Raw genomic sequence first — 243,793 nt, 5'->3', positions numbered from 1 at the left:
CAGGGTAGATGTATTAGGCACAGGTGCCTGGGAGTTCACAGCCCCTGTTGTTCTACTTCCTATTGCCTGGGGCAGATAATGTCGATTCGAGTGCGTTCCAGCATTAGCACAAGTAGTCCTATGTGAAGAAGCAATATTGTTTTGAACACCAGCCGTAACTGGCAGCTGATCGGTGCAGACCAGCACCACAGAGGACGTTGAGCTTTTTGGCTCACTTGGTATGCAGGAGGTAGGGGCCACAGGCTCCTGAATCCTACACAACAAAAACTCAACAGGTAGCTGGGGATCTCAGTCAAACATCAGAGCAAATGGTGACTCACCAGTAGACTGATGCACTGTGGTGTTACATGTTATACGCATATGCATAAAGTAAAGAGTCCACGCTAGCCAGGACAGTCTTTTTGATCCTTTCAAAACACTTCATCACAATTGCCACTGTTATTTTAATTTAGGATTTTCCACCTTTGATTTTGATGTTATTTTAGTTTTCAGGGTGGAACATGAAGCATCCTGGCTGTACCATTACTGCTCATAAAAACACAGATCACAAACTCTGCCTCTCAGCAAAAGGTTTTAGATTGAGCTTAACAGTTTAAATGAGCCTGACACATCGGAAGTGGTCCAACAGCCAGTACAGAGGAAATTTAGCAAGGTTGTCACCCACACTGTTTTTCTGATGTGGTCTGGCATATGATTTGCTTCTTACATTTAGTATGGGTGTTAAGACACAAAATGTGCATCGCAAACCAGTTTCTTTTTTAATATATAGATGCCAAATATGTTCTCACATTGTATTTTATGCTGAGATAATGTTTGTGAGGGTTGAACCAAACTGTGATTGAGCTGTTTGTACAGTTTATTGTACGGTTAAACTCACTGGAGTTTGGACTTCATGTGCACACAAAGCACTTGTAACCAACTTATTGGCTGCAAAGTACAACAACTGACACAATTACACTTTGGGAATTAAGGCAAACAGAATAGCCAAAAGGAAAACCTACATTTCTGCTCTTCCCATATTTGCATCTTCATCATCCCACTTCTCATATACCGCCGTAATGATGTTGCTGTTGCACTCCTGCGCTCAAAACGCCGACAGTTCCGTCAGGACATGAAGTCAGCGTTTTATTGGGTGTCAGACTCCCCGCCTACCGGAGACAGCACTGAAAACATCGCTTTTCCTCCAGCTCTTATCAGAAAGGTGAGCTCAGATCACCTTTTGCGCTTTGTTGGGGAGGTTTTCCTGCACGCGGAGGCGGAAGACACTTGCACCTGCAAGATGAAACTAACTAAAACTTTCGCGGAGTTTCAGCTGGGCTGGCCTCACATGCATTACGTCTTTGTTGTGCTCTGTCTTTTTGCCGTGGTGTATAAATTAACAATTCTATTTGCGAAAAGAAGGGAAGCACTGCGGAACTTCCAAGCTTTTTGGGGGCCGCCGCCACACTGGCTGTTTGGACATGTTCTGGAGGTAACTGTATCAACACACTCGCAGCAGCTGTAACATGTGTAACCGTCCAGTAAAGCTGACCACACCATGTTGGAGAACACCATTCTGCAAACAGAGACACACAGTTGACAGCGTGTAAAGTCTGCCTGCTGTGATGTGTTTCAGTTGTACTTTTTCTCTTTCAGTTTAAACAAGATGGGACCGATATGGACAAGGTAGTGAAATGGGGTCAGGAGTACTCATATGTTTTCCCAATCTGGTTTGGCCCCTTTCTCAGTATCATCAATATTCAGCATCCAGATTATGCAAAAACTATCCTGACATCATCAGGTGTGAGAAATGTTTTACGTAGTTGTTGTGTTGATGCACATTTATAACTGTGTAGTAAAGTTAAAAGTCCCTAACACCATTTTTATTTGTTATGTTTCCTAACAGAACCAAAAGATGATTTTGTCTACCGGTTTATTGAGGGTTGGATTGGTAAGACTCATTTGTCTCCCTTCAACAGCATTTCAAGTGCAGAGTTGTTTGTTTAGCTGCTTTCCTCACCCGTGCACATGTTCTTCAGGAAATGGGTTGTTGGTGTCAGAAGGTCAGAAGTGGTTCCGCCACAGGAGGCTCTTAACACCAGGTTTCCATTATGATGTTTTGAAACCATACGTAAAATTGATGTCAGAGTCTGCTGAGACTATGTTGGTACGTTGAAGACAATTTAGTTGCATAATTGATAAATAAAATCAAAGTCAGCACGTGTCAGTAAATAGAAGTAAAGCAGGAGCAGTGTCTGTATCCTGCAGAGAGATCACATCTGTTCTCTCATTGTTGGCAGGATAAGTGGGAAAGTTATGCAAGCACAAATGAGCCTTTTGAATTGTTTAAACACATGAGCCTCATGACACTGGACAGCATTATGAAGTGTGCCTTCAGCTGCTACAGCAACTGTCAGACAGAGGGGTGAGCCTAGATGAATCTTTTTAAAGAGTCATTTACAGTGTCAGTTTTATGTTGAGTCTTTGGTTGTTGTAAATCTGCATTTAATGTTTGCCTCCTTTGTCATTTCAGTGGAACAAATGCATACATCAAAGCAGTTTATGACCTCAGTTTTCTAATTGATCTTCGGCTCAGAATGTTTCCGTACCACAGTGACCTCATTTTCCACCTTAGCCCACATGGTTTCAGATACAGAAAAGCACGTCAGGTGACCCTCAGTCATACAGGTAAGCTTTGCTTTGATTCATCTGAACCGTTGCCAAAAATCAGTGAGCCTCACATTATAGTGTCAGATCTACAAATGCTTACATTTTATATTCTTTTCTAAAGAGGAAGTTATAAGAAAGAGGCGAGAAGCACTAAAGGAAGAGAAGGAGCTTGGACAAATACAGGCAAAGAGATATTTGGACTTTCTGGACATCCTTCTCTTTGCAAGAGTATGTTATGTGTCATCAGTTTCAGCCTCTTACTTCAACACATTTCCCATTGTAGGATTTGCTTAATGTATAGGCAAGTCACAAACTGGGGTTTTCCTGCATAAAGGTCATACAGAAAATAAGGCAAGTGCCAACTTGAGATCGTGTCAGATATCTGAAGTACTGGCCTAAAGCTGAAATAGCATATGCATGCAGCAAATAAGCAAAGATGCATGCTGTTGCCAAGCTGCATGTTAATGTCCTCTGACACAAAGACGATGATCAGCCTTTTCATTCTTGTGAGCAGCAACCTGAATACAAAATCTCTTTTGTGTAGAGAATGATCAACACTGGTTAGTGTTTTGCCCAGTTTCTTTCCCAAAAACTTCTCTAAACGGCAGCTTGTAGGGGCTGTCTCAGCTAGCATGTTTATTCTCTTAGTAGACTTGGCTTCCTTTATGAGTATATCATAGCAAATTGTTGTCCTTGGCAGGAAAAATTAAAATCAATAATTAACTGCATGGCAGGTGTTTGCTTAAAAAACAAACAATTAGTGCTTTATATGGTTTAAGAAGAACAGCGGACCTTGATACTTGGCTGCTGAATAAATTCCCAATTTTATAAAGGTATCTGTATAAGGATGAATGTTATCCAGCTAAAGCTGAGTTGAAGTCGGGTGATGAAGTAATATAATGAGCCTGAGCAGCAAAAGTAACAAAGCACTTTTATTGAGAAGCCCAGTTAGAGTATAGTGCAGTCCATTCTGTCTTTCATCAACTGTAAATATCCTTTATTTCAACGCCAGGATGAGAACCAGCAGGGTCTGTCAGATGAAGATATGCGGGCAGAAGTGGACACCTTCATGTTTGAGGGCCATGACACCACAGCCAGTGGCCTGTCTTTCATCCTCTACTGTCTGGCCTGCAACCCAGAACATCAGAAGATTTGCAGGAAGGAGATTATGGAGGCCTTGCATGACAAGGAAACCATGGAGTGGTAGGCTTGTGAAAGGACAACATTGCAATAGGGAAACAAGTTGGTGCCATTCTGTGGTACCAAAACTTTATTAGGAGACATATAAACAAGATTTCTTATTAGTTGACTTCACTAACACTGCATGTTGGTCTCATTTTAAGGGAGGATCTCAGTAAAATCCCATACACTACAATGTGCATAAAAGAAGCTCTCCGCCTTTACCCCCCTGTACCAGGAATTGCCAGAAAAACCACCAAAACTGTAACCTTTTGTGATGGGAGAACAGTGCCTGCAGGTCAGTGATTTTACTCTGTTGTTATTATCAAAGAGTAAACATTAAATGTCTTCACTTAATAATGCTTTTGGAAACATTTCATGCTACATGGTAAACACAAACTCTTAACCGACGTTGTTTTTCTTTAGATACAAAAATTAAATTTTTTTACATTTCCATAAAGGACCTATATCGACTTAATACTTATTACTTTATTATTCTACAAGGATACGTTGGTATTATTTGATTGTATTGTCACATAGAGTTTCTTTTCTATAAACTAGTATAAATCTCTTAAACGTGTGGCGTAATTGCTTTGTCAGTTCTTCATTCTTCCAAATGGAAGTATTTAAATGTTGGCACCAGATTATTATCATATATATGGGCAGAAAGTACACCGCTGCCTACACATTACACTCACTGGAACTGCTCAGCCATGGGAATCCATGAGCCATGAAGCTCCAGGCACACAGTTTTTGTGCTGATGTTGATGCCAGAGGAGGTTTAGAGCTCTGCAGTTACTGAGTCAGCAGAGCGTTGGAGATTTTTATGCACTCTGCAACCTCACTGTACAGAATGGTGCACATCAGTTTAATGTTGGTTTTTGCTACAATAGTTATCCTTGGTCAGAAGGAGAGGCTGACATCCAGGGAGTAGATTGTAAGAGGTGGAGTTTATTTAGGTACAAGGAGATATGGCATGGTATAGGAGGATGTGGAGGGGTGATATGGTGTTGTTTCTGCGATCAAGAACAGGAAATACAGTAGAACATGAATAAAGATTAAACGGTAATAAAGCTGGCCACAAATTCCTCCACAACAAATTTGCTAAGGCAGTGCATCAACCTGATACTGCTTCTTAAGAGCAATCACATTTATTAAAGTACTACCCAATATGGGCCACAGAGATGACATTTTTTAGCCCCAGCGCTTCTCATGCCTCCGGCCTATCTTGATCGTGTAGGAACCAAAGCAATCAACTCCAGTTGACCAGAAAGCAGGTTTGTGGATCTGGAGTCTTCCTGTGGGCAAATCGGCCATTTTGGTGAGAATTTCTGGCAGTCTACACATTGTCTTTGATGTCTCCAGATTACTTGTCAACCTCTGATGATCCAATAAGTGCGCCCTATCTCTGCAAAGACATGCTCTGGACTAGGGTGCAACAAAATCACATCAAAGTACTGGACAAGGAGCTTAGTTAGTGGGTGTTCGGGAGGTAGCACAGTAGGGTGTATGGTGTCTGAGTCCAGACCTTCAGCACATCTCAGGTGACATCCAACCCTTATTAGGCCAGTAAGCGGATCATATTGAAGGCAGGGCGAACAAAGTTGACTATTTGGGGACAGAGGTTTTCCCTTCATCAGGGCCATCACATCTTCAGGGAAACATATTGAGCTGACTTTAAGATGGCTATCTCTGCTTCCACACGATCAGTGGCAGTCATTGGAGGAGAAGCTGCCCCGTGATGAGCATGGTAAGTGGCTTTCACAAGCTCCTCCCAAGATGTGAAGTTCCTGGGGCTGGAGTAAGAGACTTTGCCACTGTGACAAGGCCACATAACAACCCCTCATCTGAAGTCTCAGCCCTACCAGTAGGGCCAGTGCACTGAACTTTGTTGTATAAACTGGGGGCCCTGAGCCCAATGGCTGGCTGATGAAAGACTACAGAGTCCCTTCCCCCTTGTGATGTCATCAGCCAGGTTTTCCACTGACATGACATACCTCCACTGGTGAGAACCAGTGATCTCCTGGATTTCAGCAATTCAAGTCCCGACAAAGACCTTGTAATGGCAGAAATCAGACTGCAACCAACTCAGCACAGTAGTAGAGTCAGTCCACAAGATAGTATTTTGCAGCGGTAGAGTAAGCTAGGTTTGGAGAATCTTAGCAAGCTGCGCTCCAGTGAGAGCAGCACTGACTAACAGGTGGCATATAACACCTTGGTATGGTAATGCTCTGCAAGTATGGTAGCTCCTTCTTCCATTCTACCCAGGCGGCACAAAGGACACAGGTGACAGGTTCATCCCAGCCACATAGACTGTACAAGAATCTTCCCTCTAGTGGTATAGGGAAGGAGAAACCCTACAGGGTCATATTGGCTAGCAAACACCTTGTACGCATTGCGAAGAGTTGGTGCTGTGGGCAAGGTATCAGTGGGGCAATGCCAACATAATCCAAGCATCGACTCTTGTGGGTCAGCTTGGTAAGAAGTCAGCCAGAGCTCACAGCTGTCAGAACGGGCAGTAGTAGGCAGGTAGGACACCTCCTTTGGCACATTACTGGCCCACTGCAGTATTTCAAATCCTCCCATGCCCAGTAGTTGCCTTGTTTTGTCCAGGAGTTGTTTAGCTTGGTGTGGAGTCAGAAGCGACTGGAGACAGTTGTCCACATGGACACACAAATGGCAGTGTGGACAGATTCGTATACATCTTCATTCCCCCTCACGGTGGTGTTGCACATGCTGCTGTAAAGCATAAGTGGTGCAGCAAAGGCTGCAGGTCATGCCAAATGGTAACAGTCACCATTCATACACATTAGGTGGATCCTCCTGTTGTCCATCCCTCCAAAGAAAGCGAAGCAGAGGCTGATCTTTGGAAAGCAAACGTACCTGATGGAACATGGCCTTTATATCCCAGCTTATGGCCACCGCATGCTGGCGGAATCGGAGTAACACGCCAAGGAGCAAAGGGCTAAGCGTGGGACCTGGCAGCAGGCCCCACGCTGTAGCATGGGGCCTGGCAGGTGCAGTTGAAGACTAGGCAGGTTTTGTTGTTGTGATGCACAAGATGGCGTGGAATGTACCAGGATTTAGTTGAACCATTCACCTCCTCTGGAGTCAACTTTACCAAATTGCCAGCCTTCTCCACTGTCTTGAACTCCTGGTTGTATGTCTGTGCTCTGCTGGGGTCCTTGCATAGTTGATGCTTATTGGCTCTTTGAAGAGCCATGACAGCCTCTTGAGGTGCCTTCACCTGAGGAAAGTCTTTGCAGCGAAGCAATGGAGTAGCTAACTGTACCCGTTCTTTGATTCAAGGATATCTATTTCCTACTGGTCCTCCTTTGACCTAGTGACCTCCTTTTCATTTCTGAAAGAGAGGACATCAATTTGCCACAGCCTTTCAATATTTTTGTAGAGCTGTGGTGTCTGTGTGATGAAAGACGAGCATAAGCATGCCTGTTCATCCGCTGGATGTGGTAGACTTTTGGCGAGTCCCTGTAGCGCCCACCCCAGCTCAGTACAGACTGCTACTGGCCCTCCAGGTGGTCCCCGGATCACCGGTCAAACAGGAGTGAGAAGGTGCAGGTGATCTGATCCAATCAGGATCATAGGTTTCACCCGGCTGAAACCTTTGAAGGGAAGTCTTTGTAGGTGGCTGTACTTCTTTTTGAGTGTTTCCACTGGACAGGATTGCTCAGCTAGAGCCAGTTGTTCTGCTGTGAAAGCATTCAGTATTTGATGCCTCATCTTTGGCTTACCTTTAGTGGACACCTCCAATGATATGCTTCCCCCATTCAGCTGCAGGACATCCTGTCTAATGGTTTGTAGGGCCAGAACCTCATCTGTCTGGGCAAGGCCAAGGAACTTCACAGCAGCAGGCAATTTTATGGTTCTCTCTGAACCGTCATCCAGCACGGCAAGGTGTCCATGGTCCTCTTCCCATTGTGGAGTTGACTCTTACCACCTTCAACGTCACCATACCGGAGTGACTGGGATGGTCAACATAGATGACACTGGATGCAGTACACATGGTCAGAATATTGGGATTTTGTTCTTTACCCTTGGCAAGGACATGTTATACAAGGAGGTGTTGCTCACCACAAGTGCTGCAGGGTTTCTTAAGCGTGCCTTCAGCAGAATGATTCCAGCCACATCTCCAACATTTATTCTTATCTTTAATCCAGTCACTTGGGAACTTCAAGTGATCGAGCAAGATCTGATATTTATAATCTTCAGAAAAGTGCTTGTGAGGCCCAAGAACACTATCCAGTCCTTTCTTCAGTAAAGCAAAGTCTCTCTCCTTCCCAGAACTAAAACGGTGAGCATGGGCTTAGGAATGCCATAGGAGGATATGGTGTATGTTTGCTTAGTTTGTATGATAATGATCAGCTAGACACACCCTATAATCTTTTAATAATAATAAACTAAGTACACATTTCTTTCAAATGTAGGTTCTGTTGTTGGAATAAGTGTGTATGGAATTCACAGGAATGCATCTGTCTGGGAAAACCCTAATGTAAGTAAAGACAATTTTATTCCCAGCACAACTTACTACATGGAATACATCATCAAAGGAATCTATGATGAAATAAAATTATGAAGTTTTTCAGCACTCTGCTCAAAAGGCTGCAAATAATTTATCAAATAACTGAAGAAGCAATCATGAAACTGGTGCATTAAATTAATTACTAGTGCTGTATTTGCTGAGGTGGGTAGGTCCCTGGTGCCAAAGTGGACCTCAGGACAGATTCAAGCTGGTTTAATGACTTACTTTATTATGTGTCAGAATGCAGTTTTCTCTGCGCAAGTGGTAAGAGTGATAAGGTTCAGAAAACAAGTAATAGACATAACACTGCTCTCTTTCTTTGTCCTGTATTACATTAGGTCTTTGACCCTCTGCGTTTCCTACCAGAGAACATTGCCATGAGATCTCCTCATGCTTTTGTGCCCTTCTCAGCTGGGCCAAGGTTTGTCCTCACCTGAAACTATATCACTGTATAGAGACTGCTTGTAGTAGTCTCAAGTATGTGAATGTGTAACTTAGTACTGACCCCATTTACATCAACACAATAAAAACTGGTTTTATGATGGGCTAAAGCAAGTAGGGGAAAGGGTGAACTCACTGTAATCTAAGATTGATCCCATTTAAAATGCAAGCACCTTTGGCCCTGAATGTTAAAAAATAACATACTATACTCATCCCTACTATTCATATTCCTCATGTCCTAATCTCAGAAGGATCAAACTATTTTCATCATTTTTCAGTTCTTTAGAATATTCACTTGTATATTTCTTACATTTAATATTTTCCTCCCTCAGAAACTGCATCGGTCAGAACTTTGCTATGAATGAGATGAAAGTGGTGACAGCTCTGACACTGAAGCGATACCAGCTCATAGCAGAGCCCACTATGAAACCCAAGATCATCCCCCGACTGGTTCTCCGCTCACTCAATGGCATCCACATCAAGATCAAACCTTTAGACGCAGAGAGCTAAAGTGCACTAACTGCAAGAACTGCTAAAAATTACTGTATTTAGAAAGTAAATAATTTATGTTGATTTGAAATACTTCTACTATGTAACAAGCTTTTATATATATATTCATGGACTCTGTCGTGCAATTTATGTTTTTGGGAGAAATTGTCATAGAGAATATGTGTCACAATACATTGTATATAATTTCCCCAATTTTGGGTTGTTTTTTTTCTTACAAAAATAACAGAGATTACAAATACAAATACATAAATATGTCCTCATTCAAAAATGTCTTGTGAAACCTGCATTGGCTTATGGGATGATGATGTCACAATGAAAGTGACATCATCACAGTGAAAATGTAAGCAGTAAAAGTAAAAAGCCGTCAACAAAATGACCACAAATTCAGATACCTGAAAATTCTACTTAAGCACAGTAATGAAGTATTTGTACATCGTTACTTCCCATCTCTGCCTAGTGGTGGCTCAGGTTCGCAGTATCAGTTTCTCAATGACAAGATCTCCACTCAGATTAAAGAAAAAAAAACCCTCAGCTGGAAATGGCAGTGGTAACATAACCATTCTTATTAGCACGACCTAAATCATCTGCACACCAGGGATGTTCCTGGCAATTAATTGCTTAGTCAACTAAACGAGGGGGGATAGACTAACCAACTAGTCTCAAACTAAGAAACACATAAAGTTAAATTTGAAAACCATTTAATGGAAAGTTTCAAAATAAATGATATGAAAACCATTTTAAACTGTTTTTTACATTCTTCAGTAATGAATCATGTGGCACCTTGCATTGTGCATTATCAACATTACACATTATACTCCAGAAAATTCAGAAGAAAAACACTTAAAACAAACCGATGTTATATATGAAATGAAAACGTAACTATAACAGATGTTCACGTATTACTAAAATATGACAAGTTAACATTGGAAAACAAATAAATTGCAACTGAAAGGGCCAGAACTGAAACGATTTCAAGTACTTACAGTGGGGCAAAAAAGTATTTAGTCAGCCACCGATTGTGCAAGTTCCCCCACTTAAAATGATGACAGAGGTCAGTAATTTGCACCAGAGGTACACTTCAACTGTGAGAGACAGAATGTGAAAAAAAAATCCATGAATTCACATGGTAGGATTTGTAAAGAATTTATTCGTAAATCAGGGTGGAAAATAAGTATTTGGTCAATAACAAAAATACAACTCAATACTTTGTAACATAACCTTTGTTGGCAATAACAGAGGTCAAACGTTTACTATAGGTCTTTACCAGGTTTGCACACACAGTAGCTGGTATTTTGGCCCATTCCTCCATGCAGATCTTCTCGAGAGCAGTGATGTTTTGGGGCTGTCGCCGAGCAACACGGACTTTCAACTCCCGCCACAGATTTTCTATGGGGTTGAGGTCTGGAGACTGGCTAGGCCACTCCAGGACTTTCAAATGCTTCTTACGGAGCCACTCCTTTGTTGCCCGGGCGGTGTGTTTTGGATCATTGTCATGTTGGAAGACCCAGCCTCGTTTCATCTTCAAAGTTCTCACTGATGGAAGGAGGTTTTGGCTCAAAATCTCACGATACATGGCCCCATTCATTCTGTCCTTAACACGGATCAGTCGTCCTGTCTCCTTGGCAGAAAAACAGCCCCATAGCATGATGTTTCCACCCCCATGCTTCACAGTAGGTATGGTGTTCTTGGGATGCAACTCAGTATTCTTCTTCCTCCAAACACGACGAGTTGAGTTTATACCAAAAAGTTCTACTTTGGTTTCATCTGACCACATGACATTCTCCCAATCCTCTGCTGTATCATCCATGTGCTCTCTGGCAAACTTCAGACGGGCCTGGACATGCACTGGCTTCAGCAGCGGAACACGTCTGACACTGCGGGATTTGATTCCCTGCCGTTGTAGTGTGTTACTGATGGTGACCTTTGTTACTTTGGTCCCAGCTCTCTGCAGGTCATTCACCAGGTCCCCCCGTGTGGTTCTGGGATCTTTGCTCACCGTTCTCATGATCATTTTGACCCCACGGGATGAGATCTTGCGTGGAGCCCCAGATCAAGGGAGATTATCAGTGGTCTTGTATGTCTTCCATTTTCTGATGATTGCTCCCACAATTGATTTTTTCACACCAAGCTGCTTGCCTATTGTAGATTCACTCTTCCCAGTCTGGTGCAGGTCTACAATACTTTTCCTGGTGTCCTTCGAAAGCTCTTTGGTCTTGGCCATGGCGGAGTTTGGAGTCTGACTGTTTGAGGCTGTGGACAGGTGTCTTTTATACAGATGATGAGTTCAAACAGGTGCCATTCATACAGGTAACGAGTGGGGGACAGAAAAGCTTCTTACAGAAGACGTTACAGGTCTGTGAGAGCCAGAGATTTTCCTTGTTTGAGGTGACCAAATACTTATTTTCCACCCTGATTTACGAATAAATTCTTTACAAATCCTACCATGTGAATTCATGGATTTTTTTTTCACATTCTGTCTCTCACAGTGGAAGTGTACCTCTGGTGCAGATTACTGACCTCTGTCATCATTTTAAGTGGGGGAACTTGCACAATCGGTGGCTGACTAAATACTTTTTTGCCCCACTGTAGTTGTTTCTTTGTATGTAATTTGGGCATCCAGTTCATAAAACCCACAAAATCAGGAATTAGAATACTGTGAAGACATCAGCCCAAATTTTACAGGTTTTCCCAGGTGTCATCAAATTGCTTCAATTTGGTTCAATTGCCCCAGTTAGTTTCAATATGGGGAAGACTGCAGACTTCACAACTGGCCAGAAGAGAATCATTGATACCCTCCATTGGATGGGTGTTACAGGAAAAATGATTCTATGTTTCTTTACCTTCTTTTAAATGTGCAAGCATGCCCTTTTGTCTATGGTTAGATTAGTTTAGAATTATCTTTTTAGACTTTCTCAGCAAAGACATACTGTTTTGGGACATATTGTTTTAGATTGTTTTATCTCTCACAGCCTTCTCCCAGCTCTCTGCTGACGAGACTAGCGCCACATATGGAGTTGTTTATTTTATTTGTTTTGTATTTTCTTATCCTGTTCTCACTGTCTTTCCTATAAAAAGTGCCCAGCCTCTGTACACGGTGTGAGTTGTTCTGAACAGCTTACCCGTGTGCACGTTAAAGCATAAAAAGTGATCTTGTCTCATTGTGTCTTTATTTCTCCTGGGTCTTTTACGGAATTTTCCCCCAACATTTCTTGGTCCTTCGACAGCCGGAGCGCCTCCATCGTGTCCCATCTCCGTGACCAGTCCACGTTGTTCGTCTGTCGACAGCCCACACACTAGGTGTGTGGTCAAAGACCAAGGGCGTTAAATTCGAGTCTTGGCCAACGTTCTAGAAAGCGACCCACGGTGGTGGGGCCCGATCGAGGTGGACCAGACCCGGCGACACTGACCAGGTAGATACAGACACACTGACACAATTTTGCGTAAAAGCGTATTTTAAATTCAGGGAATTTAAAATAAATTCAGGGAATTTAAAATAGCGAAAGTAGCTCGTCGACTGGTAGCATTGGAGCTCGTCGACTGGAAGCTCCCCACCTCTGTGGGTTAGGTTTAAAGTAGCTCGTCGGCTGGTAGCTTGGAGCTCGTCGACTGGAAGCTCCCCACTCTTGTGGGTTAGGTTTGGAGCTCTGGGTAGCTCCCCCAGCTGGGTCAAGGGAATAAGTAGCTCGTCTACAGAAAGACTGGCAGCTCCCCTTATGATAAGGGTTCCGATCGCGCGAATAAGTGTGAATGTGAATGTATGTGTGTGTATTGTTTTAATTAATGGAGCAAGCTGAATTTTCACAGTCCAATAAGAGACTGAGCTGCTCCTACTGTGTTTTTCTTTTACTGCTATTCACTGACGTGCTGGTGAGTTGAGAGAACGGTCGAGTTCCGTCTCGTAAAGTTCACACCGCTTTTGGAAATAGTCCGAAAGTAGAAGGGCGTGTGAGCAACCACTCTCGTCTCTAATACCAGCGAAGGTGATAGCAGCTGTATTGTGTATATATTACTTAAACAAAAATAAGTAAATACATAAATAAGATGGGTAATCAAGCAAGTGAAATTAAAACTCACTCCTGCTGACGAGCAGTGGTGAGAAAAGAAAAGTCCAGACGCCGGACAAAAACAGTGTCTGTAAACTGAGAGATTTAAGAAAACAAAATATAAACAGTCAGAAGAACAGAACTCAACTGCCAGTTTAGTAAAACCAGAAGACGAGACACTGTGCAGTCCCCACAATCCTTTTAGTAAACCATCACTCACTCCTGCAGCCGCATCTGCAGCAACACCCATATCAGGAAGAACATAATAATCCCTTAAGTGAAAACTAGAGATCACAGTAGTTTTGTAGTAGTTTAAAAGGGTTGAAAACAGACCCCACTGAGTAGATATAAATATAAAAAGTACGAAATAAAGCTAAACAAAGGGAAAGTTACAGTAGAAATTATCTTTAGAGTATTTGAAATTAATAATAGCAAGGATAACAACCTGTAAAGTGATATTAACAATGAAACACAGTTGGCATGATGACCATGCCCAGCATGTATAAAATGAATATAAAGCAAATAATTCGCACGAAAATATTTTAATAAAATAAATAAGGAATATTAAGGCTGTGTCATTGTTCAGCCAAGGACAGTGTGTGAAAAGGTAACTGTCTCCACCTTGGGAAAAGGATGATTCTGCAGGTCATCTGAAGCCCTTGATGGATACAAAATAAAATATAAATAATATATTATAATAGACCTGCCTGGTCCGCCATGCAACAGAGAGAACAAATGTGACTGCAGATTGGATGAATTCTAAATTATCTGTTTGCTGAATAAGATGATCCTAACTATCAAATTGGCTCAGTAGTAGTATAGTGGTACACACTGATAAAATATTATAATATGCTATTGCTGTTATATAAGACAAAGAGGATAATATTAACAATGACATAATATTAATATGAAGAGGCACCTTAATCGGTTATGATGTGAGGTGGATAATTGTTAAGCAGTAGTCTGCATCAAGCTTAAGGTTTGCTGAAACTCAGTGTAATGACATGTGAGATGAAGACAATACAGAGAATAACTAAACTAATGAAGTGCATAGAGGCACTTGACCAGCTTGAAACCTATCATTCTAGCATGACACATTGCTGAGATATAGAGCACACCTACAATAACAACCAATAAGCAAAACCCTGTAGACAACAGCTAAAACTACAGGATTGAGAAGCTGAATTAAATATGTAGACACTGCTAAGCTGATGAGCATGTTACACATTTTCTTTTCTTTTTATTTATTTGTTTCTTTTAGAGCAGAAGCTGCTGTAACACACCCAAAGAAAGACTCTAGGTCTGACCAACCGTCTCAGTCGTGGGCAAAAAGATGTCAGTCAATAAAATTCTAAAAGATAATTTATTGACAAAAAAATATATCAAGAGATAAAAGATAAAACAGTCCAGTGTCCCATTTAAGAATTGTATAAAAACACACAGTCCCAAGGCCAGAGCCAGCTATGCCACACAGCCAAGTTGCACTCCACATGTTGCCTTTAACAGGGTTAGAAGTCGTCCTTGGAGACCCACCACCCTGCAAGCATATAGTCAGTGGTCACTCAAGCCTCTGCAACTCTGCTGCCTTTAGGCTGTGGCATATAATAGGCCCTGGACTGCACAGAGAGACAAAACGACACACTTAATATAAAATTCATAGGGCAAAACCCGTCCATCCCAAACATATCTGATTTCATCACATTACATACCTGCACAGAGAGACAAAACAACACAGCAGTGTTTGTAGTGTGGGCTATAAGAAGACCGGTGTATCAGTGCAATCAAGTACACCTGCCTCTAATTACTCCAACCCCATTCCAGCCATTGGCTCACCAAAAATGTGACACACACAAAACCACTCCCAACCCAGTGCAACTTCACACAATAATATGGAGCTGAATTAACACAGACACATTAGTCTACCATGTTACAAGCTGCATGCTATTACAAGCCAACATATGCAGACTTCTGCCTTGTTCGGGTGGCAGCATTTTTCTTTTTCTTTTGTGTCCTGACACGTTTATGTTTTTTGTTTTTGTTTGATTATTTTGTTGGTTTTGGAAACGAATTTAAACGAACTTGTGACAATACTTGAGAGTCACAATGACACATAGTGATTAGGCATATGATTGAAAAATGCCTAGGTTTAGAGCTATGAGCTGTGAGCAATGCAAAGTTAAATATATATATATTTGTATAAATGGGAAACAACCCTAACTTGAAAGTTTGAAATGTGTGAGATCCATGAATTGTTTGAAGAACTAGAAATTATCTAAAAATGCCTTAAGTGAAAATGTAGAGTTGCATCTATTCTCCCAAACCAAAAAAAAAAAAAAAAAAGGAGAAGCATTCTGTAACTTAGAAATAAGGCTGACGTGTTGACAACAGACTAAAACACTAATTCGCAGGTGGCTATCAGGAACAGAGAGGCGAGCAAAGTCACAAACACCAAGGCTGCAGACAGCCACGCAGAAACAGCAGATAACATAGAGACAACGCCTGCTAGAACCGTGGAGAGGAAGGTCACTTCCCACGAGATTGTAGGAGTAGAGGACAAATTAGTTGTAAAGTCAGCTTCAGGCCACACAACTGTACAACAATTAACTGCCCTTTTAGAACTAGTACACACAGCAAGTGGCCGCAGGTGCTTTATTAAATGCATATATGACCCGTCGTGTCCAGTAAATTTGCTAGGTAGAGACGCTCTGACAAAACTTAAGATAGCAGTCATGCCATTCTTTTCTGGTATTACACCTGAGTGCCAGAAACCGACCGAGTATCACAACATTCTGAGATTTAAACAAACTCCAGGCCCAGATCCACCTTATGATCAGCAAGTGTGGAAGCTAGGAGAACAGCATTTGACCTTACAGCACAGGCCGAAATTGTGTAGGTTACGCAGTAACCACAGATAGTAAAATAATAGAAGCAAAACCACTTTCTTCTTCATGTCCTGCACAGAGCGCTGAGCTGATAGCTGTGATACGCGAAAGCTAAATACACAAAGACAAACTAATAAACATACATACAGACAGCCAGTATGTTTTCTCTGCTGCGCATCATTTTGCAAAAAATTTGGCATAACAGAGGAATGATTACACCAACTGGCAAACCAGCATGCCAACCTCTTACAACGCCTACTGACTCTTTCATTACTACAGGCAACAATTTTGCTGACAGAGCAGCAAAATAGGCGGCACAAAAGACAAACATCACATTGATGGCAGTGAACACACATCAGATTCCACTGGATGTGTTGAAAAATGAACAAAAAGCAGCAAGCACAGCAGAGCAGGCAAAATGGCTAAAACACGGTGCAGTTCTGACAAACGATTTAATGATGTGTTATGGCAAGCCAGTGTTGCCAAAATCGCTCCACAAGATGGCGGCATTAGTGACTCATGGCTGTACGCATTTGTCAACGGGGGGACTGACCAGTATTGTCAACTCTCATTTCTACACTGTAAATTCTACACTGTAAATTTTGAAACCTCAGCAAAACAATTTGTCAGAACGTGCATGACGTGTCAAAAATATAATGCTCAGGGAAACCTGAGACCACACAATCCATATGGACTTTATTGAGCTAAATGAATGCCAAGGGTAAAAATACGCCCTAGTGGTTATAGATGTATTCTCAAAGTGGCCAGAAATCTACCCAGTGAAAAAGGCAGATACAATTTCAGTAGCAAAATGTATGTCTAAGTTGTAGGAAAATAAAGAGATGATTGTAAATAACGAAGAATGTAATGATGTCTATCAAGTGTCTTGCAGATCACAGCCCGGTGACTGGGTTCTGATCAAAGTGCTCCAAAGGAAAAACTGGAGCTTGCAAAAATAGCGGAACGACCATCTTGCATCCATCAGAGCCAGTAAGTGAAGCCATCTAAACACAGCTGACAGCAGGCTTGCCCACTTGTTGTGATCTCGCCCGGTGGAGGGGTCAGCTTTCCTGGCCGGGGGGTCTACTCGCGACAGGAGGGTGTGTCCCGTCGTCATGAAGTGGTGGCTCTTAATAACTGCAGCGGCCCTGACCATGGCCGGGCTCCTCATCTTTGCTTCCGTGAGGGACAACAAGTCACGCTATATGAAGAAAAGGCAGACACTGTATGACAAAGGAAAGTACACCAAGTTTCCCCATGGCTATGCCACTAATTTCTGGTGGCAGTTTATGAACACTACAGCTTACTGGAATAATAAAACTGACTGCTATGCAAATACATATACACTTTCTGCCCACCGAGGAACGAGAGGAAGTGTATGGACTGTTCACTCAACGAAACCTGTGCCAGTAACGCGACACTGATGAGCCTCAACTGTCGCTCCAACTACAGCTACCGAATGCCACTACAAACAAAGACTCAGTACCAGACAGGATGTGCACGGACGGCACCCAGCAGTAAAGGAACCAGAGTTTTGGCTGACTGGTACTTCCTATGTGGCAATAAGGCTTATCTGTCACTCCCTGAAGGTTGGGGAGGTCTGTGCGCCCTGGTGGAATTATCAGATCACGTTTTCTTCATGCAACGTGTTGCACATCACCCAAGCAGCCGACAGAGACGTGAAGTGGACTTCACCTCACCCAATTCTTTCGGCATTACTGTGGACACTGGAGTGCCGGGAGAGTTTCGCATCTGGGGAGGAGTGAAATTCTTACAGAGCTTGATCCCCGGCATTGGAGTTGCCGAGGTGCGGGATCACGTGGAAATCAATCGATATGCTCTGCTACGACGCATCAACTTTGACAAAGACCCTGGGAACGGCCTTAGCAGGAGAACAGAAGGCCATCAGAACGATGGTGCTGCAGAACAGACTGACACTAGACCTGCTAACAGCATCACAAGGAGGAGTTTGCAAGCTGATCGGGGAAACATGTTGCACTTTTATCCCTGATGGATACGAAACTGGAGGAGACATTTATGAAGCTTTGCAGAATTTGACCGCTCTGCAAAAATATGTCACTGACCACACACCTGGAGCAGCTACAGCACAAGGCTGGCTGGACTGGCTGTTCAGCGGTTCATGGCTGGCTGCTGTAGCAAAGCCATTTTTCCTTCTAGGTCTCATCATGATAGCACTGCTCATATTAGTGTTGTGTGTGTTGCCATGCCTAAGAGTAATGATTTCAAAGATGATAACAACTACAATGACTGCTTATGTTGCCGTGCCTCAAGAAGACCAGCATCCTGTTGCAATTCTGTTAGAGGAGAACTTGTAATAACTGCTAATGAATGACGTGGTGATTAAAAATGACTTCTGCCTTTTTCAAGTGATCATGCACTGATTAACACATTAGTAGTTTATGCAGGTACAATATAAGGTTTTCATCCTTTTATTTTTTTGAAGTTTTCATTTTAAATATGAAGTTTTCATCATTTTACATATGAAGTTTTCAATTTAAGGTTTGCATCATTTTAAATATAAGGTTTTCATCCTTGTATTTTTTGAAGTTTTCATTTTACATATTAGGTTTTCATCATTTTTAAATACAAAGTTTTCATTTTAGTTTTCATCCTTTTATTTTTTGTAGTTTAGTTTTATTATTTTTTCTTGTTTATTCCACTTGTTATTTCATTTACTATGATTTTCATTTACTATGATTTTCTTTTTTCTTTTTCTTTTTATTATTTTATTTTGTTTTAATCTTTAGACCAAATGACTTCCATTTCTGCTATGCTGACATTTTGAAAATTAAAAAATTGCTTAAGATACTTAATAAATAACCTTCACAGACAATTGTTGTATACATTTAAAATAAGTTAAAACAGGAGGGAATGTTACAGGAAAAATGATTCTATGTTTCTTTACCTTCTTTTAAATGTGCAAGCATGCCCTTTTGTCCATGGTTAGATTAGTTTAGAATTATCTTTTTAGACTTTCTCAGCAAAGACATACTGTTTTGGGACATATTGTTTTAGATTGTTTTATCTCTCACAGCCTTCTCCCAGCTCTCTGCTGACGAGACTAGCGCCACATATGGAGTTGTTTATTTTATTTGTTTTGTATTTTCTTATCCTGTTCTCACTGTCTTTCCTATAAAAAGTGCCCAGCCTCTGTACACGGTGTGAGTTGTTCTGAACAGCTTACCCGTGTGCACGTTAAAGCATAAAAAGTGATCTTGTCTCATTGTGTCTTTATTTCTCCTGGGTCTTTTACGGAATTTTCCCCCAACAATGGGTAAGCCACAAAAGTTCATAGCTAAGGAGGCTGGCTGCTCACAGAGTGCTGTGTCCAAGCATATCAATGGAAAGTCTAGTGGACAGGCAAAATGACCAAGATGACCATGGCCTTCAGTGGATTATCAGCCAGAGGAAATTCAAGAATCTGGCAGAGATCCAGAAAGACTGGAATGAGGCAGGAGTCACAGCTCCAAAAACCACCACATTCAGGCGCATCTGGGAGATGGGCTACAACTGTTGGGTTCCTCGGGTCAAACCCCTTATGAGCCTGAGCCAAAGTCAGAAGTGTCTCAACTGGGCCAAGTAGAAGAAGGACTGGAGTGTTGGCCAGTGGTCCAAGGTCCTTTATGAGGTCATCATCTGAAATGGTTTTCCAAAAGTCTTGAAGGAGTTCCCAGAGATACTGAGCACTTGTTGGCCCTTTTGCTGAGCACTCTGCGGTCCACCTCATCCCAAAACATCTCCATTGGGCTTAGGTCAGGTGACCGTAGAGGCCAGGCCATCTGGCACAGCACTCCACTCTCCTTTTTTGCCAGTTAGCCCTCACACAGCCTGGAGGTGTGTTTGGGATCATTGTCCTGTAAATGACGCTCCAACTAAACTCAAACCGGATGGGATGCATGTCGCTGTAAAATGCTGTGTTAGCCATGATGGTTCAGTGTGACTCCAGTTTTGAATAAATTCCCAACAGTGTCACCAGCAAAACACCTCCCACACCATCACACGTCCTCATCCATGCTTCATGGTGGGAACCATGCATGTCGAGACCATCCGTTCACTTTTTCCGTGTCGCACAAAGACACAGCAGGTGGAACCAAAGATCTCAAACTTGGCGAAGCACAGATTTCCACTGGGCTAATGTCCTTTCCTTGTGTTCCTTGGCCCCGAAAAAAGACAAAAACACATGATGAAGCCAGATAAGTATGCTGTTATCATTCACTTATCATTCAATGCAAGTGAAAAGGTTTCCATTTTTATTTACACCTTTGTGCGCCTTTGTACACTGTGCGCCAGTCTCCTGCAGGCCTGTTAGACAGCATGTGTACATGCTTCTGCAAACCAGAAATCTGATTCACCATCTTGCTTTAAGAAGGCAGAGATAGTGAATATGTGGGGCGAGACCGCTGCACTTAAGTCCCGACTTCAGTTTCACTGCCTATCTCTGCTGTTAGACAGGCCAGGTGCTTCAGCAATTTCACAACAAGAGCCGTTAAAACATGTGCAGAAGTGTCACAAAGACACGCTATAATACCCTTTTGCAATTCATGCACGATGGGTGAAAGTATCAAGAAGGGCCAGAAAGGTTCACGAGACAAAAGTACTCTTTTATTTACAGTTATATTACAAAATCCACCCAGAAAATCCACACACCCACAACGACAAAAAGTCACCAACACAGGTTGGATAAAAATGAAATGACGTCCTCTTTCTTTTATCTCAGATTGCCAACCTTTCGCTGATTTAAGATCCTAATAACTGATCACTTGAATTTCCTGTGAAAACTCCTAAAATGCATTGCATCTTCTGCCGCTACCATATAAAGAAATAAACTCAAGCCAACTGGTTTAACTTTTTGGCCGATGTCAGACCAGGCACCACATCAAAAAGAAACAACAATGTTATGTGGCAGCCTTGTGGTCAGAATGCATGCTGCGCTGAGACCACAGCATTTAATCTGCAATTCCAGCTAGGAACCTTTGCTACAAATCACCAAACAGCTCCTCTCAATTACTACTACGTCTGTTCTGTTCATATTTGAAAAAGAAAAATCCAAACCACTATACAATATAAGATGTAACACAATTTGATGGTCCACCGAAACTTGGCCAATTTAGCCACAAACTTGGCCACAAAAGTTCATTTAAATGCCCAGCAGAACAAAACTGTGAGAGTACACCATTTTAAAGTAATATACTTGAAAAAGCCAAAGAGCACATATGTTCAGAATACTGTTTGGACAGGGCAAATAGCTTATCAGCGACATGTGAACATTTAGAAGCTTGAAGCTCCACTTTCATGTGATGCCACATATATAGCAATAATTTCTGCAAGTGCCAGTGTCACCGAAAATGCTGACCTTTGTGCACAACCCAACACCTAGTGGCTTGTTGGGAAAAATGCAGGACACTTTAGTTCATATGATGCTGGTCTAATATATGGAATGAAAAGGTTGCTGTCAGTAATACACTTGTATTATATGATTTCATGATAGAAATCAGCCCTGTGTTTTGACAGAAAAGTACGTTTTGCTTTCCTTTAATAGTATTTTCAACATTCTAAAGGAGTGAAAAAAAATATTGAAATTGTAGAAAAAATACAACCTTACATCAAATTCGTCAAAAACGTAACTCAATGACCCACCATATCTTCGTAATGAATCACTCAGATAACCAGACCTGCCACTTTGAGCCTCAGATGCTAAGTCCTCTAAATGTATTTTAATCCTCTTTGCAATCAGTATGCTTCTACTTATCAGCTACCAGTTTAACAGATGTAGACACATCTTGTGACAGACCAAAACAGAACTTGTGTGATGACTTCGAGAACACAACAAAGTAAAAGAACAAAAAAAAAAAAAATGGAAGTGAATGGCTCCAGCTCGTCCAGGTCACAGTCCTTGATGTTTCTGTTGGTAACCTGAGAGTCAGCATCTTTGAGAAACTGTTAGATGTGTGTCCTGATGAATTTAAGGCTTTCAGCCTCTCTACCTCTGTGTGATATTGGAGTGTCTTTTCCTCAGATAAGTAATGATCTTCTTGCCCTTCTCTACTTTTAGGGCAAGATTATTTTCCTGACACCAGGCCACCAGTCCTATCACTTCTCTATCCCGTCCCTACCAGTAATCGGCCCAATCACATATGCAAATGTTATCATTCTGGTATTGATCAGGTGGTGCACATGTAACGCGCTGCGGACACTAAAGCGGTCGCGCCAGAATGTCACGCTAAAAAGAAAGATTCTTTAAAATACAAGGGGGAGCAAGCAAGTCAGATACCACGGGCACAGAGAGGGAGCAGGTCTGATCAGAAACAGTTTATTACTAGGCCAGGGAGCACAAATAAAACACCCTTAAAATGTACATAATAAAATGTTTGCTCTCTACTAAAAACAATTCTAAAACCCATAAAACTACCATTTTCTACATTCACTAAAACCCCCCCTGCTATAATTAGGCCACATGTTCATTATGGGTCCATCAGCAGGCCAGGAATTCCTCCTTTAGAGCAGAGTCCACGCCAGCCCCGTCTTCAGCAGACAAGAAAGAGCCACCCATCTTCTTGTCCTTCCGCTGGCCCATCACTTCCCAGCCCGGCTTGCGTTCTGCACCCGAATCCATGATGCGACCACCGCCACAGCTCCCCTTGCGTCGGTGTCCTGCAACATAACAAATAGGGGCCAGAACAATGGTCCCAGAAGCGGCCCTGGCTCATGGCCATGGTGACCCTCTCCCAATCCAGCTGCACCCAGTAAACAACAGTAGAGACCCTACTCACAAATGCAGGCAGAAGTAAACCTCTGCCCTGCTGCCAATCACACGCGTTGTCTCTTACTGTTGCCGTTCCATGAGGTCAGGACTTGGTCGCCGCATCACACTGGCCATCTCGCATTAACCTTCCAGTCTGGGGCCTCTCTCTTTCAGTGCCCAGCTAGCCTGTTTTTAAAAGGTCTTTACACAGCTGATAGGCCACCTCTGGACACACCCCTGCCTCAGCAGGTGGTCCCTATCAGCTAATTTGTCCCATGTGCAGCCAGTCCACAGTGGATAACAACCATGTCACATAAAACACTAAAAACCATGCAATAGAAACAGAATAAAACCATGCAAATAAAACACTCATAAATAAACACTAAAAATCAGAATAAAAACAATATACAAGATAAATGCAAATTTCCACTGTGTGACACACACACTCATATGTGAAGACAGCATGTGGCAGTGTACTCAGCACGTGCCCCTGAGTAATACCAATGCTCACAGTTCTGATGTTTGATGTCTGGTTTTCAACTCTGACTGAGTGGGGTCTATCTTACAGGAAGTTCAGAGCTCAGTTACAGAGAAAGGGTGTGAGTCTGAGTAACAGCAGCTTCTCAGAGAGTCTGACAGCATTAAATGCAGCTTCAGTCATTTCACAGCATTTTCACAGATGATTGGACTGATTCTGTATGCATGTGTGGTGGTGTGAAGGCAGAATACCGGTAAATGTGACTAAATGGTGTTGATAATGCCACCCGGGGAGGGGGTTACACCCCAGGAGAGATTACAGTAGCTAGTGCAAATGTTGTACCAGTTACAAAAGCCCACAGGCTTGTTATTAACAAGCAAAAGTAAGGACAAAACTACTCAAAGTGTAGAGCAGAAAAAAAACCTTTTTAGGTAGCAGGGCAGCCCTGCTACTGTACCTAAAACACTTGATTTTCGCCAAGTACTTTTTTACTCTTACTTAAGTAACTTTGTTGACGATTACTTTTCACTTTTACTTGAGTAATAATATTTTAAAGTAATGCTACTCTTACTTGAGTACAATTTTTGGATACTCGACCCACCTCTGGTTATAAAGAGGTCATCATCAGGTCCTTCAACGCACATATTAAACCAATATGTAAGACTGCTTTCTTCCATTTACGCAACATCTCTAAAATTAGAAATATCCTGTCTCAGAGTGATGCTGAAAAACTAGTTCATGCATTTATTACTTCCAGCCTGGACTACTGTAATTCATTATTATCAGGAAGTCCTAAAAACTCACTGAAAAGCCTTCAGCTAATCCAAAATGATGCAGCAAGAGTCCTGACAGGGACTAGAAAGAGAGAGCAGATTTCTCCTGTTTTGGCTTCCCTTCATTGGCTTCCTGTTAAATCCAGAATTGAATTCAAAATCCTGCCCCTCACATACAAGGTCTTAAATAATCAGGCCCCATCTTATCTTAATGACCTTGTAGTACCCTTCGCTCTCACACTGCAGGCCTGCTTGTTGTTCCTAGAGTATTTAAAAGTAGAATAGGAGGGAGAGCCTTCAGTTTTCAGGCCCTTCTTCTGTGAAACCAGCTTCCAATTTGGATTCAGGAGACAGACACTATCTCTACTTTCAAGATTAGGCTTAAAACTTTCCTTTTTGCTAAAGCATATAGGTGACCCTGAATCCTCCCTTAGTTATGCTGCAATAGACGTTGGCTGCCGGGGATTCCCATGATGCATTGAGTTTTTCCTTTCCAGTCACCTTTCTCACTCAGTATGTGTAAATAGACCTCTCTGCATTGAATCATATCTGTTATTAACCTCTGTCTCTCTTCCACAGCATGTCTTTTATCCTGTTTTCCTTCTCTCACCCCAACCGGTCGCAGCAGACCCAGGCTCAGGCCCCTCCCTGAGCCTGGTTCTGCCGGAGGTTTCTTTCTGTTAAAAGGGAGTTTTTGCTTTCCACTGTCGCCATAGTGCCTGCTCATTGGGGGTCATATGATTGTTGGGTTTTTCTCTGTACCTATGAAGCGCCTTGAGGCGACTTTTGTTGTGATTTGGCGCTATGTAAAAAAAAATTGAATTGAATTGAATTGAAAAAAAGTCATCTGGGGTCCACCCTACCATACACTAAATTGTAGATAACCCATGAGGATCCCACTTACCACCCTTTAATAGTTACACAAATTCATCAATTGTCACGGGAAATGAATCCAGTCTCTAATACCTAACAGCCTGTGAGCTTTGCCACCTTGAACAGTAATGAGTGCAAGTTGCGAGAGCTCAAGAATAGACCACTGAAGTCCCTCATAACCAACATCTGATTAACAGCAAACGGAGGGGTGAAAGTTCATGCTGCATTCACAGACACCATGTATGAACCAACATCCACCAAATGTAACCCACTGCAATCTACCCCTGGGGTTTGAATCGTCATCCCAACGATTGACACTCACTGCTGAGGTCTAAACAGGGTAGATATATTAGGCACAGGTGCCTGGGAGTTCACAGCCCCTGTTGTTCTACTTCCTATTGCCTGGGGCAGATGATGCCGATTCGAGTGCGTCCCAGCATTAGCACGAGTAGTCCTATGTGAAGAAGCAATATTATTTTGAACACCAGCCGTAACTGGCAGCTGATCGGTGCAGACCAGCACCACAGAGGATGTTGAGGGTTTTGGCTCACTTGGTATGCAGGAAGTAGGGGTCTCCTGTCTTTGTTGGCAATTGCTTGGGGCTGGAGTAGGTTCATAAATCAATAAAAACCACTCACCACCTTGCATAGTTTCTAATAGTTGGATTGGAGCACTGGGAGGACAAGTAGTCACATACTCCACCTTATTCTTTAGTAGTGAACGGTGGACATGTTTCACGTGACTAAGGTTATCCGACAGAGTAACAGTGTAAACTGATCCATTTTGGTCTGGGGCCTGTAGCACTTGATACACCACTGAACTCCAGACATCCTAAATTTTATGACGGCCTCTAAGCCCAACCTCTTTAAGGTAAGTCAACTGACCTTCTTGCAGGGGAGCATCCCTCACATGCTGGTTGTGACATGTCACACGCCAATTAGCTGCAGCCTCCAAGCGTTTATTAGCATGTTCAAAAGCATGACATAGCCGAGTCTGATGCTCTGCAATCCAATGATGGGTGCTACCAACCACAGGCTCCTGAATCCTACCCAACAAAAACTCAACAGGTAGCTGGGGATCTCAGCCAAACATCAGAGCAAATGGTGACTCACTAGTAGACTGATGCACTGTGGTGTTACACGCACATGCATAAAGTAAAGAGTCCATGGTAGCCAGGACAGTCTTTTTGATCCTTTCTAAATACTTCATCACGATTGGTGTGAGTCCAAAAGGATGATAGTCGTTTAAATCCACTACCAGTATGTTTCTTAGAGAGGGGCACACTGGTAATGGACTTAAAGGATGGGCAGATTGCATGTCTATGAATACACCATCCAGCTCTGATGAGCAGACCCTGAGTGCATGCCTGGGGATATTATTTGGGCCAGCTGCCTTATTTGGGTTTGTTTTCATTAGAGCTGTGCACACCGCCACCAATGACAGATCGTGATGTAGTGGTTTGTCCTGTGTGTCATGTCCTGTCTGACTCTGTGGGTTGGTGTTGTGTATAAAAAAAGTGGGTGAGGTACTCAAATTGTTTTCAATTTAGGCTATGCGGAGATGACTGCTATTAACACTGCCATTGTTATTTTAGTTTAGGATTTTCCACCTTTCAATTTGATGTTATTTTAGTTTTCAGGGTGGATTTTCTGATTTCAGTTTGGTTTTTAATTGTTAAATGTTAAGTTTACATTTTATTAGTTTCTGTGTCTGAGTTTTTGTTTTTATGATGTGGGTGGTATTAGTGACATAGGTCAAATATAAGTAAAACAGTACAGTACAACACATTTGACTCTCAGTCATTTTCACCACAGCCTCCTCTTTGTTTCCATCTTTGACTAAACACCAAAAATTAAAACATTTCCTTTATTTTCTTTAATGTCTGTTGCTTTTTTAAACAACACATTTAGTGAGTTTTGGTTTATTTCTTAAGACTATTTTTCTATTGTTTTCACTTTTTTTGTATACTTTACTTTGAATAAAACACTTTAACAAATAAAATAATCCAAAATATTATTTTCAGTGACTATCCTCAGCAGAATGTCCTCAAAGTATGAACACACATATTGCTCACAGTAATAATCGTACAACAACCTTTTGTCTGCAGGGTGTTATTGTTTTGCTATCACTGATGCTCATTATTGATTAACACTGCAGACGCAGTACTGCTGTGGTTTTAACACTTTTAACAGCCTTCTTTATGCAACCTTTTGCTTAGATGCTTTTTTACTGCGGTTATATTTTATATGGTGATTATGTAAAACCTAAAACTGCAAGACAAAATACAGCTGTAAAATAAATTTAGCGTAAAAAGTATTTTTTTTCTTTTAAGAACAAAAAAAATTGTTTATAAATTTGTTTCAATTGATGAGCTCGAGTAAATTAATGTACCTAATAACGTTCCTCTTTGTGAAAGCAGCATTTAATTGCCGTAACATTTTGATGTCAACTTTAAAGAACTTCTTTACCTACATTTGTTTTATCTTAACTTGATCTGCAAGGTAATCAGAAACTGTGCTTTCATGCAGTTCATGAATGGACCTCACCTCTGTACTGAGCAACAACAAAAAAATTTTGTTACATAACATCTGTATCACACTGAAAGCTTCTCATTAAAATTATCTCGATCCATGTACTTTAGAACACCCGCCCTGCCTTCAGAGAATTAGGTAAAAGTTAAGTTAAAGATTCGATTAGAAATCATTCCTTTGTTGGAAAAAAAGACTCATGGTTTCAGATTTTCCCCTTGACAAGCGTGTGGGTGAAGTTACAATTTAAGTAATTTGAGGAATCAGTTACTAAATCAAATGACAGCAAGGATAATGACCTTACCTATTTTAACAGTCAACTGAAAAGCACTTTGGACCAATCCATATTGTTTTAAAATGTGCTATATAAATAAAAGTGACTGCACTTATCCTGGACTTTTTTCTCTATACTTTTATTTCACAATAAACACAATCACTAGAGGTCATGTGATTAATTCTTTTGCCCGGTGTCCTGATGATAATTGATGAATAAACCACTGAAGACTCTTCTTCCACCTGCAGTAAAAAGCAATACATTTCATTACCCAGACAAAGCAACACGCACACACTTCATTTCTGCATGAGGGTTTTAGGTTACACCTCGATGTCAGCACAGACACTTACCCTGCTATTCAAGCCACAGCAACAAATTTGAACAGGAAATGCTTTGGTGAGACAGAAGCAGAAGCATATTCAGAATCAGAGGGGAAAATTTTTCAAGTAAACCATTTAATAAAAAAACAATAATGTACACAGGAAGTGGAAGTGAGGCGCAGCTGCATAGCCTACCTGAATGTAATCTTGATTTGAAGCAAAAAATTGTAAGTGCCATTAAAATGACACATGATACTGATATACCACAAATAAGTGGGATCCAGTCTTCAGGCTCTTTTTGAAAACCTGTTAAACCAAAAGCTAAATATTAATATTTCTTTGATTCGGGTGAAAAAGATTCACAAACAGCATATGGCTAAACACCCACCTGTTCTTGTGCTAAATGATGATGTGTGAGTGGTAGCAACTGTAGTGTATCCATCAAACACTGAATCTATATTGCACTTTAGGGACCCGTGTGGATGTACAGGCACAGATGTAGTTGAAGTTCTGTTTGGATTATTTGATTTCATGCCGCACGTCACAGCGCAAGATGCAGATGAATCCTTACTGTCATATACTGTAAGTAAAGATCAAAAGGTTACATCAGGTTATCTTCTATCATGAAACAATGATGTTTGTGTGTTTCTCACCTGTAACTACACACAAATTGATAGTGACTCGCTTAATACTGTGTCCGACACAGCTACTCATCCAGCAGGTATATTTCCCAGCATCTTCTCTTCTGACATTTCCAATATATATAGACTTGTTGAAAGTCAAATTGTCTGTTGTTGCTCTTACTTCTGATTTCCCAACAGCAGTCGTTGCTTCAAAAGTCCAAAAGTTTATTTTATCAAGTTTACTTGAACATGTGTGCTGAAAACTGCTGCCAGCAACAATGTAAACTGTCTCATTGACTTCTTTCCACGTCTCTGAAAAAAGAGAGGTAAAGGATTGTGAGAATCATCTTTGACGAATGTAAAAATCTTTACATAAGCACAGGAAGATTCTGCCTTAACGGAAAAAAATATGACAGCAGGACAAACCTTTCTTCACTATGATGTCAGTGGACTTTTGGCATGTTTCTTGGCAAGTTTCACACCGGTACACACCTTCATCCTCCTCGGTAAAAGAGCTGATGACCAAGGAATGATTGGATCCAATTCTCAATTTGGGATTGGACATTTGATGATATTGCATTCCCCTCTTATCTTGGAAGAATAACTGAACCTGCTTACTGCTATGGTCCTTCTTGTAAAACCATTTGAAAGAGTCTGATCGATGGATGTAATGCTGACACGGTATCACAGCTCGACATCCCAGCGAAAAATTAAGTTGTGTTGCGACTCGCAAAATATCACGTTGCTCATTTAAATTAACAGTCACTTGAAAAAAATATAAAACATTCAACAGTCAGTTCATCAATTGTATTTTAAATACATTGTATTTAATTAAGCAATTTGAATAATGAATTTAGTTAAGTAATGATTTGATCAGATACTCACTGTTTCCTGAGAAAGTAGAGAAGTTCCAAACAAGTAAAAAGATGAAAATGAAGCCTTTCTGTTTCATATGGGAGAAATTCCTGTCCCCGCAGAAATAAAACCCAACATGAAGCATCCTGGCTGTACCATTACTGCTCATAAAAACACAGATCACAAACTCTGCCTCTCAGCAAAAGGTTTTAGATTGAGCTTAACAGTTTAAATGAGCCTGACACATCGGAAGTGGTCCAACAGCCAGTACAGAGGAAATTTAGCAAGGTTGTCACCCACACTGTTTTTCTGATGTGGTCTGGCATATGATTTGCTTCTTACATTTAGTATGGGTGTTAAGACACAAAATGTGCATCGCAAACCAGTTTCTTTTTTAATATATAGATGCCAAATATGTTCTCACATTGTATTTTATGCTGAGATAATGTTTGTGGGGGTTGAACCAAAACTGTGATTGAGCTGTTTTGACAGTTTATCGTACAGTTAAACTCACTGGAGTTTGGACTTCATGTGCACACAAAGCACTTGTAACCAACTTATTGGCTGCCAAGTACAACAACTGACACAATTACACTTTGGGAATTAAGTATGATACGTACTCTGGATTATTGATTCAGATTACAAAAAATTACATACATACAATGTAACAATGTAAAGTTAGAGGCGTTGTCCAGGATTTCCTTGCTTGTAAGGTTTTTTAATCATAAGTCAATTAAATGGATTTTTATTGTGTTCATAATTCTTAAAATAACCTCAAAGTATTTAGTAACTACATGAAGGAACAAGTGTTTGACAGGCAAACAGAATAGCCAAAAGGAAAACCTACATTTTTGCGTGTGATGTTCACTTTACATGAGCAGAAATTATTTCGGTTAACAAACAAAGTTATTTTTGATAGAATTTGTAAATAACCGCACTTCTTCATAATCTACTTTTTAATTACATACTCTAATTTTCCCATATTTGCATCTTCATCATCCCAGTTCTCATTTTCCGCCGTAATGATGTTGCTGTTGCACTCCTGCGCTCAAAACGCCGACAGTTCCGTCAGGACATGAAGTCAGCGTTTTATTGGGTGTCAGACTCCCCGCCTACCGGAGACAGCACTGAAAACATCGCTTTACCTCCAGCTCTTATCAGAAAGGTGAGCTCAGATCACCTTTTGCGCTTTGTTGGGGAGGTTTTCCTGCACGCGGAGGCGGAAGACACTTGCACCTGCGAGATGAAACTAACTAAAACTTTCGCGGAGTTTCAGCTGGGCTGGCCTCACATGCATTACGTCTTTGTTGTGCTCTGTGTTTTTGTCGTGGTTTATAAATTAACAATTCTACTTGCGAAAAGAAGGGAAGCACTGCGGAACTTCCAAGCTTTTCCGGGGCCGCCGCCACACTGGCTGTTTGGACATGTTCTGGAGGTAACTGTCTCAACACACTCGCAGCAGCTGTAACATGTGTAACCGTCCAGTAAAGCTGACCACACCATGTTGGAGAACACCATTCTGCAAACAGAGACACACAGTTGACAGCGTGTAAAGTCTGCCTGCTGTGATGTGTTTCAGTTGTACTTTTTCTCTTTCAGTTTAAACAAGATGGGACCGATATGGACAAGGTAGTGAAATGGGGACAGGAGTACTCATATGTTTTCCCAATGTGGTTTGGCCCCTTTGTCAGTATCATCAATATTCAGCATCCAGATTATGCAAAAACTATCCTGACATCATCAGGTGTGAGAAATGTTTTATGTAGTTGTTGTGTTGATGCACATTTATAACTGTGTAGTAAAGTTAAAAGTCCCTAACACCATTTTTATTTGTTTTGTTTCCTAACAGAACCAAAAGATGATTTGGGCTACCGGTTTATTAAGGGTTGGATTGGTAAGGCTCATTTTTCTCCCTTCTACAGCATTTTGTTAAAGTGCAGAGTTGTTTGTTTTGCTGCTTTCCTCACCCGTGCACATGTTCTTCAGGAAATGGGTTGTTGGTGTCAGAAGGTCAGAAGTGGTTCCGCCACAGAAGGCTCTTAACACCAGGTTTCCATTATGATGTTTTGAAACCATACGTAAAATTGATGTCAGAGTCTGCTGAGACTATGTTGGTACGTTGAAGACAATTTAGTTGCATAATTGATAAATAAAATCAAAGTCGTGATGTGTTGGTCAGCACGTGTCAGTAAATATCATAGAAGTAAAGCAGGAGCAGTGTCTGTATCCTGCAGAGAGATCACATCTGTTCTCTCATTGTTGGCAGGATAAGTGGGAAAGTTATGCAAGCACAAATGAGCCTTTTGAATTGTTTAAACACATGAGCCTCATGACACTGGACAGCATTATGAAGTGTGCCTTCAGCTGCTACAGCAACTGTCAGACAGAGGGGTGAGCCTAGATGAATCTTTTTAAAGAGTCATTTACAGTGTCAGTTTTATGTTGAGTCTTTGGTTGTTGTAAATCTGCATTTAATGTTTGCCTCCTTTGTCATTTCAGTGGAACAAATGCATACATCAAAGCAGTTTATGACCTCAGTTTTCTAATTAACCTTCGGCTCAGAATGTTTCCGTACCACAGTGACCTCATTTTCCACCTTAGCCCACATGGTTTCAGATACAGAAAAGCACGTCAGGTGACCCTCAGTCATACAGGTAAGCTTTGCTTTGATTCATCTGAACCGTTGCCAAAAATCAGTGAGCCTCACATTATAGTGTCAGATCTACAAATGCTTACATTTTATATTCTTTTCTAAAGAGGAAGTTATAAGAAAGAGGCGAGAAGCACTAAAGGAAGAGAAGGAGCTTGGACAAATACAGGCAAAGAGATATTTGGACTTTCTGGACATCCTTCTCTTTGCAAGAGTATGTTATGTGTCATCAGTTTCAGCCTCTTACTTCAACACATTTCCCATTGTAGGATTTGCTTAATGTATAGGCAAGTCACAAACTGGGGTTTTCCTGCATAAAGGTCATACAGAAAATAAGGCAAGTGCCAACTTGAGATCGTGTCAGATATCTGAAGTACTGGCCTAAAGCTGAAATAGCATATGCATGCAGCAAATAAGCAAAGATGCATGCTGTTGCCAAGCTGCATGTTAATGTCCTCTGACACAGAGACGATGATCAGCCTTTTCATTCTCGTGAGCAGCAACCTGAATACAAAATCTCTTTTGTGTAGAGAATGATCAACACTGGTTAGTGTTTTGCCCAGTTTCTTTCCCAAAAACTTCTCTAAACGGCAGCTTGTAGGGGCTGTCTCAGCTAGCATGTTTATTCTCTTAGTAGACTTAGCTTTCGTGACATGGGTTCAGTTTTAAACACATTAAAACGCATAAAATGATCCAATTTTTTTTTTTTTTTCGTGCATTTTAACTGAAAATCACACAAATTGAAAAATCTTATTTATATCACTTAAACACATAATTGTGTAATAACTGTATAATATTAATATAATCAAGCGATAATGGAAGAATAGAAAGAATCCTTCCTTTATGAGTATATCATAGCAAATTGTTGTCCTTGGCAGGAAAAATTAAAATCAATAATTAACTGCATGGCAGGTGTTTGCCAAACAATTTGTCACGGCGGGGTGCGCCGATGTGTGTGGAAACAGGACCCAAAAGCAGATGATGACGAGTAGTTGAAAGTTTGAGCAGAAAAGTGATCCTTTATTAGATGACGGCAGGAGTAAACCAGGAAACCAAAGTAAACTGACAAAACACTAAGAAACAAAACACTAAACGGTACTGAGACCAAAACCTAAACTATGACTGTGATGGAAAATAACCAGCAAATACTATGACTAAGACTAATGATGAATAACAGACGAAAACCATAACTAAGACTGAGGTCAAAATAAACAGAACCAGGCTAGAACTAGGGCAGAATAAACAGACGACCCGACAATGGCATGCAGAAAACAAAGAGCTTAAATACATACAAGAGGTGATCAGGGGAAGTGGAGACACATGGGGGAACAGCTGACTGACATAAACCTAATGACAGGACCAGGAGAGGAAAGTTAAATACAATGAACAAAGAACACATGACACTGTCAGAATAAAACAGGAAACACTAAAACTAAACATGACAACACAAACTTAACAGACCTAATACGTGATGAATAATACAAAACCCCAAAACATAGAAAACCCAGGAACAATAACCAATAACTGCCCAAACTAAAGGCAAATAGGAAATAACACAAAACCTAATCACATATCAAAAATGAGAAAAATACAAAAAGAACTCAGAGCGCTGGGTCGGAGACCCAGCCTGTGACACAATTAGTGCTTTATATGGCTTAAGAAGAACAGCGGACCTTGATACTTGGCTGCTGAATAAATTCCCAATTTTATAAAGGTATCTGTATAAGGATGAATGTTATCCAGCTAAAGCTGAGTTGAAGTCGGGTGATGCAGTAATATAATGAGCCTGAGCAGCAAAAGTAACAAAGCACTTTTATTGAGAAGCCCAGTTAGAGTATAGTGTAGTCCATTCTGTCTTTTATCAACTGTAAATATCCTTTATTTCAACGTCAGGATGAGAACCAGCAGGGTCTGTCAGATGAAGATATGCGGGCAGAAGTGGACACCTTCATGTTTGAGGGCCATGACACCACAGCCAGTGGCCTGTCTTTCATCCTCTACTGTCTGGCCTGCAACCCAGAACATCAGAAGATTTGCAGGAAGGAGATTATGGAGGCCTTGCATGACAAGGAAACCATGGAGTGGTAGGCTTGTGAAAGGACAACATTGCAATAGGGAGACAAGTTGGTGCCATTCTGTGGTACCAAAACTTTATTAGGAGACATATAAACAAGATTTCTTATTAGTTGACTTCACTAACTGCATGTTGGTCTCATTTTAAGGGAGGATCTCAGTAAAATCCCATACACTACAATGTGCATAAAAGAAGCTCTCCGCCTTTACCCCCCTGTACCAGGAATTGCCAGAAAAACCACCAAAACTGTAACCTTTTGTGATGGGAGAACAGTGCCTGCAGGTCAGTGATTTTACTCTGTTGTTATTATCAAAGAGTAAACATTAAATGTCTTCACTTAATAATCTTTTTGGAAATTTCTCATGCCACATGGTAAACACAAACTCTTAAACAACGTTGTTTTTCTTTAGATACATAGATTACTTTTCTTTACGATTCAATAAAGGACCTATATTGACTTAATACTTATTACTTTATTATTCTACAAGGGCACACTGGTATTATTTGATTGTATTGTCACATACAGTATCTTTTCTATAAGCTAGTATAGATCTCTAAAACGTGGGCATAAAGTACGCCGCCGCCTACACATTATGTTTACAGGAGCTGCTCAGCCACAGGAACCCATGAGCCACAAAGCTCCATGCACACCATTTTTGTACTGATGTTGATGCCAGAGGAGGTTTAGAGCTCTGCAGTAACTGAGTCAGCAGAGAGCTGGAGATTTTTATGAACTCTGCAACTTTACATGGTCTGGCACTTCATGGCTGAGTTGCTATACTTCCTAAACATTTCCAGTTTGCAATAATACCACTTACACTTGATCACGCTGCATGGCTAGCTGCTTGATTTTATGTATCTGTGCCAACTGGACTTAAAACCCCTGCATTTGAATTATGAGTTGTGTCACAATAAATTTTTCGATATGGTGTATGCTTGTTTTGTTTGAAAAATAATGTTCAGCTACACACACCCTATAATCTTTTAATAATAATAAACTAAGTACACATTTCTTTCAAATGTAGGTTCTGTTGTTGGAATAAGTGTGTATGGAATTCACAGGAATGCATCTGTCTGGGAAAACCCTAATGTAAGTAAAGACAATTTTATTCCCAGCACAACTTACTACATGGAATACATCATCAACAGAATCTATGATGAAATAAAATTATGAAGTTTGTCAGCACTCTGCTCATATGGCTGCATATAATTTATCAAATAAATGAAGAAGCAATCATGAAACTGGTGCATTAAATTAATTACTAGTGCTGTATTTGCTGAGGTGGGTAGGTCCCCGGTGCCAAAGTGGACCTCAGGACAGATTCAAGCTGGTTTAATGACTTACTTTATTATGTGTCAGAATGCAGTTTTCTCTGCGCAAGTGATAAGGGCGATGAGGTTCAGAAAATAAGTAATACACATAACACTGCTCTCTTTCTTTGTCCTGTATTACATTAGGTCTTTGATCCTCTGCGTTTCCTACCAGAGAACATTGCTAAGAGATCCCCTCATGCGTTTGTGCCCTTCTCAGCTGGGCCAAGGTTTGTCCTCACCTGAAACTATATCACTGTATAGAGACTGCTTGTAGTAGTCTCAAGTATGTGAATGTGTAACTTAGCACTGACCCCATTTACATCAACACAATAAAAACTGGTTTTATGATGGGCTAAAGCAAGTAGGGGAAAGGGTGAACTCACTGTAATCTAAGATTGATCCCATTTAAAATGCAAGCACCTTTGGCCCTGAATGTTAAAAAATAACATACTATACTCATCCCTACTATTCATATTCCTCATGTCCTAATCTCAGAAGGATCAAACTATTTTCATCATTTTTCAGTTCTTTAGAATATTCACTTGTATATTTCTTACATTTAATATTTTCCTCCCTCAGAAACTGCATCGGTCAGAACTTTGCTATGAATGAGATGAAAGTGGTGACAGCTCTGACACTGAAGCGATACCAGCTCATAGCGGAGCCCACTATGAAACCCAAGATCATCCCCCGACTGGTTCTCCGCTCACTCAATGGCATCCACATCAAGATCAAACCTTTAGAGACTTAGCTAAAGTGCACTAACTGCAAGAACTGCTCAAAATTACTGTATTTAGAAAGTAAATAATTTATGTTGATTTGAAATACTTCTACTATATAACTGAGCTTTCACATGTCATTTAATGAACGCTGTTGTGTAGTTTATGTTTTAGGAGAAATTACTTGTTGAAAAAAATCTGCTTTTTATACTAAAACAGTAAAGGAGAAGCTTGTGCACTTTGTCAGAAAGTAATAGAATTTGTGTTGGGGGTTTTATTGGGGGGGGTTTTATAGTACATAACAGATTTGTAGTAAATGGCATTGCACTGACATCATTTGCAGTGTAAAGCTGTAGATAAAATTCTAGTGAATACAACTTCTGTCTCAGTTTTACACTCCATCATTTAATATTTCTATTTTAAGATAGAGGAAGAGGACTGGTGTTGTGCTGTAAATTAAATTAGCATTCTTTTTCCAACAAAACATAATAACAAAATTTCTTCACTGTATTTTAGTATTCAGGATCAACCAAATCAAAAAGGTTTAATTGAGCTCATATTTCCATATTACTTCTATTGTTTAAAAGAGAGCTCTCTTTGACCTATAATGAAGATCATTTATCTATGTTTGTGCATTTATATGAAGTCTTATCTAGTCAGCATGAAAGCAATTCATAGATATATGATCAAAGTTTATCTCTGGAATATAACCTTATTTTACAGAGGCAGACTGTAAAGTTGATGCTTAAAAATGTGGACAATGTATCAAATTACTCGCATTGCATTTAGAGTCTTTCCTCATACATACAGCTTATTGTAAATCTGAAATATCAGTTTATATCAAGGCAAATTCACACTGTAGTGTTGTTTATGGTTAATTAAATGTAAGAAAAATGACAAAACCTTTACCTCTGACTGATATCTTTGAGTCCACTTGTCCTTTAAGAGGGGAAGGTTACCAGAAATCAATACAAGCTTGTTCTGAGTGGTCATATTAATCCAATGATGAGACATTTCTATCCTCTTGTGGGCAGGGCTGCCACTCACAGGGCACGGGGGGCCACTGAATAGTTCGACTGAAAAAATGATCTTGGGTAAATGGTACGGCCTTTGTTGTCAGCATATCTCTGACAACATCTACTACAGAGCTTTTATTGTGTTCAGAATTGTGTTAATGGATTTTTACAGTGCGGACAACCAAGATGACATAATTAGATAGCAAATGCAATTAAACAACATGTTTAAAGATCAGTTAACACTGGAGCCTTGTTCAAGCCCCCCCTCCATGACCTCGTCGATATCCAACCTGGAAAAAATACACAAAATAACATTCAGTTGCCTCGACGTGTAAACAAACCTAGAGAAGGGACACAAAAAGGACAGCATAAATACAGAGGAGAGAGGGAGATAAGAGAAGCTGGAGGACAAAGCTCCAGATCCGAACATCAGTAACTGACAGCCAAGGGGGAGAAAGAGGTCCCAGGATGGTTGATGATCCGGAACAGAGAGACCTGAGAGGAAGAGAAGAGGGAGCATCAAAGCAGTCGAACAAACACAAAGGTTATTCCAAATTTAACACCGCAGTTTTTAGCTGCCAAGAGTTAATGTACACTGGTCTCTGTGCTGCATATGCTGTCAAAAACACGCTGATATCCAGCAGGTAAGATAAGACATTTGCAGCTTTAGTGAGTGCAGTTTCACCGGAGTGACAGGCCTTGGAAGCAGACTGGGGGGGGGGGGAGAGAAACGATGTACTGTTTCCTGTGAGGGCGCACACACTACCAGTCAAAAGTTTGGACACACCTTCTCACTTCATGTTTTTATTTATTTTCATGACTTTTTAGATTCTCGCCAAAGGCATCAAAACTATGAATAGTCACCGTTTGCTGTGATTACTGCTTTGCAGACTCTTGGCATTCACTCAGTGAGCTTCATGAGGTCATCTCCTGAAATGGTTTTCTAACAGTCTTGAAGGAGTTCCCAGAGATGCTGAGCACTTGTTGGCCTTCTTCCTTCACTCTGTGGTCCATCTCATCCCAAGCTGTCTCCATTGGGTTTATGTCAGGTGACTGTAGAGGCCAGGCCATCTGGCGCAGCACTCCATCACTCTCCTTTTTGGCCAAATAGCCCTCACACAGCCTGGAGGTGTGTTTGGGGTCATTGTCCTGTAGAAAAATAAATGATGGTCCAGCTAAACTAGAACAGGATGGCATGTCGCTGCAGGATGCTGTGTTAGCTATGCTGGTTCAGTGTTCCTTCATTTTGAATACATTTCCAAAAGTGTCACCAGCAAAGCATCCTGTACACCATCACACCTCCTCAATGCTTCAAGGTGGGAACCATGTATGTAGAGACCATCCGTTCACTTTTTCTGTGTCGCACAAAGACACGGCGAAGTACAGATTTAGACTGGTTCAATGTCCATTCCTTGTGTTCCTTGGCCCCCCAAAAATCTCTTCTGCTTGTTGCTTTTCCTTAGTTGTGGTTTCTTAGCAGCTATTTGACTATAAAGGCCTGATTCACACAGTCTCCTCTTCTGCACAACACAATTGATGGTCCCAACCCCATTAAGAGGACAAGAAATTCCACAAATGAACCCTGACAAGGCACACCTTTAAAGTGAAAACCATGTCAGGTTACTACATCATGGAACTCATTGAGAGAATACCAAGGATTTGCAGCACTGTCAACAAAGAAAAGGGAAGCTATTCTGAAATATAAAACATATTTACGGTTATTTATCAACTTTTTCCTTGCTACATAATTACATACATCTTGCTTCATATATTTGGGCGATCGTGGCTCAAGAGTTGGGCGTTCGCCTTGTAATCGGAAGGTTGCCGGTTCGAGCCCCGGCTTGGACAGTCTTGGTCGTTGTGTCCTTGGGCAAGACACTTCACCCGTTGCCTACTGGTGGTGGTCAGAGGGCCCGGTGGCGCCAGTGTCCGGCAGCCTCGCCTCTGTCAGTGCGCCCCAGGGTGGCTGTGGCTACAATGTAGCTTGCCATCACCAGTGTGTGAATGTGTGTGTGAATGGGTGGATGACTGGATATGTAAAGCGCTTTGGGGTCCTTAGGGACTAGTAAAGCGCTATATAAATACAGGCCATTTACCATTTATTTACCATTTGATGTCTTCAGTATGTATCTACAATGCAGAAAGTAGTCAATTTAAAGAAAAAAACATTAAATGAGAAGGTGTGTCCAAACTTTTGCCTGGTGGTGTACATTACCAACACATTCAAAAGGACATGACTGGTCGGTAATCAGTAACCAATAACAGAGACGGCTTAAGTCAAAGATACTGTAAACCACAACAGTTTCAAAGTTAGGAGGGAGTAGTTTCACATTTCATCAGTTACTGAATGCAGGTCAGAAAACTGCAAACTAATAACTAAATGGGAGCTTCAGGAGATCTTTAAAAGGTTAAGTTGGCACAACCATCTGATAAGTTTTTAAGCAAGCACCTATAAGACAACATTTGAAGTAAAGAAGTCTCAGAATTTGTTAAAGTCTATCTGCAACAGATAATATAATATATAAAATTGCTTTATGTCAAAAAGGTGCGAAATTAAGCAATGGCGTCCCTAAAGTGTCAAAAACACATGATGAAGCCAGAGAATTAACCTGTTCTAGCAACGAGCGGAGCACACTTATCATTCCGTACAAGTGAAAAGGTTTCTGTTTTCATTTACACCTTTTTTTAGTCTCCTGCAGCACTGTTAGACAGCATGCGTACATGCTTCTGCAAACCAGAAACCCGGTTCATCATCTCGCTTCAGGTAGGCAGAGATAGAAGTGAATATGTGTGGCGAGACAGCTGCACTTAAGTCCCGACTTCAGTTTCACTGCCTATCTCTGCTGTTAGACAGGCCAGGTGCTGGAGCAATTTCACAACAAGAGTCGTTAAAGCGTGTGCAGAAGTGTCACAAAGACACGCTATAATCCCCTTCTGCAATGTGCAGGTTCATACACAACTGGGTGAAAGTATCAAGAAGGGCCAGAAAGGCTCATGAGTCAAAAGTACTCTTTTATTTACAGTCATATTACAAAATCCACACACCCACAAGGACAAAAAGTCACCAGTACAGGTTGTATAAAAATGAAATGACGTCCTCTTTCTTTTATCTCAGATTGCCAACCTTTCGCTGATTTAAGATCCTAATAACTGATCACTTGAATTTCCTGTGAAAACTCCCAAAATGCATTGCATCTTCTGTCGCTGCCTCATGCAGAAATAACCTCAAGCCGACTTGACTTGACTTTTTGGCCGATGTCAGACCAGGCACCACATCAAAAAGAAACAACAATGTTATGTGGCAGCCTTGTGGTCAGAATGCATGTTGCACTGAGACCACAGCATTTAATCTACGATTCCAGCTAGGAACCTTTGCTACAAATCACTTACCCTCTCCTCTCAATTACTACTACGGCTGTTCTGTCCACATTTGAAAGAGAAAAATCCAAACCACTATACTATATAAGATATAACACAATTTAATGGTGGACTTAATCATGGCCACAGTCTTTATTAACCAGCTACAGCCAGCTGATTACCTGTTTGACACAGAGAACTTTTAACCGTTTGTTCAAAACAGTAATACGTTGTATAAACTGCACTGTACTGTTTCATGTGAGAGATGCTAACATGCTACGTGACATTTAGAATAGTTTAAATCCTAATTCTCTTTTTACTAACCTTTTATTTTGCCTTTCAAGTTGGTATTTGTTCTTGTGCTAGTGTCTACTCAGCTGTATTCTGTTAGTGCTTGGCAAAAGTTCACTTAAATGCCGAGCAGAACAAAAGTGTGAGAGTACACCTGTGGTGGAAAAGTGGGCAACAAACCATTTAAAAGTAATATACTTGAAAAAGCCAAAGAACAAATATGTTCGGGATACTGTTTGGACAGGGCAAATAGCTTATCAGCGACATGTGAACGTTTAGAAGCTTGAAGCTCCACTTTCATGTGATGCCACATATATAACGATGATTTCTGTAACTGTGTAGCCAGTGTCACTGAAAATGCACAAGCCACCACCTAGTGGGTTGTTGGAAAAAACGCAGGACACTTTGGTTCATATGATGCTGGTCTAATATATGGAATGAAAAGCTTGCAGTCAATAATACACTTGTATTATATGTTTTCATGATAAAAATCAGCCCTGTGTTTTGACAGAAATTCAGTTCATAGCTGCAATCTCTGGCCCCCCTGACTCATCACAGTAAAATCTGATAGAAAAGTACGTTTTGCTTTCCTTTAATAGTATTTTCAACATTCTAAAGAAGTGAAAAAAATATTGAAATTGTAGAAAAAATACAACCTTACATCAAATTCGTCAAAAACATAACTCGATGACCCACCATATCTTCATAAAGAATCACTCAGATAACCATACCTGCCACTTTGAGCCTCAGATGTGAAGTCCTGTAAATGTATTTTAAATTTCGTTGCAATCAATAAGCTTCTACTTATCAGCTACCAGTTTAACAGATGCAGACACATCTTGTGACAGACCAAAACAGAACTTGTGTGATGACTTCTTGTAATGACAACGAGTACACGACAAATTAAAAGAAAAAAACAAAATAGAAAACAACAAAAAAATGGAAGTGAATGGCTCCATCTCGTCCAGGTCACAGTCCCTGATGTTTCTGCTGGTAACCTGAGAGTCAGCAGCTTTGAGAAACTGGTTAGATGAGTAGTGAAGGGGTGGGTTTCTTGCCTGGCCAAGTTTCTTTGGCATACTTCTTTTTTCGTGGCTCGTTGTGGGTCTCCGGTAGGTAAGGAGCTGTAACAGGTGTGGGGTTGAGAGTGACAGGTGGCTGTGGAGCCTCAGGGGCCAGGTCTACCTCTGGTGCTGGGTTAGGGAAAGGGAGAGGAAGCCCTCCCTGCATGGCAACACCTCCTGGAGCTCCTATCGGCTGGTTCTCATGACTGGTGGGAGGCAAGTCCCCATAGAGACCACCACCAAAGCCGTAGCCGTGCATGCGTTTTGAAGTCAAGTCATCAAAACCCAAAGTGTTCTGGCCCTCTAATCTCCGTTTCTACAGCAGGGATAGCAGAGCATCAGCTTCACAGTTCATACACTTAATACATGTTTACCTTTCCAAGTCATACAGCTAGACCACTGCAAATGGTAGTGTTACACTGGGCATACTGGGGCCACCCAGTGAGCTACACAGGACAACTTTTTATTTTTGCAAAAAATGCACATTTATCACCTTAAAAATTACATTTCTTTAACCATCCTGTCAGCTAAATGTATCTGACATCAAAACTCACCTTTATAGGGATGACAGCAGTCTGCACCATATTTCTGAAGCGCCCAACAGAGGGGTCTATATCCTCTGTAAAGATTTAAAGAACAGTTGGTATACATTAGCGCTGGGGGCATTTCTTCTCATTAGAATTCACAATCAACATATTTGATCAGTGACATATCAGCCATAAGCCACCTCACTGCAAACCCACATTAATTAATGCGTTTCTAGCCTGGAATGAAAAGTATCCAAATTTAGTTTATTTGGCTTAATCTTAACTAATCTAATCATCAAAGCTCATTTTCTTCTCATGTACATGCTGTAAATAAAATAACAATCCACTAGTTTTTGGGTAACTAACTTGAGTACCTGGATTAATGATGGAATCTTCTTCACTGAAGGTAACTCTGGAATTTTTTCGTTTCCTCTTGGGCCTCTGGATTTCCAGGTTGCCTTCCTCAATGGTGAGGAGGGAGATGCGCTTGTTGTGAGCTGTGTTGAACTCTGTCAGGTTCTGGCAGGTTAAAAACATTACATATGAGCAAAATAGCTGCATGAATGTCAAAATATCCCAACATAACAACACGATATACCGGAACAAACTTGATAGAAAAAAACAGTATTATAAATAGGGATGGGTATCGTTTAGGTTTTATCCGATACCGGTGCCAAATCGGTACTTTTGAAACGGTGCCGGTGCTCAAACGGTTCTCAAACCGGTGCTTAAAGAATGGAGAACACAAAATTGGTCCAAAAACCTCTCATGTTCAGCTGTTTTTTGTAAAAATATAACAATGTTAGCCTTTTCTGCAGCTATGGGGCATATATGGTATCACTCTTGGCTGGAAGCAGTGCTTAAACAATGGAAAAAACACAAACTTTGTCCTAAACCTCTCATGTTTAACTGTTTTCCACTTTTTCTTTGGTCATTTTAGCCTTTTTAGCCAGGGTGAAGGGAGTATCTGCCATCAAACAAGAAGACAGCAGCATGTAGCTATGATGATGTTTGCTAGTTCACCTTACATGCATTAATGTAATAACGTGGTTAGCCTACTCACGCAGAGAAGAACGGCTGCTGCTGCCGTCATCATCCCTGCTACACTGGCAGGGCTAGGGGCCAGGACTCTCCTCTTCGTGTTTTTGGGGGATGTTGCATAACAGGCAACCCACCCGCAGTAGATGTGCTCGGTGTGAGGTCTCGCAGCAAGCTATCAAAATACGGCGCATTTCTGGGCTTTTTAAAAAAACGCTATGCGTCGCCAGGTGTTTCATCGGATTTGAGGTGTTACCTCCTTTGACAGTATCACAGTATCAGCTTAAAGCACTTGTTGCAGGCTGCTGAGTTTGCATATTTTGCTGTGAAGTACAGCCAGACTTTTAACCGCTTCGCCTTGGGCATTTTTAATCTGTAGCTCTGCTTTAACAGAACGTACGTACGTACCTGGCCCCGCCTACTATCCTCGGAAACGTAAAATGATTGGCTAGAATCTAAAGTGTATCACAGCTCAGGGAAAAAATGCACCGAAATAAAGCACCGAAATGTGCGCTGCTTTTCGGTCTGGTTACTACCGTTTATGTCAGAACCGGTGCCATCATGGCACCGGACACCGGTACCCATCCCTAATTATAAAGTGTCATATCGTGATAATTTTGTGAGGCCACATCGAAAAGGCTCGGATGAGCTTTCCAAAGTTCTACAAGTTGTGCCTCCATCCCTTGTGTCCAGATCACACGCTGCACTGCCGTGCTACTCCGTCTTTTTCACCGACATTTATGCGTTTGCGCATGCGCAGTGTGAGCGGCTGCGGTGACACCCTCACGACGGTCGTGAGGATTTCAAACCTGTTTGAAATCCTCCCGACCAAGCGATTGATGATCGGGAGCTGGTCGGGAGGTGTTAATCACTTCTCGTTCCCCACGTATACTACACGATGCACGATGAAGGCCAAACTCGGGCCGATCACCAAAACGGTCGCACGACTCAACAATCGGCTCAAAAGGGGCCAAAAATCGCACAGTGTAAGCCCAGCTTAACTTATAAAAATAACACGTGGAGTTTTCTAGTCAGAAGACGTATCGCAGTATCATGTGCATTATGAGTGAAGGGGTTACAAATTGAAGAGCTTAGCCTATTTAAACAGACCTAATTTAGTGTTTTTTAGTGCACCAAAATACATACTGTGGACCTGAGAGGTATTCACATCAGCCATGATATTCCTTTCCCGTGCAGTTCATTTTTCAGAATATAAACTAACTGTACCTCCAGTTCTGTCTCTTCTTCTGGAAGCCCAAGCAGTCCTTTCAGCTCCTCATCATCTCCTGTCTTGCTGTCCCCTGTGCCAGCACTGCCTTGGGTTTGAGGTTTCTCTCTGATGGTGTAAGTCCGTGTTGAGGCCCCAAAAGATATTGTAGAGTCTATGGGAACCTGCTGAGGCTTGTGGGCCTCCAGCCGAATGTGTCCAAGGAAAGTACCGTGTGCTAAATGATGACATCAAGCACAGTTTTAGGACTGATGTGTGTAGCTAAGCCTGATGTAATAATGAAACAACAATAATTCAAGGTAGTCAAACAATACATTTTGTCAATATTTGGTAACTTTTCTGACTTGCCTGACCCAGCAATATTAAATACTAATATAACAATGACCTCTGCATTAACAGAGGCCATGTTTAAGCACATAATGTCTGGTGTGATCAAACTGCAATTTTTCTTTATATCCAGTTATTCTCATAAATGTGATTTTTAGTCCATTCTTAATTTTATCATCTATAACATCATTTTCATTAATACGTTTTTGCTAATATTTTTAAAAAGGTCCAATGCGTGCCACTTTCTTGCCAAAACTCAGTTGCCAGCTGGCATATCATGTTTCTATTTATTTTTTGCAGCTGGTTATAACAAACGAGAAAGAGAGAATGCATAACTGCTACACAAGACAACTACTTCTTTTGAGTGCTCCCCTTAGCAGCCACCACCCACTCTTTCCCTTTCACTGCCATAGCCAACTGATATGTCATCTGCTCCATCCTTAGTCTCCAGCCTTACCTACATCTCACTCGCTCCTAGTGTGCTGTATTCCTAGCCAACCAGTAATCCTGTCTAATTCCTTCATCTCCCTGACTACTGAATATTTGATTACTTTCTTGTACTGTGTTATTCCATGACAAAGTCTCCTTGTTTGCTCTGTCCAGACGATGCACCAAACAGCTTTGCCTGAGCACTTCAGCTGTATTTTCCCAGTCATCTGGTAAATTTCCCCTAAGACCCAGAGCCTGTCTCCTCAACTCCTCCCTAAATTCCACGCCAGCATTCTTCCTCCATAAACTTCCACCATGGAATCTTTGGCTCTGCCATCACTCTGCTCTTCTGCTAGATTTCCAAAGTCATCCTACAGACGACCATCCAGTGCAGCTTAGCTACCACCTCACCACCACCTTGCAGTCTCCTGTCTGTTTATATAGTCCGAATTACACATTTATTACAAAAACAGGACCTTAAATAAACAATAAGGTTTCCAATTACAATCTGACCCTGATGCTTAGCATCATTGCTTTAAAAACTAGCTGATTATCAAAACAATTAGAATATTGTTGTGGATTATTTTTGTCTATCCAACAAATTATTCGAGCGATTATGAGCACTACTGGCTGCACGTAATAGATTAATTTTATTCCCTTTTAGCCCTTAGCTTTTTCAGACAGTAACGTAGAGTGTACAAGTATGACTGAAGATCATGTCTTACTGCTGTTGAGGTCTATGAGGAAGACCCTTTTCAGGTGTTTGTGATAGACTAGTGCAGCGTGAACACGAGAGCACGACTGATGGTCAATGGTGAAGTCGCACCAGTCGGGGTTCCTCCCAAATAGGTAGTACTTCTTTTCATCTATGATCAGTTTCTAGAAGGAGAGACACGAGTTAGTGACTTGGCTTTGAAAACAAGCCAGTGAAGAAGGCTGAATAACATTTCTGTGCCTCTGAGCCATAACTCCACAGTGTTGCTTCCACTGAAAAGCTTAAAACTCAGGGCTGATTCTACTGTCGCACCGTTTGAAGCCCTGCAGCCAAAGCAGACTGTCAGGCTCGTATCTGGTGCATTCAATTAACCCTACTACCAGCATTATTCTTGCAGTTCACAAGTATGCAATACTATAAATTGTTGGTCTAGTGTAACATCTCCAAACTTCCAGTTACCTCTATCAGTTTGTCCCCCTTCATCACGTCCAGGTGGAGCCCAGGGGGCGGTTTGCCTGCCCTAAGAGAAAACATTTTTAAACATTAAAACTGTCTAAGTTAATGTTATACGTGGACAGTGGATCATTATTCTAAATAAATGGCTACACTCCATTGTCTCCCCTTGCTGCAGTTAAGGATTTGTTCATAGAAACGACTCACTCACCTCTGCACTCATAGAAACGTGTTCAAGATTGATACTTTTACATACAGAAAAACTTATTAAATTATATCCTGCGTATACATGTGATTTGTTTCTTCTTTTCATGATCAGAATTAAAACTGCACATAAACGATGGGTCTTAATAAGAAAAAAAGAGGCAACGCCATTTGTAGATACACACCAGCGTTAGCCTGCTCAGATGCTAACATTAGCCACTGTGAAAACCAGCTATTCTCCTCTGTAGAAAGTTACATTGATAATTAAGTGAATGCTAATCTGCTCATTTGCACCTGATATCACATAACAAGCTAACGGCTACAACTTTAGCACGTGCATTTTCTCACCATGATGGACAATCAAAAGGAGGGGGACTGTCTTTGCTTATTTTAGTCGCCATCTTGCCTCAGCTTCTCAAAGCAGAGCTGCATGCTGGGTAAACGTCACTTCGGATTACTGGGAAATGTAGTCCTGTAGTACTGCCAAACATTGAATAGAATATTAGACTACGTTTTCTCATTTACTCCGACTTTTACTTAAAATAAGTGGTAATACAAAATAATACATGAATTTTCTAAGAATGTTTAAACCCATGAGGGGGGGGGATTAAACTAACACCAACTTTGAGTTACCACAAGAACCAGCAGGGGTCCCTATCCCCCAAATTTCTAAGTTAACACTGTTAAAAGGTCAAATCAGATAAAATAACTGATATTTGTTTCGTGAGCAGCTGGTGGTTTGAATGAAGCTAGGACTGTGGGTCTATCTATTTGGGGCAACGGTACTAATAGCTGGTGTGGGCGGACTCTGTGTCAAGCACTGCTCTTTAGAGCTTTTTGTGGTTCTTGGAAACTGTGAGTTGAGTCAAACGCTAAAAACCACTGCCTGCCTTCCTTGATATGTCAAGGTGGGAGGATATCTAGCCTCTCCTTGCTGCAGATAGAAGTGTCATAGAAAAGCACTAAGAGCAGGAAGTGCTGAGAGAGAAAGATGACACATGGCTAAAACGAATATCACAAAGAGCCTGAAATATTAGTGAAGAAAAGCTATCAGTGTGTCCTCGCATCTGTGCTCTGAGAGTTGCTCTTTTGCATTTTTAAAGGTTATCATAGTGCATGTATTTATTTAAACCTTGCGCAATGTGTTCACACTGATTTTGGCCACACCGTTAAGTAGAGCAGCTTGACTATCAAACAAGAAAAAAGAAATATAACACGTTCACACTGCAAAATTGCAATTGCGATTTGCTCCTTTTAAAGTCTGTCATCCTCTCCCCCTTTCTCTCCCTCTCTCTCTTTCACTCTTACACACACACACCCACACACACCCAAAAAATTAAGACATATAAAAAGCTCAAAGTTAGAGTGTGGATGTTTTCTTTTATTCTTCATAGCAGGCTTTATGCTGTAATCCCCCAAAATTTAATAAAACATTCTTTTGGATACTTATTCACCATCTTCACAGCAATGAGGCTTTGCCAGATTGCTTTGTCCCCGTATGTGAATGCACAAGTTGTGCAAAGAGATCCTGTAACTTCCTCATTCACTTTTGTGGTTTTTAACTGAGAAAGCACCCCCGTTTTGTGCTGCGCTTGTCATTTGCTGCCTGCCTTCATTTTTGGTTGCACACACTCAGAGGCAGCAGTGATGGCAGGCGCCACTGCTTTGCCACTTCAGGAATTCATCGCGTCATTGGACGATACCTGTCTGCCAAAACTTTTGCAAGTTTGCTCTGGAGTATATTTCCAAGGTAGTTTTTTATTATTATTATTATTACTTTTCCTCAGTGAGATGGCGTATACAGAAGGACAGCACTTACGAGATTATAGATTACTTCATTGCTGTGCGCTTCTCTGTGTTGTGTCTGTCTTTCATAAATTCAAAGTTACAATCTAGTGTACATTCCTTTTACATTTTGTACATTTTAACCCTAAATTAGACGTTATTATATATAAAAAGAACAGTGAGCATTTGTTGTATTGCTCATGGCTCGCAACTGGAAACAATTCCCATTAGAGTGTATGCGTTCATGTGCTAGTTAAGAAATCATAATCATTTTTGTTCCTTCAGTTTCTTGTTTTCCATTCCAGGTTCTATATATGAAATTTCTGGGAGTGAAGTGTGCTTTTCCACTGGGGATCTAATAAAGGTCACTAAAATTGAGCTCCTATCAGTTTCCTGTCAAGACGTAGCAAACAATGAAACATTTGAGCTGCCTATCAGCCACACAGGTTGGTCTAGAGAAATTCTTGTAAGAATGGTTAAATCTATTTTGTAGAACTACAATGACTTTTCTTTTCTTCTCAGGCTTGTTCAGGGTCGTGCCAGAGGAGATGCCATACAGTACGGTAGAGGAGATGGTCAGCATGAGGCCGGTAGGCCTCGACTCCTCTCTTCCCTTCACTTTCTCCAGCCACTCCAAGATGACCATTGGCAATTTAGCACTGGGAGCTGGGACAGCTTTGACTGTGCTCTCTGTTGAGAAGCACAAGGATCAAGAGGATCAAGTCCGCTGCCTTATTCGAGGACAACAAGAAGCCTCAGCTGAAGTGTGCATCCCTGTTTCTTTCCGAGGGGAGTTCTATGAGTGTGAGAGTGAGGAGCGCTTTACCCTGCGGGAGATCATGTCCTCGTCGTCCCTGCGTAGCCGAAGGTTTCGCTTTGTCAATGCTACCAAGTGTGATCGGCCTCTTATGCTCAGTCCAGTATACCATGTCCAGGCCGTCATGAACTGTAAGAATAACCTACTTTTTAACTATTTAACTACTATTTAACATAATGTTGATCTGGATTTGTTATTTGTGTGTGAACCCCACCGTGTGTTATGTTAATGCAAAGTTTGTGAAGTTCCACTTTAACTTCCACCTTAATTGTGAAATACTTGGTTCATGACATTTTATTGTTCCTCTACATCTGTGCACATTTATGCACTACATAAACAACATTTGTGCATATTAAAATTTTACACTTGAAGCCAATGACATATAGTACATACCATGCTATAAAACAGTTAAAGTTAATGCCACCTTGAAAAACATCAGCATATCATTAAAAGCAATTAATCTATATGATGCACTGTTATGATTGCTTATGATTATATGATTGCTTATATTTGTAACCTCAATAATTTAAATTCAGAACAAAAAAAAGCATAGTTCACCTGTACTGCACTCATACCAAAGTTAAATATACCTAATATGCATGACTGCCTTCCTCTCTTTTGTCTACAGTGAGGAAGAATGTGGTGAAGTTTCCATCCAGCTTAGAAGTGGATGTGGTCGATGTCACCGAGCTGTGTAAAGATGTGCATTTTATTGTACCCCTTTCTCTGAGTGAAGTCCACTCTGAGCCGAATAAATCATTCCCTGGAGTGGTGGAGATCATCGAAGACCCAGAGACGCGCTCCCTGTTCAAGTGCAGCTGGCTACCGGAGCTTCGCAAGAATGAGCACCTGATTTTTCACAAAAAAGGAACCTCGCCCATGATTTTATTATCCACTTTGAAAAGCAGGAAAACACCGCAGTACTTCCTGGTGTCTCAGCAATATGGTGGACGTTTCCGGAGACGGCCAAGAGAGTTTAATTCAGTATACGAGCTGTACGTTGCTTCAATCCACGCACCAGGTCTGAAGGTCAGCGTAACAAGGAACTGTGAGGAAGTGGAAGAGGAGGGACTCCCTGCCCTCAGTGTGGGGGAACAGCTTGAGGTTGTGCGCTGCGATAGGATGGTTTTACCCTGTGAAGGCAAAGCAGGACAGAAGCAATCGGTAGAGGCTCTTTTGTGTTATCGCCTTCAAGAGTCGGACGATGATGATGATGATGATGATGATGATGATGAGGATCAGGTGAAAAGGGAGGATGAAAAGGAAGAGATTATTATGCCTCTTTACATGGAGGGTCACTTTGTGGAAGTACTCAGTGACAACAGGAAGTACAAACTCAGTGACTTGGGGAAGGAGTTTAGCTTGCCTCTGGATGTTAAAGTGGTGGGCCGTGATACAGAACTCGAGAAGGATCCCCTCTATGGGTTCTCATGTCTCAGAATAGAGGCAGCTATGTTGGAACCCACCATTCAGGCAAGCTTTGTACACAAGCCAGAGTACTGTTTCGAGATCCCAACGCAGTGGCTCTCAATGTCTGTCTATTTTACTACAGACCCCCTCCCATGGCCCAAAGATCAACCCCCCACGTGTCAAGTGGAAAGAGTTACCGAAGTTGCAGACACATTCTTTTATGAGTTTCGCAAACGTGGTAACTCAGATGCGGAGCCGCCACCTCGACCACCAAAGCGAAACATGTCATTTTCGGCACCTCCCAAAAAAACAAAGAAATCAAAGAAGGCAAACAAATCCAAACATCAAGGAGACAAAAGCGTCCCAACCAAACAGTTCAGCGACTTGACTTTGAATAACAAAAAGAGGCCCCCCGCCCCACCACCTCCCGTGAGTGACTCTTTTCATGCTTGTATAACATTTTCGAAAGCTATTATTATAAAGGCTAAAGCTCAGCTTAGGTTGTCTAGATTTTCTTGTCACGTCAGGTTTCTCTTGAAACCCCACTACGGTGAAACTAATATACAGATTCTCATAATGTGACTTTCAGGAAATGAACTAAGCAAAAATAACAAATTGGTGCTTCCACTTTTTTCCTGTGGTAAATACGCCATGCATGTAATAAAACAGAAGTTTCCTCTTTTGTGCAGGCTAATGAAGATGAGCCCCCACCACTTGTGCCCCGAAAGTTCTCAGCGGCTGACCAAACCATAGGCAAGGCTCTGCCAAACACTTATGTACAAATGAAGGAGTCTGCTAAAACAGGTGGGGCTCTGTCTGATATAATGTTTTAAGAGAGCCACCGATTTGTCTCTTGCAAAACTTATAGTGCAGCTGCTGGACTAGTAAAGCATTCTCTATGTTTATATTAAAGCAGTGTTTGCAGGACAACCTCTAAATTTGAGACATTTTCACCATGGGAAAGAGTTTATATACTGTAGGGTTTATATAAAGACCCCAAAAAGTTGAGAATACTGGCAGACTTTGGCTTCCCTCTACATCTCTAAGACAAATGTGAGCGTGACTGTTCACAGAGCCACAGAGAATTCACAAAGTCATCAAGACCACTAAAAGCACATAGAGTAACATTTTTTCTGCCATAACGCACAGAACTAAACTTAAAGTAAATGAATATGAAGAAGGGTTAAAAATCAGCTTCACCTGCACTATATACACAAAAGTACTGGTCAATACATTTTTCATATTTGAATTCAAAGGGTTTTAGTCCCATTTCAGCAGCTGTATAAAATCAAGCATCTTGCCATGCAGTCTGCCTTTGCAAACATCTGATAAAGGATGGTTTGTTCTAAAGAGCTCGTGTCAATAGATAGATAGTCCACCATCCGCTGTAACATATAGCTGAAAAGTGGAAGCGTCTTAGAACCACAACAGCTCAGCCATGAAGTAGCAGACCGTGTAAAGTTACAGAGCGGGGTTGCCAAGTGCCGAGGTGCACAGTGCGTAAAAGTTGCCAAACATCTGTAACGTCAGTAACTGCAGCGTTCCAAACCTCCTTTGGCATTAACATCAGCACAAAAACTGTGTGCGTGGAGCTTCAAGGCATGGGTTTTCATGGCTGAGCAGCTCCTGTAGCTGTAATGTGCAGGTGACCCAGTACTTGTATCCACGTAGTCTACAAATACACAAAACCAAACAGTGAACATGAACTGAATAGTAATGAAAAACATATCAATGTCTTATTGTCTCAGTAATGTGTAATTTATATGTAAAAAAACACATACGTAAGTATATTCAATTAAAAGTATGTGCATATGCATATGTAAATATACAAATTACCTAATGTATTAATAATGCATTAGATGCATTAAATGCAAATAATAAGAATTTAGCCGTGTTTATCACACCATGTTTATCGTCCATTAACCATAGACGCAAACTTACACAATAACCACAGACCGTAAACAGCATGTGCAGATTGAGAAAGTCTATGGTTTTGGGAGACTTCATCATTTCTAATATATTCATGCTTTTATTTACTTACTATTACTCTTCGTCACTTAACAAAATCCACAATGACGCCTTAATTCCAAGTGTGTTCCTGTATAAGATTCAACCCATCACCCAATAGTATCTCAGGAGACATTCTTCCTATAGAAGCGAAATGTGTTTAGTCATTTCGATTGGCTGCATCAGGAAGTGAAGTGAAAACCTGTGATAGGTGGTGTATGTAATGGGTGGTGCATAAATGTTTGGTGGTGCATAAATCGCATGTTTTCTGAAAGGAAGACATTCGGCGGCACATTTGATAAATGACAGTTAGGATGAATATAAGAATATTGTGAAATATAGTATTACTAACAATAATCTTTCCACCAGGGAGTGTGCCTGACGATGAAAATGAGGACAGTGACCATGACTATGAAACTGTGGATGACACTTTGGCTGTTATGATGAAGAAAGCACAAGAAAATGTTATGTACTACTAAAGGAAATATCTTCTACATCTTCTGCAACAGAGAAAAATCCTGCTCGAGCAGTGAGAACTGAACTGTTCCCTATCCTACAAGTGCTGTGCAGGGTTGGTTGACATGACATCATTCAGCTTAGCCCAGAATAAATACAAACTTGGTGGTGTTTTCACATCTGTTTTCTCACGTGATCAGCAAAATTTCTTTTTACCTCATAACTTTATACCCAGAACTATACTTCACTGTTTTCAGTAATCGTGTATTCAAACTTTGAACACATACCACTCTTGTAGTTCAAACACTTTTTATTGTACACAAACTTGTTTAGAAATTGTTGATTTAACCATGTAGTAATTGAGGCTATGTCTTTCAGCTTTGTGTACAGGTCCGTATTTATATTGTGAGGTACTAAGTAGCTAGTTACTGTATATAATGCCTTCTTTTGCATAGTTACAGCAACAAACTATAGGATAATATGCAGTCGAACATAACACCATAAATTACAGCCTTTAAAATTACCAGTGTTAAATCAATAACTTCTCTCAAAAATGCATATTAATAAGCTTCAAACTGGCTTCAATGGATTGTATTCTGTTGCACAAGTATACAACATATGTGTATGTCAAACTCCTACTGCATAGATGCAAACTCTAAAGAGAAATAGCTCACCCCACTCATTGATGGAAGGCATTTGTCTAAACCGCAACATTGTAACGCTGCAGCACCGGTAGCAGAAGCCGTCCCTCTAACCACATCAAACTATTTATCTGTGAACAGAAATGTATTTGCCTTTTTTTTTTTTTTTTGCAAATTAACTCCAAGGAGGAGTAGAAACATTTTCACTGAAAATGAAAGTATGTTTTGCATCTTTGTTAACCGATGGACAATCCATTTTGTGCCATTTTTCTTTGAAAGATTATTTCCACTGCATGTAAATGTGTGGTTGATTTCAATTTTCTATTAGACATTATCATAAAGTATGATTTCTATATGAAACTGGACCTATGTGGTTTATTCCAACTTTGTAAAACTTTAAATAAGATCTTATATTATCTATAAGAATGTGTGTGAAACTCTAAGATAAGTGTTAAAGTCAGCTTGTGGTTTTACAGCTAGATGTGTGAAAGCAAATGTGAATTACGCATGTTAGTTTTTCTAAAATGCAAAAAAACAAAATCCCCACCCTGATAGACACAGAATAATATATAGATATATATACACGTGTGTGTATACTAATGTATCATATATTTACACACACGCCTATACCAGAAAAAGGGGCTTATACAACTTGATAAACTGAACCAACAGAACAAAAATACATTTTGAATAATCAATTTATTTTGGCAAAACTAAATTACATAGACAAAAAAAAAGTTGGATTACTTATGTTCCAAATCTTTAAAAAGAAAGAAAGAAAGATGTTTTACAGAAGAAGAAAGATACATAAACAGAAAGAAAGTAGTAACTGCCAACAATAATCTGAGTGACAGAAACTTTTTCGGGCGAAATGGCTGAAGCAACATCAGGAATACAGGATGTGTAAACCTTGAGTTTCACCATTTGTAAACCACGTGTTCTTCAACAAACATAGACCACAGTGCCGACAGACTTGCAGCATTTCGCACAGCTCTGTGGCATTATAGACTCAGGGAGGTTGTTACTTATGTGATAGCTTTCGGTAATAAATGATGTACCAATTATTTCAAATACGTAACCCCACTGATGGTAACAAGATGAATTAGTCTAGACATCACTGTCAGTTGATTTGTAGTGATCTTCGTCGATGGTGGAAAAGATATGACCTTCGTTGCTAAGGAACTCCACAGCTTGTCTGTTAAAGCAAAAGGAAACAGCATTTTAGAAGTGCTAAAAATCAAATAAAAAAAAATCCGAAGGGTTACCATAATAATTTCATGGTATTATTATTAATAATAATACCATGAAATAAAATATTTGTGAACTGAGTACCAAGTAGACAAATCATTTCCTGTACACTAAAGGAAAATCTCTTTAAAAAAATACAATAAAAGCATAAAATCTAATATAAAATTATATATTAGATTTTTTTCTTTTATTGTATCTTTTTCACTCTGGTACAGTTTCAGAAAACAAAGCAAAACTACCAAATTAGCATGCAGTGGGTGTTTCACTCGGGTCATTCTAAAGTCTTGGACATACACTTCCTGTAGTTTGCATAACGTATGTACTGCTAACACCAAAAGGGTGTAACTGCATTTTTCTATTATTATTATTATTTTTTAAACTGAGGTTGTACTGTCCCTGCTCAAATTTTGCATAGTGGGATGCACCAAAAGAAAGTAACTGAGAGCAAAGTTTTTATAAACTGACCCAAACAAAGTCCTTCAAGACCACATTGTCTTGAAGGACAAAGACAATGTGGTCTTGATCCGTAATAAGATAAGAAGGAAACTTTGTTATCTTGACATTCACCATCCCTTAATAAAGCTACTGTACTTTTATCAAGAAGTCAAACTAAAGCATTCAGCTTGTCCTTTAAAGCTGAATGCTTTAATGCTCTAATGTTTTAGAGCATTAAAGCAGCTTGCTAGAACACATCTAAAGTTAACTCTCCATCACAAATAATGTGTTAACTCTTGACTTGTAAAAAACAACAACAAAAAAGAACACTTTAGCCACTACAGGCCTTCTCTCTTGGTTTCAGTTTGTTTAACAGCATTGTACCTCCAGTGACTGTGTTGTTCAGACCAAGTCCATTTTGCAGATAAAGGGTTGAGAGTTTAAATTGTGGGAATTCATTTTGTAGTGAAACTTTGTTGCAAAATCTCTTTGCTATTTGGAAAAAATGTATGTTGTAATTTTGTGTGAGCTTCTCTCTCTTTGAAACCATCCTTTTTATGACGGTACAAACCCAACGTAAAAAGTAAAATAATAATTTGAACGTCATTTAAGTGGATGCAGCTTAGTTTGCCTCTTGGTCTGTTTCAGTGTATGTAAGGGCTTTTCTACTTTTCCAACAGTCAAAAAGTAACATTTTATATCGTTTTATCACTTTAAAACTTACTTGATCACAGCAATACTCATGCTGCCGAGTCTCTTCTTTAGTTCTTGAATGCTAATACCCTGCGGTTCTGGACAGCTTCTTATCAAACACAGCACCTTGAGAGAGAAAAGTCGACAGGGTAAGCAAGCTGACACACACTGCTAAAAGAAGCTATGTTCCAGTCTACTGACTTCTTTTTCTGAAAATGTTTTTTATAAAACAACAAATCTTTGATGCAGTTCACACAAAGAAGTCGAAGACAGGATGTAAGAGTCAACGATCACTGTTTGGGTTTACATAAATAAACGGGTGTAATAGCTGTTCTTTTCAGCATTCAGATACAGTGCCCCTTCATTTCTCACCACAGCTTATCTATGATAGTTAAGAACTGTGAATTTCTTGTTACCGCTGTCTGATTTATTTAGGCTCACCTGATTCTGGTTTGCACTTAACCCATTGTTGGTCATGTCGTTGGCACCTGCATAGCCTCCTGCATTCCCATCCATGCCTCCCATGGTGGGTCGTGACATGGGCATGGCACTACTGCTCATTCCTCCTCCGGCAGCCGACTGAAAGAGAATGAAATTGCACGTTTTCAACATTATACATAGATTTGATAAAGGATACAGAACAACCTTCAGAGACAGATATGTAAAAGTATGACACTGAAAATGTGATTACGACCGCCTGATACACATTCATCAAAAAAAAAAACAAAAAAAAACCATGCATCTCAAACGGAAAGGTACCCCTGGCTATTATTAGCCAATCCATTTATAACAGGCTGTTGGTCAATTTCATAAATAAATATAGAGCACTTAAAACAAGTGAGTGTTAAGCCTATTTGGTGGCAGTAACAGTCTGAGTTTGACCTCACGGGTTCCGGCAGTCTACAGAGTATTAGAGGGATTGATGAGCGTTAAAGCCATGTATACTGAAGCAGACTATGCCCTTTATGGAACATAGGATACAAAAAGTAAATTTGCAGCGCTGCAGAAGCAATAGTTATCTAGAAAGCTTAATTTTTATTATGTCATTACTCAGTTTCACTTCTAATGTGTTTCTATATTGACTGCAAATCATTTTTTAAGCCATTTAAAACAAAACAATCATTCTGTACGACCTCTAATGTGTTTAAAATCATCTCTCAAAGCTGTTAGAATTATGGTTTTAATACATAAAACAAAAAGAAAAAAAATAGCCAGGCTGTAGAAGTCAGATAAGGTGTTGACTGGGCTTGGATATTTATACCCATTCACTGAAATCATGTGTGTCTGTGACCATTTATCTGTAGGAGCTCACTCTCACACTTAGCACAAACACAACTAAAAGATGTGACAACGCTGTACTGTTTCTTAGTAATCTGGCAAACAAACTAAGCAATCTTTAACAGAAGTGGTATTCATAGAACCGATCTCAACTTCCCTTTTTCACTTGTTTAGCCACCATTAAAGGCTGTGAAGGTATAAGCACAAGATTTCTCACCATAGTTTGAGGCTTGCTGAGTGCCATGTGTGCTTGGACAACCTCTAACATATGAGAGGTGATTTCATTCATATCCTCCAGGGGCCTGACGCTGAATGCCACAACAGACCTGTGGTTCTAAGAAAGGAAGGCACAAAAAAATAGACACGCCATCATGAATTCAGAGAGGAATTAAAGCGAGCAACATCCACTTCAAGTATTTCAAGTGATGAAACAAATCTATGTTGGTAAAGGTGTAAAAGCCTTCTTAAGTGGAGCTCAAGTGTAATTTAGACACATGTTAGACACATGTCTCACACACACACACAAAGGTTAATAAATGTTTAAATGTGAACAAGATTAAATATGACATTGTCAAAAATGTTTGTGCATTGAGAAATCATACAGCCGCTTGAAAATTTTACACTGTCATGTTGCCTTTCAATGAAATCATGATGCAAGTCATAAGTTCCTACTTGATTCTGGGTACTGTGCAAATGTTGTTAGCATTTACTTTAAATGAACCATTTCCAATTGATTCACAGTCTGTTTGTGTGTGTGTGTGTGTGTGTGTGCGTGTGCGCGCGTGGTTATCCGCACGCAAATATATTCTTTTTTTTTTAAATTTAATTTTACAATAAACCTCACTGATAAATAACTAACTCAGCAATATCAGCTGCTGGCGAGTCTCATCCAGTTGTTGGAACTCCAGCTGGCTGTTAGGTCTCGTTCTGCTCTTTAGGTCTCACTGGAGCAGCACATGAGCCATTACTCCACCAGCTGCAGTTAACAATGGGGCAGGAATCAGTCTGGCTGCGGGAAGCAGCTGATTGACTTTGAAGAACGCCACAACACCAACCACCAAGTAAGCTAGTAGAGCAGGGCCTCAAGTGCCGGTGTCCTGCAGGTTTTAGATATGACCCTGGGTCAACACACCTGAATCAAATGATTAGTTCATTACCAGGCCTCTGGAGAACTTCAAGACATGTTGAGGAGGCAATTTAACCATTTAAATCAGCTGTGTTGGATCAAGGACACATCTAAAACCTGCAGGATGTGTCCTCTCTGGAGGACATATCCTGGGGCCTGGAGTTGGACACCCCTGTAGTAGACGGTGGATGGGGTTTGATAGCAACCACACTTTTAAACTAATAAGCGGTCATAGGTGGCAGATATTAAACTCACCTGAAAAGAGCGCAGATTTCCAGATACTTTGACATATGTTCCTGGGGGAAGGACAGTGCTGTCCACACTTTGGTCCTGTATAAATAAAAAGCACATACTTGATCCTTTTCATCCAATTCCAGTTAATTTTCCTTAGGATTTGTGTTACTACTGCCCTTTCCTCTTGGCCTTCTACTTAAAGAAATGTAATGCTAAACAGATATTATAGTATAGTAGCTTTCTCACTATGTAATGGAGTTTATATACACATAATTACCTCATGTTTCAATACAGACTGAGCTTGCAGCAGAGCTGTGATGGTGGATACTTACCTCTGTGTCTACCCATTGCTTCACATCCATGGGAGCGCCTGTCATGTCATCAACCTTGTACTGGATGTTGGTCATGGATTTATCTGTGCTTCTGATGACCCCCACAATGGTGACCTATGACACAGAACACAATTATTATGAAATCTGGAAATATTAGAATAGTTATTACGTCCATGTTGCAAAATGTTGTAACATAAAATGATTTAAAATTCTGCATTTGGTCTGACTGTTAGATAGATGTTTATTTATTTAAAAGGATTTTTAAAAAAGTACAATCAACATAGATGGATATTCAACATAATTTCTGTAAACAAAAGTAACTTGTATTTAAAAGGGAGTGTAAAGTTGCTGTTGTTCAACTGCAGAAGTAAAAAAAAACCTGTATTACAGAGTACCAAACTAATGCTATTAAGAGATGAAAAAGTAACTGGTTAGTGAACTAACTGAATGGTTTGGCTCACCTGGGCAACATCCACATCTCCTACTCTGAATGACTCATCGGCTTGGGAAGCAGACATTAGCTGAGACACTGTGCAGGGGATTATTTGGTTGGCACGTGTTCTCTGCAAAGACCCAAACACAAATGGGTTGACCTGTCAATTTGTGCTTCCATCACTATACAGAAGTCAACATGTGTACAAAGAGGGGATATCTCACTTGGCAAATGAAGGTATAAGATAAGACTTTATTGATCCCACAACGGGGAAATATTTGCGTCACCTCAGCTCAGGTACAGATATCAGAAGGAAATACAAATAAGTACAATCAATGAAAAAAAGTAAGATAATAAAAGTAATAAAAGTATGGTGTTGCTGGTTTTCAGCACAATTTTTACAGATTTATGTCTGTGTCAAGTCTTTAGTGAATTATTCCGACTTTTAAGTGTAGATATAAGTACAGACCCCCTTTTTCTCTCCCCCCTGGGATAAGGCAGGTGATGCAAATCCTCCTGGAGACTGAGTGTAGCCCCCAGCCATACTGGACTCACTGTACCCTCCTGAAAATGTATAAAGAGGTAAACAACTGTGTCACCGAAATCGTTTATTAAACATGATCTTCATTTGACCCACCTTCACTCGCATTCAACACACAATAACAAAGACGTCTGTAGTCAAGCTAACGTGGACCGAAACAACACAGCGACACCGAGTCCATATGGCTGCTTTATAAACACAACGGTGTCGAAATACAACTCACCCTGATTCCACATGCTTCCGCTGTTTGTTTAACTTATTAAAGTAAGGCGTAAAATGTTACGTGCAGTAATGTATGTAGCCAAACGTATTTCTCTGGTCCTCTTCCTCGTTTAATCCCGCGCGCAACCTTCAATGTACAGCGCAGGCGCACAGTGGAACTCCCGCGAAATCTATGATGACGCAGATCTTCTACGTCAGGTAATTCAGCCCTAATTTTTGCTTGTCAGGCTATCGTTCCCCTTCCAGCGCCAAGACTGACCAATGCAAAAGCACAAACTCTGGTCCCAAACCACTGTTTAACATGTACTAACATTATTATTATCATTATTATTATTATTATTATTATTTGCTATATTACTTAATGAAGCTGTCCATGGCCTGGGAGTTACGTCTGCCTGAAAGAGAAACATCAGGGAATGATTTTGAAAGAGTCCTAAGGTTGCTTTCATGAACTTCCCGAAGCACTACGTGCTCACGCGCGGTTTTGCGGCTTTGCAATTGCCATAATAAATCATTTCCAAAGAACATGTGCAAACCCATAGCTGTGTTTATCAAAAACAGACAGATATTGCAAAATTTCCAACGATGATTAAAAACGCCCCTTTACTGTAAAAAGAAATAAGCGAAACAAATAATAACAAAACCAAAACCAAAACAAAGCAAAACATTTTTTATTTGCATCATCAGCTTGAGAAACAGATTCTCCACAGTTATAACAGCGTCGATTTGGGGAAACACGAGTATCACGCGAGGGCACCATGAATAAAATCCTTTTGTATTTAGTGAAATATTACAGTGTAACAGCGAAAACATTCGCACGTAGATGTGTTTTAATATACTGTGTCTATATACTCCTGCTATGAATGTATGTATATTTATTGGATTCTTAAACAGCGCATGCCCAAATAAGGTAACTGTAAAAGGTGGTCTACTAAATTTAAATTTAGTCCACATAAAAATAGTCTAGGCGTAGTCTACAAGCAGGAATTCGACTCTCAAATAGCTTCACAGATATATGGATATATATAGAGAGCTTTTTTCAGCCGAAGCTTTTTATTGTCTTTAGATTTATTTTGATACTTATTTTTATTTATTTAATTGTATGCAGGCTAAAATGTAGTCTTGCATCATTACTGATAGCGAAGTATCCCCTGCACATAGGGATCCAAACACCTTTAAGCCTCAGATGCGTCATGACCAGTCATCTTATCATGATTTCGCCTTTATAGACTTACGGCATACCTTTTAAACCAGGTCTTGATTTTTGTCGGATGTTTCTTCCTCTCAAAGGCTTCGACATGTCGGCAGTAAGGCTGCTTCTGTCTTGCTTTCTTTTTAAAGAGGCTTTTGCGCTCTCGGGTAAGCATCAGATAAATCAAGTGTATATCTTAATCTCGGGATAACTTACTGGATGCCATTACGCATCGTTCTTACACAGGGAACTTTTGGCACATCACGGATCTCCACTGGGACCCAACGTACAAACTGAGCAACAACAATCCTGCACTGGTGTGCGCATCCAGTGGCAAACGACCTGCAGCCAATGCTGGTAAATTTGGAGACTATGTTTGTGACTCGCCATGGCACCTGATCAACTCTTCTGTTTATGCAATGAAGAGTATTCTACCAAACCCGGACTTCATCGTATGGACTGGGTATGTTACTTTTTTTTTAATGAATATTGCAGGACAGTGCTAGTCTTAAGACTATATCTGGGGAAATAAATGCTTGTTTGCCTTTACAGTCATGATATTTTCAGATTAGTATTTGGTATTGACATGTTTGACTGCAATTAATCCTGAAACAATCTGCTGTGTTACTTCTCAGTGATGACACTCCACATGTTGATAATAAAGATCTGGGAGAAGACGCAGTGCTCAACATTATCAACAACCTCACTGACATCATAAATCGAGTGTTTCCAAGTAATTACAAAATCAGGCGGAAACATGCAAGGTCAACACATATGATAGTGTTTTAGCGTTGGCTGCTTCTAATAAATATGTCTTTTATACATTATTGTCTTGTTTAGACACTAAAGTGTACTCAGCCCTGGGGAACCATGATTACCACCCGAAGAGTCAGCTTCCTGCAGCCCCAAGCTCTATGTATGACCGAATAGCAGAAATGTGGCAAGGCTGGTTGGATCCAAAGTCAAAAGAAACATTTAAAAAAGGTGAAGAAGGCTTTCTCTAATAGTTACAAATATATGTGCAATTACTTTCCAAAGAATGAATACATCAGCTTATGATGCACAGGAAAAATTTAAACACACATTATCTGGGATGTTCCTCTTGCACAGGTGGATACTACACAGAAAAGCTCATGAATCAGACTGGTTTCAGGATGCTGGTCCTTAACACCAATCTCTACTATGATCAGAACAAGCTGACCACGAACATGGATGACCCAGCGGACCAGTTTAGTTGGTCAGATCAGATTCTTACAGAGGCAACCAACAACAAAGAGAAGGCAAAGCATCTCATCTTGTTCATGGATGTTTGGATGTTAGGGACTAGAGCTCAGTAAAAGATGGAGTTTGTAATGAATACAATCCCTGTATAAGCAATTGCCCCTCCAAAAAAGAGATTTGGTCCTGATTGGATTTTAGTTAACTCTGTATTGTTTGGTTTATCAGGTTTACATCATTGGCCACGTTCCTCCAGGTTTCTTCGAGAAGAAAAGAAGTAAACCATGGTTTACACCAAAGTTCAACCGGCGATATTTGGATTTAATTGAGAAGCATCATTCTGTCATTAAAGGCCAGTTCTTTGGCCATCATCACACTGATAGCTTCCGTATGTTCTACAACACAGAGGGTAAGCCACACTGCAGTAATAGTACTCATTTCACCTTGTATTAGTATTACCTGTTTATCACTTAGCCGGAATGCGTCTCCGATATCCAGCATTAACATTAACACACACTAATACTGTTGTTATCAGAGCTGATATCTTGTCCATTTCTACAGGTTCTCCCATTAGTACCATGTTCCTCAGCCCTGGTGTCACACCGTGGGAAACAACACTTCCTGGAGTTAAGGATGGAGCGAACAATCCTGGGATTCGTGTCTTTGAATATGACACAGAAACACTGCTAGTCAAGGCAAGTTTTGGCCTTTACAATTTTCATTAGACATTTATGTTCCTCTAGGGGTGTAGTGGTTAACACATTTGCTTGGCAAGTGAACAGTTGCTAGTTCATTATCAGCCAGATACAAAAATCCCCTTGTATTGTAGCTCCAGAAAGACCATCCGGTGTAAAACGCTGCCAAATCAAACATGTGAAACGCTCCTTGTGGCAACGGGGCAGTCAAAAGTAGCAATCAAGAGCCTAAAAATAGGCTCTTATGCAACTTATATGAATATATATTTGTATTTTAAAAGATTGTAAAACCTTCAGAAATATCTTGTAATGCTTCTATTGTTCGCTTTCTGTGTTTAAACCACATGCTTTCTTTCATGCAGGATGTGGTGACCTATTACCTGAACCTTACTCATGCTAATGTAGCCACAGGACGCTGGGAGAAAGAGTATCGCCTCACAGAGAGTTTCAGAGTACCAGATGCCTCTCCAGCCTCCATGCACGAGGTTCTAAAGCGTGTAGCTGATGACCCCCGCTACCTGCAGAAGTACTATGATTTCAACTCTGTGAACTATGACCTGAGGGATTGTGACAGCGACTGCCGTGTTGACCACGTGTGCGCAGCACGAGAGGTAGACTTTGACAGGTATGAACACTGCCTCGTTAAGGAGGGGGCAGTTTTCATCTATGGTGGCCTCCTGCCACTCATCTCCGTGGCTTTAAGTCTGGTGGTGGCCCATGAGTAATTAATTCAATACTATTTTGAACTATAACTAACTCTGAACTCAGTATGGGTTTATTGTTTCCCTAAACCAACATATAAGCTTTCTCCCTCAGAATCTATAAATATGCAATAATCTTTTGTTTCAAAATTATTAAAATCATGTCCACACGTGTATCACTGACCCATTCAGCAATGCAAACTCCCCCTCTGACTTTCTGACTGGCCGTATGACGTTCCACCTTAAAAACTGCACACTTTTAGCAGAGGAATCTGAGAATAGCTTTCTGGTGTCAACATTTGTAATGAATTTCATTCTTTAAATTATAATTCAAGAGAGACATCAAGAAGCAGGAAGTATTTGTTTTAAATGTCACTATTTAACATGTAGCGCTATAATAATGCATTTTCATACTTTCAGTTATATTACATCTATAAATGAAATGAGTCATGCTCCAGTGTGTAATTAAACTATGGAAAAATGCAACCTTTGTCTTCAGTAATCTTTGGTGTGCCCCTTGACCTTGATTTATGGGTACTGGCTGAATACTTTGTTTCAAAACTACACAGTATTCTTGTGCCTCTAAAGGTCAGCTACCATAGTTTTATTTGTGTAAACTCTACTGTATCTTGTTGTCAATCCAAAACTCAATCTTATGAATTTCATGTACATTAGCTAAAAAAATCGATTATATCAGGATTTTATATATAATAAATGTCATAACATTACTTCTATTGTCCATGCAACTTCAAAGCAAAGCAATCAGTTTTGGAAATATTATAAGATAAAGTTGTATTATCTGTGTTCTGTGATAACGCCTGGCATTTCATATCTTGTTATAATGACTTAATAATCTTTTGATAGCTGCCTGTAAACGCTGTAAAGTGTCACTACAGAACATGACAGACGCTGGACTTTGAGCCTCATGTGAATACACTTTTATTGAGAATGTGGATTTGTTTGACATATCAGCAAGAATGTCACAGTTCTCTGGTTTCACCCAAATATGCATGCAGTGTTCTCAAGCATCCGGTGGTTAGTTGACACACTCAGCTAGTTCACATGACCAAAATCTGTTTAGTTGATATGAAAGGCTGCATAGCAGTATCCAGAGCTGCGTGATACTGCTGCAGACCCACCTCAGTGCAGGCGGGAGCTGTCAGCTTTCCCTGCTTGATGAGGGAGCACAGTTCATCCAGCATGGCTCTAAATGCCCTTCCATCTAGGAAAAACAATATCCCAGGGAAATGTTTATCTTTTTTAGATTAATTTCAAACAATCTGAAACTCCATGCCTACTTACCATGAGAGTGATCTCTCTTCCACTGTGTTACCCAAAACCCTCGAACCTTCACATCTTTGAAAATAAGAGCACTCTAGAAAGAGCAGCAACAACAGCAAAAAAATACATCAACATACAATATTTCACATTTGTGAAAGGGAACTTTAAAATTACTGTTCATGATTTTGGGAACCTCTTAGCTGCATCTAAGAGGTTGAAAAGTGTCAGTACCACCCTCACACTTATGATGCATGCACCTCTTCTGTCTAGTGTGAAACTGTGTAAAAACGGCAAATGCAGTTTTCCTCTTACCACAGGAACAGTAACTGGCTGTTTGGACATTCCCCCATACGTCACCATTGACCCTCCGATTCTGAAATAAATGGAAGAAATCTGGCAAATACATAGAGTTGGGGTTTTCCCTGCTCTCTACAGTGCAACTACATTGTATAATACTAATAGAGATTATTAAGTATGCTCACTGTAGATGACGGAGAAGTTCTGTTGCACTCTTGCCTCCAACTCCATTTAATGCTAGTTTGGGCTTCGGACAAGTCTATAAAATATATTCATAAATTGGATACGTTCATTCACCAGCAGGGACAAACTACAAGATCATATCTCTACAGACCTTAAAGAGTTCTTTAATCTCATGCTTCCTCAAGGCCTCTTCTTTGATTACATGACTAGCTCCAATAGCCTTCAGCTTATCACTGAGCTCTGTGAACTCTGGCCTGAAAGTGAAGGCACATTGAAGAATTTTATTACAAAGATGGAAAATCCCCATGGGGTTCAAGAAATTTGCCCTAGTCTTCAAAAAAGAAAATCGATATTTTAAAAAAAGCATTAATATGAAAGAATTAAGTTCACCTGTCTCTTATAACATTAATAGTGTTTATTCCCCTTGCAGCAGCAATCTGTATGACAGCCTGTCCAACTCCGCTGTTGGCAGCGTTCTGGATCACAGAATCACCTAAAAGGACATCAGAAATGATTGGACAAATGGTTACATGCTGGCCACAAATACGTAGAATGGAATAATGCACCCTCTAATCTTATTTATTTTTTACTTCTAAAATTGGTTCGTCTGTCTTGCTGTAAAAGCAAAAATAATTTAAGCTGTGGGAATATAGTACCTCTACACCGCTATGAATAATCCAAGATTTGAAATTTGGTGAGAAGGAAATAATCCACTGTGAGTGGATTAGTTACCTGGCTTGAGGTCTTCAAAGTCGGAGAGCATCCTGAAAGCGGTGCAGGGATTCACCCCGAGTGTGGCAGCAGACACCAGGGGAATGTCATTTGGTACAGAGATAACATCTTCCTCAGGTAGCACTGCCTGTGTCCTCCATGTGCCTGATCACAGGAAGGAAACAGTCTACAAAGCACTATAAAATGTTTTTTTATTTTCCAATTCACACACCATGCAAGGTGCTGTCCCAGCACTTAGAGCTCCGTGTTTACCAGAGATAGATTTTAGCATGCAGTGGGGGCCAGAGATTGTGATTAGTTAAAGGCTCAGAGGCGGAGGTCCACCTTCAGCTGGGAGCTAAAGTGGCACTCTGAAGATTTCATTTTGAGAACTGTGGAGTCCTTACCTAAACCAGCATCTTTTGGGATCACCCAGTCTCCTGTCTTGAGGGACTTCACCTGGCTGCCCACCTCTACGACCTGGGCCACACCTTCATTGCCACCAACAGCTGGGAGATCCGGCAGGATAGCATAAGTACCTGAAAAAAACCCCATCAGATTATGACCTGATCATGATGCCACACATTAAACTGCCCTGATGAATGACTGTTACTACCTGCTTACAAGTACCTTGAATCATGTTTATGTCTGATGGGTTGATTGGGGCAGCCAGCACTTTAACCAAGACATCCTTTGCACCTAAGGAGGGAAGCTCTACACCCTCCAACCTGCCAAAAATACATTTTGCACAATCAGTCACTATTCATGTAAGCTTGCATGACATGTTGTCTTATGTTAGGTGGCAGGCTTTATAAATACAGATAGACTAAAAGCCCTACATGCTTGGGAGGAAATGTACGTGCTTGCATCAATATAGAAACAAACACACCATGAAAAAGAAATAAACATTAAGCACGATCGTGGCTCAAGAGTTGGGAGTTCGCCTTGTAATCGGAAGGTTGCCGGTTCGAGCCCCGGCTTGGACAGTCTCGGTTGTTGTGTCCTTGGGCAAGACACTTCACCCGTTGCCTACTGGTGCTGGTCAGAGGGCCCGGTGGCGCCAGTGTCCGGCAGCCTCGCCTCTGTCAGTGTGCCCCAGGGTGGCTGTGGCTACAATGTAGCTTGCCATCACCAGTGTGTGAATGTGTGTGTGAATGGGTGGATGACTGGATATGTAAAGCGCTTTGGGGTCCTTAGGGACTAGTAAAGCGCTATATAAATACAGGCCATTTACCATTTACACCACACAGAGCCACTTATAGACCATATAAAACAGACAGCTGGATCATAAAAGTTGGAGATAGGAGTGAGCAGGCACTGCACAGGAAGATAGACTTCTTAAAGACTGTGAGACCCAAGGGCCCTACATTTTTCTGCCAAGTCAAAAGTGTTAGAAAGACAGGGAAGACAGATGATTACAAATCCTCAGGAGAAGAAAAGGGGAAATGAGGCTCTAGATATTCTAGAAGTGAAATCAGGAATGCATTGCTATCGAGCCACGTTTAACATCTTTAGGTAGAGACATAAATGTTTTCCTCCTGTTTTTGTCACTCCATACCGGTGAGCGGCGGTAACGCAGCGACTCGTTGTTTGCTTCCCGCCACAAATTTCAAAAAAGAAGAAGAGGAGTCGAGGGCTCACAAAGGTGAGACTGAGGTTTACAATAATAGGTTGTATATCTTTTATAAGACAAAACACCTGAGCTTTACACCGGAACTGTGGGAGCATGTCCTGAGCGAGGCTAGTCACATTTTAACCGTAACCGTTTCACTCCCACAGTCACAGAAACATACGCACACTTATTGTTTAGCCAGATATTCTTACTGAACGACTCGGGAAGGGTCTCCGTGGGTTCTGTACACAAGTGCCTTGCATGTTTGTGCGGAGAGTCCGGCTGAATGGCTGAAGTGGGAAACGCTAGCGTCTCTGTGCCTGAAACACTGTGAAACAGCCGCAGCGACGCTTCGTCTGCAAACTCTCTGGCTTCTTAGACAGACTGCGTGGAGTGGCACCCACATTTCTACTCGGGACAAAGCTGTAAAGTATTAAAACAACCCGACTATTTAATAATATTTGTAGTTTAAAGCCAGACTTGAGCTGGCACTCTTCATACTACGGCCATATTGGACTGTAGTCGTCAGGTTGTGTCATTGAAAATGTAAACACAGAGCTGCCCCCTGCTGGATGAGAGATGAACTCCGCGTTTCTACACACCGTCAGAAGGTCCTTTTTTGGATGAAATAAATATGAGGAACTGGTTGGTTTTTTTTCCAGTATTTCGCTTCAGGGAAGGGAAATGTCGAAAATAGATTATTGGAACGGATTACTCAGTTTTCTCTTTTTTATTTTCCTTTACTGAGTCATACTTAAGAACATCACGAGACATGGGTGGGTTACGACAATACTGCGATGTAACATGCTCAAGTTCCACAGAATTTCTTAGCCTACTTAAATATATTTACTGGGCTCTCTATTAGGTACACTTTGCTTGTACTGAGTTTGACTCTCTTTTCCCTTAGGAACATCCACCCATCTTCTGATTGCTGCTTCAGGCAAGATAATGCACAATGTGATAAAGCTCAAATCATCTCAGACTGCTTTCCTCCACTTGGCCTCCACACTCACAAGGTTTCAGTTCCATAAAGCACTTTTGGGATGTGGTTGAATGGAAAGGTTGAGTCATGGATGTGCAATATCTCTGTGGTGCTATGATGTCATTGTGATGTCAGTAAAATATCTGAGGAATGTTTTCACCACCTTGTTGAATCAGTGCCACAAAGAATTAAGGTAGTTCTGAAGTTCTTGTATTCCAAGGTGCAATTAACGAATGCTCAAGGTTGCTTCAGGATTCAGCATTGCATCTTCTAGTATGTGCTTTTTTACCCCACTACCAATGGGAATCTGTGGACCATTTACCAATCAGAATATTGTGGATTCCTCCAGTGCTGAAGCATCTTCATCAGGCAAGTGTGTGTGAATCTGAGCAAACACCTAGGCATAGATAAAACTGAATACATGTGAGAATAAGACTTGTAGTAGAAAGCACTTTAAGCACTCTACTGAGTAGAAAGGTGATATTTAAGTACCAGCTAATTTAATTCTGTCAATGGAAAACTCTTTCATGTATTGGAAAACCTTTAGACTGCTTCTGGTACTTTTTCTAAGTTTTGTTAATACTTTAGTGAGTGTGATAAGTCTTGTGACTGGGTGATTGGAGTAAGAAGGCATTAAAAAAATCATGAATATTAACATATTTATTAGGAAACGGAGCAGATCTTTACATATAATGTATAAAACATAATCACAGTAATACTTTGAAAATCCTACATGCTGCTCATCGTTGACAGACTTGCCATTAAATTGCCTGAGATCAAGTTAAGTGTAGTTCTATGGAAACAAACACTGATACATTCATCACTTTCTAAAAGTAGCTGTAGCCATTACCTGATAAAATACAGCACCACAAATTAAATGGCTGACGGTCACAAGTAAGATGTACCATTAAAAGCACAAGTTAACACTACTGTATTACAGGATGCCTTGATGAGCTTCAAAAGTTACTCTGAGCACACAGTCTCATGGGTGGGTCCTTGGATTTTAAAGCCTATCTAACCCAACACCTGACAATAAAATCACAACAGCACACCACTGAGGGGCCAAAGAGGTTTGTTACAATCAGAAGTCTGAAATGACCTTCCTTAGTTTCCAAGTGATATTTTGAAAACAAATACTTTCAGTTACCCTTATTGGTCAGTGTTGAAATTCCCGTAAACCAGTTAGAGTGTGAGTGATTACAGTGCGACACTTTGATGACATACTGGCGCTGCAGTTGTGGTAAATTCAAAAATCAAAGTGTGCAGAAAAATAAACTCTCAGCACGCCACCTTTTCCATCCTTTTAAAAAAATGTTTATCAAAACAATTTAGCAACCGTCAAACTTTGAAGACTAACAGCAGAGTATGAAGCAATCCGTGACACACATTCTTTTTGTCATGAGCATTGATAGTCTGAAACACCAAAGATCGATGTGTTGAGATGAGACAACACCGGATTATACACTACTAACCCCAGCCCCTTTACAATATTCTACTATATACCCATCTACAACGATTATAGAGGAAAAAAAATACAATAATAGTGGAACATTTTCTTCATATCGTATATCATTGGCAAGTTATTTGAAAGAGGAAAAAAATATAAAGAACATCATCACACTGGGTGCATGGACATATGAAAGAGTCAAAAAGCAACAATCATTTCACATCATCATCATGTAGTCATTGTTTTCATAATCAAAACTGTATTATAGTAAAAAACTGAAACTGTTGCACCAAGACATTCACTTTGGCTTCCTCGTCACACACCTCACATCATGCGAATGAGCATTTAATCCCTGCTTTTTCTTGAACACCCCATGACTCCTTCCAATCAATCTGAAGCATTCCCTGAGATTTCAGATTGGTAATTCCTGAGATGAGCCTAAAGAGCGGAGGTATCTTTTTTTCCCAACCAGCAACCAACTGAACTGTGTGTAGTTTGTGAAAATTCAAAATATATATAAAATAGGAAACATATATTCAAAAGTGATTAAACTGAATAGAACAAATATTAATGCATTTTACGATTAGTGCAGAGTAATATTGCATTGGTTTTGGCATTAACAACAATGGGCTTCTCCTCTGAAAAGGTTAATTGTGCACCAAAGAAAAAAACAAAACCCTCACAAGAAAATCATACAAAAAAAAACCCCTCACATTTAACATCGGTTCCTATATTGTGTACCTGTACAGTATGCACTGTATATTGTTTGTTTTTGGTTGCAATATTTCTGTAGCATTGCATCCATATTAAATTACATTACAATGAATTATCAAGCACATATGTACAAAGTATTATGAGTACCTTGATGTTAAAAATGTATTACCCCAATGTATTCTCAAGTCATATGTAGCTTTTAATGATATTTGCCAATTTTCTGCTGTCTACTAGAACATTCAGTGCTGCGAGGCTTCAATCGGAGCGGAAGGAGAAGCTGCAGCACTTTTGGATGAAAATAAATAAGTATGATAGTTTTAAAAAAGTTTTAGAATAATTTTACATATATATTAATTGGGTGTAAAAGACTCAGTCAGCTTCTCCTGTAAAACGGGAGTAAAATGCTGATTAGCTAGCTAGACCTACATGCTCCTCCGTGCAGGCTTGGTGTTCCTGAACTACTACCCTACTAAGGGTTATAGGGAGGTAATGTCTTAAATAACTACCTACTAGTGGATATAAACAAAAACACCAGGCTTCCCACTGTCTGATTCTGCCTCAGTTTTACTCAAGCAAGAGGAGAGCTAGCCAGACCCTTTACTAACTTAAGTCCAGATCAAATATCTTACCAGAAGTGACATAGATGTAACGGGGTTTGTGTCGCATTGGTTTAAATTCTTTCAAATCCAAATTGAGGTGATTATAAAACAGCGCTCTTATACACAGCAGCCACTGCAGTTAGAAGATACTTCACATGGAAAGTTGACAATGGTTCAAACTCCCATGAAAACAACTTAAAATGAAGAGAAACCTTTTTTTTTTTTTTGCTGCCCCCTTTGGGTCAATATTTTGATTGCTATGTTTTATCCCAAGGTAGTGCAACACATGACAGCTGGTATGGTGTAGTATGTGTGCCCAAAGAAAACTTCCTGTCAGAAAATGGGCAGGGTTTGTAAAATAGTCCCCCAACCTCTTTCTTCCTGTTAATTACCGAAACCCTATACCAGTTTTTCAGAAAGACACACTAGGCTATGGTTGGCACACTAGACCGAGCTCTCAGCCTCAAGCATATATGGTAAACAGACTACAGAGATCTGTTAACTTCACTTCTCTAACGCTCTACCGAGTTTGCTTTCACTTTCATAAGCTGTTTTAATGTGTTACAGCCCTGACATAATCGCCAACCTCAACTCAAGATAACCCCACAAACTCCCCCCATTCTGAGACTATATGAAAGGCTGAGAGCCTGGCTTGGATGTGGTCTGATGTATGCTCACCAGAGACTGATTTCACAAAGTGTTTGGTAAACCTATCCATCGACGTGTGAAGTGACAAGTCAATCCGCTAGAGGTCAGTAAAGTCAGGGAACTGTTGAGTTACTCTTTAAGGAAGTATGGCGGTGTGGTGTAAATACTGTAGTGCAAAGAGGATTTGACTTAACCCCAGTTCAAATCACAATCTCTGAAGCTGTATTCTGAGAATAGTTGGTTTGTCATCGGCTTTTAGGATGATAGATTTACTAGCAGACCAAACATGGACCAGTGAGGTAAACCATGTACTTTTAGATAGCCAGCCAAATACTGGATGAACAAAAAATGAAATGAAAAAACAAAAAACAAATTTAAAAAAACAAACCTGACCAAAAGCTGGAAAGCACCTCTGGTCTAACATTCATTTGGCCCCAGGAAAACTGGATGGTCAATTGCAATATTGGCAGCTGCCAATTCATTGCTAACATACCCTTAACCCCCCCCCCCCCCCCCCCCCCAATGTTATTTCACAAACCCCTCCCCCATCCCCGTATGATATGCAAACTCTAACATTCATTACAGATGTACTAACTGTTACATCTACGCCCTGTCGGATAGTGAGGTGTAACAGTCGGGAAGGAAACAAAATGGTAAGGCAGCAAAAGTGTAGCTATACTAAACACACTGAGTATTACTCAAAGAAGAAGAGGTATAATGCCCACAGCAGAGGCACATTATTATATAACAGAAATCTACGTAAACTCCTGAAGATCATCCATTACATAGCATTGCTCACTACAATCTCCAATCCCCAATACCAGTGATTCATACATTAAGCAAGCGTCCTGAGTGCAATAGTACAGCAGTATTCCTGAGTGTTACACCAAATAAAAACCAAATAAAAAAAAAAGACTTCAGCAACATTCTTCATGAGTATTTTTAACCTGAGGTAGTTCCAAAAGCAGCTTCAACAGGTGGAAGGGGATTGAGTCTCCCTCCACTCCATCAAAGCAGTTTGATTGGCCTCTGTGCTTCCCCAGAGTCGGATCCTGTGTTTAATCAGAGGTCTCGGTAGGTGGTGCCTGCTGGCTGTGCTCCTCCTCGTCTCCTTTGGAGGAGAACAGTTTTCCCTGAGAACCCGGTGAAGACTGTTGTGCTTTGATTGGGCAGCTGGCAACCATGTGGTCAATGCTTTGGCAGAAGTGGCACTTCTTTGGCTGGGGAGGTAACTTACACTCTTTGGCATGGTGGTCTAAGCCTCCACAGTTGTAGCATCTGAAAGAATAGAAAGACGTCTATTGAACCTGCAGTGGTCTCAAGAAAACAAGCAGGAAACACAAGTATATCTCTGTATTTGGATATGATATAGCTTCCATATCCAGAAGAGATGAAGCAACCTATTATGTGGTATTATTGTATTATTGTATCACAATGTTGTGATACAATAATACTCTGCTTGTGATTAAACATCTGAAAACAACATTTTAAGGTCAGATAATGTTCCAGCTTGATATCAAACTCTATACCAACCAAAAAGTAGTAACTAATGTGACAACTAAGAGACATTTTTGCATGTTGAGGTTTTCAAGCTGCAGCAAGTTACAATGTAAAGCCCTCAACTTAAAGCTTTTAAGTTACCACTAGATGGCAACATGTCACCTAAAATGAATGAGTTTGCATTTGGTCATACTTTAAGTCTTTAGGGAAACAGTAGAAGGAAATGTTTTTAAAAGTTTTCTATTTGACCAAAAATACCATTAAATTTCAGTAGCGTCTGTTTTGATTAGGAGGGTTTTTAGAAGACATAAATTGGGTGGCAAACCTGGTATTTTTATGCGGACCTTGTTACCATGGATCTTTAAGTTTTGTGAACCGCTTGAGATGCTTTTGTATCAAAGGTAGGACCATAAGGTGCCCACTGTCCACCGTTTGTAATCTATAGCATGGCCACGCGTACAGGGGCAGAAGACAGATGGGTTGTGGGCGTGGGGCGGTCAGTATGTGGCTCTGTGGACCCTCTGCTACCTTTGTAGCACCAGATAAGGTTGGATAAGGGCGGCTGCCAAAGGGTCAGTGTGGCTTTGTAGCTGTGGTCGTTGGGGGTGGTGTCAAGGTCTATACCATCACATCACAGAAGCTCCCTACATCAGCATCCATCAGAAGGCAAGTGGAAGGAAGGGGAAGTGGTCCCTTTGTCTAAAAAAGCTGCAGTAATGACCTCTGAACTCTGACCCCCAACCCCTCCCCAATCCCATCCCAGCCCCCCAGCTCTCTTGCTTTTACTCATACACCGTTGCCATGACAACAGTGACCCTTCACCCCCTTGGCAGGGCTCTTACATCTGTTATCAATTAAATGGACAGGAGGGCTTTTTCCCCTTGTTTCAGTCATATAAATATATAGATGTATATGTACAAATACCCTCAAAAAGGTGCCGTGTTTTACCCCGGTGAAGCGAAAATTGATATAATTATCTCCATATAGGTAATAAATATGATCAATTATTCACACGCATACATCCATGAAACCCAATCCAGTGTTGCATAATGAAATACACTGAAGGGGAATGATATCTTTGGATCAGCACAGTCTAGGGAGAGGTATTGAACACAGCAGCCCTCCCAGGACTCTTTGAGGCAGTAATGATCTGTTTTCACACTCACTACTCTCTGGCTGTAATCACAACTGACAGAGGGGGTAAAGTTGATACACCTCTAACCCTGCATTAAATGAATATTCAAAGACTATCCCGAGTATCAAGGCCCCCTTAGTTCTTTTTTCTTCTGCTGGGAGGGGTATTGTTGCCTTTGCCTTTTGATCTTCATGAGAATTTTTTTCCCCTTCTGAACAGAAGCTGATGTTTTCTCCGTTTATAACATATTAATCATTAGTACTGACATATTAAATTTATCACTTTTTAAATTTCTTTTAGAAACGCCTTTTAAAAAAATCGACATATTTTATTTTGATAACATCAAACTAGCACCTTGATTTTTAAAACAGGATTTTAAAGTTATTTTGAAGTCAACGCTTTTATCAAATGAGGTTGGTAGAGGAGGTTTTGGAGGAGATGGAGAGTGGGTCGGTTTGAATTCACCAGGGGCCAGCAGATTTAAACAGTTATTGATCCAGGTCACACGTCAAGCCTGCTGATGTGACCCTTACTAGGGCTAGATGTGGGGGTTGGGGTCAAGGGAGAGGAAGCAAAATAGGGAGAAACTACAACATCATTGTGTATCTACTTCAAACTCAACAAAAAAAGTGCAGGATTTTTTTTAAAATTTATTTATTTATTTTTTGCTGTTGTTAAAGAAGTAAAAAGTAAAACTGAAATATTTTATTCCTGTGTTACTGTGTAAAGTTTATGAGTGTTGAAGTTTTACTGCTAATTTTAATTAGCTTTAGAGCTATTTTTATTGGGTTAGTGATGTTTTTTCTGCTGTTATTAGTACAGTTTGCATATAGTGTACCATAGAAGTATTTCACAAATTTTATTTTTTAATCTGACACCAAGATGCTTCAAATAATTGAACATGGAACTGAAAGAAATTAAAGATATTTCTCTTGTCGTGTCCCAGTTCATCCATGCGTACCTGTCCCCCTTTGAACGCCGCTTTTGGACCTTCTTGCCTTTGGGTCTCCGCTCACTGCCCACGCAGTGGATGCCACCTGGTCCGGTCACTCTCTGTGACTCCAGACCTTTGGATGACTTTTTGAAGGTAAACTCGACCGCCTCGCCCTCCTTCAGGCTGCGGAAGCCTTCCATGTGCAACTTACTCTGAAAAGGGAACATAGGGAGATTTTCCATCATGAGCGTAACTGTTTCATGAATGAGTTTTCTGGCCATTCAAGTGTATAAAGCATTTGCAACATGGGAGAGTGCTGATTGATAAACGATGTGTTTCTCCATCACATGTAGATATCTTGTATGATATATAGAGTGATAATTGGATGTTTTACAACTCCTAATATCACACCAAATCACCTCCACGTTGAGCCTGTGGAGACTTTGACCCTTGAGATCAACCCCCACTCATTCCTCACGGTGTGATATCATCAGAGGCCAACTGCGCTTATCAGGCATTTAGTATTTTAAGGTGATTGCCAGGCCTCACCTGATGATGAGCAAACAAGCACCAAAGCTTGCTGTTCCCACTCTACTCAGCAGTATGCACACACCGATTTGCAATTCAAAGCACTGTTTCCCTAACGCTGCATTGTCTATTTGGTGTTGTCTGAGTAGTAAACCTGGTGGGGATAACCTTCAACCCATCCCCCCCTTTAAAAGAAATTCCAAACTGCTGCCCCCACCCTGATCCCTCTTCCCACCCACATCACAAAGCTCTTCTAACACACTGACCACCACCACTAACCCTAAACTGCAGGATGCAGGGGTTGGTGTTCGAGTTGGGGGTGGGGTGAAGCTTCTCTGTGAGGTTGGGGGTCAGGGTGACATTCCATGAATAGTTGCTTGGCAGAAAGAGGTGGAAGATAAAAGTTTCGGGAATGCAAAAATGATTGATAGCTCTCTTTCATATCGGTACTTGGATATAATGATGATTTTGATCTTACGAGTTCTTGGCTTAATCAGTCATTTTATCCACTGTATTTTAACTGATACTGCCTTCACCTGAAGTGACCTTTGAATAGGATCATCTTCTAGATACTAGTGTCCTTATAGAAACATTTTGGACTCCCAAAGAAAGGAAAGAGATGAAGGAAAGGGGAAGGTGTGGTGCAGTTTTGAGGATAAATCCCATAGACTGGCTAACACAACATGGGAAACCCCTCTCTAAAATTCCCGTAGTGCGACTATATGATTAAATAGTCACTCATACCGCAGACTGCTGGCAAAGGAAAACCGATCCATTAATTACGGGGTTGTTTTGATAGGCATTAATCCCATTTTCTTTTATTTATTTTTTTTTGGAGTGAGTTATCATCCATCTATTACGTGCGACCATCGGTCTGCATTCTTTCTTTGCCCAAACCACAGGGAATCATATTCCACGACAGGTTATAATTTAAAAGGAGACAAGTAGTTAATCTCCAAAACGCAGATTTATATTAAACAACAATTAGGACACACCAGTGGTTAAAACTGAGGTTTAAATCGTTACAAACACAGGCGGGGGTCCAAGTGAGCCAACTAGCAACACCCCCATCAGTGAGAAACAAAACAAACAAAAGTGATGTGTTCTAATCCTCCAACACTGAGTCACAGCTGAGCATCTGCTGCAACGTCCTGAGCAGCGAGGAAACATGATTGGTGAGCCATGACAATTGAGTGGCATTGCGTGGACGTCCATAGAGCCCCAGTCCCATCAGGCCTCTCTGTGCTGCTTACTGTTAACCATTTCCTCTTCAACGTGTGACCTTCCTTACCCCAGTAACGGACCCTCAACACACCAGGTTAGTCTCACATGCAGGTACAGAATCAGGATGGGGCCATTTAAAAGTGAAGGACCTGTAAACAGAAGATGACTGGAAGCCAACTGAGTCAGAGAAAGACATCAGAGCAGTGAGGGACTATAAAGGGACTACCGCTGAGACAAACAGGGGCTCGGTCACGGCCACAGGGTGCTTCATTCGAATGCATGGCCCCATTGTTCACCTGCACAAAGGCCAGAGGACCCTGGGAGTTAATTTTCCTTGACACACGGCCACTAATTTTAGGACTGAGGCCTTTTCTTTTGCAATAACCCCTGTACATTAATCACTGATGTGTCCAGGTTTTCTAAAAGACAGTAAGAGAAATAACTGGCTAAAATGACACCAGTGATATTATAGTAATGGTCAAATGGAAGCTCAAACTAAAAGACAAACATGTGGCCATTTGTAAAAAAGCATTCAGTTCAATAACTCTGAACAGTGATTTTAATGTTTTTAAGTAGCATATGACCGTTTGTATGAATCTATACTGATGGCACCTGCGCTGGTTCTAATTTCATTTGAGTCCCTGCGCCTGCTGGAGCACTAATCTACATTTCTGCCAACTGAACTGATGTTTTTGGTTTGCAATATGAGTAATCAAATACCAGCTTCCTGTGTATAGTCAAAAAACATATCAGAGCTGTTCCACAGAACAATTAAATGTTTCTATATGCATCATCATCAGTAGGCAACAGGAAGACAGAAACGAGCAAGACCTGCTTGAGAGGACATGCAAACTTATTATAATGAAATGTGGATGGCAGACCTGTGTTATAGCTGTGTATATTATGTAGGTGCATTTATTTATTATGCATTATTTAATCTTAGCATAAGTCTAAATGATGCAAAAAGCAGATCAAAACTAAGTGTTACAATGTAGGAACACATCTTCCCATGATGCTTTGAGAACAATTTTGAGAAATTTACCAGGGTGTTCGTTAAATTGGTGTGTTACACTGACTTACAGATCTAGTGTACCTCTGCCACACACACAGAGGGGGTTGAGCAGACGGCAAAGAGCCTTTAATCACTTTATGGTGAGAACTTTGAGGTGAATGGGCAGCTAGTGAGAATGCCTCTCATTCACATGCGAAACCTTTATCTTATCAGATAGAAATGGAGAAGCTCACTGAGATGAAAAAGGAGGAGAAGGGACCTCCCCACACCCACACACAAACAAAAACTCAAACACTTAACTTTAAGGTGAATAAAAGTGTTGGAATGAGCCTTCAAGCTCTACTTTAAAACTAAAAGTAGGAACAGCAGCACCAGGTGGGGGGGAAAAGTGTGTGAGGTGACTGTGTTGTATTTAGCCACCTCAAGTTTGACTGTTTAAAATGTGTTTAATCTGAAAAGCAGTGATCAGGATCAGTAACCCTTTTTAGATACCACCCCAATAGGTTGCTCAAATGATGTGTTAAAGAATTCTGTTCGCAGGTGGAAAATAAATGGTTAAAAAAATCTAAACAAACACCCACACACAAAAACAATGCACACTGATTGTTCACGTCTCCAGATGGAGATCAATTAAACGTTTCCTCCTCCTTAATGGCTCAGTTTTCATGCAGCTCAGGAGGCTTATGGATGTAAGCCTGTTAAAAGTGCGCTGGCTTCAATGAACAACAAAAACCGCACATTCATCTCTCCATCACATTGTGTCAGCGTCCTGAAAACCACGAGGGAGGCCCGCTGCTCCCCTCTGGCTGCAACACGTGTTCCCCTAAAGGAGAAACACCCACCGCGCAGCAAAAGCATCAATTTAACAGTTAGACGTTTCCGGCGTTGTAGCAATTTTTTATCTTTAAATGTCTTTCAGTGCCCTCCCTGTTGAAGGACTGGATTTCTGATTAACCTCGCTTTCTTTAAGTTTTTGTTTGTTGTAATGTTTTAACTTGTGCCCACAATCCTTTGCTGCTGGGACTAGGTCTAAAAGCACAGAAAGTGAAGACTGGAAGAAGATAAGATTGATCTCTGATCTCCTGGTGTGGAGAGATTTTACTTGCTTAGATGGAAAACATATTTTTACCTTTACATTTTAGATATCTTTATTGGGATGCAAAGGAGCTGGTCCACACACCGCCACCACCAGTGCTGCGTTTCACATAATAAACAAACACCACGTCGGAGCAAAAGCAGATCATACCTGATGGACGAACACATCCACCGGCTCGTCCAGCGGCTCTCCCTCCCGGCTGGTCATGGACAGGAACCCGAAACCCATGCGGACGTTGAACCATTTACACACACCGACCCCGTGGAAAGACTCTGAATTCTCCTCGGGACTCGGTCCTTCATCCTCCTCGGTTTTACACACTCCTACGATGAAACAATTTAGCAATTACTACAGAAAAGCTTTAAACCTGCGAAGGTGACGATGCTTAAAAACGCAAAAGGTTTTTTTTGAAATTGAAAGGTTTTAAAAAACGGAAATACAAAATTTCCTTTAGGCTAGGCTACCCAATCAATAATCAATACGAATCAATACAATGAACAAGATTAGGCTGTATTTCTCGCAAAATTTGAAATAAATTATAGCCAACTTTTTAAGGGGAATAAACATGCGACTTTTTTCAGCGAATGCACAACGAACTGGTGCATTAGCGCAAAAAGGAAACAAAAATATTCTCCCTTCCCGTAAGATGCACAAAATTTTAAAGACAATGCAAAGCACTGATAGACACACGGACTGCACATTTTAACGTTCAAGTGTGTGAACAATGCGTTAAAACGTTCGGCTGCAATCGAGCACACAGTCCACAGGTACAACGACTCAATTAACTTGCAAAAACTAGTAAATGTAACTCAAAATGTAGCTCAAGTTACCCAACCTCGGAGCTGCTTCTTAGAAACGGAACCCATGTCTTCAGTTCTGCCTTGAGTCAAAATCAGCACCCAAGCTACAGTATCCAGTGTACAAGCCCTCAAACTGGGTAATCCTCGCAGATTGCCACTTTCATGCAAAATGCTGTGAAACGCAGAAGCTGCGCAGCGAGAGGGAAAGCGTGAGAGGGAGGTAAACAAAAGGGGGCTGGCAACCTATCCCCCTTAAACAATGAGGGGTGGGGGGTCACCGGGAGAAATTTCTTTTTCTGTGAAGACCCCGACCCCCCCCTTTCGCTAAACAAAAAAAAAAAACATCTTAGACAATACATCGAATTCCTGCCCCACCAGAAAGCGCTCTAACCGTTCCCAGAGATAACTCCCTAAAACCTGCCAGCATACCTTCTGCCATGTTCGGGAGCTATGGTTTAATCTCAGTGTCCACTGCTGCCGTTTCTCCCCTTTCTTTGGACGCCTTTTAGCGCTCCTGCAGTGGCCAGCTCTGTTGGTCAATACAAATGACCATTTCCCACCCAACAAAACCCCCAAACACTCGGTCACGTCCACGTGATTCACAATTACAGTCCCCAGGGATACACCGCATATTGCGTGATGGACGAGCCCAAACATGGGAAGTGGCCAATCACTATAATACGCATAATATTCTTATACCACCTTTGTTGTTGTGATTGACCACTACTTCTGTAACCAGTGTAACATCCTTATATTGCAACCTAAGCATCTGTTCTAGTAGTGAGTTTACACTTACTGTAAATTTATCTGTAATGTATTTTATAGGCAGGGTGAGGCATTTATCTGCCTAAAATGCAACTTTTATTTAAATAAAACCGGATACTAGAACAAACATTTTCGTGTAAGACTTGAAGCTTTTAAGCATTTCATTTAAATATAAATAGTGAGGTGAAGCTGCATGTAATAGATGAAAAGGCCAGAAGTAAATGGTGTATAACACTCTACTTGAAGCAATTAGTTTGAGATGTTCTTTTAAAAAATAATAATAATGGATTTGAATATCTACATTTTATATCTATGTCATATTACTTCTCACGTGTGTTGGTTTCCTTATAATCAGAGATTCCTGTAACTGCTCTCCTAGGAGGGTTTAATGGTAATCCAGATGAAATTGTGAGTGGGGGACGGTTTTTTTCCACATGCAGCAGAGGAGGAAGAGCTCAAAGGAGTCAAACAAGCAAGATGAAGGCGTGAAGAAGAAAACGGGAGAGAGAGAGAACAACAACAACTCGGATTTAACAAAAGCATGCAAAGCAGTTTATGCAAAAAAGAAAGAAAAAAAGAAGGCGACCTCACGAAAATAAAACGAAATCATGGCTCAATAGTGATCGATCACATCACGTTAAGTGTGTTGTTGAATTGCGTCCTTGTGAAATGAGTGATGCTTTAAAGACAGGAGGGGGGATAAGCAAATTTATCTCAGCCTAAATTAAAAAAACAAAATAAAATAAAAAAGATTGAAAAGGTGCTATTAACGTATTACTGGTGATGTTTATGTGTTGTTACATTTATAAAGGTTTTGGAAATGACAGATAAGATTGCAGAAAAGGGAAAAAATACGCAAAGTTCGTTTACATGTATTATACTGTTGTCTATAAAACACGGACACATGGATGTATTTGAAATTGTAATTCGTTTGCTTTATGCTACACCAACAAATATAAAAGATAGGGTTTTGCATTTGCTAATTTATTTGTGTGTTTGCTAAATAAAAACGATTTATTACTGTCACTGATTTGGCCTAAATTGGTAATACTAAATAATATTGAATATACCCGTTTTCTGTTGTATTTTACTTACTTATTTGTTGAAATGGAAATATGTGATTGATGACTGAGAGGAGGCTGTGGCTCCCAGTTTATCACAATTACCACAACGACCTCTTGTGGACCCACAAAACGCGTGTTTGTGGCCCCAGGATAATATATTTTAATTTAATATGGAAGCTGCACTTCATGCTCAAAGAAAGAAAGAGAAGAAAATTATTAATCAGTGGTTACGTTTATTTTCTTTATTTTCTTTTTTTCTTTTTTTTAAATCAACAGTATTTTAGTATTTATTTTAGTTTTTACTTTTAGTTTTGTAATTTCGTTTGAAAAATGTGTTTTTAGTGGTATAAGTCGAAGGCACGAGTTGTATGTTTTTGCATAATTTACTAACTAGTTCACTAACTGACTACATTTATCTTTACAGAGGTTTGGCTAATGATCACAGAGGCCGTGAATATTTTTATTGCCACTTCATGTTGGAGTTCTTGTGCAAAGAAAACAATCTAATAAAGTGTCAGGACGTCAGAACTTCCAATAGTGGGGTGAGAGAGCCGTAAGTGCTACCTAATAGCATGACCGAAAGACACTGCTTTTGGACAATATAGCTGAATGCCAAAAGCCTAACAGAGCGCAAAGATACCTTGTTCTGACGACAGGAGGCGCTTTATTATATTTGCGACAAGGTTTATTTACAATCCCCCCCCCCCCCCCCCCCCCCCAAAAAAAAGAAGATCTACACAACAACAACAACAGCTAATACTGTTATACTACTTACATTATTAATTTAAAAAATGGAAAACAAGCCACATTTATGTAATGAGTTCCCTATCCGTCTTTTACAAGCACATCAAAACATACTTTTTTTTGCTATTTCTCGTCTGCCAAAAACGGATTTCCGGTATTTGCCAGAAAATGACTGCGGGAATTCAAACTGTTATTAACAACGTGTTAGTCTATAATTTGTCCAAAGAAAAGAAAGTCCAACATATCTCTCGTGAATGATAGCAAGTCTTTTTGAGGTAGGAAGAACATTCCTATCACAAGGTAAAAGCCATGAATCTTTTTGACTGTTTTATCCTTTATTTATCCTGTAAAAAGAAAATAAAGAAAGAGTGAAAGACTAATCTCACTGGAATTACAGATGTCTTTTTCTTGAGAGATCAGTCCTTCATAAATCCTATTTACGACAGTCTATTTGTCAATATAAATAAAGGTATTCGATATAACAACAACAACAAACAAACATAAGAAATCACTTTTTAGCACAACACAAAGTGTTCTATAAAATGACCGCTAGATGTCAGTATAAGTCTCAGTACAAAGTGCCGACTAAAATAAATAAAAATCTAATAGCCTACCTTAGGTTTAACTGTGAAAACAACTTTATGAGAAAATAGTAGTTAATGTCACCTTTAAGAGATGAGTCATAGTCTTGTGGCCTCAGACCTGTTGATAAGAACAGTAGGCTATATAACGGGTATAACCATGTTGCTTTTTAGTCTTTTCTTTTTGAGTAAACTTTAGAAACGGTGAACGAGAAGGGTCCCGCCTCTTTGGCATCCATAAGGAAACACCAGCCAACCAAGCACGGAGGCTTTAAAGCCTCTCCGGGCATGACCAACAGAGAGCATCACCCCTGCGTTTAGACACCGTTTTTTGTCGGAAGTCAGGTGGATGGAGCAGCTGATGGGCGGGGGCGGTCCACGGGAGCGGTGAAGCGTCTTAGTGAGTGACAGCGTGGAAAAGAAATATGAGAGGAGAGTCTTAAGTTAGGAATAACTGGCCTGTGGCATTTAAAACAAAAAAATTGTAGCTCGGGCTTATCTTAGAGGTATAGATCCGCGTTGCAGTGATAAAAAAAAAAAAATCCGCAGCTCATCGAAATGCGGAACAGAAGAAAGTTAAAAATTCCTTAATCAACTACGTAGGGTAGTCCTCCCTGGTTTGAGTGCAATCATGTAGACTCGTCCTTTAGCCGATGCGACGAGAAACACTTCGGAGAGTAGTTCGTAGTTTGTGGTGAACTCCATCTGGCCGCAGAAGCAGGACGCAGGTTTAATTTGCGCTCTTGGTTCCGTCCGTGCCGTATGCAGCTCCTGCCACTCTAGCCAACCATGGCACGACTGAGGAGGAAAGCGTGCATAGCTCTGTTTCTTTTCACGCTGTTCATCTTTGGGACCATGATGGGACTGAGGACCCTGAAGCCCAGTGACGGTTTCTCGGACTTGGCTCCGGGCTTGGAGCTCCTGCCGATGATCGGAGGAAAGATGGACCGGCGCTCAGTGTCCCGTGATGGGACCGCTTCCCCGGGTCAAGCCCGTCCGCCTGGCAGCAACGCCAAAGCCGTGTTGTCTAACACCGGCCCCGAGGGGACCATATTTTATGATGTTCATATTTTCTACTATATGTGGTACGGCAACCCACATATGGACGGTAAATACATTCACTGGGATCACATCCTAGTCCCGCACTGGGACCCTAAGATCGCATCCAGCTACCCGAGAGGGAAACACATGCCGCCCGAGGATATCGGCTCCAGTTTCTACCCCGAACTCAATTCGTACAGCTCGCGGGATCCGGATGTGTTGGAGTCCCACATGGAGCAGATCGGAGCATCCGCAGCAGGTACTGTAAAAAATGCAAACCGGCACCCTGAAATTCTTAGAGAGACGCACAAAAAAGAGCTGAGTGTTGTTATTTGTGCACAGCAGCTTTACAGAAATGTGGCTTCTGTAAGCACAAAGCTGCCTCCCTTTAGCTGAAGGGGCTCGACACATTTTTCAGCACCACACATATACTGGACAGCTCCCCACATGCTTGGTTCCCATATATCTGCTGCTGCGCTTTCATCCTTCATTGAGGTGTACATCAGAAGCAAACTAATGTTTTTAAAGATGTTTAGCTATCTATATTAAAACTGAACCTTATACTACTTTAGTATTAAAGCATCACCAAGCCCCAAAGTATCTCTGCAAGTACCTTTATCTCTTTTAAATGTCATGAACTGATAATAGTTGTGTTGCAGTCTCATCAAAGACTTGTATGGCTCCCTTAAATTCAGTACAAGTTTGTTCCCTGGTGTCAAGTAACAGCGCAGTGTGTCAGCCATCAGCAGCCAACACATGATAGGCCCTGATGTGTCTGTCCTGCGGTGCAGTAGGTTACTGTACACCGGCTTGAGTGATGAGAAGGTCATCTAACCCTGAAACCTGGGAATCATGGGAGGTCCAGCTCAAAGTTGCTTAATTAAAACCTTCCATTTAATGAGAGACCTCATACTCAACTGTAAATAGATCTGCTTGACTTGGTGACTGATTTCCTGCCACTGAAATGAATAGCAGTAGCCGTCTTCTTGATACACAAAGACATGTTTGGCTATTGTAATCTAATAGTCTCCACAGCTCCACAGCAAGTGGACATGAGTTTAATAAATTAGTTGTGAGTGCATATACAGTGTGCCAGTTCCTACCTCTTGCCAGGCACCGCTGTGGCTGATAGAAAACCATTTTTCAGCCAGCGTGAGTTTATGAATTTATGAGCTGTCACACACTCAAACTGTTGCCACTAAAACAAGGCATAATAAATAGTCCTAAGATGACAAGTACATATTCATTTAAAAAATTGACTGTCCTCCATAGATCAGCAGATGTACTGTATTGCTGTGAACCACAAAGAGACACTAAAGGATGATCGCAGAGAAAGCAACATTACTCCAAGACAACAATAACTGCACATAAACACAGTTAGCTTGAAATCGATGCATCATTTCAGCAATCCATACAATAATATTGTTAGAGCTTCATATACATTTTGTTTGTATGTTCCCATCAGAAGGTGATGGTGCTCTGAGGTGTTAATTCGTATCTTTGATCAAGTGCTTATCTCCCTCCAGGTGTTCTGGTCCTGTCCTGGTATCCTCCTGGAGTAGCTGATGACAATGGGGAACCTGCTGAGGATTTGGTACCAGCTGTACTGGATGCAGCATATAGACACAACCTCAAGGTAAGCAGTGTCAGCACATTTTACGTGTGTGTGTGTGTGTGTGTGTGTGTGTGTGTGTGCATGTGTGCGTGTGTGTGCGTGTGTGTGTGAGAGAGAGATGTTTCTTAGATGAATCATCTATTTTAAACATTAACTTTTTTTCTCTTTCCTCTTCATTGACCTTCATTGAAACTCTAAAAGACAGACCAATAAAAAGGAAATCAGATAGCACACTATATAACAATACTGCCAAAGTATAACTAAAGTAAGCTCAGATCATATAGAAATACAACAGAGTTTACAGTAGCTTTGAACTCTGTTAGAGAAATTCGATTTTGTGAAATTCATTTTAACTTTAGGACTATAACTTCCTGGAAAACAAACCAGTGACTTTGTCATTTCTGTCACTCAGCAGCTATTCTGCATGTCCTTTAAGAAATACAGGAGATGCATCTCTAGAGATTTGTGTTTAGATAAAGACTATAACAAAAAGAATATATATATATGGCTATACTGCCTCTCAAAAGGAAAGCATAGTGTCAATTTAGTACTACTACACAACAGTAGCTACTGCCCAACACGCATGGATACTGTGCTGATGGATTAATGTACAGCAAATCACCACGATATAGAATCTAGGCCAGATGGAAGCAGCTAGGCTTCTCCTAATTCCTAACAGCTGTAACAGTGTCCAAAGTATCTTAAGAATTCCTCATATCTGTCATTTACACTTAGAAATAGTTGAGCTGATGGTTGCAAAGTGTATATGGCAGAATATGTCCATAATTACACAACACTTTATCACATTTGTATTAGTTCTGAATGCGCTACACTTGAATTATTTGCATAAGAGGACCAAACTCAGATCCCTGAAGTGCTCCACTGAGAACAATGAGCCATATTGAATTGTGTCTGTGGAGTTTCACTCTGCAGTATGGATTAAACACCCAAAATTATCTACATGACATTAAGTGCTACGTAGACAGTCGTTAATATGTGCAGGCTTGCTTACAGTCTTTCATAGTGGCTCATTGTGTTGGCTTTTGTGGGTTCAAAAGAGAAGTCTTTACAATTGATGATTTCTATGAGCAAAACAGACCTAAAGTAACTCAGCGATTGTTTATTTTGCTATTTTTATTTTGAACTGTTGCACGAGCCAAAGTTGAGGCTCAAATGTGAAAAAAAATTGGAATTTCTGTCCACTACCCTTTCTAAAACCTCAGTGACACGGGACCAAAAGAAGGATTACTGGTCTTTCACGGAGGCATATGAAGAGCTTAACACTGCATAGGATAGTAATCTCGAACCAGTGTTATATGTGGAATTTGTGGGTGCTAAGGCCTTCTCAACTTGCTGTGCTGCATCCTGTAAAGCTGCTCACTGCTACTCAGGATTTGACTCGGAATACTTGCGGCTGCAGTGACTTCGTCTCTAGCATTAAAGCATAAAATGTGTCAAAGAGCTGCTGCTGTTGCCGCTGGATTAGTTGTTGAATGAACTCTTGAACACATTAGTGGGGTGGAGAGCCGTGGGAGGCGGTGCAGAATGTGGGTAAAACCACATGACCAATTGCCAATTAGGTTGGAAAATGACAGCGGACATAGCTGAGTCTGTGTTGGTGCCCCTGCTGCACTGTATTGAAGGCTTATTAAAGCCAGTGTTTGCTTGTAATCAGATATGATTCGTGTCAGATGCTTACCAAATACGAATGGAGGGATTGGGCGAAGAAAGACAATGAAGGGGAACAAGAGTGAGGTGCTAGCAGTACGGGATTTTCAGCAGCACTGTGGATCGGAACAAGGAACTAGAAATAAATTAAGAAAGTTCTCAGGTCTGTATGCTCTAATGTGAAGAATAAAAATGACTTAAGGGCCAAGATCTGAGGACTTTTCCCATGTTAAAGCAGGTGCCATTAATAATACACCACTGCATTTGTACATCTAATTCATTAATTTAATCATCTTAATAATTACCGAACATTTTCTAATATCAGCTTCTAAATATGACATTTTGTTGCTCTTTTTTAATATATGTAATTTATAATCGAATATTTTTATAATTGAAAAATTTTATAGTTTAAAAATGACAAATATGTACACATGTAATAATATTTCCGTGAGCCTCTTGAAGTATATTTACCTTTTAATGCACAAGACCAAAAATCATTATTCACAAGTTGTATTTACAATTTGCAAAAGTTATCACCGAGGTTAATTACAAATCAGTATTGCAACACAAGTCATTATCATGCTGGTGTTTGTATTCTGTTGTGCAGATAACATAATTTGATTTCAGCAGAGATGCGGCCACAAACTGGCCTCATTCTCACTATAAACAACTCCGATGAGAGGCAGAAGAGTTGTCGGGCTAGCCTGTCAGATTTAATATCATACTGGGGAGTTTTTTCTGTTTGGTTGAAGGCAACGAAATAATGCATCTCTACAAGGGCAAGACAAGAATGCAGGGATTAGACATGCATGGCTGAGTTGATGAGGTTTTACACATAATGCTGTCAGTAGAGAAGCTAATAGACAGAATTTAATGCCACGCTTTATTGTCATCATCCACCCAGCAAGCATGGCATTTTCATAAAAGCACGTGAGGAAAAACAGATTGTGACACGTTTTCTTCAAACTGCATATTGGAGTATCTTACTGAAATAAGAACGAGCTGCTTATCCTTGTGTTTAATGAAAACGCGCAGAAGGTCACAATCAGAGCAGTCTCCAGAAAGCGCTGGAATGAAATTATTCAGAGTTGAGTGGAGTCTTTCCAAGCATCCTCTTCCAATTCTCTTTGTTTTTCTTGAACTGTTATGTCTGCACAGAGCTACATTTATCTTTGGATTGCATCCTCTTGCATAATGTTTAGCAAAATGCTGACAAGGTAAAGAACTTTGGCTCTGATAATTTGGAACTCTGATGAAAAACAACCTTAAATCATTTCTGTGCTCTTTTCCACTGAAAGGCCGGACAAAAGGTGGGAGGGAAGCCCAAGTGAGGAGGATGGATGGTCCCACAGAGGGCAGTGGCAGCAGCCAAAAATGTATCAGATCAGGATACAAGAAGCTCACATAAAGTGGCTGCTTGCTTATCTGAGAAATGCATGAGCGAATTAGCAGTTTTGTTTTGAGTCCTCACCACCTTGGATAGTCTACTGTATGATATCAGAAAAATACATTCATAAAAAAAGACAAAAAAAATATCACAAAGGGAGGAACCTCCAGGAGTAATGAGCTATCAGTATTTATGATGCGTACCTTGGTTTCCAGCTTTGTCCTTTCTTGACCTGAGCTGTCTTGCATGTTGCAGCAGCAATCCTCCAAACTGAGGAGGAGTCTGGCACTCGTAACTGATGAATATGAAATTAACTTTCCAAGATTTTCATGGACAGACTAACCCATTAGGGGACACTTACTCGTAACCTTTAAGTATTCAATAGCAAAGAATAAACAAAAAAGAAAATGTAAAATCAGAGAAGCTGGAACCATTTTTGCCTGAAAAATAATATGACACATACATTTTAAAATTAAGAAATTATTGGAAAAAACATGCTTTTTTTAATCAAAGAAGTGTTTGCATTCAGACATTTAAACATGCAGTAAAATTATCAATAAAAATAAAAAAAACAAGGAAAATGCTACAAATGACCAGTGACATGATCTGTCTCCATGACAGCAGGATGTAATGCTGAGCTGACAACGCATTTATATGAACCCAAAGCGATAGATGGAGGTTTAGATAAGAGGAATACAGTGAATTGCATACAGCTTTTGACCTAATTGAACATGTACAAGTTAGACTGAAGGTGAATGGAAACTGGAGACGAGCAAGCTCACTAAAAACAAATCCAGCTTCCATCCTGGTAGCGATCCCACGCCACATTGCTAAAAACACACTGACCCCTCTTCGGGTAATGCTGCAAAAGAAAGCAATGTACTTTTTATTATATAAGTTGAATAGCATCTCAGTAACACCCACACACGGCTCATGTTGGAGAGCACATCACATGAGCCTCCACAGCAGTGCTGCTGCTTGACCTCAGCTTGAAGTGGAGCTGAAATAGTCCTTTTGCCCAGGGCAGGGTGGGGGCGGCTTGGTGGGGACAGGGTAGGGGGGTTATTGGAAACTGGAGGTAGGAGAAAAAGAGCAGAGGGGATATGTGCATCATGGGTCCCATGACTCAGTTTAAGCCTGTGAACAATCTGCACCCTGAGGGGGTGCAAAAGTTCTATCTCCTAAGTAGGCCATGAAGCTACACAGGGGAATATGGCCCATGGGTGCCCTATGATGGCATCAGCCACACTTCCTTATTTCCCGATGCACTCAGTAGCTACATTTTTTCGTACATGAAACCTGTACAACCTCGGTGTATATCCACCGACTTCATTCACTGTAGAATGAAAGTGATATTAAATTGATCTAACTGTCAGAAAAGGTCTGAATCTATATTTTTGTGTTGGTGCATATCCTTCCCTTTGCGCTTTCTGCATGACATGCCACTAAATTCACTCTGCTCAGCACAAATCACACCGGGGCTGTTCCAGACTGCACTGTCAATGTTTATGAGGTATTAAAATGCGTTGACTATGTCTCATTTACTTCTAAATTACCAAAAATGTAATCAGCCAGCGCGTTGGGGAAAATGAGTTTTCTAGTAGCCTGCACTCTGATGTAGTATCTATTTTCCTCTGTTATAATCATGTTATAATCATGCAGCTTCACGAGCTGTAATATCTCATAGATTTTTTTGTGGCTTTATCTTACTGTACTATCTTATTGTCTCCATCATTTTCTCTCACTGTTACTGCCAGAGAGTTAGCTTCATAAATATTGATTTTAGAATATGATTTACTCATATGCCCAAGACCTTCCTTCCTCAATCTCTTTTCAAATTACTCTTTTGCAAAACAAAGTGCCTCTTACACTGTTAAAATTGACATTTTTTTGTACATAAAAGCACTTAGTATCATTATTAGTAGCAGAAGTGATCCAGTTATTTGGATCCATCCTGACCGTCCAGGACACATATCCATTAATTCGTTAATACGCTACACTTAACTCCATAACGACAATATGGATCTTACAGAAAAACTACAAAATACATCTATTTCCAATAACAAGTAGGTGAAATGCCATTCTATAGTTTAGTGGAGCTTTGCAAGCATTGGATTTTTAACAAAGATAAGACTTGGATCATGTAAAGTGGGCTAAGGCATCTTTGTTTAGCTTACTCAATGGCAGCCTACATCCCTTTAGATGCTTCCATCATCTCAAAAAGGACATTTTCCTTTCACATTGTTCCTCTCAAGTGTCCAGTGCTGGAAAAGTGGTGTTTCTCTTTGATCATGCATTATTCAAAGTCACTGAATTCTCCAGGTGCACCTTAAAATATTCAACTTAAGCACTTTTTGTGTACATGTCACTTCATATCCCTTGTTCCTCTGCTGCGTTTGTTCATGAACTGTAAACGGCCATTTCTAACAGACGCATTAACTGTGAGTGTTACAATAGTCTCCAGAGGCAGACCACTCAGGCTGAAAAACAATTATAGTGTAGCAGATTTTGTCGTGAACACGGAGCAGTGAGGAAACATGGTGCTTTGATGTCCGTGTAAGTGGGTAACATTTGTGTTGGTGAGCCTTCTTAGTGTTATAGCCTTATTAAAGGGTTTTTAGAAAACTGCAGTGAGTCTGTAATAAGGTACAAGGGTAAAGGCACCAGACTCCTGATGCCACGCATTGCTTTGGGGCTGCACAAGGTCAAAATGGTGCATGACTAACATGTTTTGCTGAATTATAACCGTGAGACTCATTTTCCTGAAAAGGGGCTCAGAGGTCTGATGAGCTGTGATACCATCTGACTACAAAAACAGGGGTTGGTAATTGCGGTGTGACCAACATTGTTGCATCCGTGCCCAATCAAAGCAAGTAACACAATAATACAGTGTAAGTTCAGGTTTTATGCATGTTTCTCTCTGAAAACACTTAATGGTTCGTCTCTCCAACTACTTTGAACTAGATAGCAAAAAAAAAAAAAAATCAATCCAATCATTCGCCAACCACCTTTCCCTGGTTGCATGGAGGTTGTGGTCCTATTTTTCCTCTTGTGTGACTGAGGCCTTATTGAATTATTTTTGTCTTAGAAACATGTCAGACTTTGATTGATTACAAGCCAGGAGAAGTTACTGTCACTCTTGTCAACTTTCTATGAGGAATCTCCCCCTGGGAACGCCTGACTTTTAGTCAATACTTCTCGAGGTCATCTGTAAATGCTGACCTTGAATGATACATAAATTAATAATGTAGTTATATAATGAATGAAAATGAACATGCATATTGCTTTATCATCTCCCAGGTTGCATTCCACATCCAACCATACAGAGGACGAAACGATCAGAGCGTGCATGACAACATCAAGTACATCATTGACAGGTGGGTGCATGTCTGGCTGTGCTTCATCGCTGAGTCAACTCAAATAGAAAGCCATTAAGATTGCATGCATAGCAAGAAAAACAGCAGTTACGACACTGAAATACTTTTAGGGTGCATTTCAGCTTATATAAAGCCAGTTTCATGACTTATGGATGAGTTCTTCAAGCAAAAGCCATTTTAACTTTTAACTTTAACATGTGGGGTTGCTCTGAAAAAGAGGACCTTTCAGAGATTTACTCAGAAGTCCCAAACCTTGAAAAGATATTCAGTTTAAGTAAGAAATGGTATACAATATTTTATTCTTTGTCTCAGTGGTAGGGTTTATTGTTGTGTTGTTAAATGTTCTGTATTATATTCTTTTTAAGGTATGGCGACCACGGAGCGTTCTACAAGTTCACTACCAGCACAGGGAAGAGTCTTCCTCTGTTTTACATTTATGACTCCTACCTAACTCCACCCGAGTCCTGGTCTGAGTTTTTGACACCGACTGGCTCCCACAGCGTGCGTGGGTCAGCTTACGACTCCGTCTTTATAGCCCTGATTGTGGAGGAGCGTCATAAGCACGACATCCTGGCAGGCGGCTTCGATGGCATGTACACTTACTTTGCCTCCAACGGCTTCTCCTTTGGCTCTTCTCACCAGAACTGGAAAGCCATCAAAGCTTTCTGCGATGGGAACAACCTCCTTTTTATCCCCAGCGTGGGGCCTGGTTACATTGACACCAGCATTCGGCCGTGGAACAACCACAACACACGCAACAGGGTGAACGGACGTTACTACGAGACAGCCCTGCAGGCGGCACTCAACGTGTGCCCAGAGATTGTCACCATAACATCTTTTAATGAATGGCACGAGGGGACGCAGATAGAAAGGGCTGTGCCTAAAAATACTGTGACACGGGTTTACTTGGACTATCAGCCACATGGGCCTGATCACTACCTGGAGCTGACCCGCCGCTGGGCCGAGCAGTTCAATAAAGAAAAGGAGCAGTGGCTCATGTGAGCTTTCATCAAACTGACTTGAAACGGCACGCTGTAGTGGAAGTGTGTGCACACATGAAAGAGGAGGCAAGAGAGCGATTGATTGATATAGTTTTGAGTGCAGAAGGACATGCTGTTACCTTTTTTAAACATGCTGGATGCGAGAGGTCCTATAGATGTGTGTGCAAATTCAAAGATAGGATACAAAGCGTATCAAAAACCCAGACTTGTAAAATGCTCTGTGGGTCTGTCTCTAATCTCTAATCTCCCCCACACAATTGGTACGTTGAAATGTCTGCCCGATAATTTATTGTATTTCTAAATACAGTAAGCCACCATCTCATGCCCCTTTATATGGTGAAATAATAGAACTGAAGACACTGTAGTTTTCATTTATCCATAACATACAATTTGACCCTTTACCCAGGTTCAGAGAGCTTTTTAAAATGGGGATGATGTGGTGTTTTACAACTTGTCACTGTCACACAACATCATAATTTGTAAAGGTAAATTTGGAACATTATAGCATGTTAGCTCAACTTGTAAAAACACAGAACATGACAGTTTCTCACAGCAGATCCCCTGCATCCATTTCACTCGATCTCTAACATCTTCCTCTGTCACGCCAACCATCTGCACGTCCTCCTGCCTGAAAGCATCAATCTTCAGCATCCTTCGTCCAGCACATCCACCATCGCCTCTCTAACCTTGCCTCCAAACTGAGAGTCACCCTGATATCCTCATTTCCAATCCTGTCCATTCTGCCAGTAAAATCTTAACATCTTTTACTCCACCTCCAGCGTGACAACTTGCCCTTTCGTTATTGCCGCTGTCTCTAAACCATATATCACAACAGGTCTCACTACCATCTCATAAACTCTTTTACTCTTGCCATCCTTCACCAACAAACTAACTTACCAAGAATACTCATTTCTGATCTACCCAAATAAAATTGGGTAATTTCAACCGCTCCTTTATTTCCTGAGGCCTCTGACACAGATTTTACTCTAGGTACTATTGACACAACCCTCCCATTCATCAGCACAAGCTTGTGAGTCCCCGAGGCTGGGATTGTGTCTCCTCTTTGTCTCAAGCTGGGGATCTTTCCCATATAACGTGTCAAGTACTACACCACAGACCCGATATCTACCCAAATACAATTGGAGATTGAGTAATTCCTATATGAAAAGACTTCACTGTAAGCATATGGGACTCTGCTTTTTTTTCTCCACTGAAGCAAGAAGTCAGGACATGAAAGTCTATGGCTCAAAGTGATTGAACGCATTAATGAATATAAACATGCCCACTGACTGGGGCACACTCTGTATAGACTTGATTAAGATTCTGATAGCTTTTAAAATGAAAGGTTTCGCAGAGACAGGCGTTTTTGAGAATAAAAGTGCGTTCTCTGAATGATCCGAAGTTGATTTCCCTGTCCAGGTTGCCAGTAAGTGGTTTCTGCTCCTTTTTAAACACTTAACATTGCTCTATTGATTTCACCCTCCATTAAGAAGCTGTTTTGAGTGAAAATCCAGACACCAGTGGATAAAGACAGAAATAAATCTCAGATAGCTTCTTGTGCATGGAGAAAACTGTGAGACTGGGAAAAAAATATGTAATTTTATTGTGGATTTGCCAATGTTGTACCATCTGTTAATCAAGGTCCAATCAGACACTGAAGATTTAATCATGTACTCCAATTATTAACATTCAAATGAGAGGAATTCTACAAATTATATCCATGTGCCAACCGAAACAACCCAAATGTGCCAGTATTAGTAGTCTACACTGTAAAACAGGATTTACTGCAAGTGTTGATGCTAACAATTGAAGTGCAATCTTCACGCTGCCAGAAAAAAAATTATTAAAAAACAAACCAAAAAAAAAAAAAAAAAAGATTAAAAAACAAACAAACAAACAAACAAACAAACAAACAAACAGACAGAAAACAGTTTACAGCCCCCTTAAATAAAGTTGATTTATTATATCACACAGATTCAATCAGACCATTAAAATGTGTTCACTACAGTTCTGATCGTGTTGCGAAAAGGCTGGCTCAAACCATTCTTTCTCCCATGACCACATTACTTAAAGTACTATACAGCTGACCTATTTCTGTATAAATGATAGTTTAAAGCTTAAACTCCCAAATAATGTAATGACAGAAACATATACAAAATATGCTAATCTAAGACATAAGGAAAGATACCCAAGACTTTGAAGCTGCCACTGGAACAAAATCGTCCATCAGCAGTTTCAGTCCTCCTGAGATACAGTCTTCCCCGGCAAAGGCTGATTCATGGATTCATCTTCTCCCAAGTAGCCCCGGGTCAGAGCTGGTTGTGCGTGATTTTTGGAGTGTGGAGAGTTCAAAGGTCATTCTTCCCCAGAGAGCTCTGACAGTCCATATTTGCGCTCGAGCACATCAACCGTAGAAGAAAGGGCACTGAAATCAAAATTAAAGTCATTTCTTGTTTAATGTACCAAGTCTACTTCAGAGGAAACATGGGTGGTTTGGGGGCAGAGGGGGTGTAAGGGTCAGAGTGAGAAAGAAGAGTGTTAACACGATGCGACAGACTGACTCCAAATATGGTTTTTTAATGAAACTAAGACTTGTTCTTGCAAAATGCCTCCTTATTTTTTGTGGTGGGTATTTCAATATTTAAGTTTTGTTTTAGGAGATTCATACTATAGCTGGTGCTGTAACACTGGGAGAGGCTGGAAACACCTGGGTATTTCAAAGCAACAGTGAGTCAGTGCGGATGCATTCCCCTTCTTCAAGTCATGGAATAAACTGGTGCTATATGAATAACTTCCAGTTCTAATTCAGGTGACTTGAGCAACGTATGACTGCTTACTTTGGATATTTTAATACATCAGACTCAGTCAGTTTACTTTTGCTCAGTTCTGGTTTGAAAATGGTTTTTTTCCAGTCAATTTTTTTGTCAGTTGTAAAATGTGCCTGAAGTTCTCTGAAGGAGTTTAAATGATATGCTTAAACATTCAGTTACATCAGATAGTTTTATCTCACTTGGAGAGAAACTATTGGAAAAAGCGTCTGGATGAACTTACCACCCTGGTCTGATGATGCTGTATTTGCCGAGTACTGACAGGTCGACTACTGTTGATCCGAGGCGGCTCTGGTCTCCTATCGGTCCACCATCAACAACCACAGCTAGTTTGGGCCAGAGCTCCTGGAACTCCTTAAGAGGATAAACCCAGCAATATTCAGAGCTACATACACTCACTGACCGCTATGTTAAGTGCGCCTGTTCAACTGCTCAAAAATACAAATAATTAATCAGCCAATCACATGGCACCAAGTCAATGATTTACACATGTAAAGACAACCTGCTGAAGTTCAAACAGAGTATCATAATGGGGAAGAAAGATGAATGAAGTGAAGTGATTTTTTCATCACAGTGAATTCACTTCACTCAAATGGAGCCCACAGTTACCAGATTTCAATGCAATAGAGCACCTTAATAATGTGGTGGAAAAAGAGATTGGGATCGTGGGGTGGCAAATCTGGGGCAACTGTGTCTGTCTGGTAGGTGTACTTGAAATTTAACCTCCTAGGACCTGGCGTCCACATACGCTGACATCACATTTAAGAAATATGTAAAATACAAAATTTTGCTCTACAAGGGCCTGATATCCACTTACGAGGACATTATACTGCCACTGCTCTATCGAAATTTAAAGCGAATGTCCTCATATGTGGATCTCATTTTTCTCAGAAACAAAAACAAACAAAAACAAAACATAATTCTTTGTTTTTACACTCATCAGATCCTAATCAGCTCAAATAGCAAAGAGACATTAAAAATGCATGCCATGAAAGAGTTCGGGTCTTAGGAGGTTAACGTACTTGAAACTGAAAGAAACAAAAACATCATTTACTTTAGTACTTACATGTACTTCCACTGTGCTGGTATGTGAGCTGATGTTGGCACTTGTGAGTGCCAGTGGTTCCCCACACATCTGACAAAGTTGCCTCATAAAGGGATGATCTGGGATACGTACACCTACAAGCTGAGGAAGACATGGATGTGTAAACAACAATTCACACTTATGATCAAACAATTTATTGTCAGCACTATTCAATGAAAAAGAAGCAAACTCACTGAGGTAAAGGGGTTCAGGTCTGTGTTCAGTTCTTCAGACCTTTCAAACACAAGGGTGACAGGACCAGGGAGCAGGTCACCTAACAGCTCTTTTTTCACCTTCACCTTGCAGTACCTGCACATGACATCACATTACCATACTTGTGTGTAATCTAGCTCCCAAAACTATAAGGAAAACAACATAAATGACCATTAATGACTGCATCACTGCAAAAAAAAGCAGCTGTGTTTTATTTGATTCTCTGCTCTGATCCTGTTTTGTCTTTTGCAATGAAGTTTTGAACTCATGATGTCACGACACCAATTTGCATTGTGGAAAAATTGCTTTGGGCCATTTCATCATGTTCTGAATTTTAATGAAGCAAATGACTGATAGCCAAAATAACTATCTGATAATAAAATAATTGTTTTTCAGGCCAGAATAGTTTTTGGGAATATCCACTATTCTCTGATTTAATTTGTTTCACTTTAAATCCCACAAAGCTTTAACAAATCTCAAAGAAATGCGACATGCCTGCACAGTGATAGAAAATACAGTCACAGAATAAAGTTGCGAATAATAATTACCGAGGTGTCCTTTGACAGCAGGTGTGCCTGTCACTCAAAATGTAAAATGTGTTATTTGAGTGGAGATGGTATCTGTGCCTCATGCATGTGTGACTCTTCAGGAAATGAGTAATATGTTTGTGCAAAATAGATGGCTTAGAGGAGGACTGCACTTAGAATGAAGCAATTACACAACATGTGCCCTGATCAAAGTGAAATAAAAGCACACTTACTTATAGATATCCTGAATTTCCCCTACACAGATGGCCAGCGGCTTCTGTCCGTTTCGTCCTTTAGTGTCATACGTTTTTCTGACGGCGTCGGAGTTTTGGGCCAGACATGCCAGGCCGTAGATGGTATCTGTGGGCACCGCAACAATGTGACCCTCTTTCAGGGCCTTTACTGTGCAACTCAGGATTTCAGCACCATCTGCAGTTCAAAAACAAGGGGTGTTAATGAGACGTCATCCACAGAAGGACACAACAGTATGAATGGATGGTATGAGGAGGTTAGGGCATCTAAATTAAATGTTTACTCTAAACATGTTCCCCCAGCTTTATTACTTTCATTTTCCTTTATGTATAAGGTACAAATTTAGGCTCATCAGCTATCGTGAATGCAATGTAAATACATTAGGGGGAGCGATAAAACAGGAAGAAATATGTATAGTGTAATATGTTTGTTGACTACCAAAAAAGTACACGCCTGAAGTAGCTAAAAAAAAACCCAAAACCAAAAGTACACAACTGAAGTGTGAATAGATAAGCAACCTAATGAAATCCTACTCACACAATTGAACAGGTGATGTAACACCTTTCCAGATGCAATCTCACCTTCTAATCACACTATATACTATAATGCTAAAATATTTGTTGCTTGCCTTCACACACACATCCCATTCTCAGTCCAGAGGATTTAATATGTCAGCCCAGCCTTTGCAGCCATAGAAGCCTCAGCTCAGCTGGGAATTGTGTTTATGGGAATTTTAATCATCCAGAAGTGCATGCATGAGGTCAAACACTGATGTTGGACTCACAGTCTCTGCTCTAATTCAACCCAAAGGTGTCTGTCGGGTTGATGTCAGGACTCTGTGCAGGCCAGTCAAGTTCTTGCACACCAAACTCGCTCATCCATGTCTTTATGGACCTTGCTTTGTGCACTGGTGTGCAGTCCTGTTGGAACAGTAAGGGGCCATCCTAGAGCTGGGCGATATGAGATTTTTTCATATCACGATATGTTCTTTTCATTTCAGGCGATAACGATATCTATCACGATATAAGCCAAATAACTATATTTGTAAGATTTAAATGTGCTGTTGCTCACAAGTAAAATGTGAAATAATCAGCAGCTTGTTTTTATTTAAATATTTATTTCCCATAATAAGTTCAACAGGGTAGATGTACTTAAGGAACATGAGACTTTTTCAGATAAATAAAGGCAAATATTGCAAACTACACAAAAGGCAGCCGCTAAAGCGTTTAAGTTTCAAAATAGAACAAACGAAACAGACTAAATTGTCAATTCCACTTAGAAACAAAATATTAATTCTAAAAATAAATCTTAGTTTGTTTTACAGAAGAACAGACAAAACTGACTAACCTTTGTCAATATCAAATAAACAGAACTAAAAGGAAATTCTCAATCTCTCCTTGTTGTATAGCTTAGCTTTTCAAACAGTTTTAACAGTTACTTTAGTCTGACAAAAGCCGAATGACGAATTAGCGCTTCCAGTCAGAGACTGAGGCTACGTCCACACGTACACGGGTATTTTTGAAATCGGAGATTTTCCGTTTTCGTTTTAAAAAATAATCCCGTCCACACATAAAGGCAGAAATGAAGGAAAACGCTGCTATGAACATGCCAAAGCAGCAGGTGGCGCTAGATTCCTAACCGTGCAGAAATGTTGGCCAATCAGAAGTCTAGAAGCCTCGGTGGGAAAAAGTAAACAAAGCTGGGGCATAGAAGCAGAACCGAGTCGTATGTGTGGAGGGACAGTAACTGTGTGTATATGTAAGCATTTAAACACTGCAGAGAGTAGAATTAACAGTAACAGTATTGTAGAAATTCATTTCACCGAAACAATAACGTGGCGCACAGTGTGACACATGCACCAGTTTATTGTATTTCCAGACTTGCTTTCGGCACATTTACAGTGCACGCTACTCTGTTTTTGTCAGACTTGAAATAGCCGAAATACCTTCACACTACGGAACTTCTATGGCTCTTCCGTTCGACAATCTCTCCGGCACTGGAACCATCATCTGTTTTCTCTTCGGTCACGCTCGGTTGATTTTTCTAGTCGGCACACTCATTTCCTCCATTACGCGCTGGCTCCATTACCCGCTGGCTGTTTCCCAAACAAACACACGTGCGGCTTGGCACTTGTGCTGTACGTAACAAGTCACGCGACGTGACGCTGCGGCTGTGATTGGTTCGGCTCTGCGCTGCTTAATTTGGATTGGCTGACCTTTTTTTTTTTTTTTTTTTTTTTTAAGAGGACAAGAGCGGCGAGGTCTATCGCGATAGCTTAATTTCTCTATCGAGTAAAAGTTATATCGCGATACATATCGTTATCGTTCTATCGCCCAGCTCTACGGCCATCCCCAAACTATTCCCACAAAGTCAGGAGCATGAAATTGTCCAAATTGTTTTGGTGTGCTGAAGCATTAGGAGTTCCAACCAGACGTCATAATTCCCCTCTTCATCAAACGCTACACTTGGCACATTGCACACAAGTTCTGTTCTCCTGGCAACTGATTGCCAGATGTAGAAATGTGATTCATTACTCCCGAGAACACGTCTCCACTGCTCTAGGGTCAAGTAGCAGCGTGCTTTACACCAGTGTATTGCTTTGCATTGCACTTGGTGATGTAAGCCACTCAGCCATGGAAACCTATTCCATGAAGCTCTCTATGAACTGCTTTTGAGCTAATCTGAATGCCATGTGAAGTTTTGGAGGTGCATAGAAACTGACTCTGCAGAAAGTTGGCAAGCTCGGCACACTATACATCTCAGCATCCGCCGAGTCTGCACTGTGATCACACTTCATCAGCCATGAAGTGATAAAATCACACTTCATGGCTGAGTGGGTATAATACCACTCACAGCTGACTGTGGAATATTTAGTAGCAAGGTAATGTGACAACTTGTCTTATTGCACAGGTGGCTTCCTACTCACTCACTGAGCTGCTCAGAGACCCATTCTTTCTCAAATTTTTGTAGAAGCAGTTTCAAAACATTAAGAACACCTGTCAGCATACTCATCGTCTTAGTACATTTCATTCTACACCTGTTTAAATGTTAAACTTGTTAAAGCAGTGATTGTCAAAAGGATCTGCTTAAGTTCAACCCAAGTATCCGAAGAGGCAAAATACGTAATTTAACTCCATTTGGATAGGGCCAGATGAGGACCTGAGGTTTTCACACAGTACAGAGGCATGAACGTTATGGTAGTTTGGGGCTTTTAATAATTTCTTTAACTTTTGTTTTCCTTTTTCTACAGTGGAATACAGCATACATAATGACTACAACAACAAGAATTAGGTGTACAACTTTGAATTTCTGCTACTAATTTCTAGTTTGGGCAAACAGCTACAAAGTAAGCAGTTCATCCTAACTGGCAGTGCTCACTCTACTGTGACTTAACTGGAGCTTAGTTTTGGATGTTAGAATCACATCGGGTTAGCTGTGAGTCACACATAACAGGAAAACCAAGAATCTGATGCAACATGGTGCAGTGTTTACGTTGCTTAGCGCCAATCAGAGCCGGTTGTTTACAAACACACTCTGCTTCACTAAGCGAGACCTACGTCCACTTTGAATGTTAGACACATGTACCTGTCTCGTCCCGATGGACCGTCGGTCCGTTGGAGGTCGGCGGTAACAGACGCAACACTTTTGTCTTGAGCTCTTTAAACATCTCTGCACTGATCCGACGAGCTGCGACTGAACCGTGAACTCCTTTAGATGTATTTACTAATACAGCAGCAATACTACATACCAGCTTCATAAAATCAAGCGTTCATCCGGAGGACTACCCTGTCTCACACGAGCAACGTGTTGTGGTGGGACCAGATGATAGAATTTTTCCGGGTTACGCCCCCAATCTATGACGACAACAATTAAAGAGCCAGCGGCACGGAAAAATGCAGACTAATACCAATGACCGCCATAAAAACGAGTATAATTTCACACTTGACATATACTTATAGCATTTCTAAAGAGATATCTCTCTCTCTATCTTTCTAAACCGAATGCCAACTGCATTCTTTAGCTCATTTTTTTAACCTTTTGCAAATAAATAAAAATTATGAGCCTGGTTATATCAAAAATAAAATTTTAAAATAAAATGCATCACGTTTACGGAAAAAGAGGAAAAACAGCAGTGAATAAAAATGTTTTAATACGAGACACTTTCACTGGGAAAAAACAAACCTGTCTTTTTTTTTTTTTGCTATTTATAGGGGAAAAAAACAACAAAAACCCCAAACAGATTATTAACTTCAAGTGAATTTCTCAGAACTTTGAGTAGTTAAGTCAAAAATGGGAAACTATACCCCGAAATATACCCTTTCACTTATTGGTGCCTTTTTTGTCCTCCCCCAGTGGTAGAAACATATGTCCAGAGTGGCCTGGGCAGTTCTTTCCCTCGTCATTCACTAATTAGTAAAATATAAATCACATGAGCACACCTGCTTAAAAACACCGAATGCCCTTCCTCTATGAAACACGCTGAGCTTGCAAGACAAATGTGTATTTGCTCATGGCCTCGGAAACTGGTAAGGTCGCCTGCTGCCCTCCAGCTTTCATGTTATCAGCGGGTTTGTCCAGGTATGTTTTGAACACTTGCAGGTTGCGCAGAGGATTTGCCGTCTGGGCGCGTTGATGAGGCAGGCTCCGAGACTAGACAGGTGAGTCACAGCATGACATTTTAGCCTGATGGTGCTAGGCATTTTAACCAACACGTCCTCCGCAGGCTCTACAGGACATCGAGGACAGACTGTTGGGCCTGTCTGAAAAAATAGCCCTGTGCAAAAAGATCGAGAATGACTTGAAGGACTTGCGTCATGCCCTAAAAGTGAGTTTTCTTCTGGTCTCTGAATTCTACTACAAATGGTTGTTTTTTTTTGTTTTGTTTTGTTTTTTTTTTTTTTTTAAATGATACTGGTTAAATGTTACAGAGGAAATCCCCCCAGGATGTGTCCGCACCACTCCAGAAATGAAGAGAAGAGGAAGACCCCTCCCACCTGCTGATTGCTATCTATCTAACTAAATGAATGAATTCTATTAAAGTAACACAAAATGCTTCACCAAGCAAACATTTCAGTGACAAGGATAAGGTTTTATTAGTATTATATTGCTCTCAATTCAGAAAGTTACTCATATTTATATGAAACGCATAAGCAAACAGTTTCACATTATACATTCTTTAAAAAAATACAAATTCTTAACATTTCCTCACTCTTTGGGTGTCAAGACATTCCTTTGGAAGCATGTCGTTTTCCTCTTTCTCCCTGCCCCAGCTCTTCCTGGAAAATATAGCCTGTTTGGTGGAAAATGTTGATGGCAGAAATTCCAAAGAATCTACACTTGTGAACAATCTGCTTCCAAACAAATGTCGCCACAATTGATTTGCTGACACTACAGACTGATGTAAATATTAGCCACGTGAACTTGGCCGACAAAGGCAAAATTTCTCTGTTTAATGAAAGAAACCAATAATTCACATGTTAAACTGAAGCGTGCGAAATGATGAAACTGGATGGAATTCTAAACATATTTAAGCTTAAAATGGAAAATATCTGATTAAAATAACAAAACTGCCAAATACTTAAACATGCAAATCAAGCTGATATTAAACCAATTACAGAGGCCATAGGGTGGCTGTGAAACAGTACTTCATGGATTCACTACAGTCCAGATTCACACCATTCAATGCAAAATATACAGGAGCACTGTAGCTCAAAGCTATATTGCAGCAAATATTACTTAATGGGAGGCATAAGTAACCATTTAATCTTTGAGTCGGTAACTGAACTTGTAAATACCACACTTAAAATTGCATAGTTGGGTTCACCAATGATCTGTATGAAAATGTATAATGGTGAATAGGTACGACTCCCGGTGGTATTTTTTTTTTTCTTTGTGGGAATTATTTTAATATCCACTGGAGTCAATGTCAGATTTGGATGCTCCAGACATCTAATTAATATTGTATTATGGGAGGAAATTTGCCTTGTGGCTCCTATAAATTTCCTAAATCACACCAGAGGAGCCAGATTAAAACTTTACTTTTTTTTTTATTTTTATTTTTTTAAAGATTGATTCTGCAAATTGGAAATTAAAAGCAGAATCATAATGTCTGCATCTGTTATATAGCTGAGTTTAATTTCTTTTTTTAAGTCAATGCTGAAATATTATAGTATTATATTGGTAAAGCCCATTCGACTTTCCCAATATCACAACTGGAAAATCTCCATGCTTTTGCCTTGGTGTGATCTGCTGCTGGAATGGCTGCCTGAGAGTCGGTGAATGTGAAAACAGTGTCAACAAGCTGATTACTAAAGCAGAGGCTATCAAGGCAAGGAGGCTTACAGAACAATTAATGTTGTAAGGCCAAGAAGCTCTACTGTCATTTACAGGGCATAATGCCTTTACTCTATCATCATTGCATTGTGTCCCATGCGAAACAATACTGTTAAATTATACTCTGAGCCAGAGGCTATGCATTACATATATTTTCTTACAATGTGGACTATACAGAAACCCAGCGGCTTGTATAACTATTCAACTAAAACACAGCAAAAACATCTTCTGCATAAACGTGACGGGGAGAAGAATGAACAGAGTATACATTAGGTTCAAACTCAGAGTTAGCAATTCAAAAGTCTATACAAAAATACAAATTCTAGAATAATCTACAAGTTTTTCAAAGATGTTTACACTAAAATGTACCATATTTACATTGTCACCAGGACACCATCTTTTAAATGCTACTTTACAGCAGGTTTATACAAAAACTCTGTAGTGGTGCCGCAAATCAGCCTAACCGATATGCAGAACCAACTTTACAAGTTAGTGTGCAATAAACAGGGAAGAGTGCAGCAAAAACGTAGGGCTACTGCGAGTGTGGGCCGTCCGGCAAGGAAAATGCATGTCTGAGAAAATTGTGGGAACCAGGAACAGTTATGACTTGATGCATCCCTGAGAGGGTCACAACCCTAAAGAAGATGGGATGTTGACAGTAGTTCCTTATAGTTTAGTTGTGGGCAAGTTTTTGCAAACAAGCAGATCCTAGAGGATATTTTGCTTGACTGTGCAGTCTACTACACGTGCCTCGTTTTTACAATACTTACGTTCTTATGAAGGTAAAACAATTCAGTAACAAAAAAGCAGCTCAACTTAAAAAAAACATGTGATTGGAATAAATTAATAGATTATTTCTGCTATCTCAAAGATGATAGTATCATTATATTGAAAGAATCAGGCATTTAAATAAATTAACATATACAATTTTAAGTTAGTTTAAGTTATAGGCAACTTATTGACGTTATGTCGCTTAAAGAGACAGGCAGATCTGATCACAGGTTCTCAAAAAAAGTAAAAAAGAATCATCACATTATCTGGACCGCACTAGTCTTCATAGAAAACAAACAAAATACTGAGGAAATCACTTCATATTACAAGACAGCCACGTGGGAAGCTGTGTGACCAAGCTCTTTAAATTTTTGCTGGGAGCAATGCTTGATTAAAATTGTAGCAAAATCCTCTCATATACAGTGCATTATGGTTATTTGCATACCAGCCTAAAGAATTTGTTAGGACCTGTAGTACAGTACGAGGATACAGTACAAGGACAGACGAGTTTTGTTTTCCTGCTAAGGTGTGTGACCTTCAAGCCAGGACAATGAAACTCTAAATTATCAGTGCTTGGACAACACTTGGTCATTTCAATCAATTCAGAGTGAGGATTATTATAAAGAGTTTATCTTTTCAACAAAGGATCTACTGCCTTTTCCCTGCATTAATTAGCGTTTAAGTTGCTAAAACTCAACTACTGCAATGAGACTCAACAGAAAAGTTACACATACTTTGTATATATACCATACCTGTCCCAGTGCCATACAAAGCAGAATGCACTGCAGGTACTGGGGGGGTTTCAATGCACACGCTATATAGGGTGAAAGAAGAGGCATAACTTCGGAGAGTGACTCGAGGTGTGGGTGGAATCGACGCTTGTGGGCGAGTGGGTGCAACAGACAAACATGTGGTGCCAGACTCCAAAGGCAGCTCTTTTAAGGATTGCCATCAGTAGCCATGCTGAAGTCATCTGCGACCAGCAGCAGAGCCTCAATGTTGGCGGCTGTCTCAGGGCTCTGCAGGGACAGGAAGTCTGAGACATCCATACTGGCTAACCCGTCAGATGAGGGTGGGTTGGCGGCAGTGCCGCTCACTATTGTGGAGAAAGTCTGAGCTGTGGAGGAGGAAGAAGAAGAAGAAGAAGAGGGGGCCTCCAGTGTCACCTCACCCACCTTGGAGGAAGACTTGGGGGGGCAGCATGAGGAAGATGAAGTTGCTGAATGGTGCTGAGGCTCTGATAGTGGCGGGGGAGGGGGCTCTGGTGGCTGCTGCTGTGATGGGGCTGAAACGATGGAGGAGGCACTCTTTGCACTCTTGTCTTTAGCAGAGTCCCTGCAGGCACACTGACACTGGCAGGATTCCTCCTGTTTGATGATGATGACTGGCAGGCTGAGGCCGATCTGCTGGACTGAGTTACCTACAACAGAAACATTACGTTTGATTAGGCCAATGCAAAGAAATTAGTCAAAACCACAGTGGTGTCTGCAAAAGTAGGCTGTCTGATTGTACCCTGTCAATATTTACAGATGGAAACATTACAATAGATTAGGTGACCACATGTTCCTATCAGCAACATGAACTGTAAACGTTGATGAAAACACCATCATCTGGTAGACCTGGCAGTGGTTCTTTTAAGGACCATAAGAGCTGTAAATTCACCAGCAATCACTAACAAATCAAAAATCTTTGACTTCAACTTGCTAATTAGAGCCCCCCCCCCCCCCCCCCCCCCCCCATTTTCTGTTTCTGGTCAATTTATATTAATATATTTGGGGAATTCTTAATAAGAAAAAAAAAAAAAAAGAGTTCAGGGAATCTTACTTTTTTCCTCCCCATTTCATAAATGTTACATTTAATTAGGTGGAAAAAAGATTTAGCAAAAATGAAAGATGGTTACTATCAAGCCTCAGCCTGAGATTGCCATTTCCTTCCTCAAACTTCGCGTTTGTATTACCAAATACTTTTCCTAGTAACTATTGCATACTATTTAACTAATCATCATTAACCCAAGTATTTTAGTGGCAAAACAAATGTATGATTTCCTTAGTCTTTGGCCAATGTCAACAGCACAAGATTGGTTTCACGGTGGCTTACCAGCATTACCTCCCACTGGTATGGCTGTAGTGAAGAAAACCTTTTCCACTTTTGGAGCTCCTTGATGTGGCTGTGAATAAACAAAAACACCAAAGTTCAAAAGGGTTAACAATAAATATCAGTATCCTCAAGATGATTACACCATGTTCTTTTTTTTGGGGTTTTTTTTTTTTTTAGACTGTATCAAAAAGGGATGGACTGTGTATGAATTAAAAGCCATACTTTCCCTAATGTTTCATAGTTTGTTTGTGCTACCTTGTTTTCTTGTGAACAAGATGAAGAGGAGAACAGATTCTGTGTGGGATCATTACTCACTGCTTGCTCTGGGTTCTGCTGGCTGTTGGTGGCACTGCTAAGGATCCATTGGAGATTCTGGTCAGACATGACCAAGCTGGGCTGCAGCAGGTTCTGTGTGGGTGCTATGGTGATAGTGGCAGGGGTGGTTGCCAGACCAGGGCCAGAGTTTGGACCAGGATTATTGGCCAAAGGCACAGGTTGAGCCACAGGTGCTGGAGCATCTGTTGTGGTAGCTGCAACAACAGCAGGACCTGGTGCTGTGGCAGTCAGTGCAGGGGCAGGAGCAGGCGTAGCAATGGGTGGTGGTAGTGGAGTGGTCTGGGTAGTACTATCTTGCTGTAGAAATGTTGGTGGCAGTGCCACATATTGCTGGGGGGTGACGTGGTTTTGTGGCTGGACAGAAGCCTGTGGCACGTCTGAGATCTGCTGCATGAAAGCAGGAGGCTGTGTTGTGCTAACATTTGCAGTGATGGAGGCAGGGGTGGAGGTCTGGGAGGAAGAGCTCTGATTGAGCTGGGAAGAAGCCTCCATGACTGCAGCGTTTTGTGAACAAGAAGATGAGGAGGTAGGATTGACAGAGAAAGAGATGAGAGAGGAGGCTTCTGTCACTCCCGGTTGGGTGGGAGTGTCCAAGCCGAAGGGCTCAGCAAGGTTCTCTGGTCAAGGGGGAAAAAAAACTTCTCAGAACAAGAACTTTAAGAAAACCCAAACAGGTCGATTTTTAAATGAAATATTCTTACCGCTGGGATGAGCATCATCTTGGCTGATGCTATTTTCAGGACTCTGGAACATAAGCTCAAAGATTTTCACAGGGGTGGCATTGTTGAGGTCCAAATTTTGAGCCTGCAATAAAATTTAAATGAACAAAAGCCTTTAAAAAAGTGCACTCAGTGCACTTTTAACCTTGACATTTTAATACAGTGAATATAAAAACTGAAGACTGAAAATATCTTTTAACTGACATCTCACTGATCATCCTGACAGCTCCTCTACTGTGTCAATACAGTCTGTTTGACAAAGGTGAAATAAAGTTCAAACTCACATTATGGATGTTCTCTCGTAGTTCTGAGTCTGTAGAGATGAGGCTCAAGTCACTGAGGCACAGCGAGTGATTTGCATCCTGCAATTAAGAGATCGAAAGGTCCCTGATTAAAGTAGCCACCCCAAGTGCTGAGTCGTGGAAATGAAAGCTACTGTAAAAAATAGGTAAAAATCTAGGCTTTACCATACAAGGTAGTCCATTACATAATGACATAATTAACAACTATTCCTTTAAAGAAAGAACAATGTAATCTACTTGGTCTATAAACATTTGCCATTAAAAACACAGGCCACTGCACAAGTGGAAAAGTTAAATACTTTACTTTTATGGTGACATGCTCTGTAGAAAGTCAATGTACCATGTAGTAATACCTGTGATATGAGATGTTATAACACAACTGTTTATTATGTGAAAAGCAACAAAAGAGCACTTTACTTCAGAACACAGCATACAGTAAATGGCACGAGGAGCACAGTGTTATGTAGCCCTGAGGCTGTCCATGGAGAACACGATAACTGTGCCAAGTGTGCCCACACTCTGACAAGACGCTGTGCTGTGACTCACTTCAGAGAGTGGATGGGTGAGAGAGACGCTGAAGGACTGTCCTTTGTCGTGGCCCCGAATGTGACTCTTCAAGCTGTACTGGCTGCTAAAAGTCTTCTCACAGCCATCACTAGGACAGTTGAATGGCTTCTCCCCTACAGAATGAGCAGAGACAAAGGCAGAAAATACAGACTGAGACTGATTCGTTTATTTATTATTCTTTACTATTTAGATCTTTCCTGGCAGGAAAAAGTAACCTAATTCAAAGTTGCAGCTTTATTAATAAAATGATGACTTTTCAGTGACAAAAAAATGCAGCCGTATGGGTTTTAAAAAGTCAGCTTTACTCTTGTCACAATAATATAAAATTTTCAAGGGACCAGCATGGCTGTTTCCTGCTCTTACTCTAGCGTTGCAGACTTACACACGCTATAGCTATGTACTGTCACCAGGGGGCAGTGTTAGAAATATGTGAAACAACTCTTAATATGAGCTAGTCTTCTTTGTGTTCGCAGAATTCTTGGTTCTTAAGCTAAGTCGCTGCAGAGACAACAGAAGTCAAAACATACAAAACTGTTTGTAGTAAAGCAAAACCAAACGTTAAAAATAATGAAAACTGTCCTGTTTTCAACCTTGAGGCAACTGTGGCTCAGGAGGTAGTAGGGGGCGTCTTTCAAGGGGAAGGTTAGTGGTTTGCTCCCTAGCTTCATTCTAAAGTGTCCTTGGGTAAGATATGGTGTGTGTGATGATTAGAAAAGGTGTAGGTTAGGTATAGAATAAAGCTCTTGTATGTGACTGGGTGAAGGAAGCTTATAGTTAAAAGTGCTTTGAGTGGTCAGTTAAGCAGAATTGATGGGCCAGCAGGGCGAGCACCTTCGTAGTCGGGGTGGCCCGTCTCTCTGCAGAGAGCTCTGTTTTTAGATGGACGCAGTGTACAAAGTCTGTGATAAAAATCTGTGGGCTATTCTTGCTTGTGCTGCTGTTGGTGCATCAGCCAGGCATGAAGTTATAACATACGAATAGCTGAAGTGAAACCAAGTACAGAAGAAATGTCTGTGCTTTTCATGGTGTATTTTTGATCTTCGATATTTTTTTTTTTTTGTGGTTCTCTTGTTTCCAGTAAAGTCCCCTTTTCAGCCAATTAGCAAACAGTAGAAGTACTTCCTCTCCACACCCTTTACAAAGTGTTACATTGGTACTTAAATAGCACTTTATGTGGCTACTGATTGGGTAATGGTAAATTACCCAATCAGTATTCTACCTATGCAGTGTCATCACTGTTAAGCTACATGCTTTTGTTTTTTCCTCAGTCTGAATATGCAAAATCCAGCCAAATGGACACAGTACAATGAATCCTGTAGCTGGATTTTAATATCCTGATACAGCTTGTTCTTGTACATGTAATTGTTTCTTTTTCAACAACACAAAGCATAAGCCAGTTCAAGTCATTCCTTGTTCAGCTGAACATGATCTACTATATTGATATATAAGGGGAAAAAACCCCACCAAATACATGGGAAGCTAGTATTTGTCTGTGTGTTTGACAGCTGGCATGTAGGAAAGGTGTTCACCTGCCCTAAACAAGCATGCAATCATTAGAGCAAAGAGCTAAATAAATACATCTTTGTTGAAGCTTCCCTAGATAATTGAGGTGAACCAGAACACTGTATACCTGTGTGAGTCCGTACATGTGTTTTTAGGTGATGACTTGCAGCAAAGGCTTTTCCACAACCATCATGATCACACCTGAAAGCAAAAACATAAAAAAACAAAAAAACAGTGTGAGATCAAATGTAAACAAAGTGAAAAACATTCAAGGCTGGATTTCATCATCCTTCTAGATTAAAGTCATGACCCATTGCCCCCCTGTGTCGTTATATGAAGAAAAATGGATAGTTGACATGGATAAGTAAAATTTAAATACCCTTAAAGTTTTGTACAGCAGTTCCTTCACCTTAACTGGGAGAAAATTAAACCTGCTGTGAAAAAGGAAATGCTCACCGGAATGGCTTCTCCCCAGTGTGTGTGCGAATGTGCTTCCTCAGGTCACTGAGGGTGGTAAAGTACTTTGTGCATCCCTCTGATTCACAGTTGAAAGTCTTGCCTGTGTGAAGTCTCTGGTGTGCTTTTAGCCTGCAGAGAAAATAGTGTTTCATTAAACCACAATGGGAAAATATGAGCGGGACAAAGTAAACGCAGTGGCATTCAGCAGCATGTGCTATCATTTCATTTAAAAAAATCTTTCAAAAAAAAAGAAAGAGATGAGTCAGACGGGAAATGGGGCTATTAATAGAATTTTAAACTCAATCACGATTTTTGGCTTCTCACATTTAAATGAACATGGTCTAGTGATACTAAAAATGCATGCTCTGCAAACTGAATGGAAAGCAAAAGCAAACCAAGCCCTTCCTAAAAAAAACAGCACCTGACCACGTGCCTGCATCAGTCAATCACAGCTGTGCCCTGGACAACACAGCGTGCAGTGCTGGACTGATCTGGACGAGTAACACCACATCAAAAGACCAGATATACAGCAAAAATCAAAAAATGTCTGGCACAGGAGAACATGAAGAGCTTGTCCCTTAAAGTGGATCATCATCAGTTGTTTGGAAATACTTTGGATTCAGTGCAAGAGATTTTATCCAAGAACAAATCACGAAAATTAAGTGTCTAATAAACACATATTTTTGGGTAAACGTTGGAGGGAAAGAGAGAGAATACTTTGAGTGTTTTTGGCATCCATCGTGCTGATACAATAAATGGAACGAAAGATTTTTTTGTTCGAGGAGATGCACTAAGATCAGGTAAATGGTGAATAAACGCTTACTTGTCTGCAAACATGTCTTAATAACCAAGAATGTAGCACAACGTAAAAAGGAAAGCAGTGCTCTGTTAATTCTATTTTCTGTTAAGTTTTGGTGCTTTTTTTTAAATCATACTTCTTATCTTTTCCAAGAAACGCATGGCGTTTCAGTGAATGAGGAAGACCAGTTTTATTTTGCTGCAAAGATTGATTATGCGAAGCAAACCATGACGAACCACTAATGTGATCTACAATGTAAAGTTAGATCAGGAATCTCAACAGCTCTAAGCCCTGTGTAGCTTACGATGATGGCACAGCAGCATCAAGCCACAGACACATGACATTGCTACTGAAACAGTGCAAACTGGATACTTGGATGCCCTTTGATTTGTACATCTGATATATCTTGTGGTCAAACAAGAGACCTGACGGAATGACTGAAATATGTTCCTCTTTTAATCAAGTCCCGAGTCGCTTGAGTCATTTTTTGGTGTCAAAACATCTACTGCATCACGCTTTGTGTACTGCCCCCAACACTTAGGTCTAATTATCTTAACCTACTTTTGATCAAGTCTAACAAAACTGAAATGGAACCTACAGTGATGATAAAGGTGACTTCATATAAACTTCAAGTTTCCACAGCAATGTAAAGACAGCGACATGAAAGACAACAAAAAAGGCTCACCTGTACAACGTGTTGAACGCCTTTTCACAGCCCTGTACGTCACACTCGAATGGCTTCTCCTTGGTGTGAACACGGACGTGGATCTTAAGGCTGTAAGAGGTGAGAAAGGCCTTTCCACAGCCTTGCTGATTACACACAAATGTGTACTCGCCCCGATGCGTTTTCTGGTGTGTCCGCAAGTTTCCTGCTGTGCTGTACGTCCTTGTGCAGCCTTCGAACATGCACTGGTACCGCTTTACCTGAAAGTGAGAGAATAAACATGGTAAGTGGAATTAAAACATAGTGAAATAATGCTGGTGCTAAGAAAAGGATTGCATCAAATCTCTTTAAAAAAATCTGTTAATCTGCGTTTTAACTTTATTTAACAACACCATTTCAACAAGACAGGGAGAAATTAGTAAATCCAGCTCAGAAATAATAATAACCTGCCCTGCCATTGAATGAGGTGACAGTCTGACTCAGGGTGGCCTTTTGGATAGGATTTGAACTTAATGACTCAACCTCCCATCAGTACACAAAGCGGGTGAGCATTAAGGACATCAGTGATGACTAACCCTCAATTCTCTTTCACAGCACCGATGTCCATTGCAGTGGGGCAGTCTCCTGCTCTGCTCTCACACAAATATCCTGGGGGCACTGTGAATAAAAGCAGCCCAGTCTCTATTCTATAGTGTATTGAACACAAAACCAGGAGGAGAAAACTTGTGGCTGGCCTCCTCAACAAGAGACTCTCCTTCCTCTGCTGCTATTACCTCATTTACTAAATTAAATCCTCTTAGTATTCTTGTAAAAACGAATTGTAGCCCAATTTAAATCAAAGCAAGGCAAGTGAGAATATTAGATGCATCAGAGAAAACTCAGCATGAACCTTGCAGTGTTTGCAGAACTCCACGACACCCAGTATCACAACTGTGATACAGTGAAAGTTACACACAGCTGACTTAGCTTTCGGTCCTTCTGACAAGCGCTAATCTGAGCAATGGTAGTCTGAAACCATTCAGTCTGGTTATTAGTGTGTGGCAGGGATCATTTGTTAAGCAAATATCTACGCAAACCCACAGCAGAACCCTGCTAAAGCTGGCAGCTCAGATCTGCATTTATCTCCCACACCATTGTGATTCTACCACACTGTGAATATGATCATTGCGAGGGAGCACTTTATGCTCCAGCTTCCCACACGCATAGTGGAAGAGACCACTCCATTACAAATTGGTTTATGAAAGAGGAGTGCTTAGCGTGGCCAACAAATATTGGACAAACCATCCACACCCCAGTGCACGCGTTCCGCGGGGATTCATATTTCATATTTGCTTTGTTTAACATATTACAAAGACCTGCATGCACATGACTATTTATGATTCCAGGCCTGCAGAAGAGTGTGGCACCACTTTATATTGTACTGTTGTGCAATATAAATTTAAATTCATTTCTCAGAAGTGGCTTGAAGTCATACACATACAGACACACACAATAAAAGATCCCGGTATGCTTCTATACTGCTGCAAGAAATATATAGTTGTCTTTTAATTCAGAGGGTTGCTCAAAATCTTTTTCTTTAGATATTTGTTATTATTGCAGTTGGTAAAGGGGTTAAAAACTGAGCGGACACTGCTAACAAATAAAATCAAACCTTGACTTAACTTCACCTTTCAAACCAAAACTGGCTACAAAAGCAGCAAAGTTTCTGCCAATAATATTCAGAAATAATAAGGCATTTGCTCCAGCACCACACCCATCTAATGATAACAAAATCTAAATTTACTAGTATATTAATCTTCAATACATAATATGATTTTAAAATATGAAAATACCATGATCAAGACAATATAGTCATAATGCTTTACTCTGAAAAGTTTGCAGTCAATTTTAAGTGTAATTCTATTGTTCTATAAAACTTTTAAACCCAATAAAGTCTTGGTGCTGTGTAAAATGAACAAAAACTTTTGTGTAACTTCTATAGAACACAATAAACTTACTAAATGTTTAAGCAGACATTTTACCATTTCATAAAAACATTAGGATGGGGGCAACAAAACCGCTTTCAACACTTTGCAGTGAATCAGATGAACTGTTAAAAAAAGGCCAATACCATGATTGGATATAAGAAGAGGATCGTAGAGAGGCAGTGTTAGAAGTAAGCTGCCTCTCTTTTACGGAAGGGGCTCACCAATTTACAAAAGAATCTACATTTACAACTTGTGGAACAATTTCAGAATATTGTTCCTCAAAAGATTCTGAGAATCTGCAGAAATCTCTGTGTGCAAGGGATAAGGCCAAAAATCATTGGATGGGCTCAGGAACACTTTTAGAAGTCTGTGTCTGTGAACACAGTTAACTGTTCAGGTCGTGTTGCATCCTCATTTTTCCTGCAACCTCTAAAGAGGAAAGGGACCAACGTGCTTGTTATCAGCACTCGGTTCAAAAGCCTGCATCTCTGATTGTGTGGGTCATACATTAGAGCCTATGAAATTAACAGCTTGCACATCTGCAAAGACAATGCTGAAAGGTCTATACAGGCTTTAGAGCAACATATGCTTTACCCAGATGATGTCTTTTTTGTGAAAGTCCTTAAATATTTCAGTAAGACAATGCTACTGCATCTGTTGCATGGCTTTGAAGTGGAAGAGTCCTAGTGGTGAACTGACCTGCCCGGAGTCCAGACCTTTCATCAATTAAAAATATACAGCTGTTGTGAGCTACAATCCTGTATCAGACAAGAATCTGGCAACATTTCTCTCACAAATGTCCCACAACTGTGCTCCTCAGATGTTTATAGACTACTGTTAAAAGAAAGGATCATAATAGTGGTAAAGATGGCTCTGTAGGCTATATATCATCTAAATCAACTGATTAAACACAGGAAAGAGAACCATGTTTTTCCCCAATGTGCCTCCCTACCTTTTATGTTAGGTACCTACTGGTTAACAAGTGCAAACTTCCTATCAGATGGTTTTACTATGCTGCTCATCTCTGCTAATTAAGATAGGTTACTGCTGAAGGCAACAGAATGGCAACTTCTGCATAGTTGCTGAGAAGATCCTTTAAAAGAACTTGAAGCACAGTGACATATTTTCAACTGCACACCATTTTTCACCAGGACAAACTAGATTTAAAAAAAATGATCACTATATTATTAGAGGATAAAATCATAAAATCTTTAAACCATCTGCTCTTCTGCAATTTGTTGTAATAACTGAAACAGCTTAGACAAGCAATCACTGCAATCTGTCATACATGTGCACTACCTTAGAGCCAATCAGAGGAGCCGCTGATGACCAAACAAGCATATGTCTTGTAACAGCTGGACAAGATGCACTTATTTTTGCTCACCTCTCTCTGCTTGGTCTCTGGGCACTCAGAGTGCAAGGTGAGCGTAGCCCCCTCGATGTTGCGTGGCATTGGGGTGGACCCTGGATTTATTGTGAACTGGATCTGGTCAGGAGAAATTGTGTGGTGCACATAACCCTGCGACATCCCATCTGGGTCTGTCATAAAGGCCAGCGATCCCTCCTCCTCATCTCCATCACCTTCTCCCTCTGTTAGGAAGGTGACTCCATCTTCATCCCCTCCACAGTGACCCTCCTCTTCTCCCTCCTCATCCAGTCGTATTGGGTCCCGCTCAATGAGGACCGTGGTGCGGTCATAGACCCGACCAGAGGATGACGAAGGTTCAGCAATTAGGTCACTGTCTTTGCCAAAGTGGATCTTGTCATCTTCTTCGTCATCCCGCTCCAGCTGATCCACCTCCACCTCAAAGTACATAGGCACCTCCGTATGAGGGCCATTCTCACTCATGGTCTCTGATGCCTCTCCTTCCTTGGCAAGAAGGACTGCACTCTCACACGTTAATGTTTCACCCTGAAAAAGAAAGAAGCTACTTCACTTACGCTCTTAGGTTGTATAGCTCAGCTGAATTATTACAAATTGTAATTGGAAAAAAGCAAACACTGTTGAGCAGAAACTCATAGTTTCTCATAGCTGAGCCCAATATAAAGACTGAATATATTTATCAGCGTTTAGTGATTCAGCAGCAGATCTGACTAGGGCTGCCCAGTTAAACTATATCAGCTGTCACTATGTAGCCCCACGCTGACAGACAGGAACATTTGGCAACAAATAACTAGACAGAGCCACAGCTATGTGTGCTTTTGGCAGAATAAGGTTTTTTTTTACTACATTAAATGCCCGTTTTAAACATGTTCACCCCCTAATGTAGCGGACCTGCGGGTGTCAGTCAAAAGCAGCGAATTTTTTTCTTCAACACGTCAGACTGAAATCACCGCAAGTAGTTACTTAGTAAGAGACATAAACACTGTTCACAGAAACTAAAGCTACACATCGCGATCTGGAACTTTCTTACTCCAGTGACAGATGTCATGAGATAGCTGGTGCTTAGCCCTAGCTACTCGGTGACTTCTAATCAATCAAAATTCATCAGGTTACCTCTAAAGGAAAACGTTAAATGCTGCGTATGAAAGCTGTCACTTCAAACCGACGGTGACAGTTAACTTTTACATGGCTGCGCACACAATGCCGCGCAGTTTCCAAACATAAGCGTGACCTTATAGGCACTCAGTGGCTGCAAGGTTAACCTTTAGCTGACTGAACAATATCGTTCTCACAACTTAATGTCACAGTACTGAGGTTGTTAGCTTTACGATGCTAGCATTCTGGTGGATATCTGATCTCATATCATGATTACATCGTCTCCAGCCTGATACGTCGCTGGTTAGCTGCTGTAAATTAATCTTAGGCTGCTTATTTTGCATCTGCCGTTACATATCTTTAGAGTGTTTTTCTCTTCAGCTCGTAAGCCACAGAAAGCTAAATGGGAACTAGTTAGCCAGAGGCTAGGCTAGGTAAGTCAGCTGCCACTTATTTCTCTACACATTCATAGCTTCGCTGGATAGCAACACTTTAGCTCATCGCTAAGCTAAGGGGCTAACGATAAACGTTTATTGTGGAGATTACTTATCGTTCCTGCAAAGATGGTCAGTTTCATTTTACCCGGTGATAAAGTGGCAAACTGAGGTTTAAGTGGATCGACTAGAAGGAAATGACATTAAAATAAATTTACCTCTGAATTTTAATCCTTATTCCGATGCTTTGGATGTTGACCACTTTCTTCCTATCCCCTCCCTAGAAAGCCATACGTCACAGGCTCGCAGCCATTCGTGATGAATTATGGGAAATAATGTATAACTAACGCTAAATAACAATGTTAAAAAAATTCCATAAGATGATTGTAGGGAAGGGGTTTCGCTTTTATATTTAGTGTTGATTTATTTTAGCAAATAATACAATTTTCATTAGAAAAAAATTACTACCAACACACAACGTGTTTGCAGACATTTTATATATAAAAACAATACACTTTTTAGATCAGAGACATGAAAATACAAATTGTTCTTTTTAAATAAAATATACATACATTAAAATTTGTTAGGCTTCTACATATGCTCAATGATATACAATAAATTCTGCATCAACTGATCACAAACTTGGTTTTGAAATAAAGTGATTAGAAATAAGAAACATCACTGACAGTAATAACTCTACATAGTTATACAAAGAGGATATCAAATCATTACAGTTATTTCAAATACTGGACGTTTACAGTTTTTAGTGTTCAGCTTCAGCAAGGGGGACAAGCCCTCCATCTAGGAGGAGCTTTGGGTCAGGAAGTGCTGAAAGAACTCCTGAGTCTTCCTCTTCTCAGCAAGATCCTGCTTTGCAGGTGACTTCAGAAGCAAGGAGGCAAAAATGGTGGCTACACATAAAGAAAATATATTGTTCATATTACACAGTATAGAAAAATCATTCATAAAAACAGTGTCTGTAATAATTTTGACATTTCAAGGAATGTAACACAGCAAATGACACAAAATGTTTTAAATAGATACATTTCTTTTAACTGAAGTTCATTTTCCTGCTATACTTTAGTTCACAATCAACCTTTATTTGGTGGAACAGATTAGCACAAAGGACATCTTTACACAAGTCCCCAGCTTTACACTGAGCAATAAAAAAGTCACAAAGTAAAATGTTGCCTAAAGCACAAAGTAGTAATAACACATTTATAAATCAAAGGAACTGCTTGCTTCATGTTCTTACCCAGGATGCTGACATCTAATCGATTGATAGCTGAATTCTTCAAAAGCTCACGGAGAAAGGCAGCTAAATAGTTGAACACGTTTTTATGGCACTGAGGTAGCATGGAAATAACCTAGACAAAAAATACAATACTTTTAACTTTTACAATTTAATGTAGGATTAGTAGAAATGGGTGACTAACTCTGTTCTTTTTTTTCCTTACTTGCTCACACTGGTAGGCACTGGTGCAGCATTCAAGGCAGCGTTGGTAAAATGAGTAGGGAACCACAGGCTCTGGGAGGGCATCTAGGAACAGAAGCAAGGCCTCTGCTACTGAGTGATTACTACCCGCTGCAGGTCAAGAGTAGCAGGGTCAAGGTAGCAAATTTTAAGAAAAAAAAAAATTACATATCACATAAAAGTACAACATAAATTATACTTAACCCCCCCCTCCCAAAACAAACAGTATTACATTCTAAGCAACATTCAAAACAACACGTTTGCAATTACATGGATTAAACAGCAATACAGAGTATTCGAAAAATCAAGCTTATTACTTTCTGTAATAAGTTATGGTCATCTAAGGTCCCAACTTTCAGAGCCAATTTATTTGCATTTAAATCCTGAATGTTGATTATTACAGGGCTGCTAAAACCCATCCAATATAGATTTAATGCTCTGAAGATAAAATAAAACATATGTACTGACTGTGCTCTGTGACTTCTTCAAATATTCTATAAGGACAAACAATATTTTTCTGCTAATTTTATTATAGTTTTGAAAGGATACGGAGGGACTCTGGCATCCCCGTGTCAAGGCAATCCCTTATTTCAGCAAATTCAATCCGGAGTCCAGGTTGCTGAAATATGTCTTCCTGCAAATAGAGGACAATACATTCAGACTCGTTCTCTCATTATACACCACAGATTCCCTTCAGCTAAAGAAATTATTTGAAGCGCAGTGGCTAATGCAGCAGAATAAATTCATTGCAAGGATCTTCATTCAGTCTATTTATCCTTAATCACAAAAAGCTGGCAGGAAGCCAAGTGTAGTGCAATTCACATGAAGTGGACACTATAAAACAAAGTAGGAGCATAGTATTGTTTGATTTTATTACAACACTGTTACATCACCATCAATTTTCTGACCTGTTTGACTGCATTGCGGAATAAGTGATCCACCATCATCCAAAGTTCTTTAGGAATGTCAAGAGGCTTTTCAGTGTTTGCTGCGTTCTCCTTTATAGGCAACTCTGCCTGATATTGGGAAGGAAAAAACAGAATGAAAGGCAGTTTAGTTACAGCTTAATTAGTCTCCAATCCTCAAAACTACTATAATGAAGCACCTGAGGCAACAATGAATACAATAGAGGTATTTCAAGTGAGCACTAACCAGTTGAAGGAGGGTCTCTTGTGGAATGTCTTGAATGGGCTCCCTCAGCTGACATAGTGCATGGATAGAAGTGCCATAACAGCTTGGCAGGTAGTTTCCTGTCACAGAGATAAAATAGTCCTTGCCCCGCTCTAGATGGAGCACCAGGATGTCTTCAATCTCCTGCTTGCCAGAGTTAAGCTCAGGTGCTGTTGTGCGATTTACGAAAACCTCAAGGTCAATATCCACAGAACCACCTAGATATTTAGAGAGAAGCGCAAATTAAAGAGAAGGCTGCTCCAGTCAGTTGTTATGTTATACTGTGGTCATAACAAGCAATTATGACGTAGTACTCTTTGAGGATTTCAAAGACACTATAATAAGCATAATCTGTCAGTTCAAAGGAGTCTGCCACTTAAATCCAAGTCAGTCTCTTTCTATATGACCAGGCTAATGGATTAATGTTTTATTAAAATTAAATTTGTTGGTTTTTACACAACGATGACGTGTTACTCACCCTGAGCAATAAAGCCTTTGGGGGGGTTGGCTGTGAGCCAGGGCTTGCTGTATGTGAACTCATTCGGCTTTGGAATAAACTCAAACTGACATGGGACCTGCCCGTCATTCAAGAGGCTCAACGTCTCTGCCTGGTGCTGCATGAACTTCACGTCCTTGAAGTGGAACTGGGAAAAAAAAACAGAAAAAAAAAGGGGGGGGGGGGGGGGGGGAAGCAGATTTATGAGCAAAGATAAAAAAAAAAAGTTTTTTCCTTCAGATCATGTGAAGCTATTGTATCCTTTGAATGTCTGCATAATGCACTCTTTCATTATTTTTTTATTATTTTGTATTTTAATTTAATGCCAGGGAGAATCGTAAGGTGAAGCTTTACCTCTCGCTTGGACAAGGTTACAGATGGAATGCATTCATTCTCCATTTTGTCAATATCACGAACAATTTCTTCAAAGGTCTTCTTATAATCCTCACTATTTATCCTCTTGATCTGCAGGATGAAGAAAAACAGGATTAAGTAAAAGCAAAGAAATAATGTGTACTTAAAAAAAGCCACAGAATAAATAAATAAATAAAAAAAAGCTCTTCAGCTAAATCATTTACCTCAATGATGAGCAGGGAGCTGACAGGTTTGTGGTCACTGGTCTTCAGAGTCATGTGACTCTGGTAATGCTGTTGCTTTATGTTCTTTCCTTTCCACAGGATACGATCGCACCACGCAGGGACACGACATTTTTCACTAAGTTCAAAATAAATGGCAAACATTAGTTCCCAAGTGTCTATTTTATTACAAAGCAATAAAACAATGAAGGCAGGAATTATCTCTGACTCCATTTATCCATTATCAAAATTAATGACACAATCCCTGCAGGGAGATTCTCTTGTGAGGTGTTGCAAGAGTACTGAATATTACACAACAAAGCTCACAGTTCAGGGCCACATCGGATGGCTAAACCAATTTATAAAGGACACTGATGCAAATGAGATGTAGTTTTTTTCCTTACATTGCTCAAGTCAATTCTTAGGCAATGTAGCTCTTGTACACACACTCGCTGGCCACTTTATTAGGTATACATATTCAACTGCTTGTTAATGAAAATATCCATTCAGCCAATTATGTGACAGCAGCTCAATACATTTAGGCATTTACAAGCTTATAACAAGCATCAGAGTATGGGAGAAAAAAGGTCAGAACAGCATGGTCACTGGTGCCAGAAGGTTTATTTGGAATATTCCAGAATTGGGAGCATAGTTTAAACCTCATAACCTACCTGAGTATAATTACTAACACTGTCCATCCCTTTATGACCACAGTCTACCTATCCTCCTATGGCTGCTTCCAGCAGAATAGTGTGTGTAACAAGGAATAACAGCATGTCACTGCATTCAAATGGCCTCTACAGTCACCAGATCTCAATCCAATAAAGCACCCTTGCGATGTGGTGGAACTAATTTGCATCACTGATTTGCAGCCTACAAATCTGCAGCAGTTATGTGAAGCTATCATGTCAATGCATAAAAATCTGTGAGGAATTTTTCCATCACCTTGTTGAAACAATTAATGGATGACACTACTAATGTGTACCTAATAAAGTAGCTGTGAGTGTATTCAACAAACATTTTATCAAAAAACAAAATGGAAAAAAACTTTAAACACAGCAGAGCTTTCTAAACAGTCTTAACGGTCAAAAATCACTCTGCATTGTCTTTGCAATGCTGCAGTCATCAACCTCAAGCCTGACATTTCTATTATAATGCTACTATGGTATTCTCTTGAGGCTATCCTTCAGTAAATACTATAGACAAAAACCAGAGTTAAGCAGCTCTGAATAGAGGGATAATTGTTTGCAGAGCAGGAAGCTCCAACCATTTAACAATTGATGAGACAGAAATGTCTCAACAGAGAAGGAAAAGAAATGTGGGCTGATCTGAATCACTGGTGTGTCACAAAAAATGTGATGATAACACAAGCAGCTATAGTGTTCGAACTACAATGATAGTATGTCTGCTACTTCTTTCTGTTATCAGTTTACCTTTTGCTACGAACACTGACATGGAATGACTTACAATGCCTCCATGTGAGAAGATTACCTTGTATCCCAACTGTCAGAGCCAGTGTCATATTTGTAGGTGGGCTGGAAATCAATCTCCCCCTCCTCAAATCCCACAAACACAGCCTCCTCGTCGATCTGCCTCTTGAGCTGATGACCACACGCAATAGGTAAATATCACTGCTCACAAACACGTTTGAATACAAAACACATCAGGAAACCATAATTAATATTACCTGATCGAAACTGTGCAGAGTTTCAAAGTCCTTCTTGCTGATGAGACCCTTCACGTTGTCAACGTCAAGCTCACTAATTCTGTAGTTGAGGTCCCCGATCCATAAAATAACACTAATTCAGAAACAGAACACAAATTCTAATGAAATAGTCATAAATACGAGAAACTTGTATTTATTTATTTCATTCACAATGTAAATTTTAAAATGACAGCTACTTACTCGTGCTTCATGATAGTGAGTGGCGCCTGGGTGAGGTCAGGTTGGCGAAACTGAAGACGACTGCAAATATCCTTATAGTCCTGATTACGTCTCTCATATTCCTCAACATGAGCAGCAAGGTGGGAATTGACCACGCAGATATCAGAGTTGTGGAAGCGAAAACGGATTGCCACAGCTCCCTTGTTTCCCTGTGAATCAGTAATTGATTAGAATGGACAGAAAATACTGAAACGCCTCCGCAAACACTAAAATAAAATAACTAAATGTTTTTATTTACTATGATTTTACTCATCTGCTAAACAATAAGTCAATATTATGCAAACAATTTCATGCTTGGCATGTTTTGGATATTTCTTGCTGCAATTCATAAACTAGTGTCCCATTACTGCAGGAAAGGATGGAGTGACCTTACATAGCTCTACCCCCCTCCCACTGGTCCCTAGCCAGCCATCTGCTCTACTCTGCAGGGACTGCTAAGTAAGCACGGTCGCATGAGTTAAGAATAACCTTTCCTGCACCAGTGTATGAGAAATAAAGTTGAAGCTACTGTAGGAAGAGCTTCATGGATGAATAAGCACTGAAGTGAATAGTTCACAGGAAGTAGAGATGCCTTTTCATCATCACAGGAGATTGTTTGTGCTTAAAAACTGCCTCATGCATTGCCATCTTGGTAAATGGCAATACATGAGGCAGTTATAAAAAAAATAAAAATAAAAATTGTATGGCAGTTGACAGACATCATAGCATAAGCCCAATTTTTGTTTTCTTTCATCCTTTCAATTTTCATGTAAATGCTAATACTCAACACTTCCTGTTTATATGTATATGAGGAAAATCATTTCAATGTGAAACTAAAACAATGCTATTGACATAATCTAAAACAGAAAGGCAGAATGTGTACAAGGACCCACACCCAAGCACTGCAGAATATTTGCCAATTTATGCAGTAAAACCAGCCTGTACTAGTTCCTACATCATTTCTAGCTGAATATAAATGCTAATATAATTGTGGAATATGTCAACTGATCTGGGTGGGGGAAATCCCTCAATAATATTAGGGTAAAATTAATTTTTCCTGCTGCTTGCATACCTTGGCTGATAAGCCTACATGGTCACCTGACAGTAAGCTCAACCCAACAAAATATAGGATTTTTTGGGATCCTTAAAGAATGTTTTCCCTGTGCCAGGTCCTTAGCCCACAAAATGTTGAGAACCCCTGACCTAAAGCTCCTGACTCTGTATGGTTTATTTCTAAAAAATTATTTCCAATTCCATCCAATCATTTCTCAGATTCAGGGTCATGGTGGGGCTGGAGCCTATTACTGCTACCATGAGGTAAGAGGTGGGGTACACCCTGGACAGGTCCATTATAAACAGGGGTGCACATAAGTGGTCAGTGGCCAGATAATAAGTTGCAACTTGCGTTTGCGTACATAAGATTTTCTGGAGGAGGACATTTGTTTAGAACTCTTAAAGATGTCGAAGAAGCAAGCTCCTTTCAGCAATTACTTTGGTGTTCCTCCACCTCCAAAGAAATGTCAGAAGGAGTCCGAACCTCAAAAGAAGCGCGTATTCTCGGAAAAGTGGTTGCAGGAGGTGAGCTGGCTTCAAACAAATGATGAACACACAGAGATGTGGTGCAGAATATGCCCTGAAAATGCCACTCTAGCGGACAAAAACAGTGCCTTTTATATGTACGCAAACGCGCGTTGCAACTTATTATCTGGTGTGCGTCTTTTATTTTGACAGCGAATGCGCACCTACGGACCACTTATGTGCACCCCTGATTATAAACCCATAGGCAATATGGAATCATCAATTAACCTAACCCTGACTAAATGCATTGCTTTTGACTGTGTGAGTACCCTGGAGAGAACCCACACATGCATGGGGAGCACATGCATACACCACACAGAAAGGTCTTGGCCAGATGCTGGATTTGAACAAAGCAACTTCTTACTCTGAGGCAACAGTGTTAACCGTCACGCAACCAAATCCCGTGGTCAGACACCACAGACATCAACTTAATGACTTTGCACAATACCAGAAACCTATATGATGACTTGTGCACAAAGAGAGTTTGAAATACTGTCCTTACCATCCTCCCCATGATGCCAGTGCCTACAGTCTCAGCCTCCACGTCTGAGATGAATTCTGCATGCTCCTTCTTCACAAAGAAGATCAACATAATGCCCACCAGGCGCGCCAACTTCACCTGCAGAAACAGACCAACAGTATACAAATGATTTCTTGTGGTTAAATGAAAACATTTTTGATGTTGCACTGGAACTCAAGAGATTGTGTAGCCACAAGACATGATCAGAGATGCTTTAGTGCAGTTTCTGTTGCTTATATCAGCACTTTGTCAGCGTCAACTACTAGGAACAGTAAAACGGAAGCGGAGAATCACATCTCAGAATAAGACACAGTTGTGTATGAGGAGCGCTAAGTACTTCATAATAGCTTTAACTTATGTAAGAGTTAAAGTGTCAGAAACAGAGCAGCCAAGTGTGCTTTAGTCAGAGAACTCGCAGATGCAGAAAAAAAAAATCCAACAAACTGACAGGATGGTGACCTGGCATATATCATGTGGCGTTTAAGGCGATTTGAATAAAAAAACAAAACAAAAAAACAACCAGAGCTATAAAAAGAGGAAGCTAATGTGCTGGTCGGTACTCTAAGAATGAGGAAGAACACAAAAGTGAAGACAAAAGACAAGAAAAAGAGGCAGATCAAAAAAGTAACCTAAAACCTAAGGTCTGACTAAGCTTATGAAAGCAACAGGGATATAATAACTCCTATTAGAAATAAACAGTAATAATCGATGTAATAAGATTGTATGATAATTATTATTACCACAGAAAGGTGGTGCTAGAAGTTCTTGAAACTGTAACGCATGCATTGTATCAGTTTCAGGAAACTATTTTAAAGTGTGACTGTTGCCCATGTAGAAGAAAACCAAACATGCCCTCTAAAATGAAGATCAGTGGTGTGAATCGTGACATTCGCAAGTCTTCTCAAATATCAACTAATAGCAATGAACTGCAAGATGTGAGGGAGAAAAAAAAATCCTTACTAAGGCATACTTGGCATCTGGATGCAATGCCTCAGACACAGCTTTTGTCCACTCCTGTTCCTTGGGGGTGTCATTGAAGAAGAAAGCCTCTTTACTGAGGTCAAGCTCCTGAAAACTGCAAAAAAAGGGCAAATGGTGAAACTTTAAGGGTTTGATTTCCACTTCATCCACAAGTGCTATGGTACTGACTAAACTTTTTGGCTCCTTAACACCAAAGCGGTAAACTGAAACAGGCCGGATTAGTGGATACACAGTGCAAAAATCAGTGGGCAGGCGTCTTCAGCACTTAAAACTGGCTCAACGGCTGCATGCATCTGTCAGAGGTTTGAGGAGTAAATGTCTGTCTTTGTAATAGGATTAAGCGGAGCAGTGCACAGCTATTGTTCAGCAGGAGAATATGACTTACCCCACGCAGTACATGTCAGGGGGCTCGGGAGTGCAACTCAGCCAAGGACGGAGGCTTTCCTTTGGTGTCTGTCCGTTCACATTGTATGTGCCAAGAAAAAAGCTGAAACAAAAGAATGATGAAAAGTGAGCACAAAACAAAGGAATAAAATTATAGCTTTGACGGGCTCCTCCTTTGCCCCTCCCCCCCTCAGTGGTTAAATGGTGAAACAATAATGTCAGTCTATATCAAGCTTATACCCTGCTGCTTTATTGTAGCAGTGACTCATTTCTAGATATTTTAATTCTTTTTTTTGTATGTTTAAGAGCACAACTGCACTTTTGCAGAAGTAACATTTATTAAAATGAATAGGAGAAAAAAAACCTGAAACGAAAGCAATTGCTTTCAAAGGTAAACCAACAAATACTGGAAGAGTCCTACATGTAATCCTCCACCAATCCTCAACCTTTTTGTCACTGATCAGGATTTCTCTCAAACTCCTTTGTCAAGTTTTCTAGGTTGCTTTTGACTTCTTTAGTTTCTGTCTGGACACACAGTATCCTGGGTGGGCAGGTGTCATGAGCTTTTATAACCAATGGTCAGCAACTTTCTGAATGACGGCAAACAGGCAGAAAGTAGTGTCAAGTTTCTACTTGTATCAGACATTAGAGGTTGTGAAATAATCAACACTGTTAAAATAGTGTGTTACAACAATTTGTAACACAACATATACAGATGACTAGTGGGTGCAGCTGTGGAGCTGCGATGCCATATTAGCCAGTTAACTAGATAAGTGCGGCTAAATAATAGTATGTTTCTGTTTGACCGCATCATTGATGCAAGAAGACTGCAATCATGTGGACAAAGAAATTGTCAAAAAAACAAAAAAACAACAACAACAACAACAAACAACTTTCTTTGTTTGTTTTCATCACAACATGTACAGATATCTCCAATTAAGCTCCTTTTCCATTAGGACCTACTCGGCGCAACTTGCCAAGACTAGACTCGAATCAACTGGTTTTCCATTACAATGGAGTCCAACCTAATGTGCTCGGCTGTTGTTACAACAACGCGTCCGAGCGTCCCTTGATGTAATTGGTATGTGACACAAACGGCAAGAATATACCTGCTGCTCAGTCTGTGGCTTTTCCTCAGACTCGGGAACCAACGTGTTGTTTTTGTAGCAATTTCTTTCTTTTTCTTCTTCTTTAAATGGCGGTTTGAATGTTTGTGAACGAGATGCTCTCATAACTCATCAAATGATGACACTGATCAGCTAATCAGTGGCAAGCAGTCTGACGAAGTCCCATTTTAGTACCTGCTCGGATTGCTTGGAGCCCTGGCCGAGCAGGTCCCATTTTAGTACTTGGTACTATGACCTAATGGAAAACCCTGAAAAACGTCGCGAGTCAATCAGAGTAAGTACTAATGTAGTCATGGAAAAGGGGACTTAGTGTCATGGTTTTGCTTTATTTTATAGCTACAGGCTGGTAACTGCAGATTTATCAGTCGGTCTTCGTCAAAGGTGTTAGCAGATAGTAACACCATCTTAAAAAAAGAACACAAACTAATCAATGACCTAGTTTTTAATCTTAAAAAAACAACTGTAAATACTTTATAAAGAATATGCACATAAACAAAACCATTAACATAAATAGAGCTGCACCACTTTCTGACTCTTGGCCATCACTTGCTAAGCTATCAGCCAATGTGGAGGGCAGAGCTGTAGGGAAAAACGAAATTGAAAACAAAGAAAATGTACTGAAATCAAAACACAGTGTTGAAACAGAAAGAATAAAAAAAAAAAATGCAAAAGAGAAATCCTCATTTCCTGTATTTAAATAATCAATATTATTGCATAAAATGTACAAAGACAAACACATAAATGTCTTGTGATCACTGAGCAGCCTCACTGCAATTTAAACGGAATACTGAAGGCAACATGCCGTGAGAAATCGTGAGAGGGTCGAGCCCTTGCCATTTACATCCCCACTGAGGTTTATTCTACAGGTCCAGCTCAAAAAAAGGCAACTTCCTTCCATTCAATGTGCCGCGTCTCTGACCTTCAGGCGGCTGCTGTTTTCCAAATGCTCTTTCACAGGAGCAGCATGGGGCTTTTTATTTTGTGCTGACTGCCACTGAACCTTAAAACACTTTCTGCTTTCACAGCCCGAGCCTCAGCTAACCAGAGAAAAGCTGAAACTATATTTACACAAAGGGAGCTTGGGACTGCTGCTTTTCTAAAGCTTTTATTCATAATATTCATATCAGCATGGATTTTTCCCCCCAGCGTGTCCCAACTATACAGTATAAAACGAGACAAAAGCAGACAAATGCATGTGTGCAAGCACGATACTAAATGTCGGCCGTTTTTGACTAAAGGCACAACACTAGCTTACTTCTTGTTAATCATATACGGCTTTTTAAATATGTCCAACATTACATATTTAGCATACCCTTTTACATGTATGTATGGGAAACAAATATTTCCCTTTTGGATCTAACTCACTCATGTTTATCATATTCAAGATTCCTTCCATTATGGTTACAGCTATTTTCAGAGTGTTCAGAACGTCTGAGACAGTGCGGCTTAATTTAGCACGCAGCAAGACAAACCCACAGATGTTGACTCATGCTTTTTACATAACACTTCTATCATCCAAACTGTGTTAACAGTTACACTGCGGGCACAGAGTCTTCATGCATAAACCATCTTTTCCACAGATTTTACAACCTGTTTTCGATTTTCAAACTGAACACCAGAGTACATCGAAATACAACTCGTTTAAAAATATCTGCACTCACCTAAGTTGGAAACTTGGGAGTGGTTTTTTTTCCCCAACTTTTAAAGCTTACAGTGTAGATCTTAAAAACAAATTACTATAATGTACACGTTGTCCGGCTTAAAGTGACTTTTTTTTTTACTGCTTTAGACCAAGAAGAACAAACAGGAAAAGATCACATCACTTCTCTTTAGATTAGACTTCCCCACCCAGAATACCAAGGCCTTACCATCATCATCAAGGAAGCATTTTTTGCTACCTTTTTTTTTTTTTTTAAATATTGATGATGCTTATGCAATATTCAGGAGTTTTAAGATCACCAACATCTATGTGCCTCTATCAATGAGCCAAACACACTTTTAATCAGGGCCACACTGGCACAAAAAACAATAAACAGCAACATACCTGTGATTTTCCAAGAAAGTGTACAGTTCCTCTTTTTTCATCAGCTCACACTTGATAAGGTTGTCGCGCAGGCCAAACTGCGGCATGGCTAGTATGTGAGCTTTGTTTGATGGGGTGTGGCTGGAGGATCGCACCAGGTCATCCCGGTCCTCTCGAGTGGAGATGCCCAGGCTGCACACCAGAGAAGAAATAACGTGCGTGATTTGAGATGGAAAAACGGAGTCACAGAGGGTTGTTTTCTTTCTTTCTTTTTTTTTTTTTGCGGTGGAGGGTGGTGGTGGGGGGGAATGTTTTAACAATTAGGGAGATGCTAGAAATGCTCATCTCCAGCTGTGTATTAACAGTCAGCATAGTCTTTAGCCTAAATGCATTAAGCCATACTTACTGGAGAGCTACAGTCTTAATGTACAGCAGTTCAACACAACAAAGACAACAATCTCTATTTCCAGGTGGTCAATATGGGATGAGCTAAGTTGAGAGGAGAAAATGTAATATGCCCATATCATACAGTCTTCCAGGAACATCCTGAAACTTAACTCCAGCACAGGGAATAGACATTAACTCAAAGCAAAGCAGGACCGAAAACAGACACTGTCTTTGTCTTTGTATTAAAATATAACTGTATTAGTGTGGGTATAATGCAAGACTTCCCCACCCTTGAAAAATTATGAAAAGATTCTCAAGGCCTCCTCACCTATCTTGGTTGGCAGACGCTCTGGACTTCTGTGTGCCACCGTTGGAACCTTTCTCTTTTTCTGAAGTTACTTTTTTGTCTGATGATTTCTCTGTTTAGGAAAAGATAAAACAGAATGGTTAATTACATGATTGCAGGACAGCTATGCAATCATAACTGCCTGCACAGTGAACCACAAACAAAGTACTATTTTCATTTAGCCGGTTAAGATATTTTATTAATATATTAATAAACTCATATTTCAGCCTTTAAACAACCAAAATGTAAGAATAAAATTAAGCTAAATGTGAATAAATATAAGTCATAAAAATGCCAAGTCAGAGCTTAGTTGTTGGGGGCAATCGACTGAGGCCTCCTCCTGCAGATGGATACGGTTTCTGCATTCCAAGTAGCTGGATTTAATGGCTGAGTGCGAAGTATTAGACAGCATGCCCCTGTCTCCTGAAGCTTGGCAGGCAAGACAGCTGGCTCCAGTGAAAGGGAAAGCCAGGTTCTCTGAGCAGGAAATTAAATTCTACAAAGTTATAATAAGCTACATTAGACAGTACAAAGCAATGACCCAAAAGAGTAGATACAATCTACATAAAAAAAAAACAACACAACAGTGAATTTCTTTTCTCAAAATTTGTTTTAAAATGACAAACTTAAAACCAACTGGTCTCTTACTGTTTTTACAATATGTGTGTAACTCTTTTCTATGTGCAGCATTTGAGACATGAAAAAAAAGAAAAAGGAAATCATATTTATGTAAAACACAAGGTTAAAGAAGTAAGACAACAAAGCAGACAAGGCATAAACCAGTGAAACACAAACAATAATAAGATAGTAATTTTAATAAAGTAAAGCAAAAACACGTGCTAATAAAACTGGTTTTATAGATTATTTTCTTTTTATTAGACATGTCTTTTGGCAGAACAGCTGCAGCATCAAAGTCTGCTGTTACTTTCACCTCAGCAGGCAGTTGATGTCACTTTTTCTGCATCGTTGTTTTAGGAAATGTCACTCTAATTACCAATAAGACAGGTTGTGACATGTGCACCAAACCCCAAGAAAAGGTCAACATAAAAAAAAGGTGCTAAGAGTTAAAGCCATTTTAAGCCCTATTTAAAAATCCTGACACTAACACTCTGACATTTTAATTAAAAAACAGCAACTCTGTTGTTTCAGTCAACAAGAAAATCCCTTTATTTGACTGACAGAACTTCCAGCAAACTGTGAAATTGCTCTTGAAAACACTACAAAAGATGCTCTTATTGCACACACAACCCACACGCAGCTGTCAAACAGCACTTACCCAGTGTCACACAAAATGCATCAATAAATAAAAGTCAGTGGATGTGTATGTCCATTCTACTTCACTTTTGAATACCTGCTGCCGTGCAGACAACTTTTGAAACAAATCTCGTGGCATTAAATGCACACATGCTACTGACTGGAGATCTTATCATATTTCTGCATTCTCAAATCAGCAAGGAAATGACTGCAAAACCTTGTGGTGTTATACTGTTGCATGCACGTTATTAAAGACATACAAGTTTTTCTCTCTCTCGCTTAAAGTACAGCTGCTTATCTGTTAGATGAAAAAAAAAAAAACAATTTACAGTTAAAAACAGTACAACCAGTATGAGGCTATGCGTTTAAAACATTATATGGTACATCCTGCACAGGCTTTAGTATCTTTAACCATACAGCGGAAATCCAGCTGTATGACCTCTTGCTCACTCCATTTGTCACAGGATGCCTCTATAAGTGTGCAGCTACACGTAGCATAAGTGGCAAACTCTTCTATGAGGGCTCTCTTCCGTATTAACGCAGGAATATCTCTACAAAATACAACCGGCCAAAGTTCATCATTACACTGCTTCACAAGCAGAAACACGTCAGATTGCTCATATGAATTATTTTTTTCTTTTAATACTTAACTGTAAATTTACATCTGCTTAATAAACGGTTGGAGCGTCATATATTTTAATTGGATGACATGCAGACTTTTCTTTTTGAAGGCGAAGCAGACAGTAAACGGAGACCTATAATAACAGAGAGAGCCGGTGGGAACAAAGTTTACAGGCAACTGATTGAAGCTAACAAGCTAAATCGGCTAAGAGGATAAGTCGGGAGTGAATGGGTGAACGTGGAAATACCCTGACAACAAGTGCAAATGGCTCAAAATTCAAGACAAAAAAAAAAAGAGCCTCTCGGTGAACGACACAACAATGTGTCACTAAAACGTGTTGTTGCAACATTTTTCCTAACAGGTGTTCCACTTCTTTTAAAACCACACAATGACGATGATATCGCGGTGCTGAAGTCTGTGCTAGTGCTAGCTGCTGTTCTCTTTAACCGAGCGCCTATGATTCTATGATTCGCGGCGAAAAAACAATGTATCGAACACATTGCTACATGGATGTGAAATTACCCAGTTTCATCGATAAGCACTTAAGCTAATGAGGCTAAAGTTAGCATTTCTTGACAGAAGAACTAGAACTGCACGCTAGCATTAACTAGGAAGCAAGCTTATCCCGGCCGGATGGCAGGGACCCCAGCGTTTCTTTCACCTCCTCAAAATCAACAAATTAAACCAGGAATAGTTTTTTTTTCCATACCAAAGTCTCTCATCTCCATAGACATCTCCATTTATTGCTCCCACGCATTCTGTGCAGAAGACCAATGTCCACTCAGTCTCAATCCAAACGCTATAGTAGTGGGAGGAGTTTACACTCCCACCGCTGCAGAGATAAGACACCGAAACAAACCTAATCGACTATGCAGATTGAAATCGGAAGACTCAACAACATTGCATCAGATTAGGAAAATTAAACATATAACGAGAGATACATATTTAAAAATGATTTTTGTTTATTTGTTATGGAGGTAAGTGTGTTTGTGTGGCACTTGACTGACAAAAGATGTTGCACGCAGAGTTTTACACGGTATCACATGCTGTGTGATTTGTATAAGGTCATTCCATGTTTTGCATACTTGTCAGCAGTAGCATGCCAGTAAAACAGAATGCACAAGCATAATGATTGATTAAAATCTGCTTAAAATCACACAGCATGAGGAACGTACACAAGTTGGGAAGCTTTTCTGTTTAAAAGCAATGCACAAAAACACTCCGATATCTCACATGGCTTCTCAATTTGTTATGTTTTTTCTTTCATTGTTAATAGCAGTTAACAATAACTGCACTACATTTTCTGTTAGGCCTGTTGGCCCTGTGAGCTCTCGCTCTCTAGTTTACTGTGGTGCATTGAATGAAAAAAGGACAAATTAAAAATACAGGTTATTCCTGTGGTTTTCATGCTTTGTCACGTCAAGATGTCCTTTCGACTCCTTTCAACTCACGTTCAGATGGAGTCAGTTGAATTCAGAGGAAGTGGCATTTGCAAAATTGGATGTAATTTATGGTGCAATACTGACACGCAAAAACTGCACACACGAAGAGACAAAATGGAGAACACGTCCCAACATCCACTGCACAGATGCTGGTGGACCAATTCTAGTGCAGTTCATTTTATTGCATAGGGAGACGTTGGCAGACGGCACATACAAATTAAAATAAGGTGAAAAACCTGTTTTTCCATGCTGGTTGAGTTTAGTGAGAGTTGTGCCGATGGGTGCGAGGGCTTGTTTGACAACTTCCTGTCCTCTAGTGTCTTTTTGGTACTTGGTAATCCAGTCAAACTTGGGTATCTGTGTGGGAGTCCTGCAAACATCTGTGAAAAAAAGCAGAGAGGAAAAGAATGATAAAAGAACTGTAAACGATTCTTGCCTTAATGAGAAATTCGACAAGAGCCTGGTGTGCACTTTAAGGCAACACGAAAAGTGTTAAGAATGAGAAAAGTTGCATTTTGCAACTTTATTTTAAAGCTACCACCTAAAATTCCTTGTCTTGTTTTCAAAGTAAATGACCCTGTAAGTCAACCTCCATGGTTAAATTCACCTCTATGGGCTCACCGTGAGAATTTTTCTTTTTAACAACAGCCGGCATGCCATTTGTTCTTACCATCACTGGTGTCCCACAGCAAATTAAAAGCCTTTGGGGCTCTACTGGGAATACCGCAAAAAACCCACATCAGTCTTTGCTTGTGTTCATTTGGGACTTCCACCATGAAAACGGCGAACTGGTGGGAAAAGCGGCACATCCATAACAAAGCACACCATCTTTGACCTTTAACGGCCTGATACTTTCAGATGAACAGAAAGCAGGCTGTAAAATTGTGGTGAAAATTAACTAATAAAAAGGAAGTAACTTATCCTGTTAACTGTTGTCATGTCTAATTTTCATGTCCCATTGCTAAAAGCTATGTGCACAAAGATTAAGTAAGAACAGCGTATACTGTCCAAACTCCACCCTTCCCTCTCTGCCTGCTAGCAATTCTCGCACAGGGAAGTGTCACCACCAAAACAGCAATAACCAGGAGTCTTTTTCCAAATAGATATATTATGTGGTTTTCCAGAATAATATAACCTCTAGGTTATTAACTCAATATGTATTGTTTCACATAGGTTACTACAGCAAAATATTTGTGCTTTTTCACACTCTTCTTCACTTAAGATTCAAATGACCTGTCTTAAACAAATAAGATGCTGGTGCTACTGCGAATTAATACTTGATTCCAGTGAACCGACAGCTTTCAAAGGTTATTCTTGTTTCTTGCTGGATGTCATGTAAACACATCATATAGGGGCTAACCTACCACTCCACGCCTTGTTGACTTCGCTGAGGAAGAGACGCGAGTTGGAGCCAAAAGGAAGTTTGAGGTCTAATTCTTCATCTTTGTAGCTTATTCTAACTCTGGTATCAGCGCCTAAAATCAGAAGAAGAATGCAGGGGGCGAAAACAAGATGTACATTATCGTGTGGTGCACCAGTTATGCAGCTTATTTCTAATTGGGCTGTAATGGAAACTAGCACACTCACCCACAACCACAAGTTCCTCTGGTGAGGAAACTAAAAAGATTGTAGTATGAGAAATATGTTTCAGAGAAATTACCGTCACATTATTTTTGATTAGGTACACTGTTGAAATAGCATAAGGGAATATTTATTTGAGATGAGCTAAAAAATATTTAAACACTATTCACCTGTGACAACTGCAAAGTCGACAGAGATGGGTATTATGGCCTCCAGCAATACATCGTCAGCAGTAATTGCCATTCTTCGATGGGTATAAATGAAGATTCTGTAAAAACATTACATTGTAATTTTAAGATTTGTTTAATGAAGTCTGTATTTCAGTTAGTTCTCTGCCTAACTAGAGCTAACACATGCACACTAAAAAATATCCCATGACTGTGGTACCTTTGTCAGGCAGGTTAGTGTAACTCTGTAGTGTACAGTGTTAAGCAGTGGGTGGTACTGCTGCCACCCACTCTTCTTAGAAAACACTTTTTAGACTGAATTCAAACAAACTGCAAAGAACTCATGTCAGAGATATTTTTTCCCCACCAAGCCACTAAAACTTACGCATGCTCGTTTGCAGACTCCACGAGCCCCAGCAGTCTGCTCTCTGTAGTGTCATCAAAGAGGACATCACATTGGACAGCATGATTACGTTTTAGTTAAGGAGAAAGATGTTGTTTACACTTGATGTTTAATATCATATTTATCTGCCAGAAAAAAAAAATACCTTTCAGCAAAGTCTACTACAGTGGGAACGTGAAACTGGATTTCTATTCCTTACAAGTAACTATTGCACTTTTTACAGTATTTCTTAATTTCACAGAGTAATATCAAAAGTATAAACCAGTACATCTATATGTCAGCATATAAATAAGGCTAATAAACATATTTATAGATCAAATTTCCTCTCCCCGTTTACATGCAACAATTCACGTTCTTCTCCTCCTCCTTCTCCTTTAGGGGTTGCCACAGCAGATCATCTGCCTCCATATCATCTTATTCCTAGCATCCTGTTTTGTCACACCAACCCTCTGCATGTCCTCCTTCACAACATCCATGAATCTTGTGGTCTTCACCTGGAGGGAGCCTCGCAGCGCCATCTTCAAGACCCTTTCCCCTTTTGCTCCAAACCAGTCAAACTGAGCTGTGCCTCTGATATACTCATTTCTAATCCTGTCCTGGTCGTTCGCAACAAAAATCTTTCCAGCTCTCAGCTCTGTCTCCTGACTTTTTTTTAAATTTTTTTTATCAGTGCCACTGTCTCAAAACCATATGTCACTTTGGATGGTTTATCCTATGTATTTAAACTACCTCACTCCCTCACACCTTGCATCTTAGACCTGGCCCTCTCTCATTCTCACAAATGTATTTGGTCTCACTTCTACTAACTTTTATTCCTCTTTTCCCAAAAGCATACCTCCACCTGCTCCTTACTCTTACTGCAGATCACAACGTCTGCAGTAACTGTTAACTTGTCTATTTCCACTGCAAACAAGAAGGGGCTGAGAGCCGATCCATGATGCAATCTTACCCCCGCTTTGAACCCATCTGTTACTCCTACCGCACACCTCACCTCTGTCTTGCTGTCCTCATACATGTCCTGTATCACCCTCACATACTTCTCTGCCACTTCTGACTTCCTCATACAGCACCAAAGTTTCTCTCTTAGTACCGTATCATATGATTTTTCTAGACCCACAAAGACTCAGCACAACTCCTCCTGATCGTCTCTGTACTTCTCTATCAGCACTCTTAAAGCAAAAATCGTGTCTGCAGGGCACTTCCTTGGCATGAAGCCATACTGCTGCTAGCTCAAATCCTCTTCTTAACTTGGCTTCAGTATCTCTACCCAAACTCCTTATGGTATTATGCAACACTTCATGTTATTACCATATTATTAAAAGAGGAATGACAGTAACAGTAACTACTCTCTGCACCTTGTTTTGAAAACATATTTTTATGCACATCTTACTTTAAGACAATGACAGTGAAGTTATAGGATCACCAGCACTGACAACAAAGACAAAGCACACAGCTGCCACCTTGTGGACAACGTGTCTCACTACAGTATTGAGTACATGTTACCTATTTGAAGGAACTGCTGACTAGACTAGTTTTTAATCTAAAAACAAAAGCACCAATAAACTCCATGTGCACTCAACTGCAATGCCCGGATAGAAGCCTAAGTAAAGCTACTCTTTAGTCAGAAAGATGACAGCCAAGTGGCACAACCCAACAGGCCCCATTTCGAGCTCAGCAGACAGAAAAGCTGTTGCGCCAGTCAAACGCGGTTTTTTGGAAGCATGTAATCTATAGTTTGATTCGCTGGTCAACCAAGAACCAATGCGTGTGAGTCGGGGAGGATACCATGATGCAGTTTTCTTCCCTTTCTAAAGTTTCTTGAATTGCGACGGACTGATCCATAGTGTTGACATTCAAGCTTGCTGGGCGACAACTTTGGCACCACGCACTCCAAACGAAAACCCACTCCGTGGAAACTCGAGCAGCTCAGTTATTTCTCTCTGAAGTGGAAGCGCAGCGCAATGAAAGGGAGCGCAGAAGCTCCGCGGAATCCCACATCATTCCTTTTCGACCCAGAAGTTTTCTTCTTTTTCCACCTTCCTTCGCTGCTGGCCCAGCCCGACCCAGTCTGCCACGCACTGATTCAGGATCGCGTTGTACACCCAGTGTGACGTCACTCTGTTTGGTTTGCAAAGGCCCGAAGCCGCCAGCTCAAGGACGGTTATGTCTTGCAACACCTCGCACTCCTCAGAAGTTGCATCAAAGCTTTTTTTTTTGCGTATTTTTTTTCTTCAAAAAATATTGTATTGCATTTACATCTTACGTTGTCAAAATGGACTACTGTATTACTGTCATTAATATTATTTGATTTCTATTGATCTTGGAGAGTTAAAATTGAAAAACTGTTCAGGATGTGTGTAACGCTGATTTTTTTAAATTATTTTTTTAAAAGCTGCTATCACAATACATGATAATATACTGTGATAACTGTACTGTATGTGCTTTTGCACAGTTGGCACAGGACATACACCTTTGTGCAAAGTACAGTGCTCTGTGTGCAAAATACATAGAGCGCATAATGTGTAATCACCTCTCATTTATGTATACTTTGCTAGGACAAAGGGAAAAGGGTTCAGTGATTTCTTGAATCATCATACTGTACTGCAAATAAAGCAAAAACACAGAGTTTGTACAGTTCTAATGGGCTCTAAAGTCATTAATTGGTATTACTACCTTTATTCTTCAACACAGCCTGAACTCTCTTGTGCAGGTTTTCTTGTTATTTCTTTAAGCAGTCTTCAGGAATAGTTCCCAGGCTCATTGAAGGACATTCAAAGCTCTTCTTTGGATGTTGGCTTCATTTTGTTCTGTTCTCTCTCAATATGGTCCCACACTGCTTCAGTAATCTAGAGGATGTAAATCCATGACTGATAGTGTTCCATTGTGTGTGTTTTTATCCCTGTTTTTAATGCACTGGCATTGTGATATTGACAAATGAAGCTGTTGCCAATGAGGCAGTTTCCAGATATTGCTGCATGCATGTTAAATCACCATGCACCTACTGAAGCTTCAGTGAACAGTAGATGGATCAAGTCAAGGTCCAGATGTCTTTGGTCCTGTGCCACGTCTTTCCTGTATTTTCCCTTCTTTTTCAAGGAAACCATTTTCAGATACTGTTCATCTGTGGCAGACAGTTGTTTTTTATAGGCCTGCCACTTCTGCTTTTATCCTCTGCTCTTCCAGTTTCCTGATTTATTTATTTTTAGTACAGAGTGTACATTAAGAGATATAGAAAGTTTTAGCTAACAGTCCATTGGGAAATGTAAAAGTTTTTTTTTAAGAAGATAACTTTTCTTGACAGGCTGCTGCAGACACAATACTGGTTCATCCATTGCTTTTGTTGACTTTTTTAAAATTCTTGAATGATTCATATGTCACAGTTAAGTGGCTTAACAAACAAACAAACCAACAAACCAAAACATTCCTCTGAAAGCAGGTATAAATACTGGACTGAAAATGAGGGAAATAGCAGCTAATGTCCAAACAAAATCCCCAGAACACCTCCCAAAAGACCTTCAGAAACCCTGGACAACTGTTGCTCAAGACCAGATTGTATTTACAATAAAACATAGAAAACATATCAACAGTTTGACCTGATAAAAATGTGTAATTTTAAGGGAAACATAAGGTCATTTTGAATTTTATGGTAACAACACATCTAATTGCAGTGTGCAGTTTAGTATAGTCTTGTTGAAATATAAAAGAACAAGAACTTGCCTGAAGAGGTCATCTGGATAGGAGGATATGTTTCTCTTAGACCTGTATATACCTATAAGACCAATCCAACTGTCAGAATCAGGGGCGGAGCATGGGAGTGGCTTACTGGGCTTAAGCCCGGGTTGTTTTGTCAGAAGCCCGGGGTCTTTTGGAGTGTAATTTTTTCATAGCTAGATGCCTGGCTGACAACTGTATAAAACAAAAAGTACACACAATATTCGAAGCACATAGTGCACACTGTGGGAATTTACGACTGTGCGTGAATCCCCCCTGATATTGGTATGATCCGAGAATTGCGGGTTTTTAAACTCACTGCTGATCACAAACACAGTGGTCTCTGTGCTCTTTAGGCTGGATCATCTTACACGTTTTCCAAAAAGAATTTCAAAATTCATCTGAACACAGAACAATTTTCTGCTTTTCCTCAGTCAATGAGCTTCTGTCCAAAGGTGATGCCAGCATTTCTGGATCATGTTCACATATGGCTTCTTTTTTGCATGATAGAGCTTTAACCTGTATTTGTGTACGATATGGTGAAATATGTTCACAAACAATGTTTTCTAGAAGTCTTCTTTAACCTGTGCAAAACAGCCATTGAATAGTGATCTTCAGCCTTGGGCTTCACGCACAGTAAGTTCTTTGAATTCTTAGGATTTTTTGATGACATTATGTACTGTAGATAATGAGATGTTGAAATTTTAAGTAGAGAAACATTCAATTGTGAAATTATTCCACAATTTGTAGACAGTTTTTTGCAGTTTAGTGGAACTCTTCTTGTCTTTACTTCTGGAAAGCTCTGCCTCTCAAAGAGGCTCTTTTTATACCCAGGCATCTTACTGACCTGTTGCAGTTAGCTGTAAAAGGTTCCTCAAGCTGCTTCTTTTTAGGACCACTTACCTTTTCAGCCTTTTGTTGCCTCTGTCCCAAATGTTTTGGGACGTGTTGCTGCCATAAAATTCAAATTACTAATTCACTGAACAGCTTATAACTTAGACATGTAAAACATGGCTTCCCATCTAGCAACAGTCAGTATTTTTTGCAATGTAAAGCTTATTCTAAAAAGTAACAGGTACTGTAACTGGAGCTATGGATAAAAAAAAAAAACACAAAACAAGGGAATTTATGTGATTACTTTATGAACTTAGGTTGAGGGAATGTAGACTTTGCTAAACCGCGATCCACTAAGTACACTCCGAAAGCTGTAGCTGGGGAAAAACTTATCAGACATATTACATAAGATTTATTTTATTTTATTTTAAGGCATTTTTGATAGTGTACAGTGCACAAAACTAGAATTCACATATTCTAATTTCATTTAGCATTGATGCAACATGAATGTACCACAAAATATACTTTGTAAATCATATAGTAAATACCTCAAAATCACAAAATGTAGCTAAGTGCACTGACTTGCATGTGTCATTAATGTTACATCTACAGGAATTATTCAACAAACCTTCAAAAGACAACTCCCTGTTACAGCACAACATTTGTGTTTTATAAAGTGCATGTAGTTGTATCTGCATTACTACAACAAAAGCTTGAAGAAGAGATTTAATCTTATATCAATAATGGCAATAGATAAGGACATTTCCGAACGTACAACAAGGTACTTAGCGGTTTAAAATAACTTAAAAGTTTATTTTACTTTATCAATCTGTTGCTTATAAAGATCACTTGTATGATCAACTGATATGTTGCTTCTGGCTTGTTTTTCTGGATTCCTGAAAATAGTATTTCATAGAGAAATACTGTTCAAAGCCATTTCAGTGGTCTGGAACCAGACATAAACGGGACTGGAAAGTTTAAACAAGAAGCACAATCAACATTGCAATTAATGTTTTCCATATTTCCATACCTATACAATTACATATGAATATAAAAATATTCATATTAATATCTTTTCTACATTTTCTTTGTAACTTTGGAGAAACTAGGAGTTACACAAAGCGCTACACAGCAATTGAGCAAGCATGTTCTCAAAGCAGAAAAGCGATAGCAACAATACAAAGTAAGGAAGCTATCAGTTCTGTGTGAAGATATGGACCTCTTGTGGCAAAAGAGGGAACATTTAGTGTGCCATTCAACCATAGGCAAGAGGTCATTGTGGCATTGCAGCACTCCAGATTACATGGAGGTTTGGTTGAAGCCTTGCAAGCAGTGTAGCCAGTGCAGTTGGTGCAACCCGCTGTCCATTTTATGGCAGTACCTGTAGACTCATTTTTCAGCTGCAAAGACAATGAGTGAGAAAGATCGGTGTAGGGCCTATGAATGGTAAAAACTGTAAATATGAGGCTAATGAAGTTTGTTTATTTATGCTCATAAAATGTATCGTAGAGGTACTTCTTATGTTTGTTTTTCAGATTCTTTTGTATAAATAATTTATTCCTTAACCGATTCAAATAAAAAGCTATTTTGAGTTCATATTGGTACATTTTATGCCCCCTGGTTCCTTTTTCTTGTATATTCTGCAAATTTTGATAAATTCAGAAAGTAAATTCATAGATTTATAACAAAGTTTGTGCTGAAGCAAGGATAGCATGAAGACGGTGTCAGCTTTAAAAGCACTAAACAAACAGAAATACGAGTGTGTAGAAGCTCAGAAAAAACAACTGCAATGAGGCTGGAAAAATTAATGAATGTTATATTTATGCTATTGAATGTTCTTACCTGACAATGTGGTTCTGAGGAGGAACACATTTGTAGCATGGTGAAACTTGTATAGCAGTTTGCGCTGGTGCATGTACCAGCACGGCACTTGTTTCCCTGACAAAAACAACAGCGCAAGAAACATAAAACTTATTTCAAACCAAGTCTCATTTACACTGCTGGACAAAGTGGTTTTTCAGTCCACACTCCATTAACTTGTTAAATTGTTGACAGGCAGTTTATTAACCAGTCAAAGATAATCATTATTAGAAAAAAAGGTAATACTTTTGTTAAACATAGTGATTCTGTTGGAAGCAAGGAACAGAGGAAGTTTGTAGCTGACATTTAAGAAAAGGGGACTGTGGTGTTAAAGGCCAAATTAGTTTTGTTTAGTGATACACAGCCTTCTTCCCGCATGCACATTTGCTTGCCAAAAGATTCATTCATGCAGCCAGCAGTTCTTACATTGTTTGCTGTTGTTTGACTGGTAGTAGTTGTAGTAGGGGCCTGCGTGGTTGTTGGTTTTGTGGTTTGAGTTCCTAAAAGTAGATAAAGGAGAAGAACAAAACAATATACAGTGATGTTTTTTTTTTAGATTTAAAAATTGATCATTTGCAAAGACAACAGGAGCATGGTAATTCAAGGAGTTTGGAGAGAAAAGCATCTGGACTTCTTTAAGTTGCTTGAAGACTTGCTAGCGTCACCCTTGGCCAGCCTTGGTCCACTTTAAGAAACGTCTTAAAGCAACTTAAAGAAGTCCAGATGCTTTTCTCTCCAAGCTCCTTTGACTACGATGACCTGGATGACTGAGAACCTTCACAGACATATGAGCATGGTAAAACATAAAATATTTATGAGTGCTCAAATGAAGTGATTTAAAAGAAAGGTGTAGTTACCATTGGTTGTTATGCTCATCATGGATGCAAAAGTGTAATTGAGACAGCCAGTGAAATTACAGCAGTTCACAGCACAGTTGGTCTGGGAGGCATTCTTGCAGCTGTCAGCACAAGAGTTGCTGCAGCTGGCAGTATACCACATGTCTGTTTGCCTTAACAACTGAGATATAACAGAAAGATTAGAGAGACGCATCTAATTTCTTTAATTTCTATACTATGTTAATTTATTTAGAAAAAATAAATGTATTTTCCCTTTAATAGTCAGTTATAGATACCATGCAATCTTTTGACTGCTCAATTCCTTAAAAAGAGGGATTTGTAATTGCTATGGCTCAAATAGTTTCTTAGTTTTTAGTGCCATTAGCTGACTGCCCTACCTGACAACAATTATCGACAGCACACGGAGTGGTGTTCTGACTGATGTACATTGAATAGCAGTCAGAGTAGTTACAGTTGAATGAGGGGCAGTATATCTGTATTTGAGAGAATTAAGAGGCATGTGATGAAGAGGCTTGAAGGAATGAAAAACACTCATAGATAAGTGAACAGAAGAAGGAGAATATTTGACTTGCCTTAGTGGTTCCATTCTCAGTCATGTCACCTGTGATAGAGAGACAGATGTCATGACTGGAGTTTTTTAAAGCAACACAACATTGATTGTAAAAGATCTATTTAATTTTGATGCAAGAACAAATTAAAATGTGAATGAATGAAAAAAAGAAAAAATGAATGAATAAAAAATACCCCTCCCCAAAGAAACAAAGAAACAAAGAAACAAAGAAACAAAGAAACAAAGAAACAAAGAAACAAACAAACAAACAAACAAACAAACAAACAAACAAACAAACAAACAGCAAAACACACACACTAAATGAATGAATGAATGAACAAATAAGTAAGGAAATAAATACATAAAAAACTGACTGGTGTTCATCTTTGTGGTTAAAGAACTGGTGCCCAAAGTCAAGGAGGAAGATGAAGTGGTAGTTGCCGTGGTGGGTTTGGTCGTGGTCGTAGAATCAACTGGAGACAAGGAATTGATTGATTGGTTGATTATTAATTTATTTTGATCATGTAAACAATATACAAGTACATTTAGCAAAGACTTGAAGAGACAAAATGTTATACAAAACAAAGCTAATACATTTCAATATTGCTTCAACTTTACTGATTCAGTTTGTTAAGTTTGTTGTTGAATTAGTAGAATTGGCTGAATTAAAAGAGTGGATAGAAGTTAAAGATACAGCATTGCCAAAGGCTTTTGTATTGGTACCAGTGCTTGGTGACCCTCCTGAGTTGGGAGGATTGAGTAGTGATAGATACTGAGTTTCCAGAGATGTGTATATTTGTCAGGGATTGCGTGTCAGTAAATGCTATACCTGTGTAAGTGGGTAAGGTTGTGTGGAATTGCATTGTGGTGGGTAAATCAACTATAGAAGCAGGTGTAGTTGTGGGGGACTGGCTGGTGGTCAATGCTGTGCCTGTGCCTGTGGATGTGGGGGACTCACTGGTGGTTGATGCTGTGCCTGTGGATGTAGATGTGGGGGACTCACTGGTGGTTGATGCTGTGCCTGTTAATGCGGATGTGGGGGACTCACTGGTGGTTGATGCTGTGCCTGTTAATGCGGATGTGGGGGACTCACTGGTGGTTGATGCTGTACCTGTGGATGTAGATGTGGGGGACTCACTGGTGGTTGATGCTGTGCCTGTGGATGTAGATGTGGGGGACTCACTGGTGGTTGATGCTGTGCCTGTGGATGTAGATGTGGGGGACTCACTGGCTGTTGATGCTGTGCCTGTGGATGTGGGGGACTCACTGGTGGTTGATGCTGTGCCTGTGGATGTAGATGTGGGGGACTCACTGGTGGTTGATGCTGTGCCTGTGGATGTAGATGTGGGGGACTCACTGGTGGTTGATGCTGTGCCTGTTAATGCGGATGTGGGGGACTCACTGGTGGTTGATGCTGTGCCTGTGGATGTAGATGTGGGGGACTCACTGGTGGTTGATGCTGTGCCTGTGGATGTAGATGTGGGGGACTCACTGGTGGTTGATGCTGTGCCTGTGGATGTAGATGTGGGGGACTCACTGGCTGTTGATGCTGTGGCTGTGGATGTGGGGGACTGGCTGGTGGCCAAATCTATTCCTGTTAGTGTGGATGCAGGGGACTCACTGGCGGTTGATGCTGTGCCTGTTAATGTGGATGTGGGGGACTCACTGGTGGTTAATGCTGTGCCTGTGGATGTAGGGGAATGGCTGGTGGTTGATGCTGTGCCTGTGGATGTGGGGGACTCACTGGTGGTTGATGCTGTGCCTGTGGACGTGGGGGACTCACTGGTGGTTGATGCTGTGCCTGTGGATGTGGGGGACTGGCTGGTGGCCAAATCTATTCCTGTTAGTGTGGATGCAGGGGACTCACTGGCGGTTGATGCTGTGCCTGTTAATGTGGATGTGGGGGACTCACTGGTGGTTAATGCTGTGCCTGTGGATGTAGGGGAATGGCTGGTGGTTGATGCTGTGCCTGTGGATGTGGGGGACTCACTGGTGGTTGATGCTGTGCCTGTGGACGTGGGGGACTCAATGGTGGTTGATGCTGTGCCTGTGGACGTGGGGGACTCACTGGTGGTTGATGCTGTGCCTGTGGACGTGGGGGACTCACTGGTGGTTGATGCTGTGCCTGTGGATGTGGATGTGGGGGACTCACTGGTGGTTGATGCTGTGCCTGTTAATGCGGATGTGGGGGACTCACTGGTGGTTGATGCTGTGCCTGTGGATGTAGATGTGGGGGACTCGCTGGCTGTTGATGCTGTGGCTGTGGATGTGGGGGACTCGCTGGCTGTTGATGCTGTGGCTGTGGATGTGGGGGACTCGCTGGTGGTTGATGCTGTGCCTGTGGATGTAGGGGACTCGCTGGTGGTTGATGCTGTGCCTGTGGATGTGGGGGACTCACCGGTGGTTGATGTTGTGCCTGCCGATGTGGACTGGCTAGTGGCTGAGGAAGAATGGGTAGTGAGCACTGTAATACCTTCATTGGTGGTAGAAGAGGGCTGGCTGGTACTGGGTGCTGTTGAGCTTTGTGGGGTGGTAGTGGCTGCTCCTGATACTCCTGATACTAACATGGATAGCAGAAATAGTCCTAAAGGGAGGACTCGCAGAATACCTGTAAAGTTGGGCATTTTGGAGGAAACATAATAAGACAGGATTGGGTGGATTTTTTTTAACAACATTGCATAATGTGCATGGACTGCATTTTCTGGGAAACTTTTTATAAAATTCTCTAATATTATGGTGATCAGAGAATAAATCATAATGAGTGATGATATTTATCAAGGATTTCATGCAATATCTTAGCTTCTATTTGAAAGACTGGCACAAACACCAGGTAACTGGTTCTGAATATGCCTTACCCTTTTTTTATCCAGGTGCAAATCAACATAAAAACCATATATTACAGATTCACAATATGAGCAAACTATTTTGTTTTTTACTTATGCTGATAAAACTATAAATCTGTTAAAAAATACCGGGCCTAAGATGTTTATATATCTATATAGTGCCCTCGGGTTTGGCACCAATGCTATTGAAGCTTACCTTGGAACATGAGCAAAAGATATATAACTGGCTCAGACGTCGCCTGAAAAGTTCCCCATCAGGTGTTGACAAACCAGGACATACTGAACATGGACATACATGCACAAGAACTGGCATATGGAATTTATGAAATGCTACTACGCCTGCTGATCCAATGACAAAAGTCGCAGAGCATGTTTGAAGTTTGATTGAGTAGAAAGCACCTGGCAGATCAGTGCAATAACCTCAAATGAAGACAGACAGACTGGTGAAGTCATATACTCCACTGGTTCTGAATGAAAAAGAGTCACAACAAGATGTCCATAACTGAGGCTCTAGAAAGTGCCAAACAAAGGCTCACCGCCCTGGCCACTAGGCTGAAGAGATACACCACAGAAGGAGAGCTGAAGAGAATAAATGATCTGTTATTGTCATGGTCCTGGGTCGGTGACCCAGCGCTTTTAGTTATCATTTTCTAGTTTATGATGATGATGATTATTATTGTTTGAGTTCTGTGTGTTATATTTGGTCTGCCTTTGAGTCTGTCTCTGTCTATGGTGTCACCCCATCTGTTTGTGAATCTGTCTGTTTAGTTCAATGTCTTGTCTGGTTCCATGTGTCTGAGTTTCCTGTTTTATTGTGAAGGTTTGTGTCATATGTGAGTGTGCTCAGTTTACGTTTCCCCTGTCTCGTCAGCTGTGATTTCTCCCAGGTGTGTTCCCCTCCTGTCTCTCATCCCTTGATTACTGCCGTCTGTGTATTTAAGCCCTGTGTTTCTCTGTGTCAGTGTCGCGTCGTACCCTCAACTAGCTGTGCGTTCTGCTTCTATGTTCCTAGTGTTTGGTCTCCTGCTCCAGTTTAGTGTTTCTTTCCAGTGTTTCAGTCCTTGGTTCCTCTGTTCTGACTTTTGGTTTTCTTTTGGTGAGTTTAGTTTGTACGAGGTTTTTCCCAGCAATAAAGCTGCGCCTTAAGTTTCACTTCCGTGTCTGAGTTCTGCATTTTGGGTCCACCACTCCTGCTTGCCTGCCACACAGCGATTCATGACAGAACGACGCGACCAGTATGGATCCAGCAGACTCACTGAGGAAGCGCAGCTCAGCCTTTGACGGGACCCGGCTAGCGCTTGGAGGGCCTCCGTGCTGCCGTTCCTCACTAGCTGCTTACCCTTCGGTCCACTCACCTGCTTCTTCCCCCCGGATGCCCCGGTCTCACAGAAAACGCTCCCGCCGGTCCCAGGAGGATTACTATGAGACCGCGAGCAACCAGCTTACACCAGCTCAAGCTTTCTACAAGATGTTAGGGATCATTATAGTTAGGGTTGCCAACTCCCTGAAAAATAAATAAGGGACACCTCGTGGCCAGGGCCGGGCGACCCAGTTGTCTTCACCCTTCCCAGTGTGGTGAATTTTCTAGCTCTTTTTTTGTGTGTGAAATTATTTTTTTAACCATTTGACTTGAATTTGATTTAAGTAGATGTGTATTATTTGTGATATGAACACATGTGAAACAAATGATCATTTAGCCATTTATTTTTTAGCTCAAAATGACAACATTAACACGATAAAACAGGTCTCTTTCTTAAACAGAAGCCTGTCATGCTTAACTTTTGAGAATATAAGTAAATCTTTCTTTAAAAGAACTCTGTCCTGATTAACTTAAAATAATAGAAAACAATAGAAAGAAAAATATTCTTGTAACAGTGCACATTTAGTGCATTTAGTACAATTGGCTTCAGCTGAGGTATTATTTCAGCTTTTCTAATGCTAATCAGCTGCTCCTGTTTGTAAACCCGCTTGTTCCCATGATTACGCATCATAACTCATCATCATTATTCATCTATGTATTACTTTTATGTATTAGTCATCAATTTGTTGTAATCATCTATCCTTGCAGTTGTTTATTACACAAAATAAGTTATATTATCACACTTCTGGCCACATAGCGCTGATATTCACTGCACATGCCCATATTAACTTTTTCCAGCCAGGTGTTTTCCTTTTCCCATTCTTCCCTTTCTCTGAGGGGAACAAACATTGCTGCTCTAACGCTGGGCTCACACTGTGCGGTTTTAGGCCCATTTTGAGACGATTTTTGAGTGATCGGGCCGATTTTGGCCTTCATCGTGCGTCGTGTAGTATACGTGGGGTAACGAGAAGTGATTAACACCTCACGACCAGCTCCCGATCATCAATCGCTCGTGAGGGTGTCACCACAGGGGCTCACACTGCTCACGCGCAAACACGTAAACGTCGGTGAAAAAGACGGAGCAGCACAGCAGTGCAGCGTGTGATCTGGACACAAGCGACGGAGGCACAACTTGGAGAACTTTGGAAAGCTCATCCGAGCCTTTTCGATGTGGCATCACAAAATGATCACGACCACAACAACCGTGAAAATAGTTGGATCGACACTGCTGCTCAGTCACAGCTGCCTGATCAATGTTTTTCATTAGCAATTTAGCAAAGTTGATGGTGGTGGTGTGTCTGTGTGAGTGAAAGACAGAGAGGGAGAGCGACAGATTTTCTGTTATAACCTTCATTTTATGGAGGCACAGTGTGCGCACTCAGGTCGCATCAGAGCATCGGGCCGTATAGTGTGAGACCCTGCATCGTGACCTACCAACTTCTAACCCCTGCAAGTCAATTGTGCAGTTTGAGCAGGAGCTGAATAACGCGACTGAAAAAATCGCACAGTGTCTGCCCAGCTTTAGGTGTACTGTCGTCCGAGACTTGCACCGCAGTGTCGGCGTTTGTTTCCCTGTTGGCCATGCTTGTTGTTGTGGTCATCTGTTGTCTTCCGGTATTTTCTCTGTAAGCGACCTTTCCTCGACCAATGAGATGAGCGGTAATCTGAATTGTTATACTCGAATTGTCATAAGTGTGGTGTCAGCTCATTGGTCACAAAGCAGGAGAGGGGCTGGGAATTATGTTTTCAAACAAAGTGTTAATTCCATAAACATTTATAGACTACTTTTGATTCTCACTGTATTACGGGACAAAGTGCGTCCCTTATTAGCTCAATACGGGACGTGTACTTTTGTTTCTAAATACGGGACGATTCCGTTTTTTAAGGGACGGTTGGCAACCCTAATTATAGTGCCACCCGACTCACCCAGCGTTTCCACTTCACAGCAGGAGCAGCCACAGCCGAGTCATTCCTTGTCACATTCTGCCAGTGCTGCTTCCTCTTCTACTTGGAAGCGGCGAACGTGCCGCCAGCACTCACGGCTCCGGCAGGAGCCTGGGACTCTTCTCGACCAACCGCCTAGGGTGAGTGACAAAGTCCCCCTACATTCGCCTTCTGTGTCGAGGGATAAACGTACCGTTTCCCCCAAGGCCGCTAACGTCAGCTTCATGAACTCTAGATCTTCTGTTCCTCCTGTTCCAGAAAATGACAGTATTCATTTTGAGAGCGATCGTTTCCACTTTGGTTCAAAAGACTGTGCTTCTGATGCTCCTTCGGACCCAGGAGTTAAGACTGTTTCATCTGGAACTGTTTATTCTGGGGCTATGTCAGCTCAGTTAGCCGCCCGGCCCGAAGCTCTGTTAGCCGCCCGGCCCGAAGCTCTGTTAGCCGCCCGGCCCGAAGCTCAGTCGCCACCTCCACCACATTCAGCCTCGCTTCCCATAGCACAGTCACATCCACAGCCTGACTTACTACAAACCTTATTTCAATCCTTAGCCCAGTCAATAGCTCAGTTGGTAGAGGAATCGGGACAGGACAAAACCGCGCCTGCTGGTTTTGTCCTGTGTGTTCCAGGGGCCCCTGTGCCCACTGGTCCTGAGACTGTTTTCGCTGGAGGGCCCGAGGAGCCCGTCCAGCCTCCTGCCTCGTTAGCTGGGGGGCCCGAGGAGCCCGTCCAGCCATCAGCTGCAGTCTCATCACCAGCTGCAGTCTCATCACCAGCTGCAGTCTCATCGCCTGCTGCAGCTTCATCGTCCTCGCCTGCTGCAGCTTCATCGTCCTCGCCTGCTGCGGCCTCAGAGTCTTCGGCCTCGCCTGGTCCGGTTTCAGCATCTGCTTCAGCATCCTCATCGCCTGGTCCAGCCACTGCTTCATCCTCGTCTGGTCCAGCCACTGCTTCATCCTCGTCTGGTCCAGCCTCTGTGTCTTCATCCTCGTCTGGTCCAGCCTCTGTGTCTTCATCCTCGTCTGGTCCAGCCTCTGTGTCTTCATCCTCGTCTGGTCCAGCCTCTGTGTCTTCGTCCTCGTCTGGTCCAGCCTCTGTGTCTTCGTCCTCGTCTGGTCCAGCCTCTGTGTCTTCATCCTCGTCTGGTTCAGCCTCCTCATCAGCTGCTGCCTCGCCTGGTCCAGCCTCTGCTTCTGCTTCAGCCTCGCCTGGTCCAGCCTCTGCTTCTGCTTCAGCCTCGCCTGGTCCAGCCTCCGCATCAGCGTCCGCCTCGTCTGGTCCAGCCTCCGCATCAGCGTCCGCCTCGTCTGGTCCAGCCTCCGCATCAGCGTCCGCCTCGTCTGGTCCAGCCTCCGCTTCAGCTTCCGCCTCGTCTGGTCCAGCCTCCGCTTCACCTGGGGCTGCAGGGGCCACGCAGCCTTCAGGTCCCCTACTACCACCTCCACATCGTCGGTCATCTGCCTGGCCGCTTGTTGGGCATCTCCGCCACCGTGGACGCCCTCCTGAACGCCGCCACCGCCTTCCACGTGGCCGGCCTCCGGACTTGTTTCCACGCCGCTGTTGCCGTCCGCACGGTCGGCCCCCAGAACTGTTTCCACGCCGCTGTTGCCGTCCGCACGGTCGGCCCCCAGAACTGTTTCCACGCCACTGCCTACTGCGTGGCCGGCATCGGGACCTGCCCCGCTGCCATTCGCATGGTCGGCCTCCTGAACTTGACCATCTGGGCCTTTTTGGACTCTGTCCCTCCGTCCTGGGCCCCCTCCGCCCACCCTGGTCGGGTGCTTTTCTTTTTTGGTTTTGGTCCGTTTTTGTGTTTCTGCTGGGCTGTCTGGAGCCAGCCCTTGAGGGGGGGGTACTGTCATGGTCCTGGGTCGGTGACCCAGCGCTTTTAGTTATCATTTTCTAGTTTATGATGATGATGATTATTATTGTTTGAGTTCTGTGTGTTATATTTGGTCTGCCTTTGAGTCTGTCTCTGTCTATGGTGTCACCCCATCTGTTTGTGAATCTGTCTGTTTAGTTCAATGTCTTGTCTGGTTCCATGTGTCTGAGTTTCCTGTTTTATTGTGAAGGTTTGTGTCATATGTGAGTGTGCTCAGTTTACGTTTCCCCTGTCTCGTCAGCTGTGATTTCTCCCAGGTGTGTTCCCCTCCTGTCTCTCATCCCTTGATTACTGCCGTCTGTGTATTTAAGCCCTGTGTTTCTCTGTGTCAGTGTCGCGTCGTACCCTCAACTAGCTGTGTGTTCTGCTTCTATGTTCCTAGTGTTTGGTCTCCTGCTCCAGTTTAGTGTTTCTTTCCAGTGTTTCAGTCCTTGGTTCCTCTGTTCTGACTTTTGGTTTTCTTTTGGTGAGTTTAGTTTGTACGAGGTTTTTCCCAGCAATAAAGCTGCGCCTTAAGTTTCACTTCCGTGTCTGAGTTCTGCATTTTGGGTCCACCACTCCTGCTTGCCTGCCACACAGCGATTCATGACAGATATAATAACTTTATCTGTGTATTGATCCCTGGCTTCTCCAGTTTACATGTGAATCCTTGGGCAAGATACTGAACCCAGAGTTTCCCCAGTGCTCCCATGAATGCATCTTGTGAATATAAAAATTTTGATAAAAGTGCTGTATGAATGTGCATGAAATTGGGTAAATGAGAAAACTGTTTTCAGTGCTCAGATTGAGTGGAAAGTATATAAGTGCCAATCTATTTACACTCACGCCCCATTATAATAAACAGATACTTAACACTGTCCTTAACATCAGCTGTTAGGACTGTCATTCTTAATATTTAGCATAATGCATGATTGTACCTGAATTTTGCATTACAGAGATTATTTTATGATATCATTATGATGATCGGACAGCTGGACCATTTAACCAACAGCCCTATGAAGCAAAATTTAGTACAATGATGCATTATGCTCAATATTCAGAAAGATAATCCTAGTGGCTCCACAGTGTATTGATTTTCACATGTGCCTAACAAGCAAAGGTTTCCTTTGTTCAATCTTAGAACGAAGCACAAAACCTTTTCAGGTTTTGTCAGGAAGGGCGTCTCGTATAAAAAGTATGTCAAATTAAATGTGGGTTACCTACTAAGACAACCCCCTTTAAATAAAGGAGCAGTCAAAAGTAGTTTTTACTGGTAATAACATTTCTTACAAGCTGAGACACATAAACATGTGTCTCTAGCAACCACAGACTGACTGTAATCATGGAAGCTTGTATTTATCTGCAGAAAGGCATGCCACTCTGGTGCACAGGTACCATGCCAACATGCGTGTGTCATCTTTTTATTCATGAGAGAGCAGTATGACATCTTTGCTTTTGGGACATTAGCACTGGGTTCCCATAGTTTCAGTGGTTAGATGTGCATTTGTTTCTTCAAAAACATGCAAGACCTGAGCCCTAATGGATGCAAGTTCCTTCGTGAGACATGCATATTGCCTATTAAACCAGCCAAATCCCAGTAATTTTATCTGATTTTCTCTATTCTGAACATACAACAAATACTCCATGTCTTCTTTTTCCATTCCTTAGTTTTATTCCTTTCCTAACTTCAAGTCTAAGGTGCTGCAGAGGGCGCAATATGCTTGAAACATTAAAGTTGTGCAAGTTTTTTCTTAAATGATAGGCAGGATGGGTGGAAAATAAACAATCCTAAAACATATTGATTGAGTCTCCATTTCACCTGTGTAACAGAATATATATGTCACCGAGAACAGTGCTTTTAAATAGAGAATAAAATACAAACTCATACCTGTGTCTTTTATAAAAGTAGTGGAGGTCATTATGCCACTGCCTGAAAGGGAGGGAGCTCTTCGTCCAGCCTGTAATTATATAATACCCATCAAATTCCCAGTAAACTCATTATCAGCATGAAAGAACATCTTGCATTGTCCTTCCTTTTTTTAATATCCACTGAGTTGTACTCAAAATTGAAGATTAATCTCACCAAGATAAATAAACTAAACAATAACTGCATTTCTGTATTGACAAGGTCTGTATCGGTGGGCACAGTTCACACTGTTTACCCACGGTAATAGGTCTCTGAATTACAGCCATGCTCATTCATTGTAACACACCTGGGCACTTTGTTTGATCTGTGACAGCGTCGATGGTCATCAATGGTCTTCTCTTTTCACAAATCTCCAATTGTTCTGGTGAAACTGATCTCATAATTGTTTGGTTGAGTTACAATATAAGAAATTCAAAAGTAATGTGATATGTGACATTTAAACCTGTTGTGCTTTTTTTTTTTTGCACAGTTTCTCAAGGAATTAGTTTCAGCATTTTCTGGTACTTTTTTTTTTTTAAACCAGCACTGCATGGTAATCCCCCCTATGAGGTAAAGTTTAGTTTTGTGTAGTGACACATAATTGTTTTTTAAGTGTCTTGCAGTGCAGTGAACACAATTAAAATGTGTTTGTTCCATGCTCAGTGCCCCTGGGAGAGCCCCTAAGCAGCATGGCTTGTTTTTTCCTCTTCTTCCTTGGATCCCAGGGTGGCCTCCTGTGGGCTCTCCACCCTGGAAACTGACCGACAACAGTGGCCATTTTAACTTCCATGTCAAAATGCAGTTTAATTAGGAAAACTGGCAGGAATTTCTTGGTTTGGTGCAAGCTGTTTACTCTTAATGATGCCAATATACCTATTGTAGTGTCCTCCTTACACAAACTTCCTGTTTACATCATCTTATTGGTAAACTGCTGCTGAAAGACTCAGTCGATGTACTAGTTAGTGTTTGGCAAAAGCAGTCATGAATGATGTAATGTTTTGGGAATATTAGGAGGTTTCAGGGAAGGAATTAGTTGTATTAGCAACTGCCTATTCTATAAAGAGCAATGGAGAATAGGCAACACATGCTACAAACAGAACACCTGAGTATAAATTTTTAAATGATTTTGTAATCAAAATCCTCAAAGTGGTTCATTTTATAGACATCATAACACTAAATGTTTTTGAGACTGAAACTGAATATTACATTTTAAATATTAAGGGATATAAAACCTTTATTCAAATATTAGAAAAAACATTAGAAAAACATATTCACCATATTTGCACATGTAATATGTGAAATAATATTTTGTAACTGAAAAACGTACAATAGAAAACGAAGAAAACATCAGCCTGTTGTATAATTATCCAGCTTCAATGGAGCCGCCTGCTTGCTATGCGTAAATATAGCTTAAGGAATTTAAGTAAAACTAACAAAGTCCATCATTCAAAATCGGTAAAATCCACTCACCTGTGGTGCACTGGGCATGGTTTGTCTCAGCTGTGGTTGAAGTGAATGAGCTTTCTCCCACTGCAGAGTTCTCTCTTGCTCTCTGTCACCTCCCCTGTTTGCTTCCTGCTGATAGCACTGCTGATAGCAACGCAATAAGAACAAATTCTCAGCTGGACACTTATTCAAGTGTGAGAGGAGGAGACTAAAGGCTTGCACTTGCTGGATGCCCCACAATTAATGTTGTAATAAAAGACGATATTACTTTACAGTACTCACACAGTTTTGATTACTCTGAGTTCAAATAAAAGTGTACATACCGAAACTTACAATTAACTGAAATAACTGAGTGGATTAAGCCTGTACTTGTCTATGAGAGCACAGGTGAGATTTCAGTGTCCTGTGTGTTGATTGTATAGGGGGCCTCTTGGTTTCGGTTCAACACAATGTGAAATTAGACCCCCTTCTCTCTCCCAGCCATACGCCCCCTCTGCACGCTACAATTCGCTCTTTGTGGCTCAAAGAACATAAAATTCTTGGGCATGACACCAAAGAGTCTTGCACAATTTAGGTGACAGAAGTCCTTCCTTTTTTCACTGCAGCTCCAATAATAATAACGACATTTTTTCGGCTATGTATGGATAATTGTATGAAAATAACCCTCAAAACGGGAGTTTTCTGGATTTCTAAATTAGGTGGAAAATCTGACTCTGAACTTTATTTGTACTTTCATTTAACGTTAGAGATTTCTCATTAGGCAGTGTTTGAGCTATTTTACTGTTAATTATATAAACATATTTAGAGATAATAGTGATTAAAAGACATAAAATGGTATAGAATATCTTATTTTAAAAACATAACAGAACAAGAGAATGTTTTTTCTTATTACACATCTTTGAAGTAATTTATTGGCCAAACCTATCAGGAATCACTCGCAGCACAACCTAAAGGTTAAAAGTTTGGACAGTGATCTCCTCATCTCCAGCAGAGATGTCCCACTGACACCTAAAATACCATTAAATTTAAGATTTAAGTCCTAAAAGCAGGTAATGAGAACTTATTATCATAATTAATTATGCGCCTAATTCATTAATTGCATTGGGGTGTAAGTGGACACCCTCATTTTGAGTGAGATGATGTGAACTAAAGACATTTATTGGTGCTAAACATTCTGGAAAAGGCTACGAAACCATCTTCTTTTGCCTATTTTGAAAATTGTAACCTCAGGTTTTTGGTGGTGTGGGAACAACTCAGTAGACTGATCTTTAAAAAGCTCAGACCAGCCCCATTGGATGATTAAGAACAATTATTCCACGTTTAAAATCACTTAAATCACCTTTCTTCCTGATTCCGATGATGTTTTAACTTTGGTAGGTCTTCTTTATCATGTCTGCATGCTGAAATAAATTGAATTAATGCCATATAAGACTATTTTCTAAGAATGAATGTTTAAAGTAGAATAAATAAAATGCGTATTTTGGATGTCAAACTCCTAAAAAAGTGTTGTGAGGAATCTGTAGCAAGCAGTTAATTATTAATCTGAACAGTTACATTACAGTCATTTCATTTAAATGCTTACATACTTTTTCCCCACTACAGACATATAGTATAGTATACATATAGTATATATAGACATGTTTTACTTACCCCAATTAAATGAATTATACTTTGTTATTTAATTATTAACTTTATCCAGTTTTGGGATTAGTGTGATAATCTCACAATGTTTGAGTGATATTTTAGTTTGAAAAAATTATTTAGGAATTCAAGACCGAGTGTATCTGACTATTAACAATCCATGATATAATTTTGCATTTTCCTTGGAAAATAATAAGTGTTTAAGTATCTTACATGTCCAGAAAATACAGGGTTGGTTAAAAATTCCATAAACTGGATGCAAAACTATGTAAAGGTATATAATTTACATAATATAATTGATAATAACATCGACTGCAGATGACTGGGACTTTGCAAACACAGTCAAATGAGGAGCTATGATGGACTTAGATAATTATAATGTCATCGGCACTTTGCAAAACAGGTTATAAACCATTACTTGAGTGTGTTTTTTATTTTGTCCGTGACTATAAGTGTCTATATGTATGCATAAGAAATAAAACCCAAGATGTGAGATAATTGTTTTACTCTCTGAATTCTGCAGTAAATTGTCACAGCTTGTCATACTAAGTGTCACGTATCATGCAGCGCTATCATGTGCATGTGTATGTGTTAGTGCTGTGATAAACTGATGACCATGCTGTAAGGTGCTTTTGGGATAGCCTCTGGCACCCACCAAAACCATTAACCACATAAATGGTTGCATATAAGCAACATGTGTTTGCCAGTCCTTTCTAATAACTATTTGAATTGGACGGCCACATATTTTGCTAGTTTTATGCTGCAGCCTTTATTAATTTTTGTGAAAGAAAAAATAATCTGAAGGCTGGTTTGGGTAAAATGGGAAATCCTTTAAGGTTCATACTGTTAATAATATGAGCCTAAAATACATATTTACCTCTATGTTGGTATGAACCTACAGATACTTGTAAAGGAACAAAAACCTTGTGCGTCACATAGGATGTATTTTTCAAACATCAGAGCTTATCAAGTCCAAATCTGACACCCAAAAGATATGAACACAGAATCAATCTTCCCTGGGAATTTTCTCTTTTTTTCTCTACCTCTTGCAAAATGCCGCCTCAAGTTTCAGGGCAAACTAATTAGTCTGATACACAGCTGGTGAGTCACTGTAGATGTTGCTAGGAGAATAACTAAGCACTTGCGTTGCCACTCCCTAGCAGTTTTCATGTCTCTGTGCACAGTCTGATCATTTATAATAGATGTGACTAAAAATATTATGTTTTATAGAAACTTTAAAAAAAAAGAAAAGAGGAACACTTTGAAAACACATCAGATCTCCAGCATACCAGAGATCCAGCATATCCAATATGCTGGATCTCTGGTATGGCCTGGGTAATGTGTTTGAAATGAAAGAATGACACATTGTTTGATGGAAATTAAATTAACAGCCTACAGATGGTTGAATTCAAAGAAACCCCCAAAATATAATAGAAAAAGTAATGTGGCAGGCAAGTCCATTTTGCTGAAATTTGATTACAGCAACTCAAAATGGTACTCAATAGTTTGTATGGTCCCCACATACTTGTGTGTGTGTTTGCCTGACAACACTGGGGCATGGTCCTAACAAGACAACAGATGGTGTCCTGGGAATGCCCTCCCAGGTCTGGACCAGGACTGCACTGAACTCCTAAACAATGGGAAGTGCAACCTGGTGGTCGGATAGATGCACCGAACTATAGATGGACCTTGCACCAGTGTATGGTCTAACAATAGATCCATTAATATCGTCCCAATACCTAATGTCAGACAGGGCGTTGTTGACCAGCCTGTCTGTGCCTCCCTCCATGGATATGCCAGCCCAGAACATTACTGATCCACCAAAAACACATCATGCTGAACCATGTTACAGAAGGTCGGGTGCTCAGGCTACATTCATTAAGTCTGTTTCTGATTGTTTGGTCAGAGACATTAACAGGAGGTCATTTTGTAGGGCTCTCGTAGTGCTCATCTTGTTCATCCTTGCACCTGATGGGTTAACGTTCTTCTACAGCCTTGTTTCTCCTAGTTTCTCCTACGTTACTGCCTGTCTCCTGGAATCTCCTGCATGTTCTTGAGACTGTGCTGGGAGACATAGAAAACCTTCTGGCAATCGCACGTATCGATGTGCCATCCTGGAGCATTTGGACTACCTGTGCCACCTCTGTAGGGTCCAGGTATCACCTCATGCTACCAGCAGTGACACTGATCTTGGCCAAATGCAGAGTGAAAACACAGTAAGAAAGGAGATTTTTGTATCAATATTAAGGATGACCTCTCCAGTTTGACAACAGACAGACTAAACAGATGGGTGATGATACTGAATCCTTCTTCCTCCAACAGATGTAACAGTTGCACTAAATGTAGAGGCTTATTCACATTGTTTATCAGACTCAGTAAACCATATGTAGCAGCTTGGATACAACCAGATAGTGTAACTGCACGACTAAGAAGATTAGACTAGATTTACCTCCCGGGCGGTCGTCAGCAGCGCTCACACAGAGCTGGCACATAGCAACAGGTCAGTGAGCCCTGTGTGGCACATTAGCCTTCACCATAGACTGGGACAGAGGCCCTTTTAGCAGAGATGGAAGCTACCATTTCCCTATGACTTCTAGCCTTCAGTTAAGCTTCTGCAAAAGGTCAGTGTCCTGCTCGAAGTCATAAGCTTTCAACCACATTTTAATTTCAATGTGGTTTTTGAGTGTGTTTATGTGTTACGAGGGCATAGCCTGGTAGCATTGACCTACAGATGGTACAACCCATTTTTTTCTTAGAAAACCTACAACTAGCCTTGAGTTTTCTGTAACCAAATCCACTCTTTTGTAAAGATATAATCTTTCAGCTGTAGTACTTACTGTACTAAAGAAAAACAATTCCTTTGTCTGCTCAGGATAGCACAATGTGAGAGGACGGTGCTTTAACATGACAGTCCTATGGGCTGTGTTTACGTGGGCAGTCAAAGGGATACTCTGCACCTGCAGGTTCCTTTGGGTGAGTGTATGCTCATTATATTCACATCTGGGTAATCTGCTTACATCACAGTTTAATGAAGGCTCTTGTAAGTGGTGATTATAAAAAATTTAATCAGTGTTGATCTGCATTGCAGATATGTCCATACAATGCTATCAGATTCTTACCAAGGGAAAACCCCATTACAGAGGGCAAAAGCCATGAGTTGAAACAAGTTGTGGGTAAGAAACTCATAAAATCAAAGAGTGATCACCAGCACATTTAAAATATCTTAAAAATATTTAGTCAACTGTTAAACACTCAATTTCACAGTTTATTTTCTTAAAGCCTCTCTTCCTCCTTATGTAATCCTACTTCACATCCCCTTTGCTAATGTGCAGATTTAGATGATTACCTTATTTGATGTTATTTGTCAGGTGCCGAAAATAACAGGATTGCCGCCATACCAGGTAGCCCTGACCGTACATTTGCCCTCCAGAAGAGACTGACCAAAACTGAAAAAGAGGTGCTATCACTGAAGACCAGGATTGCTTGTGAGAGAGCATCATGGGAAAGGAGGTTTACAGAGCTGAAGAGAAAACAGGAAGAGCTGCATAATCAGGTGTGTTTGTGTGTTTGTGTGTGTGGGTGGCTGAGGTTCTGTAATTATACCTTTGCCTCCTTTCCCTCAGCTGGAGTCTGGAGTGTTGGTGAAAGTGGGCAGTTACAGTGACCAGGGAGAGTCAGGAGTGGACAATGGAGAAGCATTTGAAGAGTATTCAGGTAAATGGCAGTAACATAATTATGGCAATAACAGAACAAATTTTCATATGCGCATCCTTTTGTATTTAGCCATGATATCAGCTGCTAATGTCTCACGTGCAGGCGGCCTCCATCAGCGCAGAAGGTCTGACATGTCATCAAGAAGTGATAGTTATGAATGCAGTTTGTCAGGCAGCCAGTTATCTTCATCCTCAGCACAGAGTTCAAGACCTTCCTCCTCCTCAACTTCAGCCTCGAGGTATTGCTTTCAAAGAAACGGTTTGGCAGAGAGTTGGATAAAAAAATATTCTTATATCTATGCTCAGAAGTTTAACGGCAAACAGTGGAAACAGCAGGGACCATTTCAGAGTCATGTGAGGTCCTGTGTCCTATTGAAAATGTATTATGTAAAAAATCGTTCGGCAACAGTTATAATCTTCCCTCTTAAGAAATGCACAGGGTGTATATTCAAAATATAGTTCCAAAAGCAAATTTATTCATTACATGGAATATATTTTAGGATCATAATTCCTGATTTATCGATGTGTGTAATTTTCTTTCACTAAGAGAAGTTTTCTTTCTGCAGTGTGAGATCATGGAGGAAATCTCAAGGGCCACATCGAGTTTTTGTTCCTCACTCCCCGATGGACTTACAGCTAGGCCATCGGGTCAGGATCATGCTGCCATCTGGGAGGATCAGCACAGGAATAGTTCGTTTCCTCGGTCACCTGCAGGGGGAGGTAGATCTCCACCTTGGAGTTGAGCTGCAAACTCCTGATTCAGGGCTATGTGATGGGAGCCACCTGGGACACAGCTACTTTGAATGGTAACCAATGTCATTTTCCTACCAGCCATACTCAAGCAACATGTATATGTTTTTGCTCTAAGGTTGTGCACCTTGACATTTAGTAATGTACTGCGATTTGGATGTGTGCACTAAGTAATGCTTTTTACAATAATCTCAGTATCTATTTAAATTCAAATGCTTCTAAACCTTTACATTTGTTTTGAAGTGTATTTACCTTAAGCACCATTCTTTCACACAATTACACAATGTATTAATACATTAACTTTGATGGATTTGATATTCCATAATTCAATATTTCACCATCTCAAGGGTTTACATTAAATGATATGAAAGCAGAAGAAAATCTCTGAATACATAACATGTTGAACCTTGAAGCAACACCAAGAGACTACATATGCATCTTTCAAGTGCCACAGCTTACCTGAGAAATGTGGCTGACCATGTCACTGACCACGCTGTACCCATCGTCTGATGGTTGCTTCCAGCTCAGATCATCTCAAACTGGTTTACCGAACCTGAAGATGAGTTCACTATAGTCAAATGTTCTCCACAGTCACCAGATCTCAATCTAATAGACCATGTTTTGGATGTGGTGAAATGGAAAACTTGCATCATGGATGTGCAGCTGACACATATGCAGCAACTATCTGTGAATATGGACCAAAATGTCTGAAGAATATTTCTTACAGCTTATTAACTTCATATCATGAAGAAGTAAGGCATTCCCGAAGGCAAAAGAAGGTCCAACATAAAACTGCAAGGTGTGCCTAATGAAGTGGCTGTTGGGTATTTTTTTAGGACTGTGCTGCACTGTGCTGCACATGCAGCTGTCAGGTCATCTTAGCTGTCTTTAAAGGCATGAGGTGCAACCTTGTAATGTGAACTCACTTTCCTACAATGACAAACTTGACTGACTGCATTTGGAAATGTTACTTAAATGTAGTATTTTTTTACGAGACTGCAAAAGAACAAAACAACAATAACAAACACACGACCTCCGCGACATCTAAAATATTAAAATTATAAATATAAGTGTGATTTTCTAACGTATAGTCTGTTTGAATAGTAACTTAATCTCCTTTTTTCCCCCAGCAAACCTGGATACGGGGCTTTTGTACCTTTCCACAAACTACTAATGGCATGGGAGTAACAAAAATACATACATCTTACCAAGCTCGCCATCGACTAGAGCAGCGGTCCCCAACCCCTGGGCCACGGTCCGTGAGTCGTTTGGTACCGGGCCGCGAGAGTTGAGGCTCAGGTGTGAAATGTATGGTTTTCAGGGTTTTTATCGGTTTTTAGCGTTATTTTGTTATCGTTTTTATCGTTAATTCTGTTTTCCTGGGTCTTTTCATGTGTGTTATGAATAAATCTTCTTTTTTTCGGTACCGGTACTACGGTCTCTAATGCTAAGAGAAATGCTTTACTTAGTCCCTATGGACCCCAAAGCGCTTTACACTACATTTAGTGATCCATATGTTCACACACTGGTGATGGCAAGCTACATTGTAGTCACAGCTGCCCTGGGGTGCACTGAAAGAGGCGAGGCTGCCGGACACTGGCACCACCGGGCCCTCTGACCACCACCAGTAGGCAACGGGTGAAGTGTCTTGCCCAAGGACACGGGGACCGAGACTGTCGGAGCCGGGGCTCGAACCGACAACCTTCCGATTACAAGACTGCCAACTCTTGAGCCTCGAATGCCCCCACATCATGTAAAACATGGGACACATGTGTGCGAACATTGCACAAGTTATAGAAGTAAAGTTATATAAAGTAAATATTTACATTCATTCAACCGTAACACCCCACTCTAGCTGGTAATGGTAACTGTGTTTCTTGATTAAACAAATATTATTGTTGCACCTCCTGGATAGTTGGCATAGTTTAGATTTTTGAATTATCAAAAAAAAGAAAAGAATCAAAAGCCAAGAGACAGAAGTGGTCCATCGAGTCTCAAAACAACATTAGATAACAAAGAATTGACATGTTGGGTAATATCTGCAACTCTGTGAACTTTAAAAATAACAAGGACATTTCTCAGGGATATAGTCATAGAGTTAGGGTGTGAGAAAGGTTGGTGTATTTGCACAAAACGATTACATATGGAGGTTTTGGAAGGCTAGCAGCTCTGTGAGGCTACATGTGAGCTACTGACCCTGCACACAATGATTATAATACCAATAACCACAGCGATTAGCATGTTAACAGTTATAATTTTCAATGTGCATTAGCATAATGATGATTCCCTTTAACATAAATCTAGTGTTCATGCTGCTTTAAAACAGCAGCATTTTGTTTAATTAATTAGTTCACAATTACCTTATTAGCGTGTAAAACTAGTTAAGGTGAGCGCTACATTGGAGAAACCAATAAGCTCCATATAGACTTTGAAGTTAAGCTAAACGATCTGTCCCTGCAACCTGGACAATATAGAGACAAATGGAAAAGTTGACTCTTAATATAAAAACAACTCTCACCTTGTACCACCATCAGTACGGATATGAGGCCTTTTCCCAGTGAGACTAATTACATCTGCAGGGACTGGTGATGCATGAAGTGCAAGATCTTAGTTATCTACTTTCTTTCCTATTATTATACACAAGTGTGATTGCATTTAACATTTGTTTTTAAATATAAGTTAGTTTTAAATCATGTCTGCATCGTTCAAGTGGCAAAAAAGGTATTTAGCATGCTCTCTCACACACACACACACACACACACACACACACACACACACACACACACACACACACACACACACACACACACACACACACACACACACACACACACACACACACACACACACACTTACCTTTCCCTCAGTCACTGGGGGGAAAAAAACAGTTTCTCGTCCAGGCTTGCAACACGAGCTGCGCTGTTTCTTGTGAAACTGAGTAGGACAGTTTGGCAGCAATTCTATCTGTGAGGCAATCAGGATCACTGTTGTTTGGTCTCTGATTAACATCAGAGGGATATTTACAAGTGAATTAAATAAACCCGAAGAACTAGTTTGGGATTAATCCACTAACCCCATACCAGCTGTTTATTTTCTTTTGCAAATCCATTTCGTGAACGCCGTTGAGCTGTCGTATCCTGTCTTTCATTGGGTGTAAAGTGGTAGCTGTGGACAGCAAAGACAGCCAATCACACTTACATTCACACCAATAGCCAATTTAGAATCACCAATTAAACCAACATGCATGTCTTTGGACTGTGGGAGGAAGCCAGAGAGAGCCCACACAGGTATGGGGAAACATGAAACTGGATTTAAACCACTGGCTGGCTCTCCACGCAACAGTGCTAATCCCCGTCCATTTGTGTTGTAATAGACTTCACACATATTATTATTACAATAGACTTTAATAGGTAGTGACAATGCATTTCCTAAATATTCTTACAATGAGTTCTAACACTAAACATTTGAAGTTAATGATCCAATATAAGAATAGAGAATACAAATCATTTATGAGAACTAAATTCCATAACTGTCATTTTTATACGTTATACTGTAGTCTCTCCTACACACACTAATCGGGACAGTTATTCAGAGAATGATTCATGAAGCTGATTCAGGTTTACAGAACAAATGATGATGACACATCAGCAAGTTCCTTTTGCTTGGGTCAAAGCCTTTTTTTAAGTTCAGTTTAAATTTCCTAGCAAGATCAGCATTTACACTGTATGGCAAAAACATGCAATGTTAGCTTATCTTTGTGGACTACATGACTTTTATATTTACTTATGAAGCTCACAGAGCAAGGACACCAAAGGTATTTCAGAAGTGGGGAACTAAAAGCAACAGAGTCGCTCTTTGGAGAGGCGTATGCCGTAAATCAAACTACTGACTTTACACATGCCCTCTGTGACGTAACCTACTACAGGTTTTCTCATGCCAGATCTTATCAGGACAGAAACAAAATGCTGACAGGTAAGAACACTTCAAAATTATTGATATATCAGATGAAATACTCTTGAAAGTTTAAAGTTTGAGCTGGTTAATAAAGGAGAAACAAAATTCCCGACCAATAAAAACAATTTAAAAATGCAGCAGGACATCATCAGTTGCCTTTTCTAATGCAAAAACTCAAAAGTCACAATAGAAAAAATTCAGATAACGAATTCAACAATTAACTTTATTTTGGAAACCTCAGACAGAGGTGTAAAGTGGATGACTCAATGCCTCTTTAGATCAAAGACTACCTTAAGCCTGCACATTTAAGATGTAATTTCCGAAATGCTGAAGGTTGGATAGATGCAAACATTTATTAAACATACGAGCAATGACAGAGACAGCATGCAGGAGTTCTATTTAGCTGTCTTTTTGTGGTGTTGTCTTTACAGTGAAGTAGATGAGCAGGATGTAGCTCTGAGGGTAACATGTTACCCTTACATGTAAAAGCTCTCTGGCCTGAGATGGAGAGGAGACATAAAGCCAATCTCACAGGGTAAATGCACTCCTAGTACTGGTTACATCAGGAAGGTCAAACATGCAGATCTATCTACTGTGGTGATAAGAAAGCAGCTGAAAATACCTTCTGTGTAACTTGTGTGACAAGTTACCATTGCATGAGCGTTTGGTGTCCTCATTTTCTCCGTCCTCACTTGTCATGTTTGTTTAAAAAACAAAAACAAAAACAAGATAGCAACAGCAAAAATGCTCTCAAAAAGGGGACTTCCCAAACCAGTTGGTTATGTCATGGTGGCTGTATCCATAGTTCATAAAGGTTTTTATAGCTCACCTACATAATTAGCGTTTCATTTTTCTTTTATTGTGGTATCTCAGCTACTTTGCTTTCAATAATATTTGGAAGCCTGGGTACTTTTCTGGACTGACTGCCAGTGTTTTTTAGTATACTGCAACTGTCCCTTGAAAGGATAATACTTGTCTGCAGGCTGTTTCTGAAAAACTAAGATTAAAAGTAGCACATAGTACAGCAACAGGTTATTTCATGAGAACTTAAAACTAATTAACTTTGAAGCAATATGCATAAACAAATATGCATAAATGTAACCGTTTTCCATCTAGAGGCACTTTTTATCCAAAACATGGATGACAAAGACATATGACTCCAGTGTCATAAAAAATATATATATAACCTATAACAGATTAACTAAATCATTCATAAATAAAACGTTTCATTTTTACAGTATAATAGCACATTGCACAGAATTAGTTTTTAAATGACTCAGCTATAGTCACTATGCGACCTTCTGAAAAGGTGATAAGGATGCTATATTGAGCTCAAGGCAAGTAGTAATGACAGGTCTGAAAGAAGAATAATCAGAAAAGATCTCTTTGGGCTTTCAGCTTCAGTATCTCTGCAGCTAGTTTCTCAGCATTCATCAGATTTGGAAACATTTCCATGACAGTATCCACCAGATGTGGGTTGAAGATAGTTTTGAGCTTGTTGCGGAGTTCTAACCTTTGTGAGTCAAATGCAGCAGAAGATGGTTGTTGTCCCCTTGAATAGTACTGATGACTGTTGCTAGAGCAGCAAGAATTGTGGTAGTGTGAAGAACGAGTTGAAGAAGGGAGGCTATTTGGTCTGCTGGCTTGTGGTAACCCCTGAAAGGGATCTGACCAGTAATGTTGCTGAACATGGGTGCCTCCACTGTACTGGAAATGGCTGGGGAGGCTGCGCTGGTGGGAAGCAGTGGGTGTGAGGGCATTTGGGTGATAGGCGCTGTATTGGGGTTGTGCCTGAGAGTCCATGTTTCCATGAAATTGCTGGTGAACTGTCGAGGGCATTGCATGAGAACAGCACTTGCAAGGCTGATTGATGTTATTTTTCTCTAAATGTACGGGAGAATTTGTGGCTCCAGGAGGAGCACTCTGATACTGCAGCCTGAGCATCTTTGAGTTGTGGAGGGAATGCGAAATATCAGAGTACTGACTCTCAAATGAGCCAAGGCCTGAATCCAGGTACTCTTGAGACATGTTGGCATAGTAATGATTTGGCATCAAGTGCAACCCAGGCCACTCTTTCTGACACTGGGTTCCTGTTACAGAACACGGCATGTGATTTGGATTGTGTCTAGGATCCTCCCAGTACAGCAGCTTGTTTTCACTAACGTGATAAGGTGGTGAGGAAGTCTGCTGATCTCTTTTGAGCTCTTTGTTGGAGTCTCGAGGATGAAAATAGGCATTTTGAGCAAGTGCGGGATCAGACTGAAGCTGTCTGGGTGACAAACTGGCATTTCTCTCTTCTTTTACAGTAGAAATCTGGGCTTTCTCTCTCAGTTCATCAGCTAAAGACAGATAGGGTTGGTTTACCCGCTCAGGATGGTAGAACTTACACTTTATGCCATACGTGCACTTTTTTTCTGTGATGGAGAAAAATAAGACACATAAGCAAAAATAGGGCTGCTCGATTATGGCAAAAATGATAATCACGATTATTTTCACTGAAATTGAGATCTCGATTATTTGACGATTGTTATGACCCAGTGATGTGTTTGTTGGTGTTGTGCCTCCCACCGGAGGATGGTGGCGGTATTTTCCCTTTTTTCTCTCCTAGGAGGTGGACACCTGGGCGTGGCTGCTAGGTATCTGGGTGGAGTCTCTACACACCTTCCGACTGGATAATTGATGGACCACCTCCAGTACTTAACGTCCGGATGACAGTCACCTGGGAGTGCTGTTTGGAACCCTGTTGACTCGGTCACAGAGTTGTGTGTTGTGTCATTGTAGTGCAGGCTGGAGTATTCACGTGTACCTCTAGCCTTGCCATGTAAATAATTGTAAATAAGTTAACCAGTGGCGGTCACTTTTTTGTTCCTTTGCTGTATAACTTTCACTGTCGCAGCCTAGTAGGCGTGAGAAGCCGTTTTCTTTTGTTGAACAAGTTTTCTCCTGTTTTTCGTTAGATAGTTAGGTAAGTGACTTGTCTTTTGTTTTGGCTTCTTTTTATTTTGGTGTAGGGAAGACTAGGGATTGTTTTATAGGGAGTTTTGTTTATTGTTTTGGCATTGCTCACTGCTGATGAAAATAAATGGCTGCTTAAATACTTAAAAAAGGTGTCGTTGTTGGGGTTTGTGCGTGGGTGGGAAGTGAGTGGGGCAAACTATTTGTTACGTTTATTTACTTGCCGGGACCAGAACGTAACATATTGGGGGCTCGTCCCTTTGGTGGTTCTTTTTGTGGCTTGTTTTCTTGGTTGGCGGTTTTTTCTTGTGTGGGGGGTGTGTGTGTGTGTGTTAGGATGGAGTTTAAGTTGGAGGACTTCACTCTGAGCCCGTCTGCGGAGAAGTTGGACAGGTGTAAAAAGGCTGACCTCTTGCTTGTTGCTGAATTCTTTGATGTGACTGTGCCGTTGACTGCGAAGAAGAAAGAGCTTAGGGAGCTCCTGTGTGTCCAGTTGACGGACAGGGGGTTGTTTGGTGAGCCGGGTCCTGCAGGGGGGGTTGAGCTGGGGGCTGTTGCTGGTGTTTCTGCCCCACTGAAAAATCTCCCTTTTCCACCTAGCCCTTCTGTGGAGGAGCTGCGGTTAACGCTGCGCATTAAGGAGGTGGAGCTAAAGAAACAGCAGTTGGAGGTGGACGCTATGCACTTGAGGATCAGGGCTCTGGAGGTAGAGAGGGGAGCCTCTGTGTCTGCCAGCCCTCCTGTACCTCGGTTAGCCCCGCAGTCACCATCCCCGCAGGTACCCTCCCCGGAGTCATCATCCCCGCAGATACCCTCCCCGGAGTCATCATCCCCGCAGTCGCCATCTCCGCAGCCACCGGCCCCGATGCCAGGTGGTGGCTTTGATGTGAGTAAACACATCAAAATGGTGCCGGCGTTTCGGGAAACTGAGGTGGATTCGTATTTCACAGTGTTTGAACGTATCGCAGGTGCGCTGCACTGGCCAAAGGATGTGTGGTCTCTTTTACTCCAATGTAGATTGGTGGGGAAAGCTCAAGAGGTATGCACCGCTCTTTCTCTGGAGGACAGTTTTGACTATGATACGGTGAAGGCTGCTGTCCTGCGCGCTTACGAGCTTGTGCCAGAGGCTTACAGGCAGAGATTTAGGAATGGGAAAAAATCCGCCAACCAGACCTATGTGGAGTTTGCCAGAGAAAAGAAAACTCTGTTTGATAAGTGGTGTCATGCTAGAGCAGTAAACACCTTGAATGACCTGCGTGAATTGGTGACGTTGGAAGAGTTCAAAAACCAACTACCAGACACTGTGGTAACCTACTTAAACGAACAGAAGGTTACGACTCTCACCGCTGCTGCTATACGGGCTGATGAGTTTGTGTTGACACACAAAGTGGTGTTTTCGGTTCCTGCTCACAGTTTTCCGTCTTCCAGTAGCCCGCCCAGATGGTCTCCAAGGGGCATCCGCCGTGCCATCCCCTCATCCATTGAGAACCGCGTGTGTTTTTTTTGCCATGAGCAGGGACACCTTATTGCGGTTTGCCCTGCTCTGAAGAGAAAAGAAATGACCAGGGAGGGTACATCTCCTTCCCCAATAAACCTTCTACAGACAAACTCTCCTACTTGGGGGGAGGTGATGGCACCCGAAAATGATAAAGTAGATAAGGAGTTTAAGCCGTTTGTGTCAAACGGCTTTGTTTCCTTGATAGGAGAAGATCGGCGGACTCCTGTCAGTATTTTGCGAGACACTGGTGCGAAACAGTCGCTCATTCGTGAGGGGGTCTTACCGTTTTCAGCTCAATCCTGTTGTGGGGCGGATGTGTTAGCCTGGGGAGTTAGGATGTGTGTAATACGGGTTCCTTTACACTTGGTGCAGCTTTCGTCTCAGTTTTTGTCTGGTGAGGTTAAGCTTGGGGTGCGACCCCAGTTACCGGTTGCAGGTATTGACATCATCTTGGGAAACGATCTAGCTGGCGGCACAGTTTTTCCGTCGCCAGAAGTAGTCGATATACCACTTACAGATAACAGTGGTTTCGATCGTGCCACATCAAAGGCTGTTCAAACCGTCAGTGTAACGACATTTAGGCAGAGGAGAGGTGCGAGTGGATCCCAGCAACAGCAGCAGCAGAATAGGAGGCAGCCCAAGGGGACGAGAAGAACAAATATTCAAACCACAAGGGTCGCTGAAGCCACCATGCAATCAGACCCAAGTAGATTCACTTTTCAGGACAGTCAGCAGCAAAATGCTGAAACCAGGCCACCTGCTAGAAAAAGACAAGGACCTCGACGGCATAGGGACCGCAGAAGAGGCCAGCTGATGGTGGCTAATGCTCCATCTCCCACCCTTAAATTTGACACAGACTTTGATTTTGATTCCTCCAACGCGCAATTCATTAAGGAGGCGCTTGAGAAGAAGTTACAGGAGGGGCTGAATCTAAAAGATGGGAATTCTGAGGGAAGGGAAAAGGAGGGGCTGCAGCTGAGTTCAGGGGAGGATCATTTTGGTCCAAAGTGCTACTATGACAAAGCAAAGTTTTTCTTTGACAACATCTCATCTGATAATGGGCTCAGACTGACGTGGGCAGAGGAGCGAAAGAGCAATCTGGAGACTTTTGGTGTCCCTGGGCGGTTCCTGAGGGGCCAAGGATTCAGAGGTGGACGCCAGTGTTTTGGGGGCGGGTGCAGTGCTCGTGCAGGAGGATGAAAATGGCATTGACCACCCAGTCTGTTTCTTTTCTAGAACATTTCTAAAACAGCAACCGGCGCCTCATGCGTTGGTCCTTACTCCTACAGGATTTCAACATTGAGATCCGATATATAAGAGCTTAGAGAATGTTATGGCTGATGCCCTCTCTAGGTCGTAAATCAAACATCTTTGTGTGGGGTTGGATGTTTGATTTTTTTTGGGTGGGGGAAACTGTTATGACCCAGTGATGTGTTTGTTGGTGTTGTGCCTCCCACCGGAGGATGGTGGCGGTATTTTCCCTTTTTTCTCTCCTAGGAGGTGGACACCTGGGCGTGGCTGCTAGGTATCTGGGTGGAGTCTCTACACACCTTCCGACTGGATAATTGATGGACCACCTCCAGTACTTAACGTCCAGATGACAGTCACCTGGGAGTGCTGTTTGGAACCCTGTTGACTCGGTCACAGAGTTGTGTGTTGTGTCATTGTAGTGCAGGCTGGAGTATTCACGTGTACCTCTAGCCTTGCCATGTAAATAATTGTAAATAAGTTAACCAGTGGCGGTCACTTTTTTGTTCCTTTGCTGTATAACTTTCACTGTCGCAGCCTAGTAGGCGTGAGAAGCCGTTTTCTTTTGTTGAACAAGTTTTCTCCTGTTTTTCGTTAGATAGTTAGGTAAGTGACTTGTCTTTTGTTTTGGCTTCTTTTTATTTTGGTGTAGGGAAGACTAGGGATTGTTTTATAGGGAGTTTTGTTTATTGTTTTGGCATTGCTCACTGCTGATGAAAATAAATGGCTGCTTAAATACTTAAAAAAGGTGTCGTTGTTGGGGTTTGTGCGTGGGTGGGAAGTGAGTGGGGCAAACTATTTGTTACGTTTATTTACTTGCCGGGACCAGAACGTAACACGATATTTATTTAACCCTTTAAGACCTACCATAGAACCAAGTCCGCCAGAGCTTATATTATTTTTTTATATGCTGTAGTGCCATTTTTGGGAGCATTTCAAGTTGCTATACATCAATACAACTGTTATAGCCCATATTTAATAATATGTATGCATTAAGTCCATAGTAATTACATTAATTGCAAAAAAGTGCAATAAACTACAAAAAAATTGAAAATCGTTTTTGTTTTTTTTACATATATATTTCTACTTGGGGAAATTTAAGAGGCTTATCCCTCAAAACTTTAAATACAAAAAAGTTGCAAAAAAATAGTTTACAACAACAGGAAATTTATTTTGAGTTTCTTCATAGTTTTATTTTGGAGATACAGCAATTTTTATATACTGCAGGAAAAACAAAAAACAATCCTATGATGCAAATTTGCAAAGAAAACAGCATGTGCATCAAAATAAACTATTTCCAGCAGTGCAATTCGAGTTCTAAGCATCCCAGAAACTATTCAGAAAAGTCAAACATGACTTATAAAAGCACCAGTATAGGCTTTTAAGGCCTACAAGTAAAAAACTACATTTTCCACGAAAATGACGTCACTTCCGGTTTCGGACAGGAAATGGCGAACATGCGACAGTTCACGCTGACTCACTGTGGGAAGTGTTATGAACAGCTGATCGGATCGGCAAAGCGTGTTTCTGGAATATTATGTTTTTGTTCCTGCAAGCGCTTTTTATGCAATTTTTGCAAAGCTTCATGTGGAAGGAAACCGGGACCGAGGACAAGCTGATGGCATAAGATGTAAGTACAACTCCTCCGGTTTCATATGCAAAACAAATTATTGCGCTAGCTTATGCGGCTCCAGTTCTACAGGGATTTAAAGGGTTAACAATAACAATGTATTGAATAATGACTTTAAAAAATAATATAAAATAGTGTGCAAATACTGATAACAGTGCAAATGTTTGCAATATAAAAAATAAATGAAAAATGTAAACATCTATGTTTAGTGAACTTTGTAGTGTTGCTCTGTGGTGCAGCTATGACACCATAGCAAAGTTTACACACTATGTCTACTTGATCCACGTCTGACTCCACGAACCCATAATGTTTCCACACCACTGAAGTTTTTTTTTTTTTTACCTCTCTTTTCAACCAACGGCAGTCACTCTCCTCTCCAAATAACTTCTGCTTAGCTTTCCGAGCTTCCTTCGGGTCCTCTTAATTGTTGTGATGCGTGTTCGAAATGCAGAGAGGTGCGCTCGATTTGCCACACGGAGCAGCGCGAGAGTAAAGCACGAGGGAGGGGCTAATAATCGGCTCAGTCGTTTTTAATGATCGTTGAAAGCCCAGATCGTAATCGTGATTAAAATTCGATTAATTGAGCAGCCCTAAGCAAAAAGATTTTTTGTTGATGAGATCTAATGTGAACAGCACATTCTCTGCTGCAGAAGAGGGTAACACTTCCTGATCGATATGCTAATCGTACCTACCGTATGGACAGAGTTGTCTCATTTGCTCCGTAGGACGAGGCTTTTTCCGAAGGAAATTGTCAAGGCTGGGGCCGTGGCGACCCAAAGGGTCATCTGGGGGCATGAACCTGTAGAAAAATACAAAAATTGTAGAGTTCTTCATCCACTTGTAGGGGAGACCGGGGATAGTTGTAACATTTTTGACATTTCTGTCTGTAAATTGGAGTTCTTTTAAGGTAGTGGATTCAAAATGTAATGCAAAGTATTTACATGTCTCTGCTATTAAATAGTGCAGCTATTTTCTCTGCAGCACAATTACTCATTGCATGGTATGGTCTCAAACACAAAGAGTGAAATGTTACAATTAACCCCATAGTCTGGGTTAGTTGTAACATATCCCTGGGTGAAATGTAACACAATGAAATAAGGGTACTAACAAAATATTAACATGTAATCTTTGTTTATTCAACACATGAATGCAGTTAGAGCCATTTATGTAGCTGTGTGTGTGTGTGTGTGTGTGTGACAGAATGCAGAAATCTAACTTTTGAACATATTCCAACCCCCCAAAAAGACAAATTCTGGAATTTTCTGCAACTGAATATTTCATTAATTTTGGTTGGTCTTCCTTGAGTTTGGCCTCATTGGCTCAGTGGGCATTATAACCTACAGCTCTTGCACCAATTTTGAACATAACAATGAAGCTGAAAAATTGTAGTTGTGCACCAGCACCGCAATTCCATTACTTTTTATCATGGCTTACCTTGGTGTGGTTTGCAAAGTGCTTCAGAAAGATGAGGAAATCTGTTTCTTGCACCCATCCTGACTTATTTCCACTACCAGTACTTCCTACTGGTCCATCTCTGACACAGTGGTCTGCATAATGTATGTGTGGGAACACAAACAGTGGAGGAATTGTGTTGCCAATGGCATTAACCACATATACAAATGTGACCAGTGAATCTCTCTCTGCTGATGTCGTTGCCCCAACTTGTTTAATATAAGTTAAAGTAATAGTGTGGTAAGTTGTAACATCTGCATTATTGTTACAACTAACCCAGACTGTTGCTGTTACAACTAACCCAGACTGTTGCTGTTACAACTGACCCAGACTCCTATAGCCATGAACTAGCTAACATTAGCCAACGGCTAAAACATTAGCACTAAAGACCTACACAGAATATATCCCCATAGACATACAAATAACATAATTTAAGTTTGATGAGTTTAACTGCAAAGCAGATAATGCTATTAGAAATTGAAATAAAGTAGAAAAACTTACTTTTTGGCATACAAATTACTTTTTTTCATGTTAAATTGTCAGTGTTTGACAAAATGTGCTGATTTTTCACATGTGATAGCAGAACTGAATTGGGCATGCACAGGATGAGTCACATCATTTGAAACTTAGCCCTGATTGGAGAAATTGGAAGTGTTACAACTGACCCACGTTACAACTATCCCCGGTCTCCCCACAACTCTGCTGTAAGCTGCAAATTCTTTTTCTGGAAAATTCACCACGAAGGAAAATGTGGTATTTCACAGGCACATACAGAAGAACAGGCTTACTTGTCATTCACAAAGGAGTACATGAGCAGCCTCTCTTCAATGCATTTCTTCCACTCAGGTCTTTCTGCTTGGAGGTCTCGGTAGGTGTCATTGGATACGATTATTCCATCGGACTCATACGCCAATTTGATAATAAAGCGGTCATCATAGCAAACCACTCGCTTGCCCCCAACACGGCGTGATGGAGTAAAGACAACGATTTTCCTTTTTTCAAGCTCCAGCAGAATGTGTTGATCTGAAAGTGCAACCAGTAATCAGTTACAGATCCAGAGTTGACAATTTACGCTGTATTAAATGATTTCGTGTATTCAACTGTACTGTGACACATTAAAAAGATGTGGATTTATTGAAAGATGCATGCCAAACCACAAGGTGAAAACAAAGTTTGTACAATTTTAACAAGGTTGAAAGTTAATATTTGCCTTTATTCTTTGAAAGAGCTTCAACTCTCTCAGGCAAGCTTTCTTGTCATTTCTTTATGTAGTCTTCAGGAATAGTTCTCCAGGCTTTTTAAAAGCTACCAACATCCAGTAAGCTCTTTATTGGATGTTGGCAGCCTTTTGTTCCCTTCTCTGTGAAGAGCATCCCACACTCCTTCCATAATGCTGATTTCAGTGCCTTGAGACAATTGTTGTTGTAATTTGGCACTATATAAATAAAACTAAAATTGAATTGAATTTCTAGGCCTAGGGAGGTCATTCTATTTTTTTCTTTTCTATCCAGGTATTTCTTTGCAAACTTGGTAATGTGTTATGAATCACTGTCGTGCTGAAACATGAAGCTGCTGCCAATCAGACACCTCTGGGATGCTATTGCATGGTTGATCAAGATTCTGACAGCACTTTTCTATGTTCATACTTCCACAAAGCACTGGATGAAATGCAGGCCAAAGCCATGACAGAGCCTGCACCATGTTTTACAGATGGCTGCAGACATGTACTGTTGTACCTTTCTCCTGATCTCTTCTGAACAGAACCAAAAATTCTAACAAGATTCATCACTCCATAAGACCTGTTGCCACTGATTTTCAGTCCAGGTATTGTGTATTTTGGCATACCTCAGCCTTTTCTCCCCGTTTCATTTCCTTACGAATGGTTTTTGACAGCCACCATTTCATTGAAACCATTTCTGACGAGGCTTCAGTGAACAGTAGATGCATCTCTCTGGGCCTGTGTCAGATCTGGATTTTTTCCTATTTCTTAAAGACACGACTTTCAGATATACTTTGCGTGCTTTAGCAGAAAATTTCTAGAGTAAAACTTTGAAAAACCTTCATAAACCTTGGAGAATGATTGCTCAAGACCACAAATTTTTTGGAATTAGAACATAAGGAAATGAGGGGTAGCTTAAGATTACTCTAGATCATGCTATGTGCAAGCTGAGTGAATAAATGCACGACAAAGACACACGCGCGCGCACACACACACACACACACACACACACACACACACACACACACACACACACACACACACACACACACACATTGATAGTGCTTCAAAACAAGTTAAGGGTAAGTGAAATGAACCTTGAACTCTGTGTGATGAACAAAAGATAGAAAACCTTATGTGATAGAAAAGCACTTTTCTAACTTCTGTCAAAACTTAACAACTTACTGTAAGTAGATACCAGTAGTTATCTACAACATCAAGTACGGTAGGTGTGGAAAAAAAAACAACACACAAAAAAAAAACAAAAACAAAAAAAATCCCCATCTCTACTTCCCGATGGGACTTTCCCACGAGTAACTACATGGTGATTTTTACTTCCTTGTTCAAAGATTGAAAAAAAGAACCTTTGGATTGCTCCACCCAGGCTGCACAGCTATTAATTCTTGAGAGCAACAAGAGGCTTATGCTCCAGGATGTGCCATCCTTTTTATTTAGTTGTTGTGCTGCAGGTGGTAATATTTACACAAAGATACACTGACATTATATTCATCTGGGCTTTATAAATACACGGACATAAGTGAATCAGTTGGGATAAATTTAGAACTCTATTATACACGACTGTCTGTGATTACAATATTGTAACCACCCAAAAACAGTCAGAGTGACTCATTTAAGTGTATTTCCACTTTTTCTTGCCATGGCCTGGTATGGAAATATTTTATGCTGGCCAACTAAATAATACCCTGTTTCACAACCTTAACTTTTTTTGCATAGATGTATTAGTTTTTCTGTAATATCTCCTGGCTCATGTGGGAATTATTCATGAATACAGAATTATGTGATAGAATTTCTAAGTTTTTCATTTCTTGCTTAAAAAAAATCACCTCTAAAACTCACTGTATAATACAGTATTTGTTTCTGTATTAACAAAGAAAAAAGCGTGAGTGGGGGAAGAAAAAAAATATCATCTTAGCACGACTTGTACGCAAAAACTAGAATAAATGGCAACCTCTCTGTTACAATAGTTGTGTGGGCTTATTTCATTTGTTTCAGTTCCTTATCAGTAAGAATTTGTTACCTTCTGAGTAAAACAATCAGGCTACCATTTAAGAACATCTTTAGTGATTTATATCCATTTTAGCTACTTTTTGTTCTAAATCTATGGGTAAACATTCTGATTACAGTGTGGTTACGGCAGGATATGCCCTGCAGATATTATCTCATTGTACAGAAACTGAAACTTTAAGAGGCTAACATAGTCGGCACTTTAACAGAAGTGATCAGCTTATGTTGTAACCATTGCATGTGCCACACACTGAGCCCGGAGGGGAATTTTTTGTATCTTTTGTCTTATCTGACAGTTCAGAAGGTGTGGTTCTCAGTCTCCTGGATTCACTGGTCTTGCCTGCTGCCAGGAGACTAAAATATAAACTTTTAGTCTTCTCTAACATTAAACTAACCAATAATGAGAAAATTAGCAGATGGTAGAACCAGACTGACTGCTAAAAGCAGTCAACGAATTTTCAATTCTAAGAATTTCTTTCATTGACAGCTTACAATGGACGCCTTTTTACACATACAAAACCTGTTCTTTATTGGCCTGGACTCAAAGAGAACACAAGCACATCAAAATATTTTGTCAGCAATGCACACATCACATTTGTTTTTTCCCCTCCAGCAATTAGTGAGTCTTAAGGGTCTAATTCCATCTTTATGGTCGTGCTAACATCCAGCATGAAAATAATATCAGATTCATTTCTGTTTGAATCAAACCTTATTTGTCATTCACACCCCGTGTGAAAACTGCTTTTTGTGTCACCAGTATTAACCTCATTTAACTTCGCCTCACAGGGATGTTAGGCTGAAATTTGTCCCGTCTACTTGATGAGAAACATCTGTCTGCTTTGCTTTATTTCTGCCATCCTCACCTGTCAGGGGAGCATCAGCTCTGGGCAGCTCTTTGCGCCAGCTGGGAACGAACACAGTAATGCTAGTATGACCTCTGTCAAGGAAGAAGTTCACCGCCAGCTGAATCCCTTGGCATGAGAATACTTCCTTGTTGCCATGACTGTGAAAAAAAAAAGAAGCATAAGAGATAACATGGGTTCAGTTAATCTGACCGAAAATAATCTAATCTAATTCATAGTCAAAAGGAGGCTTAACAAATTACACTGATCTGAGTAAACACCATGACTTCAAATGCTGCTTAAAAGGAATCTTCCCTCTGGCTATTACCCAGTCCTAAAGTCACATATTGCACATAATTTCTGGTAAAAGGTGGGGATTCTGAGTAGAGGATCTAGAATTTGCATAATGTCTCAGCGGTCCATGCTAAAACATGCACGGGCAGTGCAGTCAACACCTCCTTTAAAAAGTCAAGTCACACGACATAGTAGGAAAATAGAGAGTTAAATAAGACTTTGAAAAATAACTGTCCTTATTCAGAAAGTGTTCATAGCAGCTGTGACATTCATGGATTATGATTTAATCTGATAATCTACAGAGCAGGAAGTATCATCAGGATTACCTCATGGCAACATTGCTGCCGTCAATAACAACAGGCCTCAATTCTTCGTCCGGTTTGTTTTGGTCCCACAGCTGCGTTGTGTTTTTGCAGGACCCAAGACCCCAACTGGGAGGCTGCAGGGAGTCGTTTTGGCGTGTGCTCCTCTCGTCACTGTCAGAGCTGGAAATGCAAGGTACACTGCTGGTTCTGTTCCTAACGAGCTCTCCTAGCACCGCATTAGTGTCTGTGCTTAAGCCCTGTTTCCTCAAAGCAGCCATGACCTCTGATGGGGTGTAACCCAACTTCCTGAAGAAGTCCACTCTGAGCTGGAACTCCTCACTGTCTGCTTCCAGAGAGTCTGAAACTGAGCTCAGGCTGGGAAGAGCCTCGTCCATCCTGAAGCATCTGAGCCTCTTTTTTTCAGGAGCATAGAAGGTGAATTACATCAACTTGGCCTGGGTGAAAAAAAATATGATATTCCATTAGTTACTAAAGGAGTTGTAGCTCATATAGTCTGAAATTTTACAAAGAGTAAAATAAAACATGATAATACACATTTCAGTGGCCATTACATACCTCAATATTCTGTCATTTGTTTTATGTATGCTTCAACAAAATTCAGCCTTACATATTTGAAGTTTGTAAAAACTCTGGTGTCCCAACAAGATTTTTAGCCCTGAACTGACACCTCAAAACCAATTCCACCAACTTCGCCTTGTGAGATTAAGTAATCGTTAAAGATTTATACAGGCTACTAAAGTAGTGGAGTATGGTGATTAATGGATTAAACATTTAGACAAGTTCAACTGAATTAATCTTCTTCAACCTGTCATTTCTTAAGGATAACGCCAATATTTTGGCACACCCTGCTGCTTTAATTGAAAATGCGCTTCCTTCCTCTCTTCTCCTAGTCTTTTGAACTATAGTGTAAAAAAAGAAACAAAGAAACAAGACATATCTGACGCCCAATGGACAGTCTCCAGCTGCATATAGCAAATTACGGTGACAGCTTCCAGATTAAGCACTTTAAGCAAGTAATATTACTTTTATTTTTAATATCTTCTTGATAGACGTGTCAAGTTAGTTCTTACAGGCTGTAAGAGGCCTGTTGCAACATATCCTACTGTAAAGTTAGATCGCTTACTCATTTTCTTTTTACGCAAGTCAGCAGATCAGAAAGTAGTCCTGCCCTGCTCTGTGTAACGTAGGCTACTCTTCGATAGCCCATGTTACACACAAATAAACAAACAAGGCAGAAAAGTGTACCTCTACCTGTACTGTATACGCCGACTTTACCTGGCACAGGTAAGAGCTCAGTTAGCCGTGCTACTAACGGGACATTTCCCCCGCTAAGCCCGATCGACAGATCACATTACAGTCAACAAATCTCACGGCAGAGGCGAGCCGTCGTCTTACCTGCTCGGTTTCCTTCTGTTCTATTTAACAGCAGAGGCCACTTAAAGTTCGAGTTAATGTTTGGAAGCACTCTTAACTTTGACGCTGTTCCTACTTCATACAGTAGCACCGCCCTCTTGGAAATGATTTCTTCTCCTCTTCCTCCAGGCGCATGCATGCACAGCCATGAAAACATTTGAATATAAGAGAGATACGATAAGGTGTGCCTGTTTCCGCTGGCTGTCACTCACTCACTGTAGTATTCAAGTTTTTTTTTCTTTTTTCCATTTGTCAGCAGCAAGAAGAAAGAAAGTCTGAAATATCACAAAGAGTATCAAATAGCTCACGTTTCTAGTTGCTGTGTCCCGTTTAGGCAATGCGCAATAAGCCCGACCTCACAGCACTCTTACTGTATATCGTCTAAAAATAGAGCTTATTTGTTTTTCCAGTCAGTCTAGAGCCAAAATCGGAAAATGACACCAAACCAAAGTCAGTACGATTATATGTTATGAAACTGTGATTACAGGTAAAACTGATCTATGAAATATTTTGTCTCCACATTTTAGTTAATTTCCTTTTTTTCTGAGTATTTTACGTTTATATGGTTATTCACTTTATTCAATATATGCGTGTGTATTTTTAATAGTTTAATATTGTACAGAAGCAATGTCTCGCCATAGTTTTTTTTTTTTTAAATTACAAAACAGAAATATATTGTCATGATCCATATATACGTTTTTTAATGGTTGTAGGCAATGGGACGATTGTTGATAGGACAAATTAAATAAATAGGACACGGCGCCCCCTCGTGGTCCCGGAATAGTATTGGGAGTCAAGATTAAATACTCTATATTGTCATTATGCAAGCATGACGAAATTACAGTTGAACATGTGGAAAAAAAGCAATCGACCCTAAACGTAATGTGCTCAAATCACTGATTTTTTTTCTTCACACTAGAGGATTTTCCAGAATGAATGTTCAGTTTAAGGTCATGCCAGAGCATCTCAGTCAGATATAACCCCTAAATTTGACTAGATCACTCCAAAACCTACATTTTGTTTTTTGAGCTATTTAGAGGTGGACTCTGTGTGTTTTGGCTCATTATCCTTCAAAACCCAAACCCAGGACATTTTCCTTCAGCAGTTTCTAGTAGGCAGAGTTCATGGTTCCATCAATTACAGCAAGTCATTCAGGTCCTGAAGCAGAAAAGCAGCCTACCACTACTACTATATTTGACTATTGCCATGATGCTCTGTTCATGAAATGCTGTGTTAGTTACCAGACGTAACAGGACTCAAGCCTTCCAAAAAATGCAACTTTTTTTTTGTTGCCTATCCCATTTGGTTCTTTAGCCATCAGAATTATTGTCTGAAGGCCACGAAAGATGCCCAACGGATTTACTTTACCAAGTGGATCATCATGGCCTTGCCATATTGGTCCATTTGATTGACCTTTATTATTGTTATGTATTTATTTTATTTTATTTTCAATTGTTACAGATCGGACAGACATGACTGGGGGATAGGAAAGGGAGATAGAAAGAAAGAAAGAAAGAAAGAAAGAAAGAAAGTAAGAAAGAAAAACAGAGGGGAAGAGGGACAGTAAGAAAAGGCACTTAAAAAATCACCTGGATCACCCGTTGAGAGAAGAAAAAACAGAAGAGAAAAGAAGCAAAAAAGAGAGCAACATAATAAACACAACACAATCGCAATAATCTAGCTAACAGTAAATAACAGTAGATACTAAATATTGAATGTTATTGCGCAGCACGCAAGATCGATAGCGCACAATGTCCTTTGCAGCCAAGAAAGGTGTAGTTTGTGTCTGTGAACACCCGTGTGTACACCTGTGAGCATGAGCACGCTTGTATTCAAAAGGTTTCTCCATGTAACAATCTGCTAGAGGATGTGGGGAGCCATAGCCCCGTTCCCCAGGGCACAGGCATGGAGGAGATCCAGGCCCCAGACATCCAGAGGCCCCAGAGTGTGAGAGCCCAAGAAGGACCATCGGAGGGGCAACTGGGCCACCCTCCTGGGAGGAGCTGAGGAGAGCCCCAGACGACGGGTCACCCAGCAGCCACGGAGCAGAAGCCAGAGGGGGCTGCAGTGATGTGCCCGCGGACATACTCTAACTCCCAGGTCCAGGCACCACCTGGACCTGAGGAGAAACCAGACCCAGGAGATGCCACCCTTTTCCCTGGGCTGAAGACAAGCAGACTGCCCCCGGCCTCGCAGTAGCAGGGACGCCCCGCATCCCAGACCCCAATTGGAAGGCCATGATGAGACAAAAGTTCAACCTTTGTCTCATCAATCTACAAAATATTTTCCCAAAAGTCATGGGGATCATCAAGATGTTTTGGAGGGTTTTTTTTTGGCAAATGTGAAACTATTTTTTGCTCAGTCTCCTTCTCAGTGTGGCCTGAAGTTTATTAGATGTTGTTCTGGCTCTGTGAGCTCCTGGATGAGTCTTAAATTACTCTTGGAGTAATTTTGGTATACTGGTAACTCCTGGGAAGTGACCAGCATACGCACGTGGAGCTTCACTACTGTCCCAAGTTTTCTCCATTTGTGGATAACGACTCTCATCATGGTTTTATGGGGTCCAAAGCCTTTGTATGGCTTTGTAACCCTTTCCAGACTGATAAATGTCACTGACTTTATTCCTCTGTTCTTTCTGAGTTTCTTTATATGATGTCATGACTTGTTGCATGCAGACATCTTTTAGTTTAATTCACTGTGTCAGACAGATTCTGTTTAAGCGATTTCTTGATTCAGCAGGTCTAGCAGTGTGGTCAATGAAACTGAAACAAAATCAGGAAGGGGGCAAATACTTATTCACAGAACTCTTTATATGCACGCACACATATCTACATACATATGCTTATTCATATATGCACACATATGTCTATGAATACTTCTGTGTTTTTGACATATGTAAACGTGTAGACTTGAACAGTAGAATGTTACACTTTACATTAGTTATTTACAGGTTATTAAATGCACTATTAAAAAGCAAATTAATAAAATACTAGATTGTATAAATTATATAATTTGAATAGTGTAAACATGCAGAATTGAACACAAGAAGATAATAAAAAGTATCCTGAAAAAGCTTGTCCCTAACTGAGCTATGAAACTTTTAGCATCTAGTTGTGTACACGCAAATGATAAATATGAATAACACAAGCAATGAAATAAAAATATAACGTGTTTATGAAAGGAAGGGAAAGCAACTAACAGTCAAATAATTCTACTCGGTCTTTGGGCAGTGCAGCAAAAACAAATCTACAACTTTTTGTTTTACACAGTAATTTGGCCACTAGATGTCACCGTTGCTTCACAGTTTCCGCTGTGCAGGCTCTGCTCTCAAAGGAGAGGTTATGGAAAACGTTGGTCTGCAGGTGGTAGAGGTTTCAGTGGACTGATGGTTAAGTTGTGCAGTTTGTGTGTGTGTGTGTGTGCCTGTTTGTAAACTAGCTTTTGTGTAGAGGTTTAATGGCATGGTCGAGTTGGGATCATACCACGTGGAGCTTGTTAATGGCATACACAGAGTTGAGTTCCAGAGAGTGGAGAAAGTAATCAGGGCCAGTTGCCAGACGGCAGCCTCTTCTGAGGGACCACACCACTGGTCCCAGGTGTCTGTAAGGCCTGATATTACTGCAGGGCAATGAGCTGCAACCAGCAACTATAAGTTTGGGGATACACACGTACAGAAACATACACACACACACACACACACACACACACACACACACACACACACACACACACACACACACACACAGAGATAATTACGCTGACTTTAATTCTTTTTCACACAGACACACCATAACCTTATTTACAGGTACATCTACTTTAACACTGGGCATCTGCTTTTTGTCACCAACAGTCCCCACGATGTGACTGAGTACACACACATGCTTATTCAGAGATATAGCAAAAGCACATAAATTTACACTTTCTTACAAGAGGATTATCTCTGATTTTATTTGTGGGAGAGATTCCAGAGGCATAAGCAAGAAACATCTGTTGTATGACACTTGGCAAGAAGCAAAGTTATACAGTGTTTTACTGACTCCAAGCTGTAAAAGCAACATTACGGGTACAGTAGTTCCTCGTTGAGTGCATTGTTTTGTAATTTATGGCTAGGCTACAATGGAAGACATTGTTGGCATTCAGAAAACTATTGTTCAGTAAATGCAAATCTTGAACCTTGCTGAGAATCCAAGTGCTCAAGAATGGATGAGCTTAGTGCTCGGTTGTTGTGAACATCAAACGCTTATTTCCTTAACATCTTGGGGGAGGCATTGCCCTGCTCAAAGGCATATCTTTTTCCTCCAGGCAGGTGTAGTTTGGCAAGGCTTGTTAAACCTGAGACAGTTGATCAAATATTCAGCCAGGCTCATTGTGCTGCTGAGAGCTTTTGGATGTGGTTGGGATAGTGCCGTGCTGATAAAACCAGCTTTGTAGTGCCTCAGTGCCGGCCTCCCTTTGCTATTCCTTTCACTGGCTGCCCGGGTCAGCCGTCTGTCAGAAAAATTAATTTTTGTATGATTTCTTTAAAAAGATCCAAAGTAAAGAAAAGGCAGCCTTTAACTGAACTAATCCATCTTATGCCAATGGTGTCAGAGTGATTCACGATTTCCAATTTAGCCATGGTTTGAATCTAAAGTAAATCAGGCAGGAAGGTTCTACCCTTTGTGCAGCCGGACGACAAACCCTCAGTGACAAGAGCTTTCAAATGAACATATCCCCCACATTCATCTTGTTCATTTATTACCTCAGACACACTACGACTTGTCCTACATAGAACATCAAGCAAAGACCTCCTGGCATTGTGTGTGAGTGCAGAGGAGGCAACGCATTACCACTGGATCAGTAGCAACACTATTGATAGAAAATTGGACAAAAGATCAGCAGAATGGAGAGGGTGCACGTTTTAAGCCTGTGTTTAATTAGATTTACTTTGATAAGTGACAACTGAATTCCCAGAGAAAGATGTGAGCAGAAAACCGTAATGTATCAGCTACCTGAGCATGCTGCGCAGGCACACCTGTTCATGTAGATGTGCACTGGAAGCACATGTATCTATCTAAATATCATGCACTCTAATTTGTTTTGTTTTCTCTTAATTAGGGTCATTTGTCAACCTTTAGGCCAGCAGTTATTAAAGTGTATTTAGGGCCTCTTTAATTAAAAAAAATATTAACCTTCCTGTGTTGTATTTAATACAAAATTGGAGAATGTTAAAAGATAGCTTAATGAGAGATGTTTAAATCATAATTTTTGTTTTAATGATGCAATTAATCTGTGAAATATGGGTCACCGAACTCAGCAGTACATCTTAGCTCTGTTAAGAGTTTCAGTATTTTTGTTTTACTACGTGCGACTTGACAGTTTGGTTTTATTGTCACAACTTATTTCCTCTGAAAACCAGTTTGTCCAGTCCTAACTGGTTTTACTTCTCTGAGATACTGCTTCGTCAAAATTTGTTGCATACCAAAGTCGAAGACCAAGATCTTGGATTCCAGATAGTCTTTAAAACTTTTAAACGTCATGAGGGCAACACTGAAAACAAAAAATTCCAGACAAACATGCATTCATTGCAATCTCTAAAACATTCATGCCTTGAGATCTTTCACCAAAAGAGAGCTAGAAGGAGAATACTGGACTTATGTTTACTCTGTTGGCAGAACACATACTCTAAATTATAACCATAATTTCTAAATATTGTGTAAAATGGCAGTATAAACAAATACAACAACTAGCAGATCTCATAAACCCACGTTTAATCGTGAAAATTATTGCCTCGGTTTGAATTTGGAGGTAGCACTGTTTCTCAAAAAAGTTTGGACAGGCACAACAAAAGGATGGAAAAGTAAGTGGTACTAAAAAAACAGCTGGAGGAACATTTTGCACCTAATGTGGTTAATTGGCGGCAGGTCACTATCATGACTGACTATAAAAAGAGAATCTTACAGAGGAAGAGTTTCAGCAATCTGCAAAAAAGCTGTTCACAAATTGTGGAATAATTTCAAAATTTAAAAAAAGGAAAAACCTCATTATCTACAGTGCATAACATCATCACAAAAATAACACCAGAGAATCTAGAAATACATCTATGTGCAAGGGACGAGGCAGAAAATCAAAATTGGCCCTCAATTTGGTTCAGTTCACTTCAGTTCAATTTTATTTATATAACACCAATTTACAGCAACAGTCCCTACAGACCCGACAATATGGCTCAGAGCAAGCACTTGGTAACAGTGGGAAGGAAAAACTCCCTGTGAACAAAGGAAACCTCTGGCAAAACCCGACTCAGGGAGGGGCGGCCATCTACCTTGACTTCTCGGGGGGGGGGGGAAGAGAAGAGAGCACAGAAAAATATGATGATATACATATTATGCAAGAGATTAATAATCACTAATGATTAAATGCAGTAGTGATGTTCTGATGATCAAAAGGAAAGTTTTAAGATCTCTGTGTAAATTAATAAATAAATCTGGGTAAATTCCCAGATGATTAAACATGAAATCATTTTGCTTTACCTGAAATGAGTAAAGAAAATCAACAAGATAATTCATAATGTTATTGGGGGGGAGGGGTTATATTGGTTGAGTCTGATTATTGAGGGGGTCATAACCCCCCCCCCCGGAAATTACGCTCCTGCTTTGTACACATTTCCCCAATTTATTTAGAATTTGGGGCAATAAAACAAGATTTTTGTGCTTTTGGTGTCTCATGAAAATGTATAATAATTCATGAGTGAGCCTTTAACTGTCCAACAACCATGCAAATACTCTGTACTTGAAATAAATGTTGTCCAGCCAGCCATAGATCATTTAAAGATCACTGTGTGTAGGTGTGCTGGATCCCAGTGCAGCTCAAGCCCTTGCAGGTGTAACCTCGGCATGGAGCCTCATCCAAGAGCTCCAACAATGTTCTGATTAATTGTTCCTGTCAGCCCGGGTCATTTAGCCCTACCGGTTATTCTGCATATTACTCATATCCACACTAAAAAAAGGCACACACTGGCAGGAACGCATGTGCTTGCACAGGTAAACAGAGGTGGATACAGTACATATGGTTACACACAGACCCACAGACACCAGCACACAGAAAGACACACAAACAAAAACCACTTCCAATTCCTGGCCTCATGTGTTATAGCAATTCAGGCTCAGGCAGTCAGGCAACGCTCCAAGGTATTCATTACTATTGATGTCAGAATTCACAACAAGAAGTGATGGCTGAACCTCCTGCAGTCTGTACTGTTTAAAGCCGAACTCCTCTCCCCCAGCTGTTGCTCTCTGTCTTCAGTTAGGAAGGGAGACTGTGGTGATTAATGCACTCACTGCCAGGATCTCGGGAAAAGAACCTCGAGTTTCAGCTGAAGCGCTTCGCTCATATTGTGGTGATTCAGTCATACAAAATCTTCACTGTGGAGCAATCCTAAAAAAAAAATAACTGCATCAAAATTGAAAATGGTAACGGTCCTGCATTCTGCCACGTCTCTGCTGCTGTGCTGCTCAAGATGAATTAGGCTGATGCCTGTTTACTCAGAGGATTGTCTCGAATGTACTGCTGTTTCTTCAGTCTCGGCTTTGCTTTTTTTCAAACTTGAACAAGTGTTTATCAATCAAGCAGGTTATGGCCAGAAGGAGCTAAGCATAAAACAGTCACAGTGCATGATTGTGTTTGCGTATGATGGTAGTAGAAGGAAAATAAATAGCCTAATAGTGTTTGTTGGGATTTTATTAGGGAGTTATTCCTTTGTGCTGCATAAAAGAGGTAACACAGTTTCATGGTGTGACAGCTACTCTCAGTTCTTGCATTCACTGCTTGATTACTTTGATGTCTGTTCACCTCGGGGCTCCTGTTCTTGCTGACGTTGCTCAGAACTGTGGTATAAGCTGTATACTGATAACACAAACTTGATTTGGCTTGGTGGAGGGGCTGAACGCTGGAGATAGTGCTCGTGTCAGTGTGCACAGCTCTTCAGTGATTCCATCACTATATTCAGTGCTTGACTCATAACAACCTGCGGGATTTGTTGATAGAGGCTTTTGTAGCTTTACGACAGAAGCAAATTAATAAATAATAATTAAAGGACTCCAGCTGCAGGGATGGCAAACGACTCATTAAAAAAAATAAAATAAAGATTACAGTCAAATAAGCAGAAGATTGGGTTTCTTAACACTAGTCAAATGGGTCATGTTTTAGAAACACTGCTGTCCAGCAGAGCAGAGCCACAAAAAATACACACTACTGCGCCAAGAGCCTGTCATTTATATGTAAATTCAGAGGAAGTCCTCTTAAAACATGTAAGTGGAATCAATACAAACCCAAATAATATATAATTCATTTTTAATTAGCAATGCCATTGTAAAATGAATAACTTGTAATACAGGTCTGCTCTGCTTATACACACAAATTCAGTTTAATCAGGAGAAAAAAAACAAACAGTAGCACAAACAGGCTCTAATGGTAGTATAACAATAATATCAATGTTTCTGACCCTTGAAATCACCAAATGTTAAGCAATTTCAGTATTTACTGGAGATTTGGTCAGTGTTTGACTTGATTTCGAGGTATTTTATTAAGAACAGAAATGAGAGAAAATGTTTGAGTCAGTCGAGTTGTTCATTGCTAAAATACATAGAATTCATAGGCTTATTAGATTTTTACAGATTAATTAAAATTGTGTGTGATGACTTTAGTACACCAATTCTAGTTTCTTGTTGTTTGTTTTTCATCTGTCTATGCTGTAAACCATATTGCAAGACCGCCCTGGCTTTAAATGTTTCAAATGAAAGCTGGAATTACATTTGCAATGAACATATTACTTTTCCAACCCATTCAACAGTCTCCTATTCTAAATGTGATTCAACATTTTATTATTGCAAGAGAAACACTGAAGAGGAAAATCTGCTCTTAATAGCAAATGGCTAAAGTATCCTTAAGAGGTGTGAGAAAAAGAAATAACAGTCATCAGATTAAACTGGGAGTGATTCTTTTCCTCCTCTTTATTTTCTTTTTTTGGTCATTATATACCCACAGGATCATACCAGGGGGTTGACAGCTCTTGTGCTCTACTCCGTACGTGTGGGCATTAGTTTGCTGTCAGTACTGGTACCATGGGGTGACTGTTGTCATTAGCTGTTAGATTTCTGATTCGCACCCAGTGGGAGTGGGCTCTCAGGAGCCAAGCTGCCAATTGGCTGGGATAACGTACAGTAGGCCTGGTGCCCCTGCTTTGTCTTCTCTAATTGAACTGAATATGGATTTCTCCTTTTTACACCAAAATATTATTTTACCCTTTAACTGAAATTTAAATCTAAAACTTCAGACTCAGAAAAGGCAAACACAAATCTGCATAAATCTGTCAGATCTCCACAATTTAAACTAACTATTAAAATAGCTTGTCATTCATTCTTTTTATTATTATTAAAGTTTCACTAATAAGTTAACTGAATGTCTCACTGGTGCAGCGTTTAGAACTGTTGCCTCACAGCCAGAAGATTCTGGGTTTGAATCTGCTGGCTGTCTGGGGCCTTGTGAAGTTTGCATGTTCTCACTGTGCCTCCACAGGTTCTCTCTGTGCTCTCCAGCATCCTTCCACCCTCCATGGAGATGGCTACTGTGTTAACTGGCAAATTTAAATAGGCTTCGGTGTGGATCTAAGAGTGTATGATTTTCTGTGTCAGCCCCTGGCAACCTGTCCAGGTGTCTACCCATCCTTTCACCATGTGACAGCTGGGATAAGCTCCAGGAGCCGGCAATAAAACAAATGGATGGAATCAGTTAATTATGCTCGCTTTTTTAGGTGTAAAAAGGAAAAAAACAAGCCAAAATTTTATTTTGCATCTCATGCACATAGATGGGCACGGTAATTAGTAGTAGTAGTGTCATGGCCCTCTTCACCACACCTTCCCTTTCTGTCTGTGTGGGTGGCAGCTGTTTTCTGCAGGTACTGGAGAGAAGGGTTGCCTTGGCCATAGACGTCAGCATCGATAACACCTGGGCCCATTGAGCCAGTGCTCTACAAAAGCCCACCATAAGACACCATTCTGGATTTTGGTTGATGTTTGGTTTGTTTTCCTTACACTACACAAAACTCAATTTCCCAACTCTTCACTCCTGAGCGCTGAGACCACTGACTTCACCTGCCATTGTTATTCTACAATTATTTCCTGATACTTCTTTATTTTAAATAAATATCTTAATTGCCATTTGTGTGTGCAGCTCCCATGTTATCATGGCTGTGTGCCTTGGCTTATGACAGCAGTTGTTTTAATAAAATAAATTAAACAAAGGATCCAATGACAACACACAACATGAACATTATTATCTTATTTAGATTGAAAAAAAGACAAAACATCATAACTTACTTTTTCATCCTCTTTGGTGAACCACCGTGGCTTGTCACGGTGCTGCACAAATAAAGTAGTATTCTTGTTATTTGATTCCCAGATGCATATGTTTTTATGGCTGCAAAGCTATTTTAGTGCTAAGCATATGAAGACAGACCTGGATGGATGGGAACCATAATCGAGCTTTAAGTGTTGGATTGCTCATACAGAATTTGGAGAATATGGAAGTTGTCCTGTTAAATGAGGACGCATTATCCCACTTGTAATGATTAATGAAGTCCTTCGGATATGACAACTGACTTCGTAATGGCTCCATTAGGAGTGCCCCCTGAAGCCTAAGACAGTACCTTACCCGCTCTGTGGACAACTATCATGCTTTTTTACTATGTGTGCTTTGGGGGCCATACTGTGTGCTTTTGATGAGCTCTAAATCACTTACATCTTCCACTGAGGAAAAGGCTTAAACTGCTAAGAGAGAACCATACTTCATTGTTTTTTTTTTACTTGGTTATTCTCCAGCAGTTTATAGAGCTTTTAACCTCACACCAGTCTTTGTTTTCCTCTCCTCAGTGATATGTAAAAATGTAATTCTTCCTTATCATGACCCAAACATGCAGTCATTCATCCAGCGGCTGCCAGTTTTTATTTACTCGGCTTCAGTCTGCTTGTCAGCCTCATGCGATGAATACCTAAAATGGAATTTTGAGTGGTTAAACACAGGTAGTAATTCACTGTTTTTTCCTGAATAAAAACGATTACCACACAATACCATGCGCATTATGATGTTTTTAGCTCAGGGGTTTAATAGGGTGATCATTTCTTGTCATTTCATTGCCAAGAACTTTAATGGAATTTCTGGATAATTGCAAAAATGCTAATGGAAATCAAAGCCTTTGGAATGTAAAATTGCTGAAAACAAATACTATGAAGGCGGATGAATCACCAGTAGTGATAGCACTGCTAATATCAATAATGAGAATACAAAGGGAATTGTGTGATAATGCGTTTATGCACACAAAAAATGTATTACCCAGAAGATAAATGGTAAATTACATAAACATCAAGATTTTAATAGGAAAATATGAAAAAAAAAAATCCCCTGATATGATGAAATGATGCTCAGCAAAGCAGCATCAACAATACACAACTGTGCAAGGGGTCCAGATTCACCAAACATTGCCCGTTTCAGTCTCCTGTATAGAGGACTATGAGGGGAAAATAGGGACTGTTTCAATTACAGTATACATGGAAAGGCCATTCCTGCAGCGGGGTTGATATGTCATTCTAACAATGTCCAATTAAAAAGAAAAAATGCTTCCATTATTCTTCTATTAGAATACCCGTGCCCGAAACGGCACTGAAAGACATGCACCTCCTGGTTAAAGGTGAGAGTCCATCAGGCGTGAAATGAGTACAGCACACATAAAATAATTCATATTTCCCCATGGCTGCCATAATTTAGTTTTGCAATTATACTGGGTGTGTATATGTGTGTGTGTTTGTGTTTTAATGCCAGTGAAACATGCAAAATAATATGTTTATGCTGGATCCTATTTTTTATGTGATTTATGATGTGCAGTGTTGGTGAAAAGACCTGCAGGAACAGTAAATACAGTAGACATGATAAAGGGAATAGTCTCTTTGCAACATTCAGCTATTTTATAGAACTTTATCAGGCAATTAATGAATTTTACAAAACATTAATAATTGATTTCATAAAACAACAACAACAACAAGATAAAAAAAGTGCCAACACACTATCTTCATCTCCTTCCAGCTTCTTAAGGATACCAGATGTTTCGTCTCTTTCTGTTTGGTACATTTATTATCTGAATATATTTGAATAGCTTTGTTTGAGCAAGGCATTTGATCAAGCTGCTGCAAGATAGGAAACTTTTATTTTTAAATAGTGGTTTTTAATAGCCTTTCTAATTTGTATGAAAAATCTAAATATTGAATGCAAAACAAACAAAAAAGACATAGTGGCCCCTGCAAATGTGCTATGTGAACACCGTACAACTTTCCAAGTAAATATTAATAGTTAAGTGTGATGTCCTTGTTGGTTAATAGTCAAATGCACACTTTCACTTGAAATGGAAAGAAAAGGGCATCTAGTTTACATGAAAAATGAACTTTGCTTAAGTGTCTGCTGTGTAACTGGCCTGGCATGAAAGGAATACTTATCCAAAGAGAAATGGCCTGCAAGGTCTCTACCGTGACCCAGTTCAAACTTTGCGGGAGGCAAGAAAGCTCTTCATAGCCTCTCTTCTTCTCTCACACAGTGAAAATGATGGAATACATTAACGCCAGTGGAGGACTATGACCTGACATGTAAATCAGTGGCAATGAAAATGTGCCTGACAAATCTAAAAGAGATGGTTAAAGCATTCTGTAGGTTCCCCAGTGACAAGACTGGGCGAATAGCTCAAGTGCTTAACAGTACAGTAAAATACACAGCCTGATTGAATCCATGAACTCCCACTCCACCAGCTACCTCTTCCAGTTACTACAGTGGACCTAATTATCCCATGTAAGCAGCAGCATGCGGATAAGCCAGTCTAAATACTCAAAACTGTCTGTTAAACCTCACGATTTAAAATGGCGTGGCCGTGCTTATCAGCATTTTTTTTTTCCTGCTTCAAGCTTCCAATCCCTTTTCTGGAGAGCATAATTGTTTTGATATGCTCATCACGTACAGAATGAAATGTTGATTCCACCTTAATTATGTTCCCCAGGGGTCATTGCTGTGACTTCTGCAAAGTAAATAAGGCAGTGCTGCATTCACACAGACAAGCCTCGCAGTGTTAGTTACCCTTCTAGCTATTTTAAGTCGAGTCCAAATGAATGCCTCGTTCGCTATAATTAAACAAGCCACCTTGACACATTTCAACAATTACCTTTTAATCACTTGGATCTCTCTAAATGAAAATCTCACGGATGACGTTTATGGGTTTGTCTGTGTGGCTGGGGCAAAGGGTCAGCCTCATCAAATGAAATTTGAAGTAAATCATGTGAGGTAATTGAAAGTATGAAGGAGGGTCCAGTCACATCCAGAGACCAAGTAGGCTGTATTAGCAGAATGTGATTGGCTGCAGGGAAGTCAGGTGTAACTGGCCACAATTTCCCTGTGTAACTTTTGTCAGTGATACTTTCCCTAATTGGTCTTTTGAGGACGATTTCTTAAAAACACAAGATGATTCCAACGAAGGATCTCGTCATCTCTTTTTGTTTCTCTTCTCCACTTGAATATCCTTTAAAAAAATCCACATTGTCACGACGCCTCTAGTGATCTAGTCATATTTGCATATATCTTATTCGTTCTTTTCTCTCCTAAACAAATTAAACTTGAAGTCGAACTCAGGACATTTTTCTGCACTGAAACCCAATTACACTCCACTTACTGTAGACAGCCTGGCACACTGCACTCCACATTCAAAGGAAATCTCGGCTGTCTTTGTCATAACTTAAGAGCTTTCGCTTAAGACGATTCACTTCTCTCAGTTTTGACTTCCAAAAGTAATAAAAAAAAAAGATACATACATAATAACATTCTCAAATATTTACGTGACTAAAATCAGAGTAATTGCATTAAATTTATTTAGGGAAAGACCATGTTCTGGACACAGGCCATGCAGTTACTAAGTGAATGTGGAGGAACATTGGCTTTCTTAGTGCGTAAACTAAAATCATAGCCAGCAGTTCTTAAAAATAGTGTGGTTTGTTGTTTATGCGTGCTTTTTCAACCTGGATGTAAGATTTAAAAAAAAAAAAAGTTTAATTGTGCTCTGGCGTGCACAGTTCCTATAATTACTAAAGTACTGAAACATGCTGTGAACACAAGTTAGCTTGTTAGCATACAGGGAGTGCAGAATTATTAGGCAAATGAGTATTTTGTCCACATCATCCTCTTCATGCATGTTGTCTTACTCCAAGCTGTATAGGCTCGAAAGCCTACTACCAATTAAGCATATTAGGTGATGTGCATCTCTGTAATGAGAAGGGGTGTGGTCTAATGACATCAACACCCTATATCAGGTGTGCATAATTATTAGGCAACGTCCCTTCCTTTGGCAAAATGGGTCAAAAGACGGACTTGACAGGCTCAGAAAAGTCAAAAATAGTGAGATATCTTGCAGAGGGATGCAGCAGTCTCAAAATTGCAAAGCTTCTGAAGCATGATCATCGAACAATCAAGCGTTTCATTCAAAATAGTCAACAGGGTCGCAAGAAGCGTGTGGAAAAACCAAGGCGCAAAATAACTGCCCATGAACTGAGAAAAGTCAAGCGTGCAGCTGCCAAGATGCCACTTGCCACCAGTTTGGCCATATTTCAGAGCTGCAACATCACTGGAGTGCCCAAAAGCACAAGGTGTGCAATACTCAGAGACATGGCCAAGGTAAGAAAGGCTGAAAGACGACCACCACTGAACAAGACACACAAGCTGAAACGTCAAGACTGGGCCAAGAAATATCTCAAGACTGGTTTTTCTAAGGTTTTATGGACTGATGAAATGAGAGTGAGTCTTGATGGGCCAGATGGATGGGCCCGTGGCTGCATTGGTAAAGGGCAGAGAGCTCCAGTCCGACTCAGACGCCAGCAAGGTGGAGGTGAAGTACTGGTTTGGGCTGGTATCATCAAAGATGAGCTTGTGGGGCCTTTTCGGGTTGAGGATGGAGTCAAGCTCAACTCCCAGTCCTACTGCCAGTTCCTGGAAGACACCTTCTTCAAGCAGTGGTACAGGAAGAAGTCTGCATCCTTCAAGAAAAACATGATTTTCATGCAGGACAATGCTCCATCACACGCATCCAAGTACTCCACAGCGTGGCTGGCAAGAAAGGGTATAAAAGAAGTAAAACTAATGACATGGCCTCCTTGTTCACCTGATCTGAACCCCATTGAGAACCTGTGGTCCATCATCAAATGTGAGATTTACAAGGAGGGAAAACAGTACACCTCTTTGAACAGTGTCTGGGAGGCTGTGGTTGCTGCTGCACGCAATGTTGATGGTGAACAGATCAAAACACTGACAGAATCCATGGATGGCAGGCTTTTGAGTGTCCTTGCAAAGAAAGGTGGCTATATTGGTCGCTGATTTGTTTTTGAATGTCAGAAATGTATATTTGTGAATGTGGAGATGTTATATTGGTTTCACTGGTAAAAATAAATAATTGAAATGGGTATATATTTGTTTTTTGTTAAGTTGCCTAATAATTATGCACAGTAATAGTCACCTGCACACACAGATATCCCCCTAAAATAGCTAAAACTAAAAACAAACTAAAAACTACTTCCAAAAACATTCAGCTTTGATATTAATGAGTTTTTTGGGTTCATTGAGAACATGGTTGTTGTTCAATAATAAAATTATTCCTCAAAAATACAATTTGCCTAATAATTCTGCACTCCCTGTACACTGGATTAGTTACACATCAAGCAACTGCAGAGCAAGACTAGCATTTATTTTGAAAAATAATGTCTCACTACATCCTGAGATTGAAGACTCTTTACTGTCATTATGCAAGCACAATGAAATTAAGGTAATATTTATATAATATACTTATAAATATAAATACAAATGGAATAAATAAACACAATTTACTGACATGTATCTAAAAGTAAAATGTTTATACACACATACAAAGGGTTGTCATATATATTTATCTTGTGATAACTCAGAGCTGGCAGTCTTTGTCTGTGTGTTACGTGTTGCAGGTGCCCCATAGGTGTGCTCACGTCTGGTCTGGGCCCGGGGTTCCCCAATATAAAGGTGCACTCAGTAAAAATCAATACTGAGCTCCATGCAAACATGCCAGCACTAATGATTTACTGACTTACATGCCTCATGGCATTTACTCTAATACGTTTATTTAGTGTCATTAATTTCAAATAAAAGCTTTTGTTCTTTTTCTTGACTAATGCTGTCGCCTCCTGTTATTTGTCATGGCTTTTCAGCTTGTCATGACACACTGCTCAGGTTTAAACACAAATTTTAATCAAGTCTCTAGAATAGATGCAATGAATATTAACATGTGTATTTTCAGGTGCTATGAAAGCATGAGGAGGAGGCTTTGTTTAAACCTCAAATAAAAGACCAACATGTACATTTGTATTTGCAGCATTTTTGCATTTAAGAAGAATAATAGTCTTTTAATTTAATATTTAAGTCATAATTTAAGCACTGATGCAACATGATACACATGATTTCATCTCATTTGGTCACATCTCATTTTTTTTTTAAGATATTTTGACTTTTCTGGTTACTTTTTCTGATCTAATTGAATCAGATGGATGGAGAAGCACTTGGGAGAGCAGAGAACCCGACATCTTTTCTTCCTTAATATGAAAATAACATCGCAAACACAATTTTGAGGACCTTTTAGTCTTGCCATTTATTAAAATGATAATTTTAGACACCCTGTTATGTAAGTAGCTAATAATGTTGCCCACATGATGTGTAATAATAGCAACAACAATAATAATCCAATATTTTGCTATACTGTATATGTCAGGGTCTTCATACAAACAGACATCTTTTTGCTTTTTCAAATGTATTATGCAAAGAGGAATTATTACTAGAAGTGGGAAGTGCTAAAAATGCAATGTATTGTTAAAAATATCTAAGACATTTAACTGAAAAACACAGTATTAAATTGCATTCTGTGTGCTATTTAGATGTCAAAAAAATAAACAGGACCTTTCGCTGCTTTCACATGCACGCTGTTTTTGTCTTATTGTTTATTTTAGACTGAGAACTAAATACTTGCTATAAGATTTTGGTCATTTTAATGACTTACGATTAGGGCCAGCTGCAGAGTTGCTTTTAAAGAAAGAGGAAACACTATGAAGCAAGGAAACTAAACCCACCGGCTGACTGGTGCTACTTCCCAAGTGGAGAGAGAGAGCAGGGGGCAAATATGGCCCCAAGACAGAGGGTCTGTCACAGTGTAGCCAATGCCAGCCTGATTTCACGGTCGAGGTCCCCCAGAGAAGAGAAAGATGTGCCATTACTGCCTGTAAGCATATTTTCCACCAATAGGGGTCACTCTGTGTTTAGCAAAAACGGCCGACAGCTGATGGGAAAATAGTAACAAGAGGGAGAAAAGGGTAATCGGGATGCAGCGTGAATGAAGGTGAATGTGGAGGGAAAATTACATTGGTGAGAGTGGGTGGTCAAGGGGGAAATGACACAGGAGATGAGTGTGGACATTTGAGGGGAGACCAGATTGATCCAAGCAAATTAACCAAACAACAGTCAGATGGACAGGTACACAGAAAGACAAACGACAGATGGACAGACAGACAGCCGGGGCGAGTGAAAGCATGATGGAAATGAAAAAAAAAAGTGATTGAAAAAAGGAAGTGATGCAGGGTCTCCGCTGGGATGGATACCATTTGGCAAAAAAAACCATCCCCTAGTTCTGCTTCTCGAAAACTGGTCAGTGAACAGACTGAAAAGTTCTCAAAATCAGACCCTCAGTGACAGCTATGGTGATATGATCCTCAGGGAGTGAAAAGGATGGATTAGTCCATTTTTATTGCTTGGCGAATGCACCCAACAGCCCTGCCTTCTCATCAATCATTCACAGTATACTCCTATTCCCCAGTAAGCTGCCCCCTCGTCCTCCTTTTTCTCCTTCCAAATTCTCTCTTTCCCCATTCTTCTTTCGTTCTGTCTGTTCTCCATTGTCAGTCCTCTGAGCCTCGGAGCACAAGTTGAGATACATTAAAGATGAATGGGCAGGGATCTTCCCATAGGATCCCATCTTAAGTTTTTGTGGATTGAAGTCTGTTCTATTCTCCTTTCACTCCCCTATATTGGTAATCCTTAATGTGAAGTGAGAGTTGAAGAGTGTTTTCAAGGTAACCCTCCTCCCCGACAATTAGCAAGAGCTTAACAGGCATCCAGCCAAAAGATTGTACTCACAATTTAACAGTCAGGGAAACTCCTCATTAGAGAGTTGCACTTTCAGGAAACTGTTAACAAATAATAATAGTAATAATACATACACCCCAGCTATCCTAGAATAGAATAAATGGAGTCTAAGCTTTAGAGGATAGAAACCTTCAGCCCTCTAGAGACCGACCAAAGCTTTCTACTGGGGTTAGGTTAGTGCAAGGTTAGCTGCAGAGCTGTGGCCTTGTTATAAGGGGGAAAAAAATACACAAAACAAAACACTACAGTCTTTTGTGCCTAAGATTTAAAAATCTGAAGCTCAAATATTTTAGATTTTTAGAAATGATTCATGCTCACTTGGCCAGAAATAATCCTTCACTTGATGTGGGTTAATATCCACAACATTTGCAAAGCTTAGCTTAATTTAGCCTTGCCAAACCTTTGTGTACTCAGGTGACTACCTATTCAAACTGGATTTTGTTCAGTGTTAATTAGAGTTAAGCTTTTTAATAAAAACCATCCATCCAGTTTTTTCCGCTTATCCAATTCTGGGTCGCGGGGGGCTGGAGCCATAAGACAAGTGGCAGGGCTGACAAACAGGCCACTCACATTTATGAGCAATTTAGAATAGCCTCGTGAGAGGAGGTCAGCAAAGGGAGAACATACAAACTCTGGTAAGATTTTGGATTCAAAAAGAGGAACTGCTGATCACCATACTGCCCATGACATAGTGTCACTGTTAACAGTTCATAAAAATGGATTAATTGAACAGTCTAATAGGTTACCACCCTTGGCTGCTTAAAGGGAGGCACACTCGTGGACCAACACCATCTCATGGTGCTGCAACAAGTTATTATGCCATGGTGTAAAATAAATGCCCTTTTTTCAGATGCTACCTGATTTATACATCAGAGGGATGAGAGCTCTGTTTTAGAAAATCAAAAGATCTACTTTTGATTTTTTAATTGAAAGTTAGATTAGTGCGGTTTAATATTTTGAAAGTTTGTCAGCAAGCAAACTGTTGTTCTTTGACAAAATGGCACAAACCTCACCCTCTGATGGGAACAGGCTGAAGGTAGCATAAAAGTCAAATGACTTTCAGTTTAGGGACTGCACTTCAACTCTCACAAAACTTTGGTATCATTGCTCTTTCCTTCAGATTCCTTCACCTGCTGTTTACGTTCACTTAGTAGGGTAAAGGAAAAGATACTAGTTTGAGTTAAATATAGTGTTTTAGAAGATGTTCCATGTCTCCAAACACAGATTCTAAGACAAACGTGAAAAACACCAACAAAAAAACACCAACTCCAGATTCACCACTATTTGACAAATTGCAATGAAAACAAGCTACGTGGACACCTTTGTGCATCTTTAAAAAGATTATTAATATTTCTTCTCCACTCAGAGATCAAAGTAATTTCCCTCATTTATTTGAGGAGAAAATGAATTTTCGTGCTGCGCCTTGTCTAATATTTGAGTGTCTGCAGTGCATCCTGGGTGATTAACACTCGATTGTGCTTGTCCAGATTTGAATGCTCCAGTAAGGTGTTGCCTTAGGTATTTGGATTTCTGTCAACCAAAGGAAATGACAAAATGAAACGCTATGCTATGAAAATCGTAAGCTGCTGTCAGAAGCACTGTCTCAGTCCATTTCTTTGAATGCGAAGAGGCTCAATGTGCCTCTTTAAAACTTTTACTGTACCTCCTCCACACAGAGATTTTCCCTAATGTCTCAGAATTTCTTGAAATTATGCATCCTGAAAATTATTTTAAGAAAATCTGCTCTCCGCTTTGGGAACTCCTCAAAATCAAACGCCTCACACTCACAGAAGTGTCTTTTTGTCTGTGACGTAAAGCATCTTCAAAAGAAGTGTCTTTATGTGTGTTTAAGTGTTAGAGTGGATTGGCTAGAGCCTCCTTGTTCACAGTTAAGCTACAGGAGCTCTCCATGTCAATATTAGTGTTTACATTCACACTGAAATGGGACTCAGTTTGTTACTCCTGAGGATAGAAGCCTAATCTGCCCTTATGTTGCTCTTTTAATATCCTTAACATTTATTTTTCAAGTCGGATTTCTTTTATTGATTTACTTTTTAAAAAAAATGTATTCAGACAATTAAATTGAACTCAGCGTGTCAGTAACCCACCTTTAACTAAAGCGCTTTCCACTGGAATTATAAAAGACCCCCTAGACAGCAGCAAGTACTGTATAAGTAGCTGTTTCCCCATACTGTTTGTCTACTAGTTAGTCAAGGGTTAAAAAAGATGTTGAGGATCGTTGTTTGAACTTCATATCCAGCACAGACAAATGATATGTGTGTTTTGCTAATCTGAGTTTTGATAGAGTCGCCTTTGGAGATAAAAAGAGATAGAGCACATGCCACATCAAAGCATCAAAGCAGACTGAGATGCAGATGGACTTTGTGTCCCTTCATTACACATGCACTAAACCTCTTGGCTGTGATTTCACTTGCTACTGGTGAAGGGATTCGTGGCTACTTAACCAGCTGTAGTCCGGGCCGGTTGGGAGAAATGGTCAAACGCGTTTATTTCTCTCAATTGCTATTACTGTATGTACCTTCATCACTAAACGGTCCTTACAGAACCTCATTTCCTGTATCAGATAAATCGTCGGCCTTTTGTTCCCCATCTGTCTGTCTCTCTGTCTTCATTTCTCCTCCAACTTGTCTCTCGCTTGCTCCTATTCTGTCTTTTACACACACACACACACACACACACACACACACACACACACACACACACACACACACGGACACACACACGGACACACACACACACACACACACGTGTAGAGTTGGGATCTGGGTGCCATGACAACAGGGCACGTCAAAATCCAATTAAATGGGACTTCCTCCCACTTCACCAGACCGACAAATAACTTCCTCCTACCCTCTTTTCCCCTTTGCATGGAAATAACTTTAGAATGTTTAAGTTATTCACATCTGCAGTCTTGTAAAGTTGATAAGATTATTACGTCAAATCAGACTGGTGGAGGAAATCAGTGGGTGAGGGGGTCAATTTTCTTCAAAATGAGTAAGTGCTAACCTGCAGCACATATGCTATTTCTCTACAGATGGTTCCAAACTGCACAATAAGAAAATTCATGCATGTAGTCATGCAATAAATTTGCAACTTAATGCATTCCAACGTGTCTAAAAAACCCTCCCATTGTGCTATAATGTTTAAACAGGCTTTATGCTCTCAGAGTGAAGCAACCCATTGAATCATTGCTTACCCTTCTCCTGACAAGTGCCATATTGAATGATACATGTTCAATGGGGTGATCCAAATGCAAAAAAACAGAAACATGATATACAACAAATGTAAAAAGGCACACTAACATGATGTGGCAAAGCTAACTTCCTTAAGATCTCGGCTTGTATAGCTTTTCAATGAAGCACACATCTGTAGATGCCCATCTGCTGCTAGGTTTTCACAGTGTGTTAAACGGAGTGGGCATCATCAATCACTGCCACCCCCACATAGGCACTGCCAAGCCCCCAGAGAGAGATGCAAGAGCTGGGCAAGACAGAGAACCAGGCTCCCTGCCTCCAGAGAGAAACAGCTTAGATATTACGCCTCCGAGAGGCTGGCCTGGTAATGTCCCTCAAGGGCTGCCTTCATGCTGCGCTCAGTGGCTGCCGGGGGACAGGCTGCTGCTGCAAGACAAAACGCATGAGCCTGAGCATCACATTAACGCTGTGGCAAGCTTTGGGAGGCCTGCCACTGCAGATTGAAAGGCCAGCTCCTCCACCACAATTAAAAAGAAAATGATTAACAATTAGCCTGCTAGACAGAAATAAACAAGCGGTTTGCTGAGACAACTTTTCCACTGCTGTAGACCCATTTGCGTAATGGGGGTGCATGTATATTTTGTGCAAGATAGTGAAGTGCACTCCATGTGCTGATGAGTGTTCATAGCCCACGGGGCTTAGCAGGGTTTGTGCCTCCTACACCATGCTGCCCAAACCCACGCACTCCACTCGTCTGAGCAGAGAGAGGAAAGAGAGCGAGGTCGCCTGTTTAGGTTGTAGCGTACTGTTGGCCTCAGCACCACTCGTGTTGCTCTGTTGTCGACAAAAATGTTTTTTTTTCCAAATAAAAAAATGGCTGGTTTCATCCTTGTTCTTTGGGGGGCATTATTCAAATCTTTATATTTCTCTGTCTTGTTTAAGCTTATTGTGAAACGGTCCTCGTGACACTTGTCGAATGCTGACTCAGAGTGACTTTTATAAATTGCAAAATAAATCAAAAGACACAAGAGAAAACACACTTGATAAAAATCCTCTGACAATTGAATGATAAATTTGCTGGCCTGTACCCGAATGTGCTCTGGATTGCCTGGAGGTTATTGCTGTGTACTTTATCCACCATTGGTCATTCATCACCTGGGCGCAGTCTCAGCACCTCACTGACATATGCAGAGAGAGAGAGAGAGAAAGCAGATGCAGGCAGGTATCTTTGTGGTGTGAGGACAAGCTAATCTAACGAGTCACAGATGATTGGTGCAGTTTTGGTGGAAGTATCACAACCCTTCATGACACTTTTATTGATTGAGAATCTGTTATATAGGTGACTGAGTGAACGAGGGAGAGATTTCAGTGAACAACTTTTACAGGTGCTATTTCTGCGACAGAAAGTAGTTCCAATGAAAAGTGTTCGCAGTAAAGTTTGGGGATTCTCCTTAGTTTCTGGAACAACATGCTGATTTTTATAATTTTTTTTAATGTGATGGGAGCATTAAAAAGAAACTCTTTATCAAAACTGACAGAAATACTAGATATGCATCTCTCAAAACCTTTCGTGCATAAACTGAAGTTGTGAGTGGGAAAAATATATGTGAAGCTCATAGTTTGGTTAAATCATAATCATATGAAACGTCTGGGACTGCAATCATTATGATATAGGTCAACACATCGCAGACACAGAATGACTGAGGGCTATAAAGCTGAAGAAAACATGTGAAGACAGCAGCACAATCCAAGGTTGCTATATTTACCAAAATGATGCTCTCATTCCACATCTAAGATTTTCTTGCTTCACTCTGTTTATTCACATAGGCTTGAAAAACAGAGTGCAAAGCCATGCAGCTACAATATGGGGGCAAAAATCAAACCTATAACAACATCTTAATATTACAGTGACCACCATGAGCAATCAAACAAACCGCAGATCTGTAATCAGCTCCGTAACTGTTGTAGTTGCAGTTTTCACCTCATCGTGCAACCACCTGCTGAAACTGACAGCATTAAAGGCAGGAACTCTGTGTTACGGACAACATCTTCCTTGTTTTCTTCTGAATACATCAAGAATTTCTCTCCATCAGTTACTCTGGTGCAGCAACAGTGCGATGCTTGACACCCTTTTTTGCCTGGAAAAATTCCCAAACAGTGTGAAAGTCTCCCACATTTAAAGTATGCATATTCATAAACCATAATCATGGCTGAGGCTCTGTAAAACTTCATTACATATTCATCCACTGGGACTTTTCCCACATATACAACTTAAAGTACTTGTAAACTCTAAAAGTTCAGCAGCATACAGAATTAACAGGGATTACAGGAAGTCAATATGCAGAAACAAGGATTTCTGTTCTGGTTAGGGGTCACTGCATCTTCAAACCACCGTATTTAAAGATTAATGGCTAATTACAATTAAAACACTCCAAGTAAATTCATCTAAATGTATGTGAGACACAAGCATGCTCAGATTTAACATGTAAATCCTGCAGTAACTCATTGCACCTTATTACTACAAGCTTAGCAAGTGCTGCTGTTGTTTGCTTGGCTGATGATGCCTGGAAATGAAGTGTGAAACAAATGCTGCCCAGTGTAATGTAGATAGTCTGAGTTAAGCATTAAAAAAAAAAGGGAAAAGCAAAAGAGGGACCAAAGCTACAATCAACACATGGCTAATACGTAGTAGAGAACAAATAAAGTGACAGACCTGCAGCTGTCATTTAGAAACAGTGGACATGTTGCCAAACGTCTTACTTCAGCACACAGGGAACGTGTTTTCCTTTGAACTGCTGCCGTTTATTTCTCATCCTTCTGTCAGGAGAAAGCTGCAGCATGTCGGCAGTGCACTCACCGCCTTTGTCTTGTAAATTCAACTTCTGACATCCGCAACACTGTGGAGGGTTGTCGTTCGACAGAAATAGACTTTTGTTTTTGTTTTTTGGTCTCTTTTTTTTCTCCCTTTCCTCACAACAAAGCACCTCTGTATCAAAACCGCAATGGGTGTACCTTGAAGTAGGAGCCATATATAGAAATCATGTAAATCAGGCATGAATTAACACTGAGGTGGCGGAACATTTCAAACACCTTCAGAAAAATGATGATGCTGGCAATGACAGAGGAAAGGATTTTTCTTTCCTTTTTTTTTATATAAAGGAGTCAAGCAATCCAAAAATGTCCTTTGTACTAATGGAGCACAGGAACATTTGGTAGTACCTCAGATAAATTAATGAAAACAAATGCTCTTTTTTTCATTAAGAGCAGCGCAATTAATACCCCAGTGGTTTCGATATTGCTTTTCAGCTGAAAGTCTTCAGACTAAACTTGTACGTATTTTGAAGCAAAAATAAAAAGTTTTTTTCGAGATCAATACATAATAGCCTGAGATTTAAAAATACTGTGCCGGTACACTGCACAGTCTGATGTGGGATCAATGCAGAAATGCATCTGGTTCACAGCAGGAGAGATGGAGAGTGGATCAATAATAAGCAAATTTCCAGGAATTGCAAGAGGTATCGACTATTTAATTAGCCATTTTTCTCAAAAGGTGCATCAAAGACTCATGATAAAGAAACGCTAATGGGCCTTTGTGAGAAGACTACAATGTGCAGATGAATTGCAGGACAAAGACAGAAGCCATGAATGGATTATGAAAGTCAGCTGTCATCTGCAGCCTTATTCAAGCCTCGAGATAAGGAATGAGCCCGTTTAATGCACATGTTGTAAATGTGTTCATTTTGTATTCTCGAACATGGTACAATAAATAATTTATTCTTATTTTTTTTCCTGTCTTACAGATTCCTTAAAAAGAAACTAACAATGAACAGATCCCACCAACAAGTGTCTGTTTATGTTGTTTGTCAGTAACAAACGTACAACGTAAAGCTCCAGCTGGTCCGCAGGTTCAAACCGACTCCCTTTTTTGGCTGCTAGGAAGAGTCCCAACCGCTACAACACAGTGATGCTCCTAATCAATGTAAATATTAACTTTAAAGATGTGATTCTTTCCTTCAGAGTAGCTTCTGGTACTGATAAGGTCACATTTAAATTAAATGCTAAATGATAGCTAGTAAACACTGATATCACAAACTGGCATTTAGGAGTTTAAAATCACAAAATATGCTTCACAATAAACCTTTTCTTTAGTAAATACAGGCATTTTGGCACTTTCTCGCCTGCTTTCTCTTTTAAAGATAGCGCCTATGTCAGTGTCTTGCTCCTCCGAGCAAGGGGACTAATCTTTCAGAGGGGTTTAATAGAGAATAAAGACAAATACACAGTAAAGAGAAAGCAGAAACAGCTGGCCTGTGGATTCAAACATGAGGTGAATCATGAAAAATACACAGCGAGAAGTCCGAGAAGAAAAATCTGATAGATGCCTCGGTGAGGCAGAGAGAAGTAAAAATGCTTACACACTGAGGCTGAGTGACGCTTATGGGCATTCGAGTTTTTCTTGTGATGACTCCTCTCATGATTTATGTAGGTATAGACATCTCCTCTGACCTTGAGAGCTGCTTCACTTTGTGCTGATGTTCGGGTTAACAGGGGATTGTGGGAATTGGAGGTCCCTTGGAGGCTTTTTTTCCATGACCTCACACAGATTTTTGCTGTGTGCTGGTATCATGATCAATATCCACCTGAGTTCATGTGGGTTTTTCAGAGATATAAGGTACTGATGATGGATTGAGGTTTTGATATTGCTTTGAACCCACCATCCCTGGAAAATTTATTTTTGATATTTTGCCAGTGTGCAGAACATTGAGTTTATAAAATCAACTTTGCTTTTAAAATATAAATGTGAAATGAACAGTTTCTAGAAACTGCTGTGATTTTGGGATGATTCCATTAAAATTTAAACCCACTTTTCTCCATTAGCACATGATAATTTTTCATTTCTACGTATCAATTAGTAATTCATTCTGAATAGATGGACATTTTTCATTTCGCCTCACCTCCAACATCTCTCTTCTGTCATTTGAAAGATTAATGATGATCAACTGAGGCTGACTTTCATAAATTCACATCGGCACCCTGAGGCGGATGTTCAAATCTACTAAACCAGTGTATTCCTCCAAAGATTTTAAATATTCAGATGAGTCCCCGAGGCTTTGACACAATAAAAGCTTATTTATAGGGGCATGGCAAACACACCTTGCATCTTAATGCACTGACAGAGGAATAAGATGAATAGCGTGGTTACATCTGTATCATGTTCACGCTATATCAATCTGTCACTGTGCCGCGGCTGGTTATTCAATATTGTCCTTGGCCTCAAACTTCACGAAGTGAGATTTATGCTGTCATACTTGAGCTTGCAAGCTCCAAATCACAGGCTCAAAATAGTGTGGAGGCATTTGATTTTGCTGATTTGGAAATGATCTCTTCACTGATGGAAACTGAATCCAGGCGTCTTTTTGTTTTACAATTTTGTTAGGAAGAGCTTGATGTACAAACTAACACAAATTATAATAACCACACCATAATATGGAAATACTGTACAATCCCTTTGTTGACTGTTATTACTTCTATGCAGTGCGCTAAAGCTGAAATAAATAACCCGGTTAACTTAAATTTAAACAAATTTTTCTTTACGGGAACAAGAAAAATCACATGTCCTTATTGATCAAATGTTAAATACATGAATTTGGGGATAAATTATGTGTGACTGGTGTTAAAATGAATGTGCTTTTTTGTCCCACATTTGTCATTTTGATTAAGAATAATCATTTGGGGCCCCCATTCAGCTCAGTGGGATGAGCAGGCGACCATATGCCGCATGGCTGAGAGCGGCCCGGGTTCTAATCCGAGCCGGCTAACCCCATGTCTTCCCCCCTCTCTTTCTCTCCCTCTGCTTCCTGTCACACTTCACTGTACCCTTTGACATAAAGCCCTGAAAAAGGCCAAAAAATAATATATATAAATATATAAAGAATAATCATTTGCATTATATTTTAAGCTATAATTTGGTCCATCTGTGTGCAGGTAATCCCTGCGCACAGATACATTGCATTTCCCACACCAACTGCTGACTTTCCGATCTTCGTTACATGGGTCTGAAAGCGTGTTATCTCTGTTTAGGCCCTTTCTGTTTTTTCCTGTTGGGGGCAACCTTCCAGTCGACTTCTCAGATGTCGGGTGTCAAGCTCTTTTGAGAGCTCAGTGAGAAAGACCCTTCATGCATTGATGATGCCATTCTTGAGTTCAGGGTGCTGAGCTGTGAAAAAGGTTTAGGCATTCAGGGTGGCAATGTCAAATTATGCCACAATACCATGGGCTACCTTTATGTTTTACACTTGCAGGTGGCGGTGCCAACCATCTGGTCCTTAGTATCTACACCTCCTTTGGTCTTGTTGTAGAATGTGATTAATTGTGTTTTTTCCCCTTTCTTTCTATTTCCATCCAACATTTTGTTGTGATACATCATGCTCAGGAGTACAGCAGCCATTGGTTTCTTGCTGGCATAGCTGACTGTGGTAAGGCTGCCATTATTTGAATCCATAACACATTGAATGCAAACTCTGTGCAGTAAACCTCACATGACTCGTCGCTTTCATCAGAAGAAGGATGTCTACGTTGTCCTATTGAACAACTGCACAACTGCTGGGCAATATTTTCCCCCAGGTTCTTCTGAACATTTCCCCCCCATTTATCTCCCTGTGAAAATAATCCCAGATATTGCATAGAGGATGCATGCATCACAAACCCAGAAGATGTTTAGGCCATACTTGACCGTCTTGTGCTGTAGAAATTTGAACCTACCCCTGTTTGTAGGTTCAAGCTGTTTGTCTACAGTGAAACAATCACTGGGGATTAATTGCTGCCTGAATGCTGAATAAATACTGCCTGATAGTTCTTGCTGTTTGAAATAATCTATGTGGTAAATAAATTGGCCCACTTGTGGAAGCTTGGGGTAGTAATTCAAAAACTACAATTTAGTAAAATGTATAAAAGGTAAGTTAAAATTGAATGTTTTTTGAGGAATAGCCAGAAGATCAAATGGGAACAACTTTACATATTGCTAGAAAACAACCGAAATGACACACTTATGCATATTAAACTAAAATGTTAAGTTTTAAATGTGTAGCATAAATAAATTCTGCTTTTTTTTTTTATTTTTTTTTTTAGTAAATACCATAATCCTGTGAAGCTTTTCTTTTTGTGCATATCTTGGTAACGATAAAACTTTGTAACTGCACACTTGCACACGGGCATGGTTATCTGTTGCATCCATCAATCCATCCATCTGTCTCTGCTTATTGTTTTCTTTTTTTTTCTTTTTTCTTTTTCTTTTTTTTTTGCCTGTCCCGTTTGGCTCTTTTGCCATCAGAATTATTGTCTAAAGGCAAAGAAAGATGCCCAACGGATTTACTTTACCAAATTGACCATCCCAGCCTTGCCGTAATGGTCCATTTGATTCACCTTTTATTGTTTATTTTATTTTCACTTACTGAATACGGGACAGACTTGACTGGGGGAAAGAAGGGGAGAAAGAAAGAGGGAAAGAGAAACAGCTGAGAAGAGGGACGGGGGAGAAGGGCAAAAAACAAAAACCAACAGAATGAGCAGAAAAAAAAAAAAGAAATAAAAAATGCATATATCGATCACCTGGATCACCTGCTGAGAAAGAAAAAAGAAAACAAGCAGAAGAGAACAAGAGTAATAGAATAAACAGCATCACAATGATATATGGGAATATGACAGTAAATACTAAATATTAAACATTATTGTGCAGCACATAAGATCAACAGAACACAGTGTGCTTTGAGGTAGGAGCCAAAAAGGGTGTAGTTTGTGGGTGTGATCACCCGTGTGTACACCTGTGAGCATGGACGCGCTTGTTTTTTTTTTTTTTAAAGGTTCCTTCATGTAATGATCTGCTAGAGGGTGTGGGGGGGCCACAGCCCCGTCCTCCAGGGCATGAAGCAGGTATGGAGGAGATCAAAACTCCAGACATCCAGAGGCCCCCAGAACACAAGAGACCAAGGAAGACCAACAGAGGGGCAGCCGCGCCACTGTCCCAGAAAGAGCTGAGGAGAGTCCCAGATGAGGGCTCACTCAGCAGCCACGGAGCAGAAGCCAGGGGGAGTCGCAGTGACGCGCCCGTGAGCTCCGCCGGCAGCCAGCTGTGCCTGAGTGACCGAGCCCCAGGCCGAGAGGCCGGGGGCACCCCACCTCCGAAGTGGCCCAAGCGAGCCCCAGGCTCTAGGCCCCGATAAGTGGCCGCCAAGGAGTGAGCCGGTGTGTACCTGGATGCCCATCCCCAGACACAAAGAACCACCAACGCACCGATGTCTGAGGGAGTCCGCCACTGGCAGGGGAAGTGGTGGTGGGGGGAGATAGGCCTCCAAACCTTGGAGGGCCTGAAATGTCCCCAGAGAGGTGGCGTCTGATACCCAACCTAACATATAGACACAGACATACAGGCACACACAGATACAAACATCCATTCCCACCCTCATGCTCTCATATGCACTTACTCCACACTCAACCAACGTGGAGACAGACATAAAGAGACGCTGTACACACGATCACACTCCCCAAGCGTACTCTACGAACCGGGTCTAGGTACCCTTGCCCCTGGAGGGGGGAACTGCACCCAGACCCAGGTGGTGTTACCCTTTTCCCTGCGGTGGGGAGAGGCAGACCGCCCCGACTCCGCAGCAGCAGGAAGGCTCCACACTCCAGACCGCAGTCGGATGGCCAACTCCTCCTCCTAGCCCCCCCGCTCCAGCAGGTCGCAGAGAATGGGGGTGAGAGAAGACTCCAAACCTCCCTCCACCCGCTCATTGTAGTGTTGATGCATGTGTGTTCTAAGGTGCAATTAAAACCCAGGAGGGCTTGGAGCTACCTGCCAGAGAGCAGCAGGTAAGCGCATAGTCCCTCCTGCTAGCCCTCAATGTCTACGTGTATTTAAAATTGAGAGGTGGGCAGCAACGCCAGGGGTGAGGTGTACACCCTGATGGTAATTTGGATTCCGTGTAGCGTGCCCACCCCCAAGATCCTATATGTAATGAGAGTGTGAGTAATGTGAATGTCTAAGTTGTGGGATAAAATTGAGGCAGAGGCAGCCAGAAGGGGACGGGGGGGGGGGGGGGGGGGGGTAGCCTCCTCTGCACCCTGGTGACATACCCCTACTCCAAGGCCCTGCATGTGTGGGTGGTTGTGGTGGAGCGGGAAGACGGAGGCAGCAGGAGATGGGGAGGGAAGGAAGGGAGGGGCAAGTGACCCCTCCCTGGGGCCAGCTCCCCTGCTGACCCCAGTAGGCACCCCCATACTCCGTGACCCGCCAGGGAAAGGGGGCCCAGGCCCATCCAGACCGGGGCCCAGTGCAGCAGCGCCTCCCGGCCCCACAGAGCCCGGGACAGTCCACCCAACCCCACCACAGAGAAAACTGCACCCACCCCACCATCCACTCATCTTCCAGACTACATAAGACAATAGACGCCCAGGCTGAGATCTTCCTCCACCTCTCCTGTATCTCCCCCTCCTGCAGAGAGAGTTCCTGAAGAGCGGAAAACTCCTGCAAGATGTGACAATCTCCCCCACCAGTTGAAGAGCCCCCCAGGTGGCTCGACGCACCGGCGGCAGCCTGCGCCAGGGCTGGGCCCCCATGCACCCACCCGCCACAACCCCGGCAACACACCAACCAGGACCCAAGCCCCCGAGGCCCGGCCAGGGCCCCAGCCCAGAGACGGAGCGCCCCCAGAACCTCACGCCCATCCCGGACCCACCCAGGGGCAGCCAGGCTACCAGGTCAGTAACCCACGTCCGTCAGCACAGACCCTCCCCTAGCCCCGCTGCACGCAGGAAACAGTCACCTGAGAGCCAACAGAGCCCCTAACCGGACATGACCGCTACCCCGGATTGAGCCCCCCAAGGAAGATGCCTCCGGGGAACCCCCCGACGCCCTAAGCCTGTCCCTACCCCCACACCAATCACAACAGTGAAGGCGGGACCAAACTATGACCCCCCACCCCCACTAGGTGATGGAGCTGATCAAAGGAGCCCAGAGCAATTGATCTGATGTGGTGGCAGAGGCTGTATCAAGACTAATGTAATCTAATAGATAATTTCTATATTGGTTAGAATTAAGATTATTTTTATTTTTCCAGTTCATGAGGACAGTTTTCTTGGTTATGCATAGGGCAGTGAAAACCATATGGGCTATATTCTTTTCTGAAGTGACATTATCTAAGCTGCCCAACAAACACACTAAGGGGGAGGTTGGAATGTTACATTTCAGACACTTCGATAAGTCTTCACATATCTTGCGCCAAAACTTCTGAACTGGTGGACAGAACCAAAGAGCGTGGATATAATTGTCCGGTGAATTGGTTTGGCAGTGTGAGCAGTTGTTGGTAGACGTAAAGCCCATCTTGAACATCTGATGACCTGTATAGTGCACTCTATGTAATATTTTGTATTGAATTAATTGAAGACTGGGATTTCTAATTAGATGAAAGGTTTTTAAGCAAATCTGAGACCAGAAGTTTAGGTCTAAGTTAACTGATAAATCCGCTTCCCATTTTGCAATAGGAAGTGATATTGATTCATCTGTTTTAGAAAGCATTCTGTATATTTTGGATAGTAATTTGGGGGTTTTAAGAGTAAGAAATTGAACCACACTTGGTGGTGTTTGTAGTTCAACTTGACCCGGTTTAAATTTCTTTTTTACTATGGATTTAATTTGTTGATATTCTAAAAATCTTTTCTTGTTGATCCCATATTGTGTAACTAGTCCGTCAAATGAAATAAATTCTGTTCCTTCTAGTATATGTTCTAAATATTTGATTCCTTTATCACTCCAATCTGAAAAGTTTATCATATTATTGTTTTGTAATATGTCAGGGTTGTTCCAGATAGGTGTACGTTTGCATGGGATTAATGAAGACGCCGTCAATTTTAGAAACTCCCACCATGCTGTCAGAGAAGAGCTGATGTTGATGCTTTTAAAGCATTCATGTCGTTGGATGTTTGAGCTGATAAATGGTAGGTCTGAGATCTCTAGATTATTGCAAAGTGCTTGTTCTACATCTAGCCATGGTTTGTCTAAGAGGGTATGTTTTAGCCATCCTGAGATAAACTGAAGCCTGTTGGCTAAGAAGTAGTGCTGAAAGTTAGGTAGTTCTAATCCTCCTCTATCCTTGGTCTTTTGTAGTGTTTTTAAGCTTATACGTGGGGGTTTATTTTTCCAAAGGAATTTGGACATACATGAATCTAGAGATCTGAACCAATCTTGTGGCGGTTTAGTTGGGATCATTGAGAATAAATAATTTATTTTTGGTAAGACCATCATTTTTATAGCGGCAACCCTTCCCATGAGTGATATGGGTAGACATTTCCACCTAGCCAGATCATCTTCTACCTTCTTTAAAAGTGGGATATGGTTTAATTTAGTTAGATCTGCAAGCTTGGGAGAAACATTAATACCTAAATATTTTATATTTCCCGATTTCAGTGGTGTAGAAGAGGAATTATGGAGGGAGCAATTAATCGGTAGGACTGTAGATTTTGACCAGTTAATTGAGTAATCTGCTTATCGTTTTCATGGTGGCGGGGGGTGCAGGAGCCTATCCTAGCTGTCATAGGGCGAGAGGTGGGGTACACCCTGGACAGTGTTGGGAAGGTTACTTTTAAAATGTATTCCCCCTCTAGCTTCTGCTCGGTGGCTACTGGGTGACGCCTCATCTGGGGATCCTCAGCCCTTCCCATGAGGGTGGCACGGATGCCCCTCCGGTGGTCCTCCTTGGGCTCTCGCACTCTGGGGCCTCTGGATGTCTGGGGCCTGGATCTCCTCCATGCCTGCTTCATGCCCTGGGGGACAGGGCTATGGCTCTCTACATCCTCTTGCAGACCATTACATGTGGAAACCATTTGAATACAAGCGCGCTGATCCACACAGGTATGCACACAGGTGTTCACTGTTCGTAGACTTAAATTACACCTTTCTTGGCTGCTACTTCAAAGCACATTGTGCGCTGTCTGTCCTGCGTGCTGCACAACAACATTGAATATTTAGTATTTACTGCTGTTTACACTTAGCTAGATTAATGCGATGGTGTTGTGTTTAGTATGTTGCTTTGGTTTTTTTTGCTTGTTTTCTATTCTTTCTCTCTCAACAGGTGATCCAGGAGATTTTATTATTATTATTTTTTTCCCCTTTCTCACTGCCCCTCTCCCCTTCTGTTTTTCTTTTCCTTCCTCTTTCTTTCTCCTTTTCCTATCCCTCACTCATGTCTGTCCCGTCTGTAACAACTGAAAATAAAATAAAAATAAATAATAAAAACAAAGGTCGATCAAATGGACCAATACGGCAATGCCACGATGATCCATTTGGCAAAATAAATCCATTGGGTATCCTTGTTGGTCTTCAGACAACAATTCTGACGGCTAAAGAACCAAATGGGACAGGCCAAAAAAAAAAAAAAAAGTATTCCATTACAGAATACAGAATACATGCCCCAAAATGTATTCTGTAATGTATTCCGTTACGTTACTCAATGAGAGTAACGTATTCTGAATACTTTGGATTACTTAATATATTATCATGCTTTTTACAACTACGTGAATGTACTATTGCTGTGTGATTTATTACTATTACTGAATGTCCGCTGCTCCTAACTGTAGTAAAGGGACCTCTGACTAATACATCGGGTTCCCTGTCGGGCTCGTAGCCGAAAAATAGCTTTACTTTGTTGTCTGGGTCAACTTTGCTTGCGAGAGACAGAGAGAGGCGTTGAAAGGCTGCTCCAACGGAACTTATTGTTTCGGAGGAAAACACGAACACGGTGTACAGTCGAGTCTTAATAACGTACTTACAACTGGGCTCGTCAGGCACTCTTCTTGGCTGCAGTGGTTATTATTATATTTACATGCTTCCAGCTCCCGTTTATGCTCGGTGACAGCTTGTACTTTTCCACTTCCTTTTTCTCCCTCCTCTTGCTCACAGACACATAACGTGTATGGCAGTCCATTCTCCCTGCAACACGGACTACACTGCCCATGATCAGAATCAGAATCAGAATCAGAATACTTTATTGATCCCTGGGGGAAATTATTTTTTGTTACAGTGCTCCATTTTAAACCAACATTAAGACAAGACAGACAATACACTAACTAAGAATAGTACAATATATACATATATATACATACATACATACATAAGTCACTCATAAATAAATAGTTGGAAAAGAAACATGTGCAGTTGTAGCAGCAAACAGTGTGTTAAGTGGATGCGTTGTACAGGGAGATGGCCACAGGCAGGAATGATTTCCTGTGTCGTTCAGTGGTGCTTTTCGGTAATGATGCTACATTCTTTAGAGCTATGCCTGTAGCATTCTGCCTATTAGCTTAGCACAACAACAACTCTCTCACCCAGGAAACACACAGTTACAGAGAGAGAGAGAGAGCGTAGTCCCCTGTAACCATGGCAACCATAACGCTGCCGCCTGGAAAAACAGCACGTAGCTGTCAAACAAAACCCAAACAATCCTGACCCGCCACAATATGAAACAGGAAAATATCGCAGTGTAATCCATTTATTTCAACAAAGTAACTGTATTCTAAATACCACCTTTTCAAATGGTAACTGTAACGGAATACAGTTACTCATAATCTGAGACCAGAAGTTTAGGTCTAAGTTAACTGATAAATCCGCTTCCCATTTTGCAATAGGAAGTGATATTGATTCATCTGTTTTAGAAAGCATTCTGTATATTTTGGATAGTAATTTGGGGGTTTTAAGAGTAAGAAATTGAACCACACTTGGTGGTGTTTGTAGTTCAACTTGACCTGGTTTAAATTTCTTTTTTACTATGGATTTAATTTGTTGATATTCTAAAAATCTTTTCTTGTTGATCCCATATTGTGTAACTAGTCCGTCAAATGAAATAAATTCTGTTCCTTCTAGTATATGTTCTAAATATTTGATTCCTTTATCACTCCAATCTGAAAAGTTTATCATATTATTGTTTTGTAATATGTCAGGGTTGTTCCAGATAGGTGTACGTTTGCATGGGATTAATGAAGACGCCGTCAATTTTAGAAACTCCCACCATGCTGTCAGAGAAGAGCTGATGTTGATGCTTTTAAAGCATTCATGTCGTTGGATGTTTGAGCTGATAAATGGTAGGTCTGAGATCTCTAGATTATTGCAAAGTGCTTGTTCTACATCTAGCCATGGTTTGTCTAAGAGGGTATGTTTTAGCCATCCTGAGATAAACTGAAGCCTGTTGGCTAAGAAGTAGTGCTGAAAGTTAGGTAGTTCTAATCCTCCTCTATCCTTGGTCTTTTGTAGTGTTTTTAAGCTTATACGTGGGGGTTTATTTTTCCAAAGGAATTTGGACATACATGAATCTAGAGATCTGAACCAATCTTGTGGCGGTTTAGTTGGGATCATTGAGAATAAATAATTTATTTTTGGTAAGACCATCATTTTTATAGCGGCAACCCTTCCCATGAGTGATATGGGTAGACATTTCCACCTAGCCAGATCATCTTCTACCTTCTTTAAAAGTGGGATATGGTTTAATTTAGTTAGCTCTGCAAGCTTGGGAGAAACATTAATACCTAAATATTTTATATTTCCCGATTTCAGTGGTGTAGAAGAGGAATTATGGAGGGAGCAATTAATCGGTAGGACTGTAGATTTTGACCAGTTAATTGAGTAATCTGCTTATCGTTTTCATGGTGGCGGGGGGTGCAGGAGCCTATCCTAGCTGTCATAGGGCGAGAGGTGGGGTACACCCTGGACAGTGTTGGGAAGGTTACTTTTAAAATGTATTCCCCCAGTTACTCATATTTTGTATTTTAAATACGTAACGGCGGTACATGTATTCCGTTACTCCCCAACACTGACCCTGGACAGGTCGCCTGTCTGTCACAAGGCTAACATACAGAGACAGACAACCATTCGTGCTCACATTCACTCCAGTTCACCTGAAATTAGCACCAGGACTGGTTTTCACTCATGCTTGAAGTCATATTAGATTTATTTTTAAAATGACATTTATTCATTCATACATTCCAGGTTGCATTGCAGTGCAGTGGTAAGCATTGTTGCCTCAAACCAAAATTTACTTGGAAATTAGGACCTCTTTGTTTTTCTCTGCGTGTGTTGACTTACTTCCAATGTATTAACTTAGCACCTGATTCTCAGTGGTGATGGATGTGAATGTAAACCATGGCAGTCTATTCAGGGTGCCACTGAGAGCTGGAATAGGGTCTAGTCCATAGTGACCCTCTGCAGGATAACGCTAAGCTGGATTGTGTTTTATTAAATCAGAAGTGTCATTATTGCTGGAATTGTGGAAGATAATCCACAGCGACAAGGAGATAGAAAGATAAAAATGAAAGGAATGGCAATCAGTTATGTGACTCACTTATTATGAACATAGCTAAATAGCATAAGCGTGCTCACACTCAAATGCTAGTTAAAGTCAATTCAATTCAGTATTATTTATATAGCACCAAAGCACAACAACAGTCACCTCAAGGTGCTTTATATTGTAAGACAACAATCCTACAATAATAAGCATGACAACAAAACCAGATGTTATAAATGCAATGCAGAAAGTCTGTTACTGCAAGAAGCACTTCAGTAACACAACACAACCCATTAAGCATTAGTAAAGTGTTAGTAAATAAAGCATTGCTTGTACATATAAGTATGTAATTTATAAATACAAATACAATTGTTGTTCTTTATAAATCATTTATAATGCCTACATATTCACACATTTAATGACAGTGTGTTTTTATGTTTTATAAACAGTATAATTGCTAATAAAGTAGGAGCTGTTATTGGTTTAAAGCATGTTTATTTAGTAAGTGTTCAGCAAATTATTTCGAAGTATATTTATAGAAATGACGGCTCAGATATTTTATATTGATTATATTTATATTGAATAATGGTCTTGATTAGATGCAGTAACATCCCTGTTTCATACAGGCTGGATTTTTGAGATTCCGTGGAAACGCCCTTTGATTGGGGATTGTCCTTGATGGGGGAGATACACCCCTGATTGCTTCCTTAGGAGCTGCTCTGAGTTTTCATTGTGCCGGAAGAGGAGAGCATACACTACATTCATTTCACCCCGTGTGAGCGCTCAGCACTGGACAACTTGGCTTCTTTGTTTAATTCAGGAGCACGTTAGAAATAAACCTGACTTGATGCTGATTTTTCTGAAGAAAAGCGACTGATTTCAAAACAGAGGGAAGTTGATTTAAGAAATTTCAAACTCTTGAACATCATAGAGACATTTTTCTTGCATTGTTGGTTTAAAAACCAAAGTCCTTATCAAACCCACCAGAGCAATCACACAGGCGTTTGGTGATTAGCAGTCACTATCACTGAAACACAACATATTGACATTTTAATGCTAATATTAATATTTAATGTTAATTATACATTGAGTACATTTATAGTTAACTTATTTATAGTTTTTAAAACATTTTTTTTCACAATTTTCATTGTAAAATGTAATAACGATTAAATACAACATGCTTTTTGAAACAGGCAATTGCTCTGGTAGACTTCAAATGTATTTTTTAGTCTTTTAGTGGGGGGACAGGGGCATAGCTTCAGACTAATACAAATAACTGCTAAGAGTTTATTCTGAAAAATGCATCTAGAAGTTGAAGTTACAGAAGTGTGACTGCTCAGCTTAGGTTTGAAATTTGCTATTTTTCAAAAACAGCCTTTTCTTTGCTGAACAAAACTGCTGACTATGATCAATACTCTTTGTCACACTCAGCAGAGGCAACATAAATACACAAATAAATTCAAAGATAAAGAGCAGGACAACGTGGAGCCTATACCACCATTAGTGGTTAGTACAAACATAATTAGTACTAGAAATATAATTACAGCATGATAGGCCCAGACTGTAGCCAATACATTTATCTAGTACTGCAGAAATCCCATCTCATCACACAAAGCTAACAATCAAAACCAGCGCCTGGATCTCTTTTTGTGAATTCTTCACAACATATCAATTGTAAGTGCAGCTGTATCTGACTATAAATGCCTGTGCTAATGGAGCTCAGTCTGGGCAAGAACATTAAGTAATTTGTGTCATCTGTCTAAGATGGTCATCAGCTGATCTTACTATGTGCCAATTGCATACTCATTCCTAAGATAAAGCATCCTGTACTGCACCATCTGTTAGTGCTGATACTAAATGGTACTCGCTAATAAAGCTTCCAATTCAGTTCAATCCTCTAGCCATCAACAACCATAGGCTGAATATAAAATATTGGTGTAGCCACTGTGACATCATCCATTGTTGTGTGCGCTCGCATTTTGAAACACTCAGTTAGATGACTGGCTGTTGTAGTCTTTTATTTATTTATATTTCAGAGAAGATGTGACTGACTAAAAACCTGATTTTGCTGCCAGCTACATTGTAGTACATCCTAGTTTATCATCTCATTCATTCTAAGCAGGACCCTAGTTTACAAAACGAACATCCTTCCATATTAAAGAAGATTTGAATCCATAAACGAATTAAGAAAATATCTGCAGAGGTAATAAAACAAGGGAGATGTTTAGTTGTTTCATAAAACTTACATACATTTTGGGTTTTTCTGCAATAAAAGGAGTCACCCCCTCCTTTTGGCCATTAAATAAGGCCCAGACAGTCATTTTTTGAAAGTTATTCAATAAGAAAAAAAAGAATATGGCACTCATATACTTTAAATTAATCACATTTTATATATGTGCCTAGACACTGACCACATATGTAGGCACCAAAGGCGTACTCACAGGTGTTCACATGCCGAAGAGGCGAACTTCACCTTCAGACTTAAGACATTAAGGATCATTCCTATATTTTCTAATCTGAAAAGGGTTCCCCTTTACCTAAGAAGTGAAGACGAGAAGGAAAGAGACAATACAAGTAGCCTTGTGATAAAATGAGAGTAAATATTGGTATAGCAGCCTATCCCAGATAGAGGGAGTTGCAGACAGACAAGGATTAGCGATGCCAAGGACGCCTGCTTTATACTTGACAGGTAATATAATCTAACAATTTGACACATGGAGTCTGGAAAAAAAAGGTGAGTTTTTTTTTTACTTCTTTGTCCTATAGTGTCCTGTAGAGTTATAGACTTGACATACACTTGCAATCTATTGACATCTAGCGGTGAGATTTTCTACACTGTACCTTCACAAAAGGCTTCACCCGTGGAAGCCACATCCATCTCTTGCATGTGTCTACGTCATCAAACACCTTTTGACTTGCAGAATGCCAAATATACGGTCACTTTGCAAACAGCAGCCACTGTCAAATGTTTTTCAGTGAACTAAACTAAAAACAACTAAGTTTGGAGTGTGGCCACCCACTTGTGCTACGAGCATCAGTCAGCAGATCCTATCAGATGACATCAAGTGGTGAAAGCTCCCTAGTTAATGAGGTCTCAGAGGGTTCGTAAGCTCCAGACTGCTCATCTCTACTTCTATCTTCCACACATATTGTCTTACTACCCACACATTTTTTTCTGTGTATACTACTGATGACTGGAGGCGTCAAAGTTCATGGAGTGGGTCATGTTGTGGATCAAAGGTAGCTGCAAGATGAACAGGCATCTTGGGAAAGCTTATTGTTCATGCATTGCTCATTTTAAAATGATGTTTGCAGCAGAGAACAGCAGAACACCAGTACCTGCTGTCTTTTGCTGATTGAGTCATGACTGAACTGCTCATCATCCCATTTACTCCTGTTTGTAAAGTGCGTTAGCAGTGAAACTCCTGACTTTACAGACTGCCATTTACATGTACTGATATTTTCATCACATCAAGCAAATCCCTCTCTGTTTTAATTCAGCAAATCTGACACAAGCTTTAGCTAATGTGATCATTGGGGAACCATTCTGGCAATATAGCCCATGGGTTCTGTCATTTCCCAGTCAGAGGTAAACACAAAGACAAAGTGTGGTAATATATTGTGGATATAATTACAGCATGTGCATTATAAAGTCGGTAACCCCAATTCCCAGATTAGTTATTGAAATAAAATGAAAAGCCCTCTAATTGCCTGGGCTCCTGGTGATTAAAGGAGACAAATTACTGCCCAACCCTGCACAGCAACAGAAAATGAATGGGAATCTTCAGTGCTCTGTGGATTCCCCTTGGTACGGCCAAGGCCATCCCACGTTAACTTCAAATGTGTGGTAGTCATTTTTGTATTTGTCAAGCAAATGGGCATTTTAAATTTACGGAGGCGTAATGTGACATAATCAAGTCATAATTTATCAATTAGAATAATTACGAAGCAGATCCAATTTAATTAAAGTGTTAAAGGCTCAGAGGAAGCCAGCCACACATAAAGCTGTGTGTGTGTCTTTCTTCCTGGTTGTGGCCTCTGATGCTCGGCTGCATTTACTATCGTTCTGATTCTTTCTCCATCTAATTGATTTAGGTTTTAAGGATGAAGGAAGGGAGAGCATAGTTTTTAATCACTTCCTCCATAAAAACAAAAAAAAAATCTTTGTGGGAAAAAAGGAAATTGTAACGCCTTGTGGCATTTTAACTTAGAGTTTGGCTGTGCGTCAGTGGACACTAATGAATTGGCACTGTCAGCAGTGTGAACTCTAGACCCAACAGTGGGGATGTGCTTAGTGCTTGTGGTGAAGCATGTCAGCGGTTCGGCAGAGTGAGCTTGTAAGACAGAAATGAGAGAATAAGATGGAGGAGGGAACGCACTGAGAGACAGGAAAAAAGGTCTCATCAGCCATGTCTGAAAAGATCAACTGGCTTTACTTTTGGTTTAAAGTTACAGGATCTCAGTCCAGTAGTTTTAGTTTTACATTAGGCATTTAAAACATTCCCTCTCACTGTCAGTTGTGAGGCAGGATTTATTTTATAGGTTTTTGCTTTAACTCGTCATGATAAAGTAAATGCTGATTTTGTTGGATAGGTCAGGGAGGTTCCAAAAAAGCCTATTTTTCTTTATATGCCACTGGGTCATCTCCCAGGAAAAGTAGAGATTGATTCTGCCACTAGAATCAGGCAGCTATAGCTTTTACCTTATAGGTTATGTGGTCGAAAGTGGAAAATCTGGAGGCAACTATTCCTGCAAAAAGAAAAAAGAAAAGAAAACCCTGTCACAAAGAAAAGCAGAGAAGGCCAAGATAGACAGTGATAAAAAAAGAGGTTACAACAACAACAACTAAAGGTTATCTCAAACAAGCAATCACGTGACAACTCCAGGACTGGAGGTGGTTCAAAAGGAAAATTCACTTGGCATTATTTCTACTAGATGAGTAAATAACAAAACAAATTCACTTTTCCCTGTTACAAATGGATGTTTTCAGACGAAAAGAGATCTAGTCTTTTGAGACAGCAGTGGGGCTGTAAATCAACCAGAACCTCACCCCCTTCCTTCCTCCCGTCATCTCCTCCTCACTTTTCAATCTACCACTCCCCCTACTTCACCGCTTCCTCCCCGTGTTCCTTTTGCCTCATACTTGAGGACAAACAGCTCTCCAAAGTAACTTGACGCCTCCCTCAATGACAAACGGTCATTTAAAAAGACCAACCTGTCAGGCACAGCAGAAGGAATTGCAGAGACGGATGAAGGAAAAATGTACTCAAGGTAAAGGGGACAAACGATAAGGGTGAGTTGAGCGGGAAGGGATGAAGATGAAGGGGGAGGAGATGAAGACTCTTTGGAGGAAACAGATTGATAGTTCTCGACTCCCTGTCGTGGTGTGAAGTCTCTCTGTATTTTCCGTCAGTTTGTTCTATGCAGACTCACTGACTACCTATCAGGGAGTCTGCATGTGTCCACTTTAAGCAGTGGATAAGATGAGCACAGTGGTCTTCTCTGAATCTGATGCTTCTTAAATATCCCTGTAAATAATCATTTCAATGTTAATGTAAGCTCATATAAAATCATAAAACTCAATAACCATTCATGCAATCGGATGTAGGGTAAAAATACAAAATGATAATACTAAGGTACAGTCGGGCAAAGCAATGTAAAACTGTGTTTTCAGTAACTGAGAAAGCAGTACACAACCTTTCATTATAGAAAGCACAATCTGAAGTCTTTTGTTAATGTTTGAGTTGAACAGTTTATTAAATATATTCGTTTCATTTTTTAGCTGCTGGAATAATTTCTTTGAAATTCTTGTCCATGTTAATATGATTGCTTCAGCTTTACATTTGTGCTGCAAACCTCACTTTTATATAATCCAGTTTCTACAGGATGCTCTCTTCTAATGAAGCACACTAGACTAACTGTTAGAGACAAACTTTGTCTTGTGGTGTCTTGTGGTGCTGGAAATAGTGATTGGAAGGTGTGTAAATGATGACCATAAAGGGATGCACAGGTCAATAGCAATATTCAAGCCATGATTGACTGGGATTAGGAGGCACGCACAGTGCCAAGAAATCAGTCCCAGCACCATTACACCACTATTAGCTTGGACTGTTGACACAAGGCAAATAGTTTGAAAATGCTCAAACTAACGCGCCTGGCACCGACAACAGGACAGAGTCCCATGCCACATGTCTCATATAAACATTAACTAAAGGTCCTGATGTGAAGGTCTGTATGCACCACATTGCTGGGGATTGTTGGTCTCTATTTATTTCAGTTTGAATATTGAGTTTTATTTCTTGCATGATTAGTTCCCTCATTGTTTCCTTATCTGTGCCATTAAACTTCAGTGTTTCCTTGTCTCTGTCTTTGTTTTACTTTTCTGATTTTTTCCTGATTGATCTCACCTGTCTGTCCTATTAGTCTGCACTTAGTCTGCTCCAGCTTCCTCCACTGCATGCATATGTAGTGGTGTCTTTCCAGTGTCGTCTGATGTGTTTTCTGTATGTTCTTCTGTTGTTGATCTTTGTGGATTTCAGACTTTGGTTTTCTTTGGCCTTTGTTAATTTGTGGACTTGGATTGCTGAAATTAAAGCCTACTGTTTGTTGGATTATTTGTGTCTCCTGCATCCAGCAGTTTGGGTCCTCTGCACTTCAACAAAGCCACCACACTCTGACACAGTAACATACCCTTGTATTTTATTGATTCAACTCTGTGACTCAACACTCGTCAGTGATGACACAAAAAGATAGTATGTCTACAATACATTCTTCTCTATTGAGTTACCCAATTAATGCGTAGAGGTAGTCGTCAATGACAAGCATTTTGGATGCAGCAATTTCATTCCCCTGCCGTTTTGTATAATCTGTCACCAAGGGAATGTTTAAAGACATTTTAATCCTGTGAGTGGTCTTCTGGCTTTGATCTGATGATTTTATTAATAAAAGTTATCAGTTTGAATTCTAACAAATCAAAACATTATGCTAACTGGATATGAAATCTCTCCCTTATTTGCTCATTCAGCACTCTGTCATATCTTACTATGAACATCATTTTGTATTGCCACAGCTTTAGTTATTACATATAAAATGTACACTATCTGGGGGATTGTTCACAAAAAACTGTGTATTTGCCACAACACTACTTTTTCCTTTGCACAATGTTTGGATCTATAACAAAACCATAACACTGTATACATATATACATACATCACAAATGATGCATACGTGTCTGGATTGTCAGCCTAATCTCATAACAACGAGTGAAACAATCACGCTTCCATCGATGTGAACTATTTACGGGGTTTTTTTTGTGTTAATGTGTATAGATTTTAAAGCAATATGTATAAAGTGAATTTTGCTTCATAATATTTCGAACAGGTGTCATCCTGGCTGAGTTGTCACCATGCCAACCATGAAAACGAAAGCTTAATTGCTGTGTTTTAACCAAAACCTATGATCTTTTTCCAACTCAGTAGTTTTTATTTCCCAATCTTGCCTCAGTTATTGTTACTCAGCCAAGCAGCAGATTTTTTATTAATAACATAAATGACAAAAATTATGTATGCACATCTGTACACTTGGAACCCTGGTATGAGTGTCAAAACGCCTTGCTTCCTCCAAATGTGGACCTTTTCCCCCCTAAAAGTGGAAAATATTGAATTCGTTTACATGGACAAGAATCAGTACATATGAGAGTGGACTGATGAAAAGTCATGTTCAGGGACAAGAAAAAAATGTTGAAAATATTGGAAAATTCTTTTTGAGAAACAATAAAAAATATAAATGAATGCCCAGAAACAAGTATCAATAGATTAAAGGTCCGACCGTTGCAGGCACTGCATCTGAAATGTGTCTAAATGTTAATTATAAAATAAAGAGTCAGTTAGCCTATACAGGGAGAAGTGAGTGAGGAAATACGGACGTAATTCAAGATGCATCCTGCCTACTTTTCTTTTTATTGTTCTAATGAATTGAACTGAAATGTTTTCTTTCCTGAGCAGACGTGGTCAACAGCGACAGCAGGAAAACACATCAGGCCAGCCACAAGTAGACAACAGTACTGCTCAGTATATACTATGTAATAACTGTTCTAAGAATGTTTTTTTTAATTATTATCATTTTTTACCCACTTTACATGAAATCCATGTAGTTCATGATTTCCTCCCAAAATAAATAAAAGGACACACACAGAGACAGGCATCAATAAATCTGGTACTAAAAGGAGACTGCCAATTAAACTGAACAAAGGCAAAGAACATTGTGTTTCCTCAGATGTAATATTTTAGCTCGGCTTTCAGAGATGTTCCTTGAGCTGTCGTACTGAGTTCGACAAATTGTTTTATTTACTTATTTATTTTTTTAAACTATGAACAGCTCCTCTTTTTTCCTTTGTGCACTGTGTTATGAGAAAATCGTGTCCATCAATTGCACACTTGGAAGTCAAGCTCATTTTGAACTGACATCTGTGAGTGCACTTAATTTTGTCATTTCCGACTGTGAGCGCTGTGCAGACAAAAGAAAAAAAAAAAATAGCCTTTAAGAATTAGTATGAAGTATAGATCTGGGACACAGCTAAGGTGTGAAGATTGTTCTGTTTGGAGAATTGCAGCCAATTATAGCTTCTGAGCATTTTGCTCTTTACAGGTACTTGAAGTTCTCAGAGTTGTGTTGCTTGAAATAAAATAAATATAAGCTGATGGATGCATCTATGCAATCAGTTATTTCATGTTGTTGTTGTTCTGTGCTTTTCCAAAGAGCTGCTGAGACTTTGTTTCTACCAGCAGCTCAATTCCTCCCCTGGCAAAACTCAACCGCAAAAGAAAAAAAGAAACAAAAATGAACTTTCCATCCTTAAATACTCTTTTTTTATTAACTTCAAATTGAGACTATTTCTCTCCTTGAAAACTTTTTAATAACTGCAAATTTCTATCTCAGCTTTGAATCTGATATTACAGTCAGCTGTAGTGGAGGGAGGAGACCTTCGCACTGCACCCAAGTCACACAATGCATGTGGGGCTTTGCCATATGAATTCAATTTTCATTACACCCCCACCACCACACCCCACACCCCCGTAATAAATGCGGTGTGAATCCAGGGAGGCCATGGCAGCAAAAAATAAATCTGATACATGAATAAACGATGTCCCGAGGGAAGGCAGGCTCCTCCTTTGTGAGGAAGATTGACTCCTCCAAGATGGGACACATCAGCCACAAGGAACGGAAACAGAAATAGAAACTGCAGACAGAAAGGCACTTTCTCGCAGACTTTCTGTTCAGCTCCGCAACCAATCTCGAAGCTGTATATAATAATAATACATATTCTATGCAGTGTGACTGCAAGCCATCAAATTCTCCCACAGGTCAGCAGTTTTATAATTTCCACAGTGGGAGAATGTAATTAAACTTTGACACAGAAACTTGGTCGCTACTCTAAAGTTGTCAGTTTATTCTGCTCTTCGGTCGAGCCAATTCGTTTTTATGATGCACTTGCATGATGATGCTGGTGTTTACATGTCTGACTGACAGATTTCTAGAAAGGGGATGGTATGCTACTAAATTATAGTTTCATTCCACTTCTATTGCATCACTTTGTGACTACAGTACTAGTTGCTGTGGAAGTATGTTTGCGCACTTCAGCAGGCTTAGGAAACATAGAATCCTCTCTTTTTTTGCCTCTGTGTGTTTTTCCTATTGACAAGACGGCAATATGTTTGTTTGCTTTGACAGCTGGGATGTTGTTCTACCACAGTCACAGGTGGAGGTATGACTTATATTTATGTGCTGCCAAAGTTATCGAGACATTACCTTTTTTTGTCACATTGACTGGACAGCAAAGTGTGTCTACCAACTATGCCTGCTGCTTTAAAAATGCTGTCTTGTCACATCCACAAAGACAGGTTTAATACACCTTGTCACTTGATATCAAATGTAACCTACTTGTAACATTTAAGAGGAGGGACTGTCACTGAAATGCCAAAACTCTTATTGCTGTAAATTAAATTATAAAGCAAAAGTTGAAGGCCATGGTTGTTACTAAAACGCACACCGACATATGGTCCCTATGTGCCAGTAGTGGAACCTTAATAGCAATCCCGGAGCATTTGAGTAGTATCTCATTAATTCACAAATCTCTGAGGGAACAAACGCTCAATTTACAAATTGGTCTACACTACTGTGGTGAATCTCACTGAGAGCTATTAGCTCGACCACTGAATTCAACCTTCTGCAACCCCCAATCTGGCGTCACAGCAGATGGGTGGAGGTCTGTGATCTGTTGAGGCAATTTTGTGCATGGCTGCCATGGCCTGTCCTGGTGTGACATATCCTGCTGGTAGTCGGGCTGTACCCTGACCTTCACACTGGGCTGGCATACAGCTGTCTGGCTGGGAAATACAAACACACACTCGCATACACACAACACGCAGTCAATCCCTGGGGTAGAACAAAAGGTTTAGATTTAGCTGGGAGAGAGGTTTGGGTGTTTTGTACTGGCCAGCTACACCAGACAACTAGCTGGCAAGCAAAAGGGCAGTGTCCTCTGTCGAGCAAAATGTCAAATGTGGCTCCAAAATTGATGCTTAGTTGGTCGTAGATTATGTTTGAACAGATGACTGAGATTGGGAAAGGATTGCATCTATGTGAAGTGATTATGACAAGAGAAAACATGAAAGTAGAGAGGTAAAATGTAGAGGGGGACTACGAACACACATACTCACAAGTCCTGTACAAACATATGGTCAAATACACAATGCTCAACCCATGCACTTCCTATTTGCCGGGTTAGGAGAACATGTAACATAAACCCAAAGAGACACTTCCTCCGAGGGGAGAGATCTCCTCTCATTACGAGCAGGATTGACACTGGCCCTGGCCTGTCCAGAGGGAGGTCTAAGCCAATAAGAGAGTAATTGAAAGAGGCGCTTGACTTCCCGTCTGTAACAGCTTACAGACCAGGCCTGATGTGCCTCTAGGAGCATGGTGTTTAGACAACAGATGGGCAAAGACAAACAACATGAAGGCTGGCTCAGAATTGCAGGGTAAAAAAAAAAAACTCTTCAAAGAGCGAAGGCCTTTTTCACCTCCTTTTAGATGATCACATTTATCTTCAGGTATAAGCCTGTGTGATGCCTTATCTCTCAAACCGAAGCTGGTAGATTAACATCTTGTCAAATTTGCCTCATATAATGCACTTATAAAAAATGAGTGAGCTCCATAAAGCGTCAACTGCTGATCCAGAATGTGGAGAGTTAGATGCTGTGCCATATCATCTTGTCTCACCGAGGTGTGTGTTGAGTCCCGGCGGCTAGACTTGTTACGGAGATGACAGCATGTTATGTTTCACTACACAGCCCTCGCACTGACAGTCTGAAAGCCTGGAGCTAAACAAACAGGTATCTCAAGATCGCTCTCTCTCTCTCTCGCTGTCTCTCTCTCTCTCACACGCACATATGCACACCCACAATTACACATGTGTATTCAGTACATACAAGCAAGTACAACAAATACGCACGCCTCACAAGCACTAAAACATGGGGCACACACATACACATATACATATACTCAGCAAACACATTTTGATGTTGTACAAAACATCTGCGGCACTTTTGCTGTGGAAGTGCACAGATGATGCAATTCCTCCCTTTTTTGCACCATAGGTAGGCGATAATCTCACTTCTAAATATTATGTCAGCGGTCATGTGGTCATGTATAACGTTCAGCGATCATTTAGAGTGAATCAAATCTTGTAGCAGCGAAAATCACTTTCTAAATACAGACCTTGGTTGGAATAGATGAGGGTTATGCATCATTTACTGTACTATATGCACCTGTAGGCATCAATAATTCAAGCACACACTTGAACCCCAGGTGTAACAACAAGGCAGGCCTTGAAACATTCCTGAAGAAACTGCAACGCAACATTCGACATGATCAAGAGACTGTGCTGGCAGAGTGAACACAACAGAATGTTATTCTAAGACTTGGAGAGTTTTATCCAGTAGCAGCTCTGAGTGCAGTCCTTGGCTAATGCAGTGATGAAGTTCTTTTAAGCTTTAGTGCTCCCGAGAAGGTAGGTAGCAAGCTAAAGGTAAGACGGGGTGGATTTGTGAGGAAAAGGCTTCAGTTCAAATCCCAGGGCTGATGGTGGAAACAAAGTTTGTAACACACTTAGATTTTGAGATAAACTCCCAAGCACTAATGTATCCAGTTAGAAACAGTACAGTATAAATGAAAAGCGGGACCACTCTAAAAAAAACAGCTTATAATGAACTGACATTACCTTTAATTAGAGTTTTTCTATCAATTGAAGTAGGAACTGTTCTCGGGTTTAAATTCGACCCTTTGGGAAACAAATGGCTTGAAAGCAGAATGTCTTATTTGGAAGCTCCACTTATCATGCAAAACTCTCAAACACGATCTAATGAGAATACTTATTAATTTAGGTCTGTGAGTCATTTTGCGATACCCCATCCAAGTACCACGTTTGAGCTTCCTCTCCCTTTTCCTCAATCTCATTCCTTTTGACCAAGTCTTTCCTCCTCTGTGACTGTCATCTACAATGCAACCAAAAGCAGCTGGAGAGAATAGGGATTAAATATTGATAGTGTGGCAGTAATGAAGTCTTAACAAGAGGAATCTAGTCCAAACAATGAAAGAGAGGGTCACACGGGGAGGAGGAAGGTGTGACGTCCATTGTGGCACATCAGAGCCATCCGTCTTGTTATTTTAAAAGGTCAACTCAATTATATGGCTACCACAGGTAATTTATTCAATTGGCAAACTTAATAAACACTGGAAGGCATGCATCTGCCAACTCGGAGTCTAGACTCTGAGTGTGTCACTTAATTACACGTGCACCTTACTGAAAATCAACAAAAGGTAATGATCTATTGGTTAATAGAGGTTGCCAAAGTGAAAGAGAAAGATAGACAAAGTTTTTAGGGGAATTGGGGAAATGGGAGGGGCCTTATTTAGCAACTTCTATTTCCACATTCACGCAAAAAACAAAGGGCAGAACAAAAGAAAAGTACCTCTTGAATTACTGGGGGAGCTGGCACACTTGTTTTCTGTGCTCCGTGTTGGAATAAAAGATTTGTCTGCGAATAATTTATTCCAGTACTCCCTTTGCCATTTCTCGCTCCTTCCCCCAGTGATACACAGAGGCTTTTGTGGTAGAATTCCAAATGATAAATGCTGCACATTTATAAAAAGTTGAGAGGGGGTATTTAGAACACAGGAAGATACTGCACAAGGCCTTCTGCGTTATTCAAGTCCCAGTGGGAGCCACAGTATCTGGGGATACGTTATGTAAAACTGGTCAAAGCCATGCTAATGTGATTTTGAATGCATGACTTCATCATCTGTGTACCACAGGTATTGCATTGTAGGACATGTTGCTTAGGCTCATATGTCACCCAGAGGCAAAGGCCCATGTCTGAAATCAATAAATAATTCCAGAATTACAGCCTACAGTGCAGCACGAACATTAATCACTTTATATAAAAACGTGTCTTTATTTTAAAGACTCGAGCTGGCTGTGTGGGACCGAGATACAAAGAAGGAAAAAGATGGTTTTGTAAATGTGATCAAGTAGATATGATGGTGGGCAATTAAAATTTCTTCTCTTGCATTTTTACATTAGTCTATCCTTCCTCTAACAGCCTTGCGATTATGGAGTGAATTATGGAGTGTAATATTATGTTAGATAATGCTTGTGGGACCGGACTTGTCCCCAAAAAGGGATGCTGTTGAAATGATGCATGTGGGTGTGCATTTGGTGTATTGCTGTCTTTGCCTGAAGCGAGAGATGAGAATATCGGAATAAAGAGTCAACTCTTTATTCAAGTCAACTATTTTGGTTGAACGCTGATACATGCAGCACCAGAAAAAGAAATAACAAAACAAAACATCCAAAGACAGAGAAACCTAACTCACATGCAATATATGTGTTGGTGCTCTTGACGGGGGAAATCATAGCTACTCAACATGATCCCATCATTTTTTTCTTTCTTTTTCTTTTTTAAATGTCATTCTTGGATAAACTGTTGCACCTGTGACACGGTTTAAATCAGCCAAAGTCCTTGAAAAGCTCTGATCTGGTGAAGAACCTGGATGGGAAACCTAATTGACTCATTGGAGTTTTATGAAGCGTCCTGCACCCATACAAATGGCAAACCAAGTATCCTGCCTAACCGAGAAGTTACTCAATAAGATAAAGGAGGGCCTGGGCACTGGGAGTCTCAAATGTTAAAAACATAATAGTCTGTAAAGCAGGAGTGAAAATAAATGGATGGAGGACGGCATTAGATTAGATGTCAGACACCGGGAAGAGATTTGTGTAACGTTTCGTGTGACTCCATTGTCCTCTAGTGAAATATGCAACGGAGAAATGAGGATCTATTTATGAATTGGGGTGACAAAATGAAAATACAGTTTTTCACAGCACATCATGTTACAACATTAAATTGAGTGCTTGTAGATGTCATCAATTTTTTGGCACAGTGACTGCCTAGTGGCTATAGAAGGAAGCATTTGACAAGGTCACTGGTAGAATTTTGGCTGTTAAAAAAATTGGTCAGGGAATAATAATAGGAAATGATCTCAGTTTCCTCCTCAGCTGCCTCTTAGCTGTCCTTGATATAGGAAACAGCTTCAGTTGCTTCAGTTAAGTTACTGAAGCATAGAATAGAATAGAAGATTGTAGCAGGAGAGGCTGTTCTCAGGTGGACGTTTAAATTTGATCAAAACCTACCCGTGGTCTTTCAGTTCTGTAAATCATGCTAATAAATGAAGGAATCTCTGTATGCATCTGTGTCCTTGTTGGTTCTGAACAGCTATTCAGCTAATGCTACAGTTACACTAAAGCAGTAACCAGTAACCAAAACTATTGTGATTGTATGCAATGAAGTTGTCATCTTGTTATCTTGGAAATGTTTTTTTCAAAACTAGGGACCAGGCCTGCGGCCACTAGCAGTCAGTTGCTATCTTCAAAGCAACTTTGAGTCAAGCTAGCGGTAAAAAGGTGGCATCAATTTGTTATCAGTTTGCAATGAATGGGATTAAATTGGCAATGACATGCAATATGATTATGATAACAGGGCAAGTAACTGTACTTGTAAGTAACTACTTAGATTCAGAGACCAGCCAGAACCCCAAGCCCTCCACAAATAGTTATGTAGTTGCTCAAGGATGGTGATTTAACTGCAAGTTGCTAAGTGACATAGGCAACATTGCTTTTATATAGGAATATAGCTTGCTGGCATTCAGCTGGGTCAAGTCCACTAATGCAAAGAGACATGTCGCAGATGATGTCTCCAGTTCTTTGGAATGTGTTGGCAATCTATCTGCATTTTTATATTCAGTCCGAGTTGGACAACAATTGTTTGGTTGCCCAGAGCTTGAGAGTTGACTAATTTTTTATTAAATTTTTCCTTGGGGCAAGGGGGTTGCCATCTTATTTCTACTCTAGTGTGACTAAGCCATAATTGTTGGGGACCCCAGGAGGTGCAGTACTGAGTGTAATGTTAATTAGGTTAAAAGCTGTCATCTTTCATGTTTCCTCAACATCCACTACAAACAAGGAAATGACAACAAGAACTGAAATCTCATAGGAAACCTCTCTAAAGCTTTACCTATTGTGGGTTCAGTGAGCTGGGGGCCTGATCCTGTCTAAATTTTTGTTTGTGTATTTGTCCATCAGCTCATTCTAAAGTCAAACTGAGGTGCTATAAAGGTGACAGATGACAATGCCCCTGGTCATTTCACTTTGATCTACCATATTATGTTAAATCTCACTGCAACAGCTTAACATCCTAGATGCACTGATTTGTATTATAAAAGGACTGAATTGTACAAAACTGAATGAGATATACAGAAGATTGTCTCGGGCATAATGCAAACTTTGCTCATCTAACTTTGATTTTACCCCCTATTCCTTTAGACTTTATATCTGTTATCCCCACTTTAAATATTCATGACTTTGATCCTTTGTCGCATTTCTCACTCTGTCTGTGTCCCTTGGGATTTATGAATGACTGCATGGCTTTTGTCACTGAACTTTCGGCTCTAGTGTGATAATTTTCCTGTCTTTCACGCTGCGACTAAAGTAGAGCATAATGTAGACTTGGGCACCTGTAAAAGCTCCCACTAGTGAACAGCAACTTGCTTAATATATAGGAGCACCAATGACACGCTGACATGGAGCAACACATCATTTTAACAACAGGAGGTTGCACTCAGAACAGCATAAAGTAAAGTATCTGAATGTATTTCCCAATGTTTATCTATTCATGATAAATGGTATCAAGTACATTGTTTAATCTTTAATTACGTGTGTAAGACTTTGAGTAATGACCATCCACTTATTCAAACCTGTAATTTTCTTTTTCCTTACTACGGGAACCCTTCCCTAAGTGGTATCATCACAGGCAATCATGTCTCTCCAGTGACACGCATGTCTCTCCAGTGACACGGCTTTCCAAGCTAAGTACTTTAAAATAATTAATTAGGCTGTATGTTCAGCTCAATGGCCTGTTTTGTTTCCCCCACTTTCTTTAAGTGGTAGCCTGTACTATAGAGGATATTTCATTTAACATCATAACTCTTTAACAAGTCTTTCTTGAATTCTTAGATACATTTGACATTATTCACCTAAAATTGTTTAGATTTCTCTAAATTTATTTTTCTCTAAAAGAATCCACGTTATCCTCCAGAGAGCTTGTTTGAATAGCTACGCAGAGAAAACATGCATTATTCATGATCAACTCCTCCGAATAGCAAGAAATATGACCCTCAATACTATCTAATAAATAATGCAAATTTCCTTACACTGTATCTTTACCATAAATAAAGGCTGCATTTAACTATATAGTGACCTATGAAACAGTTTTGGCGTTTGAATAGGAAGGTTAAAAGTTAACAATAAGGGTTAAGGTATTTTTCCCAACAAAGATTGTGGTTGATAGCTCAGCTTTCTGGATAAAAGGTGTCTCAAAAAGTGAATTTTAAGCATCTCTGATGTACATTTTTTCCCCTATAAAGATTTCTTTACAACTGCTGAACAGGCAGAAACAACAAATGTCCAGCTCCCTGCTTTGCTCATTATCTTGACTGGTTGCAGTGCAAGTTCTGACTACATCTAACCCAGTTTAAAAGAAAAAAAAAAACCTAAATGAATAGTTGTCTCCAATTCTAGCATATTGTGTTTTCACAATATAGAATTTAGCAGTTTTACAGCACAGGAGGAACACCACTATCACCCTAATTTACCCCATTTATTTTGTTATTCACAGTTCCACCAATTTAAATCGTTAAAGGTGCCATAAGGTGGCTGGAGGGTGGATGACAAAAAGAAAACTTCTCATAAAAGAAGAGCTGGTGTCTGCGTTTATAGCCTATGCAATGCAGTTTTAGTGATAATATTGCCATGTCTTTTATCTCCGTGTTCTTAGCGTCATAGTTTATGCTTGCACATTTACAGAAGAGACAATGTCACATTAATGTCAACACAATATATATATATTGCAGTTCTTTTTCACACAAATGTCTCTTCTCGCTAATTCACTAAAAAAATATTTGCAGTTAACAAATAAAAGAATAAATAGGCATATGTAAATAGTGATTATTATCATAATGGATAATCTAAGAAGCCAGTTTTCCTTATTCTGCTGAAGAAGCCCAGTATCTCAAGGTATATGCAGATCATCATTCGCCAGCACCGTTTACAACAATTGTAGATTACACCAGCAGTTTTACATCCCGCCTCTAATTGAGCACTTGTGTGTGTCAGAATTCAATCATCCCCTCTATTCTTCTCTCACTCGTTCTGTTTAAGGACTTTCAACCAGATAATTGCAGCCTCATCCATCACACTTTGCTTTTGGGTGTTCCTATTGTCATCCCATCAGTTAATTGCTGCAACCAATTTTTATAAAGGTTAGCATGTCATTTGGGCACTGTGCAAACAATACCCACCCTTCATTGGGGAGCATGAATATGACATTTTGTTCTCATTTTATGATGTGTGTTTACCTTGTAATAATTTTGACTATGAGCAATTATTGGCTCTGGTTGTTGTTCTGGGAACGCTTGGCTGTTGACTCTGTAGCTACGGACAGCTTGTTGTAGCTCATTTCCATGAATCACTACTGTGAAACAACAGCGATAAAATGCAGAGTCTTGGTTTCAGTAAGCCCTGCTTTCTTTGCCACATTTTTTGCAGAGTCTGATGCAACACAGAATCACTTATGTGCTCTACGGTTCTTGAATCCAGCAGCTTTTCTTTTCTTCTTCTTCTTTTTGTTTTTTACTGAGGGCTTCCATTTCACAGGTGGGCTCCCCTACAGCGGAGGCTCTGTTTGTTTTATATGAACTCACTGCTGACCCTGCTGACCACAAATCACACTGAAAGGGGAGTGAGAGAGTAGAATAAACCACCATGAAGGGAGGGGAAAGTACCTTTTAAGATCCGTCAAAGCCTTTGCTAATAGGGGTTATCCATCCAGGGCTTTCAAAATGTCACATTCTAGCCTCATTCATTTGCATAACCTCTAAAGCATCCAAGACAGCATGCAGCGCATTGATTCAGCCAGTGACTTCTTTCCTTGTTGACACAAACGTTTAAGCGAGTGTGACTGTGGCACTCCTTAATCCACTAAACTGTGTGGCAAGTAAGTACTCTGTCGCAGTTTTACAACCCCATCATGTTTTATTCGTACACACTCACGTTCTCTAATCTGCTGACTACTCTTGGGTAAATATCATTATTTGATCTTTGACAAATTATGAATGTTTCTAGTGAACTGAACTGTGAACAGCTCTGTGTAACGTGGAGATCCTATAACTCAGCAACTTTAAAGTCCATGAACGGATGGTTTCCAAAAAACAGCATTTCAATAAAATATAAAAAGGTTACTAAAAAAACGAGAACATCAGATGTATTATTTCCCTATTTTTTTTTAATATTTACATTTGTGTTCAGGAACTGAACCAGTGATGCCCATACTGTGTCATCAAAACTCATACTCAGTGGATTTTCTAGAGCTCTTTATCAATTCCTAAATTATTATTCATTATTATTACTAGTAATTATTCAATTTTGTTTTGTTAATTATCATTATTAAAGACAACAGAAATAGCAACTAAATTAATTGTGCTTGAATAATAAATATCATAAACATTGCACAAACATACTGTATGTATAGTTACATCTATAAGTATTTGGACTATAATACAATTATATTTTGTCTCTGTTCGCCCCCCAAAATGGATTTTTTAAATCAAACAGCTTTTAAGGTTTTAACAAAATCATTTAATTATCAGTTCAGGATTTACAGGCGTTTTATACCTAGTCCCTCATTATCACAGGCTCAACAACTCCAGGATGTAACCGTTTGTGGGGTAACTTAAATCCCTGGCATTATTCTTCACACAACATAGACGGCGGATTTATAATTACTCCAGCCGCTATCTGAGGTAGTGCTAAGCCATAAGAAAAACAAAAAAGCTTGTAAACCAAGCAACCAAATGGTGTTCTATCATACAAAGTTAGTGCCTGAACCTAGAACAATAAAACACTGGTGTTGGAGTGCATGCTGTTTGTTACCTCCTTCATGATTAGATTGGTATCTTGGTGACCAATGCATGCACGGTGCCATAAATGAGTGCACACAGCTTACACAGTTTGCTTCCCCATGAAACTGCTGAAACACTTTTACGCATGCTTCTAGACAAAAACCACATTCTAACTAAACTCAACTTTGGTCATATAACATTAGTTATATGTCATAATTAAAACAAAACAACTTATATATATTTATCTTTTACAGGAGTTTTGCAAATTAACTGCATGCTAATGACATTTATAGATGATACAGCTGATGGTGTTTGTTTTCGACTTGTTTGTTCTTTTGTGCAATAAATAAATAAATAATCTGCTAATGCTGATTGGTCAGTTTGTTCAGTTCAGTTCAGTTCAGTTCATTTTTATTTCAAACATTTCAAACATGTGCCTTCACAATCATTACAAAATATCATTCCATTATTTGTTTGAAAAGGAGTAGGCTGAAGTATTTAGTTTGGATTTATGACTGGATATACACTCAGGGATGGGACCTGCTTCCAAATGACTCCAGCAGACTTTAGGTGTGTAGTTAAAGTAAATATAAACTCATATATACGTATAACAAATAGCTTGTTTTGGTTAGTGATGACATTGATTATAAGGTGGCTATGACTCAAGAATTTATGCTGCTGATTCTTTTACGTGTCAAAATGGTGAATTCTGTGTATTTAAATTTATTTTGTATTTTACTGTTGGAAACTCTGTAAAAATACTGAAAATGATCAGAGAACAACAACAGAAAATCTCATGAACATCTCTTATGAAACTAAAATTTGCGACAGTTTATTTGTTATTTAATTTATAATGATTGTTAATAATAATTGTTATTAATCTATTATTTATTTGTTAGTCTAAACTAGTTACATTCTATAATCTACCGGCAACATTTGTCATTTCATTGGTAAAACATAAACTAGAATACCTAGAATTTAGTATGTAGTAGATAAATACTGCCTGCTATAGATACTGTTACTGTTGTCACTTTTGATCTTTCACAGTGGGCAAGTTTATATCACTTTTAAGTCAGACAGGCAGAAAGAAAATAATCTGAAGATATGGCAGCCACTCCATATGAAAACACAACAGGTAGCCCTCACTGCCCAAAGGAGCAAGTCCAAAGAGAATTTCATTAGGATGTTTTTTTTTTTTCATTGTTCCAGGTCTTTTAGTGCCATCAAGACATTATTTCTGGCAGAGACACAGATCAGAATATGGATTGCCGACACGTTTTGCTACAACTCTGAAAGGCAAAGCACTATTTGTTCTAAATCATCACTTCATATTATCATATTAAAACCCTTCACTCTTGAGTGCCTCAGAGCATCAATAGCAATCATTTTGATATATTCTCAGCTGTCGGCAAACCCCAGCATTGAAGTTACTCTGGTTCTTTTGCTTTGTTGGCGAGTCAGTCACCAACAGTATGAGAGTTTCAGGATACTTTCTGTTTTAAAATGTGTGTTTTTCACATTGAATATCAAACACAATGGAGGGTACGGTAAAATAATGGAGCAGCTAGTGCTGTGTAGAGAAGCAAGAGAAATGATGTCAAGTGAACTGGAGTTAATTTGTACAGTCTCAGACAGAGTACCATCAAGGCATCATTTATCACCACCTCCATCTCCAAAGTTATTAATCCCTTTAGGCGTTGTTTCCACAGATAGAGATCGCAACGACACAAAAGTCTGGTCAAAGGAAATTAGAAGAGACGCAGTGGTGGAAAGTTCACTAAGTAGATCTGACCCTGTTACCAGATCCGTTCTGCACATACAGTGAATCGAACTAAGAGTACAGGGCTTTTGTGTCTGTGTCTTGGGTTTATTTAAAGCCCACCTAACATTGTGTTGTAGAAAAAGCAGGCATTTAGCAGTTCATACTGTAGTGCAGAGCCTTCAGTGGAAAGTGAAAAAAAAATGTAATTTCTATTAATTTTCACAGATCAAAAAAATTGAATTAATGGTGGTGGATTAAAAAAAGATCCATAAGGGGCTTGAACAATAGATTAACATTTGCCAGGTGATCAGAAACATAAAATCGAGTCATATACAAAAGAAAGGCTTCATAATTATAAAGGGTTATGCGAACCTTACAGTGTCTATGTTATGGGCAGACCTTACTTTTGCAAGGCTAAGTAAAATAAGTCCAAATCACTTGGTAATGAAACTGAATAGCCACATCCGCATTAAGTCACTGTGGGAAAGCCCAAGCTCAAGCTAAAGATTTAGCTAATGCACCTGCATCCTGCAGTAGATGTATTTAGCATGACTGAGGAGGACGCTAGCCAGGGCTAAATGGCTAACAGAGACTGAAGTTTGGAGCTTTGGAAAGTAAACCTCGTTGGTACTAAGAATAGGCCACTCTTCACCTTGTGCAATTAGCTTTCAAGTACCGGTATAACCAAAATTAGAAATAATTTGAAAATATGTTAAGGAGATTCTTCAGTTACAATTGGTGGCTGTTCTGGTGTGTAGAGAGTTCATTGCTTCACTTGCACCTTTAGAAGAGGCAATCTTGCTTTATACACTACTGAACTTATGTGTCTGCCTTTCTTTAAGAATGCATTCATTGTTGTAAATATACATAGCAGTTCATCACGTTGTTTGTCCTTAAATTTGTTGTGTAAACTGAAAAAAGGTAGCTCAGTGTGCAGGTTTATTAATTATATAGTATTGCCTCCTGCAGCGCTGTTCTAAATATAAATTTAACAGGTTTCCCATTGTGCATTTTGAGTTTTCTAAACTTTTTTGTTGGCAGAGCACATTAGTGCAAGTGCAGCTGTGCATGTAAATAATAGCACGAATGTATGCCTCTTTGTGAAAGTTTTCTATGAAAAGGTAAACCAAATGCCTTGCTCTAAAAGATGGCTGTCTGTCCCTATGCTCTGGCACTAACCCTGGAACCTTAGAAGACATTAAATCCATTAATTCAACCCACATTTATTTTTCTGTTGTGGTTTAACTTTGTAGGCATAAAAATAGTGCACTTATTCTGTTATTATTCCAACCTCATATTGTCAAAGTTTTATTTTTGTCAACTACAACCCTGCTGTCACTTTACATCACCTCAGTTTAGCAAATGGCAGTGCATTTGACAGCAACCCAACCACACAATGCATTCAGAACTTGTTCTGATTCCAAAACAATAAACCATTAGCATGCATGATTGTGATGTATTATACTGAAAATAAAATGGCACCGTACTTCATATGCTCGGGGCATTGAATCGATTGAGAGTTGCAACATCAGCTGGAGAGAGAGAGTGTGTGTGTGTGTGCGCGTGAGAGTGAGAGAGAGAAAGAGAAGGGAATGATTCATTGGGAGAAGGGCTAAGGGGAGGTTTAGGACTGATGATGAAAATCGATAAAGAATAATAAATGAGAAACAACGGGGCAGATTATAGAGGTTATTAGGATGTGGAAAAAGGCTAGCTTCATCCTTTAAGCTCACACGGGAGTATGGGAGAAGGGGAAAAAAAACCCATGGAAAACACCTTAAAGTGATCATGCTGGATTGCGCTGTGCTGTAGAATGTTCTGAATTTTATTGTACAGTCGAGGGTGGCTGTAGCCTCAAGGTTGGCGAAGCAAGACTGTAAGCAGAAGGTCACAGAATTGAACTTCTCTGGGAGCAGGAAGGGAGCGAATAATCTCCTGCCCCAACTACTAATTAGGTGCCCTTGAGCAAGGTCTTCAACCCCCAACTGCTCTTGTGTGTCTGCTCAGGGGTGCACCATACAGAGCATCTCCCAGGTGTAAGTCTATGATGTCTGAAAAGCAGGGCTTGGTCTTTCCTCGGCAAAAACAGTTCAAGAAAATAACAACAGCGGCGGCAGCAGCATCACAACACTGTCTGAAAAACAATGATTTCTTGTGTGAGCTGGCAGAATTGAGAGTTTGCTGAATACACACAGTTCTGGTTAGGAGAAATGCAATCACAGCCACAAACAATGCTAGGAAATTAAAAAGCACACCTCCCCTGCCTTTGCCCGTCGTTATCTTTAAGAACACATACAGAGGCTGTCTGCAGATTAATTAAAACCTATATAGCGTATTGATGAGAATATGCCTTCGACAAATAAACAGACAGCTGGTCCCTTTCAAGAAAAAATACTTACGCCTTGACAAAAACAAACTCTGAGGTATTTAACAGACAGGTGAGAATAGAGATAGCTAAGAAAGAGCGAAAGTTAATCATCGTGCAAAAGCATTAAGAGAAGGTGTGGATGAGGACACAGCAGTGTTTAGTGAATTCAAATCTTTTTCTATTGACGGCTCTGTCTGCTAAACAAAAACAGTACTGTTCTTTTTATAATTCTGATATTAGAAGTTCTGTCAGTTCAATTAATCAATCAGTTACTTTCTACGAAACAAAAAATCCTACTGGCCGAGGATGTCTGATAGAACCCAGTCTTTGCACACTCTGACCAACGGTTACTGTGGTTCTTCTGTTTAATTTGACTAATTCAGTTATCCTTTTATCATTACGAATTTACATAGAAACGACTTAATAGCCTAAGGGCGGTAACTCGCATTCAAAAGGTGTGTTAAAAATTCAACTCACCCCACTAAAATTATATCAAAGTGGCAACAGATGTTTCCACAGGATCTGATCAGTAATAAGCAGGCAGATTTGTAACTAGCAGAGATGATATCAACTGAATGCCTTTTGAATGCTTTCAAGTACCAGAAACCTTTGGTTTCTATAAAGTTAAACCGCAGCATTAGCCAAGATGCTCCAAGAAATCAAAGGTTGGGTGTATAAATCATCAAAGAGCAGCAATTTGATCCATTTTTAATATAAAAGTATTGATTACTGCGAAGTTGGGTCTCAATCTTCAAAGATTTCATAAAGCCTACATATAGTAAACTAAGTAATCCTGTGTGCAAAATTAAAGAAGCCTGAATCAATACAGAAGACTGGAAATGATGCTCACTCATTCAAGAGCCAGGGAAGACTCATATAATTTAACAGCGCTCATTTAATTTAGCACAGTTACAGCAGCTGTATCGCGGGAGACTGTGTGGCTGGCCAATCACCAGTATTGCATATTACTCAGTTCATCTACTTTGTTTTTATTGTCGAGGATTGTATAACCTGGACACGACGCCTTGCATTTCAAGATATCGAAGGCATCGTGGTTTGTGGCTTCACTGTAAAAAAGGATGACCAGTTGCTTTGCTTTGATGAAATTGCACAGCTGGTTGCGGTGTATGAAGTGGTCGGAGGAGTGTGTGTGTGTGTGTGTGTGTGTGTGTGCGTGCGTGCGTGCGTGTGTGGAGGGGGGGTGGGGGCGGGGGCTAGTTTTGGGGGTGAGCTTGCAAGGCAGGAGCAGGGAACTCCGAGCTGAGAGCACACCTCAGAGAGCTCCATCTGTTCTCTTCGTCAAGTCCTGATGGGCAGGGATCCCAGTGCCAGGGCCCTGCTGGCTGCCTCTCTTATTGAAAATGCACAGACGCACACACACACATGCACACACAAATATGTTAACATTGCAAGTATGGGAGTGCACTCAAACGCACAAATGCCATATAAAAAGCCAACAAACATGAACATTGGTGCACAGCACACACACACTCACACGCGCACACACATAAACTGTCTACAGCTGTAATTGAAAATTGCACTCGGGACATGGCTTGTCGGAGAATGTAAGAACTCATTTTTCTCTTGCTACATCCTCTCCTTGTCCTTGACCCAGTGACCTCCACACCAGCAGCGCTGCAGTGACTCTGTACTGGCAGAAATCCTCAGCTTTTCAACATACAAGGGTACAACCATCTGTTTTTGATGCAGCTTTACTGGGGTGTTCAGTACTAATTCTCCAACACAAGCAGGGTTATTACTGAAAAATGACATTTGAAACTCTGTTTGTCGTTCCTTACAGTGGGAACCGAGTTT

The 243,793-nt window shown here is 40.4% G+C and overlaps 17 protein-coding genes, 1 long non-coding RNA gene and 1 other non-coding gene across 27 annotated transcripts; 8 read left to right on the top strand and 11 right to left on the bottom strand.

The window, feature by feature from the left end:
- The first annotated feature begins 1,096 nt into the window (after window positions 1–1,096).
- On the top strand, window positions 1,097–10,035 carry LOC147318971 (cytochrome P450 4B1-like). The gene is made up of 12 exons (XM_086311203.1): window positions 1,097–1,471; window positions 1,636–1,780; window positions 1,886–1,930; window positions 2,019–2,146; window positions 2,280–2,404; window positions 2,513–2,667; window positions 2,771–2,877; window positions 3,662–3,852; window positions 3,993–4,126; window positions 8,274–8,338; window positions 8,707–8,789; window positions 9,142–10,035. The coding sequence occupies exons 1-12, from the start codon at window positions 1,112–1,114 to the stop codon at window positions 9,317–9,319; spliced, it is 1,716 nt and encodes a 571-aa protein (XP_086167329.1). The 5' UTR covers window positions 1,097–1,111; the 3' UTR covers window positions 9,320–10,035.
- An 18,029-nt stretch (window positions 10,036–28,064) lies between these two features.
- LOC147318970 (uncharacterized) lies at window positions 28,065–30,261 on the bottom strand. The gene is made up of 7 exons (XM_086309948.1): window positions 29,762–30,261; window positions 29,303–29,641; window positions 28,907–29,188; window positions 28,642–28,833; window positions 28,449–28,559; window positions 28,284–28,324; window positions 28,065–28,175 (listed from the first exon to the last, which is right to left on the bottom strand). Exons 1-7 carry the CDS (start codon window positions 29,898–29,900, stop codon window positions 28,065–28,067), a joined length of 1,215 nt encoding a protein of 404 aa, XP_086166074.1. The 5' UTR covers window positions 29,901–30,261.
- A 545-nt stretch (window positions 30,262–30,806) lies between these two features.
- Window positions 30,807–37,396, top strand: LOC147318969 (cytochrome P450 4B1-like). Its single transcript, XM_086311202.1, has 12 exons — window positions 30,807–31,166; window positions 31,331–31,475; window positions 31,581–31,625; window positions 31,718–31,845; window positions 31,998–32,122; window positions 32,231–32,385; window positions 32,489–32,595; window positions 34,275–34,465; window positions 34,604–34,737; window positions 35,481–35,545; window positions 35,914–35,996; window positions 36,349–37,396. Exons 1-12 carry the CDS (start codon window positions 30,807–30,809, stop codon window positions 36,518–36,520), a joined length of 1,710 nt encoding a protein of 569 aa, XP_086167328.1. The 3' UTR covers window positions 36,521–37,396.
- A 3,103-nt stretch (window positions 37,397–40,499) lies between these two features.
- Window positions 40,500–47,570, bottom strand: ppp1r8b (protein phosphatase 1, regulatory subunit 8b). Its single transcript, XM_086311200.1, has 7 exons — window positions 47,486–47,570; window positions 46,940–47,000; window positions 46,491–46,644; window positions 45,009–45,226; window positions 43,118–43,262; window positions 42,771–42,835; window positions 40,500–42,532 (listed from the first exon to the last, which is right to left on the bottom strand). Exons 1-7 carry the CDS (start codon window positions 47,536–47,538, stop codon window positions 42,179–42,181), a joined length of 1,050 nt encoding a protein of 349 aa, XP_086167326.1. The 5' UTR covers window positions 47,539–47,570; the 3' UTR covers window positions 40,500–42,178.
- On the bottom strand, window positions 46,713–46,843 carry LOC147318968 (small Cajal body-specific RNA 1). Its single transcript, XR_015131630.1, has one exon.
- A 1,186-nt stretch (window positions 47,571–48,756) lies between the features above and the next one.
- On the top strand, window positions 48,757–54,613 carry themis2 (thymocyte selection associated family member 2). The gene is made up of 6 exons (XM_086311194.1): window positions 48,757–48,887; window positions 49,228–49,368; window positions 49,445–49,870; window positions 50,368–51,578; window positions 51,839–51,953; window positions 53,526–54,613. Exons 1-6 carry the CDS (start codon window positions 48,785–48,787, stop codon window positions 53,633–53,635), a joined length of 2,106 nt encoding a protein of 701 aa, XP_086167320.1. The 5' UTR covers window positions 48,757–48,784; the 3' UTR covers window positions 53,636–54,613.
- A 320-nt stretch (window positions 54,614–54,933) lies between these two features.
- On the bottom strand, window positions 54,934–62,270 carry rpa2 (replication protein A2). 2 transcript variants are annotated; one of them, XM_086311198.1, is made up of 9 exons: window positions 62,038–62,270; window positions 60,502–60,596; window positions 60,061–60,162; window positions 59,600–59,713; window positions 59,289–59,363; window positions 58,125–58,241; window positions 57,071–57,208; window positions 56,661–56,755; window positions 54,934–55,448 (listed from the first exon to the last, which is right to left on the bottom strand). In XM_086311198.1, the coding sequence occupies exons 1-9, from the start codon at window positions 62,093–62,095 to the stop codon at window positions 55,361–55,363; spliced, it is 882 nt and encodes a 293-aa protein (XP_086167324.1). In that variant the 5' UTR covers window positions 62,096–62,270; the 3' UTR covers window positions 54,934–55,360. The 2 variants fall into 2 exon arrangements, with proteins under 2 accessions (XP_086167324.1, XP_086167325.1); XM_086311199.1 differs by lacking the exon at window positions 62,038–62,270 and adding an exon at window positions 60,797–60,954.
- Window positions 61,867–65,524, top strand: smpdl3b (sphingomyelin phosphodiesterase acid like 3B). Its single transcript, XM_086311195.1, has 8 exons — window positions 61,867–62,154; window positions 62,234–62,450; window positions 62,623–62,720; window positions 62,828–62,971; window positions 63,098–63,267; window positions 63,434–63,614; window positions 63,767–63,900; window positions 64,263–65,524. Exons 1-8 carry the CDS (start codon window positions 62,067–62,069, stop codon window positions 64,623–64,625), a joined length of 1,395 nt encoding a protein of 464 aa, XP_086167321.1. The 5' UTR covers window positions 61,867–62,066; the 3' UTR covers window positions 64,626–65,524.
- Window positions 65,510–69,230, bottom strand: mecr (mitochondrial trans-2-enoyl-CoA reductase). 2 transcript variants are annotated; one of them, XM_086311196.1, is made up of 10 exons: window positions 68,898–69,230; window positions 67,704–67,801; window positions 67,481–67,612; window positions 67,095–67,238; window positions 66,753–66,855; window positions 66,514–66,616; window positions 66,365–66,438; window positions 66,195–66,255; window positions 65,904–65,976; window positions 65,510–65,823 (listed from the first exon to the last, which is right to left on the bottom strand). In XM_086311196.1, the coding sequence occupies exons 1-10, from the start codon at window positions 69,089–69,091 to the stop codon at window positions 65,660–65,662; spliced, it is 1,146 nt and encodes a 381-aa protein (XP_086167322.1). In that variant the 5' UTR covers window positions 69,092–69,230; the 3' UTR covers window positions 65,510–65,659. The 2 variants fall into 2 exon arrangements, with proteins under 2 accessions (XP_086167322.1, XP_086167323.1); XM_086311197.1 differs by lacking the exon at window positions 68,898–69,230 and adding an exon at window positions 68,632–68,856.
- Window positions 69,231–74,133: 4,903 nt separating this feature from the next.
- On the bottom strand, window positions 74,134–81,370 carry lin28aa (lin-28 homolog Aa). The gene is made up of 4 exons (XM_086309947.1): window positions 81,340–81,370; window positions 80,655–80,827; window positions 76,672–76,856; window positions 74,134–74,353 (listed from the first exon to the last, which is right to left on the bottom strand). Exons 1-4 carry the CDS (start codon window positions 81,368–81,370, stop codon window positions 74,134–74,136), a joined length of 609 nt encoding a protein of 202 aa, XP_086166073.1.
- Window positions 81,371–84,620: 3,250 nt separating this feature from the next.
- On the top strand, window positions 84,621–96,422 carry LOC147318961 (glycoprotein endo-alpha-1,2-mannosidase-like protein). The gene is made up of 4 exons (XM_086311192.1): window positions 84,621–85,758; window positions 87,026–87,135; window positions 93,470–93,546; window positions 93,912–96,422. The coding sequence occupies exons 1-4, from the start codon at window positions 85,248–85,250 to the stop codon at window positions 94,546–94,548; spliced, it is 1,335 nt and encodes a 444-aa protein (XP_086167318.1). The 5' UTR covers window positions 84,621–85,247; the 3' UTR covers window positions 94,549–96,422.
- Window positions 96,135–103,299, bottom strand: yrdc (yrdC N(6)-threonylcarbamoyltransferase domain containing). The gene is made up of 6 exons (XM_086311193.1): window positions 103,037–103,299; window positions 99,433–99,628; window positions 98,654–98,768; window positions 98,442–98,561; window positions 97,599–97,729; window positions 96,135–96,972 (listed from the first exon to the last, which is right to left on the bottom strand). The coding sequence occupies exons 1-6, from the start codon at window positions 103,206–103,208 to the stop codon at window positions 96,903–96,905; spliced, it is 804 nt and encodes a 267-aa protein (XP_086167319.1). The 5' UTR covers window positions 103,209–103,299; the 3' UTR covers window positions 96,135–96,902.
- A 580-nt stretch (window positions 103,300–103,879) lies between these two features.
- LOC147318959 (uncharacterized) lies at window positions 103,880–104,978 on the top strand. Its single transcript, XR_015131515.1, has 4 exons — window positions 103,880–103,977; window positions 104,051–104,109; window positions 104,175–104,276; window positions 104,380–104,978. It is a non-coding gene; the product is annotated as an uncharacterized LOC147318959 (long non-coding RNA).
- mtf1 (metal-regulatory transcription factor 1) lies at window positions 104,520–119,200 on the bottom strand. 2 transcript variants are annotated; one of them, XM_086311190.1, is made up of 11 exons: window positions 119,100–119,200; window positions 117,353–117,880; window positions 114,023–114,261; window positions 112,536–112,667; window positions 112,207–112,280; window positions 110,556–110,689; window positions 109,992–110,069; window positions 109,690–109,792; window positions 108,968–109,605; window positions 108,653–108,722; window positions 104,520–107,975 (listed from the first exon to the last, which is right to left on the bottom strand). In XM_086311190.1, exons 2-11 carry the CDS (start codon window positions 117,815–117,817, stop codon window positions 107,494–107,496), a joined length of 2,415 nt encoding a protein of 804 aa, XP_086167316.1. In that variant the 5' UTR covers window positions 117,818–117,880; window positions 119,100–119,200; the 3' UTR covers window positions 104,520–107,493. The 2 variants fall into 2 exon arrangements, with proteins under 2 accessions (XP_086167316.1, XP_086167317.1); XM_086311191.1 differs by lacking the exon at window positions 119,100–119,200 and adding an exon at window positions 118,466–118,825.
- Window positions 119,201–119,367: 167 nt separating this feature from the next.
- inpp5b (inositol polyphosphate-5-phosphatase B) lies at window positions 119,368–139,439 on the bottom strand. Of its 3 annotated transcripts, none has more exons than XM_086311186.1 (23): window positions 139,121–139,439; window positions 137,318–137,397; window positions 136,936–137,033; window positions 136,772–136,801; window positions 136,549–136,659; window positions 135,421–135,564; window positions 131,849–131,939; window positions 131,155–131,325; window positions 127,985–128,086; window positions 127,579–127,693; window positions 126,601–126,717; window positions 124,503–124,690; window positions 124,284–124,395; window positions 124,088–124,197; window positions 122,600–122,735; window positions 122,376–122,486; window positions 122,004–122,169; window positions 121,508–121,743; window positions 121,264–121,371; window positions 120,905–120,989; window positions 120,339–120,466; window positions 120,137–120,248; window positions 119,368–119,792 (listed from the first exon to the last, which is right to left on the bottom strand). In XM_086311186.1, exons 1-23 carry the CDS (start codon window positions 139,175–139,177, stop codon window positions 119,683–119,685), a joined length of 2,718 nt encoding a protein of 905 aa, XP_086167312.1. In that variant the 5' UTR covers window positions 139,178–139,439; the 3' UTR covers window positions 119,368–119,682. The 3 variants fall into 3 exon arrangements, with proteins under 3 accessions (XP_086167312.1, XP_086167313.1, XP_086167314.1); XM_086311187.1 differs by having other exon boundaries at window positions 137,318–137,360; window positions 139,121–139,438; XM_086311188.1 differs by lacking the exons at window positions 135,421–135,564; window positions 136,549–136,659; window positions 136,772–136,801; ... (1 more) ...; window positions 137,318–137,397; window positions 139,121–139,439 and adding an exon at window positions 134,452–135,394.
- A 2,662-nt stretch (window positions 139,440–142,101) lies between these two features.
- Window positions 142,102–156,707, bottom strand: LOC147318956 (uncharacterized). 3 transcript variants are annotated; one of them, XM_086311184.1, is made up of 10 exons: window positions 156,533–156,707; window positions 155,045–155,114; window positions 146,106–147,755; window positions 145,522–145,620; window positions 145,170–145,198; window positions 144,975–145,070; window positions 144,598–144,757; window positions 144,167–144,240; window positions 143,723–143,818; window positions 142,102–143,280 (listed from the first exon to the last, which is right to left on the bottom strand). In XM_086311184.1, exons 1-10 carry the CDS (start codon window positions 156,548–156,550, stop codon window positions 143,032–143,034), a joined length of 2,541 nt encoding a protein of 846 aa, XP_086167310.1. In that variant the 5' UTR covers window positions 156,551–156,707; the 3' UTR covers window positions 142,102–143,031. The 3 variants fall into 3 exon arrangements, with proteins under 3 accessions (XP_086167310.1, XP_086167311.1, XP_086167309.1); XM_086311185.1 differs by lacking the exon at window positions 156,533–156,707 and adding an exon at window positions 155,370–155,674; XM_086311183.1 differs by lacking the exons at window positions 155,045–155,114; window positions 156,533–156,707 and having other exon boundaries at window positions 146,106–151,674.
- Window positions 156,708–160,616: 3,909 nt separating this feature from the next.
- Window positions 160,617–169,672, top strand: LOC147318955 (uncharacterized). The gene is made up of 8 exons (XM_086311182.1): window positions 160,617–160,770; window positions 161,022–161,122; window positions 161,238–161,322; window positions 161,518–161,702; window positions 161,773–161,863; window positions 161,966–162,101; window positions 162,429–162,668; window positions 163,743–169,672. Exons 2-8 carry the CDS (start codon window positions 161,054–161,056, stop codon window positions 163,798–163,800), a joined length of 864 nt encoding a protein of 287 aa, XP_086167308.1. The 5' UTR covers window positions 160,617–160,770; window positions 161,022–161,053; the 3' UTR covers window positions 163,801–169,672.
- zc3h12aa (zinc finger CCCH-type containing 12Aa) lies at window positions 165,984–181,772 on the bottom strand. 2 transcript variants are annotated; one of them, XM_086311180.1, is made up of 6 exons: window positions 181,451–181,772; window positions 180,056–180,489; window positions 179,457–179,596; window positions 176,138–176,372; window positions 174,590–174,696; window positions 165,984–168,980 (listed from the first exon to the last, which is right to left on the bottom strand). In XM_086311180.1, exons 2-6 carry the CDS (start codon window positions 180,427–180,429, stop codon window positions 167,938–167,940), a joined length of 1,899 nt encoding a protein of 632 aa, XP_086167306.1. In that variant the 5' UTR covers window positions 180,430–180,489; window positions 181,451–181,772; the 3' UTR covers window positions 165,984–167,937. The 2 variants fall into 2 exon arrangements, with proteins under 2 accessions (XP_086167306.1, XP_086167307.1); XM_086311181.1 differs by lacking the exon at window positions 181,451–181,772 and adding an exon at window positions 181,307–181,342.
- LOC147318954 (uncharacterized) lies at window positions 169,805–173,014 on the top strand. Its single transcript, XM_086311179.1, has one exon. It carries the CDS (start codon window positions 169,859–169,861, stop codon window positions 172,217–172,219), a length of 2,361 nt encoding a protein of 786 aa, XP_086167305.1. The 5' UTR covers window positions 169,805–169,858; the 3' UTR covers window positions 172,220–173,014.
- Window positions 181,773–243,793: the final 62,021 nt, after the last annotated feature.

Source organism: Aulonocara sp. 'chitande type north' Nkhata Bay, linkage group LG11 (genome assembly GCF_057382095.1).
Source record: "Aulonocara sp. 'chitande type north' Nkhata Bay isolate Kocher_YH1m ecotype deep benthic linkage group LG11, A_spYH_male_GT1.1, whole genome shotgun sequence".
Lineage (NCBI taxonomy): Eukaryota > Metazoa > Chordata > Actinopteri > Cichliformes > Cichlidae > Aulonocara > Aulonocara sp. 'chitande type north' Nkhata Bay.
Note: the sequence above shows the minus strand (reverse complement) of the source record. Positions and strands in the feature narration are given on the sequence as shown.

What these genes read in the sequence shown, in the direction of transcription:
- yrdc (XM_086311193.1), bottom strand. Translation starts at nt 103,208, where the DNA reads ATGAAGCTGGTATGTAGTATTGCTGCTGTATTAGTAAATACATCTAAA. An exon ending in CCAGCACAGTGGAAGTACAT is followed by an intron (nt 97,730 to 98,441) that starts GTAAGTACTAAA and finishes TATCCTCTTAAG; the next exon opens with GAGTTCCAGGAGCTCTGGCC. An exon ending in AGCATCATCAGACCAGGGTG is followed by an intron (nt 96,973 to 97,598) that starts GTAAGTTCATCC and finishes TTTTGATTTCAG; the next exon opens with TGCCCTTTCTTCTACGGTTG.
- lin28aa (XM_086309947.1), bottom strand. Translation starts at nt 81,370, where the DNA reads ATGGGTTCCGTTTCTAAGAAGCAGCTCCGAG. An exon ending in TTCTAAGAAGCAGCTCCGAG is followed by an intron (nt 80,828 to 81,339) that starts GTTGGGTAACTT and finishes GTTTCATCGTAG; the next exon opens with GAGTGTGTAAAACCGAGGAG. An exon ending in TGGATGTGTTCGTCCATCAG is followed by an intron (nt 76,857 to 80,654) that starts GTATGATCTGCT and finishes TTCCCTTTTCAG; the next exon opens with AGTAAGTTGCACATGGAAGG.
- LOC147318970 (XM_086309948.1), bottom strand. Translation starts at nt 29,900, where the DNA reads ATGAGCAGTAATGGTACAGCCAGGATGCTTCATGTTGGGTTTTATTTC. An exon ending in TGACATCATAGTGAAGAAAG is followed by an intron (nt 29,189 to 29,302) that starts GTTTGTCCTGCT and finishes CTCTTTTTTCAG; the next exon opens with AGACGTGGAAAGAAGTCAAT. An exon ending in GCTGTGGCTTGAATAGCAGG is followed by an intron (nt 28,176 to 28,283) that starts GTAAGTGTCTGT and finishes TTTTTACTGCAG; the next exon opens with GTGGAAGAAGAGTCTTCAGT.
- inpp5b (XM_086311186.1), bottom strand. Translation starts at nt 139,177, where the DNA reads ATGGATCAGTCCGTCGCAATTCAAGAAACTTTAGAAAGGGAAGAAAAC. An exon ending in CAGATGCCAAGTATGCCTTA is followed by an intron (nt 126,718 to 127,578) that starts GTAAGGATTTTT and finishes CTGTTTCTGCAG; the next exon opens with GTGAAGTTGGCGCGCCTGGT. An exon ending in GTGCCTACCAGTGTGAGCAA is followed by an intron (nt 120,249 to 120,338) that starts GTAAGGAAAAAA and finishes TTTTTTGTCTAG; the next exon opens with GTTATTTCCATGCTACCTCA.
- LOC147318955 (XM_086311182.1), top strand. Translation starts at nt 161,054, where the DNA reads ATGACAGTCCTATGGGCTGTGTTTACGTGGGCAGTCAAAGGGATACTC. An exon ending in GCACCTGCAGGTTCCTTTGG is followed by an intron (nt 161,123 to 161,237) that starts GTGAGTGTATGC and finishes TCTGCATTGCAG; the next exon opens with ATATGTCCATACAATGCTAT. An exon ending in TGAGTTGAAACAAGTTGTGG is followed by an intron (nt 161,323 to 161,517) that starts GTAAGAAACTCA and finishes GTTATTTGTCAG; the next exon opens with GTGCCGAAAATAACAGGATT.
- LOC147318954 (XM_086311179.1), top strand. Translation starts at nt 169,859, where the DNA reads ATGGAGTTTAAGTTGGAGGACTTCACTCTGAGCCCGTCTGCGGAGAAG.
- LOC147318971 (XM_086311203.1), top strand. Translation starts at nt 1,112, where the DNA reads ATGAAGTCAGCGTTTTATTGGGTGTCAGACTCCCCGCCTACCGGAGAC. An exon ending in TGTTTGGACATGTTCTGGAG is followed by an intron (nt 1,472 to 1,635) that starts GTAACTGTATCA and finishes TTTCTCTTTCAG; the next exon opens with TTTAAACAAGATGGGACCGA. An exon ending in TGGGAGAACAGTGCCTGCAG is followed by an intron (nt 4,127 to 8,273) that starts GTCAGTGATTTT and finishes TTTCAAATGTAG; the next exon opens with GTTCTGTTGTTGGAATAAGT.
- smpdl3b (XM_086311195.1), top strand. Translation starts at nt 62,067, where the DNA reads ATGTTTCTTCCTCTCAAAGGCTTCGACATGTCGGCAGTAAGGCTGCTT. An exon ending in GACTTCATCGTATGGACTGG is followed by an intron (nt 62,451 to 62,622) that starts GTATGTTACTTT and finishes GTTACTTCTCAG; the next exon opens with TGATGACACTCCACATGTTG. An exon ending in CATAAATCGAGTGTTTCCAA is followed by an intron (nt 62,721 to 62,827) that starts GTAATTACAAAA and finishes TGTCTTGTTTAG; the next exon opens with ACACTAAAGTGTACTCAGCC.
- LOC147318961 (XM_086311192.1), top strand. Translation starts at nt 85,248, where the DNA reads ATGGCACGACTGAGGAGGAAAGCGTGCATAGCTCTGTTTCTTTTCACG. An exon ending in CATATAGACACAACCTCAAG is followed by an intron (nt 87,136 to 93,469) that starts GTAAGCAGTGTC and finishes ATCATCTCCCAG; the next exon opens with GTTGCATTCCACATCCAACC. An exon ending in ATCAAGTACATCATTGACAG is followed by an intron (nt 93,547 to 93,911) that starts GTGGGTGCATGT and finishes ATTCTTTTTAAG; the next exon opens with GTATGGCGACCACGGAGCGT.
- zc3h12aa (XM_086311180.1), bottom strand. Translation starts at nt 180,429, where the DNA reads ATGGACGAGGCTCTTCCCAGCCTGAGCTCAGTTTCAGACTCTCTGGAA. An exon ending in GGCAGCAATGTTGCCATGAG is followed by an intron (nt 179,597 to 180,055) that starts GTAATCCTGATG and finishes TTTTTTTCACAG; the next exon opens with TCATGGCAACAAGGAAGTAT. An exon ending in GAGACAACTCTGTCCATACG is followed by an intron (nt 168,981 to 174,589) that starts GTAGGTACGATT and finishes TCTCCATCACAG; the next exon opens with AAAAAAAGTGCACGTATGGC.
- LOC147318956 (XM_086311183.1), bottom strand. Translation starts at nt 147,903, where the DNA reads ATGATTTATTCTCTGATCACCATAATATTAGAGAATTTTATAAAAAGT. An exon ending in AGGCACAGCATCAACCACCA is followed by an intron (nt 145,621 to 146,105) that starts GTGAGTCCCCCA and finishes CCTTGTCTCCAG; the next exon opens with TTGATTCTACGACCACGACC. An exon ending in CTGTCGATAATTGTTGTCAG is followed by an intron (nt 144,758 to 144,974) that starts GTAGGGCAGTCA and finishes GTTATATCTCAG; the next exon opens with TTGTTAAGGCAAACAGACAT.
- LOC147318969 (XM_086311202.1), top strand. Translation starts at nt 30,807, where the DNA reads ATGAAGTCAGCGTTTTATTGGGTGTCAGACTCCCCGCCTACCGGAGAC. An exon ending in GTTTATTAAGGGTTGGATTG is followed by an intron (nt 31,626 to 31,717) that starts GTAAGGCTCATT and finishes CATGTTCTTCAG; the next exon opens with GAAATGGGTTGTTGGTGTCA. An exon ending in CTGTCTGGGAAAACCCTAAT is followed by an intron (nt 35,546 to 35,913) that starts GTAAGTAAAGAC and finishes GTATTACATTAG; the next exon opens with GTCTTTGATCCTCTGCGTTT.
- mtf1 (XM_086311190.1), bottom strand. Translation starts at nt 117,817, where the DNA reads ATGAGTGAGAATGGCCCTCATACGGAGGTGCCTATGTACTTTGAGGTG. An exon ending in CAGAGACCAAGCAGAGAGAG is followed by an intron (nt 114,262 to 117,352) that starts GTGAGCAAAAAT and finishes TCTCACTTTCAG; the next exon opens with GTAAAGCGGTACCAGTGCAT. An exon ending in TACGAGAGAACATCCATAAT is followed by an intron (nt 109,793 to 109,991) that starts GTGAGTTTGAAC and finishes ATTTTATTGCAG; the next exon opens with GCTCAAAATTTGGACCTCAA.
- themis2 (XM_086311194.1), top strand. Translation starts at nt 48,785, where the DNA reads ATGGCAGGCGCCACTGCTTTGCCACTTCAGGAATTCATCGCGTCATTG. An exon ending in CTCTGGAGTATATTTCCAAG is followed by an intron (nt 48,888 to 49,227) that starts GTAGTTTTTTAT and finishes TTTCCATTCCAG; the next exon opens with GTTCTATATATGAAATTTCT. An exon ending in CCCCCGCCCCACCACCTCCC is followed by an intron (nt 51,579 to 51,838) that starts GTGAGTGACTCT and finishes TCTTTTGTGCAG; the next exon opens with GCTAATGAAGATGAGCCCCC.
- ppp1r8b (XM_086311200.1), bottom strand. Translation starts at nt 47,538, where the DNA reads ATGGCGACTAAAATAAGCAAAGACAGTCCCCCTCCTTTTGATTGTCCA. An exon ending in CCTCATAGACCTCAACAGCA is followed by an intron (nt 45,227 to 46,490) that starts GTAAGACATGAT and finishes GTCATCATTTAG; the next exon opens with CACACGGTACTTTCCTTGGA. An exon ending in CTGCTGTCATCCCTATAAAG is followed by an intron (nt 42,533 to 42,770) that starts GTGAGTTTTGAT and finishes TCCCTGCTGTAG; the next exon opens with AAACGGAGATTAGAGGGCCA.
- mecr (XM_086311196.1), bottom strand. Translation starts at nt 69,091, where the DNA reads ATGTGGGTGCCACTCCACGCAGTCTGTCTAAGAAGCCAGAGAGTTTGC. An exon ending in GACCCTTCCCGAGTCGTTCA is followed by an intron (nt 67,802 to 68,897) that starts GTAAGAATATCT and finishes TATTTTTGGCAG; the next exon opens with GTTGGAGGGTGTAGAGCTTC. An exon ending in GAAGAGAGATCACTCTCATG is followed by an intron (nt 65,824 to 65,903) that starts GTAAGTAGGCAT and finishes TGTTTTTCCTAG; the next exon opens with ATGGAAGGGCATTTAGAGCC.
- rpa2 (XM_086311198.1), bottom strand. Translation starts at nt 62,095, where the DNA reads ATGTCGAAGCCTTTGAGAGGAAGAAACATCCGACAAAAATCAAGACCT. An exon ending in TCAGCAAGCCTCAAACTATG is followed by an intron (nt 57,209 to 58,124) that starts GTGAGAAATCTT and finishes ATTCTCTTTCAG; the next exon opens with TCGGCTGCCGGAGGAGGAAT. An exon ending in ATGAGTATTGCTGTGATCAA is followed by an intron (nt 55,449 to 56,660) that starts GTAAGTTTTAAA and finishes TTGCTTTAACAG; the next exon opens with ACAAGCTGTGGAGTTCCTTA.